Source organism: Vulpes vulpes, chromosome 1 (genome assembly GCF_048418805.1).
Source record: "Vulpes vulpes isolate BD-2025 chromosome 1, VulVul3, whole genome shotgun sequence".
Lineage (NCBI taxonomy): Eukaryota > Metazoa > Chordata > Mammalia > Carnivora > Canidae > Vulpes > Vulpes vulpes.
The window spans coordinates 32,036,523-32,300,310 of NC_132780.1; the positions used below are offsets into that span (position 1 = coordinate 32,036,523).

General features: G+C 45.1%; 1 protein-coding gene across 32 annotated transcripts; it reads right to left on the reverse strand.

Moving 5' to 3' along the window:
* Nucleotides 1-26,262: 26,262 nt before the first annotated feature.
* Nucleotides 26,263-232,186, reverse strand: KANK1 (KN motif and ankyrin repeat domains 1). Of its 32 annotated transcripts, XM_072761855.1 has the most exons (14): nucleotides 197,581-197,978; nucleotides 197,307-197,450; nucleotides 162,750-162,877; nucleotides 90,142-90,261; nucleotides 56,547-59,189; nucleotides 41,056-41,253; nucleotides 40,053-40,161; nucleotides 38,605-38,847; nucleotides 37,192-37,279; nucleotides 33,091-33,310; nucleotides 30,599-30,741; nucleotides 29,957-30,157; nucleotides 27,916-28,014; nucleotides 26,263-27,317 (listed from the first exon to the last, which is right to left on the reverse strand). In XM_072761855.1, exons 4-14 carry the CDS (start codon nucleotides 90,176-90,178, stop codon nucleotides 27,255-27,257), a joined length of 4,044 nt encoding a protein of 1,347 aa, XP_072617956.1. In that variant the 5' UTR covers nucleotides 90,179-90,261; nucleotides 162,750-162,877; nucleotides 197,307-197,450; nucleotides 197,581-197,978; the 3' UTR covers nucleotides 26,263-27,254. The 32 variants fall into 32 exon arrangements, with proteins under 32 accessions (XP_072617956.1, XP_072617951.1, XP_072617969.1 ...); XM_072761850.1 differs by lacking the exons at nucleotides 197,307-197,450; nucleotides 197,581-197,978 and adding an exon at nucleotides 232,057-232,186; XM_072761868.1 differs by lacking the exon at nucleotides 38,605-38,847.
* Nucleotides 232,187-263,788: the final 31,602 nt, after the last annotated feature.

Here is a 263,788-nt window from a genome sequence, read left to right on the forward strand (position 1 = left end):
ATGTTCAAGGCTCTTGAAACACTGCTCAATTGCTTTCTGCAAAATTCACTCCTTTGGCAATGAGCTTCTTTTTTTCCTTTCCTTTTTTGATGTCTAAAAACAAAAGTGAAAGACAAAACCACCTGTGTTGCCTTCACTGAATGGCTCTATTTACATCTTGCCTCCCCATCCCGGGGCGGGCAGCAGGAGGAGAGCCGGAAAACAAAGGTTAGTCTGCACAGGAGACCTCAAGTCCTTGAATTATGGCAGTTTCGGGCATTTCTGAAAGCACATTTAGATCGGGCGCATCCTGAGCCTTTGAGTTGCCTTGGAAATGAGGCGAATTATCAGTGTGCCTCCCTGTGGGCTGCTTTTCCAACCGCAGGCTGGGCTGGGGAGTCAATGACCGGAGTCCTCCAGCGCTCTATCTCCGGGGTACAGAGTGTGCGCTGGGCCTCGGGCATCCGAATGGCCTGGTGGGCCGGGCCTGCCAGAGCCCCAGCTAGGAGGCCCTGACTTTCACAGGGTTAGTGGCTTGTCTGCAAGCTTGATGCTTTTTTTTTTTTTTTTTTAAGATTTTTGAAATTTATTTATTCATGAGAGACACAAAGAGAGAGGCAGAGACACAGGCAGAGGGAGAAGCAGGCTCCCCACGGGGAGCCCATTGCCGGACTCCGATCCTGGGATCCTGGCATCTGACCCTGAGCCAAAGGCAGACCCTCAACCGTGGAGCCACCCAGGCATCCCATAGGCTTGATGCTTTTGATAGAAAATGTTTTTAAATGTTTCTGTACAAGACTGGTTAGGATGAATTATGGGATATCCGTTTAGTGGCATGGTGTGTACGAGGGAATCAGTATGTACTAACAGGGAAAGACGCCCAGAGCATGTAGTTAAGTAGAGAAAGAAAAAAAGAACAAATCACAGAATTGTACCCATCATTCATTCTCATTTCAGGGTATGCATAGAAAAAAAAAAAAACTTCTAGAAACTGAGATGTGAAGGGATTAGGATCTTCTATTTCTTATCTTTTTTTTTTTAAAGATTTTATTTATTTATTCATGAGAAACACACAGAGAGGCAGAGACATAGGCAGAGGGAGAAGCAGGTTCCCTGCAGGGAGCCTGATACAAGACTTGATCCCAGGACCCTGGGATCATGCCCTGAGCCAAAGGCAAACGCCCAACCACTGAGCCACCAGGGATCCCTATATTTTATGTATGTATTCATTGAATCCAAGTGAACATCCTCGAATCCAGTGAACATCCATTATTATTGTTGTTGTTGTTATTTAGAGACAGAGAGCATGCATTAGTGAGAATAGGTGAGAGGGAGAGAGAGGGCTTTTTTTTTTTTTTTTTTTTTTTTTTGGAGAGAGAGAGAGACTCTTAAGCAGGCTGCATACTCAGGAGCTGGATGCACCTCTCTATCTCATGCCCTGAGATCATGACCTGAGCCAAAATCAAGAGTCAGATGCTCAACAGACTGAGCTACTCAGGCACCCAAACATCTATTATTTTTAAAACTAAGTTAAAACCAATAGAGAATTGGCAGTGAGGTAGAGTACCTGGGACATAAAAATTTAAAATACACAAACATACAAACTCACATTTACAAATAGGGATAATTTATAAAGAAGAAAACTAGATCTTGTACAATCAACACAAATCTAGTACAATCAATGCACAAGTTCTTATTGAGCTGGTATTTGGGTCATGGAAGTGTGTTTCCTCTCGCTGCATTTCCTAAATGTTTGCTAATGTAATTGTATAACTACTCTATAATATTTATATGCTTTAAATGTAGCTGTAATGAAAGAAGAGTGAAATTGCATTAAAAGTGAACCAAAAAGGCAACTCTGCACAGGGAGAGTGTACAGGAGCAGCATGAGTGAAGCCTGGGGTCCAGATTCCTGGGTCTCCCCCAGGCTTGCTGTGTGACCTGGGGCAAGTCACTTGGCTTCTCTGGGCTTTGGATTCTTTATCTAGCCTGGGGGGTTCTTAATCCTGACTGCACATCAGAATCACCTGAGGAGCTCTTAGAACCAGCCCTGGCTTCTTTGGGTGGGGCCTGGGTAGGCCCCCAGGTGATGCCGGTGGGCACATAAGGTGAGAACACCCATCAGCCTGAGTTCAGGGCAGGTCAGTTCACTGTTACCCCGAAGCCTCTTGACCCAGACCCAGAAGCAATTAGTGATCATTTAAATAAATAAATAAATAAATAAATAAATAAATAAATAAGGTGATGTTTAATGCAGCTCTTGGAGAAGCAAAAGTTTGAAAGACACAATTTGGCTGGATCACCTCTTGGTTTTGAAAAGTGGTTGCTCTTTGCTCATAATAACCACTTTCTGTTGGGATTTTCACTCAGCATTTGGGTGTAAAGAGTATGCATTTTTAAAGCTGTCCAAATGCCTATTTATGCAGCAGACCATAACTCCTCTCTGGATAGGCTGCTATGCTTTATCAAATAAATGATACACATTTAAAAAACTGTCTGAAGGGGCATTTACCTGAGGGACTGTTATTGTGTTAGGATTTTTTTTTTTTTGAGCCCTTATGGTTCATTGGGTAAATAATAACTTTTAACCAATTTTTAAATAGACGTGTCTAGCAAGATGCCATTTAATCAATCTTATCCATTCTCATACCCTTCAAAGGGGGCTCTTTTAGGCTGTTTTTATTTTAAATTTTACATTAAGATACTTTACCAAAAAATAAAAAATAAAAAGGATCAGATCTTTAAAAATGGAGCATAAAAGCAGCACCTGGCATCTGACTTTTTCCCCCCCTTTGGGTTCTTAGAACTTTATTTTTTCTTCTGTGGGGCTACTTCAGTTTCTGTCCTGAACAAATCCTCGTAAAACCCTCTAAAAAATTCAAGACATGTTTGCCTTTGAGGCAACAGGTCCTAACCCTGTCCTTCAGTGAGCATTCCTGATTTGATTATTTTTGGACAAAGTGGGGAGTTTGGGACCGTTCCAGAACAAGAGGGAGTTATTTAGATATGACAGTGGATGGGAGGATGGGGTTTGTGTCAGCATGAGTCATGGCACTTCTGAAAGCAACAGTCAGGGATGGAGAACTGATCTGAAGACCCCAGTGGAGGACAGCTCCGGTGGCTCAGTGGTTTAGTGCCATCTTCAGCTGGGCATGATCCTGGGGACCTGGGATCGAGTCCCACGTCGGGCTCCCTGCATGGAGCCTGCTTCTCCCTCTGCCTGTGTCTCTGCCTCTCTCTCCCTCTCTCTCAGCCTGTGTGTGTCTCTCATGAATAAATAAAATCTATAAAAAATATTTAAAAAAATGAAGACCCCAATGGAGGTGACGGGAGGCATGGGTAGAGAATTACAAGAATGTTTAGGGCATCGGTACAGAAGCCCAACAACCTCATATGAATCACGGTTCTTAGTTGCAGACAACAGAAGTCACTCAAGCTAGTTCCCAGCAAAAGGGGTTCCCTAAAAGGTATTAACTGATGCACAAGAACCCTAGGAAGGCCACACCGGCTTTGATACACATGGGAAAGTATACAAAGGAAGAGTGCAGCCACCGATAGTGCACCCAGGAGAAATGGGGAATGAGACCTCAAAATAGAAGGTTATTTTTTTCTTTTCTCTCTTGGTTAATTCCCTTTTCAAGTACATTCTTTTGAAAATGTGCACATCGATAGACCATCTCTCTGTTTCGTAGTTTTGTATTTCTTTTTTTTATTTTTATTTTTTTAAATTGGAGTTCAATTTGCCAACATATAGCATAACACCCAGTGCTCATCCCATCAAGTGCCCCCCCAGTGCCCGTCACCCAGTCACCCCCACCCCCCACCCACCTCCCTTTCTACTACCCCTTGTTCGTTTCCCAGAGTCAGGAGTCTCTCATGTTCTGTCTCCCTCTCTGATATTTCCGTAGTTTTGTATTTCAAAAAACAAAATAAACATAAAAGCAAACTATGTCCAAACCTAAATCCTCTGCACAGAGGTGGTCCGGGGCCTCTGTGGAGTCCACCTGCAATTCACTCAACTTCTCAGCACCGTTACTGTCCTTTGTCCAGTAGGGATGATCCTCATCAGGATCATCAGGTCAGCCTCCTGGCATTTAAAAAATATATATTTTATTTATCCATTCATGAGAGACACAGACAGAGAGGCAAAGACACAGAGGGAGAAACAGGCTCCCTGCAGGGAGCCAGATGCAGAACTTGATCCCAGGACCCCAGGATCACACTCTGAGCCGAAAGCAAACGCTCAACTGCTGAGCCACCCAGGCGTCCCATAGCCTCCTGGGATTTTTGCAGCAATGAAATGAGCTACTGCGTGTTAAATTTATATAAAGCCTGGCCCAGGGCAAGTGCTCAGCTGTGAGGGCCTCCTACCAGAAAGCCGGCTACCATTCTGGGCTCTGCTAAGATCTTTGACTTTAAGATTACGAAGACCTTTTCTCTTTGAATTCCATGGCGGAAGCCAAGGCACCTGCCCAAAGGATCGGCCAGGGTAGCCTTCAGTGCTGCTTTTCTGGGTTGAGGTGGTGGCTGGCTGGCTCACCTACTTTGCCTCATTCCTTTGGGATCCTTGGTAACTACAGAGCCATCACCACTGTCTTAAGTCATCATGACACCTTCCTCCCCTCAACCTCTCCCACTCCAGCAGAATGGCTTTAAACTTGTAAATCCTGGGGCACCCGGGTGACTTAGTCAATTGAGCATCTGACTCTTGATTTGGGCTCAGGTCATGATCTCAGGGTTGTGACATCCAGCCCTACATCGGGCTCTGTGCCCTGTAGGGAATCTGCCGGAGATTCTCTCCCTCTCTCCCCCTCTGCTCCTCCTCCTGAGTGTGCACGCTCACTCTCTCTCTCAAATAAATAAATAAATCTTTAAAAAATTGCAAGTCCCAGGGTTGGGCGATTTAAAAAAAATACACAACTAAGATAAAATAGAAGAACAAATTCCCATAAAACCCTCTAAAAATATTTCTGTTACAAGTCTGGATTAAATAATCTATTATACCTGAGTGCTTGCCTGCGGATCCTTCCCACAGGCCTCTTCCTCCAGAAAAAGCTAACAGGTCTGAGATTCCGTGGGAGATTGGAGTTAGTGAGCTCGTGGCACCAACCACATGCCATGGAAGATAACAAAGTCTAACCTTCATGTCTTGCCCAAGAACGCACTTCACTGGTGATGTGATTGCTCTATAATCTCCATGCAGGTTCTGGGGGGTCAGCAATGGGCTGGAGACCCCAATGCTGAACAGATAAGTGACCCAGAGCCTCCAGGCCACCAGACCTCAGCAGGTTGCCAGTCATGGGGGCCCGAGTGGTGGCCCTCCTCCCACTTTGTGCCAATACTTGCCCCCTTTCTCTTAATATTCTCTCCCATTTGCTCCAGAGCTTTATTGTATCAATGAGCTATTTTTACCCACTTTCTTTTTCTTTTCTTCTTTTTTTTGAGTGCTTTAACTTAAACCTTTATTTGTAGTTGATTTCTCCTCTTCCTCCTCCTCCCCTCCTCCTCCTCCTCTTCCTGCTCCTCCTCCTCCTCTTCTTCCTCTTCTTCTTCTTCTTTCTTCTTCTTCTTCTTCTTCTTCTTCTTCTTCTTCTTCTTCTTCTTCTTCTTCTTCTTCTTCTTCTTCTTCTTCTTCTTCTTTCTTCTTCTTCTTTCTTTCTTCTTCTTCTGTTGAAGTTTCCCATATGCTGATTCACAGACCACCTTTTTTGGGAGACAGGTATAACCAGTGAAAATAAAAGGCAAAAATGTACACTCATCATTCAGCTCCTCCCAGCTACAAGGGGGCCTGAGAGTGCATCCTTGCTGTGCACCCAGAATGGGAGAAAATTGGAATGCCTAGTGAATGCCACCAAAGGCTACTGCACTCTACCCACCGGCCGCCCAGCATTCAGCCTCCCTTCCTGCTGTACACAGGATATTCTCATCCCTCTCTCATGGCCCTGGGAACCCAGGCGTCCTATCCAGTGTCAGTATCCAGTTCAAAATCTGGGATCTCACGACAGCCTGTACTTTAGTGATTGAGATGCAATCTCATCCACTTGGAAACCATGGGGCTAGCATGCTGGGCTACCTGGGACCCCCCTTACCCACCGACCCCACATGCAGCAGTGGCTTCAGGATAGGATTCATGCACTCACCACTCCTTTGCAGAAGGAGAATGGGGAGCTGCACAGCATCCCTGGTGCAAGGCCTGATGCAGACAGAGGGTACGCAGACACTCCTTTGCCTCTGCAGGGAATTCTCTTTCTCGAATGGACCCTGCCTGATTCAGCTCCCGGGGTCATTTCCCCATCTGTGCTGCCCATGGCCTGTGGCTCTGCTTGGTTTTTTGGTCACTGTCCTAAATGTCATTTGAATAGGACACGAGCAGAGGACACCCTTGGGGACGGGGAGGGACAGCTTTCTCAGCCTTCTTGCTGCCCAAAGGTTGCTGAGGAACCAAGGGTCATTTAAAAATCTCAAGCAGTTGGGGATCCCTGGGTAGCTCAGTGGTTCAGTACCTGCCTTCGGCCTGGGGCATGATCCTGGAGTCCCGGGATCGAGTCCTGCGTCGGGCTCCCTGCATGGAGCCTGCTTCTCCCTCTGCCTCTCTCTCTCTCTCTCTCTCTCTCTCTCTTTGTCTATCATGAATAAATAAATAAAAAATCTTAAAAAAAATAAAAATCTCAAGCAGTCACAGTTTTAGGAGAGGCTGGTGGTTAAAAAAAAAAAAAATATATATATATATTATCACCACAAGTGGATCCCTGGGTGGCACAGGGGTTTAGCGCCTGCCTTTGGCCCAGGGCGCGATCCTGGAGACCCGGGATCGAATCCCACATCGGGCTCCCGGTGCATGGAGCCTGCTTCTCCCTCTGCCTATGTCTCTCTCTCTCTCTCTCTCTCTGTGACTATCATAAATAAAAACAAACAAACAAAAAAACAAAAACAAACGCAGTCAACTTCTTACCTGAGTCTAGTCAGCCTCTTGTGGAGGATCCTACCTATGGATCTTTCTAGACATACCTGTTAGATCTGCATTAGTTATTGGTCTTCGTGCCTCCACATCTCTGTGGGCACTTGAGCTTATCAGGTTCAGGGGGGAAAGACTCATCTTCATCTCTTTCTTCAGCCATGGAAACCAGCAGCGTTCCAGAAGGTGGTTGTCCCCCTGGTGGGGTCCAGAGGAAGGCCAGTAGTAACACGGAGCAGAGCCCCTGGCTGATCCTTGATGAAAATGTAGTAGACATGAGAGATGAACATGTTGTGGGTTAAGCCACTTTTTTTTTCTTTAAATTAAGAAATCTTTAAAAATTATGGTAAAACTCATACAACATGAAATTTACCATCTTAATCATTTTTAAGTGCACAGTTCAAGAGAGTTAAGTACATTTGCATTGCTGTGCACTGGTCTCCAGCACTCTTTTCGTCTTGTAAAAACTGAAAATCTGTACCTGTTAAACCAGATACCTCAGCACCTGCCCCCCAACCCCTGGAAATCACCATTTTACTTCATGCACCTAGGAATCGGACTATTCTAAGTTCCTCATCTCAGCAGAATCATGCAGCATTTTTGTCTTTTTGTGACTGGTTTAATTTTATTTATTTATTTATTCATGAGAAACAGAGAGAGAGAGAGAGAGAGAGAGAGAGAGAGAGAGAGAGAGAGGCAGACACAGGCAGAGGGAGAAGCAGGCTCCATGCAGGGAGCCTGAAGTGGGACTCGATCACAGGACCCTGAGATTATGACCCAAGCCAAAGGCAGACGCTCAACTGCTGAGCCACCCAGGCATCCCAATGACTGTTTTAATTTTACTTGGCATAACGTCCTCAAGGTTCATCCGTGTTGTGTAGGTGATAGAATTTTCTTTCTTGCTTTCTTTTTAAGAGACTATTTATTTATTTATATATTTGAGAGAGAGAGAGGGAGAGAACATGAGCAGGGGGCGGGGCAGAGGGAGAGGGAGAAGCAGACTCCCCACTAAGCGGGAACCCAACATGGGGCTCGATCCCAGGACCCTGAGATCATGACCTGAGCCAAAGGCAGATGCTTCACTGACTGAGCCCCCCAGACACCCCAGAATTTTCTTTCTTTTTAAGGCTGAGTAATATCCCATTGCAGGTATATATTATACTTTGTTTATCCATTCATCCACCAATAGACACATGGGTTGCTCCTTCCTCTGGCTATTGAGAATAATGCTGCCATGTGCGTGATTGTGCAAATATCTCCTTGAGACCCTGATCTCAATTCTTTTGTGTATCCAGAAGGAGTCGCTACAATTTTTCTGTTTTTTGTTTGTGTAGCGTAAGTGATCCTATCCTGTGCAGGACCCATGGATAGCTGAAGATGGATTGCACTTGTATTGCTTTTTTTTTTTTTTTTTAAGGATGGGCTACGTATTCTTCCTGAGTTACCCAAACTGACCTCCCCCTTGGGGGCACCTGACTCAGTTGCCAGAGAGGAGGCTTGGAGCCCCCCAAACATGTACCCTCCAATCAGACCCTCCTGCCTCTGCAGAGTTCTCTTCCTCCCTCCTACTTCAGCCTTCATGCTTCATCCTTCCAGCCAAATGATTATTAACATTTATGTTTTTATCTCTAGTGCCTGGCAATGTGGTTGAAATATAACTACAATTTCTCCCTTACTATCAAGGATTTTCTGGGGCACCAGGGATGTAAATCTTAAATGAGGGTTGTTCTGGCCTCCAGGGGCATAAATATTAAAGAGGACACACTCGGTACTGCACAGCTCCCTGGGCCCAGCCAGATCCCCTCTCCACCTCTCCACCCTGCTCTCCCCGGAGGGTGACTGTGTGGACCACCTCCCTGGGCCTCCTGGCCTCTGGCGTCGGTTCGGCCGATCGGGAGCCCCAGTAGAGACTGGAGGGCGGGACAGGAGTGAGGCTGGGGTCTCCGTTCCCCTGGACTGTCCTTTCCTGGCCCCGAGGGCTGCTCATGTCCCTCAAGGAGGCTCTTTTCCACATGACTCTCCCCTCGTGGCTCTGCTGGCTCTGGTACCGTGGCATCCTCTGTGGTTTTCCCTTCTGCCAGCCTTTATCTTGCCAAATTGTCCCTTAAGAAGTCCCTGGGGAGCATCCCAGTTTGGCAGTGGCACCTGTTTCTTACTGAGACCCTGACTGGGTCACGGCTCTGTCCTATGAGAAGACGACAGAGAGTCAGCAGTAATGTAACCTATGTCGTGATGCCAACGCTGACACAAGAAGCCGCAGGTGTTGTAGTGGGTGGGAGGCAGCGTTTAAATGAAACTGCATGTGCTGTCCCCAGAGCAAGACGCCTGATTTGGGTATCTTAGAATTCAGTCGCTCACTACTACCACGTTCATAGCAGTGTACAAATCTAGAACAGATTCAGATTTTAAGACACTTATCATTTTGATAAAGAAAATAAAACAAGAGGCACCCTGGTGGCTCAATCGGTGAAGCATCTGCCTTTGGCTCAGGTCATGATCCTGGGTCCTGGGTCCTGCTCAGAGGGGAGTCTGCTTCTCCCCTCCTCTCTCTGCTCCTCCTCCCCACCCCTCCCCCCTGCTCACATGCTCTCTCAAATAAATAAATCAAATCTTAAAAAAAAAAAAAAGAAAGTCCCACAGTTTCTTCTAGAGGCTGCCCTTTGTCTGGGGCTATGGTGCTGTGTTGGAAGAAAACCTCAACTAGGATGTGGAGAACTCGGGTTCTGGCTTAGAAGCCATTACTTTTGTAACATCGACTGAGAAATCTCATTCTCTGGGTTTCCATTTTTGTATATTTGAAGAGGGATAAAAATGATACTTCCATCAGTTGATTCTTTAGAGGCAGATATAAGTCAATCCACCTCCATCTGGCTTTCTAGAAGTTCATTGTTCAGCATCTAGCAACTTTAGCCTAGACTTTCTTACCTATCACAGCAGTTCCCCTGTAAGACCTGACTTGGTTTCAGAAGGGGTCTTCCCACCTACATCCTGCTGCCACCACTGCATGGACCAGTCTCTTGTGGTGCAGGGAACACCGCCCAGGATGTCAAACCAGTTCGCAGGGACCAGCTCCTTCCTGGTTTCCCTTTACTCTCTCAGCAGCAGGGATGGACGCAAACCCAGTGAGGCCAGTTTCTTCTCTTTAGAGATTTGGAAGTGGGACTCCACGAGCTGGATTGATGGACCGACCTTTTCCCCAGGTTCGCTCAGTGAGCTGTTCTACTCATTCTTTCATTTGTTCAGGAAGCATTCGCTGTTGTAGTGACTTATGGGCACTTTAGGTTACTTCAATCTTTACAACGACTTCACAACAACATCACACCCATGTGGCTTTCTAGAGGTTCCATGGCAACAAGTCTGAAGGCAGGCATTCTTATTATCACCTGCGTGCTACGGGTATAGACACAGAAGTCTCAAAAAGGGAGAGTAACTTGCTCAGAGTCTCAGGTGTAAAGGAGGAAACCAGGAGGGAGTCTTGGGCTTGATTCTAGGGTTCCTGCACATTCCCCTGCTGGAGTGTCATGGTGCTAGTTCTCCCATGACACGGGGGCGGGCTCGGTCTGCGGCTGGGTGCCCACTGCTGGTGCTGGTCCTGGGGCTGGTGCTGGTGCTGTGCTGGAGCTGGTGGTGTGCTGGTGCTGGTGCAGAGGGAGAACTTCGCCTTTCTCGGACCGGCGGTGCTGAAGATGGTGCAGTATCCAGATGTAGACACAAGGTGGCAGAGATCCCCAGGACACACAGCTCCCTTGGCCTGGGCCCCTTATGGTTCTGGTTTCTAGATTCCTGCCTTTTACATTAAGAAAATGATATGTACACCTATTCAGTACAGATGTAAACTATAATGTGTCATGATTTACTACAAGAAATTGAGAATTGTAGAGGGGAAAACAAATATGGAGAGAAAAAAACAACAGTAGTGACAGTTATCAGCAAAGATTCACTGAAAACTGCCTTTTTGGGGACACCTGGGGGGCTCACTGGTTGAGCGGCTGCTTTTGGCTCAGGGCATGACCCCACTCCTGGGATGGAGTCCCCCATCGGGCTCCCTGCGGGGTGCCTGCTTCTCCCTCTGCCTGTGTCTCTGCCGCTCTCTCTGTGTCTCTCATGAATAAATAAATTTAAACAAAATCTTAAAAAAAAATTTTTTTTTTAGTATGGTTGTTTAGATGTCCAGTGCAAGAATTTATTATTAAGTGGTATTTCGATTCCTTTTTTTTTTTTTTTAATAGAAGGCAAGTGCATGTATGTCAGTGCAGAGCCTGACACAGGGCTGGATGTCACAATCCTGAGATCATGACCTGAGCCCAAATCAAGAGTCTGTCGCTTAACTGACTGAGCCATCCAGGTGCCCCTTAATTCCCACCTAATTTTTGGAAAAAATCATAGACCACTTTAAATTCTCTTTTCCGGGGATCCCTGGGTGGCACAGCGGTTTAGCGCCTGCCTTTGGCTCAGGGCGTGATCCGGGATCAAATCCCACGTTGGGCTCCAGGCGCATGGAGCCTGCTTCTCCCTCTGCCTATGTCTCTGCCTCTCTCTATCATAAATAAATTAAAAAAAAAATTAAAAAAAAATAAATTCTCTTTTCCTTATTTTTACTAAAAGGAAGAGTATCTTTCTTCTAATTATGGACCAGGCAGGGTAATCTCATTTTATAGGAAAGAAGTCTACTCAGATGGTGTTTTAGTTTAGTCTTACAGCGTTTTTGAATGTTAGTACTGAGACTCGTAATCAGGTGTTTCTATGACGACAGGTGAAAATAGACCCATTGCTCCCTATTGCCCACAGAGTGAGTGAGGTTAGGGCAAGAGACAGATCTCGTGTCGTTGACCTAGGAAGCCCTCTTTGGACCTCACCTTTCTTGATATGAAGCCCGGTATGTTCGGTGGCCTACAAGAGGAAAGAATTTTAGCCTTTTTTCCAAAGAGCATTGAACACACTTTCAGAGATGAAGACTCTCCCACTTTAGCCATAACCACGGTCTGAAGCATTCTCCTCTGTGTGCCATCATTACTGGTCATGGAAGCTTCACTAGTGACAAAATACAGCCAGAAAAGCAGGTTCCAAGAGTCCAGTCTATGAGAAATGAGGGACGACAGCTACCAGCCAGAGAACAGAAGCAAGGACTCTGTGACGCTGAACTCCCTTCATGCCCTGGAACAGAGCTGGGAAGGGAGGCCTGGGTTTCCCTTATAAAACTGGATTCATGTCTATGTTGGCTGCCTTCCCTCTAGATGAATGGATATAGAAGGGGTGCACTGTTTTGGTCCACCCTGATTGCCTACCGATGGATCTGCTGGTACAGAAAAGGCCACCCTTTACCCTGGTTGGGGCCATGCTTCTCCACATGGCACAGACACATTTGCTTGGTGAAGAGACCAGTGTTTGAGGTCCAGAAATGAGAGAATCTAAGGAGCCTCAGTGCTTTGTTGAACACACCAGGGGGAGAGTGTGAGTAACCTAATTTTATTAAAGTGGGTGACCTGTGTCTCTCTCTCTTTTTTTAAAGATTTTATTTATTTATTCATGAGAGAGAGAGAGAGAGAGAGAGAGAGGAGAGAGGCAGAGACACAGGCAGAGGAAGAAGCAGGCTCCATGCAAAGAGCCCGATGTGGGACTTAATCCCCGGTCTCCAGGATCACGCCCTGGGTTGAAGGTGGCGCTAAACCACTGAGCCACCCAGGCTGCCTTTCTTTTTTTCTTTTTTTTTTTTTTTAATGATTTTATTTATTTGTGACCTGTGTCTCTAGGGTCACAGGGACCCATGTGGTGATTGGGTTTAGCATAGTTGGAGGCTCTGGGATGCGTGTGATGGGTTGAGTACAAATTATGGAAGGCCAGGCTGAGGAAGATATGAGGGAACTACTGAGGGCCTCGAAACAGGGAATAATGTAAGCTACTGAAGATGGACAAGCTGGTGGTGCAGAGACCACTTCCTGCGCTCTCCTTGCAATCCAGGAGTGAGGTGCCCTGGAGATGGGGACAGACCCAGAGGCTGCTAAGGAGGCAGGAGCAGGGAGCTTGGTGACAACCCAGCTCAGAGGATTGGGTGAGGTGCTGCCTGGGAAGTGCTTAGTACAGGATCAGGCCATGGGAGAGAACTGGCCGACATGGGCTGCTACCCTATGGTAGAAGGGGTGGGTGGGCAGTGACAGGGGATGGGAGCCTGGAACGCAGTGTCACAACCCAGGGGAGGGTGGAACCAGACCGTCCAACACTGGGAGGGCACAGGAGTGCACAAGGGCCCCTTCCGCCTCACGCCCCACAGAGAGGTGCCAGGTTCCTCAGGCATGTCTTCTCACCACCCAGTGGCCTTCTTTCCTTTCTGCCCACCATCAGCGCAGCCTGCTGGGGACCATCCTGTGTTTGAACAGGGAAGGTCCACAGAGCAAATGTCTGCCCATCAGTCCAGCTACTGTCTGTGCTCATGGGGAGCACGGAGGACACTGTGTGTGAGCATCTGGGTGCCCTAGGGAGGAACACCAGTGACTGCAACTTGAAAAGAAAAGCTACCCGACCTCAAGGAACAATGAAATGCCCCTACCCTCAGCAAAATCTGCTGGCCCTGCTGGAGCACTTGTGGGGGTTGACCAGATGACCTTGTGTGATTCCTCATCACTTGCTTCTCTGGGCATAAGAGGCTCAGTGTAAAGCAGCTATGGAGTCTCCCTGGCTTTCCTTCCAGAAGCTTCTCTCTTCCTGACCAAGTCATGTGACCTGAATGTGACCCGGGCAGGCGAGTGGGGGTGCTTGTGTGGCTCTTCTGGGGTTTGTGCGGCCCTGGCAGAGTGCTGTACTCTGCACGGCTTTCCTACGCCCACAGAGTCTGTCCTGCCCTAGCTCTGGACCCAGTCATCTGGCCTCAAGGGCGCCCACCCACAAAGACTTCTGGGTGAGAGGGGCTATCACAGAACCCCAGAGGATAGTCCTGGAGCTGCAGCCTCTTCTCCTTGACTGTATCACCCAGATTTCTCTGGTATCTTTACCGCTCACAAAGGAGATATTGGCTAACGCTGGTCGAGGGGGTGTGGGGGGTGGTGCGGGCCAAGGTTGAAGAGAACAAATTCAAAATGGCTCAATACACACAACAGCAGAGCCTGTGTGCCCTCGCTTGCTATTTCAGCGATCTGCGCCACAAAGGCAAGGCTGGAAGCCAGCAAACTGGTGGCTTTCGAAGGGCACCTTGTAGACGTCTTATCACAGCTACAGCCCGATGCTCTGTGGCAGGTGAATAAGTCCTGTCCTTACTGACGGATCAGTTGAAGTCCTTAGACTTGCGGGCTGAAACCACCCACCACCTGGGGTGCTCAGCCGCCGCACTGCAAGGACACACAGTTCCCCGCGGCTCAGACCTTCTAATAATACATTTTCTCGGCACTGCCCGTAAATAAGCGTCCCTGCTTGTTTTGCTGGAGACAGCGGGCTTGTCTCCTGTATTCTCCCTCCTTAGGGTGGGGGTGAGTCCCTCATCACTTGCCTTTCCACGCAGAACAGACTTGGAGAAAGCGCCTGTGCTTTGGCCTTTTGTTCTAGAAAGTTCTGCCTTCCTAGTCAACAAGTCATATGACCTAAGTAGAACTGGGACATGGTTGTTGGATGCTTCTCTGACCCTTCTGGGGTCTGCAGATCCCTGGTCCAGCCCCAGTGACAGTGACTGTTGTAGGCTGGCCCCCGAGACTCAGACATATAGAATCTGAGTCATTGTACTTGGAATAGCAAAAGCATCCCTGGAATGAGACTTCTGTCTCATTCTTTAGCTGAGCGGAGTCTAGAATAATTTAGGGAACAATTTTGGGCCTGAAGGGTTTACATTTGCCCTGTAGTTCCTAGGTCTTCTGGCTGGGGGAGGAGACTGTCCCATGAAACCCATGCAGAGTTTGAGGCCACAGACATTGGCTGCGAAAAAGGCAGGTATGACTCAGCTTGTAGTCTTTCCCCTGGAATAAATTTGTCTTCCCGGGTTAACCTCAGACAAAGGGCAGCCTGATTGATTTCCTCTCTGGAATTCGAGTCTCTAACACTAGAAATGTAAACCCAAGGATCCCTGGGTGGCTCAGTGGTTTTGCGCTTGCCTTTGGCCCAGGGCTGATCCTGGAGTCCCGGGATCGAGTCTCGCGTCGGGCTCCCGGCATGGAGCCTGCTTCTCCCTCTCCTGTGTCTCTGCCTCTCTCTCTCTCTCTATGTCTATCATAAATAAATAAAAATAAATCTTAAAAAAAAAAAAAGAAATGTAAACCCACTGGATGTCCTGCTTTGGTGAAGAACGCGTTTCTCTCTGCCAGACGGGCAGCATCTTGGAGTAAGTGCAGGGATTCTGGAGCTGGGCTCCTGGGCGGCCCAGCTCTGGCACTTAATAGCTGCGTGAGGTTGGGCAAGTTACTTAACCTCTCTGCTTCTGTTTCTCTCTCTGTAAAAAGGGGAAAGTAATGGTATCCATTTAGCTGACAGGTTTATGGTGAGGCGAAAATGAGTTAACATGGATAAAGCACTCAGAACAGTGCCTGGTATACAGTTAGGTGCTATATAAGGGATTGTTATTTTTCGCTATATGTGAATGCAAAATAAAGCAGAATGTGCAATAAAGGGGTGTCAGGCTGGTAGCTTGGTGTAGTGACCATTTGGGCCCAGGAGGCAGGAGACGTGGATGCTCTAATCAGGCTTCCCATTAAGTAATGGGTGACTTGAAGCCACGCAAAGATTTAGTTCCTTCATTTTTTTTTAAGATTTACTATTTTTTTTTTATGCTAAGTGAAAGAAACCAGACATGACCAGATGCGTGATTTCACTTATGTGAAGCATCCAGAATTCACAGGAAGTAGAACTGGGGCTACCCAAGGCGAGCGGGAGTGGGACGAGCTACTGCTCGATGGCTACTTTCTTGCGGGTGAGGAGTTTCGGAGATGGACGGTGCCCATGGTTATTCAACAGTGTGCACGTACTTAATGCCGCTGAGTTACACACTCAAAAAGTGGCAAACTGCATATTATGTGTCTTTTACCACAATGAAAAAAAAAATCAAACATCAGAAGTGAAAATAAGAGAGGGAGAGACAAGCTTTGAAAGAGAAAGGTACTTGCCATAAACTTTGAACTTTTATAGTCCACGAGGCCATAACTAGGGGTTGCCAGTGGGAAAAATGAGGTGGTGACATTAGCCCGAAAGCCCTGTCCAGCCCCAGCCTGCCGCCAGGTAAACTCCCTTTCGGCACCTTCATGCCCTCTGCTTCCCTCAGGACACCCACCTGGACAGATCTTCACAGCCCCTGAGCCCCTGCCCGCTGAGCTCTCCTACCCACCCCAGGCTCCACCTGCCAACCTTCCTCAGGTGCCAGCTGCACCCCAGCTTGCTTTTACTTGTGTGTGGCCGTTTGTCAGCTACATCGTGATCCCCTGGGTGGGGAGGTCGGGTCTCCACTTTCTGCTGCCCCCTCCCCCCACGCCCCAGCCCAGGCCCGGACTTAGAACCAGTCGCAACAGGTGCTTGAGAGGCTTCCTCCCCGCTTCCCTGATGAGGAGCTACAACCCTGGCCCGGCTGCATCACATGCTGGACTTGGGTTTTGCAAACTTCGTAGACTTCTGCTCTGCCCACTGCGACCAAGACATCCTACCTTGGGACCCAGAAGGTACACGCGTGCATGTGCGTGCACACACACGGATGCAGTTCCATGAACTATTACTAACCGTTGCTATACGTAGTACAATCTCAAACTCTGGATTTATTGGATTTTTAAAAAATGATTGTAGTGACGCTGCTTTGGCAAGCCTGACTTTCTGCTGGGAAAGCACACTCAGTAGGAGACTGGCCCGTGCATGGGTGCGTCCACCACTGGCCACTAAGGGGAGCTGACAGGTCAGGATGCCCGGGGATCAGAGTGACCGGTTGGTGGCTTAGAGGAAATCAGAGAGGAAGTCTCCGTGCTGCTGGGACCTCAGGATGCCCACGCAGGCTCCCACACCCCTTCACACCAGCGGAGCCCATTCTGATTGAAGTTGATTTAGCTGAAGGAGCTTTAACTGGTTCACCCTTTCTTGGGGGGTAGCCGTTTAACTGTGTTGTGTGCCGGGGGTTGGATTTTTGGCTCAGTGTCCTGACCCTCTTCCTCCTGCAGGACAGAACTCCTCTTCTGATTACACAACTGCCCTTGAGATATGTGACCGCCACCTCGCCTTGAACAGCCTCATGGGGCAGGTTCTGAACTGTCCTTGGGACCAGGTACCCTCCTCCCCACCACAGCAAACGAGGCCACTTCTGCTGTCCATCCTGGTTGTGGGGAAAGTGGGGCCCCTAGAGGGGAACGGAGGTGAGAGATCCTGGCCCTGGTGATCCTGGGACCCATGGTGTCTGAAGAAGGCATCCCCATGAGCCCCCAGGCCACATGCTGCGCCAGCCTTCCTCTGCGAGGGCCAGGAGGCCACCCCGTGACTGAGCGTTTACATAGGTCTCCTTGTCTTACTAGCTCTGCTAGTTCTCCCACAAGCATGTTTCTTGTGCGTGACCAGAGTGATGATGCAGTCAGCTTGACCTTAACAGTGGAACCTGGGAACACAGGCTTCCGTATTTTGAGGAGATTCAGTAAACAGTTTATATCCAGAGCAGTCAGAAAGGTTATGCTGTCCTTAGGCAGTGAGGGATAGCTTTCTTTTTGTTTTCTTTCTTTCTTTCTTTCTTTCTTTCTTTCTTTCTTTCTTTCTTTCTTTCTTTTTTTTTATTTATTTGAAAGAGAGAGAGCGAGAGAGCAAGCATGCAAGTAGAGGAAGGGGCAGAGTGAGAGGCTGAGAGAATCGCATTTGAAACCAGCTCCCAAACTCTTAGGACAAGTCGTGTCTTCCAGCTGCTTCTGGGCTGCCACTCTCTGTCCACCGCTGCCAGTTCACAGTCACTGGCCACCCTGTGGCAGGTGAGTCTTGTTTGGGGCTCCCCTGCGGCGGAGCTCATGGTAGTGATGACGGCAGAAACTTTCCATGAGGTGCCTACCGTGGAAAAGCTCTGCAAACACCAGTTAGCCTCAAGGAGGGACCAGATTTACCATCTCCACCCTTTCCCACAGGTATTTACGGAGGGTAATAGAAGCACATCTATTTAGCAACACCCAAATCCTGGCCAGAACCACGCAGGGGAAGGATCTTACAGTGAAAAATGTATTGCATTTCATGGCTCTGCCTCCTTCACTCAGTCAGAAGTCAAACATTCTGACTTGTGAAACTGCAGTTCTCACTAAGGAGGCCTGACCTGTTTCCAACTCTCCTTGAATCTGGGCTGTGACTCATTTGGGCCGAGACCATGTCCAGGACCTGGTGGGGTGCCAGCACTGGACCTAAGGCTGGGGAAGCTGTTGTCCACTTGCTCTTCTTGCATCTTTGTCATGGCTTCGACAGCATTCTCGGGCTATTCAGCTGGAGGGTACGAGTCGCAGTGCTGCACACCTCAGCCACTGAGCAAAGCCAGCTTCAATCAGCTGACAGCCCAAAGCACGGCTGGCCAAGGTCAGCAGAGCCGGAGGTCAGTGGGCTGCTCAGACATGTGAGCAATAACAGCCCCTGGTTGTAGGCCGCTGAGGCTTCGAAGGCTGTGTGTTACATACAGCTTCACTGTGGCTACAGACAACCGACATGTCCACTGATAAGTCAGATGATGACGCACCCTCTGAAGAACTAGTAGCAGCAGCTTTCACCTTCAAATAAAATGGGTCCCTGCAGATGGCTCTTCACTTGCACTACCTCGAGCTGAAGACCTTTCACTGGCCTTCAATTCTACAGATGTGATCCTGGAGACCCAGGATCGAGTCCCACGTCGGGCTCCCTGCCTGGAGCCCTGCTTCTCCCTCTACCTGTGTCTCTGCCTCTCTCTCTCGGTGTCTCTCATGAATAAAAAAAAAAAAAAAAAAAAAATTAAAAAAAAAAAAAGAAACCACAGAATGAGCACATCAAGAATTAAATATCATTCTTTATTAGGCATCAGGTCAATGGAGATGGGAGAAGCAAAGCCAAGAAAAGTGATGCCTCCCCGTATTTGCACAACTTCAGATAGTAGGGGACAGACCTACCTCTACCCAGACGGGGTGGCTGTTTGCAGCAAGAGATGTTCTTCATGTTGGCTTCAAGATAAAACTCGTCTTCACGTAGAGGTCAGCGTATGTACAGATCATTGAAAGGGAAACCCTGTAAGACTTACTGGTAAGCAGTGGTGGTGCTTGGCTTTCCTAATTTCAGTGTGGATCAGAAGCACAGATAAGAGTCTGGCAAGACAAATTCATGAACCCAAGTCTGTTGTTCTAGCCATCACAGCCTCACTGGCCTCCTGAGCTGGAGTCTCCAAACTCTTAACACATAGAAACAAATAAATAAAAGTATTCTGTTCTACTGTTTGAAATACTATGCGGACCAGAAAACACTGCAGGGTTTATATGATCAACACCAAGCTTCTGGCTATTTGGTTATATATTTGGTCATGTACCCTGACGATGATTGAATGGGGCATAGGAAGGAACTTCATTAATGTTCTTTGGTCAGCCAAGGCCTGCCATCAATCAGTGTCAGCAGGTGCACTTCCTGAAAGTGAGTCTTGTCTCTGAGATTAATTGACAGATGGGGGAGGATATAAACAAGTTGCCTCTGTTTCCCTGTGAAACACTAATTTCTCCTTTTTTTTTTTTTTTTAAAGATTTTATTTATTGATTCATGAGAGACACAGAGAGAGGCAGAGGGAGAAGCAGGCTCCCTGCAGGGAGCCCGATACAGGACTGGATCCCACGACCCTGGGATCACGCCGGCCAAAGGCAGATGCTCAACCACTGAGCCACCCGGGTTGCCCCTCCCCTCCCTCTTCTTACTCATCTCTGACCCCAGAACTGTGGACATGCCCACATGTTTGTGCCTTTGGGTGGGGAAATCCCAAGTTGGTTTCTGGTCCCGTGGGTCCCAATGGCTTTCCTTCACAGATGTCCCTGTCTCTCAGACCCTGGCATGAGCGCTCAGAATGACCGCTGCCTTGGCTCTGCAAAGGGAAGCCACTGTGCCTGTGCCCGATGCAGGACAGGAAGAGAAACAGGAATTCAGGGGCAGCAGCTGGGAGCACATCAACACAGCCCACCCTCTCCTTAGTGTCTCACTGGGGTTTCAGGAAGAGACGGTGATTTTTTAAATGAGGATTTATGATGGGGTGCAGCCAACACAGAGGGAAACTCAGTGTGATCACATAAAGATTTCTTTCTTCCCAAGTATAAATGTGTGCCTCATTTTTCTTGCAAGACTGCTGTGATTCCAGTCAAGGCCCCTGGCTGGGTTCTAAAGCCCCATTCTGGATGAACACAGGATTTATGAACACTTGACATGTTCTACAAACTCTAGAAAGAAAGAAGGGCCAGAGGCAACAGCGCTTTTGTACGATTTTATTTTTTTTAAAAGATTTTATTTATTTATTCATGAAAGACACAGAGAGAGAGAGGCAGAGATGCAGGCAGAGGGAGAGGCAGCCTCCAGGCAGGGAGCCCGATGTGGGACTCGATCCTGAGACCCACATGCCCTGAGCTAGGGGCAGGCACTCAGCCGCTGAGCCACCCAGGCATCCCCGATTTGATTTTTAAACTGAGAAGCCAAGGGTGTGCAACTCATAGGCTCACAGTGAAGTCTTGGTTGCTGGAAATTACAAACAAAGCCCACAGAGATTACTGAATACAGACCTCTGGGATGCCCATCCAGTAGGCACCTGTGGTTGAGATAAGAGCATTTCCTTTTAATATTCCTCCCCTGTGGGACGCCTGGGTGGCTCAGTGGTTGAGCGTCTGCCTTTGGCTCAGGTCATGATCCTGGGGTCCTGGGTTCGAGTTCTGTATCAGGTTCTGCACAGGGAGCCTGCTTCTCCCTCTGCCTATGTCCCTGTATCTCTCTCTCTCTCTCTGTCTCTCATGAATAAATAAATAAATCTTAAAAAAAAATACTCTTCTCCCGTGAGCAGTGTTCTTAATGTGAGGTCTCCAGACCAGCAGCATTGGCATCGCAGGGGAACTTGTTTCCAATGCTCGTTCTCAGGCCTCCTCTGGGATCTACTGAATCAGAAACTCTGGGCTGGGGCCCAGCAGCCTGTGCTGTCACAAGCCCTCCTCGGGACTCTCATGTGTGCTCTAGTCTGAGAACTACACGTTCATGAGATACCATCAGCCCCACCAGGTACACAGGAAATGGCTTTCCTTCCCAGAGACTAGTCGTGGTGCCCTGAGGCGTCTAGGTAACAGGCTCCCTTCTCCCCTGAGCATCGAGGACGGTAGCTACTGGCACGTTCCAGCCTCAGGAAAATAAGGAAAAGCGTTCACTGCTTTTCTGTGTTCTTGACTGAGCACACAAAGCCAGAGTCCCTGCTGTCCATAAAGTATCTGCCAAGCCATTTGGGTACAGCAGCACCCACTTCCCAAAACCAATTTCTTTTTTTTTTTTAATTAAGATTATTTATTTATTTATTTATTTATTTATTTTAAATTTATTTTTTTATTGGTGTTTAATTTGCCAACATATAGAATAACAGTGCTCATCCTGTCAAGTGCCCACCTCAGTGCTCGTCAAAACCAATTTCTTTATCAGTGAAGAAAGCCTACACCACACTGTGGTGACACCCCCTGCTGGCGGGGGGCATGCTCTACTCTGCGAAGTCGCCAGGGGACCGGGGAGGAAGGGGGAGCTGAGTCCATCTCAACACTTGCTTCCATGAACACCATGGCTGGAGAAGGGGACACGATGGCACGCTGGCTTTTCAAGCTCCTGCCTACAATTGACACATCACTCCACTAATGATCTGCTGCCAACGCAATCACATGCTGAAGCCTAACTTCAAAAGTAGGCAGGTAGTACCCAGAAAAAGCTCCGGGATATCTGGAAACAGACCAAATGATTACTATCCAAGGTTATGAGTGGGTCATAGCACCCCTTGGGTACACAGCTGGGTATTAACATTAAAGAAACAGTGGGACCAAGTTGTTTCTAATTTTATGTTCACTCTCATTTTATTCCTGCTCACTTTTTTTTTCGTTTAAACTCTATGCCCAATGTGGGGATCAAACTCATGACCCAGAGATTGAGAAGATTGAGAGTTACATACTCTACCAACTGAGCCAGCCAGGCACTTCTGTTCCTGTTCAGCTTCAAATCTACAAAATCTATAACCTCCCCACCTAAGAGCTTTTTTGATCAAACTTTTTCAAATTTAGGGGCACCTGGGTGGCTCAGTTGGTTAGACGTCTGCCTTTGACTTGGGTCATATGATCCCAGGGTTCTGGGATTGAGCCCCGCATTGGGCTCTCTGCTCAGAAGGGGGTCTGTTTCTCCCTCTGCCCCTCCCCTGCTCATGTTCTCTCCCTCAAATAGATAAAATCTAAAACTTTTTCAAATTAATTTTTTTTTTTGAGAGAGCGTATACATGTGTAAGCAGGGGTGAGGGGCAGAGAGAGAGGAAAAGAAAATCTTAAGCAGGTCCCACGTCCAGTGCAGAGCTGGACCTGGGGCTCAATCTCATGACCCTGAGGTTGCTACTTGAGCAGAAATCAAGAATCAGATGCTTAACCCACTGAGCCACTCAGGGGCCCCTAAATTTTTTTTAAATTAAAAAGAAAATGAAGTTCATTTACATGCAGAAAAGTGCACAAATTTTGAGGATACAGCCTGTTGAATGACCACAAAGGCAATGTAAAGAGTATAGCTACCTCAAGGGTACAAAGCAAACCATTCTAAGGGCTCACCAGCTCCTCGCAGGCTCCCCCCACTAGTGTCCCCCCCCCCAGTACTAATAGTCTCCTGACTCTCAATGCTGCCCCTCAATCACTTTTACACTCATTTGTTCAACTAGTACTGGTCAGCCAGGCACTAGAACTTCTCTGTCCCGGCAGGTGGTGTTCCAGACCCAAGCATGAAAGCTGAACTTGGGGAGCTTCCTTCTGGAAGACTGGGTGTTTTGGGGGTGGTGGTGGTGACATCTCTTAAATAGGATTGAGGGACCCAGTCTAATTAGTGACTATTGTCTCTACTACGTGTTTAAGCACATCCTTTCATAGCGGAGCGGATGGATCACAGCCAGAATTTCTCTGCTGCCTGACACACGAGAAATCAATGGCCCACCCAGCTGGCACTTGGTGTTGAGCTGCCTGACAACCCTGCCCATCTGCGCTGATGGCTTCTCCTCATCCCATACAGCCTCACCCTTTCAGGTAGTTCTAGGGCTGGGCAAACTGGATCTTTCTGGGTTGGGGGTGGTGAACATGTATAAAACTTGTTTTTGGCTGCAATACAAGACTGGCATTTGGTCTTCAGAGTATTTCTTATGTAACTTCCATTACCTGAAAACAAGGGATGTAGTTCCCATTCCCGTGCCTATTAAATCATCAAAGATCTTAACAAAAAGGCAGTGGGGGCAGCTGGTTTTCTAAAATGCCAGCTCCTCCGCCAAATGTCCTCAAAATCGGACATATCCGTACCAGCACGTACCCATAGAACGTGGTATTTTGCTTTCTAGCTTCTCTACAAAAATCCTTGCAGGGATTCAGGCCAGGAACCTCGGGGACCCCACGGCAAGTGTTGGATTCCACCCTTCAGGCTTGCAGAGCACACTGCGACTTCCCGATTCCACTCCCTGGGAAAGCGCCAGTGAGTTTGGCGGGGAGGGAGTGTGAGTGTGTGCAGTCCTAGAACACCGTGGCCAACGGCTCAGCCACATCCTTTTGTGGTAATCATCTCCAGCAAAATGGACTGTAAATATATTTCTATAATCGGCTGGCTTCTAAATTACAGCCACGCTGAGTAACAACAGAGTAAACATATGATTAGTAATTTCCTTATGGCAGAGGATAGTCTCTGGCTAAGGCCCAGGGCCTAAAAAGAATTTTCTCCCAGTAGAAAAGAAAACAGAACACTCTATTCCAAAGCCAACACCACGGGTCATGGCCTTCTTCCTGCGCAAAAATGGTCCTGCTCCTCCAGGAAGAGGGGAAAGCAAAGATGCACGTAAGGAAGACCGCCGAGCCGTCTGGCTGCTCAGTCGCAGCCCCTCACGTCCTGGGCCACCCCTCCTCCACCGCGGCAGCCGCGGCTCCTGGCCTTCTAGAAAGGACTGCTCCAGCATTGCAGAAGTGCCACCAAACACAGAGAAACACCAGGCAGGGGCTATGCTGGCTCCTTATACAGCAAAGATCAAAGATGAGGCATCATGTTTCTGGTTTTGTTCTAGCTCTCTCCATCCCGTCTAATTTGGCTGGAAGAGAACCATGGTAGTGCCTCCTAACTCGAGAGTAAAACCATTCTCAGTGTGCACCCAAGGCCACCCTGAGAAACACCTGGGATGCTGCTCCTTGGGGTGGGGCCCACAATTGGCCCCCCATAGCTCTTATAATCGGTTCTTATGCATGCAGTGAAGGCAAAAGTTCTCACAAAAGCATCATGAAAATCAAATGCGCTCTGCTTGCAGCAGGCTCCCTGCAGCCAAGAACCCATTAGGAATGGGATCCTATCTGTGAGCATTAGCACCTGTCTGTGGTATTTAATGCCACAAAGTCGGGGGTGAGACTGTCCCCCTTAGACTGTGGGCTATTTACCGGCAAGAGTCCAAGACTTGGTTTATCTGGGGGACCCGTCTAGACAGCACGCTCCTGGTAACTCACTCCAGCAGCAACGCACCCCCCAGCCCTGCCAACCTCCGCACAGGGTTTACATTCCTTAAGTCACAACAGAGGCAGGACGAGTCGTGTTTCACTTTCTTAATGTTAAAAATCTCAAAGTTCCCACTGCTTTATTCCTTTTGTCTGGGGGAGGATGCCGGCCTTCAGCTTCTAAATCTGCAGGGCAAGGCTGCCTGAAAAAAGAGGCTGCCACTTAAAGGCTTTGGCTTCTCCTTGCGTCAACCAGAAATCCACCTCAAGAGTCTCCAGGCCTACGCTGGCCGCACTTGGGGAGCCTTGGCCAAGTAGCCTGCCTCAAATCCCTTTATGGACACGCACCTCCAGAAACTGCAGTGAAACCAATGGGGGCGAATCAGCCTAGGTTTATATAATGTGCCAAGATCCCAAGATAAAAAGCCTTCTAAGTGCCCAGAGTAGACAAGGCAGAGTAGACAAGGCATAAGCTGGCATATCCAGAAGCTAGATATGGATTGAAAGAGACCTCACTCCATGATAAAACAATCGCTCACTCTGTTACTGCAAAATTTAGTCTATGGCATCTGAAATGCAGCACAGGGATGTAGGATTCATTTTCTCGTGCACGGACAACATGAACGACTTCCTTTCTCACACAGAACAACACCCTCAAGACCTCAAACCACCTGAGATACAGCCCTGCCTACTCAAAAGGGATGTCATGCCATTTAAGGGGCAGGAAACCCAGACCTACTTTTCTTTAAACACAAATGCTCTTCTGCTTTAATTTATCATGTTATTTCAGGTCTGAAGGAGCCTCAGTAACGATGTGAATCGAAATTTAGCCCCAATCCTGTAGCTAGCGGATCTGTCCTGGGATGGACAAAGGTGCTCATGCCCCCAGGTAGCTGCAACCTCACTTTCATGGTCCAGGTCCAGCGCCCTTCTGCCCCAGACACCCCAGCATGGGCCCCGGGTGGGGGGCATCTCTTACCATCCCAAGTAGGCCTCAAGTCCTAGCACCACTTTTCCCAGCTCCTCTGAGTTCTTCCTCTAAACGACGCATTCCTCCCAGCCTGTAAAACAGGCTTTCCAGGACAGACACCGTGGGGCACACCTGCTGGAAAAAAATCTGTCCTCTGTTCTCTTTCCTGAGCTCAGCATTGGATGAACAGATGAGAGGAAAGAAAGGTGTGAGAAAAGCCTCCGTGATATTTCCCCCGGGGCACCTGGTTCTCACAAACAGCCTGGGTTAAAATTCACCACCTGTGCCCGGGCCCAAACATCTCATCTACATTTCAGCCTTCGTACTTCTTCATTTTTTGTTTTGAATTAATTAATTTTTTTACACTTCTTTATAACGGGATGGACTCAGTGTCCTTTAACTTTGTAAAAAAGACTGCGAACCAGCAGCTGCACCCAAAATGAGGTGCAGAGGTCAGTGCTCCGCACCCGAGAACAGCAAACTTGCCTCCCCTCGGAGATTACCCGTCTGCTTGCCAAATATGGTCTCACGCTTCTGATGCGTGATGGGCAACTGGGCAAGGGGCAGAGCTGTGCGTACAGGGTGGTGCTCTCAGGAGGGGTCCCCTCTTGGCCAAGGGCAAGGGCAGCTGGCCAGCGCTCCCTGCCCGCACCCTCCGCCGGCCTGGGTGCTGCCACCACCATAAGTCAATGGGGCCAGGCAGGCCGCTGTTGGAGACAAAGGAGGGACAGGTGGAAGGGCTTAATGAAATTTTATTTCGAAAATATGGCAAGAGTCTAAGGCACTTCAAACATTTAAATACACGTAAGACCAAAGTAAATGTGGCTTATTAGAAAGGAATCCATAAATACGCAGAGAACTACACTAGGTTTCCCCAGAGGCAAATACAGAGCCGGTTCCTCTAACACGATCCAACCTTTGCCATCAGACGCGGACTTGGGCGATGATTAATAAAAAACACGGTAACGTAACACGTAGTACTTCATGTCTCAGTGACTATGGAATATAAAAGTTGAAAATACTGCTGTCATTTCATATAGATACCTTTCATATAAAAAGTCATGTAATACAGCCACCTAGATCAACCCCACTGAAAAGATTTCCTTTCATAAGTTTTCTGCTTTTTAGAGAGTCCCGCTTTTTGAGTTTTAAACCAGAAATCTCCCAGACCAGGCCCCAGGTGCTGAAGATCGGTCACCTCCACTGCCAAGTAATTACTTTAGAAGAGTAAATACACACACACGTCAACAAAACCATCCTGGAATGGACTTTTCAGAGACCTTTCCAATGGAAAATTTATATTTACATCAAGTAAATATACTCGTGGAACATTTTTAAATTTTAAAAACGCCGAGCCGGTGAGAAGTGGACACTTCCTGGCGGGGGCCAGGGGAGGAGGGAAGGAGGAGACGGTGCCCGCTCAGGTCAGGTTACGACATCCTACGACTGTACATAACGGAGCAGAGACTCCACAGCAACAGAGCCAGGGGGCGGGGGGCGGTAAGCACACCCGAGGCAGAGGGAAGATGGCCAGGAGGGAGGCGGCGGGGGCCGGGGGCAAGCTCCTGCTGCCTCAGCCTCCGCTGTGCAGCTCCAGGCCTCAGCCCTCCCGTTCTGTTTGCTGGTGAGCTCAGGCACGATACATATACATTCAGTATCTGTCACCCCAACAGGAACATTTAGCAGCTTAATGGTGGCATGTAAATGGACGGTTATTTGTGTATCATCAGTCAAAGGAACTTCGGTGGGTGGGAGCAGGAGATGTCTTCCTTCCAAGCCTTGGGGTGCCCTAGAGACCAGGAGAGGGGGGAAAAAAGAATGCGGGGTTAGTACATGACCTCAGGCAGTGTCCTCTGTGACCTAGGAACTCTGTCCACCACAGCTGACAGCCACCCAGGAGCCAGAGCGAGGACAGCTGGAAGGTGGGATAGAGACCCACTGGCAGCGGCCACACTGGAGCCGCTGGGCTCAGCAGGCGCCACATCCGACTGTCCTGAGAGGTCAAGGTCCTGCAAAGTGCAGACTCTTGGACCACAGGTCACTGGTCACTGTCTGCTTTAGGAGAAAGCCCAGGAAAGGAGCAGTATGTACTCATGGGCACACAATGTGCCATTTGGGTTCATTGTGTTCATAAACCCTTCATGTGAGGGCTTTGGAGCATCTATCTCCTGGGGACAAGCAGAGGCCCAGCCCGTGCTGCCCTACCCTTTAGCACTCCCAGCCATCTGGTTATGGCAAAAATCGTGAACTCTTAAGTTCTAGGCTAAAACTTCCATTTTCAGAGTCGTCAGAAACCCCATGTCTCCCATCAGCTCCCTGAAGGAGGGGGGACCACCCACCTGGTGGGCTCCAGCCCGTTCCCTAATGCCCCAATGCGCAACACTGACCGGAGACGGAGCCTTGGCGAAGTTGACGTGGGCGTACAGAAGAACCGCTATGTCCTTGTGTCCAGCCTCCAGGGCTATGGAGAGTGCGGTGCTGCCATCCTTAAATGGAAGAGAACAGCCAGGGTGGGTTTTTCAAATTTCCAGATAGCCGACAGGTGGCCCAACAAATACTCTCTAAGATCCATAAAGTTTTTCATCTGCGGTTTGTGTCACAGAGGCCAGCGTGTAGGAGCGAGCCCTGTGCACCCCCAAAAATGCAGGCGGCCCTCAAGGCCCTTACCCACCTGCTTTTCCCACCAGCTGTGGGGAGCAGGAGAAGATGGGGGCAGAAACTAAACTTTCTTTTTTTTCCCATCTTTACAGCAAGCAGGTAATACCCCAGTGTACGTCTGGACAGCCTGCAGTTTGCCAAAGGTCTCTCAACTGTGCCCTTGGGGTGGGAACCGGCCCTCCAGCCCTAAGCACACCCCGTCCAATGCTGCGAATAATATCTACGCATAAGCACGATGCCTGCCGCCTTGCAGAAACACATCTCGTGGAAATAGGAGGGGAAACACTACACAGGGGGAAGTCAGAGCTTCCGGTGAAATAAATGTCTGGCTTCCATTAACATGCAGGCTTTCAGGCGCCTGTAGAGGAGGGCAAGGCAAAAGCCAGCACCATTTACTTTCTGTCTGGTCTTGGGGTACGGAAGGTCTTCTGGTCACTGGCAGCAGGAAGCAATTCTTATCCTTACAGTCCTTCCTGCCTACCTGGAATTCTCGGGGCTACTTGTCCTGGGAAGGCCAGCTGCAAGGCCTCCTCTTCCGTGAAGGGTGAGGACGCAGACAATTAGCTGAGGGGACTAGCATTTCTGGAAGCCACTGTGGCTCTACCTACTTGTTACGTGTTGTTACTTACATCTACAGGCTGTTCTTTGCTGAGAGAGAGGGAAAAGCCAACAAACAAAAATCAAGACATGTGAGACACAAAGTCCTCCTGAGGAGAGGTGAGCTGGAAGTGCTCCTCTGTTCCAGAGGATGACGGGAAAGGTGCCTGGAACCAGCGCAGCTTGCTCACTGCTGGGGACGCGTTGGCCACCGTGCAAGCCCACCACCAGCCCCCCTGTCCTCGGTGCCAGTAAATGCCTGCTCTGGTTTGGACTTCCTGCTGGCTCAGGCCCAAGGGAATGTGACATTTAGTGCAAAAAGGAGTATTTTCCTTCTAACTTTTCTACATGTTTGGAGCTGGAGGAAGCTCTGGGCGAAACTGAGATAAACTTCCCAAAAGAACCAACCCAGCCTGACCTCTGCGACATCTGCACTCTGAACCCTGTCACCACCCAAATGCTAGTTTCTGTGCCTTCACCTACAGATACTCCTCCCCTTTGGCCCGAAGCAGCAGATCCCCTTACAGTGTTTTCCAGGCAAGGGGTTATCTGGAACAGGGACGGCATGGGAACCGGGAGACCAGATGGGGGCTATGATGATGGAAAAGCCAGACAGGAGTGGAGTGATGTGTTCAAAGGAGCCTGACGGTCTGCAGGGCCGAGCTGATGAGATGCTCGGGCCATTCACTCCAATGGGCCCCAGAGAAGGGCACGGCTGTCTCCATTTCGGGCGTGGGAGAGTGCTTCACTGCGCTAACCATTGGCTCTAGTCATCCAGGAACTTGGCCTGGAATGACCAGCAACCCAGATTTCCAGACGCTTTGGGGACCTGGTCCTCTCTTCTTCATGGACCTGCGAGTTGCCTACGCTAAACCTACTCTGTGCCATAAATCTGTGCATTCCCCTTCCACGTGCTGGTGCTCGGACGCACCCGTCACCCCCTTCCTGTAATGACTGTGGGGGCTGAGGCCTGACCGTCCTGCCTTTGGCTCTAGCTAACGGAAATGCGAGCTTGTCCAGAGGAAATGCTGCCAAGCTGGGCTGGGAAGGGAGGCAGCCCGGACCACCCCACGAAATCCCCAGCGAGCATCTTGGAGGAAGGGCTCTTCTCCCTCCACCAAGGGGCCCTGGGGGGCAGGCCCAGTGGAGGCGAGGCCGCGGAGGCTCACTCACATTGTCCTCCAGATGGCCATTGCAGCCTGGCTGAGCCAGCAGCAGCTTGACGATCTCCACGTGGCCGTGCTCGCTGGCGCACATGAGCGCAGTGGAGCCCTCATCGTCCTGGATGTTGACGTCGGCCCCGCAGGCCAGCAGCCCCTTCACCATGTCGATCCGCCCGTGACTGACGGCCAGCATGAGGGCCGTCTGTCCTGCCTGTGGGGAGGGTTGGAGGGGGGTGCATCAGCAGCTTATATGGGGGCTGGGGTCATGGGGGCAGGAGGTGGTAGGGGGACAGCGTGATGATAGATGGAACAGAGCAGGCCAGGAGTTAACCTGGGGCTGGGTGGTGGCGGGCACGAGAAAGAGTTTCTAATTCTGAGCTCCCAGCTATGCAAGATCATAAAGTGACGAGTCAGTTTCCCTCCTGTCACTTGAGGATCTGTCTCATTATAACAAGGAGCCAGAAAGTTCAGAGGTGCTTAAAAGTCCAGCTGGGGACACATATGGACCAGGGCCACTCTGTGCCTGGCATGCAGACACAACAGGAAGACAGTGAGGAAGCAGCCATCACCGGGTAGCTGGTGGGGCTCCCCGGGCCCTCAGATGCGGTCAAGGCCAGGTGTGCGCATGGTCTCAGGCAGCAGGTGTGCTCACCTGGCTGGCTTTGGCGTTCACGTCACCGCAGCCGAAGAGTTCCTCCACAACACGCATGTCCTTCTGTGCTTCCACGGCAGCAAGGGCTGCCAGCATGATGGGGGTGTACCCCGCCTTGTTCTGGTGATCCACGTTACACACGTCTGCAAAGACACGAGGCTCGTCGGGGAAGCCACCTGGCGGCATCCCTTCTCCCAACTGACCAAAGGAATGGGGTTCATTGGAAGAGGCCAGTGAAAGGGCTCCAAGGGCTCCAAGTCCCAGGGTGACTCAGAAGGAACTGAGAGAGATGTTTTCATACTAAAGGAAAAAAATGGTTTTCCTGTATCCTGTGAGGCCAGAAGCTGAAGTGAGAGTAAGCCTTCAGGGCACCTCTTGTTCACAACTGGTGGCTGAACGGCAACAGCCCAGAGGGGGTCTGAGGGGTTTGTTCTCAGGATGGTTGCTTTGAAGAGCCCATGGTAATGGGATGTGGACATTCCTCTGTGTTTAGGGCATCGTGGTTTGGAATGAAGGCCACAGGGAGAGCTACAAATAGCAAGGATTTGTAAAGGCTTGTGTAGGGAACAGACTATGGCATCACCCACTCAGAAATCACGACTCATTCTGAGACCCAGAGTTCCCTCCTCTGACTTGCTGGGGGCCCTTGAAAGCTGAATTCCAATCTCATGACACCTAGAGCTTAGCTGTTTAGGAACTGTGGTCTGAGGGCAGACGACAGAGGCCAGCGACCAACAGACACAGTGAACCAGACCTTTTCTGTCTCTGTAATTCTTAAGGAGGCGTTGGGTCTAAATAATCCTGTTCAAATTCCTTTAGAACTTTCTAAAAAAGTGGAAAAGAATGGGGAGTGCAGGGAGGAAGCTTTCCTGTGTGACCAAATATAGTTAGAATTGCTCAGGATGCCTCCATCACAAGGAGGCAAGAAGGTACCATGAAAACTTCCCCTGAACTAAAAAAAAAAAAAAAAAACCCAAAAGCCCCAGCATAGTAGGGACATGATAGCATTTACACACAAGTGCATGCCTTTTAATGTAGAATAGGAGAAAGAAAAAGCTGTCTGATGGAGGAGCATATGGGCAGATGAGCTCTCTGAGGCTCCTCCTTATCTGTGATGTTTGGTCCTTGACAGATGCTGAGGGCACCTGTGTCCTATGCAACCCCAGTCTCACTTCTAATGGGGAACAGTACAGGGTCCGGTTATATCCAGCCAGGTGAGTAAGCAAAGCTATCCCATGGTAGAGCTGAAATCATTTAATTTACCAAAAAACATCTTGTCCACACACATTTTCCAAGGGTAGATCACACAGTTACTTGCAAGAGCAATCTGAAATCTTGTTTTTTGGCTTTTCTGGATATTATCCACTTCTCTGTTTAAACAACAACGTGGGCTGACAGTACCAGCAGCTCTGTTTATAGTCTGGGAAGTCTAAAGGGAAGGAGGCTTGGAATTCCTCTAGGACGGAAGCAATTTTAGCCTCATGTAGCCCCATCTGTTGGGAATGAAGCAAACTCAGAAGGGGAGATAAATGTGCTTGGTGACTTCCCTGCATGAATCTGATTTCCCTGAAATGGAGTAGAAGAAATTAGAGAGAGTTGGATCAAGAAGTGGTATGGGGGGATTGGACAATTTTACTGCATAAGTTAAATCAAATGTTCACACTGTGTTCTCACTAATTAGATCGAGGTAGCGTAAACATTCTCTATCAGTCACATACTAGAAGTAAAAACACATATTTCCAGAAATAAATCAGAGGGACTTGGGGACTGTATGTATCACTGGCTACTGTATTTGAACAAAAAGTTGAGAGCTCACTACCTTCCAAGGGGACCCTTCTATGGGGCACACCCTCGCTTCGGGTCTACAACACGCAGTGGCTGGATTCTGGGATGGGATGTTCCAATTAGAAACAAGAAGTTTCACTGTTCTCATTCCTGTGGCTCAGATACAAGAAGGGCACTTTCCTCACTCTGTGCTGAGTCCCCAGTAACAGCATATTTTGGTGGCAATGGTCACGATTCTACTACAATCCATGACAACGGCTTTGCACGGCCCCCATCTGGGCTAACGGCACACTGCCCGCTGCAGAGTGATGGGCCGGGGTCGTGGAGCAAGGACAGAAAAAAAAGCAGCCCGCCAACACCGAAGCCGTGACTCTGGTCGTGTGAGCAGAGATCTGTCCCCCGAGCGTGCACCTGCCCAGCCTGCGTGATGCAGCTCAGGAGGGGCCCCGAGTCCCGCTCATCGCCGGGGATACACCTCGCCCGAATGCAGCTGGACAGGTGCAAGACGATCCCCCAAACCTCCTTCCAAAACGGACCTGGAATCTGTGTCACCAGCTCTGTGGCGAGGTCAAGCCTGCCCCCCGTCCCCCAAAAGACTCAGGAAGGCTCTTCTTGCCACATCCTGTGGGAGAGCAACAGAAAGGGCCCCGGGGAGCGGAGCGACCAGCCTCTTGGAGGCGACTCCCGACCCGGGCCGGCCCACGCACCGGCGTCCAGGAGCAGCTTCACGATCTCGAAGTTGGAGTGGGACACGCTGTAGTGCAGGGCCGTGTTGCCGTTGCCATCGGCCATGTTGATGATGTAGCGGAGCACGTCCGGGGAGATGGCCTCAAAGGCGGCTATGTAGTCGCCCACCATGGCCGGGCTGGCCGACTTCTGGCTGGACACGCGGAACCACTCGTGCTGCAGGGTGTTCAGACAGAAGCGCTGCCAAAGACACCGCCAAGCGGCCGTTAGTCCTATTTATAGACTTCCCGGGACCCAGCCGAAAGCTCGAGAAGCGAGGCCTTTTATAGTCAGAGTGTGTGCAGTTAGAATTGGCTGTCAAAGGACAGCTAAGGAAACCCAGGGCCCCGAGAGGGCCTCAGACTCCCAACTGGAGCATCCCTCCTGATTTTCAACCACAGACATGATCTAACTCTCTAGAAGAGGCCATATGGCACCGTTCAGGGGCTCTGCCAGCCACGGTCCGATGCCGGCTCTGCTACTTTGTGAGCTGTACTCTCCTGGGGAAGATACTTACTCTCTGCCTCAGTTTACTCATCTGCAAAATGGGGGCAATAAAAATACCTTCTCCCCACAGGGCTTAGGATGAGGACAAAGAGGCAATACACATTAAAAAAAAAAGAAAAAAAAAACTTAGGCCTGGCTCCATTGATTACTGAGCCATTAATATTATGTAATTATGCTGGCCCTGCACATGATTTTCAGAATAATCAGGACCGAAAAAACGACTTCACTCGCACTTAATTCTGCTGCCTTCTTCCTATGCAGACCACCCTCAATTCCTTCCACATCCCTGCAGCACCGGGCTGAAAGGCGGGCAGTACGTAGCCAGCCCAATTCTCACTCCAACCCCAAATACAAATGTTCAACCATGCAAAGGGATTAAAAAGCCGGTTCAAGACAAATTACATCTCCCATTTAGGAATCTTCTGCATCTGATCATGAGCCCTGCATGCCCTTGCTTAGGCTGTGGACACATGAACATGGGGCTTATTTCATGAGCAATCAAGTCAAACCCGGGCCACATGAAGTTCAATGCAGGTTGTGCATGGCCAGGGCTGGTGATGGGAAGAGCTATAATGCTCTGTCCATGAGCCCTCTTTTACATGAGTCTACCGTTCATTTGTGCTTGGCTTTTTTTTTTTTTTTTAATTTATTTATGATAGTCACAGAGAGAGAGAGAGGCAGAGACGCAGGTGGAGGAAGAAGCAGGCTCCATGCACCGGGAGCCTGATGTGGGATTCGATCCTGGGTCTCCAGGATCACGCCCCGGGCCAAAGGCAGGCGCCAAACCGCTGCGCCACCCAGGGATCCCTGTGCTTGGCTTTTTTTTTTTTTTTTAATTTTTATTTATTTATGATAGTCACAGAGAGAGAGAGAGGCAGAGACATAGGCAGAGGGAGAAGCAGGCTCCATGCACCAGGAGCCCGATGTGGGACTCGATCCCGGGTCTCCAGGATCGCACCCTGGGCCAAAGGCAGGCGCCAAACCGCTGCGCCACCCAGGGATCCCCATGTGCTTGGCTTTTTTAAAGAAAGATGGAAAGCCTGTGTCAACAGCACCAGAACCCAGAAAGTCCCCCCTCTACAGAAAACTCAGAGCTGGAATTGTACTGGCTTCCGCATCTTTATCGTCCTGCTACTAATGATTCAGTTTCAGCCCATTCAATCATATTTTATGTCACTTGGTGAAAAGGGTCTTGGGAGGGAAAAAAATTCATCTAACGTTTTCTTTTCTTCTGCTCACATATTCAGATTTCCATTTCTGTGGAGTCCGTCCTTACACGGGAAGAAGGGAACTTGTGTCATCTGGGTGTTGACTTCTGTTCTGCTCTATCTGTGGGTGGCTGTCCTGTCATGGTTATTGGATCTGGCCACTGTGATCATTCACTTGTCTACCACTTTCCATGGCACAATTCCTTAAGCACTTTTTCACCAAAACAGTTCAACTTAACCAAAAAGGTACTGACCAGTGTTACTGACAGTGTTTACTGTTAATGTACTTGGCAACCTGGGGCCAGAGAAATGGAAAAGTTCCTCCATGAAGACCATATAACCCCGTATTTGGAGAACAGTAAAAGAAAAAATATATTGCAGCTATAATACCTAAGGTCTAGAAGAACCTGTTCTAAGTTCACATTAAACCTCGTGGGAAATATTAACACTGCTGTGACATTTCATGGTTTTGCTACCTGTGACCGAGGCATAGACAGAAATCTACTTTATACTGATGAAGTTCAACATGTACTTCTGTGTCTGCCCTCGCCCCAGGCTAGGGATTTTATGTAGTGTCTTCTTCTGTAAACATCACCACCGTGTTCCTCTCTCAGCACACTGACTCAATGTCAAGACACAGCTGGCTCCGAGAAACTTAAGTTTCTACAGCAATATAAACAAATATGAGAAGAAACCATAATTTTAAAGAAGGATGTCATATGATAAGGTAATATGACACAGGATAAATAGAACAGGGACAAGTATTCGAGAGGTATGTTCTTGCCCCAGTACTAACTAGTTGCTAGTTAACAAACTCTTGACAAAACCCATAACCTTTAGGGTCTCAGTTAAAGCAGAACAGGGACGCCTGGGTGGCTCAGAAGTTGGTCGTCTGCCTTCGGCCCAGGGCGTGATCCTGGAGACCCAGGATCGAGTCCCACATCGGGCTCCCTGCGTGGACCCTGCTTCTCCCTCTGTCTATGTCTCTGCTTGCCTCTCTCTCTGTGTCTCTTCTGAATAAATAAATTTTAAAAAATCTTAAAAAATAAAGCAGAACAGACCAGAACAGCGTGGCCTCACAGGCAGGTATGCTCACGTACCTCTCACACCCATGACAGCTGTCCCAGTTCTTTCTTATAGACTGTGTGTTGTCCATGAGGAAAACTGTGCCTTTATGGGATGAGGGAATCCCTGAAGTCCCTTCTAGTTCTAACATTTTTTAAAAAATATTTTATTTATTTATTTATTTATTCATTCATTCATTCATTCATTCATTCATTCATTCATTCATGAGAGACACACAGAGAGAGGCAGAGACACAGGCAGAAGGAGAAGCAGGCTCCCCTCGGGGAGCCTGATGCAGGACTCGATCCCAGGACCGTGGGATCACGACCTGAGCTAAAGGCAGATGCTCAACCCAGGTGGCCCTAGTTCTAACATTTTTGTTTCATGGCTTTATAATCTGGTGAGACTCATAAATCGACTTTCTCACTAGCTGCTGATTTGTGTTATATGCCATAAAACTTCACGTTGATAAAATGTACAGATTCAAATGCCAATTCTATGCAATGTAACATGAGCATCTACGTCTTCCAAATGCACCGAGGAGAACTGCCAACCAAAGGGCTGGTCTGACCTGTAAGAGAAGCTGCACCTCAAGACTTTCACCAACACACAAGGGAGGGACATACTTGGCAATGGTGTCAGATTCACCATCTGCCACAGAAATGCTCCTGTGTCCTGTGCCTGTGTCCTGTGTACTCCCGAAGCAGCCACCGGCTTCTCTGCCGTGTGCTTCTGAGTCTGTCAAACCGGGCAAAGAGGACAAGTGCGGTGACTCCTAAGTTTAAAAATAGTGGCCGCCTGCATTCCACATGAGAACATAATATGCACTTGCATAATTGAAAGGAATGCTGACCTCGGCCCAGAGAGGTTGCTTTTAAGAAACTGTATGCGAACTTAAAAAAAATAGAAAAAAAAAAAAAAAGAAAATTCGGTGACTCTTCTCCCTGGATCACAAGGCTCTGTGAGCGGAAGCAGAACACGTAGAGAGCTGACCACTGAGTATGATTAGCCCTCCCTCCCAGAGGCTTCATGCCCGAGCAAAGCACAGCTTGGGGTGGGGGGAATGTCTGACATTGGGCCCGAGGGAGATGTTCGCAGTGTGAGGAGGGCAGCATGATGCTTGCTCCACTTAAACGAGCTAGAAGTATCTTGGCGGGGGTGGGGTGGGGGGGGTGGGGGGGGTGGGGGGGTGGGAAGCATGGGGGTGCCAAGAGTTCAGGGGCAGGCAACAGACACCCTTACATTGCCATCTGCTCTGGCACTTTGTACAGACTGGGGACAAGGTCTGATGGGCCAACTCACCATATCTTTGCTGGTCAAAGCTTTGGGGTCATTTATGTTATTTTTCAGTAAGTGGCACGCAGACAACATCTTTTCACTTAATTCATACCTATAAGGGGACAAGATAAAATAAAGAGTGTTCACGATTGGTCATCAAAGGAAAGGCATTTGTTTTTCAAACCCTAGAACCCTTTCAAAGGCAAGAGGCCCTACGGTGTGTGGTGCTTGCCTAGAGGTCACACAGGCATCCCAAGGACTTCCTGAGCTCTTCAGGCCTTTCCCTTAAGGGCAGCTTTCAGCTTTACCTGTTTGGCCTTTTTGATGTTATGGGATAACACCTGGAGGAACCTTTTCTTCTAAGTTCTTAAAAATATTTTTACCCTTAAGGTGTTGACGAGGTCAGAATGACCACGTATCCAACTATGCTGACCCAGCAAACCACACATCTGAGCTTAGAGAGTGTTTAACCCCCATGAAAATATGAACTTATGAATCGGATGACATGTGGTATATCAATCATAGCTCAACAAAACTGTTTAAGGAAAAAACCCTAGATGACAAGATTCCAAGCCATGTGAAAATACTTGGAAATATGAGCTAGAAACACTTACCTTGTGTTAATGCAGTTACACTTTCATTTGCAAGATTAGATAGACATTTTCTGAAATGTTCTATTTATACTTCACACAGCGAAAAACCATCTTGAAATTTCCATCTGTTCTAGTCTCTGTTTTATAAGCATCGGTTCCACGTTTGCTAGCAGTCTTTAAAGTGCGCTACACCCCTAGGTACATGTTTCAGCCAACCAGAGTGTTTATTTGGTATCTCAGCTGCTTGTTTAGGAGACTCCCAAACCCATTCTTGGGGTGTTCCCTTTCACTCAAGGAGCCACAAGATGCAGACATGTGACTGATTATATCATGTCTGCAGTGAACGTGATCTTTGGCTGAGGCCAAAAAATGCGCTCCTCTCACACACAGCAATCCCATAGTAACAGTAATGACATCTGTATCGAGACAAATGGCTGATGATAAAATCTGAAACCTGAAAGAAATGCGCCGGCCACACAATATTCTAACATGCCTTCAAGTCTAAGTGGGATTGTTCAAACACTGGAGACCATTGTGGCACAGGACAGTTCTGTGGGCAGTGGCTCTGCACGTTAAAATGAGCTAACACACAAATGTAAAGGCAACAAAGGTGACAGCTTGATTAGGCCCTTCTCTTTGGGAAATCTCAGAGTTACCTCCCTCTGCACCTGTATTTATCAGCATCACGACACGATGCTCGTGCCTCTGCATACGTACCCTCCTTTGGGGATGGGAGAGACCCAACCTGTAGTTACGGCTGCAAAATCTCCGAATCGGCTAATTTTCTCGCCAAAGGACATTGAAAAGTGGGAAGGGTTAGGGAGGGAAGGGGAGGGTACCACACCTCTCTCTGATTTCCACCTTCTCAGGTTCACATTCTGGAACCTGCATCTCATCTTCCGCCCCGGCGGACTTGAAACCTTCCATATTAACTGCATGCTGCCCTTCTGCCACTCCCCGGGTGTCTTCCTCCTCCTCTTCCTCCTCCTCTTCCTCAGGAGGAAACTCAATGACATCACACTCGTCATCTGACTCGGAGGAAGAGCTTTCATCCGAGCTGGAATCATCACTTGAAGTTGTCTCATACCTAGGTGGCAATTGGGAGTTCAGGAGATGCAAGGTGCGCCCAGAAAGACCCCGGGACAGAAATTCTTACGCAGGGAAAGCCGCTAACAGACTCCAGACATTTGACCGGTGGCTTTAGACTCTGCATTTAGAAGTTCAAAGGAAGGTCTATTTAAAAATCTGGTGGCTTTGAATGGGTTCTGACCTGAAAGGGGTAACATGTGTTGCCAATTGGTATCATTATACTACTTGCAGGAAAAAAGAAATACATATATATAGCATGTCTGGCTTAGTGCAGGTCAAAGGAAACTTACTTCACGAAAGCCAAGTCTGCAGTGGTTCATTTTTTCTGTTCCTTTTTTTTTTTTTTAACCCTTACATTCTTCCTATTTTGCTCCATTAATCGTCCCAGTGTCATGATGAAAAGATTACCAGTGAACAGATTACATAAGTAATCAAGAATTCCTCTGGTACATGTCCCGCTCCCCGCAAACCTCCTGGGCCACGCTACCCAATTAAGCTTCAAAGATTCAGAAAATAGGCCCCATGAAGTTAAATCTCAATCGTACGCTTTGCTATCAACATTATCTCAACTAACTGCATCACTGCTTTCCTGTCGAGGCCGAGGCCGTGTCCAGATTAACAGATTAGCTGCTCTGATTCAACTGCAGGAGGGCAAACAGGCTTAACTATTTATGTGGCCCAATGAGAAGGAATAGACAGCCAATCAAACATCCTGGTTAGAAGGTAAACCACTGACGGCACAGCCAGATTATGGGTCAGGGGACAGGACCTACAATTTTGTACGTAGGCATGGAGAGCGAAGCCAAAGAACCCATTTTGAAGGAGTGGATGCCCGTCACCGGCCCGTGGAGAGATGCTCTCGCCTCTTTCTGTTGGTTTCTGAGTCTGACACGGGTAAGACCAAGCTGTCCAACACCGCAGGACACCTGCTGCCTGCGGCTTTTGTTGAAGACTACCATTTTCAGACCAGAGGCAGGAAGATGCCAACCGCTCAGCGTCACCAGGTGTCCTTTCAAGAGTGGCATATCCTCAGAGACAGCATGGAGAGGAGAAGAGAGAAGCCCAGTGCACCTTTCTGAGGGGCTCATCCATCACCAAGATGTGGCTGCAGCCCATCCCGGGCCCCTCTGAGTGGGACGTGAGAAGACAGGAGGCCCAGGAGACAGAGCACATACAGACTGCTGGTGGGCCATCTTTCCTTACCCTCCATTAATGCCGACAAACTGGAGATTCTTCTTCGCTCCATTTGAATCTCGGTTGCCATCCTTCTTCTTCATGATAGACTTGAGTGTGTTTTCACTATTTGTACATACTGTGAAAAGGGGAATCAAGCGGAGCAAAATGAACACAATTCACACCCATCCAAGTTAAGGGAGCAAGAAATCTTTTTTTCCTCACATTCATTTTTTTTTTTTTCTCATTCACGTAAATCTAGATAGATCGTGGCACGTGTATATGAGAAATGTGCCCAGAATCCACTGGAAAGATGTATGCGTGTAAAGAAAATAATCTGCAGTTCTTTAAATGGGAACCCCCCCCCCCACCACCATTAGTACTTCTAGACAGAACAAAAGCAGTGACAACTAGTGTTTATATCAGGCTCCACTGTTTTTAGTTTTTTTATTTTTTATTTATTTTTTATTTTTTATTTTTTTTAAAGAGAGATTTTATTTATTTGTTTATTTGAGACAGAGACTGAGAAGGAGAGGCAGAGACATAGGCAGAGGAAGAAGCAGGCTCCATGCAGGAAGCCCGATGCGGGACTCGATCCTGGCACTCCGGAATCACTCCCTGAGCCAAAGGCAGACGCTCAACTGCTGAGCTACCCAGGCGTCCCAGGCTCCACTGTTTTTAAAGTGAAGTCGTATCTCACTGAGGCCTCAAAAACCACGAAGGCACTAAAATAGGGATTATAATTGTTCTTTTCCTCCAGCTGAGATAATGTGGGGGAAAATTACGCCTGCCAGATGGCGAAGGAGTGAAATGCTATTTAAAGTATTTCACAACTTACAAAATCTGAGGAGTTTACCTCAGGGGACGGCCCACTCCCTTCTGTAACCATCTTTTTAAAAGATATTCTGAGCCAACCTTTCTAACACTTCTCAGGTTAATGGCTCTGCCAGGTCCATCTATGAGGCACTCGGCCATGGACTGCAGCGCCGGTCCCGGGATCCCCAAGCTGAGAAGGGCTGAGGGGGGAAGTTACCATAGAGGCCGGCGGCGATCTGGTCGTCCGTCAGGTTCACAGGGGACAGCGCGCTCTCCTGAGGGGGGAAGGCGTCCTGGCCGCCCAGGGGTCCCCCTTCCGTGGGCCCCACCGCCTGCTCGTGCCGCGACGCCTGACTGCTGAACGGAGCTCCTGCCGGAAGGCCTCCGCACCTACAGGTGTGTTCCAAACTACTGCCTGTCAGGAAGGAAGGTGCAGAAGCACGTGACGGAGGACCAAACAAAACGGGCTAAACAAATTTTTAAAAAATATTTTTGCAACTCCTCATTTTCTCAAGTGCTTTTCTGTTTTCTTTTTTTTTAAATTTATTTTTAAGATTTTATTTATTTATTCATGAGAGACCCACAGAGAGACAGGCAGAGACACAGGCAGAGGGAGAAGCAGGTTCCCCTCAGGGAACCCGATGCAGGATTTGAACCCAGGACCCCAGGATCATGACCTGAGCTTAAGGGAGATGCTCAACCACTGAGCCAGCCAGGTGCCCTCTCCCTGTTTTCTTTTTTGCATATAGGGCAGTCCTATCGAAGCCACCCAAACCCCACCCCAAGGCCTTCCTGACCCTTACCCTTCCCTTTGTCTCCACATCCGGGTCTGCCCAGGCCTGTCCGTCCACTCCCTCTCTTCTCTCTGTGCCTGGTGCCCCCGCCCAGCCCAGGGAGGACCCTCAGCGCGGGATCCTGATGGCCCTCTTCTTCTACCACAGCCTCTCAAACACACAGCTGCAGAGTGATACCCCAGCCCCACAAATCCCAGTGCAATCCAGCTCCAACAAACTTGTGCAAAGCTGAAAAACATTGCTTTCTGCTCAGGAAACGCCACCCACACTACTTGGCCACATATTCTGGACCATCCACAAGCTGGCTCATCTCGTTACCTCTCCACCTTTATTTCCCACTACACCTGGGGTCCCCCTGGTGGGCCTTTCTCCCCAGGAATGGGATGCTGAGGGTGGGGGTCTTTCATCTTCCTAACAGCACGTCTTGGCATTTGCTGCTCTACTGGGAACACTTCTTGATCCCCACCTTCGTGAGGTCAAGCCCTCCATCACCCTCTCTTCTGAGCCTTCCCCAACCTAACTAAAAATGGCTTTCCTTCCCCTGCCTCTCCCAGGCCAGCTCTCAGACCCTCTTAGAGGATCTGGAAGACAAAGTGCTAGAGGACTCATGGGACTGCCTGAGACGCCCTTCTGTCTGTAAGGATTGTGGGGGAACGAAACCATTCGAATCAACTTTCTCTTCTCACATCTACTAGAAGGCTTTTGTGTATTTTGGGTACTTAGTACTTGTTCCCTGACTAAAGCAGAAGAATCAGATTAGTTAAATGCATATAATTAATGTCGTAAGAATATCACGATATTTTCAATGTGGCTGACATGGAAAGATTTTTACAATGTATGGCATGAGAAATGCAGATAATAAGATTCTACATAAGTGATCCTATTAAAAAATATAAAAAAGTTATCTGGAAGCTATGGAGATTTTAACTTGTCCCTGTATTTGACATTTTTTATTATTTATTCATGAGAGACACACAGAGAGAGGCAGAGACATACGCAGAGGGAGAAGCAGGCTCCCCGTGGGGAGCCTGTGCAGGATTTGATCCCAGGACCCCAGGATCTTGACCTGAGCCGAAGGCAGATGCTCAACCATTGAGCCACCCAGGAGCAAATAATAACTGTGTTCAAAATCATTTTAAAAACTAAGAAAATCCTTTGACTAGCAATTTGCTTCTAGGAATTTTATCCTAAAGATGTACAAAAAGATACAAAAGGATTTTCATTGTCTCCATGAGTAAAACAGTGGAAAGAGGGAGATATCACAGAATGTCAACAAGAAACTGGTGAAATAAGCTCTGGCACATTTATATAAATAAATTATATGCAGCCAAGAAAAATGTTGATGTAGGTGGACATTTTTAGCACAGAAAGAAAAGCATAATGTGTGAGTTTTAAAAACAGGTTATTAAATTGCTTGGGGCAAATAAACCTATTTTGGCGAAATTCTATTTACATGTATATATTAGAAAAAGTCTGGAAGGACACACAGCAAACCTGTTTAACTGCTTTTCTAAAGCTAAAGAATTCTAGATTGTTACAATTTTTTTCTTGTGTTGATTTCTTAAAGTATGCATTATAAATCTGTTATTAATACAAGTAAATTTAAACCTACCCACAATGTCATATGATAAGAATATGATCATAACTCTTTTTTTAATGCTCTGAAATCGCTTAGCTCCTCAGAAGAAAAGAAATTTAAATACTGATTGCATTTTGAGGCAATTAGGAAAAAAGGAACCACCATAGATTCTACAACTGTTCTCTTCAAACTCTACTGTTATGAATGGTCTGGGATATTTGCTAAAATGCAGATTCCTAAGCACCTGCTGCCATAAGACCATTCTGTACATCTCTGATGAGCCCCCAGGGGTGGGTGTTTCTGACATCCCCACCGACCTGTCCACAAGAGACTCGGATGCACGCGGCCCACTTTGGAAAGTACTAGTTAAAAACAATGACCCTCTGATTTAAAAAAAATGTGGAGGGAGGCAAAACTGTTCATAGTAAGACATTAGAAATCACCTAAATTTTTTTTTTAAGATTTTATTTATTTATTCATGAGAGACATAGAGCAAGAGAGAGGCACAGACACAGGCAGAGGGAAGCAGGCTCCATGCAGGGAGCCTGACTTGGGACTCAATCCCAGTTCTGCAGGATCACAACCCGGGCCGAGGGCGGCGCCAAACCGCCGAGCCACCCAGGCTGCCCATGTTTTAAAAAAAGATTTTATTCATTTACTCACAAGAGACACAGAAGGAGAGGCTGAGATATAGGCAGAGGGAGAAGCAGGTTCCCTGTGGGGAGCCCGATGTGGGACTTGATCCCAGGACCCGGGGATCACACCCTGATCCGAAGGCAGATGCTCAACCACTGAGCCACCCAGGTGACCTGAGATCACCTGAATTTTAATTCATATATCTAAGCTAAGAATTCTGAACACCAGGGAAGTGCACTGACTTCGCAGCTAGACCAGAACCCACATTTCCTAATGTGTGAGCGGGTACTGTGCCTGAGAATCAGTAGCACAAGTGGCCTTGTCCAGCTCTGTAGGCAAGGGGCCTCCCAGGTGACCCCACAAATCCACCTCCCTCCCTCGGCACACACCTGCAACACTGAATGCAGCCCTCCAGATAATATTTAGTGCTCCTGTGACCTGATGTGCTCCCCCAACAGCAAAAACAAACCTCTGAGAGTCCCTATGACTTACTCTGAGCAAAGTAAACAAAGCAGAGCATCTGCCTCTGTTCCTCCGTTCTCCAGCCGCACTCATCAATGTGGCAAAGTTACCTCCCCAAGGGCTCAGCAGTACAAATCCCTACGTACCAGCACACTTTTCCTGGAGAGACACTCTTGCTGAGCACGTTCCTATTCAAAAACCAGCGAGGACTTTTAAAATGCAAATACACCAACAGTTTTTTATTATTTTTGAAACCAGAGACATACAAAAGCAGACACCAGTATAACGAATCCCCGCGTGCCCATCATGGGCTTCAACAGCCATCAGCACTCTCCCTGGCCCCAGCCAGCCTCCTCCACCCACTCACACGAGAGTGCTGTGAAAAAGAACTAGAGGGCAATGGCTCCGTCCATAATTATTTTAGCATGTATTTCTCAAAGAGCTCTTAAAAAATAATTATAGTGCAAAAAAAAATCCTAATTTTTTTTTAAAGATTACTGCATATTTGGTCAGTATTCAAATTTCTCCAAGGTCTCAGAAAAACTTTTGTCAGATATCGGAATCGGGATCCTTGTCACAGATTTCCACTGGTTGCTCTGGGTTTTAAGCTTTTGGATCTATAGATTTTTTTCTCTTCCTTTTTAAAATTTTTAAAAAATATTTTATTTATTTGAGAAAGAGGGAGCTTGAGAGAGCATAAGCAGGGAGAGAGGCAGAGGGAGAGGGAGAAGCAGACTCCTCGCTGAGCAGGAAGCCCGATGTGGGGCTCGATCCCAGGACCCCTGAGATCATGACCTGAGTGGAAGGCAGATGCTTACTTAACCGACTAAGCCGCCTACGCAACCCTTTTTTTAAATTTTAAATACAGCTTTCACAAGATATTTATAATTTGAGGTATAATTTATATACAAGAAAATGCACAACTGTGGAATTGATGAGTTTTGGAAATGCATATACCTATGTAACCACCTTCTTCATTAAGATACAGAACATTTGGGACACCTGGGTGGCTCAGCAGTTAAGTGCCTGCCTTCAGCTCAGGGTGTGATCCTGGAGCCCTGGGATAGAGTCCCACATTGGGCTCCCTTCAGGGAGCCTATTTCTCCCTCTGCCTGCGTCTCTGCCTCTCTGTCTCTAATAAATAAATAAATAAAATCTTAAAATTAAAAAAGATACAGAACATTGCTAACAACTCGGTAAATTCAACTGCCCCTGAGAGTCTGCCCACCTGAGGCACTGCTCCTCCTCACCAGGGCTTAGTTCTGGGCTTCTTGAAGTTCTCCCATGTAGGGTCAAACCCTGAAGTGGTCATGGAGGGTCCTTCATAATGAATGCACTGCTTCCCCTCGCCTGTGGGAGCTCTAATCATCAACTGTTCCTACCCTCTACGGCTTTACAGTGCTCATGTGACTTCATCACTCTCACCTGTGCCCTTGTTTTCTAGAATGTTCTGCAGGCCTGGAATTTCAGCAAACGTCACCACATGACCTTTAACTGTAATCTTTTCAAGGCTTGCCTCAATTCTACTTCCTCTATAGCCTTTCTTGGATGGTGCTGGTCCACAGGGCTCTCTTTCTCCTTCCATGTCCTATAGCACTTAATCATCCAGGCAAAAGCAAGCCCACCCTCTGTTTTCTTGGCTTCGAGGGCATCTCCTCCATAAGAACGTAAGCTCCAGGGGCGCCTGGGTGGCTCAGATGGTTCAGCGGCTCAGGTCAAGATCTCAGTGTCCTGGGATTGAGTCCTGCATTGGGGGGTGGGAGTGGGACTGGGGATGGGGGTGAGTGTGGGATCTCTGCTCAGTGGGGAGCCTGCTTTTCCCTCTACTCCTGCTCTCTCTTGCTATCTCTTTGTCTCTCAAATAAATACAATCTTAAAAAAAAAAAAAAAAAAAAAAAAGAACGTAAGCTCCTGGAGTCCCTTGTGCTAAGGTCTTACTTAGTTGGCTGCCTCTTCAGTGCTGAGGAATGGAAAGCCTTCCATAAGTGCCTATGTAATTCGAGGCAACGTCACCAGGGTTCTGTTGAGACTAACTAGCAAGTCAAAGAACAATGTTAAACATTAAACTAGTCCTCATTCACTGGGTCCAAAGGGAATGTGGCACTTTTATTGCCAGAAAATATTTTTCAGATGGGGCTGAAACTCTAGTTGCTCTCGAATGGCCCATAAACTGTCTGAACTTGATAAGGACCCATCAAAGTTAGACAGGACACATCAGTGACACATGCACCAGCACAAGATTGGCAGATGATTGTTGTGTTCACTTCAAACACAGGAAAACCACAAGAAAACCAAAATAAAGAGGTCAACCACAAAATCCCAATGGTCTTGACCCTGGCTGTACTTTAGGATCAACAAGCCTGGGGGGTAGGGCTCTTCAAAATACAGATATGATGGAATCTCTCTGTAGGCGGGCCCAAGGGTTAGTACGCAAAAAGCTCAAGTCACTCTAAGGTGCAGCCAGAATTGAGAACCCCTGAATTAAATTAAGGAATATAAAACCTGCTGAGGGGTGCCTGGCTGGCTCAGTCAGCAGTACAGCATGCAACTCTTGATCTCAAGGTCATGAGTTCGAGCCCCATGTTGGGCCCAGAGCTTACTTAATTAAAACAAACAAACTTGACTGCTGAAAAGCAGAGTTTAGACTTCCCTTTGGTTTCAATCCATCAACTTGGACCATATGAATTCTTAGGAATTACTGGAGTTTAGTTAATAGGCCTGGATCAGTAAGGGTAGAAGTCCAAGACTACTAGTAAATGCTATCCCAAACGACATGGGTAAAACAGGAGTAGCCACAGAATACCTGCAGAATTCCAGCACTCTGGGCCTAGATGCTCCAAGCTCAGTCACTGCTGGGGAGCCCGGGAACAGGGGAGTGGGGACAGCGGCGCTTTGGTCTTATAACTTATCATGACCATAAATGCCAATAAAGTATGGACCTCATTTTATAAGTTGACCAGATTAGTGATAACTAAAAGAGAGTGAGTCACAGGAATCTCTGGAAAATAAGAGCACCTGGAAGCATTCGTTCTAATTCTAAAGTACACTGTAGCATTTAATATATGGATAATTATACTAGCTAAGGCAAACTATAATGAAAAATAAGTCACTTTGTCAAAGTGAAAACTTTGTGTACGTTCCTGACTTGAAAACATTTAGAATGCAACATTTAGAAATGTTAAAAGCAAACTATTTTTGTTTTTTAAAGATTTTATTTATTCAGGAGAGACAGAGAGAGAGAGAGAGAGAGAGAGAGAGAGAAAGAGAAAGGCAGAGACATAGGCAGAGGAAGAAGCGGCAGAGAAGAAGTCCTGATGCGGGACTCGATCCCAGGACCCCGGGATCATGACCTGAGCCAAAGGCAGATGCTTGACCACTAAGCCACCCAGGTGTCCCCAAAAGCAAACAATTTTTATAAGAAAAAGCCTTCAATGGAAAATAGAACTGGAAAAGTGTTTTTTAACAAGATCATCCTCTCCAGTTTCCTCTGTGATGCTTCTCCATCTACAATTTGTATTAGTTCTTGGAATACAACAATGTGTATCTATACTTGTTGGAAAATGGATTTTAAAAAATGGCTTTTAAAAATTGCTCTGTTCACATATTCCAACTCTTCTTTCATGCCAACCCATACTTTTATTTCTTTTTTCAAGATTTTACTCGAACACTTGTCCTTTGTTACAGAATAGCTAAAAAATAAAAGAGCCACACACATTTATTCCCTTCCAGAAATAGCTTGGATTCATAAAAATACCATTACTGGCTGACACAGGAGGCCACTGGGCAACTAAATTTGGTATAAAAGGAAAAAGTATGAACTTTCATCTTGCGCAGACAGAATTTATTCGAGAGTGAGCAAAAGAGAAAATGAGCACAAATGGGGATAGAGGCAGAGGGAGGCAGCAGACTCTCCAATAAGCAGGGATCCCAACGTGGAGCTTGATCCCAGGACCCTGAGATCATGACCTGAGCCAAAGGCAGACACTTCACTGAGCCATTCCAGTGCCCACCCCCCCCAGCCAAGTGCTTTCTGAAAGCGCAACTATGAACACTGTGGCCAGCTAACTAAAGACATTTTTTTAAAAAAAGATTTTATTTATTCATGAGACACAGAGAGGGAGAGGCAGAGACACAGGCAGAGGGAGAAGCAGGCTCCATGCAGGGAGCCCGATGCAGGACTCAATCCCGTGTCTCCAGGATCACGTCCTGGGCCAAAGGCAGGTGCTAAACTGCTGAGCCACCCAGGGATCCCCTAAACACATATTTTGTCAAAACTGCAGCTTGACATTCTGGTCTGATTTTTAAGGAACATGTAGCTGATTTGTCAAGAAGTAGACCTGAAATTTTGGATTCATTATGGCGGCCATGCAATCACTTAGGTATTTTCCCCATGTAAAACTAAGAATTCAAAGGAATCTGAACACATCTAGTTTTTCCAAAAAGAAAACAGCTTGAGCACAAATTCATGCTTTTCAGCCCACATACTGGCTTGGGGAACAGATAGGAGAGATTATTCAGGAAAGATCACCTGCTTCTTTGGTACGTACCACCTGTGGGAGAAGGTATGCCTTTGATGGAGGGCAATCGTATTCTGACTCAAGGCTCAACATTCAGAAAAGTGCCCGAAAGGCCAAGGGATGTGGCCACCAACATAGTCAACTTGAACGGGAGAGTTTCAAGGGTGAGAGCTGCAGTTTAATAATTTCTAGGGCCATTTTAATCTTTTCCTGGGAACATTCCAGACAGCTGTCATGAATGTATCTAAAAGTGGGTACTTAGAAATTAAAATACTAGAGTGGATGAAGAATCAGGTTCTCCCTCACCACAACCCCACCTACATTTAATGACATGTCATCCCAAGACGTGACCCAGAAAAGCCACACAGACAGGCTGCATTAACTAAAGTTAAGCATGGGTGTGCTTCCAAATACAGGTAAGAACTTCATCTCCTCCCTAGACCTCAGGGGGCCTGGCTGCAGCTGAACTCTTGGAGTACTTTCTATTTGCACATTATTTGGTGGCTAACACATGCTGCCACAGGTTATCGTTCATATTTCTGGTATACATGTCTTGGCTTGGATTGGTCTAACTGGATTGCAAGTTCTTCATAGCACAGACCATGTAAGATCTTTGTTGCAGTACCACACTTTGCACAGAGTTGACAGTGAATGCGTAGCTATCAACTGACCTGAACAGAGAAGGGGACAGAGCAAAGTGTACATATCTTTACTGAGGGGCACGTGGGTCAATCCGTTAAGTGTCATGTCAGACTCTTGGTTCAGCTCAAGTCATGATCTCAGGGTCTTGAGATCAAGCTCTGTGTCCAGCTTGGCGCTCAGCCCAGAATCTGCTAGTCCCTTTCCCTCTGCTCCTGCTCTCTCTCTCATAAATAAATCTTAAAAAAAAAAAAAAATCTTTACTGAGATATGAATGACTAGCTACTTGGAGGAGGAATAAACAGCTGTGGCCACTGTCCAATATCAACAAATTCACTACGTCCTTTATGACGGCACATCCAAGAACTCACTTCAGCTCTTAAAAACAATCCATCTCTATGCTTTAGCCAGAAACGAACGGTATGCTCTAGGATTCAGAATATTTGTCAAAGTAAACTTGCATCTCTTTCCAGAGTTGCATGTCCATGTCACCAATATCCATTTAAACCAATAAAGCAGGGCAGCCCCGGTGGCGCAGCGGTTTGGCGCCTCCTGCAGCCTGGGGTGTGATCCTGGAGACCCAGGATCAAGTCCCACATCAGGCTTCCTGCATTGGAGCCTGCTTCTCCCTCTGCCTGTGTCTCTGCCTTTCTCTCTCTCTCTCTGAATAAATAAATCTTAAAAAAATTTTATTAAACCAATAAAGCATCGGTTTTTAAGAGCAAGATTTTCTTTTTAAAAAAGATTTTATTTATTCATGAGAGACACACACACACACACAGAGAGAGGCAGAGACACAGGCAGAGGGAGAAGCAGGCTCCCTGTGGGAGCCCGACGTGGGACTCGATCCCGAGTCTCCAGGATCACGCCCTGGGCTGAAGGCGGTGCTAAACCACTGAGCCACCCAGGCTGCCCAAGAGTAAGATTTTCTTTCTTTTTTTTTTTTTTTTAACATTTATTTATTTATTTATTTATTTATTTATTTATTATAGTCACAGAGAGAGAGAGAGAAAGAGGCAGAGGGAGAAGCAGGCTCCATGCACTGGGAGCCCGACGCAGGACTCGATCCCGGGAGCCCGACGTGGGACTCGATCCCGGGTCTCCAGGATCACGCCCCGGGCCAAAGGCAGGTGCTAAACCACTGTGCCACCCGGGGATCCCATGATTTTCAAACATGTGTCCACTGATGATTCACAAAGGTGGTGGACAGATTTTAAACCCTTGCAAAAGATTTTCCTTTGGGCGGGGGCACATTTCCCCAAGGTTTGTCCCAGATGTCCCACCCAGATCAGCAATTTCAATTTTTCAGAGTGTCAGCTACCTCTTTTGAGAATCTGGTGAAATTATTCTATGTCTTCAGAAAAATTGTTAGCACAAAACCGTTCATGAAGCAATGGCCCCCAAATTAAGAGGCCTTGCTCTAAGGTGGTTTATTCCAACAATTTGCCCTGTAACAGGGCCTGGGTGTGCCTACCAGGTAGTGGTGATGGTGGAGGGTGTGGGAGGGGAGGCAGAAAACCCATGCATTTTAGAAAAAAAAAACCTTCTTAGATGAATCTGATGGGCAGCCTAGTAAAGAGCTACTTTTGGAGAATAATTCTGCTGAAAGGGCTCCAAGCAAGAAACGGGGAATCCAAACTTCTCATGACACAGGAGGACACGGGACCCCCGACTAGTTCTCTTTCCACCAACATTGCAAGTTCCTGAGCAGCTACTTCTGGGTCAGCAGGCCCTCTCCTCCATCACACAAGGTTTCAGAAGCATTTTGTTTGGATTATAGCATGCTCTTGCAGCATGTATTTAAAAAAATTGTCATGAAAAAACCTTCAAGTCCTAGGACAAGTAAATGGTATATTATTTGAGCTAAGAGAAAACTCACTAGAAAGGATGTTTCTAAAATGACTTTATTTTTCTGATTCTGCTTTGGCTCAGATCTCTGTCTACCAAATCACATTCACAGTTACGGGAAGGGCTTCAAGTTCATTCTATCTATCTATCTATCTATCTATCTATCTATCTATCTATCTATCATCTATCTATTATTTATTTATTTACAAACCCCAGATAACTGAGGGTGCAAATATGGAAGCTGATCTAAAAAGCAGTTCTGAGCATAAGAGATTAATTTTCTATAAATTGTGGCAGTTAAGTTACATTGTTACAGATAGTTTTGTTTACATTTGTTCAGAGAGAGTTATATAGTTTTAGGATAAGTGCAAGTCATTCATTTAGGATTTCTCTCTCTCCAGAGGGAAAAAGGAAAAAAAGAAAGAAAAAAATATTAATTTAGTAATTCACTCCTCAAACCAAAACAATCCAACTGATTTACAGGAAGAATAAACATTTTTTCCTAAGGTTTGTATGAGAATAGAAACTTATTTCCTCTCAACTTAAAAAAAAATATTTTATTTATTCATTCATGAGAGACAGAGAGAGAGAGAGAGAGACAGAGGCAGAGACACAGGCACAGGGAGAAGCAGGCTCCATGCAGGGAGCCCGACGTGGGACTCGATCCCGGGTCTCCAGGATTATGCCCTGGGCTGAAGGTGGTGCTAAATCACTGAGCCACCTGGGCTGCACGCCCCCTCTACTTTGTAATTCCATAAAAGAAAATATTAAGTACAGGAAACTCATACCACGAGGAATCAAGAAGTGCTCTATGGATATATGAACCTTGATGTTTACTGCAGCATTATCGGCAATAGCCAAATCATAGAAGTGGCCCAAGGGTCCCTTGACTGATGAATGGATAAAGATGTGATATTAGAATATTATTTAGACATAAAAAAGAATGACATCTTGCCATTTGCAACGACATGGATGGAGCTAGAGAGTATAATGCTAAGTGAAATCAGTCTCAGAAACACAAATAGTGTATGATTTCACTCACATGTGGAATTTAAGAAACGAACAAAGAAAACAAGAGACAGACTAAATACAGAAACCCGATGGTTATGGGGTGAGGGAGGATGGGTGAAATATTTGAAGGAAATTAAAAATACACGGATTCCTGGGTGGCGCAGCGGTTTAGCGCCTGCCTTTGGCCCAGGGCGTGATCCTGGAGACCTGGAATCGAATCCCACTCGGGCTCCCGGTGCATGGAGCCTGGTTCTCCCTCTGCCTGTGTCTCTGCCTCTCTTTCTCTCTCTCTCTCTCTCTCTCTCTCTCTCTGTGACTATCATAAATAAATAAAAAATTAAAAAAAATACACTGAGTACTGAATAATTATAGAACTGTTGAATCACTATAGTGTGCACCTGAAATAAATATAACACTGTATGTTAACGATCCTGGAATTCAAATTTTTAAAAAGATGTATTTTGGAAAAAAGTATAGAGCATCTTTGGTCATGTGAAAAATACATAGAAAGAATATGTATGATTCAACTTATGTTAAAAAGAGATTACATCCTTAAAATAGAGCCACATGCACACACACGTATACACCAAACACACAAGAGGTTACCCCAAGAGATCATGAGGGAGGCTTTCGCTCTTTATGCTCTTCTGAACCATTAAATTGTTACAAGCACATAATCCAGTTACAATTTTAAGAAACTGAATCGGAGTGCTAGGCATTACAGTGCTACAACAAAAAACCTCTTTTGCCCATGAAAAAGGGACACTTCTTAGGGTGCCCAGGTGGCTCAGTTGGTTAAGTTTCCAACTTTTTTTCTAAAAGTACGTTGCATGCTAGGCACTCAGGACTTGAACTCAGGACCCTGAGATCAGGACCTGAGCTGAGATCAAGAGTCAGAGGCTTTGTCAACTGAGCCACACCCCAAGAGTGAAGCCTACTTTAAAAAAAATGTAAAAAGGCAATGCCCCTAAATCTCCAACCTAGAAAAATTGAGGATAAGTCTCTGGATTGGGCACAAATACAGGTAATTCAATGTAAGCTTTGTTTTTAGCTTTTATACAGACTCTGACTCAGAACTGAAAATTTACTTAGTGTTTTCCCATTTTTACCAATATTTTTCTTTATCTTGATAAAACTATTAGTGGGGGAGGCATAGGGAAAGGTGACAGCCGGAATTATGAAGATAAACATTTAGATTAAAAACAAAAGACCATCTGTCCAATCTTTGGCAATTTGTTCTATATCTACATTTCCATTTCTGGAAGTACTAAAAACAGTAACAGCAACGACAGCCAGCATTTCTTGAGCATCTATGCTCTGCACTGCAGACTATTACAAATGCTTTACTCATACTGACTCACTAAATCTTTACTTCCACCCTAGGAAGGAACAAAGACAACTTGTCCTACTGGCAGAGAGAGAATCTGAACCCAGAATGTCTGGCTTCAGAGCCCAAACCTAACTTTTAAAAACACCAGGTTCCCGAAAGTGATCATTTATATGCTCTTCTGTGACGTTAAACTCCAATTCCACATCGTTTCATTTGGGGAAGAATATGTTCATGCCCTACGTGCCTTTTGGAGTGTATTCTAGACTGTGGGAACAATATTCCACATTGTACGGAGCCACCAGTAAGCCCCAGTGCATTGTGACACACCTTCATTCTTCCCAGCTTCCAAGTGTTGAAAATCTCTACTAGATCGAGCTGCTTTAATGTTCGGTCCATATAACCACCACCAAGTAATGAAAGTTTAATGCTCTGGGTGAAGGCCCAAACCTAACTCCTTCTTCATGAGAACTTTAGAATACAGGGGCGCCTGGGTGGCTCAGTCGGTGAAATGTTTGCCTTTGGCTCAGGTCATAATCTAGGGTCCTGGGGATCGAGCCCTGCATTGGTGGTGGTGGGGGGATCCCTGCTTAGCAGGGAGTCTGCTTCTCCCTCTACCCCATCCTCTGCATGTGCACCCTCTCAAATAAATAAGTAAAACCATTTTTTTAAAAACTTAGAATACAAATGTGAATTGCAGAAATACTTCAAAATCATTCTTGTGTGCTCCGAGAGGAAGCTGCCACCACGACCAAATAAATGTTATTAAAAATATTTATGCAGGTCTCATAGATTTTAGCGGATTAATTAGATGTTCCTTTGCAGCATCAGATTGAAACAGCAATGTCTGGAACGTCAGTGTGCCTGGAAACGGACCACAAGGTACTGCGATGCAGCCAGACAAAACCCGCTCCCTGTTCCTGATGCTCAGGGTGTCGGGCAGATGACGGCAAGGGTACAGCTAAATATTTTTGGTAGGAATGTGAAACAGAAACCCCAGTTTGGGGAGGAGGGAGGAAGCCGGCAGGAAAACGTTCTTCTAGTGGCTGATCCACTGTACCATCTGTGTCTGAGGATATTTAAGAGTTTTATTTTGACTTCACATCTGACATCATGATTTTTAAAAAGAAGTGGAAACAGACATGTTATTAGTTACTCAGGACTCTGCCTCAGTCCACATGTCATTGTAACCCTATTTATCCTAAAAATGACCCCTCTGTATGTGTGTGTGTGTGTGTGTGTGTGTATTTAAAGATTTTATTTATTCATGAGAGACACACACAGAGAGAGAGAGAGAGAGACTCAGGCAGAGGGAGAAGCAGGTTCCACAACCCCTCTGTATATTTACTGGACTTGATTCTTTAAAAGGCAACCCCCCCCCCCACACACACATCAGCTCATTCATTTTTTTCATCTACAATAAGCTATCGGCTCTACAGCATGTCTACTAAAAACTAGTAACGATTCAGGTGTGGAAGTAGAAACCTGGGAAGATAGAAGAATAATCAATTTTGGTCTATTTTCACCATTACCTTTTTGACTGTAAATGGAAAGAGGGAATTTAACATTTTTGTTAAGGGTTTGCTAACCAACCTATAAACTACACCTTTTCACATCAAATTTAATTCGGTATGCACTATACAAATCATGTGAACCACTGACATTCATTTTACCTGAGGCATTTGGTCAGAGCGGAGAGTGTGTTTCTGGTAGCTTCCCAAACCTCAACAATTGTTTGGTTGTCAACAAAAGAAGCCACAGGCAACGCGCTATGAGCACCACCACCAATGACTACGAGGGCCTATCCTGAGCTCCCCGCGTGCCAGTGGTGAGCACAATGACAAGTGTGGGTGCCCTTCAAATTCCCATTTTACAAAAGGGGTGTAGAAAAGGGGGGCTTTCCCCTCTCCAGGCCATGCTGGTTTGAGAGAGCTGGAGAGCCAGAAACAGAGCCCTGTCCTAGGATGACATGATGACCACTTAGGGACACATCATGCAAAGGGAAGTCATTTTAACGAGGCCAGTAGGGAAATATTATATGCTGTAAAATCTTTCAGGGTAATTTCTCAATTAGTTTCAGTTTAAAGAAAAGGGAGGGGTGGGGGGTGAGCCCAAATCCCAATGAGTAAAGGAAGAGAGACAAAAATGTTAAGCACCTATCAAAATGAACCGTGGGAAAGGCTCCCTTCTCTGGCTCTGGAGGTCCTCATCAGAGAAGCCTTTCTGGACCACCCCATCTCTCCAGAAGCCCCCACCCTGACCATCACGACTCACTCTCCCTATAACCGGAGTTCTTTTCTTCATGGCACGTGTTACCTCCTGACATATTTCAGGTCTACTGTTCACTGCCTGTGCCTTCACTGGAATGTGAGCCCCGCGAGGACAGAAGCCTAGGCCTTATGCCTGGAACATGGCAGGAAGACAATCAGTGTTTGCTAAATTAACACATGAATTAATGGAATACCTCCCCCTTCGTCAAAGCCTTAATTAAGAATGTTTTATGCCAGAATTTTTTAGTGATCAAGTACTGGTAACTATGGTAACAAACGCAGTGGGACTTTCCCAGGCTGCCCTGTGCAAAACAAGCAAGGACGTAACGAGAAGACGTTGTAGCAAACCAGCAGGCCGGCCAACCCAAGCGTGTGCTTTTCTGCTCCTGGCCACTGTCCTCAGCCAGAGCCCAGCGACACCATCAGACAATGGGAATCAGCAGAGCTGCTTACAGGTTTCGATCCTTGGTGTTCACTCTAGGCACTACCATTCTGAAGCTTCCTCCAGGGTTCCAAAACATGGTTCCAGCAGGTAAAAAAACAAAAACAAACAAAAAACCCTACCTCCTGGAAGTACATTATCCCCACCTCTCCTCGTGCCCAGGTCCCTCGGAACGCCACCTACCTGTGACTTTACCCAGACTCATTTTGGGGAAGTCAGGGTTCCTCAGTTCCTCCGTACTCGCAGACTTCATGACAGAGTTGATTGAGGACAGGGTGCTAATGAGCTGTGAGTTCAGAGAGCCAATCTGCGAGTGCGGCTCCCCAAAGGCCTCTGCCAGCTCACTGTAGTTCTCCGCCAGCAGCATCTGCTGCTCTGCCAGCAACTTCTGGACGCGCTCAATGTAGTGATCCAAGCCGGTCATCATTCCAGGAGGAGCCTGGGGCTGGGGGCTCTCCATGAACTCGCCAACAGGTTCATCCCCAACACCTACGCTCCTCCTGCTGGCTGCCAACCCCAAGGTCAACTGGGGAGGACCACAAGCTATGGTCCTCATCTTGAGACCAACCAGATAGTTGTCGTTAATATTTATCTGCCCCACACCCGACTCTTTGGTCTTTACAGCTGATGGCCTGTCAAACCCAGCACTGCCAGAGAGCACTGTTCCAACCCCAATGGACCGCATCTTGGCGGAGGAGTTGACATCCTTAACCCGGCCTTCTCCTATAGCCACCGTCCGCGTCTCCACCATCTGGGTGCTGGTCTGCTTGTCCAAAGTGCTGACGGAAGTGTTGGTGCAAGATTCCACAAGGGTGGCCACCTCAGTGTTGGTGGCCTGGTTCACCTGTCCCAGGACCGTGCTGGTGTGCTGGCTTGCGGTCTGAGGCACTGCCGTGACAGCAGCGTCTACCTGGCTTATAGCCTCTGTGTTCACGCTGCGGGAGGTACACTCCTTGGGGGGACAAACCGTCACGTCAACAGAACAGTCTCCGCAACCAATGGACCGCACTTCTTTGAGATTCAGGTTGGTCTTGAGGAGTGAGAGGTCACTCACAGACTCCTCTGTGTTGCTGCCTGTCTCACAGACGCTGGTTTCCACGCCCACGCTCTTGTCACACATCTCCACGGATCGGCTGGTGCACTGGTCACGGACGTCCACACGTTCCTTAACGATCCAGCAATTCATGGGCAGCTCGGGCCCAGCGAGCCTACTCTCCCGGCTGGGCTGGCAGGAGACGCCCACGCTGTGTGTCTGCACCGAGGTCCCGACACACGCGTCCACCACGTCCAGGTGATGGCCTGCCATCTGGTCCCTCGTGGGCACCACGGCCTCCACCATCTTGTCGCCAACCAGCGGCTGGGCCATCACGGCCTTGTCCACCTTCTTCCTCGATCCCGCGGCCTGCAGCTCTTGCTTCAGTTTAGTCATCTCGCGGTCATGCGTGGTTTCCTTAAGTTGAACTTCCAGGCGGTAGATCTTTTCCTTCAAGGCTTCGATGGTCTGCTGCTGTAGCTCTATTTCTTTGTCGGCCTCGGTGGTCACTCCCAGCATGGCCTCGGTCACGCTGATGGCACAACTCCTCATCTCGGTGGCCGTCCCCACGGCGGCGTCCCGCCGGGACCCGGAGGCCCTGCGGTACACGACCACGCTGTCCATGGTGTCGTCGGTGCCCACAGCCACGGACCGGCCCTCGGGGGCGGGCTGGCAGCCGCTGTCCTGGATCTTCCGCTCCAGGGCCTGCATGTCGGCCGCCAGCTGCCGGAACTCCCGGATGCTCTGCGCGCTCTGCTCCACGCGCTCCATCTCCTCCTCCTCGTAGTCGATGTACAGTTCGCCGCCGCTGCGCCGGGCCCTGGAGAGCTGTTCCAGCTGGGACGCGTTCCCGGCGCTGTAGGACCGCTTCCTCACACCACAGGCGTCGTTCTGGGCTGTGGCTCTCTGGTTTTTCAGCTGTGAGGCCAACTGTCTTTTCTCCTCTTGCAGGACAGAGATCTTCACCTGGAGCACGGGGATGGTGCGCACCTGCTCCTCGAGTTCCTTCAGGCGTTTCAGGGCCACGGCCATCTGCTCGCGGATGTGCTGCAGGTGCATGGGGCTCACGTTGGTCACGGGAGTGGAGATCCCTGAGCTGAGGGGGCTGTGGCGGATGGAGCTCCCCATGGAGGAGGTGGTGGCAGTAGCTGGGATATAGCCCCCATAATCCCCGTTGCCTTGGTATCCATTCTGAAGTTGGTGCATGGCAGGATTGTGGTTTCCAGAACCCAGAAAGGAGGACAACGAGCTCGTAGAGCCCATGCCTCCAAAACTGGCCAGCCTGGGCCTTCGGAACTCACCCGGCGCCACCTGCATGGTGACTCTCTCCTGTTCCAGTCTTCTCCGGGTCTCCATCAGTGTCTTGGTGACATGAAGGTTGTGCTTTGGGAGCTGTGGGGAGGGTGGTGGCAGCTGTCGACTTTCTGGGATGGTGAGAAAAGTGGGTGAGGTCTCCAGGGGGGCAGGCGGCCTTGGGACTGGAGTCGACGTCACTTGGCTTCTGGCTAGGAGGAAGTGGGGGCACTGCTTGTTGTCATCACTGTTGGAGGATGAGAGGGATTCAGTAGAAGTCCACACACCTTGCTGACCGGCCGTGGCCCGGCTTTCCGGGCATGGCACAGATGGCTTCCGCCTCTTTGGGATGTTCAGTTTTTTGATGGTGTTTCCTTTCTGTATGTCATCCACGTACTTGAGGAAATCCAAGTCTAGTTGATAACCGTAGGGGGTCTCCACAAAATAAGGATCTTTCTGCTCCTTGTCATGATCTCCGTTCAGAACATCCTCTGCTTTTCCTAGGAGAGCGAGAAGAGAAGATTATAATTCCATGTGAGACACTCGATGATTAAAAACTACTCTCTGTGTATGTTGCAGCGTGGCAAGCTAGCATGCTTTAAGAGCTGACGGACTTCTTTCTCTTCTAATCCTGGATCTACACTCTAACAGCTGGGTGAGTAAGTTAATAAAGCCCTTGGAACTTCAGTTTCTCCCTGAGTAAAAATGGCAATACAAGTATTTACCTCATAAGGTTGTTACAAGAATATAATGAGACAGTGGTTTTTAAAGAGCCAAGCGTGTATGAAGTCCTTACTAAACACTTTCTTTTTGAAAAGAATGCACTGAAAAGACTTGAAAGCATTTCAAGTAGATCATTTCTTTTGTTGTCTACAGTCCACTGAAGGAGAGAGAGCAGTCCTTAAGACGCCTATTTTAGAAAGTGAATTCTGAGGCACAAAGAAGTGAAAAGTCATGATAACGGACCAAATCGGTGCAGATCCAGGAAGCCTGGGATGTAAGTTCTTACAGCATTGCTCTTTTGCAGACTTTCTAAATAGCAAGTGCACCCCTGTACTTGAACATCTCCACAAGAGTATGATTTGCTCTGCCCCCCCCCCTTCCTTGCTGAGAGATCCAGGACACAGGACAGTGAGTGATGAAGTCTAGCAGCACCGGTGCAAGAACACAGTCAGAGGACAGACCTCAACTCTATTTAGTGTCTTCCCCTTTAAAACCACCACTGCCACCAAAACCCTGCCCCAACCAGAGAAAAAGTTTCCTCCTCTTTGTCTTCTTTGGGATAAAACATTCGCTATCCAGAAATACCTCGTTTTGTATTTGTAACACATCCAAGCAGATGCAAGAGAGAATGAAAATAAAAGCAAACCTATATGCCAAACACTGGATCATGTGGCATTCAGTAAATGCTACTTCTGGCTAAACCAAACATTTAGAAGAGGAAACGCAAGAACTTTTCAGGGCACAGACCTTGCTCCTGACCTGAGCTGTGCATTTCAAACTGAAAAGCGAGGCCGTTTTTGTTTGTTTAAATTGCAGGATTAAGTAATGTGTTTCCCTAGAGTCCTAATAACAAGCTCTGCATTTTTTGAGTTATGGAAAGGACCCAAAAGCAAGGAGTGAAAATGCAAGCCATTTGTACCCTTGTTCCTACCCTGGGGGTAAAAACCCACCCGACTGCTGTCAAGCAATTTGGGTTGCCTGCCTGCCTGCCTGCTCTTCCCAGTCCAAATACTGCTGAGCATTTACACCTGATGGTGTGAATGCCGGAATGCTCTGAGCAAACCTTTCGTCTCCTATTCACCCTCTTTCCCCTGAAACGTTGGAAAGAAAAATACAAAAAAGACTGCCAGGTAGCAGAGTAAAAAAGGTGGTGTGTTCTTCGTGTCCTGATTTAAAACAATAATAAACTGTTCTTGCCGATCGCGTTTAGGCACTTGATTTTATTTCTGAAACGTGGAAAGAGAATTCTATTTGAACGAGGTGCTCAGCCTCAATCACTTTCTAACCTAAGTAAGGGTGAGCTGACCACGAGCAGGCACCCGGACACTTGGACACTTGGGGCTCATGCTAACGCAGCATGTCTTCCCTTCCTTATTTCTTTCCTTTTTAACTCCACATGGACAACACGTTCACTCAAAATATGCAGCCGGACCTGTTTCCAGAGCTGTCTGAAATTCCACAAGCAAAGAGAAGCGGCCGGCTCGGGTGTCAAGCAAAAAGCAGGCATATCTGGGACGCCTGGGTGGCTCAGTGGTTGAGGGTCTGCCTTGGGCTCAGGGTGTGACCCTCCGGGCCTGGGATCCAGTCGCATGTGGATCCCTGCAGGGAGCCTGCTTCTCCCTCTGCCTGTGTCTCAGCCTCTCTCTGTCTCTCATGAACAAATAGATAAAATGTTAAAAAAGAAACGCAGGCAGATCTGACCAACAGGAGCCGGCCACTGGCGATTCTAAAATTGAGCCGAGGCTCCTGCAGCCCACAGAGGCGAGGTGGGGGTGAGGGTGAGGGGTGATGATGGGGGCGGGGCCCGCTCAGCCCAGAGACCTGGCCCGCGTGCACCCACCCCCTCCGCTCACCTCTGCGCTCCTCTCCCTGCTGGGCCCACAACCCTCTCCCTGGCGCACACCGCCCCCCTCCGGGGCACACGCCCTCCCTCCCCGTGCACACCCCCCTCCGGAACGCACACCTCCCACCCAGGGAGCACTCCCCCTCCCGGGCGCACACCTCCCTGCTGGGCGCACACCCCCCAGGGCGCACCCCCTCCCTCCCGGGCGCAAACACCCCTGCTGGGTGTACCCCCCGCCCCGGGCACACACCCCCTAGGGCGCACATCCCCCCCTCCGGGCACACACCTCCCAGTTGGCGCACCCCCCCCCCCAGGGCGCACCCCCTTCCTCCCGGGCGCACTCCCCCCTCCTGGGAGCACACCTCCCAGTTGGGCGCACCCCCCCCAGGGCGCACCCCCTTCCTCCCGGGCGCACCCCCCCCCAGGGCGCACCCCCTTCCTCCTGGGCGCACCCCCGTCCCGGGCGCACACCTCCCTGCTGGGCGCACCCCCACCAGGACGCACCCCCTTCCTCCCGGGCGCACCCCGTCCCGGGCGCACACCTCCCTGCTGGGCGCACCCCCCCCCCAGGGCGCACCCCCTTCCTCCCGGGCGCACTCCCCCCTCCCGGGAGCACACCTCCCAGTTGGCGCACCCCCCCCCCCAGGGCGCACCCCCCCCCCAGGGCGCACCCCCTTCCTCCCGGGCGCACCCCGTCCCGGGCGCACACCTCCCTGCTGGGCGCACCCCCCCCCCAGGGCGCACCCCCTTCCTCCCGGGCGCACTCCCCCCTCCCGGGAGCACACCTCCCAGTTGGCGCACCCCCCCCCCCCAGGGCGCACCCCCCCCCCCAGGGCGCACCCCCTTCCTCCCGGGCGCACTCCCCCCTCCCGGGAGCACACCTCCCTGCTGGGCGCACCCCCCCCCAGGACGCACCCCCTTCCTCCCGGGCGCACCCCGTCCCGGGCGCACACCTCCCTGCTGGGCGCACCCCCCCCCAGGGCGCACCCCCTTCCTCCCGGGCGCCCGTGCGCGCCGCTCCCCGCCGCCTGACCGCCGCCCGGAGCTCACCGACCCGGCGCCCGCTGCGCACCGCTCCCCGCCGGCCGCGCACCCCTCCCCGGGCGCCCGCTGCGCTCCCTACCGGCCCGGCGCCGCGGCCGCGGACCCGCCCGCTCCCCGCCCGCTCCCCGCCCGCTCCCCGCCCGCTCCCCGCCCGCTCCCCGCCTCCGGGCCGCCCGCCCCTCACCGGCTGGCTCGCCGCGCGCCGCGGCCCCCGCTCGGACGCCCTCCGTGGGTCTCCACGGGTGACGGGAGCTCCGACATTCGTGCGCGCTGCGCGGGGCCGCGGACCGGGCCCTCCCCGGGGAAGTCGGCCCGCGGCTCCGGGACGCCGCCCGCTGCTCTCCTACTGACCCGGGGACACGGCGCGGCCTCCGTGCGGGTGGCTGCGGACGGACGAAGGAAGCGGCGACTTAAAGGCCTGCGCGCGGAGGCTCGGCGTGGGCGGCACCGGCCCCCCGCGGGAGAGCGCGGCGGCCACCGAGGCAAGCGCCAGGCGCAGGCGGCTGCCCCCAGGGCCCCGCAGTCCCGCAGGTCCGCGGCGCGCGCCTGCTGGCCCCTGGCCATGAGCCAGCGACGGCAGTTCTCTCCCCAGGGAGCCTCCGCCCCTGATGGAAAGGTCTTCAACCAACCTCACCTGTTCCCAGTTACAACTGTAGTCCACTCTCATATATGTTAAAAAAAAAGAAAAAAGAAAAAAGAAAAATCACCTACAGGCCATTGAAAGAAGGAAACACTACACTCCTGTCTCCCCACTTAGTGGCAATATCAATATTTTGGTAAACTCCAAGATTTTTCTGAGTATTTCCTAACATGGTTATCCCACCCATTTTTCAGTAGAAAAGGTTAACTTTTGTTTTTATCTATTTCTCTTCAAAATGCCTTCTTCATAAAAAAGAAAGAGATTGTATTTATTTATTCACGAGAGACACAGAGAGAGGGGCAGAGACACGGGCAAAGGGAGAAGCAGGCTCCCTGCGGGGATCCCAGGAGCCCTCATCATGACCTGAGCCAAAGGCAGACACTCAACCGCTGAGCCACCCCAGCATTCCTTCAAAATGCTTTTTAAAGATGTACCGATTGAATGTCAGGATTTAGAACACAACAGAACGCATCACATTTTTTCAGTGGAACTTAACAGGCCGGCCCATCTCTGGTTATTTCTTTAGTTCACAAAAAGGCATAGGTCATGCTGAATTATCCCACAAAATGAACTCTGGACTTGTAAATCTGGAAATCAGGAAAGGTTAGAATTTAACCATGTTAAGCTTGATTATCTCCTAATGCTGCTAACGGCAGACGATCCTAAGCACTTACAACCCAAGTTTTAGCCTCCAGCAACCCGTGTTTCTCGTGGTGTCATTTTTACAATCAACTGTCCAGCGCATGTTGGGCAATTAAAGACATCCAGGGTCATTCTTTACCTCTTGCTTTCTAGTGTATCTTCACATACAGGAACACATACATGGCACTTATCAGGGGCCTGAGTGATTTCCCAACTTCTCCCTACATATGTATGTCTTGTCTCTCTGTGCTTGCCTAAGTACCTGGAGAGCAACAAATTTATTTTTTTTTAACAAATTTAATTTTTAAGATCTCCTTCACTGCTCCCCCTTTCCAACCACACACATCAGTTAATAAGAGGTGGGGAACAGAGGAAACGTGTAAACATGTTTACTGAAGGGACAATGGAACATAAGTTGTGTACAATCAATTTTTAAGAACATCTTAATACTCTGTAGGCAGAAATTGCTCTGCATTAGTGTTTAAGACAATTCTCACATGAAGCTGCTTCAGTGGTTATCTTTAGGTTGTAGAATCCTAGAAGGTTTTTATATTATTTTTTATATTTTATAAATTTTTGACATGTAGTTGTCTTTTAGAAAAATATTTATAAGAAGTTACTAGAAAACAAGAGAAAATGTATTGAAATAAACTCCAAGACAATTCGTTTAGGAGGGGGATGAACAGGACAGCCATGGCAGACAGCCAGATGTTTCTCAGTACGTGTTATCTCATCTTTGAAACTAATAGGACCCCTGGTCTAGTTGAGCATATATAAAGACTACATTTCCCTGGTCTCTTTTACTGTTAGTATGGCCCATATGCAGAAACCTCATAAAACAACCCCCTGGAACCTCCCTTAGAAAAGACAGGAATAGTTCTTAGGCCTCCTTTCTTCCTTGTTACTTCATTCATCTTGCCGCCTGGAATGCAGATGTGATGACTGGAACATTTGCTGCTTTACTGGACCATAAGTTCATACACAGAGATGGCAGAACAATGTGCTAGAAAAAATCTGGGTCTCTAAGAGCTATTATACTATCTCTGGAAAGCCACCTCTATAGTTCTCTGTCAAAGAGATATAAACTTCTCTTTCGTTAAGCTATTTTAGGTGTTGGATCTCTGTTCCTTCGAGCTACTCTGAATTCTAATGCATATAGCAATCTCTCCCCTGTGTCTCCCCTCCTGCACAAAAAATTAAGACCAGATCTTGAAAAGAAGAAAAATGTTAAACGATGAACTGGGGAGATGTTACAATAAAACATTTTATTAGAGAAATTTTTATTAGTTCAAGAATAATCAGGAAAGAATAAAAACAGCAGTTTTAAAAAAATCTCTAAGTGGGTTATAAAGAGATTCTTAACTGCCTGAAACCTTTTTTGGGGGGAGGGGGGGGACTAACAAGGTTATGCCTGTTTATATATAGCCAAAAATCACTAGCTGTGTCTGCAAATGGAATCCTGAAAGTAACAGCTTCCAACCAAATATTCTTGAATCAGAGGGCCGTCCCCTGGGGTTTACAAGAATTTTCTAAATGTCTGGAAATCCAGTGGTGGAGACTGCTCCTGGCACCACCTCTGCCTTCATTATATAGTATTTATTAAAAGCTTAATTAGGTGCAGAAAATGGCCCTATTCAGTGGAAAGAGTAGGAGGAAGGATTATAAGAAATAAAAGGAGGTATAGTCTAGCTGGGATATAAACGCCAAACATCCTAAACACTAATTGAGATCAGCTACAAAGGCATATTATCAACAAGAACAATATGATCGTATGTGAATAATTAATCAAAACAGAATGGAGTTAACCAAGAGCTGACTTTTTAAGATAAGGCAAGCAATGACACAGTAAAAGGAAAGAGGGGGTGGACGGCCAAGAGCCAGGGCAGAGAGGGCTGGTACAGCCTGGGAACATATGAGTTCAGAAGAGAGGGGGATGGCTGGGTATGAGAGAGGCTACCAGACTCAGGTCCCAGACTTGGGGCATCATGTCCACTTAGGAGTTCCCCTTAGGTGAATACCCAGCCCCATGCTAGAGGTTAAAAAGGCATTGATGAAGACTGGCTTGACAGTGTGTGCAGATTAGATCAAGGTAGGCAAAGAGATTAAATTCAAGGGGACCAATTAGAATGTTATAATCCTCAATTGTGAAATGAGGATGAACCAAATAAAAAATTTCTTCATTCAACTTTTAATTAAATTCATGAAGAAAAACAATCTTAGTAATAATATCCATCCATCCATCCATCCATCCATCCATCCATCCATCCATCCAATCCATCTATTATCACTTACTATTTATCAGGCACTGTTCACACAGTGTGAACAAGAGTTGAGGTCCCCACTTTCACAAGGCTCACAGTCTAGTGGGGAGTGGGGTATATAGGAATAAAATCCCAATAAAGTACAAAGTAGAAATGAAGCAAAGAGGTAGAATCACCAGCATTTCTATTGTTGCGTCAAGATAAGTAGATGGGTCACTCCACGTGGGTACATGGCTTCCTGGGTTGACATCATCTTTGAGCTGACATACTTCCTAAACACAAATGGTCCCTGAGTCCCTCTCTTCCCTCTCTCATGACGCACTTTGTACGGTCTGCAATTTGGAGTAACCAAACACCAAATGAGACACTAACTAGAGACAATGTCCCAAGTCCAGACCGAAATTAGAGACAACGTCCCAAGTCCAGACCAAATTCCCCTGTGTTCAGAGAGAAGCTGAAATCAACAAACTGATGGTAATTCTACTTTTTAGATATTTACCACCTATAAAACTTAGCACTCCATGAGAGAGGCCCAATTTATGGCCTGAAGAAAAATTTAAAATCTCCTTGTAGTTTTATCTGCATTAGCAAGGTGTAATGGAGATATGGAGATCTCAAAAATAACCTTTTTGAGAGAGAGAGAAGGAGAGAATCTCAAGCAGGCTCCATGCTCAGTCCCATGTGGGACTCGATCTTGTGCCCCTGAGATCACAACCTGAGCTGAAATCGAGTCAGCTGCTCAACCGACTGAGCCACCCAGGCTCCCAACTTCATCTCTGCTTTTAAGCAAGCTGTATGCCCAATGTGGGGTTGAACTCAAGACCCTGAGATCAAGAGTCACACGCTCTACTGACCCAGCAAGCCAGACGCCCCAAAAATAATTTCTTTTAGATGAACAAAAAGTATTATATGATCTTACTTTCCAAACAATATTTGGTTTGAGCAGACAAAAAAATATATTCATCGGGAGGTGGGAGATTAGACTAGATGTAGTAAACCTAGTAGTGGTGGTTCTCAAACAGGGTGGCGTGGGGGTGTGTGTGTGATTTTTGCCTCCCTATGGGCTATATGGTAATGTCTGGACACATTTTTTTTTTTCTGGACACGTTTTTGGTTATCACCACTGGAAGGGTGGTGCTACCAGCATATCGTGAGTGGAGGCCAGGGCTGCTGCTGAACATCGTACAGGGCACAGGACAGTCCCATCCTCCTCGACAAAGGATGATCCAGTCCAGCATGTCAGTAGTGTTGAGGTGGAGATGGCCTATGCTAAGGACACTGAGCAGAGTAAAAACTTCCCACAGGGCGACTGAGAATGTAGGCCATAGAAGTCACAGTCTTGAAGACCCCCACTTCTCAGTGGGACAGTAACATCATGTTCCAGTGACAGGGTGAAAAATGCCACTTGTAAGAAAACACAAAAATCCTTTTCTACACATTCTTCCACAGTGAGCCATTCTTTCTCCCCCCCACCCCTTTTTTTAAGATTTTATTTATTTGAGAGAGAGAGAGAGGGAGAGAGTGAGCAAGCATGAGCAGGGGGAGCGAAAGAGGGAGGAGCAGACTCCCCACTGAGCAGGAAGCCCAACGCAAGGCTCCATCCCAGGACCCCAGGATCATGACCTGAACCAAAAGCAGATGCTCAACCCCCTGAGCCACCCAGGTGCCCTGAGCTATTCTTTAACGTGAGCAAATGTTAAAGGTTTCTGATCGAATATGTCCTGGTAGATTTTTAAACGGACAAGCCTTTTGCTATTATTACTTTATCTATTAGGATACAATGACTTCTCTGTTCTGGTTTCCCTGTTGCACACTCTAGGCCCAACTACTGACTGACTGACTGAACCATGAAAAATACTTACACCCATGTGCCCCAACTTCCACACTTGGTGTGTTTGTCTTCACCAGATACTCTGCTGAAAACCGAAGAACTCTGCTAATTCCCGTAACCTGCGCTGTCTCCACTCCCACGAAGCACTGAGGCTTTGCCCTGAGAGCTGAGTCAGTCCCTGAGAAGCACATAATTATCATGGATTCCCATATTTAAAAGCAGCTGAGTTGCAAGCATCCTGTTGTCGGAAGCAGTCAGAAAGGTTCCGCATTAGCTAGGGCTGAGAGGCGGGAAAGAAAACCAGCAGGATGAAAGAGGGAGGGGGGAAGAGGGGAGAGAAAGAGAGGGAAGTGCTCACAAAGTTAATTACTCAAAGTACAATAGCAACTGAGTTATTAGCAAATCCACTTTTCTGGGCTCGCACAAGTGGCAATGAGGAAACAGTAAAGTGGACTAGATCCTTCTGGACAGGTTTCACAGGAAAGTTCTCCTGATGACATTGTCAGCACTAAGACTTTCGGCCCCAAGGACCTTCCCTGTTACCAAGTCTCCAAGCAACACCATCTGGTGGAGAACGCACAAGAAAAAGGAGCACGATGTGAGTGTCCCTCATTCTGCTTTTTTTTTTTTAAGATTTTATTTCTTTACTCATGAGGGACACACAGAGAGAGGCAGAGACACAGGCAGAGGGAGAAGCAGGCTCCCTGCAGGGAGCCCAATGTGGGACTTGATCCAGGGACCCCCGGATCACACCCTGAGCCAAGGGCAGATGGTCAACTGCTCAACCACTGAGCCACCCAGGCATCCCCCTAATTCTGCTTTATTTTTTTTAAAAAAATTTATTTATTCATTCATGTGACACACACACACACACACAGAGAGAGAGAGAGAGAGAGAGAGAGAGAAGCAGAGACACAGGCAGAGGGAGAAGCAGGCTCCATGCAGGGAGCCTGATGTGGGACTCGATCCTGTGTCTCCAGGATCAGGCCCTGGGCTGAAGGTGGGCTAAACCCCTGAGCCACCCAGGCTGCCCCTAATTCTGCTTTAAAATAACAAAAGACAGATGAGATTTCCTCCTGTTCTTTCACTTACCAAAGAGTTACTTTTGAACCTGTTCTTTGTCCCTCCCAGTTAACAAACCCATCCATCCGTTCATGCACATCAGGAGCACCTACTAGGTGTCAGAGCCTGTTCTGTCAAGCCTGGATTCCTGTTCCCACGAACGTACCTGATGCCCCCTGGACGTCGCCAGGTTGCAGCGGTTTTACCCAGCTACCCACGTGCTTCATGCATGGAAAGCGACGAGAGGAAAGAGAGCAAAGGTGCAAGCCAGAAGGGCGTGGGAAATGCCAGGCCAACTGAGCAGTCACACGCAGCCTAAGTACGATTTTATGGGCTTGGCCTGTTCACGCGGCTGGGCTGTACTGTGGTCTTGTTTCTTATCTCTGTAACTCTTTTTAACTTCTTTTGGATTCTCCCTCTAAATGTTTACGTTTCCTCTCACGGCTGATCCCATCTCTGCTTTTTTAATCTTTGCCCACAGACATTAACCCACATCCCATCTCCGCATCTTCTGCTGTCTGCCATTATCACCCCCTCTCCATGATGGCTCCAGAATCCCACACCCCATAAAGGGCCTGTTGATCTAGGGAAGGTGCAATGAGTAGGCCACAAGAAGGATTTGGTCCTCTCACTCAGTAAATATTTATTAAGTACCTACTGTGCATGCCAAATCCTGCTGGGAGCTACCAAGCCACTCAGACGTAGAACCTGTCTGGGAGAACCTGCAAAGTACGGGGGGAGACACCTGGGGGCTGCAGAAATGAAGGGCCAGTGGTGAGGAGCACCATGAAAGTCAAGTACAAGGGAGCATGCTGGACAGAGCGGTGGGGGCTGTGGGGGCCAGAGGTGGGGGGCCTCCGGGGTGCTCCGCTGTATTTGAGGAGTGCACTGGGCACCGTGAGGGGTGTGAGCTTGCACGGGAGAAGAGGACAGGAGAAGCTCTAGCTAAAGAAACTTTCACATGATAAACCTGCCAGTTTTAGACACTGAAAGGAGGGCTCTGCCAGAGAGGCAGAGAGGGGGCTGTGCCCCAGCCATGCAGAGCCCGGGGAGTCAGGTTTTTGGCTCCGAAGCGCACTGGGAAGGTATTGAAAGGTTCCAAGCAAGGGAACAAAATGACCAGATTTGCATTTTCTTTCTTTTTTTTTTTTTTTAAGATTTTATTTCTTTATTTGAGAGAGAGAGAGAGCAAGAGAGAGGGAGTGAGCACGAACTTGGGGATGGGCAAAGGGAGAGGGAGAAACAGACTCCTTGCAGAGCAGGGAGCCGGATGTGGTGCTCGATCCCAGGACTTTGAGATCAGGACCTGAGCCAAAGGCAGATGCTTAACTGACTGAGCCCCCCAGGTGCTCCCCAGATTTGCATTATAAGAAGACTGCTCTGGCTAGATGCTGGAGTATGGATTAAAATTCCCTTTAGCATTCTCTAGTAGGTTTCCACGGATTGCTCCAAGCCCCCATGAATTTTTCTCCCAGCATCACAAATTCCTTTGCATGGAGTGAGTTTCAAAAACAATTCGATAAGTGCTAGCCATAGTGTTAAAACCACCAGAACTTAGAATTTGCATTTTGGGACGACCTGTGGCCTACTGAGAAGACTTGACAACCCTCAGCTGCTCTGGGCTGGGCTGGAGACCAGGACGGGCTCTCGGGACTCGTGCTCTGGGGCTCTATCCATGACCTCATTACACTGTTAAAAAAGAAAATATTTTTCTTTAAACCAGTGGATGACTCACCACAGAGAAAAATGATAGGATTTCCTTTACTGAAGGTCATTAAAACATGATAAATCTAATCTGGGAGGGACACGTGTGGCATGGATGAGGGTCTGAGTTGGTGCTCTGAGATGCAGAGTACAAATGGGCTCGGAGCTTCAAACTCTAGGATGGGAACTGCAGGGACCGAACATGTTTGTGAAGCAGAAACACTGCCCCTGACAGCCAGCAAGCATCTCTGCACAAGACGGAAAGACAGGCAGCACGTTACTGCCACCCCTAGCGCTCTCTCCCACCCCATCCCATACTTGACCCACACCTGCCCAGGGACTGATTCAGCTAAGGGCAGAGGCTAAAGATAGAGGGTAGAGTCTAGAAGAACCTAAGCAGTACATGCTAAACATCCAAGACTTCCACTCCCTAAACTGGTCTCTGAGCAGCTCAATTTCAGGCCAGGTTGTCCTAGCATCACCTGTCATAGTCTGCCTCTATGACAAGGATCTCACTGCAGGTGGCCGCCACGGCATGAGGCACACACAACATGGAGAACTCAGAGAACACACACTTGCCCATTAGTTATTCTCGAATATCAGCACACGTCAGATCAGCTATTTAAAGACAGTGTCAGGACACCGGGGTGGCTCAGTTGGTGAAGCGTCCGACTCTTGATTTTGGCTCAGGTAATGATCTCACGGTTGTGAGATCAAGCCCCACATGGGCTCCACGCGGGGAGGGAGTGAAGACTGCTCAAGATTTCTCCCTCTCCCCCATCGCCACTTGCTCTTGTGCTTTCTCTTAAAAAAAAAAATACAGTGTCCATCTGGCTCAGAAACTTTCGGGTTCTCACTGTCCCAATCTGGGAAAATTTCGGCATCAAAATGTTATGATTAATGATACAGGAGATTACAACCTGGCAAATAAAACAGGGACCTCTGAGCCCATGATGTTATAATAAATAAATACACTAGATGCCAACTACTGAATAAAGGAATTATGAAAACAGAAAATCATCACGTAACAACCGTTATAATAGCGGCTGGTTTGGGGGGGTGTTTGAGTGGCTCAGTGGTGGAGCGTCTGCCTTCAGCCCAGGGTGTGATCCCGGATTTCCAGGATCAAGTCCCATGTCGGGCTCCCCACAGGGAGCCTGCTTCTCCCTCCGCCTATATCTCTGCCTCTCTCTCTGTGTCTCTCATGAATAAATAAATAAAATCTTTAAAACAAAACAAAAAACAGTGGCTGATTTGGGAAGGAATCATCATCACTGGATCCTAAAGCCGATGAGCAGAGACTTTTTCCCGACGACCCGAGTACTGCTGTGGCGTCACAATACCTTCCCATAAAGTACTGATCAATCACAAAGGGAAAAATGGGGGCTCTGTGGTGCAGGAAGCTGACAACCAGGTGGACCAGGTGGTCAAGGCTAACATCACGTCCCCTCACAGCAAGCTCTGAGAAGAGCACAGCATCGTTTCTGTGGTGTTCCTACCTAGAAGGAATGGTGAGTCTGGAAATCCTGATAGATCCTACCTGAAAGGCATCCTGTAGAATAGAAGGGCCCTCCTTAAAGCCATGAAGGTCAGAGCTCCTGGGAGGCTCAGTCCGCTAAGCATCTGACTCATGGTTTCAGCTCAGGTCACGATCTCAGGCCATGAGATCGAGCCTGGTGTTGGGCTCTGAGCTCAGTGGGGAATCTGCTTGAAATTCTCTCTCTCTCCCTCTGCCCGCGCCCGCCCCCCCCCCCCCCCAGCTCACTCTCTTGCACACTGTCTCTAAAATAAATAAATCTTTAAAAAAAAAACCCAACCCAACTATCAAGGTCATGCAAGAAAGGGAAGGTCAAGATCTGTTCTCTAAAGAGACATGGCCCAGGCAGGCCTCCACACACACGGAGCGAGATGAAGCAAATGTCCTGAAATTTTAACCACTGGGGGATCTGAATCTGGGTGAAGGAGGTATGAGAATTTCTTTACATTTTTGTTAATTTTGAAATTATTTCTTAATAAATTGTACCCATATACACATAGGTAGAGAGAATGAGAGATAGAGGTGATGGTAAGCTTCCTTTGCTTGCGCCATCAATGTCTTTAGGGGAGGAGAGTGGGGAGCCATTCCCCAGGAGCATTGCCAACCCTCTGGGTTGCTCCTATATGCAAATAATAAGGCAGCCTGGTTGTTTTTTTTTTTTTTTTTTTTTTTTTTTTTATCAGGGCCTGGTGCCTCTGCTCTTCTGAATTACATACACTTTGAGGAATTTGACATTTGTTTGAGGTATCCCTGGAAACGGGAAGACCTTCTTCATTATTAATGTGGTAGATGGATATGCCAGGAGCCCCATCAGAGAGAATAAAGTCTACACGCTCATTTCTGTGGCGCTGGAAGTCTTCAACAATTCAGCCCCAATCTGGCAGCTTCCATTTTCCTTCCCACCCAGAACCTCAGCCTATGGAACGACTTTCTAGCCCATCCACCTTCATTCATTCTATTCCTTCCACCTGCACTGCCCTTCCTGTCTGTCGGAATTAGCTGCACGGCACTGTCCTGGCCCAACCCAAACAGCCCATCCTTTGTCAAAAGCTTCACTTATCCCCAGCCTGCTCTGTCCTGTGAAGAACTGGTCACACTCTTCCCTCGGGTCTCAAACACTTTCCCTACATATCCTGATCAGCAGGCACATGTAGGTCCTTTCACCACCGGACGGATGGTGTCTGGGGCGTAGGGGAGGGTGCGGGAATGAAATAGAATTCCTTTTTCCATCCCCGAGTGCTTGGCACATGGTACACTCAGTATGTGTTGAAATGAAAAACTCTGCATCCAGGCATCTACAGATTAGTAAGGGATGGCGGAGGAAGAGATGTCATGATGAAGAACAGGCATTCTGGGGCTGGGCTGCCTGGGTTTGAATTTTGGGTCTGCCACTTTCCAGCTGCTGTTGGCAAGTCAGATCCTATTTCAGCTGCATAATTGTGAAAATAACAGACCTGCTTCACAGCGTTGTTGTGGACTGCTTCGATGGATGCCTGCAGTCTGTTATTATTACTTACTATGACTGGATCACCCTCTGTTGTTTGGTGAGGTGGCCCAGATGATCCAGAATGCCTTCCCGCTATCCTGATGCTTCTCTCCCACTCCATGAAGCTAGGGATTGAGGTGTTTAGAAAATGAGTCTGCTGAAACTTTGAGGTCTACACTGGACTGTGCTTCTGGGAGTGAATGGGGGAGATGCTGACCAGGCCCCGCAGGGGTGATGCTTGTGTGCAGCGTGCATGGAACACAGAGAGCAGGTGTTGGGTAGGGGCAGATGAAGGCCTGGCCCAGCATCAGCCATGCAGGAAGGAGGTAAGATAAAACAAAAGCAGAAGTAGAGGAACATCCCTAACCTTTAAGAACCAATTATGGCCAAATTAAAACATTCTCTTCTCATAATAAGGAGACACAAATCCGCATTAATTTTTCCGGTGCAAAACTGCTGAGCCACCCAGGCTGCCCGCACTAATTTTTCTGAACAATCTCATGCTCTCAGCTCTACTGAAGTCCTAAGAGGAAAGCACTCTTTAACATACTGTGCAGACGTGGGCTTTGGAACCACAGAGCAGGGGCACCTGAGAGGCTCAGTAGTTGAGCAGCTGCCTTCGGCTCAGGTTATGATCTCGGGGTCCTGGGATCGAGTCCCACATCAGGCTCCCCACAGGAAGCCTGTTTCTCCCTCTGTCTATGTCTCTGCCTCTCTCTGTGTGTCTCTCATGAATAAATAAATAAAATCTTAAAAAGAAAAAATAAAAGAACCATAGAGCACATCCCCATGGCAGTCTAGGTTGGCTTGCCTGAATGGGGGAAGGTGTAATTTTCATAAAGCAAGGAACAGGAGCTATAAATATTTCCCAGGTCACAGACAAGCCACAGGCAGCAGGGACCTGAAACAGCACAGGGCAGCGACGAGGTCTGCATGTGTAAAATCAGAGGGTTGGTGGGATGCTGTAACTCCTGGAAGTTTCTCTGACTACACTTCCCATGGAATGTCGCAGGGCTGTGCACTACGTGATGCAGCGGAGAAAGCAGGGCATTGCACCAGGTGTCAGACCAGATGAGCACAGGCAGACACTGGTGCTCATTCTCCGCGCATTTCACTCTGTAGCATCTTTCCAGATGCATCACCACAACCGGCCCAGCTAACCACCCCCAGACGCAGCTTCCTTTTGCCGTCATGGGCTCAGGGCATGCCGGAAGAGTCCAGAAGCCGGGCTGCAGGTGAGCAGCTGGAGGGAAGCAAGTGGAAAGGGAGCGGAAGGGCTATGTCTTCATCAAAGGCACTCTGTGTTCAGGAGGCACATGACACACAGGGGCCTTGAGGCTGACACAACAGCCCTCTTCTCCAGCGCCAACTCTCAGACACAGCCACTCTCTGTCCCAAATCTGTCTGGAAGTAGCTACGGGCACTTTGGGACCTGCCTTTTACCCCCCGCCCTCCCCAGGCAGTGCTTTCTCATGTTCACTCTCTCATCTGAAGAGACACTGCCGAAATACAGCCTGAATCTGTCCTGCATGCACAGAAGAAGAGAGCTAGCCTGGGGGCCTACAGGCTGTTTTCCAAACTTTCTTCAAAAATAACAGGTTGCTCTAAGTGTAAATAGGAAATGTGGCAGTTCCAAGGAGAAGTCTGTGGAAAGCAGAGTAGAGGCACAAGCTGGGACAGTGAGGCAGAAAGGGCTTTTCTAACAAAGCAGCACAGGAGGGTTTTTTTGGGGGGTGGGGTAGGGTGGGATGGGAGAGAACTGAAGTAATTGTATGAATCACAGCCTGTATTTTGTTTTATGGTGTTTATACAAGAACAAGAAGTCAGCTTTAAGGCACACAGAACAGTTCCCCATGAGAAAAACAGAGCTGAAAACAAATGACCAAAAATGGATTTAGCCACACACACACACACACACACACACACACACACACACACACACACAAAAGGGGGACATTCTGGAATTTAAAGAGACCATAAACACAAACCTTAGCATATACGTACAACATTTCACTCGCACGACAACGACATCTCTATGTTGAAGCCAGAGCTCGAGCTGAAATGATCAGTGGACCAAAAAGTCAAGTGCTGAGTTATCCTCTCCAGCTTGTAATCAAAGCAAACACTTCATAACACACAGAGCTTGAGCTCATACTTCACCAGCACCCCCGCTCCCCAAACTTCTCGCTCGTTTTTTTTTTTTTTTTGCTTCTTTTGGCCTTGCTTACTCACCTCCCCAGAAACAAAGTCACTGTGATTTTCAGCCAGCAGGAAGCCAAGTCTCCAGCATACTTCCCTCATCATTAAACGGACTACACACAGCAGCAGGCAGAGAGCCCAGGAGCTGCCGCAGAGAATTTATTTATACCCATTTGGAATTTCCTGACCAACTAACAGCCTCCTGGCTGCGGGGTCTAATTCCAGCACTCCAGGCGTCAGAGAGACAGCAAAACCTACCAACCAACAGAATCGCCAGCAAGGACCTTAACAGCAACAAATAAAGAGGTGAAGACAGATCTCTCCCAGACCCCTTCCGATTTTTCCAGCACCCTATACTCATTTTCTTTAGACACTTGAAATGCTGACCTACAAATACAGTTGCAAACCTGCTAATTCTAGGAAGGACTGAGGAAAGCGACAAATGCTTTCTGCCTTCTCCCCTAACTTTATTCCCTCCCCCAAAGCCTCCAGGGTTGAGAAAGGCTCCCTGTTATAATCGGAGCAACAGCTCAGCAGCCTGTCTGGTTCGGGTCGTGATTCAGTCCTACACTGAGCCCAGACTGGGCTAGAGGCGAGGGGTTCCTCTGCTTGCTCTAGTCTTCTTTAATGCAACGTGTGATTTGAAGGCTACAAACACTTCTGGTTGTAAACCACAGACCCGAGCTTTTATTTATTTATTTATTTCAAATTCTCTGACACATTTTTGTCCAAATTCGATCACATGACTTTCAAGGACACAGACTCAGGCCCCAGACAAGTGCATTCTGTTTTAGGATAACATCTTTCAGCAGCATGTGGTTTATATGTTTTAAAACATTAAGAATGATATGTTGCTCTAATGGTTTAAATACATCATCTAAAAAAGAAAGGAAGGAAGGAAAAAGAAACAGAAACAGTACTTTAAAACACACTGTCTACTTGGCCTAAGAACACTGGATAAAAGCGACTTTAGAGGAACAAGATTTACTGAGCTCTGTCTATGGGACAAACAAGCAAAACCCGTTCTAAACAATAAAACAGAGATTAACAAAGATTAGGGAAGACTCTAAATCGCCTGCTTTGTGAAATTCAAAAAGGGTACAGCTACCTGTGTGGAGAGAGGCAAAATTTTATAAGAATCTGCTGAATTAACCTTGTTTGACTGGTTCATTTTAGTGGCACCTCACTCCATTTACCTTCTGATTCCATTCTCCTGGTCCAGGTCTGGTGGACAGATGGTTATCTTTGGGACACACATTATCCTGTGTGAAGCTACAAAGACTAAACTTTTTTTTTTTTTTTTTTAAGATTTAATCTATTCATGAGAGACACACAGAGAGACACAGAGACACAGGCAGAGGGAGAAGCAGGCTCCCTGTGGGGAGCCCAATGTGGGACTCGATCCCAGGACCCCGGGATCACGTCCTGAGTCGAAGGTAGATGCTCAACCACTGAGCCACCCGGGTGCCCCCAAATTTACTTATTTTAAAAAGCATATAGTTTGATGAGTTTTAGTAAATGTATAGTTGTGGCATCCATCCCCACAAACCAGTTTTAGGAAAAGCCCATCATCCTAAAAATCCCTAATGCTTGTTTTATCATTTGCTTTTCACCAAGAAAGTAAGTTTTTTCTCTGTACTTATAAGAAAACTCTGGTATTACTCAGTCATGTGATTATATTCCAAACTAGGGATTATTATCCAAAGACTTGTTCTTAAGAACTAAATGGAAGAATGCATCTGAACGTGGTTATTTCTCAATCCTGCAAAAGAGATTACTGCTGAACTTTTATTTCATAAACATTGTGTTCTGGTAAGAACACAGCTTATTCTAGAAAAAGAAAAAAAAAGAATATAGATTCTTCCCAAAACAGCCAAAGGTAATTGTTTTGTATGTGTGCTTCCATTATTAAGGAGAGGTCTAGCAGAGAAAGTCATAGTATACAAATGACTATCTAGCCCTTTACGAAGGATGACAAAAGTCCAGAAGGAAGAAACATTGAAGATAGGCGCTCTTTCTGCCTGGAAAGCACCAGTCACACAGGCTCTCAGGTAGGGAGAAAGACACACCTGCCTGCCTTTGCTCTCTTAATTTACGTACAAAAGCAGCATCCAAATGAGAGGTGGGAGGACTGGGTGGGTCCAATTGGGTGCAAAGTATCCGGGAAGGGTGACTCCCAGAGAGGGGGGAAATGGGCCCGAGGAAGCCTCCTGGGTCACCTGGCTGGCCGAGTCATCCCCTGGGGGGCGGCTGCAGAGCTCTGAGGCTGCAGGAAGCAACCTGAGCCTGCAGCTCTGGCTCCTGCTTAACAGGATGACCGCAGCAAGACTTGTCTCGGGACGCCTGGGTGGCTCAGCGGTTGAGCACCTGCCTTAGGCCCAGGGCGTTATCCTGGAGTCCCAGGATCAAGTCCCACACCGGGCTCCCCTCAGGGAGCCTGCTTCTCTCTCTGCCTGTGTCTCTGCCTCTCTCTGTCTCATGAATAAATAAATAAAACCTTAAAAAAAAAAAAAAAGACTTGTCCTCTTGGAGGTCCTGACTCCTTGTCTAGAAAGAAAACGGACATGCAGTGAGGTAGTGAGGGTGACAGCCAGTTACATTATGGATACTTTAAAATGTACATTTCCCAACCTGGCCTCAATGTACCTTCCTCTCCTAGTGTGGTCCTCTTCTCTGGGTTAGTGAGTGCTAGCACCCCTCTACCTCCCTAACAGGGCACCCTGTAGCTGGGCTCTGAGGCTCGGGGCCACTGTTCACCCCCATCTATCCCGATCACCCCCACCATGCACGCAGTTCTTCTGGCCCACGCTGTGCTGGGCGCTTCAGACCAATGTGAACTCATCTCCCCATCCTGAGCTAAGTGTGATTACTGGCACTTTACTGAGGATGTTTCTGTGGCCACTGCTGCGTGAAGGCTACCTGGCACTGAAGGGCTGCATCCGAGGTATGCTCTCTCCCCCCCTTCACCCTTGGAGGGCAGAGAAAGGTGGGGGTGGGGTGGGAAGGAGAATGAATGTGTTTTTGCTTGGATTGTTCCTTCTTTTTCTACTGCATTTCCCCTGATCTTCTCAGACAAAATCCTCCTCCTCTGCACAGACCAGCTAAGTATCAGCTCTGTCCAAAGTTGTCTCTTAGCCTTCCAGCCACCTCTTCCATCCAGGCTCTCAGAACAGCTCGTTCATCCCTCTGTTCCAATTGGTACCCACATCTCACATCCGGACAAACTTAGAGGAGCTTTGTCTTCGTCATCTCAACGAGCACTGTGTGTCCCCACTTCCCTGCACCTCCCTGCACTGCAGGTGCCCAGGGCCTGGCAGTCAATTCAATTCCTCCCAGAGGAGCCAAACTCTGCGTGTTATTCTTTTCCTTTTAAAGAGATGTACAGGGATGCCTGGGTGGCTCAGTGGTTGAGCATCTGCCTTTGGCTCTGGTGGTGATCCCGGGGTCCTGGGATCGAGTCCTACATCAGGCTCCCCACAGGGAGCCTGCTTCTCCCTCTGCCTGTTGTCTCTGCCTCTCTCTAGTTTGTGTCTCTCATGAATAAATACATCCCCCCCCCCTTTTTTTTTTAAAGACACAGACTGAAATCAGGATGTTCTGTTATCACTCCCAGGGAAGGCCTGGGTTATGTCTGCAATATTTTAGCCTCCCACCCTCATTCCCTGGATCTGTAAAGAATCCAAATACTTCATTGTGCTACTTCCCTCCTGGGCCCTCAGGCTGGTGATGGGTGTGACACCAAAGCTGGTGTCTAAGGGAACCCCAGGGAGGGGCAGCAGTGTGGGCAGGGCTCCCATCCACATCCCCAGTGGCTCCTCCTCCACCCAACCTCCACCACAGCCCAAAGGGCTGACAGGGCTCCAAGGGGATTACAGGACAGGTCCAGCAAGGACTTCTAGCTCTTTCTTGTCCTGGTAGGTGTGTACAGTGTTGGGTTTCAGAAGAGGACTCCTCCTTTATACGCCTGGATTGGAAGGATCTGCTTTTTCTAAAATGTAAGGGGAGATTTTCCAAGCAGAGGCCACAGTCAATGAGAGGAGGGTATGCCCAGCAGGGGTGTGAAGTTCTGGCCAGGGGCGTGAAATGATGATGAGGACACTGTGGGTGACTGGCATATCAGAAAAATCGCCAGGAAGAAATCTTCTGCCTTCGTTATACCTTACTCAACAAGGCGCATTTCCTTGAGCACATTTAAGTCTTAATTAACACCAGAGTCACACCGAATCTCTACACATCAGCCTTTCTTTATAGCCTGGGGTGCCCCAGGATTATTACTTTCATCAAATTTGGACAAGAGACCACCTCAATATATTTTCACCTGCGTCTTGAAATCGGCATTTAAAAAGCCTGTGACAAAATGGATTGAGGCATGAAATAAGGGGATTAAAACTTCAAATTAGATGACCACAAAGACTATAAATGCTGCAAACAATAAAGGTCTATTTAATATTTATTTGTTTACAGATGATAATAATTATAATTTATTAATTATAATTTATTTAATAATTATTTACTTAATGAAATAACCGTTTATTTCCTCCCATCTAAGAGGGCACCTAGATCTGTTAAGAGACCTTCCCAGGAGAACTGTGGGAAAGAACGCAGGCCATACTCCCAACCTTTGAGGCCACCAACTCGGTTTCTCATCCACAGTTCCAACAGCCCGCCAAACCTGACCAGGTAACCAGCCTCGGGCAAAAAGAACTTAGTAGAGCTCCAGCTGCTCCCTCGGGCTGGGTCACTAATGAGAAAGTGGTCATGGGAGCTAGAAAGAACCTTCCAAATGGCCTGTGACAATCGTCTTCCCTAGACAACCACATTATGCCTGGTCACCTCTCCCCGGGACCCAAGGCACTTAACAGACAATGACATCTGAAGCCTGCCTCAGAGCATGTGATGGAGAGAAAGCAGATGTGAAGGTGAGGTAAGAGGAGGAAGCCTGGCAGTGAGCGTGTGCCACGGTTTGAAAGCCACCTGTTCATCCAGGGGAATAGGCAGGTGTACAGGCTGGGAGAAAGACGCATGGAGAGCAACAACATGAGATGGGCAAATGGCAGGGCTCAGTTCAATCGGTTAGATTCTCAGGCAGGCCCTGTGCCCCCGTCCTGCTCTGGATCGGAGGCCGAGCTTCACGCCAGCACAAAGTAGGCGTGCTGCAAATACGTGCTGGCTAAACGTGGAGGCTGCTGACTCTATGCTGAGTACCGAGCAAGCCACAGTGGGCAGATGATGTGACTCTTGCCTCCTGAGACCTCAAACGCTTGCAGACTGGTGAGGCGCATGACTGTACCTCTGCATTAAAATACACAGCTCTCCAGGAAGAAAGAAGAGGAAGGGGTGAAGTCCCCTTGGGAGTACCTGAGAACTCGTGTTGGGATAGGTGAGAGAGGAAGTAGATCTTGAAGGATAAGAAGGGCTTACAGTAGCAGGTATGGGAAAGACATCCAGGCCGAGAGAGCAGTGCTTGGAGCAAGCCCCTTGGAAGGGAGCAGGATAGGTGGGCTGGGAACCAGCAGTGGGGATGGTGCAGAAGGCCCCATTTGCTCTAGGACTCTCTGCCCCGAGCTGGTCTCCTGCTGCCTGGAGCTCTGGAGGGCTGGGGAGGCCCACGGTGATTTTTGCAGGCACTAGGGCTGAAGAAACAGAAATAGATCATGAGTTCTGTCCAAATAAGGGCAAAAACAAAAGCCCAGAGTTAAGAGGAGTGAACAGAGATTAAAGTTTGTGAAAGCCAAAAATGTTTGGAGAGACAAAAAAAAAAAAAAACCCAGAAGAATACAAAGTTCAATGATCCTTAATCTTGCCAGCCATCCTTAACCAAAGTCATAATGAAGTGACAGGAAAAGACAGACCAACCTTCATAGGACCTTGGGGTTGGTCCCTGTCACAAAGAAAAGGGAAACAGTTGCCCTTCTGCTAAATACATTTTTTTTTTTGCTAAATACATTTTTTTAAAAGATTTTATTTATTTATTCATGACAGACACAAAGAGAGGCAGAGACACAGAGGGAGAAGCAGGCTCCCTGTGGGGAGCCTGATGTGAGACTTGATCCTAGAACCCTGGGATTATGCCCTGAGCCAAAGACAGACTCTCAACCACTGAGCCACCCAGGGCCCCTGCCAAATATATTTCTGTGCAGTCATTTAAAAGTGAGCTCCTGAATGAATGAATGAATGAATGAATGAATGAACTCACTGCACTAAAGTCTTTTTACTGAGTTTTGTATCCTTCTGGTCATTCCAGAACTACATCCTGATTTCATTCAATCCAGCACTATTTGGAAAGTCTGCTTTTTCATCATCAAAGTGGCCAAAGGACAGGAAACCAAAGAATAACGCCCTGGAGGAAAAGCCCCCAGCTTTTGGCCACCCACCTCACCGCCCCTTCTGCCCCAGTTACCTTTCTGGAAGATCTTCTGTCTGGGGATTCTTCATTTAAAATCAGTATCTGTGCTAGTTTCTCGCGCCCCAGTGACACGTGAGCACCCCCTCTCAGAGAATCCACGGCGCCTGTGTGCGTGGGGGACGCCTGAGAGTGTGCAAGCCTGTGTCCTGGAGGGAGCTGGTGGGAGGTAACCAACCCCAGAAGCTTACGAATGTGCTGTGACCGTTTCCCCCTCCCATCTGTCCCTGGGCGGATCTGGAAGCTGTGCAAAGCCTGGTATTGATGGAAAAACTTGGTGGCACAGGGCTTTGGTGTTTTGCAATTTTTTTTCCTGTAAGCTACATTGTTGGAATGGTTGGGCATGCAAACCGTTCCCTCCGCCCCTACTGGCCCGCGGACTTCCAGGTCTCCACCCTGGTGCGCTGTGACAACCGGTGTATCATCGGGCTGACTCACCACTTGCCGGGGTGGAGTCCCTGTCGTGTACATGTGCACAGAGCCGGCAGGTACCACGGCCTCCCTGCCAGCTCCCGGCAACACAGACCAGTCTTTGTCCGCCCAGCTGGAGGGGGACGCGCCAACTGGGCTGCCTCAAAAACACATCTCCCTGGTGTGTCACTGATTTGATTAATGCATCCCAGTCGGTCAATCGGGAAAGCCGGGGAAAAGGAACTAAATCAGCCGCGCTTGGTGGGTATCTGGCCTGAGCTGAGGAGGATGCTGGCGGCGGAGGAAGACAGAGGATTCTTTTGGTTTTAGTTACAAGTAAGAAGTGATGCACTTTTAAATATGGGTGTGAATACACTATGCATTTGGGCTTAGGAATTGTTAGAAATCTCGCATCTCTCTCTTTTGTATGTCGAGCCTATGGAGATGTTGCTCTCCTTTTCTTCCAGGAGATTCTTAAATGTGCCCTTGGGCCTGCTTGTCCACCGACACTTAAAATGCCTTCACCTAGTGGACAGCCGTTGCTGTTCGAAAAGGCATTCCGAAAAGTGGGCAGGGATGGGAAAATCTGACAGCGCAAGCTGAATCAATGTTTTCACAAAATTATCTGCAAAGCTGGTGGGATTTATTCACGAAGCCAAATACTGTGAGACTAGGTTCAGAAAACCACAGGGCTGTCTCTTGATTCTACCCAACAGAGATCAAGTCCTAAGTTTGAACAATCCCTCAGAGAGAAAACTTTTTCACTTAAATGAGATCACGAAAAGGGACCTAAAATAAACTCAGCACTTGTTACTATTCATAGCAAATTGCTTCCATAAACCGTCACTCTAAGCACCACTCTTTTTTAAATAAAGGCTCACAGGGCGAAACTCTACCAACCTCCGACCCAGCCGGGAGCAAAGTCACAGGTCACTCAAATTTGGCCTGTCACAAATAGGACAGAGTAAGAGTATACAGATTTGGGGCAGCCTGGGTGGCTCAGCGGTTTAGCGCCGCCTTCAGCCCAGGGCCTGATCCTGGAGACCCAGGATCAAGTCCCACGTCGGGCTCCCTGCATGGAGCCTGCTTCTCCCTCTGCCTGTGTCTCTGCCTCCCTCTCTCTTTTTCTGTATCTCTCATTAATAAATAAATTTTTAAAAATCTAAAAAAAAGTATACAGATTTAACTTCGGGATTGAGAACACATCCCATCAGTCTCCCCATCTATTTATTGGCCCAGTTTTCCATCACGTTTATACTTCTGCTTTTCTATCTGTTGGTTAGAAAGGCTTTCTATTCATATTAGAGAATATTATTTAATCTTTTCCAAGAGCTGTTAAGATTAGAAATCTGGTCACAATTTAAAAACACATCCTAAAATAACTGCATACTTATTTTTAAGTTGTGAGATCACTTGTCCATACAGAACTACCAGCTGAGATGATGGTGAGATACAAATGAGCTGCAGGTTTAAAACATTTCTTGTCTTCTGGACTCACAATGAACTGCACCCCAAAGCAGAACCAGGCTTAGCCTCTAAAACATGAGCACACTTTTCCTAAATCATATGGAAATGAGTAAATTAGTTCCAGCTCATTCCAAAAATATCCAGCAGAGAAGCCAAGAGAGGAAAAACAGGATCGTCCAATTTTTTTTTTTTTAACTTAGAATATCTACAAGTGTGTGAATGAATTCTATCAAATCTCATTTCCTGGCTGGCTCTTTTACAAAGTTTTTATTAGAGGAGTCTACTCAATGCAATTTTTTAGGTATGTTGCCAGAGAAGAGCAAGAATTTACAACCTCTGTGAATTTGAGAATTATGCTGATATTTTTCGCAGCAGATCAAATCAAACAGCCTCATGTAGAGAAGGACCCCAAAGCAGAAACTGTGAGCTACAGTCATTCATTTCCCAAGCCCACACAAACTCTTCTCAGGAACTACATAAAAGATATGAACTGGAATTATCTGGGACAGGAAGAAGGCAGACCCTTGGAAAAGAAGCTAACGAGCTATACCATAGATGGGCTCAGCTGGCCCACCCAAGTCCTTCGAGAAAGAGGGGGAATGCATAATCGGAAACAAATGCCAATACTCACGATGAGAAGTCTGCGAATGAGCAGGGCTCAGAATATTCAAATCCTGCAGCTTCAGACTGAGAGCAACAGCTCAAGGTTTTAACATCGTAGGGCATCTCCCTACTGGGTTTTTATTTCGTGTTTTTTTTTCTTGTTTGTTGGCACCCACGGAGCATCTGGGCAGAAGTCTCCAAAGGAAGGGTGTATCTCTGCCCAACACCTGGGACTGGCAAAGAGTCTGGATTCTACTCTTCCTACACCCAAGTAGGCTGGTACTTGCTGCCAGATAAGGCATCTTTCCTCAGCTCAACTGCAGAGTTTAATCGCCTGTCTGAAATTTGAATGATGCTTAACCCATTAGGACTCGCTCACGGTCTGGAGCAACAAAGCTTTGGAAGGCGAAGCTGGCTACTGGTTAAAACGGAAGCCTTAAGAGTGTGTAAACTAAGCAAGCCCCGACGAGGGAGGGACTCTTCAGAATGTCTCTGGGGGCTGGATGAATTCTGGGGTTCTGATTCAATCAGAAAGGCAAGACTCTGAAATCCAGGTGTGTGTAGGTGGTCTTGGCATTTTACCAGCTATGAAACTCAAATGCAACTAATAACTTAAAAAAAATAACTGTCTTCTGAAACACCATTGCTATAAGAAAATAATGATTTCATTTGTAAACTTCAGTATGAAATGAGCCTTTAATAAACAAAAAACCAAGTTTCATTTAAAGTTGAAAGGCATAGTCTAATTGAAATCTGATTATTAAACATACCAAGTAAAAGGATGAAGCTGCATGATGTACTAAATACTGCTATGCTTATCGATTTGTCTCTATGAGATAATTCACTCTAAGAAGAAAATAACTTACCAACATAACCTCTATCAGGGAGGACATTTTACTCACAACTGTTCTACTTTTGGGTTTCATGTAGTTTCCTGAAATACATACTTTCCCCTTGATCTATTTAATAAGGACTTCACAGACACCACACTTTTGATTTTTGACATCAACAGAATGTGCCAAACAAAGGAAAAAGGCTCTGTGTTCAATGTCTGGCTTAGCCATTAGCTATCTGGGTGAGCTGGGCAACTTGTGTTTTGTGATCTGAAAGTAGGGACAGGTGAATCATAAGGACCCCCCGTAGCCCTTCCCTCTGTTTTTATGTCAGGAAACTTTGTTGTAGCCTCAGCTCTTCTGATGCACCACTGAACACACCACTCACAGGGGAATGCAAAACACAGATAGGAACACACATTTAATCCTTTGGCAGACTTTTGCAGGACACCCTGGAAGGTCACAGATGGTACTCACGAATTAAAGCAGCCTCGGCTTCTCATCAGCTCCCCTTCTGCCTCTCGAGTAAGGCTAATGGAGACAACAGGCCTAAGACTCACCAGCACAGATACACCACCTCTGCCAGGCTGAGATTTTCTTTACAGATGGTCTCAGAAAACCCCGGGGCGGTTCCAGCCAGACCAGTCAGGGCAAACTGGTCTTGCACTTGACAAACAGCAGGCAATTCCTGCTGTTGGCTTCTCAGCTGGCCGTGGGCTCAGAGTTCTGTTTGAGAAATGCTGCTGCCCAGGAAAAATATTTACACAACCGAGTGGGCTGCACAGCATGGCAGTGTTTTCTACTTGCTCGGCCAGGAGTCTGTGGCTCTGTCTGACCAGGTCTTATCAGCGGCCTTTGTACCTCATTTAAGATCAGCATGGAGACAGAACCTGGAGCCAAATAACTGACCAGAGTAACGATAAGACTTTGTGAGATGTATTATATGAATTTAAAATGACAACCAAATTTTTAACACAGTTCAATAAGTACCCTAAGTAAGAAAATATATAGCTATCTGGAAAAGATATTATAATTATATAACATATAAAAATAAAAATATAAATACAATATGTAATATATATAATATATATGCTTAAATCTGTATTATATACTATATATTATATATATAACATATATAGATGCACTTGAAAAATATATATATATAGGTTGTGAAAGCAAAAATAGCAAGAGGGGGAAAAAACATTATAAACTACCAAAGGCAAATATTAGCAAAAATAAGGCTGGTGATAGTAGGCATAAAAGGTTACTCCTTAATACTGATTTATTTATTCAACTGTAATACAATTCTTACCTCAAAGTCACAGTATCTGACAGGGCCTGGCACAGGGGTGCATAAACAGGTGCTTTTCAGACCAAGAACTCAGGACAGAGCTAGCAGAACAAGAGGGGCGGCAATTCCCCTGACATCTGACCAGCCTTACATCATAAGAAGTGTTTTTCTGGCTATTGTTTTATTTTTCCCTCACAACACTCCTGTGAAGAAGGTGGGGTAGGTATTTTATCTTCGTCTGACAAATAAACCACTTGTTATTTAGCTTCTAAAGGATCCGAAGCTCTAATTAACATTTCACAACATTAATTAGTGTTTACAGAGGTAAACAGTGCATCCAGTTTGCAACACGATTCAGAAAACCAAGAGGCAGCAGACCATCCCCCTCCCCGAAGCAGAAATACAGCTATTTTCTTCACCAACGATACCCATGTAGTTCCTAGGAAGCCACAGAAAGGGGACAATCTGTAATGCTTCTACCTCATCACATTAACAAATGACAGTAGGGGACTCTTTGTCAAACCCTGGTAAAGTGTGTGCAATTCATGAAAACAAAACTGGATCAGTCACCTGAAGTGGGATGGAGATCTTGTGGAAGATAGGCAACACAAAGACAAATGATTGACACTGACCGTGTGGACAGTGAGGAGGAAGAGGAACAGGGGACAGGTGCCCAGGTGAGGCTCCCAGGTGCAGTGAATAAGAAGAGAGGACACCCAGCTAAACTTGAATTTCGAATACCCAGTGTGTATTTTTTTTTAGTATAAATCCATCCTCTATTTAATCCGGATGCTCTGTCCACAGAAACCCTCCGATTCTACTACAATGCAAGGTCCTCAAAGGTGGGAGTTTTTGCTCGTTTGTTCACTGCTGGATCCCTAGCACCCAGAACCGTGCCTGGTGCCCTGGAGGCACTCCATAGTACCGGCCATGTACTAGGGAAGTGTATTTTTCTTTTCTTTTCTTTTCTTTTCTTTTCTTTTTTTTCTTTTCTTTCTTTTCTTTTCTTTTCTTTTCTCTTCTTTCTTTTCTTTTTTTTTTTTTTTAAATTTTTTTTTTTATTATTTATTTATGATAGTCATACAGAGAGAGAGAGAGGCAGAGACACAGGCAGAGGGAGAAGCAGGCTCCATGCACCGGGAGCCTGACGTGGGATTCGATCCCGGGTCTCCAGGATCGCGCCCTGGGCCAAAGGCAGGCGCCAAACTGCTGCGCCACCCAGGGATCCCTTTTTTTTTTTTTTTAAAGATTATATCCATTTATTCATGAGAGACAGAGAGAGAGGCAGAGACACAGGCAGAGGGAGAAGCAGGCTCCCTGTGGGGAGCCCGATGCGGGACTCGATCCCAGGACTCCAGGATCATGCCCTGAGCCAAAGGCAGATGCTCAACTGCTGAATCACCCAGGTGTCCCATATTTTAAAATTTTCTAAAATGAGCATCACATATATGTATATATACACATGCATGTGTGTGTGTGTGTGTGTGTGTGTGTGTATAAGTGTGTATGTATAACTAAAGTAATTGCGTAAGGCTAAGCCTCTCATCAGATTGCTTATGGAGGTCATGGTGACTAGAATAAATACTACTGTCCAGACACCTGTCTGTAGGAACCATTCATCCCCTGACACCCCAGCATTCACTAATCAGAGAGCATCCCCTTGCTTCCAAACTCAGTGCCCAGACCTGTTAGGCAGGGGGAAAGGTTATAGCTCGGTCATCAGACTTTAAGAACAAAGGGTACACTCTAGGACAAGTGGAGTTGAAAAGGAGCTGAGGACAAATGAGGTAGGTATCTAAACCCTTGAAGACAGGAATGTGCCAGAGAGGCCAGAGGGTCAAGGTCTGAGGGCCCCAACGGTTCCAGGCAGGCCCCCCTTTCTCTGAACGTGTGAATTCAAGTGAGGGCAGGAATGGGATGGGAGAGCATCCATCACAGGGGACTGAAACTCACCCACAACACTCAAGAAAGTTCACAATGCTTCAATTTCCTCCCTTATCAAATACTTCACTAGAGAACCAAGGAATAATCCTGACTTGACTTATTTAGGTAAGTGACTGAGTTTCTCTGCCATCACCTAGGGATGGTGGTGGTGGTAACCATATAATCTCCTAGGATTACCGTAAGGATTAAGCAGGTTAATGCAGGCAAGGCATCTAGGCCACCATGGTACACAGTAAGTGTGCATTAAATGTTAGCTTTTGTCATTCATATTTTCTTAGTGACAGCAGTCCTGAGCACAATCTATAAAAGTCCCAAGAAGCTGGGCAGTAGAAAGGGCAAGTGAAAGAATACACAGAGAAAGATCAGTTGTCCCAGAATGCACAACCAAGTCTGGTTGGGTTTGGTCTGGGGCAAGCTACAGTGTTCTCACCAGAGGGGATGCTTGCAGCTGGGATTGCTGCAACAGAAAGTCACAGACAGGTTGGGTATACACCCTTCAGAGGGCTCCTGCTGCTCCCGTCTTTACCAGAGCTTTCCAGCTTACAGGTCACTTGTAAGTCCATTTCTGGCCCTCATGTGGTCCTAACCCTCCAGGTAGATGTATTTACTGACGTTTTACAGGTGGAGAAATAGTCCTGCCCCATATTTCATGGTCAGTGCTGCAGATGGGCCTCTCATTCAGGGCAGAATGTGCTCAGACCAGGAGAGCCAGGACTGGGTTCAGCCACCACACAAGAGCTCCCACACACACAATCACTGCTCTCGCACATTCTGCTCTTTGACAGGTTACCCAAGACTGGAATGTACACCTGGCATGCTATTTTGGACAGGTGGTGGTCTCCCGCCATATACCAACTCTTGAGAGGCTTTTCTCTGCTTTTGTTCTATAAATTTCTCCCAAATCTTGTATAAGCAATGTTGGAGGAGATATGAAAACTACACAGGTCTCTCATGTAACCAGAGTAGAACTAAGAACAGAGTCTTTATGATTCACGATATGGCTTGTTGCATATTCTTCTCCGGGAAAGTGACTTCAAATACTATGCTCTTCCCTAGCCCCTCTTTCTCTTTGTGTGGCAACATGACACAAAAGCTGCCCGGGAGTGGATACTAGGAACTGGCTTGAAGCATCCGGACTCATTTCCCCTCTCGTTGCTCAATCTCTCATCAAGAAGGAAGAGAGGAGTACGCATTACACTTGGATCAGCATTCAGGATCTTACATTTATCTTTCAACACTTCAATAGAACTGACTGGGGTAATAATTTACCTAACTGATTCCTGTACATAAAGACTCTAAAGATAAAAGCAAATTCTCCAAGAGATTTAAAAACAAGAAAAAAGCACAAACCCAGCTTCAATGGATAGAAAATCTTTGAAAGCCTAGTTATCTAGGCAACTCGCTCATGTATACCCATTATTCAAAAAAGAAATTAGAAATCAGGTTGAGCAAAGGCATACACTTGCTCGTTTACACACACACACACACACACACACACACACACACACACCACAGACCACAGAGTTACCTGAGGCACAGCCGTTAACCTTTGTGATGTGGGCCATGCTGGCTGCAATCCAATGACAGGTCCAGAAAGAAGTGAGGAGTCATGCAAATTTTATGCATCAAGTTCCCAAACGCATTCAACCTGAAACAATAAAGAGAGCCCTATCAAAGTGGATCATTTAAAAGTATGTACAACACCAAATCTTAGACGTTTGTTTATAAAGATGGCTGCCAATGGAGAGAGCGGATCTGAGGGGGTAAGAGGCAGCCCATGAATGGTGGTGGTGGCTGCCCAGCCCTGCCACCCGGTGCTGAGAGGATCGTACACCCACAGATGTGCCTGGGGACGGGCACCCAGGGCAGGTCTACAGACCCGACACTCTCAAGGGAGACAAAATTGGTTCTCAAAAAACATGACATTTTTAGGAAGGTGGCCTTTAAACACCAATGGCCTCCTAGTGGGTTATGGCTCCATAGCCCCTCACAAACCATCGTTTCCAAATGTTGGCTTAACACTTTCATTCACTCAACTGCACTTTCAGAGTAGTTGCTATTGTACCAAGCGTTCACATTTTTAAAGGATTAGTTCATGGGAACCCTTGGGAGGTATTTCAGTCTTGCAAAATATAAATCTGATCTGGTCAGCTCCCCTCTTAAAAAATGTCTTCCCTCTCTCCCACTGTCCAAGCAGATAACCTTCAGGTGACATAGCATGGCACACGGTTTGGAAACATAGGGTTCATGTTGGGCACTGTATTTCTTACTTTATACGGATCTTTTATTTAAAAGTTAATTGAGGGACACCTGGGTCGCTCAGTCGGTTAACCATTCAGTCTCTTGATTTCGGCTCAGGTCATGAATCTCAGGGTCGTGGGACCAAGCCCTGTATGGAGCCCTGTGCTGGGCATGGAGCCTCTTTAAGATTCTCTCTCCTTCTCCCCTCTCTAAGAAAATAAAAAAAATAAAAGTTAACTGAGATCACTGCCATAAGCTGTATTACAATCACAGAATTGAAAATAAAAAAGAAACGGGAACAAGAAACGAACTCTGCTCCAACCCTGATTTTTCGAAATGCCTTTTGGAAAATGCTGGCAAAGAAAGCAAACAATGGTGCAGATAGAAGTATTCCATTTCTGCTATGCCCAGATCCTAACTCTAGACCCATGAAAGCCGAAGAAATTGATCTAATGAGTTCCACGTTGAGATTTCAAGCAACAGTTCAGAATCCCCAAACGACCTGCCAACAACAGGAGGAATGCTAACATAACAACACATCCATATACAATGGGTTCTAATGCAGCCACTGAAATCATTTAAGAGCTAATAATGTAGTAAACTACTCAGGATGCCTGGTGGCTCAGCGGTTGAGCGTCTGCCTTTGGCTCAGGGTGTGATCCCAGAGTCCTGGGATCGAGTCCCACGTCGGACTCCCTGCATGGAGCCTGCTTCTCCCTCTGCCTGTGTCTCTGTCTCCCTTTCTGTGTCTCTCATGAATAAATAAATAAAATCCTTAAAAAAATAAAATCAAAGGACAGTGATAAATATTGCATTGTCATAAACCCAATATTGTTAAAAATGTGAAGGTATGTATTTACATTATTTACACATTTATTTAAAACCATTAGAAGTATACCAGATTGTTCGTTATGGTTGCTGCTGGGTGATGATGCCATTAGGGATGAGTTTAGCTCCTCTATTACTTTTGTAACAGTAACTTAAAAAAAATTTAGAGACTTCTTGTCTTGGGTTTTATTTGCTTTAAAATGGACAGGAGAAAGAAAAGAGTATTTTCGAAATGCTACACAAAAGGGAAACTACCAGGCCACAGTCATGGAGATGGTAAGAGGTGAGAAATACTAGTCAATCAGAGGAAGAGATGTCTGATCCCTGTGGTCACACAGGCTGAGCATGTCTTGCTGTAGAGCCAGTGAATTTTTCTTCACTGCCCGAATGGGTTTGCACTGGAGCTCACAGCTAACACACTGTTCCCTGGCTCGGTGGCGTCTCCAGCTCTGGTGACAACCACCAAGCCCACCCGCAGGGACCTGATTCTCGGCCTCCTACATCAGGCCTCAGGGCTCCCTGCTGGTCCCCATTTTTGGCCTGGCAGCACAGCAGGAGGACAGGATGGCTTGCTTCTTTCCATGTGGCAATCACATGACATTCTGTCGGAAACAGGCACTGGCTCAGGTCCAGGGCACTGAGTTTGGGAAGCAGTCACCTCTGTGCAGGCAAACCTCGCTCAATCAAATGGTGGGCTTTAGGGATTAAATTTAAAAAAAAAAACATATATATATATATAGGGACTGGGAGGGCAGGAGGAGGAGGAGAAGAGAAGCCCAGCTTCTGAAATTCTTCAACTAATTACACTTTTAAAAGCCAACAAAAACAAGACCTAAGCAAAAACCTTGATTCCTGGCTCCCTTCTAGACCTATGTGCTCGTGCTCTTGCTTCATAATGGCTTGTAAATACCTCCACTTAAACTCTTGAGGGCAAACGGAAGGCAAGAAGAAACAGGCTGTGTGTGTTATGGGTGCGTGAAGTATGTGTCAAGGTATTCGGATGGAGATGTGCCCAGAATCTTGGGAGTCAAGCTTCATTACGCTTCGGTCCAACGTTCCTCTCCTGTTGGTGAACCTCCTTCACCTGGCAGAGGATTTTTATGCTAGATCCAAACTGGCTCTCCCACCCTCCCTCCAACTGAACAATAACCTCCAAATGAGGAGGAAGCCCCAAATGAGGAACTACAAACATGCCACTGGTATGATAACATGACACGGCTGTCGCTGGGCGTGGATCCTGGTGGCGTCTGCACAAAAACAACGGCTTTATACTGTGTATTGATTTTTCCCAGTTATTGCTCATGCCTGACAAGTGGCCTTAAACCATGAGGACTTAGTCTTCCTAATGATATGCAGATACTTAAGTCAGGGCATTATATAAACCAGAAAAGGTTTGGCCATGATCCATTCTCTGTTACAGATCAATAAACTGCTTCTTTTCTTCGCCAGAGAAGACTGCAAACAGTAAATCTTCAGTGGTACAATGGTGGCTTAGTTCTGCTCACTAAGAAAAAGCACTTCTTTGAAAGGCTTTGGGAAAATACGTCAATACAGAAACTAAAGAATTTGTCTTCTCTGTTTATTTCAAGAGACTAATCTGGAGAACATTTTAGTAGTTCCCTAGTATAGTGCAGAGAATAATACAGACACTGCATGAATTTGCCCCATAAATACTTTACATCACGAGCTCACTATGGAACAAATGTGAAGAGCAGCTTGCTAAGTCTTATTCAAAGGATGCAGTTATGAAAACAAACAGATGAAACTGAGATCTGATATATAATCTAGGCTGGCACTGCCAACCACCCAAATGTCACTGCCTTGGGTAGAGTCCAGATAATGATGACGGGGACACCGCGGACGACCATGCAGATGACAGCTGGCATTTATCGAGCTCTTACTACTATCAGCTATTGAGGTAGAAACAGCATCTACTCTATGGTACACCATTATTTTAAGGATCGCCGACTGAGAAAGATGTTGTTCATTAAATGGCCAGAAAAATGCTCCTCAAACACTAATTATTGTAAGACATAGCCTCATTTTAGAAGTGCTCAAAATGTGAGAAATGTGCATCTTAGAATTTGCGAAATGATGGGACATTCAAGGCGCTTTGAAAAGCACCTAATGGTTATCACCTCATTCAAGCCTCACAACAACCCCATGAAGTATAAAAATTAGCTCTCCTCATTTTACAAAAAGGAAACTGTGGCATGGGGAGGTTAGAAGACACCTGGCTCAGAGAACTAGTAAGCAAGAGCGCCGAGTCCAGAGGTAAACCATCCAGCCCCGGTGGTCACGTGCACTACAGCTTTAACAAGTATGAATTTACGTCCATAAATAAGAGGAGCCCCTCAAGGAGGTCACCTGAGGGATGTATCTGCTTATGGCAAGGATGCTTTGCTCAAATTCCTTTTAGACAGAAAGTTGTTTCAGAACGTTCTGGAGTATTGTTTTGGGAGCATCTTCCATCTTATTCCCTGAGATTATGTGTTTAAGAGTCTGAGGAGGGACTCCTGTGACACCCAGGAAATGTCTCAGGACATGCTTGCCACACTCTGGAGTGTGGAGACTCCACAGGACACCAGCCAGCCTGGCTACCCACCTCGTTCCTTAGACTTTGCTCTGGATGTCATCTGGCTCCTTCAAAAAATTAAGTACCTTTTCAACCGAATAACATTCTCCACCCTGGAGGATAGGTGGGAGGCTCCCAGTGGGATCATAGGAATTTCAAAAATGGATAGAAGCTGGGCAGTAAAATTGGAATACTAACCCTGCTGCTCCAAGGACAACTGGGAAAGGTGAAACAACTGTTTTGACGGGCAAGGTCTGGGATGTCTTTTGCAACATGTCATAGGAATTTTTCTTTCTTTTGCTTCACAGAAGTAACAACATCAACAGTTGTACCTAAAATCTGGAAAAGACAGAATCTGAAAAAATAATCACTCATTATCTCCTTGGGCCAATGTGGCCACCATGACCACCCGAGTTGATTTCTGACTCTGTATATTTTTATCATCTTACCATGTTTTAAAGACCTATAACTCCTAGGATTCATGTCAGCCGCATTTTATTTCTACTTGGAGATGTAAACTAAACACTGTATCATCCCCACAAGTTCGCACACTAGTGCTGGAAGCAGACAGGCACAGAATCAAAGGAGAAAGCCCTAGAACAGCAGTACACACAGTTAACTATTCCACAGCTTGGAGCTACTACTTTGCCCCCAAAGGCTGCGAGTGGCCAATAAAAGGTAACTATTAGAGACCACTTGGCCTCAGTCTCAAAGGATCAATTAGTGTTTTCCAGGGGGAGAAAGAGGGAAGGGCATTCTAGACAGAAGGAACAAAGTCAAAATCTTGACATGCAAAGTCAAGAGCTACATGATGAGGCACCCAGATGGCTCTGTCGTTAAAGCATGTGACTCTTGATCTCAGGGTTGTGAGTTTGAGCCTCACATTGGGTGTAGAGACTGCTTAAGTAAAAATCTTAAAAAAGGGGAGGAGGGCGCCTGGGTGGTTCAGTCGGTTAAGCGCTCAACTCTTCATTTCGGCTCAGGTCATGATCTCGGGGGTTGTGGGATCGAGCCTCGCACTGGGCTCTGTGCTCAGCAGGGGAATCTGCTTGAGGGTTCTCTTACTTCTTCTGCCCCTTCTACTTTCTCTCTCTAAAATATACACATAAATCTAAAAAGAAAAAAGAGAAAGAAGAAAGAAAAGAAAGGAGAAAAAGAAAAAGAAAGTGTGTCCTAAGTACAGCTGTGGCTAGAGCACGGTCTGCTTACATGGGGGGCTTTGCTGTAAATGAAGTGAATTGCCTAAGAAAAAGAGGACCAAGGCCTGAATGCTAAAGAGAAGAGTCTACACAAGCCAGAGTGGAAACACACACACACACACACACACACACACACACACACACACAAATACCTTTACCCTAATGAAACGTGCAAAGCTCATTTATTTCTTCAAATAAGTCTGTCTTTCAAATACTCATCCAAAAACCTGTCTAATTTATTATACACAATCTATTGTTGCCCAGATATTTCTGTCCAGAGTTTAATTAAACGTACTTAATTAAAAGTATGTTTGAGTGCAAACTTTGGCCACAGTTCATCATCAGATTATCTTCTGGTGATTTCTAACACTGGCTCCTACCACAGAAACTATGGTGGCAGTAATGTTAACCAGCTCTTGGTTATTTTCCAACCAAATTACCTAATTATGACCCAAACCCATTTACCTTTCTCAAATACAGCAGATAATTTTCTTGGTATGGGTGGTGTAGAGGGGAAAGGAGATCTTAATTATCCATCACGATCTAAGTTGGAATCCTGGACACTAGTTTCATTTATAATATAGGAAAATGATGGGTTTTGCCCATTAGAGAAACTATTTTTGCCATGTTTTCTCAGTTATGTTTACAACTTATTTCTTGGGGTAACATGTAAGAGGCTAGAAGAAGTTTTTCTATCACAGAAACGAGTTAAAATGAAGACACTAAAGAGAAAATATGGGAGAAGCAACAGTAAATGAATTCATTTATTCATTTATTTGTTTTTTAAAAAAAGATTTATTTATTCATGAGAGACACAGAGAGAGAGACAGAGAGAGAGAGAGAGACAGACAGACAGACAGACAGAGAAACAGGCAGAGGGAGAAGCAGGCTCCATGCAGGAAACCTGATGCAGGACTCGATCCTGGGACCCCGAGATCACGCCCTAACCAAAGGCAGATGCTCAACCGCTGAGCCACCCAAGTGCCTCTCATTTATTCATTTAACAAGGAAGCCCGCAATGTGCCAGGCACAGAGGATAGACCTACAAGCAAAGGAGATGCCCACCTCCCCACATGCCTCCAAATCATCTAACTAGAGATCTGAATTGAGGTCTCACAGTATGCCTAACAGATTAGCTCTACTAAAAGCCAATTCCTTGCTCCTTTTTCCTGCCTTATGAAACTCAAACTAGGCTCTTAGAAAAACAGCCATATTCTAAGTGGTCTAAAGTATGAAGACTGACTCTCCTATCTCTACTCCAGTGTCAATGATAGAATGCCTGTGCTGTTTCAGGAATTGAAAACTTTGCTGTTTCCCCAATGGGGGCACAGACCTAAGATGTTGTATCGCAAAACATTCCCATGTTAAGATCTGCCTCCTTGTGTTCCTAAGTGGGCACAGGCTTGCCTAGCCCTCCCATAGACCCTCCTGGGCCATCCACTACCACTCTAGATCGTGGAAGTGCATCGGGATCTTTCTGAGAGTATGCATAAGGACAATGCTCCTAACCAACAGGTTAAAGCCACTTCAGAGCCTGTAAACACTTTCAGAGCCTGGCACTGGCGCTGTACCAGCAGGGTTGCTGGAACTCACACTGCTTCCTGAACACTTAAAGGAAAGGCTGTTGGTAAATTTTCTTTCCAGGAAATTTTCAGTGAAGAGAGTTTATCAGAACATACCAACCTAGGCTGAAAAGTAGTTGTTTTCCTCTGCGGAAAAAATGTAAGGGGAGATAAATGAAAATTAGAATTATTGAAGTTTTTTTTTTTAAAAGCTTATCACCTTTATGTTTTTTGTTGACCTCAGGGGAAAATACTCTTATGATTCAGTAGAGGCACACAAAATAGTACATCCTGATTTGCTCTGGTTCGTCTCTAAAGGGTTGAGGGAGAAAAGACCACAGCAGAAACCTAACTCTTTCATTTACAAGTAGGTCCTCGTTAGTGAAGTCTTGCTCTTAGCAAGCAACCCTACTGCCAGTAGCTTATGAGCTAAAATGTCAGTGCTTTTGCCTATTCAAATATTAAAGAACCCAAATGTAACAGCCATGGCTGTAAGAGAATTAGTTTATTGTAGCCTGAAAGGCTTTTGTTCATTTCCTATTTTAATTATTTAAAATGTGAAGTTCTCATTTATTTACTGCTGTAGCAGACATTTTCCCTCTAATTCCTCTGGGATTGGGTTCTTATAGGATACTCTCTGTGATTACTCTTAAATTGATCAGTGTTATTCAATGGCAAGTTCAAGGGTACCTGGGACTGTCACTAAGGAAAAAAAGGGATCATAATACATCCTCAGGTTCTTAACCTTCAAGCAGAGGTTCTCAAAATGTGGCTCCCTGACAGCAGCATTATCACTGATCTTCTGGGAACTTAGAAATCCAAGATCTCAGACCATCCCAGACCTACTGAATCACGAAATCTAGTAAGATTCTGTATCTTAACCAGCCCTGCAGGTGACTCCGATACAGGCCAAAGGTTCTTAAGACCACTGCCTTAAAAGATGGGTTAAATGAGAAAAAACTAAGTCCTAAGGCTTGAAGAGCCAGGAACATCAACTAATTTTAAGAAAATGATACCCAGTGATTTGCACAATGTTCCCCAAAGGGTTGACTTTTTTTGCAATTTATTTACTCAAAACATATTGGTTGGCACTCAGCATGTAACAGGCACACTGTTAGAACTTGAGTGGTAAACACGAGAGACTCAGTTTCTGCCCTCTTGGGGCTTAGAGGCAGGAATTTCACACATATGATTCACACACAATGGCCAATTATTAACACATTGTGCTAAATGCCACAAAGGAGGAAGAAAAATAGATGTTGAGTGAAAATAACAAAGGTCAAACTTTTTAGGTTGATGAGGATATGGAGGAGATGTCTGGGAATGGGTGGTCCTTATAAGCATCTCTAGGGAAATGACACTGAAGGTGAGACCTGAGGGACATCAAGTCTGGAGGCAGGTGTGAACTGGGGGCGTGTGGGGAACAAGGCTGGAGTCCAGAAACAACCCGACACATAGATGCTCCCATAAAGTCTCCACAGAGGCATATAGAACCACCCAACAAGGGAAGGAAAATCTTTTCAAAGAGCCGCGCTACAGCAGATGGCCATGTATAGGCAATATAACAAACCTTGACCTTAATCTTTCACACCTTATACAAAAATCAATTAGAAAGGACTCATAGTCTCGAATATAAAACAAACAAAAACCCTATAACTTTTAGAAGGATAACGTTGAAGATCTTCAAGACCTAGCTAGGGCTTGAAGAAGAGTTTAGAGAGGAGAGATCCATAAAAGTGAAAATTGATGAAGTGATCTTCCTTAAAATTAAAATCCTTTTTTCCTATAGAAGCATGTCCAAAGGCACTGGCGCAGGAAAACCACTCTATGTGTTTGAGCAACTGAGTTTATATAAGAGAGCGGAAGATAGGGCAGCCCGGGTGGCTCAGTGGTTTAGCGCCGCCTTCAGCCCAGGTTGTGATCCTAGAGACCTGGGATCGAGTCCTACATCAGGCTCCCTACATGGAGCTGCTTCTCCCTCTGCCTGTGTCTCTGCCTCTCTCTCTTGCTCTGTGTTTCTCATGCATAAATAAATAAAATCTTTAAAAAAATAAAAAGAGAGAGCGAAAGAGCAGAGAGGGGAGTACAGGCTAAATCAGGACGTCTGCTGGGCTTTGCTGGACATGGGAAGGAGATGGGGGTTTATTCTGAGTGCAAAGTCACTGAGCATTTTAACACCAACAAGTAACACAAAATCAATGATCTTACTTTTAAGTATTTTGATTAGGGGAGTCCTGGGCAGCTCAGTCAGCTGAGTGTCTGACTTTTGGATTTAGTTGGGGTGGAGGTCTCAGGGTCCTGAGATCAAGCCCTGTGTGGAGCTCTGTGATTGGCATGGGGCTGTGGAATGTGCTTGAGATTCTTTCCCTGTCTACCTCCCTCACCCACCCTCCATGCTCACACTCTCCCTAACATAAATAAATAAAATCTTATTTTAAGAAAAAAAAAAAGGCTCACAGAGAGAGGCAGAGACCTAGGCAGAGGGAAAAGTAGGCTCCCTGTGGGGACCCCGATGTGGGACTCGATCCCAGGATCCCGGGATCACCATCTGAGCTGAAGGCAGCTGCTCAATCACTAAGCCACCCAGGCATCCCAATCTTTTTTTTTTTTTTTTAAAGGTTCTAAAAATGGTTACAGGAAAATCTGGAACCAAAAACTGAATCCAAAGACTTACAGAGGAAGACCCTGCTTTCTGCGGTGTCCCAGCCACCCTCAAATTCAAATTGCCCTTAATACGTCATGCCTACTGCTCCAAGAAAGCTTGACTGTCACTTTCATTCACTGAAACCAATCTAACTTAAGCCCTTTTTAATAGAGGAGACTCAAAACCTTCCCTTTTTAATAGAGGAGACTCAAAACCTTCTCTTTTTAATAGAGGAGACTCAAAACCTTCTCTGCCTTTGTGTGTGTGTGTGTGTGTGTCTCACGCTTTCCTGCTGTAACAAGCACACTGCTTTCATGACTGCAAAAGTGCTGCCCATGTTCGTCGACCCATGTTAGGTGCGTAAACGCCAGGGCGCAGGCTGGGGGTGCTGGCATCTGTCATGGAGATGACTGCAAACACTGGGTTCCTGCCAGCGTCTCATTCCACCGAGGCATGCTTGGGATAACAGCAATAGAGGGACAGCCTAACCAATGACAGGCCACGCCCAGGAGGGAAAGTCTTGTCCCCTGGTCAGTACAGGAAGGGAAGACCCCTGGGGTCATTCCCACCAATTCCAAATGGTCAGAGGCCACAGACACATCCTCTGAGGGCCAATTCAAATACCATCAATCACTCAACACTTTAGCCATGTTCAGTTGGGAAATGCAACAGGCCTGGGGAAGGCGACTCTGCAGCTGGGGACTCACCCTGAGATCCTGCCTCTTTCTTGTCCCACCTCTCCATTCCTTCTTCTGAAAGGCTCTGACAGCAACGTCTCAACTCTACTACACTTGGAAAAGTACCAGAGGATGGAACCTCCCAGAGAGGAGGCTTCACTCCTAACCCAGAACAAAAAGGTTGGGCTCAAGCCAGAGATGCAGGCTGAAGCCATGTCCCCAGAAGGCTGGCTCCCAGAGGGTGTGATATAATAGCGGGACAGAGCCAAATGCCATCTGCTCCTGACCTGGGGGCCTTGGAACTTTACTGAACATCTAGCCTCCTGGGTGTTAACACCTAGTGGGTAGGGGCTGAGGTAGTGAAGAAACAAGACCGGATCCCAAAGATCCTTCTTAGAAAGACCACGAACACTGAGATCTAGATCGGGGGGGGGGGGGTGGGGGTGGGAAGAAAGGTCTGTGAGCATATGTATAGCATACCAAAGCAAAATTAACTCAGAAACATTTGTGTGGAACTACAGAAAGGGGATAGGGAGAAGCCAAAACAAAAATTTCTAGCCATCAAGGAAAGGTAAACATTCATTCACGGCAAAATATCTATTATTTCTAAATTTAACATGTCTAGCATCTCAAGGACATTGTTTTAATTTGTTCTACACTATTTTAAAAACATATATATATATATATATATATATATATATATATAGAGAGAGAGAGAGAGAGAGAGAGAGAGAGAATGTGCATGAGCTCTCTATATATAAAAATAGAGAGGGAGAAGGGTGGAGGGCAGAGGGAGAGAGAGAATCTTAAGCAGGCTCCATGCTCAGTGTAGAGCTTCACAACCCTGAGATCATGACCTGAACCAAAATCAAGAGTCATCCGACTGAGCCACCCAGGTGTCCCAAAAATATAATTTTTTGAATATAAAAATGATGTGTTGATAGGCAGTTTCATGTGTTTGTTAACAGCTTCTAAGCTTCATGCTATTCCAAGTGTAGTGCCTCCTCCCACCCCCTACATCCCCCAAACCCCCTACTGCATGCCCAACAGCAGCAGCATCTACCTAACTCGCTGCCTTGTGGAAAAAAGCAGAATCACGGACCCCAGGACAGACCTGCTGATTCAGAACCTGCAGCCTGACCAGACGCCCAGGTGATTCGCACACACCTGAAGTGTGACTCGTCCTGGGTTAGCCCTACTTTCCCTAACAGGCTTTACACATCTCCTAACGGGCTTATCTTATATCCTGAGAGAGCCAGAGCAGTAGTTCATGACCTTGACAGATGAGGGGAGTTACTGTCCAGGCCCCAGCACAGACCAGTGAAGCTGGTGGGACCAGCTTGCCAGGTGGGACCCTGGCATCAGGAAGCTCACCCGGGAGATTCCAATGTGCTACATTTGAGAGTCACTGGTTCCAGAAGTTCTCAATATGTGGTCCCTGGACCAGCTGCATCACCATCACCAGGGGACCCAACAGAAATGCACATTTCTTTCCTTCCTTCCCTCCCCCTACTTTTGATCTCTCTCTCTCTCTCTCTCTCTCTCACACACACACACACACACACACACACACAAACTGTGACCATGCTTAAAGAAAGGGAGCCCATTAAAACCTCAGGAAATTCTCAGAAGGCAGGCATCCTGGTATCACTCTTGCACAATATACCTGGTACCTGAAATAAAAACGTTTGTAAGGATGGCCCAAAATTCACTTAAAAATCGAGGATGAAGGGATGCCTGGGTGGCTCAGTGGTTGAGCAACCGCCCTCGGCTCAGGGCCTGATCCTGGGGTCCTGAGATCGAGTTCCGCATCGGGCTCCCCACAGGGAGCCTGCTTCTCCCTCTGCCTGTGTCTCTGCCTGTCTCTCATGAATAAATAAATAATATCTTAAAAAAACAATTGAGGATGAAGCCAGGAAAGTACATTTGTAAAAACTGACAGAGTCATTGGCTCGAAGCATACAGTGGATGAGGAGGCCATGGCCTGGAGGCGTCAGCCACGTCTACTGTTCCATGGGGCTCTGCACCGCTGGTCCGATAGCAACAGTATTTCCCCAAATCTGCGAGTACAGCATCCGGAGACTCTCCCTGGAGATTCTGGTTCCCTGAGTCTGGCATGGTGTTGAAGTTCGTTATCACAGAAGAATGGAGAACATGCTACTTTATAGGACTCCTAATCCTCATGTCACTGTTCCTCGAAGGGTGGCCCTGGACCAGTCTTGTCACCTGGGGATTTATCAGGAAGGCAGGTTCTGGGGCTCCAGCCCGGGCTTCCAGATCAGAAACTTCAGGTGGGCCTGTGGTTGGGGTGTTAACAAGTCTGGCAGAGATTCCAAAACCATGGTACTGGGCCATTTTCAAAACTCTTCCATCTTTTAAGTGGAAATGACCTCCTGTTATCCGAACACCTAGTTTTTGGTGAGAAGCACAGAGAAACACCAGCCTCATCGTGGTGGGGACCTTGGCTTGTGTCTTCCTTTTATGGAAGCAATGGTCTTCCAAAAAATGGGTCGGTTGAAGGAACATGCTGAAGACACTCTTCCGCGCAATCATGAATTATTCGTGTGGGTAGGAGCAGAGTTGAGTCTAAGCACACTGCCAAAACAAAAGCAGTTGTGCCAGTGTGGCAGGGTTTTAAAAATATCATGAAATTAAAAAAATAATAAAAATATCATGAAATTTATGGGACGCCTGGGTGGCTCAGTGCTTGAGCATCTGCCTTTGGCTCAGGTCATGATCCTGGGGTCCTGGGAGCGAGTCCTGCATCGGGCTCCCCACAGGGAGCCTGCTTCTCCCTCTGCCTGTGTCTCTGCCTCTCTCTCTGAGTCTCTCATGAATAAATAAGTAAAATCTTAAAAAAAATAAGATTAAATAAATTAAAAACTGAAATCTTTCTTTTATTGGAAAGATCATCTAACAGCAACAGGAAACACGGAAAACACTGTCTAATGTGATGAGGTGTGTTGATGATATTCTGAATTGCTGTCCTTTCTTTTCCAAACTTGTGTTGTGTCAAGAAACATATTTACTGCAACGGTATGAACACTGGTTCATTGTTCCCTTAATGTTCAAATGCAAGGAGACTACTTGAAAACTTGTGGAATGCAAGACCAAGAACACTGACCACACAAGGACAGGCTTCAGAGGGTTTCTGAAACTCCCCAAATTAAATGCAAAGTTGTGTGATTTTTAGCAAACACATACCTTTCAAGGGAGAGCTTTTACTGCCTTTAGTCGATACCCCCCAAAAAAAGGGCCAGGACCCAAGGAAAGTCAAGAACCTCTGAATTTCAGCCTTTTTCCCTGGACACAAACCTGGACAGAAGGCCTCACAGTGTAATGTTCTAAGATGTGAAAGAAAATCCATTCCCTTACCTGGAAATTCTTTTCCCCTGGCCTTAAATGCTGCTCAGGAAGTGGGTGGGTGGGGGGTGGGGGGGTGGAGGGGGTGCTCATCTACAACAGCAGAGCCCAAGCCCAGGAGCTTAGAAACCATGTTTTAATTTCCACTCGGCCTCAAACGACCTCCAGGACTCTGGCAGAGTTACTCAAATGCTCTGGGCCTCTAGTTCTTGATGGCGAGGCTAGGACAGCCCTGTAATAACAACTCCAGGTCTGGCAAACATTCTGGGATTCTGTAATTCGGCTTGCAGCAATCCTAGGCTCCCCTGGGCCGATATTGCCAAATAAAGTCAGACCACATGGGACGTTTGGGATGGGTCAGCAGGACACAGGTCTTGCCTCCCCAGCCCCACCATGTCTGGAAGCTCCTCCAGCCACAGTGATGACCACAGAGTATGACCACTAGGCAACGGTGAGGAGGTACTGGAAGAGCAGGGCTCTGGATTCTTTCCCAACTCAGCTCTCAGAGACGCTGCTTTTGTCCTACTCCCTTCCAAATGGAGGGATCTTTCCTCTTTCAAGGCAATAGCGGTGCATTTTCAACAATAAACGAAAGTCTAAGAGAGAACACGAAAGATAAGCTATAATTCTACTCACTGCCATCAACATTTTGGTGGGTAGTGTCCTAATTCTCCCCTGTGCTTGTACACACACATATACATATTCTTTCCCAAATACGTTACTTTATTTTTCTTTAGTTCCTTCTATTTATTGTTGAGTAGTATTTTTATGTTTTTAAAAAGATCTTATTTATTTGAGAAAAAGTGAGAGCAAGAGGCATCAGAGAAGGAGACAGAGAAGCAGACTTGCCACTGAGCAGGGAGCCCGATGTAGGGCTCAATCCCAGGACCCTAAGATCATGACCTGAGCCAAAGGCAGACACTTAACCAACTGAGCCACCCAGGTGCCCCCGCGGAGTAGTAGTATTTTTTATTAATATATTAGAGTCTTTTTATCCATTCGCCTATTGATGTTTCTGGTGTGGGACAATTACGAATAAAGCTGCTACAAATACTCTCCCACAAATCTTCTTGTGAACATGTGTTGTTTATTTTTATTTTTGTTTTTTTTTTTTTTAAAGATTTTATTTATTTATTCATGACAGATACATAGAGAGAGAGAGGCAGAGACACAGGCAGAGACAGAAGCAGGCTCCATGCAGGGAGCCCAACATGGGACTCGATCCCAGGTCTCCAGGATCATGGCCTGGGCCGAAGGCGGCACTAAACCACTGAGCCCCCCGGGCTGCCCCGAACATGTGTTTATACACTTAGAACTGTTGGATCATGGAGAACATATAACTTTTAAAAAATTTTTTATGTATTTATTCATTAGAGACACACAGAGAGAGAGGCAGAGACACAGGCAGAGGGAGAAGCAGGCTCCACGCAGGGAGCACGACATGGGACTGGATCCAGGGTCTCCAGGATCACACCCTGGGCTGAAGGTGGCGCTAAATCACTGAGCCACCCGGGCTGCCCTATATTTAACTTTCTAAGAAAACACCCCAACTTCTTTCCAAAGTGGCTGCGACATTTTCTATGCACATTGCGATGTATACAAGTTCAAGCTGTTGTACCTCGTCAGCAACACTAGACACCATCTGCGGCTGTTGGCCATCACTGTTGACGGTCTGACATGCCTCTGTTTCCCTAATGACCATTGCTACTGAGCACCCTGTGCTTAGAGGTCATCATAGACTGTCTTCTGCAACGATTCTGTGCAGACCTTTTGTTCATTTCTGAGTTATTAGTCCTTTTGTTTGAATTATAGCAATTCTTTATATATTTTGGGCAAGAGTCCTTTGTCAGATTTGTAAGAGTTAAAGTATCACACGTACTTCCATGGCAGACTGTCACTGTTCCATTTGTTTTCCTGATGTCGCTCTTTTAAAGAACAGAAGTTTTAAATCTCATGAAATGCAACACATCAGTTTTCTTCTTCTATAGTTAGTACTTATGGTTGGTCTTCTGTTAAGAAATCTTGCTTCCCCTTCAGATGCGGAGACATTATTTTCTGTTTTCTTCTAGAAGCATTATGGTTTTAGTCTTTTCTATGCTTCACCTCAAATTAATTTTTATATGTGTATGAGACAGGAGTCCAGTTTAATTTCTTTCCATCTGAATAACTAATTGTCTCAGCACCGTTACTGTTAATTCTTTTAACATTTATAAGAGCCATTTAAAAAAAAAAGATTTTATTTACTTTTTTTAGAGAGATAGAGTATAAGCAGAGGGAGGGGCAGAGGGAGAGGCAGATTCCCTGCTGAGCAGGGAGCCGGATGCAGGACTTGATCCCAGGGTCTCGGGATCATGACCTGAACTGAAGGCAGATGCTTCCCACTGAGCCCCCCAGGTGTCCCTGTAAGAGTAATCTTTTGAAGACAATACCTGTATTCTCCTTATTAATAGCTATAAAATGTTCCTTTCATACTTGGGCCATGTTTTATTTGACCTTCTTTTGTTACTGAATATTTAGATTATTTCCAATTTTCTCATATTACAAATACACTGAGAACTATACTCTTACATTCAGTTTTGTGTACCTGTCCAATAATTCACTATGGATCAATTCCAAGAAATGGATTTATGACATGAAAAGACAGAGCCTGTGCATTCTGACGGATGTAATACCAGGTCACCCTGAAGAAAGGTGAAACTCTTACCAAAACCGCATGGGTGGAGGCCAATAAAACTATAATCCATGTCTATCTTTATTGCTTTTAACACAGTAAACACACCACCAAAACAATGCATTCAAAATCTCTTTGCATAAATATGTTCTTATGAAGTTTGAATTTAGTATGGCAATTTTCATTGTTCAACATGGGATTCTCTGTTTATTCTTCAGCCTTGGCTCAGTGTAATTTATATTTTATCAACTCAATTTCTGTATTATAGTATTAATGTTGTCTCTGGGGTTAAATTTATAGAAAATGTTTAATTCTCTCATCCAGAAGTCTAAGAATGATAAATCCTACAATGACTTACAGTGGCTCACTCATTACCCACTATATTATATGGAGCTTGGCATGTAACCAATTGGTCAGAACACAGATGGGAATAAATTCTAGGACGCCTGGGTGGCTCAGCAGTTGAGCGTCTGCTTTCAGCTCAGGGCATGATCCCGGGTCTGGGGACTGAGTCCCCCATCGGGCTCCTTACAGGGAGCCTGCTTCTCCCTCTGCCTGTGTCTCTGCCTCTTTCTCTGTGTCTCTCATGAATAAATAAATAAATAAAATCTTAAAAAAAAAATTCTGTACTTCTGTCCTGAGACTGAAGAGGTCATTGTGTCAAAAGAACACAGTTAAGTACATACATTTGGACCCGTGGTACTTTCTGGAATAGAACTTTATTTGAAAGAACTTTATTCTTTCAAAGAAGTATCTCATGTACATACATACACCCCCAAATAAGCAGATGGTTAGGAAAAATGCTGGTAAACCACAGAAGAAAGTTCTTGCTATTGCTGCCAGTATGAGGCCAGGTTCCTTAGATGAGTATCATGCAAGTAGAAATTATTACAGCCAACTATGAATTCTGTAAGAATTTTTTTGAAGCTATGAAACAAGGTTTTTTTAAAGAGAGCCAAGGGGAAAATACGAAATGTACATATATTAACACACATATTTTGGAGGTGCCCTTACAGAAATAAAACCACATACTTCAAGAAAAGACATATGAATATATTATATGTAATGCCATATGATTATAAAACTCTTGGCTGCCATGGTTTAACATGCACTCTAAAAACCACCTAAGTTCAAATCCTGCTTGTGTAGATGAGACTACTTCATGAAATAACAGAGGTTAGGAGCCAGAATACAGTCACAGAAACTCATAGTGGTGGTCTTGTGTCCTTCCAGGTGAAAAGAGGAAGGCACCTGACAGCTTTTTCCTATGATGGAAAGCAGCAGGAAATGGATCTTTCCTCTCTGAATTTCCCCTAATCTCCTATTTATTTTCATACCCTTCTGCACCCCCCACACTCCTTTCCGCCTAGCTCTTAACTGCTATAAAAGAATCCAGGTCCTGGAATCCCAAGTCCGTGAAATGTGTTATTTCTTTATTATCTTCATTGGCAGGAACACTGGGCCTCTTTGTACAGGACACTGGAAGGTTCTGGGAGAGACTGAGAACCATAGTTAAGCCCTAACCAGACAGTTCTTCTCGTTCGAGCCTCAGCAAAGCAGTGCAGCTCCTGACATTACAGGGTCCTGCCTGGGTCACTCTAACTTGCCTGCAGCACAACAGTGACATCCAGAGTCAGAGCCAGCCGAAGCACCCCTTGGAGCTGTCAGAAGCAGTGGGAGGCCCCCAGCCTAGCAGGAAGACACCAGAATCTGCATTCCCACAACTGCCCACCCTAAAGCAGAAGCACTGGTTTATCAGAGATCTTTACACCACGTTTGCATTTCTAGAAAGTCTGCTTTCTGGGGAGAGCATTAAACGGACCCATTCCATCGATTCTTCTTTATTTTCTGACCTTCTGCTTTTTCTTTGCAAGACTTAATTCATATATATTTCTTTAGGGCTCATGAGCACAGAGGCCAACCCCAGATTCCAGAACAGCTGTCGACAGAGAAAGGCAATCACACATTTGCTTTTCACCAACTCATAAGTTGCACTGAACTTTTTGCCAACTGCTCTGCTATGAAAATACTGGGACTGCAGATACTAAAATAGTACAATGAGCAGCTCTTGACCTTTTTACAAATTCTGCATTAAGGCTGGTGGGAAGGGGCAATTTCATTGTCATACTAGGGATTGCAAGGGGACACAGCACGATTTTCTCTTTAAGCTTCTGCCTCTTTCTGTCTCACCTTCTAATTTAAGGGAGGAGGAGGAGGAGGTGGTGGAGATGTGGCCTCGTAGGGCGGCCCCTGTGAGAGGCCTCCTCTTTGCCCCCCACTCACCCAGAGTTACTCTATGAGAGCTGCAGGTGCGAGACCTGTTTCGCCCCACTTGGTGGGTTGTCACGGTGAACAATGGTCAAAACCGAGATGGATACGGAGGCACCTGGCTGGCTCAGTCCATAGAACATTCAACTTTTGATCTCAGGGTCTTGAGTTCAAGCCCCACGCTTGGGCGTAGAGCTGACTTAAAGACACAAACATGCAAAAAAAAAACAAGACGGATACCATCTCAATGCAAATATTCATACTGCGTGAAACCTTGGTAGGCCTTTAAGAAGGAATGTTGAGCCTTCAAGCTCCAACAAGCCAAGTTAGGATGGAAACTGTCCGGGTGTCAAAGCTACCATTCTGAGTGAGCCAGGGTGTGCAAATACATGTTCTAGTCTGCACAGCTCATTTGGAAATGGGCTGCCATGTGCGTTGATCATCAGACACTCTGGACTTTAATCTGTAAGTTGCATTCCAGGATGTTACAGGACCAAACCCACTCTCTACGTCAGTTATCATAGATTTTTACAATTCCACTAATCTGCTGGCTCCAAATGTCATGTTTTTGGAAATGTCTTGAACCAAGGTGAACCATATGACTTCTGATCCAAATTGGGACACTTTGGAGAGCGCTAAAAGGTTAAGTAGATGGGATGTCGGAATAACAGGTGTCAGCTAGGATGGTCCCAGGCAAACCAGGACATATCATGTCCACGTCTTTAAGAACTAACAGAAAAAAGGGGGGGGGGGAGGAATACTAATACAGAGAAACACTGAGAGACTGTTGTAAAAATGTCAGAACTTAGCATAAAACAGGGCCTTATACATATCCCAGGGCCACGGGGCTCTCTGCGGTCTTACAAATGGATAGAGTAGAAATATACTATGGTCTGAGAAAGGCTGCGGTACCACATAATGTCAAACAGAGCTATGCAAGTCTCACTGTCCTCACCACTGAGCATAATGCCAATGATAGGATGTTCTAGAATGGGTGGCTCTGAATAACACAACCTCCACCATTCTCCTGGAGACTGCATCCCACATTGCTGTACATTGTTTCCCCTCAACTCAGAACCTCAGAGCTGGATTATCTACATGGTTTCAGGACAAAAAGTCTCTCACCTTCTACTTTAAACCAAACCTGGCAACACACTCATCCTCACTGGACCATTTTACAATGTTTTCACAAGCGTTATTGTAGCCAAGCTGCAAAAGAGCTTCATAAGACACGTTCTCTCTGTGACAGATAAGGAGGCTGGGTTCACAGGAGTGAGCTCCAGTTAGCGCCTGGCCCCGGAGTCAGGGCACTGACTGGCTGGCTGGTGCTGCTCTTCTCACCGACCACCCCCCGAGCCTGACTGGGCTGTAGGCTTGGCACGTGCAATGATCGTCCTAGTTTTCTAAGTGTCTCACACTCAGAGCCTAGGACAGCCTACGTTCAAAATTATTTTAATTAATCAAAAATTATTCTTTGAGTGAATGAATAAATTGCCTAAGAAAAGGAATTGGTATGTTTCGGTTCTTGCGTCTGTGTTCTGATTTTACGACCCAGAGAAGGCAAATATTAAATACTATCTATGCAGAGTATTTTTAAAGAAATACTGAGATGATCCTACTAAAGAAACAGAAAAGAAGGGTGCCTGGGTGGCTCAGTTGGTGAAGCATCCGACCCCTGATTTCAGCTCAGGTCATGATCTCAGGGTTGTAGGATCGAGCCCTGTATTGGGCTCCGCACTGGGTGTGGAGCCTGCTTGCGATTCTTGCTCTCCTTCTTCCTTTGCCCCTCCCCTGCTAAAAAAAATAAATAAAAATAGCAAAAGAGAAAAGAAACAACTTTACTACTATGTAGTTAACCCAGCTTATAGAAAGAGTATCCAGAAAAAAAGCATGTGAAAGCAGAAGATTGAAACGTATTAGATCAACCAGATCCTTTCATTTTGACCTCATTTCCTTGGACTTGAACAACAGCTCTGTGAAAAACACTTTCCCCAGGCTACCCAAGGAAGGTCCTGGATCAGGGATGGTATTTCATGTCTCTGCTGTAGTAAGTGCGGGCCAGAAGAAAAATGAAGGTCATTCAGCTCCTTCTTTAGTATTTGTTCTGAGTCAACAAGGAAAAAATAGCGTGGAACACTTCATGGGATTACAGCGAGAGCTTTTGCTCCTACAGTTACCTTTCAGTACTAGTCCTTAGTTGATACCAGGGATTCATACAACTGTAGTAAGAGCTTTCTTTTCAAGACCATTCCCTTAAAGCCAACTAGAATGATTAAAAAAAAAAAAAAAACCCACAAAAACAAAAAACAAAAACAGTGTGGGGATTAAATACATACTGAATGGAGCAAGAGTATGTATAATAAAAACTGCACTTGGTTTCTGTAGTTTTTACTACTTTAAGATACGATCGGTGCCAAGGATCAATAGTTACAATGGATTAAGTTTCATGAAAATACAGAGAAAAACACAGAGGTATAAAAGTGACAGTCCTCTTCAATTTAAGCGTCCATACTTGAGAAATAATAAAACATCCTTATGTGATAATGACATAACTACCCAGAAGTTAGGTGTCCTGCTTAGAGCACTAATGAGAATAGAAAATAATCATATACACAGATAAATGATCACAAATAAACCCATGAACTTTGCTTATGCTGAAACCTTAAACCCAAGGCCAATTTACTCCCTTTTCACATGTGATTCTATTAAATCTGGCTGTTTGGCACTCCTTCCCCCACAGCCCAGTCAGATTACAAGTTTGGGGGATTGCTTCAGAAAGTCATGTAACTCAAAAGGCAAATTCCTATAGCAAGGGAAGAGATGTTCAAAGGGTGCTTGGGTGCCTGGGTGGCTCAGTTGGTTGAGCATCAACTCCAGATTTTGGCTCAGGTCATGATCTCAGGGTCATGAGATTGAGCCCTGCATTGGGCTCTGTTGGTGGGCATGGAGCCTGCTTAAGATTCTCTCTCTTCCTCTCTCTCTGCCCTTCTCCCCATCCTGCTCACATCCTGCTCCTTCTCTTTCTAAAATAAAAGCAAAAGTAAAATAAAATAAAATAAAATAAAATAAAATAAAATAAAATAAAATAAAATAAAATAAAATAAAATAAAATAAAATAAAATAAAATAAAATAAAATAAAATGCTAGGAGCACCTGGGTGGCTCAGTTGGTTGAGTATCTGCCTTCAGCTCAGGTCATGATCCCAAAGTCCTGGGATTGAGCCCCAAATCAGGCTCCCTGCTTAGTGGGGAGCCTGTTTCTCCCTCTCCACCCTGCTTACGTTCTCTTTTGCTAACTGTCTCTCTCTCTCAAATAAATAAAATATTTAAAAAAATAATGCTTGAAAAGGGTGAAACAGCCCTACAAACTGTACAATTCCTAGGGATGTTGTTATTACTATAGCACGACATAATAATTATGATTGACAATGAAAGGCCTAATTTACTAAGAAAAGCTTAAACTATGTTTAATAGATTGCTTAAGAAAGTATGTAAATATGTAATCAATTTCAGAAGGTTTTCAAACCAAAATGGTTCAAGTGAGAGAAGGATGGAGAAGACACGATTACAGGGACAAATCCCGAGCCATTTGGAAAGCTCAGCTAACCAGAACAGCTTATTCTCTGATGGAGAACTATAACCTATGCTTTACTACAATTTAATTTTTTTTAGATTTTTATTTATTTATTTGAAAGAGAGAAAGAGAGATAACGCCAGAGAGCACAAGCAGGGTAAGGGCCAGAGGGAAAAGGAGAAGCAGACTCCCCGCAGAGCAGGGAGCCAGATGCAGGACTCGATCCCAGGACCCTGGGATCACAACCTGAGCTGAAGGCAGATGCCTAACTGCCTGAGCCACCCAGGGACCCCTACACTTTACTTTTAAATTTAAAAAATATTTCTTGTGGTGCCTGGTGACATTCATATTTTCCAAAGGTGTGTATGACTGTTAAAACAGGTATCCTCAGCAAATGTAGAAAAACACAAAAAACAAAGTGTCAAACAATGACATTATTAGTTGACTGCCAAGCCCTGAACTGTCAGCCTCTGGGGTCTGTCTACCACCAGTGCTTCAGTCCTTACGCCAGGTTAGCCTGTCTGGGGCTCAGCACTGGGTGTTTAACAAATGGCTGTTGAAATACCTATGTAATTTTGTGGCCAAGTCAGATCATTAAGGCCAAAAATATAATTCGTGGTCAAATCATGAAATATCTCCTTAAAAAAAAAATAAACTTCCTTAACCCTTTAGCTGTTTTTGTTGCAAAAAATCAATTTTCAAACATTAGAGATTCTATTTCTTAAAAATGTCACCTCTCTTATTTCGCTATTAACTTAAGGCTTAGTGCTTTTTTTTTTTTTAAGATTTTATGTATTTATTCATGAGAGACACAGAGAGAGAGGCAGAGACACAGGCAGAGGGAGAAGCAGGCTCCCTGCAGGGAGCCCAATGTGGGACTGGATCCCAGGACCCCGTGATCACGACCTGAGCTGCTGAGCCACCCAGGTGTCCCAAGGCTTAGTTCTTAAACTCCTAAAAATATCAGTAGAATTCAATTCCTTTTTACCCAGGTTAATGGTAATTGATGCTTGTTCTCAAAACAGCAGCACCTACACAAAAATCACAGGTACTTATCACCTTGATTGAAACCACAGTGACCACATAGATTTAAAAAGATCTGTGCTTCCTTGAACTGCTTTCCCAGAAGACAATTAGCCTCTGCCAGACTCACCAGACCAGGACCCTCTTTACTTTATTATCAACGTTAAAAAGGACTGATTTTTATCACAAACACCATAGGGAGAAGCACCAATATAACAGTGGTAAAGAACGTCACATGCTCTGTATAGTGAAGCAACAAAGATTGCACTTAAATATACATTTTCCCACATGTAAAACAAATCAAAGTTAAGTCTTGTCCATTTACCTTAAAACCCCTCACTTTTAAACATAATACTCATGGGAGAAGCTCCCTAGAATGGAGACCAAAACTTTGAGCGGACAGTAAATTAAACCAAAAAAAGAGTGTACTGCAAAAAGCATCTCATTCTGCAAAGGAAGCATTTTAAAGAGTTAATACTGAAAGTTGTTTTGAAACAGCAAAAGAGCAGATCTTAAAACAAATATGGTAAAAGTTTATCATCAAAAAGGTATTTTAAAGCAGTGGCTTTGAAAAGCTTATGAAAGTTACAGATTTTATCAACATAATGTTTAGATATATACACACACAGACACACACACACACACAGACACACAAATTTGCATGAGCTTTCAAAAGGGAGATTGAGAGGCAAGACAGTCACCCTCACCCTGAACAGATCCATGGTACAATACTTTGGTTTCGAAGTATAAGATCTTCCCGAATTGCGATCTAAGCAGATGCTTAAAAATGACCTTCCCTTCACTCTATTTGTTTCCAAATAGGCTCTCCCTCCTTTTTAGTTTTATTTATAAAAAGGTTCATAAGATATTAAATAGGAGTCTATAAAGTAGGGAAAAGAAAGATAAATTTACTCAGGCATAAACTGCATTTAAAAAAAAAAAATCTAGAACAACCAGGTTACTTACCAGTGCCATCGCTTCAACCCTTGCTTGTAGAGAGGAGAGGCTGCCAATTGGAGGCATAAAAATAAAACTCTCAAAATACCAAAAGGAAACACTAACTTTCTTCCATCTATAGAAGCTTACCAGATGAAAGAGAAAAAAAGCAAAGTGACAAGTACCTATTTACTTTGAAGGACAGAGAAAGAAACAAATTTGCCTTTGGACATTCAAATAAATTTCAAATAAGAACTACATGCCACAGGAGGTCTTGTCTTGCTTGAATTTTTCTCTTGCCTAAAGACCAGGAATCCTATCAGCTGGCCATTCAAGGAAATGCAAAGCATTGCTCAGTTCTGGTGGCTGAGCAGGTCCATGAGCTCATCTTTTGGGGTACCAAACTGACAGAAGCCAGCTCATGCACTGCTGGGATTTAGCAAAAGCAAACACTTGTTCAAAACCATACCTGCCACTCAATACCGCTCTCCTCTTTCCAGTTTTTAGTTTGCCCAAATGTATATCAATTCAGAGAAGTTGCTGGAAAAATAGTATCTGGGTTTTTTTCATTTTGTTTTGTTTTGTTTTTCAGACAGAGAGAGAGAGAGAGAGAGAGAGCGAGAGAGTGAGAGAGAGTGTGCATGCCTAAACTGGGGGTGGGGAGGGATAGAGGGAAAAGGAGAGATTTTAAGCAGGTTCCACCCCCAGCGCAGAGCCAGACATGGGGATCAACCTCAAGATACTGAGATCATGACCTGAGCCAAAATCAAGGGTTGGATGCTTAACTGACTGAGCCACTTAGGCTCCCTAATAATGTGTGTGTTTTTTAAGGGTAGAGAGGATAAGCAAATGGATCTTTACATGTCACCCTCAAAGAGAAAGGCTGTTTATTCCCCCGCCCCCACACCCTTCTATAGCACAAATGGAGTAAACAGAGGATGCCGCTGTTCCCAGCTCCGTAAGTACTGGGTCATGTGCCTTAAAAATCTTTGTAATCCCAATGCTTAGAATATCCAAAACACAGTTCCATTTACATGTTTTTTTTTAAATTTTTATTTATTTATGATAGGCACACAGTGAGAGAGAGAGGCAGAGACATAGGCAGAGGGAGAAGCAGGCTCCATGCACCGGGAGCCCGACGTGGGATTCGATCCCGGGTCTCCAGGATCCCGCCCTGGGCCAAAGGCAGGCACTAAACCGCTGCACCACCCAGGGATCCCTCCATTTACATGTTTATGATGTTTTATGATCTTATTAGCCATTTCACAGAACAAACCCATCGCTTGGGAAGGATATAAAGGATACCAGGAAAAACGGGGGATTAGCAAGAGGGATGCTCTACTTTACTTCCAAATGACCAAAGCAAACATGTGACAAGGTGGATTCTAACACAGGAAAAACTTACTTAACTAAAAGACTTTCATTTATTTATCTGATAAAGACACTATACACTTACATGTCCAGACTACCTCTAGACACACCGTGCACATCTAATTGTATTAATTATCACTTCCATGGGGGACCTGGTTTCTTATAGGTGAACTTCTCACAATTGTGGGGCTTTTCCCCACACAGAGCTGTATACTTTCAGGCTTGAGGCATCACTGGTGGAAAACAGGGAATTGGTTGAGGCTATCAATATGGCCCTTGGCCACATCTATTTAAAAAAAAAAAATGACATCAAAACCAAGCATTCCCTTTGAGAATATCATTATGGCACAAGCAGACATTCAAAAATGTTGGTGTGTGTCCTAAAAAGGAATTTCCACTCAAACACACTGCACCTGTCTGAGTAGTTAGGATGAAGGTTAGTGGCCAAGAGCCTTATGATTCACAGAGCATAGGATTGGGGATGAGAGCTTTCAGGTTGCTAACTCGGGTGTAGAGTTATTCTAAAGTGGGGCTGCGTCCAAGGAGATCCAGGGACCTTACCTAGAGCCTGAATCAGAGACAGACAGACATATGCCCTCACACCCTTCAGCAAGAAGAGCCGAAGGGTGTGGCGGTGTTTGGTAAAATCATCCAAGATCAAATCTCCATATGGGAAGAAGGTGGGTACTTGGGAAACTGCTTACTGCCGAAGATAAGAATGAGAGAAAATTAAAAGGGAGGTGAATATTTAAATAAAATGGAGTGGAATGCAATCTTACAGTAACATGATAGCTAGAAGAGACCTGGTATAGCTTGCTGAAGCAAAGCACTTAGCAGCAGATTTGTAGGGGAAAAGTGCATCCTAAGATTGCTTTTTTATGGGGCTCCACAAGGAACATAGAACCTCTATCGAGATATAGGTATTTTTTTTTACATACTATGCATTTTTGTGAAGCTTCTAAATAATTAACCTTGTTGAGGTAAATGTTTTAAAATACACAAAAATAAACATAGTCAAATCTACTTGCTCAGTCTTGAGTTAAAAGGAGCAAACTGTCCCTAAATTGCAGACGTCATTATGCTCTTTTTTATATCGGTTCTTAGCAGTGGCACAAATTCAATGGCAGGAAGAGGAATCAGTCCCTGGAGAAATCAGAAGAGGACAGTGTAATACTCACATTGATTTGGGGACCCAAGGAAGATACAGAAGAGAATCATGAGAAACCAAGTGCTTCCCAAAAGGCAGATGTCAAACTCGACACGTTTACGAAAGACAAGAGTCAACCAACTTAGAAAGAACAGACAATTGTACGTTTGCCCAGAGCCTGGGAATCAAGGACCAGTACATTTCTTGCCAAGAGACACTGGACACCATTCCCAGAGCTGGTGTCAACGATGTCATTTGAGCACCAATGGTCAGGAAAAACTTAGGTGAGACTCTGTTTCTAGGCTTATCCTGAATAAAACCAGCACATCCCTGACACAGCAGAGGGGCCACACTGCAGTTACCTTCTTGAAGAGAAGCAAACTTCAGGGAAAATGCAGGAGTGGAGAAAAGAGAAGTGGCTTATATGGTATACATAGGATTTCAGCCATGGAGACTTTACTGGCAGCAGGAGTGGGGTCCTCCATGAGTGAGGTCCATTCCCATTTGGTAGTGTCCTGTTTGCAACTAGCCTCAGACATAGAGAGCGTGGCTTCATCTGCAGGCTTGTGCTGTCATTTTGGACAGGCCAGGATTCCAGACATGACACAAGATACCGGTCTTCATGACACTAGTCTGCCAAAAGAATCACTGGAACAGGAAAATTCTCTGATTCCCCCTGAAAGTACTAAGCCATGTAAGAAATTGATGAAGATCCTCAGTTACAGTGGAGGTGGAGGAAGAACCACAACAGTATACTTCTTGAATGAGCAATATCTTCCTCTGCCACTAAGGAGGGAAGGCACATAGCTAAATTAACTTGCCCCTCAATGACTTCTGTGCTCACACCTTAGCCACGATATTTGATAAGCACCCTGTGGATCTTCTGTTTCAGTTGCCCCAAGAGTTACCACTGCTATGTACATAAGGCAGGACACAAGATTCATGTGTATCTGGATGTGATGCTCGGTACTTCTGCAGCCTTTTTGCCCCCATGCAGAGTAAGTCTGAGGATCATATGGTGAAAAACAAAGCAGAATGACAGTAAGAACCTGGGTCTTTGATGATATCACTAAACATAATGTGAAAAGATAGTCTTCGACTTATTACAGTTTGACTTAGGATTTTTCAACTTCATGGTGATGCATTCAGTAGAAACCATACTTCAAATTCTGAATTTTGATCTTTTTCTAGGCTAGTCACATGTGGTATGACACTATCTTGTAACGCTGGGCAGGGGCAGCAAAGCACCTACACAGTCAACCACACAATTATCGGAATGAACAACTGGATACACTGACACTTATCTGGACCCTACAACCATTTTGCTTTTTCACTTTCTGCACAGTATTCAATAAATTACATGAGCTATTCAATACTTCATTATAAAATGGCTTTGTGTTAGAGGATTTTGCCCAACTACAACCTATTTACTAGAGGCTAATGTAAGTATTCTGAGCACATTTAAGCTGGGCTAGGCTAAGCTATGATGTTTGGCATATTAAATGCATTTTTGAATGGTGGTATTTTCAAATTATGATGGGGGGTTTATCAGAATGTAACCCCATTTCAAGTCGAGGAAGATCTGTACACTCACTCTTGGGTTGTTCCTTGATACCACATGACAGTGGTTCTCAAAGTATGGTCCCCAGATAAGCAACAGTACCATTGCTAGGAAACTTATTAGAAATGCAAATTGTCAAGCCTCATCCCAAACTTACTGAATCTGCAATCCTGGGAGTAGGGCCACCAACCCATGTTTGAGTAAGGACCCCTAGGGATTCTGATGCACTCTGAAGCTTAAGAACCACTGCTGCAGGAAACGCCACCTACGACATCAGCTACCAGTTATCATTAGGCATAATCAGATGAATGCTAGATTTTACAAAATGGGTCAAAGAGGGACCCTTCTACCCCGTTTTCTAAACAAAGGTCATATTGCCAGAGGTGAAGAAAGGTGAGAGATAAATGAACAAATATCCAACAAGTTTTCAAAATAAAGCTTTCACATCATTACTGCATAGAGGTAATGAGAGTATTTGCTAGTGTCTGAAGAAAGTAGAAGACCCGCGAATGGCAGGCTTGAGAAAGAATGGGGTGGGGAGGAGGACAACTTTTCCAATGAGCCAGGCCAAGTTTTCTTCGCAATGAAAGAGAGAGTAAGGAGTTGTTGGAGTAGAAGACAGTAGAAATTGGCTGGGGCGGGGGGCGGGGGGAGTGGGTGGGGAGAGGGAGATACACAAATGGATGGCATAAAGCAGTAACTAAATATTTCTGCAAGTTGCAAAAGTTTGCAAAGGGGGCTGGGAAAAGGCTGGTGAAGTCGGAGGTAGCCTGGGAAAGGCTCTGGGGAAAAAGGTGGCTTTGGGGGCTAAAAGGAAGGTGCACGGTCAATCTGGCGCTTACAGAACAGAATGCACAGCAAGGATGAAAGTGAACAGTAATATCCAGCATTTGGGCAAAACCACCCTGCTGATGGAAAATGGGTGAGCCTCTGTGATATCCTGAGTGCCGCGCTGAATCCTGCAGAGCAGATGGGAGATGCAGGGATGCTTATAATCCAGGTGGGGAAAAGGAGGAAGGAAAGGTAGGTAATCAGACACTAACCCATAAGAAGTCAGCATACAGCTTGCACGATCAGATGTGCTGGTGATGAGAAACCATAGAACATGGCATCAATCTGGACGAGAATGCTGAAAAGTTTGAAATTATTCTGATACTTCTCACCAAGAAGGGTTCTACATCTGGATATGCAACAGTAGTGATCTCAACCCACCTGCCCACAGAATCTCCTGGGGAACTCTTAGATCCCATTTTATAGATGCAGACAGAACCCTACCCCAGACCACCTGGCCCTGAAGCTTGAATATGACACCTAGATATGCATATAGTAAAAACATTTTTTTGAGAGAGAGACAGAGAGAGAGAGAGAATATGAGTGCTCACAATCAAGTCAGAGGGAGAGGGAAAGACAATCTCAAGCAGGTTCCATGCACAGTACAGTCGTACATGGGGATCAGTCTCACCACCCTGAGATCATGACCTGAGCCAAAATCAAGAGTCGGCTGCTCAACCGCCTGAGTCACCCATGAGCCCCTATATATGCATATCATGAAAAAGCTCCTTCAGGGATCCCTGGGTGGCGCAGCGGTTTGGCGCCTGTCTTTGGCCCAGGGCGCGATCCTGGAGACCCAGGATCGAGTCCCACATCGGGCTCCCGGTGCATGGAGCCTGCTTCTCCCTCTGCCTGTGTCTCTGCCCCTCTCTCTCTCTCTCTCTCTGTGACTATCATAAATAAAATAAAAAAAAAAGAAAAAAAAAAGGAAAGCCTTCCTTCAATTTTTATTAAAAAAAAAAAAAAAAGCTCCTTCAATCATCATCCTATATGGTAAAGACTAGGAACCACTGACTGAGAATATTAGAAAAACAGTGAAGACTAAGAAAATCTAAAACCTGTATGTACCATTGCAGAAGTGAGTTTATGATTCCTTAGACAAAGGACAAAAAATAAATTGAGTGGATAAAGAGAGAATATTAACGTATTGCGAATGTCACTTGGACTTTTTCTTATTCTGCTGATATGGAACTCTTCTCTAATAATAGAAAGGGATGAATATTCTATTTTAAGGACTGGCTCTAGTCTCAAAGGGGCTTATTAGGAATAGGATGTTAAGAACATTTCCTTCAGTGGGTTGGATTAGGAACATTTTGGGGAAAGGGTTTGCACTAATAAAGTCAGGGTTTGTGGTTCTCTGGAAAGTACATTAGGAAACAGAGAAGCACATACATTCCCCCAAGGACCTTGGAATCCAGCTGGGAGATGTGACCTTCACACAGGGGTCAGATGCGCAGGACAGAGGGAGGGCAAAGACGGAGCAGAGGGAACGTGGGTAAGGGTTTAGGAGTGCCAAGAATCTGGAGGGACAGAGAGGACGTCTGGTGGAGGGACACAGACACAGCTTGGTAAAGCCACCAAGGGGAGGCCCCAATGGCAGGGAGTTGGGCAGGGGGAGCAGGGTTACAACAACAGGAAGGAGGAAAGCCCTGGAGTCCTGAGGGCCAACTTTCCACCTCTGTTCTGCCCAGGTTTGTTACCATAGTCACCTCATTCCCCTTGCCAGCAATAGATTTAGGAAAGGACTGGTGACTCCATTCTGGCCAGTAAGATGCAAAGAGACTTTCTGCAGGGAACTTCTGGGGAAAGATTGCCCTGATCCTGAAAAGACACGCCATGCCCTGTCTGGAAGTGATGCTTCCCACTTCTGTAGCTGTCTTGCCACCACACAGAGGACACATCAGAAGACAGTGGACAGCACGGAGGAGGGACAGGAACCACCTGAGCACTGACCACTGGACCACTTAATCAAACCACTTTTATTAATCTGGAGTCTTGTAAGAGTGGCACTTGTTGGAGGTAACGTGAATGGCACAAAAACGAGTTGGAGTGCTTATTAATAGTTTGTAAAAGGTTTCATTCCCTAATTTTCTTATGGGCACTAGAAATGTCTACAAATTCAAGGGTGCGCATAAAATGGTCTAGAAGCTGTAAAAAAACAAAACAAAACAAAAACAAAAACCATAGGTTGCTTTATTTTGCATGAAATCTCCATCTATACCAGTTATGATACATGTAATAAGCATTTATTTTCTCTACGTTCCCAATAATTATCCTCTCTCTCTAACCAGTTTTTAAAGTATTTCCCATTCAACTTTTCCTTTTGGATGAACAACATAATTACTAAAACATTGATTCCGGTAAACTCTCCTTTTAGAACCCCAAGGTAAAAGCGCAATTATCTTTTTTTTTTTTTAAAGACTTTATTTATTCATGAGAGACACACACAGAGAGAGAGGCAGAGACACAGGCAGAGGGAGAAGCAGGCTCCCTGTGGGGAGCCTGATGTGGGACTTGATCCCAGGACCCCGGGATCATGACCTGAGCCAAAGGCAGACTCTCAACCATTGAGCCACACAGGTGCCCCAAAAGTGCAATTATCTTGACAAATAGTGACATGCAGTGGAAGTGTGGTTCCAGAGATGAAAATCAGGCAGGAAATTTCAGGAATATTTTTGGTCATGAAAATCTAGGACAGCTAGCTGCCAATATCTGATGTCAAAGGAAAATATGAAATGTGACCTAAATAGAAGTTCACCGACACCTTCCATAGCTTGACCGACTCCCAGTCATCTTCAAATGGAGTGCCAAATGTCACCTCGTTTTCATTCAAATCTTTCAGAGACCATTAGGAGCCAGATACACTGTTCGTCGTAGGGAGATGGGGATTAATGGTACAGCCTTTGTCCACGTGGACAAAGAAATAGAAGGGAAGTTATTATGACATACTTCAATTTAACCACATGTCAAAGAATTATCCAAAAGGCATCAGCTGAGGGAGCTAGAGAACACAGAGGGGCGGTAGATAATCCAAACTGAGATGTGGGAATGGGTTATCAGAGGGCATCGCCCCTTGAAAGCAGTCTTGAAGATGAGTGATTGGCCCTGAAGCGGAGGAAGCATAGTCTTCAAAGAAGACATGCAGCAGACATAAAGGCAAGAGCCCCCAGGATGGGGTGTGTAGGAGGGAGCTGTGGGAAACTGAGCTACGGACGAGCTGGATGACTAAGGGCTTTGTGTACCAAGCCAAGGAGTTTGGGTTTTGTTTTGAAAGTAATGGGAGTCACTCAATGTCACATGAGCTCAGAAGCCACAGGACTGGGTATGTTTTTAGGGATTACTGCTCTGGCTGAATGAAAGAAAAAGGCCTGCTTCTCTGAGGAACAAGGGCCCTCCTTGGGAACTGTTCCATCGTGGAAGTGAACAACAGTGATGGGGGCAGAAGGGAGGTCTGAGATGAGTGGTTCGGGATGGTTCGGCCCGAGGCTATAGTGGATGGACGTCCAAGAGAAAGGAGAAGTCTTGAATCCTGGAGTGGAATTCTGTGGAGTGGAACTGTGGTTAGGGTTGCTCACTGGAAGCCCCAGTGATCCTGGGATGCTCGTGAGCCCATGCAGCATTTCATTTTTTGTGCGGGCCACATAATTTCCCCAGACCATTGTCTGCTGGGCATAAACTGCACTGTGGATTTAATCTTACACCAAGCCATCTGCTCCTGTCAACCACTTGCACCCTTGGCTTTGCCTTTTTGTTGGGAAATCTCCCAGTGCCAGATTTTGAACAAGGTTTCTGCAGCCTATCTCACTTCCCATTTCTCACCTTCCACCTGAAACCTGCCAGTGCTTTCAATGATTACCTTTTATTCTTATCATCACTCTCTTTGTTCTTTTTTGTTTTTAATACAAGCACTCACATTCCCAATGGGCAAGATGCTAATATATGTCAAGTGCCAAGTACAGTGCCTGACGTATAGAGGGGACTTGCTAAATAAGTCGTTGGGTGTCTATAACACTTTCCTTTCCCCAAACACTGACAGGCCATGGGCCTGATTCTCCTCTCTACATTGTTATCCCCTCCTTTCTCTGGAGGTCAAGGGGAGTGTTCTGGCTCTAATAGGTTTGTATAGAGCCTGCCCCTACGCGTCACAGTAACTGAGAACAGAGTAGCTGTCCAGCACCCCCACCACCAGGAGGGAGAACTGGGCATTTGTTATTTGTATTTGCTTCAGAGACCAATGCATTTTCTCTCAGGACACACGTTTGGTTATTTATAATTTGTCTGTCTCTGATGTGCCCTACAGGAGGCAGGAGCCTTGATCAGAAAATATCATCACTTTTCCTAGCAACACATCCAAGCAGATGGCAAATGACTATTTTTACAGCTTGTTTCTCTATTCCACATAAAAATATTTATTCACATTGTATTTCTGTCCTCTGGGTACAGGCAGCAAGAAACTAAGTTAGGTAGCTGCCAGGGAGGCTGGAGGAAGGGACAGTGGATGGTGACACAGTCTGACTTTGTCTCAGCAAATAAGTGAGCCTCACTCAAGCTGGGCGGTGGGGAGCAAAGAGCCCCCACATATTCTCCAGAAGCCACACAATGCTAAGCAACGCAATACCAACAGCCATCCAGAGTGCCTCTCACCACACAACACACCATGTTTCATCAAATGTGACCTGTCATCATCATGAAGGGGGCATAACTGGATGTACCACCGAGAAAGCAAAAGCACCCAGGGTTTAGTAGGGTTGTCCCCCCACCCCACCATGAAGCTAGAGCACTGATGAGCCACAGAGAAGTAAGTTCATCACATAGAAGGGGATATCAGGTAGGGCCTGGAACTGGGTGTGGAGGGGGGATCCCCCCTGGGGTTTGAACCATAGCCAGTATGCCTTGGATTTGCATTCTGAATTCACATCACCAGTGTGGTCCAAACATCCTTCTGCAGGGACTGTAAACCTTGGTCTCAGTCTGTAGTGTCCTTGGGTAACCAGGGGCTGCGAACTCTTGGGAAGAAGTGGACTTCAAAGGTGAGCACAGGATGCATCCCGTTTCAGATACATGATTGCATAAGAGTATGTGCACCTGGGAACCAAAACCCAGGAACCTCCCTCACTCTGAGGACCATCCCAGGAGTTCTTTGGAATTTGTAGCTGAGAATCGCAAAACTAGGAAGAGGGGAGACAGAAACCAACGTATCGAAAGCCAGGACTCCTTGGCTAGGAGCAGGTCCTGATGAGCAGGCTGGGGTCTGGGCTCAGTCTCTGTCTGCTGGTTTTTCTGGCTTCAAGAGCCAGGAAAGAAGCTCACTCAGCTTTGATTCAAGTCAGCAAAATGCAGAAAATACTTTGGCTAGGATTACTGAGGAAATGAAACAAGTGACTGTATTTTAGAAGTGTTTTGAATACCATAAAAGCACTGTGCCCATTCAAGTTCATACTTACTACTCTACAGACAAATATTCCAAAGGTCTCCTTTACTCTTAACCAATGTTATAAAAATTTTTTTTGATAACTTTCATATAGCAGAGTACTGTGCATAAATCAAGGACTTAATAAATTCTTATTAAGGGAATAAATACTGTTAACATGTGGCCCTGGCCCCTGTTCAGGTCTAAGTTCCTGAGGGTTAGTCACCACTCCTGCTGAAAACAGAAAAGAAAGGAAAAAATAAAACTCACTAGCCTAGGATGTGAGGTCTTTATGCTTCAGCAAGAATGCAGATCCCGCATGCTCCTCAGTCTCCCTAAAATGCACACCTTTGACAAAACCACAACACCAGTTGGGAGGATGGTAACAATTGAAAGGAGGTTCCAGGAGCCAGTTCACACCGGGTCAGAGAGGAGAACAGAAGGGCAGCTTCAACACGGCAGGATTGCTCACCACTGGCAAAAGGATGACCTGTATCATTAAAAAACCTCCTTTGGGAAATAAGACCAATGTCGAGATGTCTTGGAATATCCTGGCATCTGCCTGTCAAGCTTATTAACAGGGGCCAGTAGGGAAAAGGAGAACCTGCCAAAGCACAGTTAGAATTGGGAGAGGAAAGACAGTACCAGGTGGAGAGTGAGAAATTAGAGGCCAAGACGTGGGTTTCCATTTCCAGCGTGAATGGTCCTAATTCTACAAGGCCTGTGCTTTAGGGAAACTAAAGTTTTCTGATGCTTTAGGGCGCTCCAGAAAAAGGGCCAAATTCTGAGTCTTCACATACACCGTGTCACTCTCACGGCAACATTCAAAAGACTGATCATTTTTTTTTAATCGCAATTTTAGTTTTAAGTTATCTCCATACCCAATGTGGGGCTTGAACTCATGACCTTGGGACCAAGAGTTGCATGCTCCACCAACTGATGCTGATTCTTGAGCATCTTACAGATGCCAGTTTTGTGGACACTCATGTTAAGTTCCCTTGCCATTTCATAATTTAGAAGTTAAGGAATAAAAAAAGTTGAGTAGTTGGCACAAGGGCCTAAAATAAGGCCATTTTAGAGCATGGTCCATGTCTGGCAGAGGATGCCTGAAACTTTCCATTCTTTTTACTCTGAACACTTGTCCAAGTAACTATTTCAGGACATTTCTAGCATGGCTATTTTAGTTAGCAAACCAGGGAAACACATTTAAACTAATTTAAGGTATTAGACAACCTCAAGTTCTGGCCTTTTCTAGACATTATATGCAGAATCTGGGATACAGAAATACAGGACTTGGGGCACCTGGGCACCTGGGTGGCTCAGTAGCCGAGTGTCTGCCTTTGGCTTAGGTCGTGATTCCGGGGGTTCTGGGATTGAGTCCCACATCAGGCTCCCCACAGGGGAGCCTGTGTCTCCGCCTCTCCTTCAGTGTCTCTCATGAATAAATAAAATTAAAAAAAAAAGAAATATAGAACTTTTAACATTGAACAACTATCAGAAGACTCAATCTACAAGTTTCCTGTGGATTAAAAGAGAAAACACACACACACACACACACACACACACACACACACACGTGGAAGCCTAGGCTGAGGTCAATAAGAAGCAATTTTTCTGGGAAACTTGCAAACAAGGTTTATTTCACCTCCTCCAGACTGTCAGCCAGCATTTTTGTTGGACTCAAGTTCTTGCAGATTTAAATGGTTCCTATTCGAAATTGCTGGCTTACGGCTAAATACTTAATGGTTCTTATCTAAATGTCCTACTTGATAAGGACTTAGAAAAACATACTAAAAAAAAAAAGTTTAATCAAACTTTTTCAAGATGGTAGCTATCTTTTCCTCCATGAGGAAATCTGGCTCTTATCTGCAGGAATTTGCTGCCAAAAAAGAGACACCTCTGTGGGCTTCAAGGGTCTGCCCTGGACATTAACAGTCCTTTTTTTTAAAAAAAAATATATATATATATATATATATATTTATTCAGAGAGAGAGAGAGAGAGAAAGAGAGGCAGAGACACAGGCAGAGGGAGAAGCAGACTCCACACAGGAAGCTCAACGTGGGATTCATTCCCTGGTCTCCAGGATCACACCCCAGGCTGCAGGCGGCGCCAAACAACTGGGCCACCGGGGCTGCCCAAGTCCTATTTTTTTAAATGCAGATTTTTCAGGACAAGAAAGAAAAATGGAGAAAAGAGGGTTTTTTTTTTTTTGTTTTTGTTTTTGTTTTTTAAACAAATTAAGAATCTCATGATACTGAAAAAAAAGTATGGGCAAAATCCACAGGTACACAGATTCAAACCAGGTGTGCTAAAAATGGGTGCGGGACAGAGCCTTAGTGATACGTAGGGTTCCGGGGCAGATGGGAGCTTTAAGACACCCACAGGCTTTGAGGTTGAACAGCCCAGTGGTTGCTTCTCAGAACTGTCACCAGCTGGACTGAGACTTTGCATGTGCATTAAAACTTCCCTGAGTTCTCCCAATCTGCAAAACAGTGACTAAAGGCACATTTTACAAGGTGTTAATCAAACATGGAATCATATATACAGCACTAAGTGTGAGGGGAATGTTCTGTGAACGGCAGTGGCTTGCACACAAGCAGAAACCCAGGCCCCCCTAGAGCGTGGTTAACATCATGGGGTAATTGGATGTCTATCCCTCGGCCTCCTCCACAGGTGTGTAAGCTCTTGGAGGGCAAGCATCCAGACACCTAGCGTGGCTGCCAGTTCAGGAGACTCTGATCCGATAGGTCTGGGGCAAAGCCTGGGCAAGTGTATTAAAAAACAAAACAAAACCAACCAACAAACAAAAAACCCTGAAAAGCTCACCAAGGATTGTGATGATGTACAAAGTTGGGACACATTAACCTAACCCAAGATGGTCATCCCTGGCTGCTCAGAACTGAGGAGGCAAGATGGTACCCAATGAATGGGTTCCTGGTTTCACTCTGGGGAGACGGAACAATCAATAATTAGGCTAATTTTACCAGCTATGCAATCATGCAAAGCCCTGTTATGTGCTGAGTGTGAGCCACATGTGGGAAAAGACAAACACACCTAGAAAACCTCTTCCAAATATCCTTCAACTCTTCTCTTACAGGCTCTCCCTCCAAAGAGGTGAGGAGCTTCACCATGAGCTTTAGGAGCTTTGATATGGTTACAAAGCAGAAGAACTCAACAAGGGGGTTTTTAGCTGTAACCCGCCTGTCCCATCAGGGAGAGCCTGTCACTCACTCCTGTCCTAGGTTTCTGTAGTTTTTTGGATTTTTTCTGTCTCTCTCTCTCTTCCCAAGAGGCTTAAGGAATAGCAGAGGTGCCCAGGACAAATGGCAGAGCATGTGGGTCTCCTCTCCTGGGTCAGAACTGTATCCCCTCCACCAGCAAGGGCACAGCTTGCATGGGAAAGTCAACAGCAAGAAAGGGCAGTGCAGGAGCAAGGCAAAGAGCTGGCACAGCTGGAAAGGGGGGTGTGAGCTGCTCTCAGGGTCGGGTCTGCTCAGGAAGGAATAGGATAACTTGTGCCCTCACTGAGAGAAAAAGAAAGAAATCTGGCTGTCTTCTGGCTGCAGGAAGGCCTGTCAGTCATGCAGAGGGAAGGCAGGAGTGATGGTGGGGCTTCGACTTCTCGTCTCTAGCTGCTTAGAACAGCTGCTCCGTGACAACTGGACAACAGAGATTTACCAGAATGAAATGATGGAGGTTTGAGGCCTTTGCATATTTTTTTTTATTATTCTATTCTATTCTATTCTTCCAGTAACGGTTCCCAAGGTCCAAAATCCCTGAGCAGACTCAGGACCTTTTCTATCATGATGACTTAAGAATTTTCACACCTGCTAAGTCAGTATTACAGGGAACCCAAACCAGACTCCAGAGCACCTTGAGGCTTTGCTGACACTTGTTTTACTATATAGTCAGCAATGCTTCATAAAGCTCAAGTTTAATGATACGACTTTGGCAGAGTGGATATAAATAGCTCGATGATTAATTTCTCTTCGATTGTGATTACTAACCATTCGGCCTGGTAAGGTGTTATCTGAGAGCTGTCCATTGTTCGGTTAACTCTTATTAGATGAAGCTCTAAAGTAAAATTCTCAGCCACACACATCCTGGCAGTACGTGCACAGGTTGGCCCTCAAATGAGGATTTAAATAGACCAGATGGAAGACAACAAATTAGAGAATCTGACCCAAGAGGCTTACCTCTGGTAAATCAAATGGTGACTAATTTCCAATACGGAATTCAATCAGTTCAATTAGCCAACTGGTGCCCTGTATTTAGGTCAACAGCAAAACTTTGTTAATGGGCTGTAGTCGCTGCAAAAAGATGTGGTACCTTTTATTCCTTCAAACCTTCCATTGCTAATTCTATGCAACTCCGATATTTTTTTTTTAAATTTTGTTTTGCTGTTCTTGTGGAGAATTACTTGGTGCTCTCCAGGGGCCCCTGCAATCAGGTGTCTGTCAGGTGATGGGTGGTTAAAGAGTTAATGCCCCATTCCAAGACAGGAGTGGGATGTGGTTAATAACCCTGAGTAATACAGAGTAAGAGCATTTCAGAAGACACCAGTGCCTGCATAAAGTCCTCTGGCCTGCTCAGACCTGAACTTGGCAAGTAAGCACACAACAGAAGATGTTAAACCAGCTAGATATATGTAGCGAAACAATCCTACCTGAAGGAGAGTCTCTTTAAAGTATTTAAAAAAATTTTTTTGAAACATTTTATTTATTTGAGAGAGAGATAAAGAGCAGAGAGAAGCAGATTCCCCACTGGGCAGGGAGCCTGATGCAGGGCTCAATACCCGGATTCTGGGATCATGACCTGAGCTGAAGGCAGATGCTTAACTGACTGAGCCACCCAGGTCCCCTAAAGTACTTTTAAATTATAGCAAATTGCTAATATTTTAATACATTTAACACAGGAATCTATTGTATATAAAACCCTAGAAAATTTCAGTAAGGCTCATTTCAGTAAGGTTCATCAGTGAGGCCATCTGTGATCTGCAGTCTGTACGCACCCCATAAACCAAAGGCAGAACTACTTGTGGATGAGGAAATATTTTTATCCACTATGTCCTTAGCTGGATGCTGCTAGAAAGCTACTATGATTATAGAGTGGCTCATTTGATCCTAAAAGAATGGCAGATTTAGCTATTCTGAAGGAATGTCAGCTCTTCTGTGTGTAAATACACACTTTCAAGGCATAAAGCAACTGGGCCGAGTCAAATCTGACGATACACAAAGGGTCAATTCTGTATAGCATGTGTACCTAGGAAGATGTTGTTACGCCGCCAGCCCATTGCTGATGTTATAGCTGTGATATGAGCCAACCTCATTTTCTCCCACTTCACCTTCCAACCAACAAGTTAGATTAAGTATTGTGCCTCTAAGTACTGCATGGCTTGAAAAATAACATTTATAAAAACTATTCTCGGGCAGCCCGGGTGGCTCAACAGTTTAGCGCCGCCTTCAGCCCAGGGCCTGATCCTGGAGACCCGGGATCGAGTCCCACATCGGGCTTCCTGCATGGAGCCTGCTTCTCCCTCTGCCTATGTTTCTGCCTCTCTCTGTGTGACTATCATAAATAAATAAAAATTTAAAAAAAAAAGAACAAATAAGCAACAAATAATTAAAAAAAAATCTCCTACTCCTTTAGGACAAGTATTGATTCTAAAGAAAGAACTAGAGTCAGCTCTACAAGAGGACTTTTACCTGGCCTGGGTAAGTGTTCTTTTATAAACAGAGGCTTGCACTTAGGTATGGCCATCTTTTTTTTTTTCCTCCCAAGAGTGCTATGGATTTTTACCAATCAGACAGTGAACCTAAGTTCAGGGAGTGTAAAATCCACATTTAAAAATGTTCTAAGTCACCATAAGTTATGTTTAGTCATGAATTCTCTATTTCTCCACTTTAACAAATTCATTTTCTGTTTTAAGGTGGCACAGTAAGTTCGTTCAAAGGATCAGAAGCAGCCCATTGTCCTTGGGATGCTAGGGTGGAGCCAATTTTGCCTCAGGACAGACATGAGCAGTTAGGAGCCAGGAGAGAAAGGCTACCTCCCCACCCAGAGTGCACAAGCTTTCCTAATGAATCAAAACCACCCTTCCTGGATGACAAATTTGGGTGTTGTAGTTGAAGATTAAAAAAAAAAGAAGAAGAACAAACAACAAACAAAAAAGACTGAGCAAGTTCTATTACTCATCATCATTTAAAAATTATTTCATGGATACCTAACTGAGTGCATGAGGCAAAGGATCGGGTGCTTTGGAGTGAATATATGTATTTTTTAAAGACTGCAGTCTTTGCCTTAAAAAAAAAAAATTAGGTCCCGATAAGTATTTTGACAACAAGATCATTCCTGTTAACTGGATTCAAAATGTGGCCTGGGACTGAGAACACACTGCCTTTCATAAAGGAATGGCACGTTTTTACATCATAGGAGGTCTGGATCTATCCATTTTATTCTGGGGAATATTGATCTATAATCAAGGAAGCTGAATTGCATGGGTAGTGCTAGTGGAATTAAGCCTGAGGATGAGGTCTGATGTGCAGATGGATAAAAGCAGAGAGCTGGGGAGCCAAACATTTCTTTGATAACTGCCCACAATCAGCTTGGCATCCGGAGGCTGGTTCCATAAATACTGTTGACTGACAAAAGCCAGAATTCACTTCTTCCTCTGCTCTGCCCACGACCTCTTTCCATAAGGTATTCCATTTTATAAGTACGTGCTGTCATCTTGACCAAGTGCTAAGGCCTAAGTGGGACCTACTTCCCAGAGCAGGGAAGGGGGAAGAGAGAAGATATAATTCAAAGTGTGTAAATGTACATGCCAGGAACTGGCCCGTTGAGTGTTTGCTAAAAAAGATAGGCACATGGCATCAGCCTATCCGTCTGACATTGACGGTGGGAAAAATTCAGCCCAGGAAGCTTTTTTTTACCAGCCCATTTTGCTTGGGCCTCTCCTAGAGCCAGCTGAAAGCAGCATAGCTGGCTCCTTATCACCATTAAGTAGCTGTAAAAAAAAGGTGACACTGGGCAATTCCTTCCAGGCTGGCTTCTGGCCAAGAGCAAAAGTAACTTCTCAGACTAAACAGAAATACCCACAGGAGCAACAATTGATGTTTTAGACACAATTAATATGGAAATAGAATCCAAGATATTCAACATTTGTCATTCACTCATTTCTTCTTCCAGAAACTTCCCCTCCACTGACTCCATTTACCTTGTGAAGACAATAGACCTGTCTGGTTCCAAAAATAAATGTGTACCAGCAAAGCCAACAAAGTGACTGCTGTAGAATACAGATTGTTAAGCCACTGTAAAGAACTGGACACTAAATAAGTTTAATGTTAAAGATGGCTCAGCAATATCAGACACTTTATTATACTTTATTTTATATATAATATATATATAATATACATATGTTATATTATAGTATATTCCTCACAAGAATGAAAAAAAATCAACCTAACTGATCTACCATTCACTTATGGAACTATACTTCGAAAAAAGAAACAAAAATTACTTTCTTAAAATACTAAGATCTTGTAGGGTAGAAACCCCATATTTTGAAATGCAGTGGTTCACTAAAATTTCCTGTCCCTTCCTAAGGAGGAATTACACATCCCCTCAATGGAATTCTGACACATGACTTGCTTCAGGCAATGGCCATGTATTATTTCCAGGAGAAAACATGAAGAGTTGGCATGAACCCTTCACCTTGCTCTCTCTTTCTCCTGCTCTAAAGAGTAACAATGATGTAGATGGAGGCTGTTCCATCAACAGATTGAGGTTAACAATGACCGGAGCTGCAGATGACCCAACACAAACATGGTGCTTAAGAGAGAAGTCAACCTTGGTTTTGAAAGCCACTGAGATTTGGGGTCATGCAGAAGAATTACTGCCTTGATTGATTTTGAATGTACTCATATGGGGCTCTTCATAGAGCTTGGCTGGATATCTAGATGACAGGAAGTACCCAGAAAATCAGTGGTGAAATTATATTTATCTGGTATCTACCAGATAAATATAAATCTAATCTTTCTTTACAGGGTACGGAAACAAGGAGCTGTTAGGTTAAGTGACAGCCTGCAGAAGTGGCAAACAAAATAAAGGTTTTGTGAATTCAAATTAAAATCCAGGTTACACAGTTGGAGTTATTTGACAGCCTTTCAAGTGTCTAGTTTAATAATCCATACAAGATCTGCCATCTTTAATCTAGTGGTTCCAGACATGAATAAACAAACCATTAACCAGCTCCTGAGGAGTCACTGAACCAAATGCCAAAATGGCTTCACTTTGGTCCCTATGGAAATAGCTTGTACTATGGTAGTTCTAGGGATGTATCAAAGTGAAAAGCCTACTGAACCAAACAAGTCCCCAAGATACCTAAACCTTAAAATTCCATTTGGATGAGTGAATCCTTTAGCTTCAAACAGAATTTCTTAATTGAGCTTCAATGGCGGGTGTGGGGCCAAGCCCATGGTTCTGTGAAGAGGTGGTGAAGTAATGCTGATAGGATAGTTGCAGAAGTGCCTGCTGCTCCGTAACATGACACACTTGGTGCTGGAAGAGCTTGCGTTGGGGTGCAGGGAATCAACTCAAGTGCAGAACTTACGTTACCAGTTGGCACAGCCTTCAGAGCTTGGCATCCTGTGGACCAGAAGCAGATTCATAGTCTTCTACCTGGATTCAGCAGGTGCTGCCCCCTTCTCTCTTTCACTACTCAAGGACTGTTGTGAAGGTCAGGGGCCACTTGGGATCCCCTCTTCCCCTGTCTTCTGCCTTCTTCCCTTTCAATGGGAAGATATAAAATTTGCTCCTGACACCCTGGCCATAACTAATGGTGATATACATCTGGAAGCTGGGATTGAATGCACCGATGCAAAGACCAACTAGGGAAAGTGAAACAGGAAACATGTCCACTAATCAAGCCTTTACCAAGAGGATATACCAAGGGCTGGCCCTTGTGCTAGGTCTCATGAGAACATTTGGGAATCCTAAGGTCCAGGTCTTAAGTTCAAGGGGGTGTTTTTAGTTTAGTTGATGGATGGATGGATGGAAGGAAGGAAGGAAGGAAGGAAGGAAGGAAGGGAGGGAGGGGATCCCTGGGTGGCGCAGCGGTTTGGCGCCTGCCTTTGGCCCAGGGCGCGATCCTGAAGACCCAGGATCGAATCCCATGTCGGGCTCCCGGTGCATGGAGCCTGCTTCTCCCTCTGCCTGTGTCTCTGCCTCTCTCTCTCTCTCTCTCTCTCTCTCTCTGACTATCATAAGTAAATAAAAACTTAAAAAAAATATTAAAAAAAAAGAAGGAAGGAAGGAAGGAAAGAAAGAAACACATTCTTCTCAGCTAGCCCAATTTACAAATGAGTACCATGTGGGTAACAAATCATCCCTCTGGGGCAGATGAAATCAGCAAGAGTGAGCAAACACAGACAAGGATACCTCTCACCCAAATAAATTTTCAGGGGAAGGAAAAAGTCTAGCAAAAAAGGAAAAATCTATGATGTCAGATGGACCAAAATAACAAAGACTACAACTCACCCGAGTTATCTGTTTATTAACAGTTTCTGTTGAAAATGCAAAGAAAGACACTTTAATAGTTCTCAAGAAAATGATACTCAAATTCACCTGAGAGAAAAAGAGATTGATATAACTTTAAAAAGGGGAGGGGAAGCAGGGTGGAGAAGGAACTATCTGGTCAGGACATGTAGGTGAAATTTAAGAAACAGAAGATCATAGGGAAAGAGAGGAAAAAATAAAACAAGATGAAATCAGAGAGGGAGACAAACCATAAGAGACTTTTAATCTAGGAAACAAACTTAGGGGTGCTGGAGGGGAGGTGGGTGGGGGGATGGGGTCACTGGGTGACGGGCATTAAGGAGGGCATGTTATGTGATGAGCACTGGGTGTTCTATGCAACTGATGAATCACTGACCTCTACCTCTGAAATCAATAATACATTATATGTTAATTAACTGAATTTAAATTAAGAAAAGGGGCAGCCCTGGTGGCTCAGCAGTTTAGCACCACCTTCAGCCCAGGGTGGGATCCTGGAGACCCGGGATCGAGTCCCACATCGGCTCCCTGCGTGGAGCCTGCTTCTCCCTCTGCCTGTGTCTCTGCCTCTCTCTCTCTATGTCTCTCATGCATGAATAAATAAGATTTTAAAAATTAATTAAGAAAAGGAAAAAAATCTTTTAAAAAATTGCGTTTATGTTATGACCATCCACAAACAAATGAAAATGAGAAGTTGAAGGTGACAAGTTTGTGGTAGGGATTTTTCAAAATATAAAGTCATTGATTCACTTTTTTTTTTTTAGATTTTATTTATTTATTCAAGAGAGACACAGAGAGAGAGGCAGAGACATAGGCAGAGGGAGAAGCAGGCTCCATGCAAGAAGCCCGATGTGGGACTGGATCCCGGGTCTCCAGGATCACACCCTGGGCTGAAGGTGGCGCTAAACTGCTGAGCCACCCAGGGCCACCAGGATTCACATTTCTTTAAAAGATTCTGCCCAGGGAAGTCCACAGGCCCCACGACTTCCATCCAAACCCCACGCTGGGTAGTACCACCTCCCCTGAGTCGCCCCCTCAAGTTGGCGTGGGGAAATCTGCGGTACCGGGTGGTCACAGCGCCTGCGGGGCACTCCTGGCACTTCGTGGCCGGGGGCCAGAGATGCAGAGTGCCCTGCAACACAGGGGACAGCCCCACAGGACGCGGGGCTGTCTTATTCAGAACACCTGCAGAGCTGCCCTAAATAAAATGCCCCAAGCAACAGGACAAAAAGACCAGTTCTTCTATCACTTCTCACACGCGACCCGAGACATAATACTATATAATTCCTACCTTTCAACCAAATGCCATTAATTTTATACCATCATGATTTTAAAATTCAAAAAAATCATTAAAAAAAAACCACTCTGAGAAAGAATGTAATCTCCCCTCAAAGAAGGAAATGGGCCAAATTCGTTTCCTGTGTGTTCAGTGAAGATGGTTTTCCTACTTTCCTGCATTTGGAGTACTTAGGAGATTCCTGAGCCTATTTAATTCTCAAAAGGCTGTTGCTACTGCCATCTAGTGCCCGCGGTCCTCTGGACAGCAGCAAGCCAGAAAAGCCTTAAGAGCTCAGGGGCGGCTCTTTCTAATCAGGGAAGTGTAAGTATCCAGTTTCGGATGGCACTGAAAGTATCATTTATTTTACACCGAGAATGGGGGAAAAGTTACGGATAGGAAGTCTGTAGGCTGAGTAGTGTTCGCCTCTGTAATTACTAAAACGTTAACAATGAGCACGAACGGAGCATACAGGCCAACTTGACTTTCCCATAGAGCAGGCGCACTCTGCTGTCCCCCGGGGTCAGGGACTCCTTAGAGCTGTACGAGGGGCCAGCATGTTGTTGACAGCACGGCCACTGTCCCCCGTGTGGTACCTGCGCTCCTCCTGAGTCATTTCCTGAATCTTAAAGACCCCATGAAGTGCATTTCTGGTCAGGCTTCTCTCTGCCTTGACTGTTACAGAGCGGGGACAGGCCGCTGGCCTGTCTCCCACATGTTTATGAGACACCCATAGTACGTGCCGCCCCGATCCGCATCCGCACGGCTCGCTTCCCGCTGTCTTCTGCGCTGTCCCAAGACCCTCACCCGCTGATGTCTGATTTCACTCCACATACCTTTTTAAGCCACCATAAACTGTTCTGAAACGACGGTGGGTGCATACGTGCAATCCCTCACTGTTACTGTCCAGGGTACGAGGCTGCTGCTGGGACCCCAAGCAAGTAACCACAGCACGGGGAAGGCAAATTTCACAGGTCACGGTGATTCCTGCCTTACGTGACTCCTGGGGCTCCCTGTCCTCTTGTCAACTCATTAGCAGAACTGCCGATGGTCTGAATGGAGGGCCAAACTAATGCCATCATCGGAGATATTCCTCACTTATAGTTGCCCCGTTATTCGTGTACCTAAGATGTCTTCATCTTAGGAGTTGAGGTTAAATTCCTGCAGTTCTTCAATGGAACAGACGGCCTGAGTTCCCATCCCACAAATCCACTGTGTCTCACCACATTTGTATTTTGTCCCCTTTCTAAATGGTCCATGTATTCCAAATTATGATGTTTTCTTTTTCATATGAAAGCATTCTTCTTCTTCTTTTTTTTTTTATACAAAGTCTTATTCAAAGGCTGAATATAAACTGTTTTAGCTACAGGCATGAAGATAATACCAAAACCCCAAAGGCTTTCCCTTCTTTCTCAAGAAACATTCAGGATAAGCTGGCTACCTTATCACTACCTAGGCCTATGTCATGCTTATCTAAGTCCTGCCTGTGTGCTGTGGAACTGCATTCCACTGGTGTTGCTTTGAGGAGGACTGCCCATGAGAATTCACCACTGGGACATCTCAGACTTGGTATTGAAATTTCCTTTCTTACTTCTAATAATTGGCTGTTAAAAAAAAAAAAAAAAACACACAGATCGTAAAAATTACATTCTCAATCCTCCACCCAAGAGTCACCACGCTTGGCTCTCTATTTTCTCCAAAACTGCCCAAAGCACAAAACATCATTTACCATGAGCAAAGCAGAGTATGGGAAGCATGGTGGGTGGGTGTGCAAGGTATCAGAAGCAATATGTGTGTTCATTATGCAAATAAAAGCAGGTGTTATTTTCCAACATCCTAGTTTTCTATGGACAGCTGCGCACAAGGTTAAATGGTAATGACATAATACTCAAAATTGACATAATACTCAAAATTTACTGAGAAGATAAACTATCCAAAAAACTCTTGGAAATGGAATCTGAAGGTCAGAGAATCAGTATTCAAGGCTCTGAATGTGAGACTTAACTCCTATCTGATGAGATAGGCACTGTCTTTTGTTAAAAGGTAAAGGGAAGGGATCTCTGGGTGGCGCAGCGGTTTAGTGCCTGCCTTTGGGCCAGGGCGCGGTCCTGGAGACCCAGGATCGAATCCCATGTCGGGCTCCCGGTGCATGGAGCCTGCTTCTCCTTCTGCCTATGTCTCTGCCTCTCTCTCTCTCTCTCTCTGTATGACTATCATAAATAAAAAAAATAATAAAAATTTTAAAAAAGGTAAAGGGAAGCAGAACTCCTTTAGTGGCTTCTCTGTTTGGAATTCAGCTTCTGTATAGGCTGAGAGCAGAGGACTCGGGTCTCACAGTTTTTATTCTAATTTCAGGAATCACTTGATGCCCCCACCTCTTGCCACCTGTTTCGTAGATGGAATCTGGGAGAGAGGTCTAGACACCCAATTTTACAAGTTGGAAACTAAGGCACAGAATCAAGAGGATGCCAGCCCAGAAGCACGACTTAGTTCAATGACAACTTTCTGACTTACTAAAAGATCCTCTAACTGGCCTACTATTTTATAGCAGGTAGAAAGCAGTGGACTGGGCCCAATACTAGCAAACTGAATTCTAGGGACTGACAGCTAACATCTCCAAGGGTGAGAAGGTCACCTAATTATACTCAGGCCAGAGTAGCAAGTGAGCATATACAGGACACAGAAGACACCTCCTTCTAAAGGCAAATCATTCAAAATGATTCAATAATTGTGCTTGCTTCGACAGCACATATACAAAAATGATTCAACAAAACAACCAAACAGGAGAACACCACTGTATTCTTCTTCTGCAAGCTCATGGAGGAAATTATTTCCAAAAAGTGGTCTTATATATTGGCTTCTTTCCCTTTGTAACTACATTTCCTAGAAAAGTGGAAAAGACCTCAAACATGATTTGTACCTAGGGGTCCAGAAGATAAAATCAAATGTCAAAGAAACTCAAGGTCATGGATGTGCAGCCAGGACTGTGTTCTTCCCTAAGCACACCTGAACTGCTTCCACCCATCCCCCACACCCCGGCCTCTGGTCCAGTCATCACTCCCAAGGCCTGGGATATACAATTCCTCGCTTATCTACAAGGATTCTTCAATGACCCTTATGTCCAGAAGAGCTGGGGCCTGCTGCTTCCAGCCATCTCTTGATCACAGTGAAGAGGACATGAACATCATGAACACAGGAAACTGCACGTGGTCAAACCAGCAGCTACAGAAAACCAACAACGGGTAACCTCTACATCTTATCCAAAGGGGAACTGCTCGGATTCCGATTCTTAAACCAAATAAACCAGTACTTTATTTTTTAAATACGCAGTACTGCCACCCCTTCTAGATCATTCCACTCACCAGAATCACCTTTTCTCATCCCACATTATCTTTGCTTAAGGGCTCACTGTGGCTCACTTTGGAAAGTGGGACTCAGGTCTCATGAAGAATTTTAATTTTAAATACTTCTATGTCATTCTAATTTATTAGGATGATCATGTACTACACTTTTTATAATTTAGAAAGAGTCTTTGTTTTTTTTTTTTTTTAATTTTTATTTATGATAGTCACAGAGAGAGAGAGAGAGGCAGAGACACAGGCAGAGGGAGAAGCAGGCTCCATGCACCGGGAGCCCGATGTGGGATTCGATCCCGGGTCTCCAGGATCGCGCCCTGGGCCAAAGGCAGGCGCCAAACCGCTGCGCCACCCAGGGATCCCCTAGAAAGAGTCTTTGATAATTATAAACTCCTTCACCAAATCAAACCATGCTCATACTTCTAACATAGTGATTATTTGTGATTTTTATCCCGGGGAAATAAGATTTTATTGCCATGGTGTCTAAAGTATCAAGGAATTTTAACATTAGAAAGATAGATTATAGCACATTAATGTGATTCGATACTATTTATCATTATTAGTGTAGAGGCTTTGTCAAACCCTGGAAAACTGTCACATCTTAAGTAAAAGTAGTATTCCAAATACACCACATAAATAAAATGAAACTAGTGGTGCCTGGCTGGCTCGGTCTGAAGGGCATGTGACTCTTGATCTCGGGGTTGTATATTTGAGCCCCCTGCAGGATATAGAGATTGCCTAAATAAATAAAGCTTTAAAAAATAAAATAAAATGAAAACTAAAATATATAAGAGGATATAGAAGAAGAAAACATGCTTATATCAGAGTGACAAAATTTACAAGCAATTTGAAAATACTCTTGATTTTCTTTAACAAAGAAATACAAAATACTTGCTAACCTGTGGTATAAGGAAAATTATTTTCGCTCTGGTTGCAAACAGATACTGACTTACTTCTCCTTTATTTAGAGTTAATTGTAATGGAATTTACAAGCTTTCCTGAATTTTACTGAAGTCCATTAAAGGAAGTGCAAGTACCACCAGTGGGTTAAAAGGATCCGTGTCTATTGAACGTATTTAAAATGTTCTTGAGACCACAATCTAAAGTTTACAGAACTCCCCCCAATCCACCCACCAAAGACTTACAAACACATCCGTATCACGAATAAGCCATCACCTTATCAAAGTACTTTCCAAATTAAAACATTGTTAATGGCATCATAGCAACACCACCACTATTATCAGTTTAATAACATGGTAAATTTATTCTGCTCAAAGCCAAATGCTATATGGGTAGACAGTCCTTTCTTAAAATTTTCATTTATCATTTCAGCCAACTTTCTGAAATGGTAGGAGTAAATTTTTCTTCCATCTGGGGTTTTAAGAATATCAACATTTTCAATGATCTCTCAAAGGCTCAGGTCCCAAAAGGTAGCTGGGCACGGAAAAAGGGCAGGAGGCCAGCAGTGACCCAGAAAGCTAACGAGAAGCGTGAGTGTGTGCTCATGTGTTATTTCCCATGGTTCCATCCAAGAAAATGCTGTATTGGAGCGATGTGTATGAATGCATCCATTATCCCACTCAAAGTCTTAACACTGGAGCAGTTTATTCCCTTGGAGACAATCTAGACCATCAACTGGGGTGGAGGCTCTTAGGTAACTTTATGAGTTGGCTTCATCTAGGTAGCTTCTCTGGTGTGTTCAACAGCCACACCCTGAAGGCTGATAACCTTTTGTGAGTAATTTGTCCTGTCTGTTTATCCCGTTGTTTTGAAGAAAGACCCAATCAGCCTGGGTGATGACCGCACTGGTCCTGAAACGGGGACCCCAGGTAGAGCCCACCTTGTCCCCAACTGTCTTGACACATACCCCATGCACACGCCTTCACATTGACCATTGTCATCACTTATGCTCTAAAACAATGACATTTTTCTATATATAACATTGGTCAATAGAGATTATTCTTAAAGCCAAAATATTTCCTTTAGGTCTTTAAGAGAATACACAAATAATGATAAAGGAAAATTGTTTTATTACCATGTGAAGTCAATAGAACCATAGAAACTGTTCTATTATCATCAAATGAAGTCATTCATGTTACAATTTTGAAAGTTTATACTCTTCCCTTCAAAGGTTCCATGGTAGTGGGTAAGTTATGCACATAGACCCACCCCCTACAAACACAGGTTTCTACAAGGAAAAACAGAGGTTACATCCGCACAAACTGGTAAGAGTAGCAGGAACATGAAAGAGGGTTGCTCTGGTACTTCCTATTTCAACACTATGTCCCTTTCAGTGCATTCTCTTTGCCTAAAAATCCTTGCTACTCCTACCATGACATTCTGCCCCAATTCAGTAAGACAGGAGAACAAGGAAAGCAAGAAGTTACAGAGGTTCTCATGGGAAGCAAACTGTTCTGGAAGTCTGCTTCTGGGCTGGGTGAAGACAACAGGGCTGGCCTCCTGGACTGGGGTGAGGCAGGTTTGTGCAGCTGGTCCTGGAGTAGGGTGGAAGCAGGAATCTGCACAAGACCCAACAGGCCCACTCAAGAGGTGCCCAATCGAATTGTGCTTAGTAGACATACCCACCTGTCTTCAAGTGGATTATGAAATGCTAAATTCAACCTTCGTGCCATTCTGAAGGACCTAGTAGTGTGCAGAGGGATTAAGGAAGGTGAAAGAGGGTGTTATTTACTAACGACCCTTCTATAGAGCCAGTTTTAAAGAAGGACCCATGAAAATTCATAAAGTTGGAATTTACGTTGTAGCCCCCAAAGCACTCCTTGGGCATCAAACACTCAAAAATAAAAATCAGCGTGAACAACCTCATTTCACCAGTTTCTTCTTAGTGTTTGGAAACAACTCAGGAGCTGGTCATATCTTGTCCAAATCCACTGGAATGTCAACACCATGGGAGTGGAGACTGTTTTTTCTTCCTGCTGTTTCCACAGCAGTGAGAAAAGTGCCAGGCCCAGAGAGGGTGCTCGATACATACATGCTCAGTGAGTGAATACATTTTAAGACCTAATACTGGTTCTCTTCTTCAGCTGCAGTGGTCATATGAAAGCAGTAACTTATTTTTGCTACTTATATTTTTAATTTTTAACAATTTTATACAACATATATACTTAAATATTCTACGTATACAATTCAAGCTGATTTGTATCAGCAGAACGCTCCATGGTTTTTCTCCCCCCCCCCTTTTTTTTTTAAGATTTATTTTACAGAGAGAAAGAAATCGAGTGTGCAGGAGTGGGGGGAGAGAGAATCCCGAAGCAGACCCCCCACCTCCACCCCTGCTAAGTGTGGAGCCCAACTCAGGGTGATCCCAGTGCCCTGAGATCATGTCCTGAGCCCAAATCAAAAGTCAGCTGCCTGACCAACTGAGCCACCCAGGCACCTTCCAGTCTATTAAAGAGGAAAACATGCTCATACTAATTGGATAAAACTGGCCGGAACTGGAATCCAGTCTGGCAGAGCCTGCTTAACCACCACCCACTCTGATGGGAAGGGAGTCAGGACACAGGTGCATGTAATACAGAGAGACCCGCTGCTCCTCCAAATGCCATCTGGAATATGGAGATAAGTTAATCTTGTTAGCAAGATTCTCTCTTCCATCCTAGTCACAGCTTAATCCATAATAAAATCATTCTCACCAGGTATTATTCATCCACTTACAAAACCATTCTGGGCACTTACTCTTGAGTGAGCCGCTCATCTCCTCATATTCTAAGCACTAAGGGAGGGCTGGCCACTAGGGAGTCTCCTTCTCCACCCCTTCTTTTCCCTGGCACTATGCTCAGCATCACTAGAATGAAGCATCCCTTTCACTTCTTGGGTGAATCTGATGTCTCTTCTTCTTCTTCTTCTTCTTTTTTTTTTTTATCCTGAGAGTTTTCCTATGGCATGGAATTCACAGCCATGCATGGCCTCTTCATCTGCAGAGAACAGTGTATGCATATACATACGTACAATTTTCCCCCCTAGCGTTTATGTTCTTTAATTTCCATGCCTCTGCCTAGGTTGATCATTCTGCCTACCACACAAGGTCTCCTTCTGCCTTTTGTCCCACTCTTTAAGACCCTGTGTAGACACCTCATCTTTTGGAAGTCTTCCCTGGTATCCCCTATTGGTTAGGGCTAGATGCTTCTTCCCTGGGCCTCCATTGTATCCTGTGTATAATTTCAAAGAGCATAACAGACTTGAGATTTTGTTTTTACTGCTGTGGTCATTTATTGTGGTTCTTTCTTCAATTAATCCATTAGTTTCCTTGAGTGATGGAGTCTTCTTTCTTTTGTTCTAGAACTGGCCCATCTAGGTACTTAGGCTGTACCCACAAAATGCTTGGTCGACACAAGAATAATTCAATGAGCTCCAGTTGCTTGTACATATGTTGGTGACTTCCTATATTTTATGCAAGGTGGCATACTTCCCAGTGCCTATCTTCCATCCCCTGTAAATCAGGTATTAAGACTCCCTCATATGACTAGTCTATAGAGTCACCATTAGGGAAGACCAAAAAGTGATTGGCAATTAGAAGTTATGCCTCAAGCAATATATTTTCCTATAAAGCATTTCTTTGGCAACATTTTAATCATACTTATAGTATATATTCTTTCCAAAACATATTAGGACATGTTCTTATAGTGAGATATTTTTTATGAAATGAATTTTGGCCTCTTTAGGAGATGGATCCAACACACTCCAGCCACACTACTCTGAAATTGCTCATTCCACTGCTTGGGGGTTGTTTCCTCATCTTTGCCATTCTTACTACTACTCTTCAAGACCCAGAATCAAATACCCTTCTTCGATGCAGCCTTCCTTCATCTCACTAGACAGAAAGCATCCCTTACTCTCTCACCTCCCATGGCACTCTGTGTCTCAATTGTCTTTGTTTCATGTGCCACAGCATCTGACATCATGCCTGGCATATATTCAGCAGATGTGCAACAATCACCATAGCAAGAATGGCCCTTTCTATATGACCCTTAGTATTTGTCATAGAGAAAACTAGAAAAAGACTCGATATCCAACACGAGAGGCCAGCTTAGCAAGATCCATGGTACATCAGCACAATGGGATATTATGTTCCTAATAAAAATGACCACTATATGACTTCTGCCCATTTGTGGAAATGTTCATATAATAGTTTAGAGGGAAAAAATATACAAGCAGATGAACCATGGCTCCAATTTTAAAAATTTCTGGATACACATTGACAAGGCAATTTGAATTTAAGTAAGTTGAAATTAACATTTTTAGCTTACATTAACAGTATCATGTAACATCCATCTTTAAATTCTCCAGCATTAAATGTGTAGCCAGAAGAGCCTCCCTACCTCAGAAATCATCAAACAGCATTCCCAATGACCAATGGCTAGGAATCCTTTTAATCACTTTAATGTAACATTGTTGTTTTAGTTCAAATTCCTGAAAACAGATGTAGAGAAGCTTAACTAGCAATTCCACACCTGCTGAAAACACACCCTATCTGAAACCATCAGTTTAAATCATCCAGAAAGCCTTATCCTCAAAGCTGACCTCTGTAAACCTCGGCTTATTAATGGATTCAGTAAACAGGAAGGTTAGGTCAAGTCAAGGAGTGCAAACATATCAATGAAGAGAGGATGAGAACCACAAGGGGAGGTAGAGGGAAAGTGGTCTCTGTTATTCCACAAATGCCCATTATCTGAGGCCTACTCTCACCTGCCCTGCCCTGCCCTGCATGGGGGAAGGAGAGCAGAATGCAATCCCCTCCCAGGAGCATGTGAGCATCTTACTGCACTGGGGCCAGGGCATCCCAATGTCTTGAAACAAGAAAATTCTAGGGATGCCTGGGTGGCTCAGTCAGTTTAGTATCTGACTCCTGATCTCAGTTCAGGTCTTGATCTCAGGGTTGTGAGTTCAAGCCCCATAGCAGGCTCCACGCTTAAAAAAATAAATAAATAAAATAAAATAAAACAAGAAAATTCCAACGATAAGAGGTCTTCCACGTTAGAATGCATCCAACTTCAGGAAAGCCGGCTCCAGTGTGTTCTACTTATGCCAATGCCCCCCAGATTTTTAAGCATCTGCAAATAGCACATATTCGATTAGAACAACGAATTTCATTTCTCCTGAAATTTCATTTTTTTTTTGGTTTTGTTTTTTTTGTTTGTTTGTTTGGTTGGGTTTTTTTTTTTTGCAATTTCATTTTCTAGACACTTCTAGAAGTGTGATTTAAGAGACAAGGTGATAACGGGAGATTTCCCACCACCAACAAAAAAAACAGACCAGGACCTACTGCTTCTTACCAGTACGACCCTTTCTTCCATAGTTAGTACTGTGACAAGGTCATTCTCTGAAATATCAGCTTGAAATAAGTGCCTGTTACCCACCTCAGAGGCAGGCACAGTCAGCTTAAAATTCTGACAATTCGTTTTCTGGCACCTCGTCTAAGTGTTCCTCACGTGAAAGTCACATGATGACTTTACACCCAAACCCATAGCCAAATATGGTCCTTTAGAGTTCAAGTTATTTGTGATTGCCTTGTTTGTTTTTTTTTTGTTTTTTTTTTTTTTTGTTTTTTTTTTGTTTTTTTTGATTGCCTTGTTCATAAAGTGTCCCCCATGTCTCTTTTTAGGTTAAGAAGAGAACTTGAAGACTATGGAAGCTGGAGAGCTCCTTGAAGTCCCAATCATCCATCATTCAGCAAAACCCTTTTACATCTTATGCCCAATACCTCTGGCCCCACTTTTCCAGAACCTGTAAGGCAGGTTTTTAATTACCTGCTGGAGGAAGATCCACCCTCCTTTCTCAAGACTTCCTTCTTCCATGGATGATCTCATTATGAGCCCAGTATAATCAGAAGCTCACATCTTAGAGATTCAGGAAGGATAAATGCAAGGGAGGTTGAACTTAGGGCTTTTTATTTATTCCAGATAAGTTCCCAATTGCATCATTTGCCGGGCTTCCTAAATCCAAATTCCATACAACATTGATGGGGGCAGGGTGACCCAGGGGCATTCCCACCAAAGGTCAAGGCAGTTACAACTGACTCATCTTCACAGTCTATATAAAGTTATGTTCACTATTTTATCCTTTCTGCCATTAAATGTAATGCTCCCAGCCCTAAAGTTTCTACTTACAGGAAAGCAAGAAAGTCTAAAAGAGAAGTCATACTTGGCTTCAAGAAAATGTATGACTGCATCATTTGGGAGCAACTACCTTTATCTCCAATATTTTGTTTAGAAACTAAAGGTGTAACAATAGCTGAACCCCCCAAACACCTAACATTAAGAATCATTTAAAAAATGGGGCACCTGGGTGGCTCAGTGGTTGAGCATCTGCCTTTGGCTCAGGTGGTGATACCAGGGTCCTGGGATGGAGTCCTGTGTGGGGCTCCCCACAAGGAGCCTGCTTCTCCCTCTGCCTATGTCTCTGCTTCTTTCTGTGTGTCTCATATGAATAAATAAATAAATAAAATATTTTTTAAAAAATGAGGCTCCTGGGTGGCTCAGTTGGTGAAGCATACAACTCTTGATCTCAGCTCAAGTCTTGATCATGGGTTTTGAGTTTAACCCCATGTTTGGGGCTCCACGCTGGGAGCAGAACCTCTTTTAAAAAAATAATTGTTTAGAAAATACTTTGAAGTATCTCAAAAGTTTAAAAATACTTTGAGGGAAAGGTGATCCTAAAGGCATCTTCCTCTTTAGTGACATGAGGACAACCACAGTATGCTATATGTGAGGAGCACTGACCTTCCACAAAACCCAAGCTGTTCTCTGTGTAATCTTGGGTGAGTTATTTAACATTTTTTATTCTTTTTTTTTTTTTAAGTAGGCTCCATGCCCAGTGTGGAGCACAATGAGGGGCTTGAACTCATCACTCTGAGATCAAAACCTAAGCTGAGATAGAGAGTTGGATGCTTAACCGACTGAGGCATCTCAGTGCCCCAAATCACTTAACGTATTAGGAGGCTTCTATTGGCAAACTATCCCACACACTATCTGGCACAGAGTGATGATTCAATAAGTGGTTAGGATTAGCATCGCTGTTAATATTTGCTGTATCTCCAGAAAAGAGATGGAATCAATAATCAGAGTAATTAGAACAGTAGTTGTTTGGTGCTTTGAATATTAGCTCTGTTACCTTAGGTCCTAATGCATCAATGAATTGGTCCCCCAAAGTGAAGATTCTATAGGATAAGGAAGCTTTTTGCGAAGTTCAAGGGCCACTGACATGCCACCCACCTCTTCAACCATCACTTAGTGGAAAAAAAGAAAAATCAGGCATGGTACAGTGAATTTTTTTTTTTTAAGATTCATTCTATTTATTTTAGAGAGGGTGGAAAAGGGCAGAGAGAATGGGCGAGAAGCAGACTCCCAGCTGAGTGCAGAGCCTGATGCAGGGTTCCATCCCAAGACTCTGAGATCATGGTAAGGTGAAAGTTTCAAATGAGAAAAAAGTTAAGTCCATTTATCCTTTTAATTAATAATAGGACCTGCTAATTGTTAATATAGTAGGTAAAATATTCCTCTGTTCTAGAACAAGAGAAAGGTAAAGATGATAGTAAAAAAATACCAAATGTTAGTGGGTGTCTCTCTACACAACCACAGTTACAGTCATACACTCCTAACCTTTAAATTGGATGCAAGATACATTAGCTGTTCTAGCAAATTCTTCCAGCTGAATGATCATATAATGATTAGTTACCAAAACTACTTCAAGGCCTCTTACTGCAAAGATAATTTACACATTTAGAGGTCAGAGTCAGCCAGGCATGTTTTCAAAACATGACACCACCAGGCTTTAACTGACCAGCTGGGGTTTTTACCACATTGTACCTAACCTCACTCTCAAACTGAAGTATATCAAGGGTGGGAAGAATACGGAAATTTCTTACAAAATGACAAAGTCAAAAGGAAAATGTCCCTGAAAGAGATTCACCTTCTTAAATTCTGATATAAACTCACTTTTCCATCTATATTTCCAAAGAGGAACAAGAAACACTTTCTCCATATACAAGAAACAGGTGGTTAGACCCAAGAATGAGCTCTGAAATACAGCAAAAACCCTCAAGATCCTTATCGCTGCAGACAGATACACTTTGTAACTATTATAATCCTACCACCAATCACATGTGAAATGTGCCTTAACTTCATGCTTTGTTTTCACAGAAACTGGTGGTCAAAAGAGCTGAGATGTAGTAACAGAATAGGAAAAATTACAGAGGAAAAAAAGAGTCACATTGGAATCTCATCTAGGCAAGCCCTCTTCTGAAAGAACTAAAAGCAGCAAAGAAATTACACTGACTCTCCAAGAAAAAGAGACCTTCAATGCTCATAAGTAATAAAAAATATTTTATCAATAGCTTGACTATAAGATTTCATAAATAAAATTATAAAGACATAACTAATTTATCAAAAGTTTTGTGCCATGTAATATCTATGCAAACGTAATTTATTATAGGAATAATCAATCTGTACTTAGACATTGTATAAAACACTCTAATAGGGATACATCAGGTAGTATTTAGCTTCTATAACAGAAAGACCAAGAGTTACTCTTATTACCTTAAAATATGGCATGGGCTAAAAGTGAGAGTGAAAAGTCCATGAAAGAGTATTAAAGGAATGTTAGGAATGTCTGGATGCTGACACCAGCCTTTCAATGTAACAATGTTTTTTCTCCACAAAAAAGTTAACCCATTCCATTTACAGTCCAGATACCTATTTGTCTACAGCTCTCTATGTGCAACTGATTTTAATGACCCACCATTACATGGTCTGATCAGAATGATTTTACACCAAAATGATTAACTGCCCAACAGAGTCAAGAGAGCAAGTTTCAGGCCTGCCACAACTGTGCTCACGGGGAACAGCTTACTTCAAAACCGATGGAAGATTTATGCAATGATAGACCAGATACGATGTACACACCCAACACAGATACTGGTTTCTCAATACCATTCTCCACCAGAAGGATCCAGCCTCCTTGAAGAAGTGATTGATTGACTCCAGGGCTAGAGCAAGAAAACTACAAGATGGCTCTGGAAAATCTGGAGGTGTCACAAAGTCAGAAAGCCCTGGAAAAAGGATAGGAACATATCAAAGGACATTGGGGCCAATCTGAAAGAACTGCCAATGGCCAAAGCTAGAGCAATGTGAGTAACAAAATCAATAATGACAGCACTGGATTAGAGCCATTAGACTAAAATAACTATCCATGAGTCCACACTGATGGATATATAAGAGGACAGCTCTTCCTTATGTAAGAATGAATAAATAAATGTATAAGAAATGAAGGAGATACCAAAAGGTTCTTAGGCCAATAGCACATCATAATTATTGTAGGCAAGACCCACAATGGATGCTAAAATCAGTGCATGGAAGCTTGAGAAGAAACAAGATCACTGAAAGACTCAAAAGATCTACCCCCGAGATATTTATTAATTACAAAGAAACTAATTTATTAATCACAACAGCAACTTTATAGTGAAGAAACCCAGGAGATACTATGTGAATTAAGCAATCATGATTAGCATCACCACCGATAAGAAAAACTGACATCAAGGAACCACTCATTGCCTCACAAGTAAATGTCAGAAAACATCAGAATACCCTCCAATTCAGGAAATCTCTTTCAACCAAAGAACTAACCAGTACTGTTTAAAGGTATTAAGATCAGGAAAAATAAGGGAAAATTAAAGAACTGTGGGAGTCTCAGGAGGCAGAACAACTCACATCAATGGGGATCCTGCACTGGATCCTAGAACAGAGAAAGGATATTCGTGGAAAACTGGAAGGGAGGCTAATAAAGGCCTATAGTGTAGCCAGAGGTACTACAGCAACTTAAATCTGATTCTGATCATTACACTGTGGTTCTGTAAGATATTAACACCGAAGGAAGCTGGCCAAAGGGTACGTGTGAACTCTGTGCTCTCCTCGCAACTTTTCCCCAAGTCTCAAATTGTTTCAAAATAAAAGGTGTATAAAAAAAAAAAAAGATTTTATGGACACCTGGATGGCTCAGTGGTTGAGCGTCTGCCTCGGGCTCAGGGCGGGATCCCAGAGTCTCCAGATTGAATCCCGCATCAGGCTCTCTGCATTGAGCCTGCTTCTCCCTCTGTCTGTGTCTCTCCCTCTCCCTTTCTCTTTGTCTCTCATGAATAAATAAATAAAATCTTTTTAAAAAATATTTTTATTTATTTATTCATGAGAGACACACAGAAAGAGGCAGAGACATAGGCAGAGGGAGAAGCAGGCTCCCTGTGGGGAGCCCGATGCCAGACTTGATCCCAGGACCCTGGGATCATGACCTGAGCTGAAGGCAGATGCTCAACCACTGAGCCACCCAGGCATCCCAAAATAAAAGATTTAAAAAAATGGATGGAAATGGAAAGCAACAGAGTTTGCTCTTATTCCTCACTTCCATTTGACTTTCTCTTCTTTGGGCCTTTTACAAAAGCATCTTCCTCTGTTTTACTTAGCCACAGGAAAAGCACAGAGAGAGATGTGAGATGTGAGACTAACACCCCCCCTCCCCCAACCAGAACATCAGGGTGACCCTCTTTCAAAATGGATGTGGTCTGCCTTCTGGGCTTTAGATCAGCTTCTCAGTTAGACTTAAACAAAAACAAAGTCTTTGCCTCCAGAATGTGTTAGCAAATTCCCAAACTGGTCTTTCTTGGACTTTGCCAGAGAAGAGAACACTGGGTATTCACAGATTCTATCGACAAGCAAAAGATCTTTAGGAATGACGGCCAGCAATGGTGTGTGTGTGTGTGGCGGGGGTAGATAATGAGAGACAGGTTAGGAGTGGGGTGGGGTGCACAGCAGGTAAGAGAGAGAAAAGCCCTGGAGGCACGTTTGTGCTCCTAGCTGCTTCCTCACCTAACAACATTTAGTTGGGTTAACAACACATTTAAAAACTCTCTGCTCGCATAGCTCATAAACATACCCAACAGGGTTTCATTATTTACATTTTATTGAGATTATGTGTTACCACATTGCACAGAGAATAAGAAGGGCTAGACATAGCCTCATTTTCACGTTTTTTTCCGAAGCATTTAACTACTCACTGTGAGTTCTTAGATAAGGGTAGGTAGTATCTATGCCCAAAATAAACAAAACAAAAACACTGTCATCCACCAAAAGATATTATGTGTCTATTCTTTGCCTCAGCAATTCTACTCATGGGAAATTACCTTCAAGACACACACAAATATGTATCAAAACAGGTACAAGACTGTTAACTGTTGCATTGTTTGTAACAGAAAAAAACTGAAAACACATCAAATGCTCATTAAAAGAACATTCTTCAAGTATAGTACATCTGTACAACAGGATACTCTGTAGCATTTAAAAAAGAATAATGTAAATCTAGATGTACTGACCTAGAAAGATAGTCATAATCTACACTTAATTTAAAATGTAGACAAAGTATGTTATGAGTCTACCCAAAGGAAGAAGATTTATTTGTATGTGTATGTATAGAAAATATATACAAAGATACATATCAAACTTAACAGAAATATATGGAGGGGTAGTGGGGTTCTTAGATCATTTTTTAAAGTAGGTTCCACACTCAGTGTGGAGGCCAATGTGGGCTTAAACTCATGACCCTGAGATCAAGATCTGAGCTGAGGGGCACCTGGGTGGTTCAGTGGTTGAGCATCTGCCTTCAGCTCAGAGCATGATCCCGAGGTCCTGGGATCAAGTCTGGCATCGGGCTCCCCACAGGGAGCCTGCTTCTCCCTCTGCCTGTGTCTCTGCCTTTATCTCTGGGTCTCTCATGAATAAATAAATAAAATCTTAAAAAAAAAAAAAAGATCTGAGCAGAGATCAAGAGTTGAATGCTTAACTGAGCCACCCAGGCGCCCCATCTTAAGGCATTTTTAAAATAAACAGTAGAGATAATTATTTTAACTTTAATTTTTAAAAATAAAAACAACACACAGGCAGTTGTGCTTCTCTACATCAGAAAGGAACAATTGGAAAAGGAAATCAAGGAGGCAGATTTGTTTACAATTGCATCCAAAGAATAAAATATCTAAGAATAAAAAAAAAAATCTAAGAATAAATTTAATAGAGGTGAAATACTTATACACTGAAACTATGAAACAATGCTGAACAAGATAGATGTAAAAAATGGCAAGACACCAAGTGTTCATGAACTGGACGACTTAATATTGTCAAGAGAGTAATACTACCGTCTGGAGATTCAGTGCAATCTGTATCAAATTCCAATAACAGCCTTTTTTCCCCCAGAAATAGAAAAACTGATGCTTAAATTCAGATGGAACTGGAAGGAGCTCTAGTATTTAGAGCGATACTGAAAAAGAACAAAGTTGGAGGATTCACATTTCCCAATTTCAAAACTTATTACATAGCTATAGTAGTCAAAACAGTGTAAGGACAGATATACAGACTAATAGGGAAAAAACTAAAGGTCCAAAACATAAACCTTCACACATATAACCAATTGATTCTTTTAAAGGGTGCAAAGGCCATTCATTGGGGGAAAGAGAGTCCCTTCAACAAATGGGATGACTAACCACATGCAAGAAAATTAAGTTGGACCCCAGCCTCATACCTTATAAAAATTAATCAAAATGGATTAAGACAGAAAAACACAAACTTAATTCTTAGAAGAAAACATAAGTGTAAAATCTTCCTGACTTTGGATTAGGCAGCAATTTTTAGATATGACATCAAGAACATGAGCAACAAAAGAAAAAAAAATCACTTGAACCTCATCAAAATAAAAAACTTGTGTGTGTCAAAGAACATTACCAAGATAGCAAAAAGACAAGAATGGGAGAAAATATTTGCAAGTCATACACCTGACAAGGGTCTAGTATGTAGAATATACAAAGAACTCTTACAACTCAACAACAAAAAGACAATCCAATTTATTGTTCTTAAATATGACCCAATTTAAAAATGGGCAAAGGACTTAAGCAGACTTTTCTCTAAAGAAGATACACAAATGGTTAATAAGCACATGAAAAGATGATCAATGTCATCTGTCATTAGAGACATGCAAAACAAAACCATAATGGATACAATGCCTGAGTGGCTCCCTGGTTGAGCGTCTGCCTTTGGCTCAGGTCGTGATCCCAAGATTCAGGAATAGACTCCCCCATCAGGCTCCCTGCAGGGAGCCTGCTTCTCCCTCTACCTATGTCTCTGCCTCTCTCTGTCTCTCATGAATAAATAAGTAAACAAATAAATCTTAAAAAAAAACATAATGGAGTACTACTTCATAGTCACAGGGATGGCTACAATAAAGAAAAAAAAAAACAGGAAAAAACAGCATGTGTTGGCAAGGATGTGGAGAAATTGGAACCCTTATGGGAATACAAATGTAAATGGTTCAATGTCTATGGAAAACAGCTTGATAGTTTCTCAAAAAAGTTAATTAGAATTAGCATGTGACCAGCAATCTCATCTCTAGGTATATACTTAAAAGAACTGAAAACAAGCACCCAAATATTTATACATCCATGTTCACAGCAGCATCATTCACAAGAATCAAAAGGTAGGGAAAATACAAATGTCCATCAGTAGATGAATAGGGGCACCTGGGTGGCTCAGTTGGTTAAGTGTCTGGCTTTGGCCCAGGTCATGATCACGGGGTCCTGGGATGGAGCCCCAGGTCAGACTCTCTGAGCAGTGAGGAGTCTGCTTCTCCCTCTTCCTCTGCCCCCCTACTGGTGCTCTCTCTCTCAAATAAATAAATAAAAATCTAAAAAAAACCCAAAACAAAAACAAACAAAAAACCCCAGATGAATAAATTAAAAATTGTGGCATATCCATACAACAGAATACTATTCAGCCATATGCTACGGCATGGATGAGCCCTGAAAACATGCGAAATGAAAGAAGCCGAACACAAAAGATTGCATATTATACGATTCCATTTATATGACACACCCAGAATCAGTAAATTCAGAGAGACAACAAGCAGATGAATGGTTGCCAGAGGCTGAGGGAGGAGGGAATAGGGAGTTACTGCTTCATGTCCAGGGTTTCCTTTTGGGGTAATAAGGCTTTGGAAGTAGACAGAGCGGGGTAGCTATACAACACTGTGATATTCAGAATGCCACTGAATTATTCATTTTTAAAGTATTTGCTTTTATGTTATGTGAATTTCATGTCATTGAAGACACACACAATCGAAAAGAAGTAATACATGGGTAAGAGCAAAAACATTCCCCACTGAATTACCTTCCACTCAAATAGTAAGATGGTGGTACCCATGCAGATGGGCGTCTTCTCCACCCAGACACCTCCCTGGGCAGCACTCTGGGTGGATAAGGGACTGTCACCAGGGGCAATGACACATACTCAAAACCAGTGACTGCTAATGATTAAACACGGGCCCCAGGGCAGTAAAATGATCCACTGCCTAAGAAACAACCCAAAATAAGGGCTGGAGGTCACACAGCTCTCTCTCTCCAGACTTTACCCACAGTGACCAACATCTAAAGAAATCCCACACCCTCCTTTATAGGGGCAGAAAATGAACTACGCAGGCTCCACGGCCCACACTCAGGACCCTGGGCAGGGGTATACAAGATTTACTGATCGTGTATAAAAGCTGTTTGTTACCATTTTACCAAAGCTCTAGAAATTAACATTGCCTGTATTCCCTCAGCACAAATCTCGGGGGTCATCTGTCAGGAAGCATATGCTCAACAGCAACAGGATGGCTATGCAGTGTATTTCCCGGTTCTTGATCTTTTTGTGGAGGTGAAGTGAGGGGGCAGAGGCATGAAGTCTCCCCTTCAGAAAGCTTTCATGGCCACAGACATTCAAACCAGGAAAAACACTGTCCTTTGAGCCATTTTCTGGGTCCTATAAATTAACGCTTAAATTACTCCTTCTCTCAACTGATACCAAATAAATAAAACTACATTTTATTTTCATTTTTAAAATAGATTATTTATTTGAGAGAGAGAGAGAGAGAGAGAGAGAGAAAGAGAGAGAGAGAGAGAGAGAAGGAGCAGGGGAAGAAGGGCAGAGGGAGAAGCAAACTCTCGATGCAGGGCTCAATACCAGGACCCGGGGATCATGACCCGAGATGAAGGCAGATGCTTAACTGATGGAGCCACCCAGGTGCCCCAACAACTCCATTTTATTTTTATTTTTTTTTAATTTTTATTTATTTATGATAGTCACACACACACACACACACAGAGAGAGAGAGAGAGAGAGAGAGAGGCAGAGACACAGGCAGAGGGAGAAGCAGGCTCCATGCAGGGAGCCCGATGTGGGATTCGATCCCGGGTCTCCAGGATCGCGCCCTGGGCCAAAGGCAGGCGCCAAACCGCTGCACCACCCAGGGATCCCCAACAACTCCATTTTAATTTAAGCTATTTGCTTTGGCCATTTCAATGGGGTTACCTGGAAACAAGAGAACATCAGATCAAAAGGCAGCTCTTCAAAACTCTTTCAAATCAAAATGTTTCTTGAATAAGAATCAACGACAGCTTCAACATATGGTATCTTTACTTGTTAATTCTCTTGATGAGAATAAATAGGTCACCAAATACAAAGTGGCTAAATCGAAAGCATTTCTTTTACATTAGAGGAAGCTGGGAAAAGAGGCACAGGGAACCTCGACTCTCCATATTTTTCGTTCAATTGTCCACATTTTCCCTCATTTTAAGTGTCATTATTACACATTCCTAACTGCTACTTAGAAAACTCTAGACTCTAACAGATGAAACCTCATCTGGTATTTTTAAATATTCAAAAATATCTACACTCGTAGATCTGAGTTTAAGGAATTAAAAAAAAGGCTAATGAATTCTCTACTTGATTTCATTGGATCTTAAGACATTTTATGAAATATAGACAAACTGAAGCTTATTAGCAATTAGAGATTTTACAGTGTTTCTGCTTCACTTCAATCCTTGGCAGGGCTGGTTTCCATCACTTCCTCAAGAGTCCCTAAAATGAAAACCCTCCATTAAGGTTTAGATTTAGAGACTTACAAAGTCAAAAAGAAATCATAACTCCTACACTTTTAATCATCCATCCTCCTGGTCCATGATTTACCCCCTACTTCCCACCAGGAAATGAAGAAAGTTTTGAGGAACGAGTTATTTCCAATGTAAATCTCCAGCCAGCCTCTGTCAATCATGTTCACGTTTCTCCCCCGGGTAGCCTTCCTCCACCTCCTGTCTGGAAACTACATGACTATTTAATTGCTTTGTGACTTCACATTTTATTAAGCGGCAGAAAAACATAAAAAGCTAAAACAAGGAGATAAGCCCACGGCCATAAATTGTCCCCTTAAGCAATGAAACTGGCCTCTCTGGTGCAATAAGGGGGAGAGGGAGCACGGTGGCAAAACCCCCCAACAAGTGCCATTCTGCAGATGGTGTGCGGTCCCCATCATTTACAGAAACCCCTCCGGGTCCCTGGACTGCAGCTCCATAGATCAGACCCCAGGCCGGTCAGCGGCATGCTTCCTGCTGCCTGTGTGAAGGACACAGCCTGCGACCCAGTCCACCCCATTGATGTCTTCTATTCTCAAGGATCAAAAAAAAAAAAAAAAGAAAGAAAGAAAAGAAAAGAAAAGAAAAGAAAAAAGAAAGGCAGAAGGGAATGACAGAGAAAAATTCTATAACTTGACAGCACCCCAATCTGCAAGCCCCTCTCCCTAGACATCAGCCTACATGTTCTATAACCCATTGTCCCTGAATGCGTGAACCTTCCTCACCCTGCTGGCTCCCCCACCCCCACCCCAAGTCCCTGTTTCTTCCTTTGCAGTGAGATGGAGATCCTTATCAGATGATACCACATTCCTGAGTGTGCCTGAGACCCTGCCCTCTGAAAGATTACATCCAGTGACTCACACCAGCTAAGCAGGACTTGGTGTTTAAAGGCCTGGGAAAAGATCAATTAGTAACTTCTCTAACATGCTGCCAGCTAGAAAACAAAGGCTTCAAATGTTTTTAAAGCCCACTGATGTGTACAAGAAAGTGGGTTTATGACATTGTTCAGAAAAAGCATGCAAGTATTTGCAGGGGTGGGAGAGAGAGTGTGTGTGTGTGCGCGCACCTGTGTGCATGTGTATAGATCTAAGCATACAAAAAGCCTGGTAGGACATACTACTATAAATTTAGAAGTGGTTACATTAAGGGGTGATCCAGGAGGTACAATCCACCAGTCAGGTTTTTACTGTATCCATGTTTTCTGTATCTATATTTCTTTTTAAAGATTTTATTTATTTATTCATGAGACACACACACAGAGTCAGAGACACAAGCAGAGGGAGAAGCAGGCTCCCTGCAGGAAACCCGATGCGGGACTCGATCCCAGGACCCCGAAGGCGGATGCTCAACCACTGAGCCACCCAAGTGCCCCTTCTGTATACATATTTTATCACAATGGCTATGTCTTGCTTTTGTCACTAATTTTAATCATGAAAGGTAAAATATGGAAAAGAATAGTGACCAGTCTTCCAAAACAAAAATTAGAATACATAGTTGGCCAAGGCATATTTGTCCCTCACCTAAATGCAAGAGGCAATTAAGGGAAAATAATTTAGTCAGTGGAATGTGGAAGTTTCAAGATTTCAGCAATTTTTTTAAAATGGGACACAGAACATCTAAAACAGCATTGCTTAAACTATCTAGCTGGTTCAGGAGCATTACATAATGAACAATGGAACATGTCTGAGAGTCAGTAACACCATGTCTTCCTTCCTCTTTGGAAGACAGGCCATGGGAAGTGACCCCAGGAGCATCTTTCCTGGTACTGGGTCATTACACTCATGAGGAATTGGTTGAAGTCAAGGAACAGTTTCTGCATTTACTTTTTGTAAAAGGATGATGAACAAAGGACAGATGAACAAACAAAAGAAAAAACATCAGAGTCCCAAAGGAATTTGGGTCAGAGCTCTCTTAAAAAAAATAATAACAAAAATTGCAATGCGCTACCTCATGTGGGGGAAAATTCTGCATTCATATTTCAAACCAGACTTGAAATTAAGTTTCACACAGATGAAATATTTAAAAATGTGAAATAAAACCATCCAACAACAAGAATACAACGTAGGTGAATTTCAATGCAGTCTCTGATTGGATATGATGATAGTCATTCATTCTTTCGACAAATGCTCCATGCAAAGCACCAGAAACCTCGTGTGGACAACAGTCTCAGCCCCTGCCCCTAGGGAGCCACAGGCTAGAGAAGAAAATAGGACAAAGTAAATTGATGCAAAATAATTGCATACTGGTAAGTCTCAAAGGGGACCAAAGGGGATTACGAGATCGAGAATGCCAACCAAGGCTGGACAGGACAGCGTCTCTGAGAACTGAAAAATGACTAGGATAGTAAACCACTAATGTGCACTTCTGTGCGTGGGGTCAATGTCTATGACCTTTGCATAAATTCACCTATTCATTCCTCCCAGCAACTCTGAGCTAAGTAAGGACTACTATGATGATGACTGTAACATTCCAGGTGAGGAAGAGGTAAGTGCATCCAAGGGCACAGAGCTGGTGAACGGGGAAGCCAGGTGAACCCAAGCAGCCTGCTCTGTGTGGGGCTCTCTCTCAGGAACTGCCTCTCTGAAGGAGACAGAGTCAACTGCAAGTACCATGTATGAACACAGGCGCTACTGTGTGTCCATGCATGCATGTGTGTGTTCACATACACAAGCACATGTTCAAGAAAAAGGAACAGCACCTGCAGAGTCCCAGGGGCAGGTAAGAGGTTGGGATGGTCCACGATGGAAAGGAGGCCAGGGGTGCTGGAACACCTGGACAGAGCCTAACAAAGGTGAGGCTGGAGGGCAGGCAGAGCCAGGTCATGGTAAGGACACTGCCGTGACAGCTCAGGCTGGGGTGTGCTGAGAAAGGAGGACGCTTGAAAGAGGTCATTCCGCCATGTAGAGGGCAGTCTGCGGCGGGGGGTGGGGGGGGGTGGGGAAGGACGGTTACAGACATTCCTGCTTCCTAGTCAGTCTATATGGGCACCACAGGAAAAAGATTTCACTACTTAAAATTAAATATTTACTTCTTTTTAAAAACACCATGCATAATTCAAAGGCAAAGGACATAAAAACTTACAATATTTTATTTTATTTTTTTAAAGATTTTATTTATTTATTCATGATAGACACACACACAGGGAGAGAGAGAGAGAGAGAGAGAGAGAGAGAGGCTGAGACACAGGCAGAGGGAGAAGCAGGCTCCATGCAGGGAGCCCAACATGGGACTCGATCCCGGGTCTCCAGGATCATGCCCTGGGCTGAAGGCAGTGCTAAACCGCTGAGTCCCCCAGGCTGCCCCAGTATTTTAATAATAAAAGATATCTTGCAATAAAAACACTCTTGCAAATCAGTAACAAAAAAGTCAACGTCCCTCTAGAGATATGGGCAAAGGACATGAGCAGAGAATTCACAGGAGGAGAAATAGGAATGGTTTATAAATACATGACAAAAGTTCACTTGTCCATAAAACCAGATAGAAGTGTTTTTTTATTTTTTAAATTCTACTCTACTATTAGGAAGAGTGTGGGAAAGATAGCTCTTGCATACTGTCGGTGGCATTTGTAAACTTGTTCAGATTTTTCAACTTTATATCAAAAATGTCTTTCTTGAATTTACATTAAAGATTATTAAGAGCAGCCTCAAACACAGCTAGGAGGATATGCATTGACATTTATGTTGTATGGTGACAGACGGTGGTGAGCACTGAGTAATGTAAATGTATTGTCAAAACAGTATGTTGTATATCTGAGACTAATTTAACACTGTATGTCAATTACATTTCTTTTTTTTTTTTTTAAAGATTTTATTTATTTATTCATGAGAGACACACACACGAGAGAGAGAGAGAGAGAGGCAGAGACACAGGCAAAGGGAGTCCCCAGACTCCAGGATCACGGCAGCCAAAGGCAGGCACTAAACTACTGAGCCACCCAGGGATCCCCAATTACATTTCAATAATAAGAAATAAGATTTTTATCTTATTTAGGCATAGTAAAACCTTTGGAAGAACATTAACAGTGGGTATTTAATGGTGGTAGGATTATGCATGTTAAATCTTTTTTATTTATCTGCCTATCTTTAATTTTTCTACAGTATATAGAAGTGTATATATATATATATATATATATATATATATATATATATATATAATTGCTTTTAATAGTAAGCAAAGAGGGCAGCCAGGGTGGCTCAGTGGTTTAGCGCTGCTTTCAGCCCAGGGCGTGATCCTGGAGATCTGGGATTGAATTCCACGTTGGGCTCCCTGCATGGAGCCTGCTTCTCCCTCTGCCTGTGTCTCTGCCTCTCTCTCTCTCTCTGTCTCTCATGAATAAATAAATAAAATCTTTAAAAAAAATAGTAAGCAAAGAAAGTATCTAGATCCTAACGTAGAAAGGCTCACCCATCTAGCAGAGGGAGTCATAAACAGGAGACTCAGTGTAGACTGCAGCTGAATCAGGAAATGGTGCAGTAGAAAGGGACTTCTAGAAGCATCTATGTAGTCTAAAACCTCATTTCACAGATTAAGAAGTCACTTACTCTCTCCTCGCTTCACTTATCCAGCACCTGACAATCAGCATAGCCCTCAACAAGGTTTCTGGAACCCAAAACTGAGATCCATTGCTTGCCCATGCACTCATTAAAACATCCCGCACCGCATGACAAGAGTGTGTAAATACGGTCACTTAACTTCTGAGTGACATTATCTGGGTCTTGCTTCTTCTGCCTTGAGATCTTTGGCAGCCCTTCGGATTCCCTGGTCCACTTCACACATAGACTATTCTGAATAGATCCTCTTAGATCAGAAACTGCAAGCCCGCTGCTCTTAATCTCAACAAATGCTTCCTCTTTCTCCATTCAGAAGTTACGTTCAGGTCCTAAGACTTGAGCCCCCTCACATATTCCTTTCTAAGTCAAAGCATCTGAGTCTACATCTTCCATCCTTTTGTCCTTCCTTCCTCCTCCCTTCCTCTTCATTATGTCCCGAAGCACCCAGAGTAAGGGTTTGCAGTCAGAAAGCCTGAGGACACACCCAGCTCTGCCACTGACCATTTCCATGACCTTAAGTGAATGAGTCACTTCATTCCTCCTCTATAAAACGAGGTTAATAACAGCTGCTCCAGCTCCTCACAGCTGTGCTGTGAGGACCCAGGGAAGTAATGCGTGGGAAAGTGCTCTCTGAGCTCATAAAGCACCTTCACATTCTACTTACTTCACATGCCTGTTATTACTGTCTCATTACCTGTGACCTGTCAGCACCCACCGAAGCAGAGACAGCTATTTGCGACCTTTAGGCTGCTCACGGTGTCAACACTAATGATACAACAACGTGAGCATGTTAGATGCTACTGTGAATTGCAAATTTGATCATAATCATATGTCATCCAAACAAGTATAACCTTTTTTTAATTTTAGGAATATGGACCTTTTTTAAAGATTATTTATTTTTGGAGAGAGAGCGAGCGAGTGCATGAGTAGGAGGGGCAGAGGGAGACTGCACGCTCAGCATGGAACCTGAAGTGGGACTCAATCTCACAACTCTGAGATCTCAACCTGAGCTGAAATCAAGATTTGGACGCTTAACAGGCACCCCTGAGCATGGACTTCTGGAAGACAGTCCTAGCCAATAATTAACTGGACACATACCAAGAGTCAGGCACTGTTCTGAAATACCTTACATCAGCTATCACCGGGCAGCACGGTATAAGAGATTTTAGTATTATTTCCATTGTATTGATGGGAAAACAGAGGCAGAGAATACAGCTGTGATTTAAACCCAGGCATCCAGCTCGAGGGACCATGTCCTTCTTATCCACTGTCCTACAACTCCTTTGTGACCAAGGACAGAAGTGGGGAGAGAGAAGCCAAGCATGAGATCACCGCTCTAGACTATAGAAGCGAGAATGTGGATATGAACAAGGACACCTGGAATCTTCTGGAAAATAAACAAAACTGGAAAACAAACAAAACTATTCAAATTGCTAAGCTACCAGTGTTGCTGAGGGCTTAGGGTCATCAGGCACTTCCATATACCACTAGTGAGAATATAAACTGGTACAACCTGTTGAGAAGACCATTAGTAGAGTGAATTGAAAGGTGAACGATACATTCCCACATTCCTGCTGACTCAGCCAAGCCACTCAGAGCATTATGTCCCGGGATGATAATCATGGATGTGCGCAAAGGTTGCACATAAGGAGACAGGGTAGGGGAGTCATTGCATTGCCAAATACGTGAACAGCGCACACTTAAAATGATGCTATAGGAAAAGGAATAACATATTCTTAAGGAAAAGAGGTATGTGGAAAAAAGCCCATTGATGGGGCTTTCTTATCTGACTAGTTCAAGTTCTGAGCGGGTTTACCAGCTGTGTGAGCATGGGCACATTATTTAATTTCTCTGCGCCTCAGTTTTCTTATGTTTAAGTGGGGATTACAAAAGACTCACTTCACCAGCTTGTGAGAATTCATAAATTAATATATGTCAAGTGCTTGGGATAGAGCCTGGCATAAAGCAAGCGTGTGATCAGTGTTACTTGTTTGCAAATATCAGACAAACACAGACACACATCATTACAAATATTTGTGATATAAATATTATGAGTAGTGCACCAAAATTCTAATAGAGATTATCTCTAGAAGTGGAAGCAGAGACTTTTCTTTTAAATTTATTTTCTAGATTCTCTTTACTTGAATAAAGCCAGCAATATATTAATATTGAACTACCTCTACTTTTTTTCAAGTGGCCTTAATAACACTCCTTTCCATCTATTAAGTTTCTCTAATATAATCCACTCTTTGCATACTGTGTTTATGGAAATAGGGTACTTTCACTGATTTAATCTGAAGAGTCATACATTTTCCCCTTTTATTCTTCAGAGCCAAGCAGCTTGCTCGTATTTCATCTCATAAAAGTCTTTCCTGCCCTCCTATACATTTACAGATGGAGAGCAATCCAAAAGGCTCACTAAAGCATAAAAGGTACGGGGAAAGAGTGGATTAAGGTCCCCAGAAAGCAAAGTTAGAGGACACAACCATGACAGCTTCAGGACAGCCATACGGAAAAAAAGTATACCTTACCTCAATTAGGGCAGGCCGGAAAATGACTGTGATCAGTATTTCAGCTCCGTGGACAATCTCCCTCGTGTGGCCCGATGATGGAGGCCATTCAACCGTCCAGCAGGCCAACCAGCACTGCGACAATCATGCTGAAAGGAAAGGAATCTTGGTGAGGGAGATGTGGTAGCATAATAATATCCTTGCCAGGCCTGAGACCTGCAGAGGAGGGGAATCAATCACTAGAGACAGCTAGGGAGCAGAGAAATCACAGTAGAGTTAAGTTGTTTTCCATGAGGGTGGGCGAGTGGGGTGGAAGGGATGGCCCAGAATGACAGATGATGCAAACGGGGGTCTCCTTTGCTCTGGGGACAAGCTTGGATGCTCGCTCTTGGGGTATATCCTCATCCCTTCCAAGACAAGGGCTGGTTCCTTGCAGACTTTCACCTTTGCTTCCATGGCTGTTCCTGTATTTGTCAGTACGTACACAAGTCAGCTCACCAATACCACCGACTTGTAGATTCCAGAGTCAGACCGCTCCCTAGAAGCACATGGCCTTTCTCTGAAAACAAGCTCCACAGAGGATTTTCTCTGTGCATGGAGGTTCCCTGGGATTAAAACCTTGGGATTATTTTTAAGCCACCCCCCCCCAATTCTGAGATCCATCCAGCACCACTTTCCCTTGCAATGCCCTACTGCTCTGTGCCCTGTGCTCGCTCTGGTCCACCACCATCTGGCCAAACACCGTGGGGCCCCCAGCTGCCTGCAGCAGCAGCCCGGAACCTGGTCTCTCTCTGCAGATCACCACCCACCTGGTATCTCTCGAAGAGCAGGTGGGCCCGTCCTCCTACTCCTGTCACCAAAAGTCCTCTCTCCCCTGGGTCTTAGTTTTCTGAACTACAAAATGAAGGATGGACGAAAATGTTCTCCATCCACATTGTGCTTTGAGGTCAGATGCCCCTGCATTTAAAATCCCAGTCCAGGGATCCCTGGGTGGCTCAGCGGTTTAGCGCCTGCCTTTGGCCCAGGGCATGATCCTGGAGTCTCGGGATCGAGTCCCACGTCAGGCTCCCTGCATGGAGCCTGCTTCTCCCTCTGCCTGTGTCTCTGCCTCTCTCTCTCTCTCTCTCTCTCTCTCTGTCTACATGAATAAATATTAAAAATAAAATAAAATAGGGATCCCTGGGTGGCGCAGCGGTTTGGCGCCTGCCTTTGGCCCAGGGCGCGATCCGGGAGACACTGGATCGAATCCCACGTCGGGCTCCCGGTGCATGGAGCCTGCTTCTTCCTCTGCCTGTGTCTCTGCCTCTCTCTCTCTCTCTGTGTGACTATCATTAAAAAAAAAAAAAAAAAAAAAAAATTAAAAAAAAGAAAATAAAATCCCAGTCCAGGCACTCTGCAAAATTTAGACCAGTCACCTTTCCTCAGAGCTCAGTCTGTCGCGTGTAAAAGGCGAAAAAAGGTATCGACCCCTCAGGTTACTATAAAAGCAAGAACTACGAGATTGTGTGCCTGGCATACAACAGATGCTCGAGAAACAGAGTACTTCCCGCCCCGCCTTATAGGACACCTCCAAATCTAGACCTTTCTGGTCTTCAAGTTTCCAAATCTAGCATTCTCTTACATCCGGATCCATGGAGGTAATGATACTCTCTTCTGTTAAATTTAAGCTCCTCCACTGACTTTCAGCTGCTTCCCAAATCTGGCTCTATTTTATCTTATCTTCCTCCAACTTCTAACAAATACTGTCTGTCCTAGTCAGGCTAAGTCCTACTATGTTCCAAAGAACATACCCTGAGACCCTGCTTTTGTGCCCATCACCCCCCAGGCAAGAGATGGCTTTTCTTAACTCCTCTTTCAAGGTCCAGGTGAGCCTGTGTCCCTGTAACCCTCACACAGTGTCCTAACAGCACTGTCCATTGCTTTGTGTTTATTAAGCTCAGGGGGCCAGCTGGAAAAGCACTATTCTAATTATTTTAAGTTTTTCACTTTAATGTTGACCACATTTCAGTGTTACAAACCCAGTATTTTTTGGATCAGCTTTGCAAATGCTTTTTGAAATTCATATGCCTTTGTACATTGAGATAGTAAGATCTTTTATATTTTTAATATATCTTTTAAAGATTTTATTTATTTATTCATGAGAGACAGAGAGAGATGGGGGCAGACACAGGCAGAGGGAGAAGCAGGTCCCATGCAGGGAGCCCGATGTGGGACTTAATCCGGGACCCTGGGATCATGCCCTGAGCCAAAGGCAGATGCTCTACTGCTGAGCCACCCAGGCGTCCCAGATTTATTTATTTATTTTTTAAATTAACTCCATCATTTCCCTGAAGAAGCTCATACAGGGGCTTATTTCCTCAGCAACGAGTAAACCATACATAGGCAATCCAGGGGTCTTCTCTTGGAGCCAGGAGAGGATTCTAAGTACATCCAATGCCTGTAGACTTTGTGTCAAAGAGAATGTGTTCTAATTTGGAAAACCATTTTGTGATCTAACTCTCATCAAGCAACAGGGATGACTCAGAGTGGAGAAAGAATTGGCTGCTACTTTTTACCTCAAGAAAGATGAGGGCTAGTCTTTTACCTCAAGAAAGATGATAGCTTTGAACTTAAATGAAAGTTCTAAGGGTGATGACAGAAGACACAGGAATGGATCAAGGGACCCAGAGGAAAAAACCACCTCTGAAGGAGATACCAAGGCAGGAGAGTAACCGTGTGCTTGGAGAGGCACATGAACCCAGAGAAATATGAGTGATGCACAGGCTGTGGATGGCAGACTAACAAGATGACACTTAACCAAACCACTAGTAAGGAGGTCTCTTCCCCTGAGGACAATTTGCAATAGTGCTGGTACAGAATACAGACTGAAGGGGATCAAGGAGACACCAGGAGGGCAAGTGCAGACAAGCAGAGACTTTGCTGTCAAGAACTGGGGTGTCCTTAAGCTTGCCTAACCTAAACCAATAAAAGTACCTCCCCTTGCATATCCTCTTACTCTTTGCTTCACCATATGCACAGATCTCAGTCCCCAAATATAACTGACCACAGACCCTTCCAACCTCTGCCTCCCAACACCACCCATGTGTGCCTGGTTTTGGGTCTCTAAGAAACCTCCCAGAACTGTTCAACAGCCATGTGCTGTCAACTCTCAGCTCTAAATTCTATTTCCCTGCTTCAGGTCAATGATAGTTATCCATTTATCAGAGAGAGAAAAACAAAAACAAAAACCAGAGACTATAATGTAACAGGTCAAAAGGAACAAAAGTCCAGATTCAGGTCAGATACCAGATGACCACCTCTGTGTAAGCCATATAATTAATGCTAAACTGTCAAAAAGATAACTTCGGGGACACCTGGGTGCCTCAGTGGTTGAGCGTCTGCCTTTGGCTCAGGTCACGATCCCAGGGTCATGGGATGGAGTCCCGAATCCGGCTCCCTGTAGGGGAGGGACTACTTTTCCCTCTGCCTCTGTGTGTGTGTGTGTGTCTCATGAATAAATACATAAAATCTTAAAAAAAAAAAAAGTTAACTTCAAACATTTATTTTCTTTCTTCAAAATAGTGCTTTACTCTCAATTTAGAAAAATCAAATATGTACCTCTGAAACTAATAATACGCTATATATTAACTGAATTATGAAATGAACTGAATCAACTGAATTTAATTTTAAAAAAATTTAAAAAGAAAAAAGAAAAATCAGGTATGAATAAATACCTCTACTTTGGTATGTGTGCATGATACATTTATGAATGTAATACACAAATGTGTCTCTGTTGACCTAAAAAGAGACTCGGTAACAGAATTATTGCCAACTGTGTTCTTAGTAATGTTTCTCTCCTAAAGGTAACTCCAGTCTCTCTGCCAACAGCACACCAGGTTACCAGCTTCTGCACCATCCGTTCTTCTATCCTCTGCTTTCGTAAACTCTCTTCTCCCTCCTCTGTTATGTGTCTCTACTATTAAAGAGCCACGCTGGTCACAAGATTAAATATTCCTGGTTAGGAACTGAGGCCACTTTATCAGCCCCTACAAACTTCACCCCATGACAGTTTACTCTCCAACATTCCAAACACCCTTAACAGCTCTTCAGCTAGTTGCACGTTAATGACGCCTGCAGTAACAGTATCCACGCGAACTTATGCTTTTGTTCAGGGTTAAGAAGCACTGCTGCATAAATACTTGATGTGCAGCCTGTGCTGAAATTCTAGTTGAGGAGGCATTTAGCCGTCCTCTGTCATCTGCTGGTTGCCCAAGGGGGCATAGTTTTATTAATGCTGTGAGCCAGCTTTGCCACCTGCTATACTGAGGGTTCTCGATTTAATCTTAAATATATCCCCCCACACATACACATACCTCCCAAACGTTTCTATTTTACTTTACTTTTTTTTAAGATTTTATTTATTTATTCATGAGAGACAGAGAGAGGCAATGACACAGGCAGAGGGAGAAGCAGGCTCCTTGCAGGGAGCGCGACACGGGACTCGATCCTGGGACCCCAGGATCACTCCCTGAGCCAAAGGCAGATGCTCAACCGCTGAGCCACCCAGGCGTCCCTATTTTATTTTTTGATGCAGTAGTTGTGCTGTGGGCCAGGTCGCAGATGACATAATAGCAAAGGATGGTGGCTGGTCAGTGAAACCGTCTGCAGCACAAAGTCTGAGGACGGAAGTGCACGGTGTGTGTGAGCCAAGTAGGTGAGTCTCCCCACAGCAATATAAACAGAACGAAATCATCCACTGCCACAGAAAGGAAGAGGGAAGCTCTCCTGATACTTTTATGAATTCACTGAGATCTATGGAAAAAATGCCTAGGAATTTGAAGGCTAATCTTCTGGAATAAACAGGTTTCCAAACAGGCTTTGGAAACAGCCCAGCAACAAATGCCTTTTATGTACCCAGTTTGAAGCGGGTACAGCCACCCACAAATGTGGAGCCATGAGGATGAGCAGAAGACATGTCAAAGTGGGGATCTGACCATGGGGCACCGTTGCTCACAACCGCAGAGGAAGCAGAGCCTACTCACCGCCTGGCTGCGGCTAGCACATCAACTCTGGGGCAGGAGGCTCCTCAGTACATTTGTCTCTCTCAACTTCTCTCATTCCTGTGGCTGGAAGGTTCTGGCATCCCTCTATCAGAGAGGCCATGGCCAGCTTTCTTAAGGAGAAAAGGGCTTTAGAGGAGAGCAGTCACTCCCCCCAGACGAAGAGGTTCTTGCACGAGAGCTGAGTATGACACTGAGAGCAGCAAACAGCCACACCTGCTCACTGGCTGTGCCCTGAGACACGCAGGGGCCCCAAGGAATGGCAGGGTGCTGAGTGTGGACTCCTCCTGCGGCAAAGTGACCTCCCCACTCTCAACTGTGACCCAGAAGCAGCAGGGATCAGTGTGATGAGATGACCCAGGGTGGGGGGGGGCTTCCGAATTCATGACGCATAGCAGGAGCCTGGAACTCTGACACGACCTTGGGATGGCGGTATGGGAAAGAGACCCAAGGTTAACCTGCCTGTTCCACAGACAGTCGAGGACAAGATACGTTGATTCAGAAAAGCACAGTATTGTTTGCCACGCTGAGTTTGTGTGGACCAAGATTCATTCCCAGTCTGAATTAACAACCGAGTGAGGAAACGAACTCACAAAGCCAAGAGGATTACTATCTAGTAACCTATATATTTTTCGGACAGTATTAGTTCAAATTCATTGATTTCCATCAGTGGATCAGAATGTTGTTCAGAGTGAAGGATGCTGCCAGAGCAGAGATTCAGGAGGCTCTTTCATCATGTGGGCATTTACCCGTGAACTTCAGCCTTGCTCTCATCAAGGCTGCTTAAAGGGTCTGCGCTGGGACACCTGGGTGGCTCAGCAACTGAGCATCTGCCTTTGGCTCAGGGCATGATCCCGGGGTCCCAGGATCGGCTTCCACATCAGGATCCTCTGTCTATGTCTCTGCCTGTCTCTCATGAATAAATAAATAAAATCTTAAAAAAAAAAAAAAGGGTCTGTGCTGACAGAGACAAGTATCACTGGAGGCATCACCTGCTGGCAGCCACAAGGCCTCCTGGGGTGGAGTCACTCTGGAAAATTCAGTCATCTGTGATCCTGATTCCCAGTCTAGCCCAAGAAAATTCAGGTCCAACGTCCAGATTTTCTTGAAGACAAAGATGATTCCTCCCCCAGAGTGTGAAGTTAATGAATAAGCCCACAGCTACGTTAATGGTATGCGTGGGGGAATGCTGCTGTCCTCTCCACATGAATTACTCCCTTCTTTGGAATTTTCTGGCCAGCTACAGGGTCAGAGGTGACTCTCCCATACTGCCTCCCAGCACACACACGTCTCACCCAGCTGTGGCCTCACGGGGCATATAAAGACATCCGACCTGTGCTAAACAAGATGCTTCTCTAGTAGGGCTTCAGAGAGGTAGCGAAAGAGCCGCTGGCCAGGTGCCAGAAGCAGGTGGGCCTGTGGACAGAGAGCTGGTCTGCAGAAAGGTGGGGGTGCAGCTGGTGCCAGTCAGGACAACACTTGGTCTTACACCTTCCTTGTACTTTGCACTTTTGATTCTAGGTTTTCTCAAGGGATCCTGAATTCTTGGGGAGGGTATTTCAGTATCCTGAGAAAGCCCTCCTCAAGTCGGTTTTGATCCTCACAGCCAAAGACGCCCAAGTGAATACCATCCTTTCCCCGTTACCATGTTCTTGAGCACTGGACCAGACCAGAGAAAGCAGAGCCAGGCTGGGCATGGGGGGCAGAGGAGGATGTACGGGGGCTAGCTCGTGTCATCCATACTCTGAACTGGGAACATCACCAGGTCTAGGTCTTTCATCCTGTCCATTTCAGTGTGCCTCTCCTGCCTGTCTCCCTAAATCCTGTTTTTTTCTAGGCTTGCATGCTGAATACCCTACTTTAGCTGACATTTTACACAGACACATATAGCTGAATATAGTCCATTCCTCCTCCTGTTTGCAGCTGTACATATCCTATTAAATCAAGACATAGAGGTAAAACTCTGAGATGATGTCAGTGCTCTGCTCGGTGCCCACCCTAGTATAGGCTTGTCATCTTAAACATGGAATTGTTAGCATAGCTTTGGCCTACATTACAAAGATGAGTTAAACATTATACAGAAGTGGGAGAAAAGTAATCTAAAGTAGTATTAGTTTTTTTGGTGTCATTTTTTTTTTTTTTTTTTGACAGAAAACAGGTAGGGTCTGGAGTAACTTCTATAAACCTCCACATACAATTTCTTGATATGGTAAAGAATAGTAAAACTTGGTCATGGATATTTTCTTTGCAATCATCATACTTGATTTTTCCTTAAAAACTTGCAATGGGGGCGGGGGGGGGGGGGTGCGCCTGGCCGGCTCAGTGGTTGAGCTTCTGGCCTTTGGCTCAGGTCATTATCCCAGGATCAAGTCCCACATTGGGCTCCTTGCAGGGAGCCTGCTTCTCCCTCTGCCTATGTCTCTGCCTCTCTGTTTTTCATGGATAAATAAATAAAATCTTAAAAAAAAAAAAACAAAAAACTTGCAATGGTCTGGTAACAATGTATGAAGCTAGCTGTTTATGACTCTATCTATTTAAAGAAAAATTGAGTCAGATATATTGTTAAACTGCAATATTGTCCCAGGGGAAAAATTTAAATATATTTAACTTAAAAAATTTTATATAGAGGGCTCAAGAAAAAAGCTTTTCTCTTTTCGGATTAATTAATCAGAAGCAAAATAGTTAACTATGTACACTAAACTACTAATAAACATAATTTTTTTTACCCTCTGTGGCTTGGCAAGGGCCAAAGACAAAAAAAAGGTTACACTTGAGAGACTGCACAGGGAGTAAGGGGCACTCAGTCATCCAAAGTATCCTTCCTTCCTTGGTATCTAGCTTCATAAGGGAGGAAGAACATTTACAACTTAAAGCAAAGAAAACAAACGCTGAATGAATGCTTGTGTCTGTGTGTGTGTGTGTGACCAAGTCAGAAAGTGCTTTCTCTCCGATGGGGTTACCACTTGCTTGGTTCTGCCCTTTCAACTGTAAGCCCCAGGATGGAAAGTTCTGGACCCTCAGGTAAAATTTTACCCTCCCTGCAAGGAGCCTGCCTCTCTCTCTTTCTGTGTCTCTGCCTCTCTCTGTGTGTTTCTCATGAATAAATAAAATATTTTTTAAAAAAATCCCAAACAGAAGCACCTGGGTAGCTCAGTCGGCTAGGCAGCCAACTCTTGATTTTGGCTCAGGTAATGATCGTGGGGTCCTGGGATTGAGCCCTGCATCGGGCTCCACATTCAGTGGGGAGAGTGCTTCAGGATCTCTCTCTCTCTCTCTCTCTCTGCACCCCCACCCCCATCAAATAAAAAAATCTTTAAAAACAGAAAAACAAAGCAAAGCAAAAAAATCCAAACCCCTAAACCCAGTGGTTCTCAAATCTAAAAAATCAAAAGCATCGATCTATAAAAGCACAGACTGCTAGACCCGACCTGAGCTTGAGGGTCACTAGGTCTGGAATGAGGCCTGAGAATGTCCATTTCTAACAAGTTCCCAGGTGATGCTGTGCTGCTGGTGGGGCTGGTAGGGCTGGTGGGGCTGGTGGTGGGGCTGGTGGGACCACATTTTGAAACCATTGCCTTAAACAAGGAAGCAGACAAGGCCACGAGCTCTCTAGGACATGATACAGTCTGCGTTAGTGATATGGACTTTCATTCAACAGTTGTTAACCAAGCACCTCACCTCATGAACAGGGAATCTAAGGCTCGATGAGACAGACGGGGTCCTGGCTCCCCCTCCCACATGTCTCTGAGGTAGAACCACTGTTCCAGGGAGAAGCAGCAAACTTATTAGCAGGAAGCCTCCGCATCTCAAGCACAAACCACACACCCTGGGAGCTGGTGTGCATCCCTGAAAGGAAATTCCAATGCCCACCCATTACCAAGAGAATCAAAGCTGCTCTTGAGAGTGAGATTCCAACCAGATGTGATGAAGTAGCCACAAGGCGTGAGGGACACAGTGACGGCACAGCTCATGGAGACCCAATCGTGGGAGGGGAACAGCACCCGGTGTAGCAGAGGAATGTCAGACACCAGCTCCTCCTCTACTTCCTGACCCATCCGCTCTCTGCACCTTGACAAGTCAGCTTACGGGGGCCTGTGAAGGGTGTCTGTGCCCGGGCTGCCCCGCTGCTCCCCGCCCTGTCTACCCTGAGATCCCGGGCAGATGGTGGATGATCACCCCAGTGACTCAGAGCATTCAGAACGACATCAACAATTATAGGAAGACTGTACCAAACCCACGCTTCTCAAACCTGGGAGCGCATCAGAAGTACATGAAGGGCTTTAAAAATACAAACTGCTCGGGATGCCTGGGTGGCTCTCATGAATAAATAAATAAAATCTTAAAAGAATACAAACTGCTCAACTCCTATACCTCTTGAGTTTAATTCAGTAGATCTGGGGTAAGGCCAAAAATTTTTATTTCTTTTTTTTTTTTTTAAGATTTTGTCTATTCATTTGAGAGATAGAGAATGCGCACAAGCAGGGGGAGGAGCAGATGGAGAGAGAAGGAGAAGCATATTTCCCGCTGAGCAGAGAGATCTATGCAGGGCTCGATCCCAGGATCCTGGAACCATGACTTGAGCTGAAGGCAGATACTCAACCGACTAAGTCACCCAGGCACCCCCGAAAATTTAAATTTCTAACAACCTCTCAGATGATGCCAATGATGCCGGTCCAAGGACGATACTTTGAGAACCACTTGTTAAGCTATTCCCTGCTATTAACTAGAACACTATCTTCTTTAATTTATTACATGAAAGGGAAAATTCCTCTGTCAAGGACTAAGAATATGGCTTTTATCACCAATCATGTGACTGTACTTTCTCTGTGCTTTAATTTTCCATACATAAACTGAAATCACCTACCTCCAAAATACTGTAAATCTGACTAAAGCTTACTACTATGTAATTTAAAAGATGTTACCAATTACCAGCTGCCACTTTGTCTTTTAAAATATTGTTGACTGCTTTAATAGAAATAATCTGTAACATTTAAGACAAGTACCCATACCCCTCATTCACCAGACAAGATGGGAGAAACTTTTATCTTTTAAGAAAGATAAAGCCTACCAAATGTCAGCTTTCCCAAAATCCAGAATAATCAAAGATGCTTTTATGAAAATAAAAGAAAAATAAAGTCAAAATTTTAAATTTAATTTACAATTAAAAATTAAATTAATTTAAATTTTAAATTTAATTTAAAATAAAAAAACAAAAAAATTTAATCAAATTCTATTGTATATATAATGACAAAGCAAAAGCACATAGGTTTCAATTTGAAACATACATACTATTTTTTTTAAAGAGTGTGTACTTTCAACAAAGAATTACAAAATATAATGGCTTCTTCCCATTGGAGAACACAGGGTGGTACGGGTGCCTGTTTCAATATTAACAATCATATAAATGCTGGATTTCAAGAGCAGGAATCAAGGTGATTTCCCCAGAGTGCCCCAAGTCAACCGGGTCAAGCAGTAAAGTTCTCCAAGGAAATGGTCTCTCAACCTCATTAATTATCAGAGCCCAGGCTCTGGTATTTCAAGAGAGATAGCTGGCACCCTGCCCACCCACCATCCTACTGCTCCTCAGTCTTTATAGAATATTACAGGCATAGACCTCCTGTCACCTTTCCTAAGAGAGGAGTGGGTCTGAGGGGGCCTTTCAAATATTTGTAGTCCAGGGGTCAAGTGAGTCCATGTAGTGATGATGGGTGAGTCCTAACGGAGCAAAACAACTTCTTCCACAATTAGACAAATGCAGGTGACCAGCAAACATCCTGGAAGCAGAGGGCAGAGGTAGATGGGCACAGCCAACTCCTAGCTTCCTTCTCTGAGCCTCTAATTGAAGCTAACTGCAATCACAAAGACAAGAAGTGTGTTGTTCATTTCTCGTTAACCAAGTGTAGTATTAAACATTTGCAAATCATGCATGTGTCACCACTACCCTGTAACGTAGGGAGCCTGGCCCTGTTCCATCAGTCATTCCTGCCCCAGGGGTAATCCCAGGATTTCTAAATCAAATTTCAATCTATCTCAGGGAAGACGGCTGAGCTAGAGAACTCTGTCAACCATTTTAACATTTTCCTTAAAATGGCAAACAGAACAATGTCTGTGGCTTCTATAATCCCTGCTGCCCTTGCCACCATTCTTTCCCCACCAATGTTTTCCCCACTTATGTTACTTCCAGCACAAACAAAAACCTAACAGAACACACAAAGTCCTGGTTTTTAATTTATCACATAAATCTGAAGACTGCTAACGCAGTGATTTTAATTTACTGATCTAGGCTCTCCACATTTACAAGTTCCCTTTTGTTCTTTCACTGTAAAGTCCATCCTTTGGTCATGGCATGAACTCACTGAGGACATAAAGGCAGCACCTGACCAATTACAGCAACATGCCGGCAGCATGAATTCTGCAAGTCAGATTCTTTTCCACCCTGTCAGTATCTAAAATTTATACCAGCTCAAATACTCTTCTTAAAACATGCTGGAAAAGTTAATTTCCTGTTAAACCTAACCTTTACTATGTTAGGACATATATTGTGGAAACAGCAAGGAATAAAAAAGCCATTCCTGGGGCGCCTGAATCAGGGCTGTTGATACAGTATGTAACTCTTGATCTCAGGGCCGTGAGTTCAAGCACACATCGGGCCCAGAGCCTACTTAAAAAGAAAAAGGCTGGGGGCCTAGGTAGCTCAGTTGGTTAAGCATCCAATTCTTGATTTCGGCTTAGATCATGATCTTGGGGTATTGGGATCGAGCCCCATTCAGCTCAGAGTTGGCTTGAGGTTCTTTCTCTCCTTCTCCCTCTGCCCCTCTCTGTCACATCTGTGTACTTTCTAAAATAAATAAATCTTAAAAAAAAATAAGTAGAGCAATTCCTAAACAGATCTGCCACTTGACACAATCTCCCCTTGTACTATCCCAACAAGAAATCAGATTTCAGAAAGCTTCTAATCTAAAGATAGAAGGATGAAAATAGCCATTGTCACCTCATCAGGTAAAATGTACTAATGCAAAGAATGCACTGCTGTATTAAAAATTCTCAATTTATGATGAGGAAGACAAGAATACAATAGGGAAAGAACAGTGCCTTCAATAAACAGTGCTGGGAAAACTGGACAGCCACACACCCAAGAATGAAACTGTACCTCTATCTAACACCACACACAAAACCAACTCAAAATAGATTAGGAGTCTGAATGTGAGACCTGCAACCAGAGAACTCCTGAGGTCGGTCTTGGTGATGATTTTTTTTAAAATCTGACCCCAAAAGCAAGAGCAATAAAAGCAAAAATAAGTTGGACTAACTCAAACTAAAAAAGCTTCTCCACAACAAAGGAGACCATCAATAAAATGAAAACCCAACCTCCTGAATGGGAGAAAATAATTGTGAATCACATATCTGACAAGGGTTAATATCCAAATTACATATAGAACTCATACAGCTCAGGGCGCCTGGCTGGCTCAGTTGGTGGAGTGACTCTTGATCTCAGAGTTCTGAGTTCAAGCCCCATGTTTGGTGTAGAGGTTACTTAAAAAGAATCTTAAACAAAACAAACAAACAAACAAACAAAAAAAAAAGAACTCATACAACTTAATAGCAAACAAAACGAAACAACCCCACGATCCGATTAAAAAATGAGCACAAACTCTGAATACTTTTCCAAAGAAAAAGGATGGCTAACAGGTACGTGAAAAGATGCTCTACAACATTAATCATCAGTGAAATGCAAACCGAAACCACAGTGAGATGTTATGTCACACTTGTTAGAGTGGCTAATATCAAAAAGACAAGAAGTGGGGCACCTGGCTGGCTCAGTTGGTGGAATGTTCAGCTCTTGATCTCAGGGTCATGAGTTTGAATTCCACATTGGGCATAGAGATCACTTAAGTAAGTTTAAAAAAAAAAAAAGACAAGAAGTAACAAATGCTGGTAAGCATATGAAGAAAAGAGACACCTCATACACTGCTGGCGGGAATGTAAAGTGGTGCAGCCACTTTGGAAAACAGTAAGGAGTTTCCTCAAAACCTTAAAGTGGAGCTACCATATGATCTAGCAATACCATATGATCCAGCAATTACAGTTCGGATATTTATCTGAAGAAAATGAAAATGATACTTTGAAAAGACATCTGCACTCTCATTTCCGTGCAGCATTATTGACAATAGTCAAGATATGAAAACAACCTAAATGTCCTTGATGGATGAACAAATAAACAAGATGTGACATATATGTACAATGAAATACTACTCAGCCATAAAGGAGAATGGGATCTTGCCCTCTGTGACAACATGGACAGACCTGGAAGGTATTATGCTCAGTGAGATAAGTCAAAAAGAGAAAGACAAACACCATATGATCTCTCTGATATGTGGGATCTAAACAACAAAAAAACAAAAACAAAAAAAAGCAAAACCAAACTCATAGAAAACAGATTGGCAGTTGCAAGGGGTGGGGAAGGGGCTGAGTAAACTGTTATTGTTTAAATAAAAATTTCTATTTAATTGCTACTTGACATGTATGTCTTTTTTTTTATAATTTTTATTTATTTATGATAGTCACAGAGAAAGAGAGAGAGGCAGAGACACAGGCGGAGGGAGAAGCAGGCTCCATGCACCGGGAGCCTGATGTGGGATTCGATCCCGGGTCTCCAGGATCGCGCCCTGGGCCAAAGGCAGGCGCCAAACCACTGCGCCACCCAGGGATCCCTGTATGTCTTTTTTGATTCATTATACAATGATTTTTTTTCAGACTTCTTTCAAGTTTTTCAGTTCCAGTAAGGCAAAACATGTATGCCTTCTTAAAAGCCTAAATGTATTTTAAATCACTGTGTATTACATATACAAGCTAGAGATATCTAAGTCAGGGAAAAACCGACTTTCCAATTCCAACTTGTTTGCAAGTGAAATGACTGAAAAAAGGAAAACCCACATGTCCTCCCAGCAACCTCTTGAGTGGAACAGTGAACACACACACTCATCTAGTGTCCCTAGGCTGTTCTGAGCTGGGCCCACAGATAAGATGGGAAGGGTATCACTTGGTGAGTTTAGAACTTGATTTTATGAGCCAAAGAAGCTAAAGCACAAAATCTGGGTCTTTATCAAATATTTAAATTTTTCCTATAAACACTGATTTCTCCCTTCCTGATTCATCTGTGTGTGTGTGTGTGTGTGTGTGTTTAAAATTTACTTATTTATTCATGAGAGACACAGAGACATAGAGAGAGAAGCAGTCTTCCCACGGGGAGTACTTGATCCCAGAACCTCGGTTTCATGACCTGAGCCGAAGGCAGACGCTCAACCACTGAGCCACCCAGGTGCCCCTAATCTGTGCTTTATAAACAAAATTGTTTTTAGGTTTCTGATAAATTAGGAAGCACATCTCACTCTGTGTATCTAAGTTTCTCAGCTGTAACTTGCTCCAATGGCATTTCAAAAAGCAGAATTGTGTGTCTCTAATTGTAAATTTACACAAGATTAGAAGTGCCTGGGACTGGAGAGCCAATCTTGGTCATTGTTTCCCTGCTAAAAACGTGGCCTTAAAAATATTTGATTGAAAAGAGACACCTGGCCTATTTCCTTATCTATTAAATTGAAAAAAGCAACTCTGTTCAACATGTGATCTCCCTTGCTAAATCTTAATAAGTAATGCATTCCTCAAGCTTTTTATTTTACTATTTTATTTTTCAGTGTAGGTGCTCAGAATTTTCTTGACAGTGCTCCTGCGTCAGAACAAACCCACTAACACCTGTTGCCAAAGGAATAAGATGTAACTTCAGCAGGACCACGACACCCGGCAGTTGTAAAAGGTCCCTCCAGTGAAGCCTTTCTCTGGCTCTGGGATGTACGTAGCTGTATCCAGTACCACTGTTTGTCTTGGTAACAATGCCTTTTCTTGTTTAGACACATGATACCACCTGTTCACACAAATACCCTATAGTAGGGATTAGTCCCGGATAGAGCATCGCAGCTGGGTGGATGAGCACTGAGATCACCCCCAGGGGCTAGGTGGGAGACAGGCACTCATTCCCCACCACAGAGGGGACACTAGTCCCATTTAAAAGAAATAAATTTGGCAAAATGCATCCAGAGTCTTTAGTGTGTTATAGTTATTTAATACTATTTCTATAGATGTTCATGTACATATACACACACACACAACTTCGTGATTTCTAACCCACTTTGCTTCTAATGACACACATTAAAGAAATAATGTTCAAAGAAATCCCACAAAGATTTAGGCACAAATATATTTATTGCTCCCCACTACTACCACAATAAAATGTCAGAAACTTAAATTACTATTAAGTATTAGGCAGACGTTAAACATGCGTATGAAGCCTTATGAAGAACTAAGCCAAGGAGTCTTCAATAACTTTGTTAACATGAGAAGCAACATAGTTTAGTCTCTCTATATATCCTACACACTTACAAAAAACGTCACATTTTAAATTGCTTAGTCTATGTGACTATTAATGCAAATTAATGGAAGCAGATGGTGTTTAAAAAAAATAAGTGTCCAGTGCTCAGCTTTCATAGTAAATATGATAAAGCAGGATGCATCCAGATTTTTATCAAAAGCATTAAGAAAATCATTTCTGCCTTTTATAGTGATGAAAGTGCCTCTCACAGATAAATTTTCTTATCAGAATGCCTCCCAGAAAGGGTCTAGGTCACAGATCAGGTTTTTAGGGACCTGGGTCTTGATTTCTGTCTACACTACAGGCAGGGCGGGCGCCCTGGGTAACAGTGCAGCCAGCCAGCAAGACTCTGTGACCTCAAAACTGTCACCTCGGCTAGGAAAACAAATCTTCATATTCAGAGCATGCTAAGGACACCACGTTTTCATAGTAAGTAAAGTATAGGTGCAGTTTTTTAAAATTACTTCTAAGTAAATTTTATAGAGATACACCTTTTCCAAGTGTCCCTAGATAATTTACTATATATAATTATCCCAAATACCAGACATAATTTATGTATTTATATCAAATATACATATATAGTATTATATACTAAAGAATTTAATAAATTCTTCAAAGTAGCAGGGCACACTCCAAGCACAGATTAAAGCCCCTCTCCCTGCTTTAAAATAAAATAGTCGGGGTGCCCAGATGGCTGTTAGTTAAGTGTGTGCCTTCGGCTCAGGTCATGATCCCATGGTCCTGGGACAGAGCCCCACAATGGGCTCCCTGCTCAGTGGGAAGTCTGCGTCTCTCTCTCCATCTGCCTCTCCCCCAGCTCATGCTCTATCTCTCTCAAATAAAATCTTAAAAATAATAAAATTCAGTAAAAATAAAATAAAAACCAATCAAAGAAGTGTCTATCTCTTATTAGGGCACCTAAGTGAATAAGAAAAAGGAAAGCTGTGACTTGCTGAGGGATGGAAGTAAGAATGATGAATGATGTAGACAAGAAGTTAAGCTTTTAGAATGGACTCGACACAATGGAAGGGCGGCAGAAAGACTAGTAAAGGACATATCTAGCAGCTGCAAACAGATGGGTGTCATGCAGATTGAGGTGAGGTTTCTGCCCCAACAGCTTCCCATGTCCCCCGTGGCCCCCCACCTCCCTGCACCCTCACCCCACAGGCAGGGATGGTCCTGGTGGAGTGGCACTGGGACCACTGATCCCGCCCCCAGGGGCAAGGTCCACAGGGAAACTAGTGTTCACTCACACTGCCCCAGGGTGGATATTGGTCCCATAGTCAAAAGAAATCAATCAGGCAAAATGTATCAAGGTATTTTAAAGTTATTACAGTTCTTAAAATAAATATAACTTTTGACCCTAAAACACTGCTTTTTTTTTTTTTAAGATTTATTTATTTATTCACGATAGACAGAGAGAGAGAGAGAGAGAGACACAGGAGGAGGGAGAAGCAGGCTCCATGCCGGGAGTCCGACATGGGACTCAATCCCGGGACTCAAGGATCGCGCCCTGGGCCAAAGGCAGATAACACTGCTTCTAATAATACACATTAAGAAAAAGCTGTTTTGGGCTGCCCGGGTGGCTCAGCGGTTTAGCGCTGCCTTCTGCCCAGGGTGTGATCCTGGAGACCCGGGATCAAGTCCCACATTGGGCTGCCTGTATGGGGCCTGCTTCTCCCACTGCCTGTGTGTCTGCCTCTCTCTCTCTCTCTGTTTCTCTCATAAATAAATAAATTCTTTAAAAAAAGAAAAAGCTGTTTTAAACTCTCCTTTCCCAACAGATGCAGTAACATATATATTCACCACTCCACTATTATAATAGCAAAACGTCAGAAACTTACATTATTACACAGACTCGCTTCATGTTTATGAAGATTTTATTAAAATGAGGAGATGCTTGTTTTATTCAGGTAAGTGAAAACTGGGTATAAGGTTGATTCTAGAAAAATATATACAAGTGACTAGAAGGAAACCAATGTTTTAATAGTGTTTGTTCTTGGTCTCAAGACAGTCTTGGGAGACTGATTTTTAAAACCTCTGAGGCAAAAATAAATAAATAAATAAATAAATAAAAATAAAACCTCTGAGGCTTAGAGACATTTGGGTGGCTCAGCTGGTTAAATGTCTGATTCTTGATTTTGGCTCAAGTCATGATCTCAGGATCATAAGATTGAGCCCCAGGTTGGGCTCCATGCTCAGCAGGGAATCTGCTGGAGATTCTCTCTCCCTCTGCCCCTCTCCCTGCTTGCTCTCTCTCTCTCTCTCTCTCAAATAATAAATTAAAAAAAAAGAAACTTTGAGGCTTAAGTGTGCTGAGAATGGGTAAGATTACACATGTTGAACTGCACACCATCATACCTGGTAACATAGTTATTAAAAGAAATCTAAGTTATCATCACACACGACCACCTTCTACCTCACACCTGGCTAGTCTGTGATTTTAGTCAAATCAAAGCTTCTAAGCTCTATTTTCCTCTCCACAAAGTGGGAATAATCATGGTTCCATAGTAGTGGCATGAAGATGAAATAGAGCAAAGAATGCAGAGTGTTGAACTCAGGCATTCAATAAATGTTAATGTTCTCTCCATCTCCTGGGATGAAAAGATTGAAAATTTTGCTCCTGCTGGACAGTTCTGAGCCACTTAAAAAATTAACTCTAGGGGGATCCCTGGGTGGCGCAGCGGTTTGGCGCCTGCCTTTGGCCCAGGGCGCGATCCTGGAGACCCGGGATCGAATCCCACGTCGGGCTCTCGGTGCATGGAGCCTGCTTCTCCCTCTGCCTGTGTCTCTGCCTCTCTCTCTCTCTCTCTGTGACTATCATAAAAAAAAAAAAAATTAACTCTAGGGATGCCTGGGTGGGCTCAGTGGTTGAGCATCTGCCTTTAGCTCAGGGTGTGATCCCAGGATTCTGGGATCGAGTCCCACACTGGGCTTCCTGGAGGAGCCTGCTTCTCCCTTTGCCCATGTCTCTGCCTCTCTGTCTCTCTCACGAATAAATAAATAAAATCTTTAAAAAAATTATCTCTAAATCCAACAGCACTTGGCCACTTAAAGTTACTGAACACGTGCAACTGTCCATACTACAGGAATACACTCCTATGAGGTCTGATTCTGAGAAGCTCATGCATTGCTCCAGGTGGCTGCAGCTCTAGAAAGGGCCAACATCATACTCACATTCTACAAGGATGGGACCCAGAGGGTGCTTTTCAAAAGAAAACACTCCCGTGGGTGCATAGATAGGTTTCACATTCCCAAACACCTGCTTCCTTTATATGGCCCGTCTGAACTAGGCCACACTGTTCCAGTGTTCCTCGCCGGCTTGCATCTATGCAGAAGAAATGAGCTGTGTTCTGCACAGGGAATCTTTAAGGCCCAGTCTGCATGAGGCTGAATGGGAACAAACATGAAACCGTTTGCTGCTACTGCAAGAACTATGGGTTAAGTTTGCTAGATGCTGCTGCTACTGTGTTCTCCCTAGTGGGAACAGGACAGGAAAGGTGGACGGGTGGGTGAGGAAGAGCTTTATAGAAATAAATGGTCTCCAGCTCTCTGGTTTACTTAAATCACAAGAATTTTGCTGAATATGCCTAGTGATCTTTTAAGGGATGGAGACATGCATTTGCAAAGGAAAAAAAAGAGGAAGTCAGACTTTAGGGTCTCCTCTACAGCCACCTACACTTATGTGGAAAGTTGGGCCACCATCCCAGCCTCACCAGGCCCCGCCTCGGTGGAGCTTTCCCACCCACTCTCCTTGCTGCCTGACAGCCATGCCTGTGCCAAGTGACTTTGTCCCACTTGCCCCAGTGACCTCTGGGGGACAGCAGACATGCTCAGAGAAGCCAAAAATACAGTTTATCAGAGATTCACAAGAGGTGACCTGGCAAGATAAGGCGAAAATGGGCAAATTGGAAGGCTGACTCTAAAGAATTTGAATGATGCACAGAGGAGGAGAGTTAGCAGTGAGGCCATCAGCTGGACAGGGTGTTAGGAGGTGGGAGGGGAGCCATGAAAAACTGAAGCTGGGTACAAACCTAAATTATGAAGAGGCCAAAAGTAGGAAGGAGCAGAAATAAGTATAGAGTGTACCCTTTTAGATATCAGCTAATGTTAATATGAAGCCATCATGGTTATTGATATTTATTTATTCATTCATTCATGAGACACACACACACACAGAAGCAGAGACACAGGCAGAGCGAGAAGCAGGCTCCATGCAGGGAGTCTGACGTGGGACTCGATCCCAGGTCTCCAAGATCACGCCCTGGGCCGAAGGCAGTGCTAAACCACTGAGCCACCTGGGCTGTCTGGTTATTGATATATTTAAAAACACTTCGTTTCATCTTACTTTAGCATTGCCAAAATTACATGTAATTAGATGACATGTGTTTTATATTATCAGTGTAACACAAATCAGAGCATGTGTCCTCATTATAGAAACGTGCCTATGCATAATTTAGATTTAAGTGTCTCTTTTGAGGACACGTGCTTAAACTGTTTTGTATGAATGGAAATGTCTAAAAAGTTTAAAAACCTCTACCTTGACAAAGAACTACACAAGCCAGTAGCAAGAAGCTAGGATGCCAGAGAACAAATAAAACAGAGACTGTGTCCTCTTGGAGCTCACAGACTATGACATGTTATAGATTTAAAAAAAAAAAAAAAGGAATCTCTGATTTTTATCAGTTTCGTGACAAATATTTGGGCAGCACCTCTGAGCATCCTGCCCTGGTCTAGGTGTTTCTATCATTTCCTAGTGATCCAACAAGCTGGCAGGGCTGAATCCAATCTGGTGGGTCAAAGTCCCTCATCCTTCTGGACCACAGACTAATCTGAGATTCTGATAGAAAAAAAAAGAACTTCTCCCTAGTGAAGCACATGTAAATGTAATTCTGGATTCAATTTCACTGGCACTTCTCACCTAAAACCCAACGATAAGACACTCATTCTCTACCACCTATTTGCAACTACAGGAACATATATATAATCATATAATCCTAAACTGAAATATTTTATGTTTCAACAATGCCAAGCACTTTTGAGGCTTATTCTTTGGCTTATCTTTTCAATAACATCATATTAGTAGTGGCAACGAGAGAAGTCCCACCAGAAAATCAGAAAATCAAACAGCACGTTTATTCTCGAACACAATGCATGGAACTGACACAGACAGACTATCACTCCAGTTATACAATGGCTATTCAGAGTTCTCAGTTAATGGAACATTCACAGTTTAAGTCTCAACACAATGCACAAAGAACAGAAATATAGACAAAGTTGCCGTATTAGGGATGTGGATAACAGAATTAGCTTCCTGGCAACAGAGACAGCAGTGAGGGCTATAAATTATTTTCTATTATTAATAGTCAGAAAATAAAGTTTGACCAAACATTTCATCAGTTTGTCCTAAGTGACTTTATGCAGCAGAACTATGGTCTGCAGGCTTGCTTCGTCTTTTCTCTTAACCAGAGAAAGTACTTGATGTGATCTCTTTTCCATGTGCCAATGGCTACCAGCCAAGGGGTTCTGCACCCCAGCAGAACCTCTCACTGGCTGATTTCTACAGTGATTTTGATGAGAAATCTGCATTACTTTCCCTACAGACTCTAAGACTGAAACCAGACACCTCTAGATAAAACCACCACCAGGTCATATATAAAAACTTTTGTGCCCTTTGTGAAGGGATCTTAGACCGCTGTCCAACATACAACTCATTGCCAAAATCCCCTCTGCACATCTCTGACTTGGGGGTAATCCAAATTCTTGAACACATCCAGTTCTATTGGTAAGGCCATTTGGCAGAAAGTACCCAAAGTCTTAAAAAGAAGAATGGGTTGGGGGGAAAAGGTTAACTTTGAGCAAGCTATTCTATTTCTGAGAATTTGCCCTATGGAAAGAACTTGACATACAGTGATGGGAATATCTCAAAGATATCCAGCACAGTGCTGTTGCTTATGATACTAAGAAACTGCAAACCACCAAAATGAGTGTCAGTGAGAGATAGTTTTAATTAAAGGTGTATTTGGGGCACCTGAGGGGGCTCAGTTAAACATCTGCCTTTAGCTCAGGTCATGATCTTGGGACCCTGGGATTGAGCCCCACATCAGGCTCCCTGCTCAGCGCGGAGCCTGCTTCTCCCTCTCCCTCTGCCTCTCCCCTCTGCTCATGCACTCTCTAATAAACAAATAAAATCTTTTTAAAAAAGGGTGTATTCATATAATGGGATGCTATGCAGCCATTAGAAAGAATAATATAGATACAGAAATAAAACATGAAATGATGTATATGCTGCACTTGGTGAAGGAAAACAATTACTAATAAGTGTATACAAGATCTCTATTTTCTTTGTGAATACAAAGAAAAAAACCTTGATCATCGACAGAGAAGAGAATGCTCTTATATCTATCTCAAAGTTCCAGTTCTAAGAAGTTAGTCTGCTCTCCCTTTCCATCCCACAGCCTTTCAACTATTCCTGGTAGAACATAGTTTCTAGGCCACTTTCCACCCTGGTTGCCCTCTTAAAATGTAGAGCTCAGAATTGCAAGCAGGCCCTCAGAGGCTGCCTGACCAGTGCAGGAAACAAAGGCATGATTATCTTCTTTGTTCTGAATACTGTGTCATTAATGCTGTTGGAGATGGCCAACCATGTCAAACGGTTGGCTAAAACTTTGAATCTTTTTAACAAGAGCTGCTATTGACGCAGGTCTCTCCATTCCACAACACACAATTTTTTCCCTATAACCAGGGATAAGGAAGTTGCATTCAGTGGAGTTTAATTGTATACTTGTTCATGTTGATTGTTTTTGACTTTTAGAAACCCTTTTCTATCCTGATTTCTGACATCCTAACAAGTGGGACAGACACAAATGGGATCCACCTTTCTTTATCAAAGACCACTTTCTCAAGCCAGGACACCATGTCCTGGGAGGGCTACCAAAGTATCTTATGACAACTTAAAACATTTTTATATTAAAACAAATATGAATGTTAAAAATTAAAGTACAAAGTGGGTTTATATTTGTGCAAAAACATGTAACTTTAAAGATACAAGGTGCCTAGTTACAGCTTCCAACCTACCCTACACTTCTGCCTACGACCGACCCTGTACCACCCCTTTACATCTTTCCCTACTAAGCATAAACTCTCCTTTTCTCAAATACTACTGTGGTGGGAAAATAAGAATAGCACTGACAAGGCAGTGAATTGCAGAAAGTCAAATGGCTAATCAACCTGCAATATGTAAGAAAGAGAAAGAAAGAAAGAAAGAAAGAAAGAAAGAAAGAAAGAAAGAAAGAAAGAAAGAAAGAAAGAAAGAAAGAAAGAAAGAAAAGAGAAAAGAAAAGAAAAGAAAAGAAAAAAGAAAGGAAAAGAGAAAAGAAAAGAAAGAAAATGAGATTAGTTTAGGAAAGGCTTCTCTTTAGGAAACCCATGCTACTTTCTGAAACCACTGGGCCTCTTTCCCAGGTAATCCCAAACTATCCCTTCTTCCCTCTATTCTGTTCCAAGATCATTTCACACCTATTCTTTTGAAGGCACTCAGCTGAAGTCAATGGGAGATGAAACCATGAGTAAGGCAGAAGCTTATCTTCAGGGAGGTAAAGAGATCGAACACACACACACACACACACACACACACACACACAAATGACTCCAATGCAAGGTAAAAATGCTCCAAGAAAGGGGTGCCTGGGTGGCTCAGCTGGTTAACTGTCCAACTCTTGGTTTCAGCTCAGATCATGATTTCAGGGTCATGAGATCGAACCTTGTGTCAGGCTCTGCGCTCAGCAGGGAGCCTGCTCTCTGCCTTTCCCTGTTCCTCATGCTTGTGCTCTCTCTCTAAAATGAGTAAATAAATCTTTTTTTAAAAAATGCTTTAAGGGGCAGCCCGGGTGGCTCAGCGGTTTAGCGCCACCTTCAGCCCAGGGTGTGATCCTGGAGACCTGGGATTGAGTGCCATGTCAGGCTCCCTGCATGGAGCCTACTTCTCCCTCTACCTGTGTCTCTGCCTCTCTCTGTGTGTGTCTCTCATGAATAAATAAATAAAATCTTTTTTAAAAATGCTTTAAGAAAGTTCCAGACCAGGGGAGCACTAGCCTGCAGGAAAAAAAGAGTTCTAACCTAGTGAGACCACAATACACATGAAGAACAGGTATAAAGGTAAGAATGGGGCCCATGGGGGATCCCTGGGTGGCGCAGTGGTTTAGCGCCTGCCTTTGGCCCAGGGTGCGATCCTGGCGACCCGGGATCAAGTCCCACGTCGGGCTCCCGGTGCATGGAGCCTGCTTCTCCCTCTGCCTGTGTCTCTGCCTCTCTCTCTCTCACTGTGTGCCTATCATAAATGAATAAAAAAAAAAAAAAAAAAGAATGGGCCCCATGGTAGAGAGCCACAGAGTCAATCTGAGAAAGCTCTATTGCTAAGGGAATTACTTTTAAAGAGCTTCTGCACCATACCTGGAAAAAAATCTTTCATTTCTCATTTTCTTTTTCAGAAAATTAAAATGTTTTCCATTTCTAAAGAACATCCGCCTCTCTCTTTGCTCTTGTTGACCTTCCTCCTGTCCTCCAAGATTGCCAACATAAGTCTACAAATCAGAAAATATTACGCCCTTACACTTTTGACAGCATTTTTAAGTTTACAAAGCATTTTCAAGTAGATTATTTCTGGCAGGACTTTTTAAGTGTCCTAGATATGACGAAATTGGGCCTCGAGACTCAAATTCAATGGAAGTATCCCTGCATTTGGTCACGTCCATCTACATTTGTTTCACTCTTTCCAATTAAAAGTCATCATCCTTGGCTTTCCTAAGCTCAAGCAGAAAACTAAAGTGAATAACAGTATTAAGTCTGTAATTAAAAACTTCAGTGTGCAGAAAAATTAAACGGATGAGCACTGCAAGAAATTCGACATGGATCCCTGTGATTTTTAGAGTTTAGAATAAATCAGTAAGACCATAAGAACAGACCAGACACTTTACAAGAAAGTGGACAAATCTGTGGCAAAAATATCCAATGCCAATGGATAAATTACCCCCCAAAAAAAGGCTTGCAAAAAAGGAGCAGATCCTCATTACTCATGGTCTCCGTATTTGCAATGTGGCCTGCTCGGTGAAATCTCTGACCCCTCAAATCAATACCTGATGGTTACTCATGGGCTTGTGCAGTGCAGTGAAGTATTTGAGTCACTCTATGCATGTGTTCCCAGTTGAGGCCAAACAGGGCAACACTCCGCCTTCTTGTTTCGGCTCTCCTATGGTAAACAAGTGGCCATTTCACAATCACTTAATGCCATTGGTTTTGCATTTTTGTGCTTTGGGATGATCATTCAGTTTTTTGACATGGCCCCCGAGTGCAGTGTTGGAGTGCTGTCTAAGGTCCCCGGGTGCAACAGGGCTGTGACTTGCCCTGTGGAGAGACCCTGTGTGCTAGGTCAGCCTCGCTCATGCCTGAGTTACGGTGCAGTTGGCCCTGAGCTCAGTGTTCCTGGATCAACAATATGTATTCAACAAGGTGTCTTTAAAACAGAAACACATTGAGGCACCTGGGTGGCTCAGCGGTTAAGTGTCTGCCTTTTGGCTCAGGTCATGATCCCAGAGTCCTGGGATCAAGTCCTACATTGGGCTCCCTGCATGAAGCCTGCTTTTCCCTCTGCCTATGTCTCTGTCTCTCTCTCTGTGTGTTTCTCATGAATAAATAAATGAAATCTTGGGGGAAAAGAAAAACAGAAATGCATTTAAACATTTAAAACAAGGCTACGTATTGGAACTGTTGATGGAAGTGTTAATGACCAAAGCTCATAGGAACCTAAGCTCCTCTTTCTCTCCTTAGGAGCAATAGTTTAATATTTACTGATTCTGTGCTCACAGCACTTTACAGAACATAAATCCCATATATAATTGGCATCGACTGTATAACAATTTTTTTCGGGGGGGGGGGGTAGTTTCCCTCTCAATTTTTCCATATTCCTCATTATTTCCTAGAATGAGCAGTTTTGCTACTATATGTTCCCTGTGATATTATAGAAACCTCCTCCCCCAACCGGAGCCCTAGGTCTATTTTTTTTCTTACTGTATCCTCTGCCTGAAAGAGAACACTGTTTTTTAATTTAACCACCTGCCATTATCAAACCCTAACAAAATTAATAATTGTCTTATCACTGAGAACTCAGTCCATATTGAAATTTTTGTGATGGTCTCAAAAGTGTCTTTTTTGCAGATGGTTTGTTCAAATAAGAATCCCAATGAGGTCTCACACTGCATCTCACTTGCTGGGACCGTTCGGAGGCTACAACACAGGGATGAGTCCTAAATGAGTTTGGAACAAGAGAAAAGGCATTCATACGACTGAAAGAATTAAGGCAGAAGCCCAGCCCATGAAAATGGACAAAATAAACAGAAGTGGTACAGTGCCGGAAAGTCAAAACCATGGCAAGAGCCAGAGATAAGGCACCAACAGGCTAAGAGCTAAAGTTGAGTAAGGAGAGTAATTGGATAAATTATTGAATTATCTTAATGGAACAAGGACATTAGATTTTAAAATCCCACTTTAGATCAACAGAGTAATGGAAGACCAGCTATTAAAAAGGAAAAACCTTACAGTCACTGTATCTGATTCGTTTCACTTCCCAAACCTTAGTTTTGCAAGCACGTTTTTACATCGTGGCACCCTAATAATTACACTATTAGTTCAAAAAGATCATGGATAGAAATTTTATTTTATTTCACAGGGACTAAAATAAGTAAAACAACACATAAGGTAGTGACACTGGTACAACTGATTATTCTCTAGCTCCTGGATTCTTTTTTTTTTTTTTTTTTTTTATTGGAGGTCAATTTGCCAACATATAGCATAACACCCAGTACCTCCTGGATTCTTATCCAGATCACTCCACAAATTCAGAATGCTTGCTTACTTACTTACTTAACTTTATTTATTTATTTATTTATTTATTTATTTATTTATTTATTTTGCAAAAAGAAAATGAATATAGTCATGCAACTTATCAGGATGATAGCTACCATTACAGATCATTTACCAAGCTGGGCACTCCACAACCACATGAGGTCGATAATATAATTAGATCTAAGAGATGCGGAAACTGTGACTCCATGGTTAAATGGTACTGGTAGGGTCACATCTCCTAACTGACAGCAGCAGGACTCTAAAACCAGCCTGGACAACCAAGTCCGGAGCATAACACTCAAGCCACCCTCAATCAGAGGAGAGCGCAAGAAACCAAGGTTCCCAAATGTTTCGCTAGCAACCTCTGAACACACACCACTTCTCTCTGCACAGCAGATACAGACACACATACAGAAACAAGGGAATTTTGTACATGAGCAATATGTTCATTAATTTAAAAATAAGAAAATTAAGCAAGACAAACTAAATAACAAATTGTAACAAGAAGTGTTGGCAAAGATGCAAAGAATCAAGGAACCTGCGTGCACTGTAGGCATGAACTGGTGCAGACAGTATGGGCGCTCCTGAAAACATTAAAAATAAAATTACCATACAATCCAGTAATCCCACTACTGGGTATTTGCCCAAAGAATACAAAAGCACTAATATGAAGAGCTACATGCACCCCATGTTTATTGCAGCATTATTTATTTACAACAGCCAAATTGTGGAAGCAGCCCAACTGTTCACCAACAGATGAATGGATAAAGCAGCGGTGTGTGTATACATAGTCCATTATAATGGAATATTACTCTGCCATAAAAAAGAATGAAATCTTGGGGTGCCTGGGTGGCTCAGTCAGTTAAGCATCTGCCTTTGGCTCAGGTCACGATCCCAGTATCCTGGGATCGAGCCCCTGCATCGGGCTCCCTCCTTCTCCCTCTGCCCCCCTGCTCATGTGCTCTCACTCTCTCTCTCAAATAAATAAATTAATTAAATCTTAAAAAAAGAATAAGATCTTGCCACTTGCAACCACATGAATGGAACTAGAGAGCATAATGCTAAGTGAAATAAATCAGAGAAAGACAACCATATGATTTCACTCATATGTGGAATTTAAGAAATTAAACCAAGCAAGAAAAAAAGAGGCAAACCAAAAAATAGACTCTTAACTATAGAGAACAATCTGATGGTTACCAGAGGGGAGGTGTGTGGGAAGACAGATGAAATAGGTGACAGGGATTAAGGACTGTACCTGTGTCCTCTGGAAATGCTAAATCACTATTTTATACACATGAAACTAATAGAACACTGTACGTTAACTATACTGGGGTTTTAAAAAATTCTAATAGGTCTCAGATTTTTTTTTGAGCGTTCATTATCAGAAGTGCCTCCAAAATTTTCTCTCCTCCCTAAAATAAGATTTTCTAAAATGCCTTCATATTTAGTCACAATTTTGTTTTTCCCCACTTGAATTAAAACAAGACAAACTCTAGAGAAGGAAGAAATAAGAACTATAACTTAGCACCCACTCCCATCAACTTTGCAATATTTTAATTAGAGGAATAGGACTTAAAAAATAGTTGTCTTGGGATCCCTGGGTGGCGCAGTGGTTTGGCGCCTGCCTTTGGCCCAGGGCGCGATCCTGGAGACCCAGGATCGAATCCCACGTCGGGCTCCCGGTGCATGGAGCCTGCTTCTCCCTCTGCCTGTGTCTCTGCCTCTCTCTCTCTCTCTGTATGACTATCAAAAATAATAAAATAATTAAAAAAAATAGTTGTCTTTAGCACAGCTCTGAAAAAGTTTAATGATTACTTTAAATATGATCAATGGTGCTTGTCTACATGAAAATTAATGATGTATTATAACATTGTGAAGGTTAAAAGATTTTGTTTTGCTTCTTTTCTTAGAAGAAAGGTTGCCAGCATCTTTATCACCACTAAAAGGTCATTTCTGCATTCCAAAGGAATTTTTTTCTAATTGTATTTTGAGAAACAGATTTTCAAAAACATTTATGCACCAGGAGCCCACAGATCATCTTAAATCAAATACTTCATATTCCAGTACAAGTCTGGACACATCAAATCTGAAAGAATTTCTTCAGGCTTACAAAACCAGCCTATGTGATTGAATTTCCAGCCAAATAGGAATCTTAAACTTTTCAGTTACTGTAAGGAGAGAAGGAAAAAGCCAGCAAAACTTCTGGCACTGAAACATCTCACCCAGGGGCACCCGGGTGGCTCAGTGGTTGAGCGTTTGCATTCAGGGTCCTGGGATGGAGTACCACATTGGGCTCCCCACAGGGAGCCTGCTTCTCCCTCTGCCTCTGTCTTTGCCTCTCTCTCATGAAAAAGAGAAAAGAAAAGAAAAGAAAGAGAAAAGAAAAGAAAAGAAAAAAGAAAAGAAAAGAAAAGATCCCCCCCCCCCCCCCCCCCCCGGTCCTTGTAAGGACCATCAGCATAATCTAGGAAGTAGAATATTTTACCTGTTGGGTTTCCAAATCCTCATTTACATTTACTCATTTGACTCCTCTAATTTAACAGGACAGGCAATTATGGCAAACATCCAGCAGAGGAGTTTCACCACTGTATCTAAGTCCCATGCCACCATGTGGGAGGGGGAGGAGAGGCAGGTGACCCCCGTTTTCCCAACAGCGAGGATGCCACTGTGCTTCGGGTTGTGGATGTGGTGTGAGGCCGGACAATGACTCGCAGGGACTAGCTACGGGCTCATCTAACTTCATTAGCACCTATTACCGTCCCCATACTAGTGATCCTCAGCCCATGGTGTGCAGGCCAGCCACAGCACCCAGAAAATTGTCAGAAATGTACATTCTCAGACCAATCCCTGAATCACAAAGTCTGTGAGCAGGGCCCCGTGATCTATAGTTTAAATACAGCCCCCGTGGGATTCAGAGGAAGATGACAATTGGAGAATCACTGTAATAAATGATCTTTGGCTCAGTGGTTGAGCATCTGCCTTCAGCTCAGGGCGTGATCCTGGGGTCCTGGGATCGAGTCCCGCATTGGGTTCCCCGCAGGGAGCCTGCTTCTCCCTCTCTCTCATGAACAAATGAAATCTTAAAAAAAACAATTAAGTGGTCATTCATTGAGACTGCCATTATATTTGAGTTCAATTTCCATGAAACCCTGAAGAACGGTTTACTGGTCTTCAAGTATTCCTACTGGAAGTAGAGGCAAACACACAGGGAAGCTCGGGACGTACAAAAGTTTTGTGCAAGAGGGTGACTAAGGAGACAGTGAGCCCTCCACGCTCCTTTCTCTTCTCCAGGGTCCTCACAACAGCTGGCAGGAAAGGTCGCTACCCTAACTCTGGCTTCCCTGACCCACTAGGTGACTCTGGTTGCCAGCGTCTGAGGAGACTCCCAGCACCCGCCTGCAGCGCACCCGACCCGAGGGCCAGAAGTGCGCGGGCCCGAAGCGCAGGGACCCGAGCGAGCCTGAGCTCACATCCTAGCTCTGCCATGTTTAGGCCTCAGTTTCCCCACAGGTGCAACAAGACGTACAGTACAGCCTTCTCCGCAGGGCCACCGTCAGAGCGAGTTAAAGCCCCCCGCCCCGCACAAGCGGCCTTCCGTGCCAGGCAGTCGTGTTCTTCCAACCTACCAGAACTCTGCGATTTTAAATACCTTGGGATATACCCAAGTCTCTGGAAGAGAAAGGCTGCACACGCCTAAATCACCTTCTCTACAAAAGCGCCTGATTAATGGTTTTTTTAAATAAAGGTGACAAGAACCACAACCACATTCATTCCTGACGAAGAATCACATGATACAAAAAGAGCTCACCCTGCGCCGAAAGCAGTGTACACAGCGTCTAACCGCAACACCTTGATCAAGAGAAAACATTTCAAAATATTTTCTTTAGACATCCCTAAGCTGTTACGGGGGAAAAGCCAAGGCGCCGTACGGACTTGCGCAGGTTAGTCAAGAATGTGATTGGATGAATTAAAGAAATTACAGCCTGGCAAGGTTCAAGCAGGCAGCAGGCGGGATTCCAAGTTTCTGCTGGCTGACTCCGTAATGAGTCTTTTTCTGCAGCGGGTAACTTAATAGCCAATCCCATTTAATATTCTAATTAAAAGATCAATAAGCCATAAGGAAAGAAAGCTTCCACTTAAGAATGTTTTAAACACGTTGGGGGTCGACATGAATATCATTAATGAATATTGTTTAATGAACACTCAGGAGATGATAACTTTAATCTTCACAGAGACTTGGGTTTGAGTCCTGGCTTAGCCATTTCATGGGCCAACCAGCCTTGGGCAAGTCCCTGAGCTTCATAATTGATCCACCTGCTTTTACTTTTGTCCTCATCTTGTCCATTCTACACCAGTCACAGAATCTGAATCTGTTCTCAAGCAGGCTGAAGACCCTTCCTACCTCAGGGCCTTTGCACATGCTGTTTCTCTCCCACCTCACCCCCCAGAGCAACAGAGAGCTGACTTCATACTTGAAATCCTAGGAATCATTCTTATAAAACCCAACAGCCTCATATACCAAAATGGGCATTAAGTAGCATCATGGGAAACAACTCTGTCTCCATGCAGTCAATCTAGATGAAAGAGGGAAGAAGCAAATTCATCTGTTTTCCCTTCGCTCCCACGGTTGCCTTTGCTCTTCCCACCTCATCTTTTCACCCCTACTGCAACTGAGAAAAGCCTGAGAGAGGGACAGAGGTTTCCTAACTTTGGCTGTTCCCAGCCAGACCAGTGGTAGTAATAATTAGTCATGAACTGTCATCCCCCTTCATGCCCACCTCCATCTCAGCTGTCCTCCTCGGCCCCTCATCTCTCCTCCTGCTTTCCCTTCATCTCCCAAGACGGGAGACACAGCAACACAGAGGCAGGAGGGCTAGACCTCAGGACCCCTAGAGCTACGTGATCTTGGAGAAACTGCTGCACAGGTGGCAGGAAATTCATCTGGAGCCCAGGAAAAGGAGGAGAGGAGTCTGATCCTGTCCAGAGACAGGCTGTTCAGGAGGAGGATGAAAAAGCAATGGGATAAAACAGAGTGATTACAGAGCTTTCTCCCCGACTGCTGGGCCTTTAAGCCCTGCCACCCACAACCCAAAGACCCAGAGCTGAGAGCCGGCAATGTTCACAGGTTGCCAGGCATGGCCTCTCACTCCTCAGAGAATCTAATCTGATAAAGGAGTCCAGGTTCCTTTGGGTCCGTGATGTTTTAAGATGACTTATCTGTTCCTGCTGCTGCTGGACCTGGAGGATTACCCGGCTGAGTATCTGCAGTCAAGCTTCTGTCTTAATGCGGGAGGAGTGGTGGACAGCACCGTGTTATTAAAGAACGAGTGGAGTTTTGTAATCGACTTTCATAAAACCCCAAGATGAGAAGTTCTGTTTTAGAATTACTGATACCTAAAAAGGTACTAAAAATTAAGGCCTCATGGGGGGGAGGGGGACTTACCACAGGTTAAGTCTGTATATTTATTGCACCTACAATGTGACTTTTTTTTTTCTCCAATTTGGAACTTGTTTTCTTTCTTTTCTTTTCTTTTTAAGATTTTATTTATTTATTCATGAAAGACACACAGAGAGGCAGAGACTTAGGCAGAGGGAGAAGCAGAGGGGAGCCAGATACGGAGCTCCATCTCAGGATCCAGGAAACAACCTGAGCTGATGGCAGATGCTAGACCACTGAGCCACCCAGGTGTCCCTGGAGCTTGTTTTCTGACTCTCTGCATCCAATCCAGTGCTGTTGAGACTGCTGACATTCCAGACATGCCCATATAGAGAGAAAGTCCTCACCCTAGAGGGCCTCAGTGATGTGGAAAAGACCCAAGCCCACCAAGAAGGTCTTCCCTGGGGAACGTTCTGACCCCAGGACTGTGTGTACAATCCCCCAACCCTAATTAAGGATCATTTTCCCCCTCTAGAAGCTATCAAAAGATGAAAGCTGTCCCAGGAAGAACCACGCTCACTTCCTCAGGACAGACAATAGGCAGCCACCTGCTTGGGCTTTATTCACCAGCTTCGGAGTTCCTATGTCATAGAGTCACTGCCGTTCATACACCCCAGAGGACAAGGAGGAGAGAGAAACAAAGGAGCCAGGTGGCTCGGGCAGAGAGAAGAGTGGGGTGGCTTCTCTCCCACACCCCCACACTGCAGCCCGGGGCTCGCTGCTGCCCATCTCAAGCTGTGCACAGACAGCTGTGTCAGCCACAACAGGAAAAGGAAGGAAAAATGGTCCTTCCTAAGGATTGCCTGGCTTTTTAGTCTAAGGGAACAAAACCTGGTAAACACGAAACACAACCTGTCTTGAAACACCACTGAGGCGTGTTAGTTGGTAACTCCTTTACCAGTTAGGTTTGATCTGCCATCAACAACTCCTTGGCAAGTAGGGCAGAGTCGGGGGGGGGGGGGGGTTGTAACTGGCCTGAGGTTATACCTACGGCAGAAAGTCAGGGGACAGAGCTTCACAGTAGGGTCCGGATGGAGTACTCTCCACTCTCTCTATTGGAAGGCTCTGGAAAAATAGGCCCAGAAGAAGAACTATCAAAGTGAGCGTGAAGAAGAAATAAAGTCATAGAGAAGAAAAGTTGAGAATTCATCATATATGCTTTATTTGCCTCCATTTCCTGTGGAGTAAGTGGAAAAAGAAAATAAACTTCTTTGAAATTAGTGATGATATTAAAATGAAAAGAGGGTATAGGATTTCATCTATAATTTCATGCAGTATCTAGTTCTTGAACCAGACTTTAAAACTCCTGCTCTTTATATATTTATGTCTATTTTCCCCCTCCATAATTATTGCATAAACGAAACATGTTAAAATTCTAGTCAGAGTAGCATCTGGGTGGTTCAGCAGTTGAGAATCTGCCTTTGGTTCAGGGTGTGATCCCAGGGTCCTGGGATGGAGTGCTGCATCGGGTTCCCCAAACGGAGCCTGCTTCTCCCTCTGTGTCTCTGCCTCTCTCTGTGTATCTTTCATGAATAAATAAATAAATAAACAAGATCTTTAAAAAAAAATCCTGATCAGAAAAAATTTCCACTAAATTAGTCTAATTCCAAAAAAAAAAAAAAAATCCCTTTACCACGGTTAACACTTTAGGATATGCAAATGCAGATATATAAATACTTGGTGAGTTGTGAGAGGACCTTTGTTTATAAAAATTTCTTTGTACCTACTAGGTTGTTTTTTTTTTTTTTCACACAAGTCGTGAATATCTCTTTGTTGAAATAAACACAGATCTGTTTGCATTCTCTTTGCAAACATTCTTGGCAAATATCCCTGCTATTTACTGCTAAAGCAGTCCTAGAAAGCAAACGGGGCATCTACACACGCTGCCAGAGATCAACAGCCTAGAAGAACCAAGTTTGCCTGCTGCAATCACGGAATCAGGAACCCTCCATACACCATGAACAGGCCTTTAGAAAGCCCTCCTGAGTTAGTAACTCAAGTAACCCTAACAAAGGAGTCTGGATCCTTCCCTAAAGAATCACCTGCTGGTAGCCTGAAGGAAGAAAAACCTCCACTCATCATTTCCACAGAGGGTCTGCAATATGGTTTAGAAGGACGACTGATGTTACACAAGGGTAGGGATTCTCATCATCACTCTCTCTCTCAGTTATTTAGCCATAGAAGATAGCCTTTCCTCAAAGGAATTACCATCCAGGATTTTTAGCACATGTTGCAAAAGGAACCAGCCACACCAAACGACAAATAGTCTTCCCCCTTCCCCCTTGCACAGCACAGGCTGGTCCGCCAGGGAAAATGAAAAGCTCTAGTGTGTTTCATTACCGTTTTGTGGGGTTGTAGACGGAGTTAGGACTTTACAAACAAATACCCCAAAGCCATGCTTGTGTCATCTGTCTTGTGGTATTCAGTGTGCAGGAAGAGAAGTCTTATCAGCCCTATCCATTTATTTATAGGAAAGACAATTTAATTGGAAGGGGCCTGAAATCCATCTCTACATCCAGCAATTAATTCAGAAAGGACCCACCCACGACCAAGGCTCATCGCGCAGTCCACGTGGCCGGAGGCTCATTACTGTCGCCACCAATTTAAAATTAAGACCCTTCTCGCGCTCAACCCACAAAGTCTCACTGCTCTGAGCACTCTTTGCTGAAACTTCACATTAGGCCTGTTTTCATTTCGCTCAGGGGCTTCAGGTTTACCCACTGTGGCAGGGTAAAATTATTTCTGAAAACGGAAAAGACCGCTGGGCTCTTCAAACTCACCCAGGACTCTCCTCGGCCCGTCTGTTTTAACAGATTTTCATCAGGTGTCTGCCCAGCGACAGGATGTTGTGGCACGTTTTCCTGTGCATTGGTCCCAGGACGCCGCCAGCCTCACGTGAGGGACTCGCAAGACTCAGCAAGCCCCTGCAGTGTGCAGAGCACAGGTTATCCAAGGAGCAGCTGCAATCTGAGAAGGCTGGAAAGGGACAGCGACAGGGAGCCGCCCATTCCTTCCTCTCCTCCCTCCGCCCCGACTGTTCCAACCACGACTGACCTGGGTACACAGTTGTGACGTTGCTGAGATAATGACCTGATGTGTTTCCCCAACGCTGGGGGGGCTGCTGCAACCCTAGCTGGTGAGAACCGTCCGTGCTCTGTGCTTCCCAAAGCCAGGAGCGAGCCTTGCTTCCCAAGCCAAGAACACTTCCCGTCTCTGCCTCCAAGCCTGCCGGTCCAGGGGCCCCGCATCCAAGCCTTATCGCCCCGACAATGAACTCCGGGCTACGTTAGATGCGCCAGAGCGACAGCCGTCTCCCCGCTGCCAGAACAGGTTTCCCGCACCAAACGGGTAGCAACACACAGATGCCTTACAAGGTGCTCAGAAATCAGGACGCACAAGTACCTTGCATCATAGTACTGGGGCGGGGTGGTGGGGTGCGGGTGTGGAAATGCCTGCAGGAGACAAGCGACAACCCGATAAGGAAGGTGACATGGCCGAGATGAGGAGACAAGAGGAGGGCAGCCACAGATGAGGCTGGGGCACAGGCCAGGAGGACTCTGCTCCCCAGTTCACACCTTCAGGTCCTGCCCTCCCACGCCCTCCACTTCACACGCAAACATCCTGAAATGGAAAGGTTCACCTCCACCGAGGTCTCTCAACCTTTGTTCAACCAACATTTCGGGCTGGATGTGTCTGTGACATGGGGGCTGTGCACCGCAGGGGTTCGGCAGCACCCCGGGCTTCCACCCACCAGATGCCCGTAGTGCCCACCCGCTTGGTTCGGTCTGTAACAAGCAATAAATGTCGTCACAGATGGCCAAATATCCCCTCCTGAGCAGAACTGTCCCCCACTGGGAACTGTTGACCATCCGAAGCCACGGCACGTCGGGGTTCAGTGTGCACACCAGACAACGGCGCTGGCTAAGGGGGGGCGTGTGGCAGCGGCACCATCACCCACGGTCCAGGGACCGTGTCCACCCCCAGGGGGCTCACCTTGTTTCTAATGCCCTCAAAGGCCAGCAGGAGCCCTGCCTCACATGTGGGTCCATTCCCGTGGCTGCGTGGGATGGGATGCCGGAAACCATGCCCTTCTGCAGGTTTCCTCGAACCCCTTGGGACCCACATCCTCAGGCTCCTTTGCAGGGTGCTCTGCAGGGGCTGGCCCTAAGCCCCCTCCTCCCACCCTGGGCCTCCACCCCCAACTGGGTGATCTTGTTCCTTCACAGCTGCAGGGATCATCTGCACAGGGCGGGGAAGCTCTGCACAACCTGACCCATGGTACACATTCTCTTTTCTGAACTTGACATGCACAGTTCCCACTGACACTTCCCTCTGATGTCCTGCAGACCCTACAACTCCACTTGCCCCGAACTGGGCTCATCTCCCTACGCCACACCCACCCCACACCTCCTAGAGTCCTCCCACTTCATAGCAAGCAGCTGCCCGCCCCCCCCCAGGAGCCTGGCATCGCACCTCTTTCACCTCACAGAGTTCCTTCTTCCACACCTCCACACCGCCCACCTCTCTCTGGCCCCGTGGCCCCAGCCCAGGCTAGGTTTCCCTTACCCCGTGCTGCTACAGGTGCCCTGCTCCTACCCCCAGGCTAGAGGGCGTTTCCCAATCTGGGCTTCTAGTTACAGAACTCACCCGGCTTAAAACTCAATGATTTCCCACCACCCTTGAGATCAAGTTTAAAATTCCTTTTTTTTTTTTTAAAGATTTTATTTATTCATGAGAGACACACAGAGAGAGGCAGAGACACAGGCAGAGGGAGAAGCAGGTTTCCTGTGGGGAGCCCAATGTGGGACTCGATCCCAAGACCCTGGGATCACACCCTGAGCTGAAGGCGCTCAACCCCTGAGCCATCCAGGCATCCCAAGTTTAAAATTTCTTAACATGGCTAACCAGGCCCTTTAGGACCTTACCCCTACTCCACGCACTTCTCCGACCCTCCTACCCAACTCTACCCTCCAATTCAAAATCGAACTCAACTCTTGGGCTGTGAACAAAGGATGCTTTCCCACCTCTGTCTGGAACAGCCAGCCCCTTCCAAATGGACCGCACCTGGCTAACTGCACCTCATACAATAAGACTTCACAGAGTGAACCTCCCGGCCCCCCACCCCACTGTTCCAGTACTCTGCGATCCTAGCAGAATGTACTTCCCTCCCCCTGGGGAGCACTTAACTCTGCAGCCAAACATGCCAGATCTCCCCGCCACCACCTATCAGCTTCTGTCTGGCTCATTCCTCCGCACGGTGCTGGCAGGTCCGCTGCTCACTGCTAACCTCCAATCTGCGATGGCTCATCCTCATGAGTGAATACCAGGGCCGGGAGCCATGGTGATGGCCAAACATATACATGGTGTGGAACTAGCCTCAAGGAAAATATCCAGGCAGGGAAACGACATAACACGAAGAGTTATATGCACTCAACAGTATGTAGAAAGGTAGGAAAGGGGCCACCTGGGAAAATAATGGATGTTAGGAGATGCAGAAGGGGACAATTATCAGGACCAAGTGGAGACAGTCTGGAACCTCCTGCAAGACAAGGACTAGGACTCAGGTTCTGAAAGTGGTGAGGGGCAAATCAGTGGGCATAGAAATTAGCCAGAGAGGGGTTCCGGGGGCTCAGTCAGTTAAGCATCTGCCTTCAGCTTGGGTCATGATCCCAGGGTTCTCTGCGTCAGGCTTCCTGCTCTGTGGGGACCTGCTTCTCCCTCGCCCTGTCAAATATATGAATAAAATCTTTTTTAAAAAAAAAAAAAAAAAGGAAAGAAATTAACCAGAAAGAGGTCAAATTTTGCAACAATTAACCTCTTTTGTAATCAGTTGAGTTTATCAGGTTTTTTCAAGTGAAAACATCGTTTGTGCCCCCCACCCCAAAGCTCTCTTGTGGTGGGAGAACCATGGGTCACAGGGTAGGCCGACTCTCCGCCATAAAAGCACAAGTAGCAACAAATCCAAGGCTTGAGGTTCTTCAAACATCAGTCTTCTCACAACAGACATAATCGGACAGAAATACTAATAAACAGAGTGAAAAGTTGACTTGTTACCTCCCCTCACGCTTTGGTTACACGATATTGAAAAACTGGAAAAATTTCAACCAATAACCTTTACGGGTATCATTTGTGAAGGACAGACTGTACCAGGCGTCTTGAAATATGCTTTTGCTTAATTCTTACAGCCAGCCTCTGAGGGGAGTATTATTATGTCCGCTTCACAGGTGGGAAACAAGTTCTGAATGGACATGAGAATTCTCCGTCAAATCTGACCCCTAACCCTTTGTTCTACGTCTTCTCAACCAAGTAACTGACCGAGGAACGGCGCCCAGCTGTAGCCCACCTGTTTGAAGGGACTTCGGCAGGTATCTATAATTAAGGCAGGAATGTTCCAACTTGAACCAGCTGCTGTCATTTTCCTTTTAAAATTAGCTCTGGCCTGAGGCAAAACATGCCTCTTAAGTACTTCAGATTGTTTCGTCAATCGTGGAGAAACCTTTACTAAAAAGCTGCAAGTTCTTTCTCTCTCCTTCCTGGATGGTTGAGAAAAAAGAATCCCAGAATGCTTACGACCTCTGCCTCTCCTTATATGCAACTTGTTCTTGTTACCCAATAAAGGGGGTCCTAGGCCCCTTGGACTTTGTGCACAGTCTCCTGATCAGTTGTCTGGGAAAAGAAGCCATTTACTCTGCGCTCATTACACATCAAACATTTTCCAACACTGTCTTTCTTAAATACAGTCGTATCCTAAGTTGGGTGCTGTGATCACCTCTACTTTACATGTTAGTGAGCAGAAGCTGAGAGGAATCCAAAGTCTGTGCTCCTTCCACTCTGGAGACCATGCTGACTCGGCCACAGTCAGCCTGGCAGGCTGTCGTCCCTGCAAGAGCTCTGCTCCAAGACCAAAAAGACAAAGGTCTTAACAAGGATGGAGGGCACTAAGGGTAAGATGAGAAAATAAAAGGAGTGGCCCTGCAAAGAAATTAGATCTATGTGCAGTGTTAAAAACTCAGCAAAAGGGGCACCTGGGTGGCTCAGCGGTTGAGCAACTGCCTTTGGCTCAGGTCATGATCCTGAGGTCCTGGGATCGAGTCCCACATCGGGCTCCCTGCAGGGAGCCTGCTTCTCCCTCTGCCTGTGTCTCTGCCTCTATCTCTCATGAATACATAAAATCTCTTAAAAAAAAAAAAACCACCACAGCTAAATAAGTGGAAAATAGAAGACCGTCCCCCTATAGGTCTCTCAGCCTCGGCACTAGTAACTGGCTGGATAACTACTGGTTTGGGGGCTGCCTTGTGTACTGGGTGGTGTTTAGCAGCATCCCTGGCCTCAAATCACCCAATGCTGGGAGCACCCCTCCCCTGAATCGTGACACTCAAAAATATCCCCAGACACTGCCAAATACCACCTAAGGGGCAAAATCACCACCCTCCCCTGCCACCACCAAAGCCCCTTGAGAAATACTGCTCTAAAAGAGGTGCCAAAATACATAGTAACAACTGGTCATTTCGGGGCCTTATCTTCACGAGGCACACATTTTCCAAAGTTCTTTTTCTACATCCTAAGGTGTAAATCAGCCAAATGCAGAAATCATCTTAAAAGAAGAAAAGAGGGGCAGTCCTGGTTGCGCAGCGGTTTAGCGCCGCCTGCAGGCCAGGGCGTGATCCTGGAGACCCGGGATCGAGTCCCACATCAGGCTCTCTGTATGGTGCCTGCTTCTCCCCCTGCCTGTGTCTCTGCCTCTCTCTCTCTCTGTCTCTGTGAATAAATAAGTAAAATCTCAAAAAAAAAAAAAAAAAAGAAGAAGAAAAGAGTGCCCTCAAATTATTCATTCATCAGGACATTAGTGGCATTTAAGAGATAGTGTTTACATTCCCCCAGACCTGTGGTTTGTCGAGAAATTAATTTATCCCATCCAGGCTTTGATCTTCAGGCAAATTATTTCCTGAGACAAGATTTAACTTGTGACGGACCCTACAGGCTAACCAGCTGTCAGAGCGGAACTGGCATCAAATTCCAGGTGGCAAGGGGAGAGGGTGCTTCCCGACCCTGCAGAGGGACTGTACGCAGTAACACAACCCAATGCCACCGAGGGGTCTGATTTTCCCATGAAACTGCGATACAGCTTGGCTTTGTGTTCAAAGGAGAAAGAGCTTTTTAAGAGGTGGGTCAGTTTTATGTACCAGCACTAGTATTTCTGTGACGGAAGGTTTTTGTTGTTCTTGTTTTTATTTCTTAATTTCACAGCAAAGAGAGTCACACCCAAGTAATCTCTTTGCTTTTTTTTTTTTTTAAGATTTCATTTATTTACTCATGAGAGACAGAGAAAGCGACAGGCAGAGACATAAGCAGAGGGAGAAGCAGGCTCCCTGGGGGGAGCCTGATATGGGGCTTAATCCCAGGACCCCAGGATCACGACCTGAGCCAAAGCCAGACACTCAACCATTGAGACACCCAGGCATCCCGATCTCCTTGCTTCTATGGCTGGTTTTCACTTAAGAGGAAAGGAGGAAGCTTCTAGTCTTCCAACAGCTCTTATTCATCTTGCATCTGTTCTGCAAGGTATATGCTGCCAGCCAGATGGAACAGATGAGCCCTGAATAAAACATTTGTTGTATCGGCATCTGCATGCTTAGCCTATAAGAATGCTGACTGCAAGCGAAGACTAAAGAGTTAATTTTACTAAGTATTCATACCTTATTTTGTGCAGTACACAGAATAAAGCACCCCTACAACCCCACCAAAGATACCCAAGTCTTAATTCCCAAACCTAAGTATCTTATCAATGAGGTCATTGAAGATGTGCCTCAAGTTAAGGACCCGTGAGCTGAGGAGTCGCTTTTGTTATCCTGGTGGGTCCAATGTAATCATGAGTCCTTGAGAGCAGAGTTCTCTGGCTGTGAGAAGTCTTCAGAGAGACAGAAATGGGCCAACAGAAACAGTAGCTGGAGAAATCTGAAGTGTGAAAGGGATTCAATTCACCATTGGCGGCTTTGAAGATGGAGATAAAGGGTCCTGAGCCAAGGAAGGGGGTGGGAGGCTCTAGAAGTTGGGACAACGAGGAAACAGATTCTCTCCCAGAACCAGCCCTTCCCACCCCTTGATTTGATTCCAATGCATCCTATGCTGACCTTCTAACCTACAGAACACTAAGATAACATATTTGTGTTGCTCTCGGCCTTAAATCTGAGGGCTCTGTCATGGCAGGGATGGAAAACTAATATAGTTTTTGGTGGCTGGAAGTGGGCTCCTGTTGTAACAAAAACCAAGAATCGTGGCAGTGGCTTTGGAACTGGGTAGTGGGTGAGCCTGCCGGAATTTTGCGGAGCGCTATGGAGAAAGTCCAGACAACCTTGAGCATACCTGTGAGGAGACACAGGGACAGTAAGGAGAGCTAGGGAGACGCTCAGAAGGAAGTGAAGGCCATGGAGGAGGAACCCCAGATTGCCATCGAGACACCCATGCTGTCAAGAGCAAAGGAAATCACAAGGACTACCAGTCTAGCATCCGCTCCTTGCTGTGGACTGAGAAAGAGCAGCCCCCAAGGGGTAGAAGGCACCTGAACATCAGAGGGGTGATCCCGCTGTCCTGCCAGGTGACCTGGGGTTAGACAACCCATGGGAGCCACACTTGGGGATGACCACAGCACCCACCTCGCAGTAGATGAGATTAATGAGGTCACGTGGGCAGAGCTCTCGTCCAGTGCCTAGGACGGGACAGGCACTCAAAAATTCTTGTATCCGAGCTTAGAAGGAAGCTTGGCTAGAGAGGAAGGCATCCTTCCTTTCTCCCACAGGAAAGCATGGGATAAGTCTTCCCTAGGGAGGACTGAGGATCCATGCATAAAAGAAGGGAGGAGAGGCAAACCTGCATGTGCAGGAAGCCAGTGCCACATAAATCAAAGGCAAGATTTGGGAACTCAAGGCAGAGAAAGACAAAAAGGGGACCGAACTGTTTCTCTGGGTGACTCTATTACTGGAAATGTGCCAACTGCAGCCTGAGAACACTGGGCAGAGATACTGTGCCCCTCTCGGTGCCAACTTGGACAGGAAGTGATGCGGCTGGGTCCCACGGTCGAGAAGCCAGCGGGAGGGGGTGACGGGGGGCATCCTCAAAGAAAGACATCATTTTTAATTCTCCGGCTGGGCTTCCTACCTCAGCCTCCCCCTCGCCCCTGCCTCCCTCCCATCTCCATCCATGAAATTATAATATACAACGAGCATTAGAAAGACCATGATTGTTCTGACAGGGGCCCAGCAGAACAAAAATTTTGCAGATGCTCCTAGAATTTTGTACGTAGGAGGAGTGACAGGTATTGTCCTATTGGGACAATATATTTTTTTAAGTCTTGGTGCTTTCCTAAAGTTTCTGGGAGAAGACATCCCAAGGAAAGAAAATAAAGGCACCAAAAGCATTTGAATATCCCTTCTGTCTTTTTTGCATCTGTGCCCTCAACTATAAATTACCCAGGATTTGCAGTCGAGAGTTAAATGCCAGCCAGCAGGGTAATGCATAACTAAGAGCAAGAAAACGGCACCTTAGAAATGATGAAGATAAAGCCAAGCAGCAAGGAATGACACCAGTCTCCCCTAGTAGGTTGGTAAGATGGGTGACCGCCCACACAGTCCTCCTTTTCTGCCTAAGAGTCACTTTCTTTCTTTGAAGAAAACCTCCTAGCACCTGCAGAGAAGACACCACTCTTCCGTTTCTGTCTGCTGGCAGTAAAATGCCCAGCCTCCCGGGCAGCGTGATGAAGGCACGCATGTTTATGAGCCAAGCACATGTACCCACTGAACACAATGATGCTTTCAAAAAAAGAACAAGTTTCAAAAGTTCTGCCAACAATCCCATTGTTTTGGATTCACAAACTGGAAACGCATACATTTCTGCACTACATTTTCTGAATTTTGTCAAGTTGGGTAGATCTAAAGGCCCATTCTTCACACTCCCACGGTTTGTCACTCAGTGCCCTTTCCAAGTAAACCCAGAAAGGCAGTTATCGGAGCAGATGCATTATCTGGGTGGGCACAACAACAGGACTGGATCTTATCTCTGCCCACCCCCACCTTTCTCTGCTCCTCAAGCTGCAAACCTCTGCTCACCCTGGGGATTAAAAAAAAAAAAAAGTAGCAGAGTAAAGAGCTAGATGATTTACCCTCTCCTCCTTATCTCAACCCAAATCTCTAGAATCTGGGAGTGTCAGCAGGTGAACCTCCAGATCCTCCTGAAAGGAGGATGTGCCTAGTGATTTGGTTTTGCTTTTCATAAACATGAGAAGGAGGAGAATGGCTCGGAGACAGTAAGATAATGAATCTAGCTACTGAAAACAAATTCCAGTCTACTGCTTGAAGAGGAAAACCCCACGATGGGTGGGAGGTGTTCAAAGCTCCCAGGGACCTCTGCATCTGCATCGCCCCCTCCCATCAAGAGCTAGCAATGCTGCCCCAGTTTTGACCAAGCTGGAAGAACCAGCCTCTCTTATCTGGTACTTGTCACCAAGGTGATCTGGACACCAGAACATAATCTGGTAAAAATGATTCAAAAAAAAAAAAAAAAGATTCACAATTCAAATAAGTAGTTCAGAATTGGGAGATCTTAACTGTTTTTTGGAGGATAAAAATACACATGTATGAGACATACACCTCTTCTGGGGGCATAAGAGCTTTCCTAGGTTAAGTACTCGGACTGTGCCAGACACTTAAAATACATTGTGCATTATTTGATCAATTCCTTACAAAGAACCAGTAGCTCAGTGTTCATTCTTCACTTGAGGAAACCCAGGCTTAAAAATGTTCAACGACATGCCCAAAGTCACAAGTTGGTAGACCTCAACTCTGAACCCAAACTTAAGCTCATACCCTAAGGATTAATGCCTATGATACACTGTGCTCAGCAAGGGAACTCCAAGAACAGCAAGGATTCCTCCAAACTGCCCCGGGGGCCCAGCAAATTTTACTGACAAAATTAATGATTATCTCCCTTTTTCAACCACCTTTGTTCCTGCAGGTGAAAACCTCACACACCCAGCTTTGCCTCTGTCTGACAAGATGTCACAATAACTCCCTGGCGCTACTTCTAAGCAATGCACATATTCCAGAATGCCTTCCTCTTGAAAGCGTCACCACCCCTGCGTGACAAGACTCCGATTCCCAAACTGCCCTGACCCGCAACTGCATGGCACCTGGTGCATCACCTTCTGGGTGTTACCCAGCCTCCGACCACAGCCACCTGCCACCTTCCACCTACAGCTGTGTGTACACGGTTTATTATCCCACAACGGCTAGTGCTCCTCCCGGCTGAGAGAGAAGAAAAACACAGTTGATTGAGGTGCTGCCGTTGGGAAGGAAATCTCTCAAGTACTCCAGAAATCTGGAAGTCCCTCTCTTCGTAAGAAGCTCGGGTAGTTTTACCCAACTTTCCAGAACGAGTGAAGACTGACTGTATTTTAGTCCCAAGCTTAACCAGCAAATTGTAGGCACAAACCACGTAGCCTAGTGAAGATTCTCTAATAAGAAATGTGACAACTGTAGATCCCAACATTCAAAAAAATTATAAAGTAGAACGGTGGTTGTCAGGGACCAGGAGGAAGGGGAAACGGGGAGTTAGTGTTTAATAGGGACAGAGTTTCTACCTGGGAAGATGGACAGTGGTGATGGCTACGCAGCAATGTGAATGAACTTAATGCCACTGAAATGTACTAAACGTGGCTAAAATGGGAAAACATCAGCAAAACTTATCTTGCCATTCAAGTGAGTGCGTCCTTTCGAAAACTCTTGCTTACAAAGGGAAAGGAGGCCACAGCACCTCCCAAAGAAAATCACTGAGACATCCTGGCACTACATGGAAGAATTTAAACGTGAGTTAAATTTTTTCAGAGCTCCTGAAGAAAAAAAAAAAAAGATGAATGCTCTTGAGTTAGTTTCTACTCTGCATATACTCTATGTCTAGGTGAAGCCAAAGTCCTCTTTGAGTCCCCTAAGGAAAGGACTGACCACAGCACCTTAGAGCAGCCCGCTCATTCATGTCTGGGTCTCTTGCAAAATTCACATGTTGAAGCTTTAACCCCTAATGTGATGGAATCTGGAGGTGAGGCCTTTGGGAGGTGACAGGGTTGAGGGGAGGTCATGAGGGATCAATGCTCCCAGAAGAAGAAGCAAAGTGACCAGAGCCCTTGGTCTCTCCACCACATAAGGACACAGCAAGAAGCACCAGCCAGGAAGCAAAGTCACTCTCCCCGGAACCCAACCATGCAGCACTTCCATCTTGCACTTCAGCCTTCAGGACTGTGAGAAATACGTGGTTGTTAAGCCACCTGGGCTGGGGTATTTAATTATAGCAGCCCAAGGTAAGACAGGTCTCCTCTGCATTATATCTGCACTTGCACTCACATCCAGTTAACGGTTCCAACTCATTGCCATTGGGAGAAAAACAGTTCCTAAAATGACTCACTCGTGCACCTGTACTTTGGGCACCACAGCTAAGGTGGGCATCCACACGAGTTCTCTTCTCTTTCTTGGTGTCACAATACAATATGGCAGCAGCCTGGCTCCTACAGACACACACTGAGAAGTGACAACTGTCACTTCTTCCACTCTCGGAGGCTTTTCAGAGTAACACTGAGGAGATGTCAAAAGGCTGTCATGACTCAGAATGAAATGGTCTCTGGTTCACTGCAATCTCTCTTTTTTTTTTTTTTTTTTTTTTTTCATCTCAAATGAAGGTTTTGCACTAGGAAAACCACCAAAGCTGCTGCATCCCCAGCTGATTACTGATACTGGATTTTCAACACCTGAGAATGAACTAAATTGCATCTCAAATGACTCAGAGTCCCCACCATCAAGCCTCTCACCCAACTCTCCAACTTAAGAGTTTTGCTTTGTGATTGCTGACCTATTTAATCATGTTTTTCTTCCCTCAAGACTAAATGCTCTGACTTGTAAACCAATCTTGATCCCAAAAGTGAATAATTAAGTACTTTATACCTGTTTTGGTATCTTGTTTCCCCCCACTGGAAAAAAACAAAAATAGTAAGCTTAACATTTGCAAACCCTAAACTGTACTAACATAGGTCAGTTACTCCTGAGTGACATAAAATGCTGATTGGTCTCCTTTAAATTTTCCACAATTCACCTTTAAATGTCACTGCAAAATTGGCAGTTAATATCCACATCAACAATAAAATAAAACAAAATAAAAACCTGATCCTCCCTAATATCAAAACAGATTAGAAAACCCTTAATAATGAGAAGTGTCACAATTAAAACATGAATAGCAAGGATGATCAACAGAAAAGTCAAGAAATGGACACACTAGCATGTGGGATTTAATATATGATAAAGGTGGCATTTCTGACCAAAGGAAGTAAATTGATTATTAAGTAAATGGCTGGGAAAACTAGTAGCCATCTGTGTTATAAACCAGTAGGGATCCCTACATTGTAAAATAAATTCAAGATGGGTGAATAATATAAATCTAAAAACTGAAGGCAAAGAAGTAACAAAAGCAGCCCTGGACAATTAAAAAATAATAACTCTAGGGTAGGGAAGGCCTTTTACTCTTTATGGTATTAAATTCAAAAGCGTTAAAATAGGCAGCTGATAAAACTGTTCTACCTGGAGAAATGCAATATAATCCAAGTCAAAAAACAAACGGTAAACTAGGAACATCTCCAACTCTCATCACACATAAGGGGTTCATTTCTCTTGTACATAAAGTGACACAAATTGATAACTAACAGCCCAATAGCAAAGGATAGAACAGTTCACAGGAAGGTAAATACAAAGGGCTCCTATGGGCTCATGAAAGGATGCTCAACCTCCTAAGCGAAATGCAAATTAAAACCACATGAGATACTGTTATTCACTTATCAGATTGGCAAAGATGAACAAGTTTCATAACATAACACATTGGCAAGGATGTGAACAGACAGGTATTTCGTACCTTGCTAGTGAGAGTAAATATATTAGCACAGTTTCTATGAAAGACATTTGGGGCAATATCTACTCCAAGTACAAATGCCATGTATCCTTTTACACAGTGATTCTGTATTTAGGATTTGATCATATGTGAACAAAATAATATATGTGCAAAGTTATCTCTTGCAGGATTGTCGCAAATAGCAAAATCAAAAGGAAACCAATTTGACAAAATACAGAGTATTTGTAATAAGAAAATACTATGCTGCTCTGTTTAAAACTATAAAAATGTAAGAAAAACTCTATCTGGAGGAATTTTAAGATGTTTGGTTATATAAAAAGAGTAAGGTGCATAACAATATGTAAAAGTATATTATTTGGGATTTTAAAGGGGGGAGAGAATATGACAACATACACACGCACTTTTTTTATTTAGTGTTTTTTAACTTATGAGTATCATCAGAAGCAAGAACCCTGATTTCTGAGGAGGGAATATGATGGCTAGTGGCAGGAATTGGGAGACTTTTCATTCTACCCTTCTATATCATCTAAATTTAAGCCACTTATTATCCATTTGAAGATTGTCTTTTAATTCCACAAAATGGTTATAAGTAAAGCTGACGAAATTTACCAGAAAATGGAATAAGAAGATAAAGACCTAGAAAACAGAACAGAAAAAGAAAGAGGATTGCTTCAGAAGGACCAAATATTTGAAAATGGAATTCAATCAATAGAAAAGAGAGAAAGCTATCAAAGATAATTAAATAAATTTTCCAATAACTAGAAAATATAAGTTACTAGGTTGGGAAGCCCACAGAGAGGCCAAAAAAAAAAAAAAAAAGTCAATGAAAACAGGCCAATAATGTATCTGGGACAAAGAAAAGACCTAAAAGCTTTTGAAGAGAACAAGGGGTAAAGGTTCCAGCTTTCATATAAAGATGGAATTTTAGGGAGCAATCTTTTGAAAGATCTCAGAGAAAAGAATTTCTAAGCTAGGACTGTATACCTAGCTCAACTATCAAGTGTGGGTCGAGGCAGAGACAACTTAGACATGCCAAATCTAAAGAAACATCTCTTCCATGAAACCTTTCTCAGAAGCTATTGGCCAATGCCCTCTACCAAGATAAGAGACCAAAAGAGACAAGGAAAGAGGATACCACAGGATCCGAGAAGGAAAAACAAAAGGCATCTCTGGGTTGATGGGAACACTTCCTTATGACTTTTAAGACCAATGGATCGGATAGCTACCCTCTGGTCTTCAAACATAAAGAGAAGATTAGACTTCCATTTGAGGGTAAATCAGTGAGAAGTGCATACAGCTAAAAAACAAAACAATTATTAACTCTGGGTAAGAACAAGCTGTATGAGGAAGGAAATGTTCCAATGACACATCTCAGTTGTGAATCATTTTCATAGTAATAATAATAATATAAACATTATACATTAATTAAACAAAAATTGTATTCAGATGATTTGAGAAAAGAGTATTGGAAGAAATTATAAGAACTACAGTCTCATCTTCCACAGTACGAAGACAGTAAATAATATCTAGAATAGGCCTATCCAACTGAATATCCAAAAATAACGTAACAAAATAAACATCTAATTTTTATTTTAAAATTACTAAGATGTAAAAACAAAACAAAAATTCCTAGTGCTTTTGTGTTCTCTGACACCCGATTTTTGTGAGAGGTGGAAACAGGGAGATATGTGGATCTGTACGAAGAATTTAAGGAAAAACAACTTGAACAGGAAACAAAACTAATTCGTCAGAGCCAATGGCTCTAGGTAATAGGATTTTTTAAAACATTTTATTTAAATTCAATTAATTGACATATAATGTATCACTGGCTTCAGAGGTACAGGTCAGTGATTTATCACAAACTAAAATTACAGCTCCTTCAAGTACCAAATTCAATTTGTTTAAAAACTAGGTGTGTGGTTTCCAAAAAGTTACTGGGCAATCTCCAATCTGGTTCTAATGATGACAGTGGCCATGGGAGCAGGGAAATTGGCACATCCCTTGATGCTCACTATCCTAGAGCACAGTGCCCACATCACCACATGCCTGCTTAAATAAGAGGACAACACTTACTGGAGTCATTAACTCAAATTTGGCCAACTCAGATATAGGAAATTCTGCAGATTTTCATAAGCATCTATGTGACAGAACTTGCTAAAACTGTCCAAATTAAGAAGAGATTTCTCCAAAGATTTTAAGCCAAGGTGAAGTTCCAGAAAGACTTTTAAGCTATGGCTTTGTTTATTCCACAAAACTGCCCCCATTTGGAAAGCATGCACTAGGACATCTGTTCTTATGTGTCCCAACTGAACAGCCTACCATTAATTTAATCCTCTGGGTTTTGACCAACAACTTATTTTGTTGAACGGTGGCAAGAAATTCTTCAAAGGATCTTCTGTCAGAAATTAGTATCCTTGGGTCTAAGGAAGCAGAGCTTGCAGTTGACAGTAGCTTACAAGTATATTAATACTTGTACGTGTGCAATTCAATCAAATAAAAGCTTTTGGAGAGGTAGCATATGAAAATCACTGTTTCAGAGGACTCATCAAACCTGTAAGCTGCACACTCCCTAAAACAACGGCACTGGTCTAGCTGAGGCTCAAAAGAAAGCCAGCTATAAGCAAATATCTTCTATAAACTACCTCTCCTTTGCAGAGTGGATTTGAATTCTTACACACCATTTATGCCCAAAGGTTACTTTGAAGGGTCTAATGATAAAAGACATAGTTATTGTCAAAAAATGAAAAGAACTCCCAGACAACTTTTCATCAAGTGAAGGCTGGGGAGAGGGCAAAGGAGAAGAGGGGTTGTATTATTTTACCAACATAGTGAAGTAGAGCTGAGCATCAGACTTAGCTCCTGGCCTCCTAGTAGCCAGAGCAAAAAGGGAAATATGATGAATTATGCAACTTTCATAACTGGAGAAAAAATTAAAAGTCCCCGTTTATCAGGGAAAGAGATTTTTTTTCCCTAACATGAACTGACATATACAGCTTCCCTATAGGAGGGACTGAATGGGACAGTGAACCCTTTTTAGTAGCTCATCCAACAACAAATATCTATTAAGCACCTTCTGTGTTTCCAGGCTCTGTTCTAAGAGTTTGGTATATGTGAGCCAACAAACCAGATAGAGAGCCCTACCTGGGGGAAGGCCATATTCTGCCCAGGTAGAAAGACAATAAACAACAAACATAATAGTAAGTTCCATGATGAGGGAGGGCTCGGTCAGGGGGCTAGGGGTAGTGAGAGGATGACGATTTCAATTCTGAATCCACAGTCAAGGTACAGAGGACAGTGACATGGGAGCAAGCAGCATGAGCAGACATGGGGATGAGAACATCGGAGGTAGAGGAAGCAGCCAGTGCACAGGCCCTAAGGGGAAGCACAGAGGCAAATTTGAGGAAGACCAAGGAGGCCTGGGCTGTTGAGCAAGGGTGAGGGGTGAGTACAGGAGAGGAAGGTAAACAGTACCAAGGGACTCGCTCAAAAGAGTCCCAGAGTTCACTGTAAAAACTTTTATGAAAACAGGAAGCAAAAAGGGGGTTTGAGCAAAGTCTCATCATCTGACCTTTGTTTTTAAAGAGCCACTATTGGGGCTCCTGGGTGGCTCAGTTGGTGAAGTGTCTGCCTTTGGCTTGGGTCATGATTTCAGGGTCCTGGGATCGACCCCCCCGTCAGGCTCCCTGCTCAGTGGTCGTCTGCTTCTCCCTCTCCCACTGCTCCTCCTCCTACTCACGCTCTCTCTCAAATAAATTAATAAAATATATTTTAAAAATTTTTAAGAAAATAAAGAACCACTGTTGAGAATAGATCTCAAGGACAGAAACAGGGAGACCAGTTACAAGGCTCTTGTAGTAATCCAGGCGAGAGAGGATGGTGGAAATGGAGAGGAGGAAGATTCTGGATAAATTCCTAAGGGAGAGTCAGCAGGATTTGCTAATGGACTGAAGTGTGAGAGAAAAGAGAGTGAAGATAAACACACAGTTTTAGGGTTTTGCCATCAATGGAAACAGGAGAAGCTGTGGGAAAAACAAGTTTGAAGATAAACCAGAAATTGTTTTGGCCACATGAGGTGGCCACAGAACACAACTGGGTGGAAATATGAGGAGGTAGGTAGTTGGGCATATAAGCATGGAGTTGGGGAAAAAGTCAGAGCTGGAGAAATAAATGTGAAATTGACCAGAATATTAATAGCACCTGAAGCCATGAGACTGGATGACATCACCAAGGGAATGAGAGTCTACAGAAAAGAACAGATCAAGGACTGAGCCCCCTTGGGCCCTCCAAAAATCAAGGAGATGAAGAACCAGTAATGGAAAGTGAGAAGGAGTGGCCAGTGAGCTAGGAGGAGAACCAGCAAGCCTACAAAATTTGTAACATGAACATGCTTTATGTTGTCCATCTATAACAGCGAAGGGCGTCTCGTCAAAGTTCAGGGAAAGTGCTTGGAGAAGCTACGGCACAGCTAACCAGGTATTTAGCTTCTGGCCCATTCTGGCTCGATTACCAGGAGCTGTCAGCACCGAGGGAGGCAGTGAAGGGAAAGCCAGAGCAGGTCACGGGCTGGTGGTCATGAGAACACGGACAGGCACACGCTCCTAGCCCAAGGAGCTTCCCAGGGCCTGCAGAGCGACTGGGTCAGATGCCACAGCAGCTCATCGCAAAACACCAACCGCAACCCCGGCGTTAGTGTGCAGTGCCTTCCCGAGCTGTTCCTGCCCACGGGCCACTGCCTGCTGCCAGTTTAACCCCACTGTCAGTCCTGGGCTTGCACGGCACACCCCACGGCCCACCACGAGCCCCTTCCTCGTTAGCGAAAGGGCCGGGAAAGAGTCACTTGCTAGAGTCTCGGTACAAGAGCCAGAGACCCCAGCAAGCCGCAGGCATACACACCTGTTTGTGAGAACAATGGACAAAGGGCACAGAAAGGGGATTTCTTGTCTCTCCTTCACTGTGTACACATCATATACATTTAAGGGCCGTCTTAACATGCCTGAATGCACCCAGTAGGCACACTCTATGTATTTATATACAACCTTGTTCTGGAAAGGGCTTCAGGCAACTTTCAAAATGAGACTGAACGATCCTTACCTTAAGTTTAAAAATGTAAAAAAAATGTAAAATGCAGTACAAGGGAAAGTAGAACGGAATAGTAAATAAGGTGTAAATTAGGAAAAATGGCAATCATGAAACTGTGCATGGTTGTTTAATAGCAGGATTACATTTGGTCAACACAGTAAGAAAATCAAGGTCTCTGATGAGATTCGTATCGTTCAATAAATCAACATCATCTAATATGGGGGCCCAGGGCAACTTTCCTACTGCTTCTTCATAAAAGAGCTACTGAAAGACACGAATGAGATGGATGTGTTAGAGTTTCCCATGGCCATCCTTGAACTACTTCCTATCCCTCAATAATGCAAGCTAAGGACCTAACACATGGCAATTCAAAAAGAAATCAGAAAGGAAAACCGGCATCAAAGGTACCCAATGTTTTGATGGAAATGGTGTGCAAAATCCTTTAGAATTTCACAAATGGGCGCTATTTCTCAAAAACAAGTTTTCATTAATACTTGGGGCTGATTAAGTGTTACCCATCAAGGGTTGGTCCACTTACCTTAGAAGACAACCAATTATAGTTAATAATACTGGGTTATTTGAAAGTTGCAGAGTGATCTCAAAAGTTCTCATCACATCAACAGACACACAAAAAGCTGCTCGACATCACACATCATCAGGGAAAAGCAAATCAAAACCACGAGATATCACTTCATACCTGTCAGAATGGCTAAATAAACAACACAAGAAACAACAGTGTTGTTGAGGATGTGGAGAAAAAGGAACCATTGTGCACTGTTGGTGGGAATGCAAACTGGTGCATTCACTCTGGAAACCAGTATGGAGGTCCCCCAGAAAGTTAAAAACAGAAATGCCCTATGACCCAGACTACTGGGTATTTACCCAAAGTATACAAAAACACAAGTATACAAGCACCTCTATGTATACGGCAGCACTATTTACAATAGCCAAAATTATGGAAGCAGCCCAAGTGTCCATCCACAGATGAATGGATAATGAAAATGGGTATATACATACAATGGAATATTACTCAGCCCCTCAAAAGAATGGAATCTTGCCATTTACAACAACATGGATGACTCTAGAGAGTATAATGCTAAGTGAAATCAGTCATAGACAAATACCACATGATTTCACTCATATATAGAATTTAAGAAATACACAAAGGAAAAGAAAGAGAGAGACAAATCAAGGAACAGACTCTTAACTACAGAGAACAGACAGATGGTTACCTAGAGGGGACATGGATGGAGGGCTGGGGAAATAGGTGAAGGGGATTAAAGAGTATATTTATCATGATGAGCACTGATGTACAGAATTGCTCAATCACTATATTGTTCACCTGAAATTATTCTAACAGTGTTTATTAGCTAATTGGAAATAAAATGAAAAACTTTAATAAAAAAGTTCTTATTACACGAAAAAAAATTTGTAATTGTGTGGTGATGGATGTTAACTATCATTCTGCAAAATATATAATATTGAATCATTATATTATACAGCTAAAGTTAATATAATGTTTATATCAATTATATCTCATGGTTGTTTTTGTAAAAAAAAAAAAATTCAACCAATCAGAAGAAGTCTCAGCATTCTTAACAAAAATTACAGAAACTAGGGGCACCTGGGTAACTTAGCTGGTTAAGCAACTCTTGATTTTGACTCAGGTTGTGATATCAGGGTTGTGAGATCAAGGCCTGCATGGAGCTCTGTGCTTAGTGGGACGTCTGCTTGAGATTCTCTGCCCCCCCAAATAAATAAACCTTAAAAAAAAATAATAACCAGAAGCTATGCAAGACTCTTGCCTAAAGAGATGGCCCCCACTCCACAAAAGGCTGTGGGGGCAAAACTCTAAGCATGGCCACGTTTCCCTGCCTGCCTCCCAAAAAGGGTTCTGAATCTCCCCAACACGCAGATGGGAGAATAACCACTCAAAGCATTCAAGTTTTATACCTCACAGCATGTACAATTGCAATTTGCCATCTTTCTTCAAAGGGTTCTGATTTTGTCCTTTGTCAACACCAAGACAGAAATTCCCCAGTAAGGATATTGACAATAGCTCAGCAATTTCACTTTAAAAAAAAAATACCAGGACAGATTCACTAAGCCCTAATAAATTTCAGTTTTCTCCAAAAGGCTCATTTCTATTCTTCTTTTTACAGTGTCATCTGCCATCGATTGGCTGCCAAAGCCATATTACTTCAGGCAATTAAACCAAAGACAATTGGCCAATAAGATGGCAATAATACACAGAAAATCAAGATAGAAAAGTCAAGAGAGTAAAAAGAGTAACTTCCTGTTTAAATTCAGATGCAGACCCTTAAGAAACAGTGAGTGGAAAGTTACCAAATTGTGAGCACAGCTCTCCAACTCATAAAAGATTAATCAGTCCTGTATAAAAACTAGACTCTGTTTTCCATATGTAGGCAGATTTCTGAAGCATAACTTTTTCAAAACAAACCCCGAAATACAGATGTAATCAGTTCTAAACACTGTTTCTGAATCAGCATACAGGCCATTAAACCTCTCAGAATTAAAGACAGTTTTCCATTGTAGATTATGTTGTTGTTTCAATTATCTGCTGCAGTCCCTATAAAAGGATTATACTCCCCATTGTCATGTGACTTACAGGGTCTCCAGATGGAAGAATTAACTACACCAACCTCGCTATTGGTAGGCTTCGCCATGTGACTTGCCATAGCCAAGTGAATGTGAGAAGTGACTTATAAACAGAAGCATTAATAGCCAAGAACGGATTGGTCATTCTCTTTCTCATCCTCTACTATGTCCCAGAGTGGGGTGGCTCGTGGAACCCAGATCTGGAGCTAGAATCCTGAAGGCCTTTGGAGCAGAGCCACAGCTATCATGTAATGAGTTAATGATCAATGGAATAATTAATATTAGAATGAATATGTAATATTCATATGTATATGGATATGTAATGAATGTAGAAAGACATGCAGGTCTTACTGCCAATGAATTCCCGTGCTAATCAATTGCATAACATATGATAAACTGAAAATAATGTCTTTTTTCCAATTAAAGTTTTTACCTTATAAATATGTGCTTTAAAAAGAGAGGGGAAACTTAGGTTACTTGTTTGACCTTTAGAAGACCTTGTCAAGAACAATGGTAGGTTCAAAGAAGATAAGGTTCAACAGCTCAGCCTTCCATAGGCATGTAATTAATCTCTAACTGATGGGGGGATAAAACAAGAATCAAGGTTATAAACTTAACCGGCATACCAGTCTCCCAGCAAAACAAGGAAATGTAATTACCTGGTATTTTATGAGATGTAGAATTCAATCCCAAAAAAGTCCAGGTTTATTTTAGCTTTTTACTGTTAGCCTCTGCCTGGAAATCTTACCAATATGAGTAAGATCTGATGGTGCAAATAGTTTTTTAAATGAGCAACTAAAACATAAGAATGAAAATCAAGATCTCGCAAACTTTTTTCTAGAAGCCAAAGGAAAACAATGCTTAAAGACCCTTCTCATAGCCACTCTGATGAATATATACAGCAATTCATTTAAAAATTTCATTGCTAGAGGAAAAATTCAGCACATCTCCTGCAAATTTGTGGTGGGTTTTGGCAAGCTGGATGCCCAAAGAAACTCAGAACCCTTACTAGGACTAAGCTGACCCAGGAGAGTGGGAGAGAGAGAATGCAATATACTCTGTCTTGGGAAGTCCTAAATCTGGGGATCATGGTTCCCACCATTATGGTTACCCAGTCCACAATAGTTATCAGGAAGGCTGTTTGCACTGCCAAGTTCAAATCAAGTTAGGAACACTATTTCCTACCATTGGAGAGAAAGTTGTATCCAGAAGGTGTGAATCTTCATGCACTTGGGAAACTACTCCATAATCCCTAAATGATACAAGATAATAGGTCTCTCTGTAAGGCTAGATTGTGGAAGATCTTGGTAGAGATCAGCAGGGGGCGGGAGGAGAGAGCTAGAGCAGTTTGGCTGGAGAAGGGTGTTGTGATGAGCAAGGGCTGGGTTGCCATTTTCTTACTCAAGCAGACAGAAGAAGATATTCTGTGGAGGAAAGCCAAAGTATGGTACAAATGCTAGAGACAAGATACTATGCGTGACCAAAAGGAATCAACTTCAGGTCCTAACTCTCAGGGGGACTGGCTGGGCTATTACATTCTGGGGTTTCACTGGGTTCCTCCCAACCAACTCCTTGTTGATGCTTGGTTTGCCTCCGCCAGTTTAAATGAGTATCTCTTTTTACACAGCCGATAAGCCCAACTGGTTTCTTATGAATCTTGGCTTATTTAAAGGCTTGATCTTATTAAACTTTTAAAATTAAGGAAGACACACACAGTAAAAGTTTAAGTCTTAAATATTTAATCATGAGGAATTCTTACAAATGAACATATTCATGACACCAGCAACTAGGTCAAAGATAGAGAACATCATGAGGATCCCAGAAGCCCCCTATGTCCTTTCCCAGTCAATAGACCCCTCACCCCAGGCCCCTTGCCCTATTCTTCTATTCACCAGTGATTATTTTTGCCTCTTTTTGAGCTTCATATAAAATAAATCATACAAGGGGCTCAGTGGTTGAGTATCTGCCTTGGGCTCAGGTAGAGACATAGGGTCCTGGGATGGAGTCCTGCATCAGGCACCCTGCAGGGAGCCTGCTTCTCCCTCTGCCTATGTCTCTGCCTCTCTCTGTGTCTCTAATGAATAAATAAATAAAATCTTTTAAAAAATCATAAAATATGTAAACTTTGGCTTCTTTTACTTAATATCTATATTACTCAATAAAATGTGTCTCAGTAGTCATGATGTTGTTCTGAGCAGCAATACTGTTCTTTTTTATTGCTGTAAAATATTTCATGCATAACCCTGACACAATTTTTTTATCCATTCATGGGCATTTGGACAGTTTCTCTTATGTGTCTATCATTGTTATGAGCATTCTTGCAAACACTTCTGTTGTACATACACACTCATTCCTGTTTGGCATATGTATCTAGGATTTTAAGTCATAGGACATGTATTTGTTCAGCTTTATAATAAAGTCCAAAGTGATCAAACCAATTCATACTTCCACTAGCAGTGAATGAGAGTTTAAGCTTTTCCTATCTCCATTAATAATTGGTTACAGGGTTTGTTCTTTAAATCTGAGCCATTTGAATATGTGTTCGCATTTTATAGTAGTTTTAATGTGCATTTTCCCAATGATTGATGATACTGAATGCCCTTCTCACTTCTAAAATTAGGTTTTGTTGGGATGGCTAGGTGGCTCAGTGGTTAAGCATCTTTTGGCTCAGCACATGATCCGCCATCAGGGTCCCTGCAGGGAGCCTGCTTCTCCCTCTGCCTAGGCCTCTGCCTCTCTCTGTGTGTCTCTCATGAATAAATAAATAAACCTTTTTTTAAAAGATTTATTTATTTATTCATAGAGATGCAGAGAGAGAGGCAGAGACACAGGCAGAGGGAGAAGCAGGCTCCATGCAGAGAGCCTGACGTGGGACTCCATCCAGGGTCTCCAGATCACACCCTGGGCTGCAGGCAGCGCTAAACCACTGCGCCACCGGGGCTGCCCAATAAATCTTTTTTTAAAATTAGGTTTTGTGGGGATCCCTGGGTGGCCCAGCGGTTTAGCGCCTGCCTTTGGCCAAGGGCGCGATCCTGGAGTCCCGGGATTGAGTCCCACGTCAGGCTCCTGGCATGGAGCCTGCTTCTCCCTCTGCCTGTGTCTCTACCTCTCTCTCTCTCTATGTCTATCATGAATAAACAAATAAAATCTTTTTAAAAAATTAGGTTTTGCTTTTCCTGTTGACTTGTAGCTGTTCCCGACACATTCTGGATAAGCTGCTTATTGGATATATGACAAATATCTTCTACTTTGTGACTTGCCTTTCCACTCTTAATTTATACAGCTAAATCAAAGTTCTTAATTTTAATGAACATGAGAAAAGGCAAAATAATACATGTTGCTGTGAAAAAAAAAGACCCAATCCTCTGGGTCCATATATATATTCATTGATTTAAGAAACGTAGTTAACTGAATGGGACCCAGCTTTTGCTCAGGCCTTGGACTATAAACACAAAGTTACTCTCCTCAATTCCCTCAAAGCTTCAGATACAATGAATCATTGATTTAAAAACCAGTAATGTGCCCACAGTCTATCAAGTATATTTAGAAACGTTATTATAAATGATGAATGGCTTGCACACCAGCCCTTAAAAGTCCCAAAACAGCACAGCCCTGCACAACCAGCATTTGTATGGAGGTGCTTCCTTGGAAGAGATGTGCAGAGCACCAATGTGGGGTCCCAAGAATGTAGCTCAACTCCCCCCATCCCAGGGCCTCCAGAGATGAGTACCCCAACCTCAATAACCAACAGCAATTACCAGGAATCCCATCGTCCCACACAATCACTGAGCCTTCCTGGCTGGGATAGCAGGCAAGTGATCCAGATTTCAACAAAGTTCTGGCAAGGCTTACACACCCACGACCTCACTGATCACCTTGGCTCCTTGGTCCCAGACCTCTCCTTACGTCCACGTTACAGGCAGAGACAGATGACCTTGCTCACCCAAAACTGTGAAAGACCTTACAGAGAGGGGATAAGGGTGGTGGCACTTCTCAGAGTCGGGGTCCCTGAGCCTGTCTCGGCCCTTTTACTTGATCCCAGGGTGCTTTCATCCACTGTGTGCTGCCTGGGACAGCAGAACTTTCTCTGCTCCTCTGGCCCTAAGCAAACAGGACAGCTCTTTTGAGATGTTCTTTTAGGGAGTTTCACAGTTAGGAAACACCATTATCTTAGACTTTCCTTCCTTTATATTTCCTTCCTACCTTCTCCACCCTGCTTCCCCCACCACCACCCCCCAACACCCACCCAACACCCACCTAAACACCATGGCAAAATGATATTGTTTCTTTCCAGACACAAGGAGGCAAAGGATATATACTCCTGATGGGAAGTGTAAGAGTTGAGACTCTCAAGCCCAGGTTCCTGACCACTGCCTGTATTGAATCAGATCCTTTCAATCTGGCCAGCCCAAAAATAAAGGTAAAGAGGGCACCTGGGTGGCTCAGTGGCTGAGCACCTGCCTTCAGCTCAAGTCTTGATCCTGGGGTCCTGGAATCGAGTCCTGCTTTGGGCTCCCCACAGGGAGCCTGCTTCTCCCTCTGCCTATGTCTCTGTGTCTCTCATGAATAAATAAATAAAATCTTAAAAATAAATAAAAATAAAGGTAAAGAAACAGGGAAGAAAGTAGGGATGAAAAAGCTGCCCTGGGCCACGGAGGGAAAAGAAAAGAGATGTTGAGAACAAAGCAGTTTCCATGGATTCAGCCGCCCTCTATCCAGCCTGGAACCCAGGCTAGAAAAGATACCTGTGGGTCACAGCTCAAAGTCAGGCCAAATCGGATAAACAGGTAAGCCTGGTTATTCGGTCAAACTGGATGTGAGGCCAGAGGCTCATGACACCTCTTCCTTGAAAGAGGAAGTTCCTATGAAAATGATTCCAAAACTATATAAACGTCAAGCCCTTCAGCAGTATTTCCTCCTCTTGCTGGCAAAGCTGGGAGCTTTGGGACAGGTGATGGGACAGGAAAGAAGGACATTTTTCCCCCACTGTAGTAAAGCTACTCTAATGCAATGGCTCTGGGCTGGCTAAGAGTCCTCAAGGCCTTCTTACTCATTCCTGACATCGAGGGGGAAGCTGCTGGCATGCCCTTCCCGGCCGTGGGCAGCACCAAACCCAGACACAGCAGCACTCTGTCTCTGAGTGAGAGAGCCTCTTCTCAGCAAGGTGGGAGACAGCTTTATGACCACACGGGATTTCATTAAAGGAAAACAAAGTCCTTCCAATTAGGCTCTCCTGGCTTCCCTGGTTACCCAAACAGTAGCCTTTTGTTTCTAGAGGCTGGCTAAAATAAACCTAAGAACAAACAAAAAGAGATCATTCTGCTTCTCTATTAACCTGAAAATTGATTAAAACTCTCCTGAGGGTGCCTGGGTGGCTCAGTCAGTGGAGGGTCTGACTCTTGGTTTTGGCTTAGGTCGTGATCTTAGGGTTGCGGAATCGAGGCCTGTGACCAGCTCCAGGCTGAGTGTGGAATCTCTTTGGGGTTCTCTCTCTTTCCCTCTCCCTCTGCTCTTCCCCCCTGTTTGCTCTAAGATAAATAAATAATTTTTTTAAAAAATAAAAAAACAGGGATGCCTGGGTGGCTCAGTGGTTGAGCACCTGCCTTTGGCACAAGTCGTGATCCCAGGGTCTTGGGATCGAGTCCTGCATCAGCCTCCCCCCAACCCCCGGGAGCCTACTTCTCCCTCTGCTAATATCTCTGCCTCTGTCTGTGTCTCTCATGAATAAATAAAATCTTAAAAATAAAAAACAAACCAAAAAAACCCATAGCAGAACACAAGTGCATATGACTTTGTGAAAGGATTAGTCTTGAATTCCCTCAACTTAAAAAAAAAAATCTACTTTTTAAACAACATACAAAAACTCCCACAGCAGTAAACTATTTTAATTGCTTCTAGTTGTTACTGAAACCCTGCCTGGGCTAAGAAAATTTGAGTTGTTTCAATCATTTCCCTCCCACCCTCCTCTCCTTGATGGAGATCCTGCAAACTCCCTCCCCCCCCCCTTCCTGAACTATAACTCTGAAAGGAGTTCAAAGGGTAGGGGTCTCTGGAGGCAGAGAAGTCTCATTCTGCTCTTAAGGTCAGAAGCCTGTTTTCTAAAAACCCTATAAGCTATGCCACACAGGGCTGAATCTTGCCACCAACAGGCCAAAGAGTCCCTACAAAAGCCTTAAAGGCCCTGAAGATAAACAGTGCCTGTCCCTTGATCAGCAACACCCCTAGTGATATTCAAAGGAGAAGAGGATGTTTGCACTAAGTCTGAAGCTGGGCTGCCTTCCTTGAGAGGCATACAATCCTCAAAAAGAAACAATAGAGAAGATAAAATAGGCAGCTTCAAGTAGAAGATAAAGGATGAAATTTCAAAAGGCCAAGAGGAAAAACATCAAAACAAATTTCAAACACATCAAATCACATATTAAGTATCATCAAAACGACTCATTCCATTTTCTAAAAAATGGCAATTGCCACTGAACCAACACAATATCCAAAGTGTCCCTGTGTGGACAATCTCCTTCTTTTCTGCCTTTAAGAAATGATGCGTCAAGAGTTCAAATTTTCTGTTGTGCTACCTTGTGGAAATTTAATTCCTGGCCATCTACAGAGCATGACTTAGACAAATTCTCCTATAAAAATGTCATAGTATATGCCAAAAATCAGTAAATTGACTTAACAAGTCAGGGAAGTTCAAAGGATAAGATGGCATAAGCAAAATTTCAGCCTTCAAATATACTGAAAGCCTTACTGCTCAGGACCAGCAGAGTTTATTCATAATGTTTTGTTGACTTTTATTAATAGTAAATCTCTTGACGTGCATCTCCTACCAAATTAAAAGAGAAAATCCCACGAGAACTGAATTTTATGACATAGAGAAACAAAAAAGCTAGACTAGTTAAAAAGCTGACATGAAATCTTTAGATGAATTCTTTAACTGGTCTAATCTTTTCTATTTCACTATGCCATAACATGAAAAGAATATGAGCCCTCTTTTTTTTGGAGTCTGGGGAATTCAAGAATATATATTTACCCAACTGGTTAGAATAAGACAACGGAGAATAACAAGCATTCGAGTGAGAACTCACACAGCACTGCTGGGAAGATAGATGAATACAGCTGCTACAGAGATCTCTACCACAACAGAACTGTGTGCAGCCAATCTGGCAACTTCGTTTCTGGATGTGCACCCAACATAACTGTATACATATGTTCACCAGGACACATGCACAGACTTGTTCGTGACAGCACTGTTCATGCTGGTCGCAAACTGGGAACAACCCAATGTAAGTCTCCAGGACGATGGATAAACAGTGGTATATTCCCACTGCAGAACACAATCAAAAAATGCAAAGAACACTCCATTGCCACATAAGATCACATGGATCAATCCTACAAATACAACATGGAGAAGCCAGACACAAAAGGGTACACACTCTGCGATTCCACATATTAAAGTCTAAACACTGACAAAACTGACCTGTGATATTAGATGGACAGCCCAGGGGCGTGACACAAAGATGATCAGCTTGGGTCCATGGTTCTATTTGGGGGAAGGGAGATGAGCAAGCATTTGGCAGAAAAATGACTTGTAGAATCACCTAATAGGGACAGTCACCACCCCTAAAAAGGGCTACTCCTAAGGAGTTGTTTTGATAGGAAAGAGCTGTTGAGGAGGAAGAGGCGAGAAGGAAAAAGGGTCAGGAGGAAGATAGAAGGAGAATGAGAAAGAGGGAGGATGGATTCAGCTTGATTTCTACCTTTGCTCTCATTATTTTTTTCATATTTTCCCCAAGGTCAACAGGTGAACTAGTCAGAAAGACCAACAGAAATCTGAATAACTTTAGTCCAAAACGTAATGCAGATACCAACATATTTACATTCTAACCTCTAATCAAGTCAAAAATTATATACAAAGGAGTTTTATCTGCAATATACAACAATGTAAACCAACAAGAATAGAGGCTCTTGTGTGCTTCTCAGGGGATCAGATAATTATAAAAAGGGATTAGTATGTCTTCTGAGCGTTAAACTAAGCCCCGCTGCTCAATTCCATTAACTAATTAAAAAAAAAAAAAAAAAAACCTTCCAACAGGGTTCCTGACACTGAAATATATAACTGTTTCCAATTACCTGATTGCTCCTGTAATGAAAAAAGCATGAGGATACTTAGTTCTGATAGATTCTTCTGGTACACAAATACACAACTCAACAGTGTATCTGTTTTAAGATTCTTCATCAGTGAGAAAGCATTCATACTTGAAACATAAAGCTCAAGGAAGAAAAGAGGCAAACAGGTATCAGAGTTTAAAAGCCAAAGAGAAAATAAGAACCACTGGATTATGTCACCTGCTGTGCGCATCAGGGGACATGCTCTCGCAAGCAATTCACACATCTAGTGACTGGAGTGTTTTAATAAGAGCCTCTCTGTTAGGCCTCCTCGTAGACAGTTTTGTTCTTTTCCACTGCTTGAACATACACGCACACACTAAACAAACCTCATTTCTCCATGGCCTTGTCAAGTATGGAATGCTTTATTTAAAATTATAAAGGTAATTGAAAAAGAGAACTAAAAATAACAAGATAAAAATAATTGGGATATCTAATAAAACTGGGGAGAAGAAGAGAAAAGAGGTGGGGGTAATATTAATTCCCTTTCTTCCTTACTGGAGAATGAATGGAAACTGCCAAGTTTGTTGAAATCACGGGTATACTGTGGCAGTTTAAGAGGCTGCAAATGTGCAGACACTCTTCCCATCAAGTGGCAGGTCCATGTCCCCTGGAGTTGGAGCAGACTTTGTGATGGACGCAATCAATAGAGTTTGAGGAAAGGAAAGTCATGTAACCTCTGAGGCTAGGTCATAAAAGGCCAGGAAGCCTCCAACTGGTTCTCTGGAGGTATTCTAGCACAAGTTAATTGTATCTATCCATCTAGTATCTGAGGACGAGATTAACATTTAAGTCAGTGACCACTGGGTTAAGCAGACTGTTCTCCATAACACAGGTGGGCCTCATCCAATCAGTTGATGGTCTGGATAGGACAAAAAGATCAGCTTCCCCGAGCAGGACAGAATTCTCCAGCCGACTGTCTTTGGTCTTCACCTGCACTATTGGCTCTCCTGGGTCTCCACTCTGCTGGCTCACATTGCAGATTTTGGACTCACCAGCCTCCATAATCATGTGAGCCAACTACTTAACATACCTCTTTTTTCTATAAACATGCACACACCCTACTTGTTCTGTTGCTCCAAAGAACCCTGATTAACACATGAAGGGAGCTGGGGGCCTTGTGAGCAGACTTGAGTACCGATGGAAGTTGCCATGTGTAATAGACACTCTGGTCAACAGTCAACCCTGAGCCCCATCTCCCAGCCATCCCTGCCAAGGCACGAGGCATGGCAGCAAAGCCTCCTTGGACCCTCCAGGCCAGCCCATTCACCAGGTGGTTGCTACACAGAGATTGCACCACCACAAGGACACTCAGCCAAGCCATGCCCCAATCCCCGAGCCATGGAATCCATAACACCATGAAAGAATTGCTTAAGCCACTAAGGTTTGAGGTCATTTGCTCAATGACATCCACCAAAAGAACATACAACAACAATAACACACACACACAAAAAAACCCCACAGAGTTAACACCCCATAAGAGACTATAGCTGAACAGGAATCAGAGAGGAATGACAAGGTTTTTGTTTTCATTTTAAATGCTTGTTGTTGGCACTATTTTCTATACAAATATTACTTCAAAAATTTAAACAATTAAAAATTAAAGAAACAACAGTGGACATATTCAGCATTAATGGTGTACCAGGTAGTCTTTGAAGTGCTCTCTATGGTTTTTGTTTTCTTTTTAAAGATTTGTTTATTACAGAGAGAGTGTGCACACAGGAGGGTCAAAGGGAGGGGAAGAGAATCCCAAGCAGACTCTACACGGAGCGCGGAGCCTGACAAGGGCCTTGATCCCAACACCCTGAGATCATGACTTGAGCTAAAATCAAGAATTGGATACTCAACTAACTGAGCCACCCCAGTGACCCTCTAGCATTTTAACTCCCTTAATCCTCAGGTAATTCCATGAGAGGAGTGCTTTTGTCATCCTCGTTTTATGAACAGGGAACGGAAGCACAGAGAGGTTCAGTAACTGTGCCAAAAGTCACACAGCAAGCAACACAACCTATACTCACATCAGCCAATCTGGGCCCAGAGCAACATGTCCACAAAGATAACCAGGTTAGCCTGGCAGTAGGAAGCCACTAGACAAAGAGTATAATCTCAAGCTGCCAGTCACCTGAGTCTCCAAAGAGGTGACTGACCAAACTATTACATCAAGCCCTACCAGAAGCCTTTGCATTTTCAAAAGCTATGCCCTAAAATGCAATGCCCTTTGCTCTAATCTCCACCTGCCTACATTTTCCAAGGCCCGATCTCCTTAAATATCACAAAAACCGCTCAGCATTAATTTTTCCACCCTTTACATTTCCAGAATGGGCCATTAATAGCAAGTATTTCCATCCTTCTGCCTCCTACTATAATTCTCTTCCTATCTCCCCACTTGCTATGAACACCGTGAGGGTCTCCGGATTTCCTCACCAGGGTCTTGCATAGAAGTAGGAAAGTATTTATTATTTTCTAAAGGTAAGCTGATATTGGCTTACTCCACATGCAAGTTTAGGGAAATTTTTGCTGCATTTTATTTGAGAGGAAAGAGTGAGTTTAGAGCCATATAACCAGGCAATGCAGAAGCCCACTGCATGGTAATCTTTGGCAAGTATTCATAATGGAACCCCATGATGCTGACTTGAAAGTAAAAAAGTTTTCTCCCCAAAAGCTCTAATTATTTTTTTTTTTTTGCCTTCATGTTAGTTCACCAATTTTCACTATATTTCAGAAAAAGAATAAGATTGGCATCATTCCCACTGTCCAGAATGGGCTGTGTACTGTTCATCTCCCTTCCTGAGATAACTAACTGGTATTTTCTTCGGAGATATCTGCTCCCTCACCAATTTCTAAGGATCCCTTAAAGCTCAGCTCAAGTCTTACATTTCAGAGAAGCCGATCCTAACCATCCCGGCAAGAAAGACCTCTTTTGATTCAGAACTCACAGAAGCAGTCGATATCTGGGAAGTGAACTAAACACTCCGTTGTCACATGTAAGGATTCTGCCTAGATGCTACTTTTAATTTTTGTACATAATTTCTGGACAACCAGCTACTTAATGGATGATTCCTCTTATGCCCCCTAAAACTCCTAGCTTAGTACCTTTGCAAAAAAGCATAATATAAAGAAAAATCCCATGACTGGCAAATGAAGTTACAATAGTCCCATTTACACTATTTAAAAAGGGGGTATCAGGGTCAACTTCACTGTTACTTCGAGAGTTACATTTTAAACCAATTAGACACCTTTTTTGCAGGTAACATATTAGCCACTTAAAGGTTACTTTAAACAATTCTGTACTAGATTCAAGGACAGCTGGGTTCTGCCAGGTAGTAGTTCAACCACATGGACCCAGAGCCATAAAACGGAGAGTCTCTAGTTTATGAAATGACCCAAACAAGAGGGGGGGGGGGCGGAAACTATATGCACAAAGATGGTTTTTGTAGCAATATGTACAACTCCAAAAAATTAACACTCATTGCCGGTTGTGTGGCGGGGCTTATTAAATGGAAGCCTGTCCACGGGATTGTGGATGTGTGCAGGAATTTGAAAGTCACAGAGACTGAGCAATATTAAGACATACTGTTAAGAGAAACCAAATACCAAATTGACTATTATGACTTCATAAAAACAGGACCAGACATGGAAAAGCACCCAAAGTGAACACAACTGAAATAATCTGCTAGAATGGGGCAAATATGGGTCACCTTTTGTCCATCTGTGAAATCTAGAGTAAACTCTAGATTTACTGCTTTGGCAGTTTATTTTTATTTTTTTAAAGGTTTTATTTATTTAATCGAGAGAGAGAGAGAGAGAGACAGAGGCAGAGACACAGGCAGAGGGGGAGAAGCAGGCTCCATGCAGGGAGCCTGACGTGGGACTCGATCCGGGGTCTCCAGGATCACGCCCTGGGCTGAAGGCGGCACTAAACCGCTGAGCCACCCGGGCTGCCCTGCTTTGGCAGTTTAAAACAGGACAGAACTCTCACATCCTGCTTGAAGAAGTATTAACCATACAACCGCTTTGGGATGTTTCGCATGATCTTCTAAACTGAAGAGTCTAGAACTCAGCATTTCTACTCTTATGCATATACCCTAAGCAAATGTGTACAAGTGTATCAAGACATGTGCTACAATGTTCACAGCCACACTACTGGCCATAGTAAAAATTCGGCAACCACTCAAACGCCCATCAACCCTAGAACAGATAGATAATTTGGGGCATAGTCACACAATGAAATATTGCACAGTAAAGATAATGACTGAATTAGAGCCACGTGCAACACTGCTAAGTCTCACCAAATCACTTTGGTGAGAAAGAAGCCAGATTGAAAAACAAACGAACAAACAAAAAACATACTAGATTATACCACACACATAGAACATGAACAAAATTGATCTATGCTGGGACACTGGTTACCATGGGAAGAAAAAGTGGTGGGAAAAGAGCAGGAGTATTCTGCAGTCTGGCGACATTCAGTGTCTTGATCTCAGTGCGAGTTATAACCTTACGTTCACTGTGAAAATTCATCACACTGTACACTTACGATTGGTATGTATGCTATAGTTTAACAATTACTTAAAACAAAAAACAGATGGCATAAGCTAAGCCACCCATGCCACAGAGGCATAAAATGTCCCACAACATTTGAAACCAACTTGGCTTCTCTGATTGCAGGGCCAAAGAGAAGTGTAAAGATGGTTGTGTCATTTGGGCTGCTTCAACTCTGCTCACCAGTGATTTTTTTTTTTAAACATGCACAAATAATCGAACAGCTGCCTGAGTGGTGTGTCTATAATTTCTCCCTGAGATCCCCCTTGCTGCTTCTGAACCTGTTTGCCCTACAGGCCTCTGCTCCCACAAGCAATTGCCTGTGTCAGCCTTGCTCCTACCTCCTCCCCAATTCCTTGAATTTCCTCAGCTACACCCTCGCCCATCCTCCCCCTCCTCCCTGGACTTAGGAGGCTAATGCAAGAACACATCAGCTCGTGGCACTATTTGTGAGCAAATGCTGACATTCACAAAACGAACCTAGGTCTTGACTGTATCGATTCTAGTGGCCATTTGCCTGTGGTTTCTTTTCTTTGGGCCAGTTTGGATGATTTAAAACAAAACTATTTTTAAAACCTTGCTCCTTTTTGCTCTATCATTTTTCCCACTGAAACAAACACACACACACACACACACACAGAACAGAACTCACTTTTTCTGAGGTGGAACCTCCACTAGAAGGGTTTGTGAACTTCACAAAGTGCCCCAAAGCACCCCTGTGCCCTCCACCCCATCTGGGGGATAAAATGCATCCCTCATGGAAGTGCCTCTTTAGGAGACCATCACTCTGCCACTGGCCCCTTCTCCTGCATCCTTAGACACTAATCTCACCACAGGACAGCCCCTACTTAAATTTTCTTCCACCGCCTCATGGGCAGCACCTTCCCTCAAATTCATTAACTAAAAAGGGTCTGAAGTTAATAATCTCTCAATTTCTAATTCAATCTGGGAAAAACCACACCTTAAAATGAAGGAAGGAGGCTGCGGGAGGGTGAAATGAGGCATTACTGCTAATGGGGATGGGGTTCCTTTGGGAGGGTGACGAAAATGTTCTGGAATCAGTGATAACCGTGTGACTTCGTGAATACACTAAACACCACGGACTTGAACACTTTAAAAGGGTGCATTTAGGGCATGTGTATTACATCTGAGTCTTAAAAATAAGTACAACGCGGGAGTGCCCCACTTTCTGGTAGTGAAAGTTGGATGAAAGGAACAATTAGCAGCTGAGCAGCTAAGCATCACCTAAGAAATCAAGTTGGCTAAAACCACGAATTGAAAGAAGAGGAAGCAGGTTCTGATTTCCCCCAACTCGGACGCGGGGCAGCGAGGCCGGCGAGAAACCGCGCAACCGCGCACGGGTCGGCCGCCCCGCCTCGTGGGTCTCGGGCCGTCGCCCCGGGACGTCTCACTAATTAACAGGAGAGACGAAGCTCGCGGGGACGAGGTGCGGGCGGCCCGCGCTGGGGGACGCCCCCGAGGGTTCCCGTCGCGCCTCACCCCGGGGCCCGGCGGCTCCCGCAGACTCGCAGGACCCCCGCGAGGAGCCGCCTCCGAAAGCTCCCCGGGGCCCAGGGGCAGCGCGGAGGGCGCCAGCGGCGGCGGCTGCCCGGGGCGCGGGACCCCCGAGTGCGCCCAGGTGGCGCGGGGCAGGGGGCGTCGGGGACCCGGCGGCTCCGGGGCGCTCGCAGCCTCCGCGGACCTGACGCCGCGCTGGCCCGGGGCGCGCCCCCGCCCTCCCCCTCCGCCTCCCCGTCCCCGTCCCTCCGCCTCCCCCTCCCTCCCCCCGACCCCGCCGACCCCGCCGGCCGCGGCCGGAGCCAGCGCCGAGTCGGCGCAGGGCGGGCGAGCGAGGCCACCTGCCGCTCCGGGACGCAGGGACCAAGGGAGCGGAGCGGAGCCCAGAGCGCCCCCGGAGCCGCCGCGGGGAGGTCCGCACCGGGTGGCGGGCAGGACCGGCCCCCAGGGCGCCCAGGCGCCCCCGCCCGCACTTTCCCGCGGCCCGGCGCCGGCAGGGCCCCAAGCAACCCCTGGCACCGCGACCCCGGGCCCGCCCCGAGGCCGCCGGGGGGTGGGGGGGGCCGGCGAGCGCGAGCCCGCGGGGTGCCCTGGCCCCCGGCGCGCGCCGAGTCCGCCTGCCCGCGCCCACCCCGCCGGGCCCGGGGCGCAGCGCGGCGCCGCCTCACTCACCTCCGGGCGCGCTCCCCGACCTGCGGCTCCGCGCCCGCCGGGCTCCCGGACCTCGGCGGAGGGGGCGGGGCGCGGGGGCGGAGCCGGCGCCCGAGCAAGCGCCAGAATTAAACCCCGAGACGGGCTGCGGCTCTCGGGCCCCCGCCCCCGCGAGGGCGAACCAGCCGGGGGAGGCCGGCCAGCCGCGCGCCCGGGGAGGGGGGGACGGAGCGAGGGAGGGACCCCCTCCCCCGGCGGCTCCGGAGACCTCCGGGGGCCCCGCGCGGCGCCGCGCTCCTTTGTACCCCGGGACCCGGCCGGCGGGCTGGCCCCACTGCGCCTGCGCGCCGCCCCCACCCCGCCGGGCCCGCGAGGCACCTTCGCGCACCTCCGCCCCCGCCCGCCCCCGGAGCGCCCGGCAGGGGAGCGCCCTCCGCGCCGCCCGCTCCCGCCGCCCGCGTGTGCCCGGCTTCCCCCGGGGGAGGGCAGACGTGCATCCCCCGCCCCCCGGGAAACTCGACTCGGTCGCCCCCGATCGTCCCGACCCGGAGGGACCGCGGCTAATATCCCCGCCCGCCTGCAGCGCGGCTCGCTGCCCCCCCCCTCCGCTGGGGGACTGCGGCGCTGGGGTCGCTTGTGGCCCCAGGTGGTCTCGCAGGGCCCCCGCTTCCGGCAGGTGCCCGAGCAGGACCTCCCGCCGCCTTTCCCAGGGCCCGCTCGGCCGCAGGACAGGGGGGGGGGCGGGGAGCAGAGTCCAGAAGCGCGCAGTGCTGGGGGACCCCGGGCGGGGAGGCGCAGGGCCCGCCGCGGGAGCCGAGAGCCAACTAGGAAGTCAGGCTCCGATTCAGAGCAGCCGCAGCTGGGAGAGAGAGGGGGACAGAGAGATGTGAGTGGAGGTTGGGAGACGGTGGCTCCAGTCCTCTTTCAAATGAAAATGGTTTGAATAAACCGGACAGAAGAACCAACTTTATAAAACCAAGTGTAACTGAGACAGACACAACAACAACAAAAACCACCACCAATAACAAAAAACCACTGATGCCAGCTCTCCAGTGGATCACCGGTTTTCTTGAGGGCGTTAGGGCCCCCACCCCCAACCCCACCTCTCCAGCAGAGCACACACCAGCAAGGCCCCGTACACTGGGCACAGTTATTTTGCAAGTAGGTTAAAGTGAGGAGTCGTCAAACCTCAAAAAGTGAAATGCTGGTCCTTGGGAGGAAGAAGCTGTGAAATCAGTGCTGCTCTGTGTGTTCAGGCAAAGCCCGCCTGCTAATTCCTGAACTGATGGCCCTGACTGTTAAAAGGACAGGCAACAAGCAGCTCAAAGATACGTGGGACAACATTATATGGTCTCATTCATTTGGGGAATATAAAAAATAGTGAAAGGGAATAAAAAGGAAAGGAGAAAAAATAAGTGGGAAATATCAGAAAGGGAGACAGAACACGAAAGACTCCTAACTCTGGAAACGAACTAGGGGTGGTGGAAGGGGAGGAGGGCGGGGGGTGGGGGTGACTGGGTGGCAGGCACTGAGGTGGGCACTTGACGGGATGAGCACTGGGTATTATTCTGTATGTTGGCAAATTGAACACCAATAAAAAATAAATTTATTAAAAAAAAGATACGTGGGGTGGGGGGGACAAGGAAAGCGCATCAGTCCTTTTGCAGCTCATGGGAGAGGGGGGCAGTGAGCAAACTCCTCCTTCTGGGCCTGTTTCTTCATCCGTAGAATAGGGCATATGGGTTTAGTAGATCTCTACCCTCTCTCTGCCCCATGTGCACAATTCTATGAAAAGAATCTTTATCCCCCAAGTGATTAGGAGTAAAAGGGAGAATGGTGTTGGGGGGCTCCTGCATGCACACAGTGCTCTCCATCCTGTGTTTTTCTTTCATTATATTTACTCAGTGAGTATTTATTCCACAGGCCCTGAAACATAGTCAAACCGAATCGGTCAAAAGTAAGGCAGACTCTGAATTTTTTTTTTTTGGTGGATTTGTATTTGAAAATTTCCTTCATTTTTAGTCCTTTTTCTGCTGAGATGCAATTCACACACCATAAAATTGACTCTTAAAGTTTAAAGTTTGGTGGTTTGGAATATACTCATAGTCCTGTAACCACTGCCACTCCCTAATTCCAGAACACTTTGATCAGTTCCAACAAGGAACCCCACACCCATCAGCAGTCACTCCTCAGTTGTCCCCACAATGAGCCCCAGGCAACCACTAATCTGCCCTGTCTCTAGGAATTTGCCTTTACTGAACATCTCACATAAGTGGAAACATACAATATGAAGGCTTTGTGTCTGGCCTCTTAAACTGGACATAGTATTTTGCAGAGTTCATCCACACTGTAGCTTGTATCAGTGCTCCTTTTTATAGCTGAATAATATTCCCTTGTATTGAGAAAACCACATCTTTGTTTTTCCATTCATCCTCTGGTGGACATTGTGGATTGTTTCGACTTTTTGGCTCTATGCTGCCCTATGCTGCTATGAACGATCATTGTACCAGTTTCTGTGGAAGAATGATTTCATTTCTCTTGGGTCTATATCCAGGGGTAGAATTTCTTGCCCATGTGGTAACTCTATGATTAACTTTTCAAGGAATTGAAAAACTTCCAAAGTGATCATACTATCTTACCTTCCCATTATGACAGTTCTGATTTCTCCAAACCCTTGCCCATGGTCATTGTCACCTTTTTCATTATATATATTCTAGTGGATGTGAGGTGGTATCTCATGGTTTTAATTCATGTTTCCCTAATGACCAATGATGCTGAGTATCTTTTCATATCCTTTTTTGGCCATCCATATATCCACTGTGGAGAAATGTCAGTTCTGATCCTTTGTCCATTTTTACACTGGATTATGTGTCTTTGTATTGTTGAGTTGTAAAGAGTCTTCTATCTGCTAAGGAATACTAGTCCTTTATCTGGTATATGATTGGTAAATATATTCTCCCATTCTGTGGATTGTCTTTTCACTTTTTTGATAATGCCTTTTGAAGCACAGACATTTTTTGTTTTTTTTTTTTTAATTTTTATTTATGATAGTCACACAGAGAGAGAGAGAGAGGCAGAGACATAGGCAGAGGGAGAAGCAGGCCCCATGCACCGGGAGCCCGACGTGGGATTCGATCCCGGGTCTCCAGGATTGCGCCCTGGGCCAAAGGCAGGCGCCAAACCTCTGCGCCACCCAAGGATCCTGACATTTTTTATTTGATAGTTATCTTTTCATGCTCTAACATACACTAACAATGTTATAAGTTAAAACTTAGTAGTTTTTCAGACTATAAAAGTAATGCATGCCCATTATTAGAAAAAAAAACTTTGGGAAAATATGAAAAGGATAAATTAGGAATAACAATCATTTATGGCTCTATCACCTAGATACAGTTACTTCAGATTGTGGCATATTTCTATCAGGCCCGTTTTAAATACACATTATTTATTTGCTATCACACCGTGATGTCATGTGGCCCTGTACCCTACACTTGGGGTCATAATGAGAACGGTCTCCCCGTGTTTTGAACATTCTCCTCACTCTCCTTAAAACCAATGTCTCCTGTGCCCATTCCCTCAGGATTCAGTTAAGCTATCTGGTATATTAATAATAAACACTACCAGGAGTTATACAGGCTTTGCAGTAAAAGGGCATCTGCCCTGGTTCTGAGGTATATACCCCGTCAGACCATTGGCATGGTGGACCTTCATGTCATGCAATTAGTCTTCTGCCGTATATAGGGAATTGTGTGCAAGTAGCGGCAGCCAACTCTTTTACCTCCCTATCACTCAAGCTTTTTGTCTGTAAAATGGAAATAATATCAACCTCACATCACCATAAGGATCAAACCCCCCAGAATGAGTTGGACCAGAATGGGCCTTGGGTATGCTGCAGGTAGGAATATGGCGCCCTGAAGGTCCCAGGCATTCAAGCCAAATGAGGTGCATGGCAGCAAAGAGATAAATCAGGAAAGAGCAAGGAAGACTGCTGGGCCAAGAGGTCACCAAAGTAACACTAGTCCTTTGGGACGGGTAGAACTGAGAATCCTTTCTCATCCTCTTCTTTATTTCATTCTTTTAAAAGATTTTATTTATTTATTCATGAGAGACACACACACACACAGAGGAGAGAGACACACAGAGACAGAGACAGAGAGGCAGAGACACAGGCCGGGGGAGAAGTAGGGTCCATGCAGGGAGCCCAACGTGAGACTCGATTCCGGGTCTCCAGGATCACGCCCTGGGCCGAAGGAGGCGCTAAACCACTGAGCCACCTGGACTGCCCTCACTGACACTTTTCTTTAAGTTTTTGTCATTCTTAAATGTTTTAGAGATATTTGGAGATATTTCCTCAAACACTTTTAGGGAAAGTGTTTTGTCTGTTTTATGTCCAATTATTAAAGAGAAGTCATAGTGGCAAGAATGTGTGTGTGCATGTGGGCATGTGATGGAGTGTGTATGTGCAAACATGGACACAAGTGAGTCTCCCTCAAAGAAAAGGTAAATGGGGTAAGGGGGGTGTATTGCGCAGTTGAGACCACTGGATTCACCGCCTGTATGGATCCTTTTCCAAGGCCAACCTTGGAGGTTCTAGATTTTATTAAGGGAAGCTATATGTCTCTCCCCTTTGCTCAGTTCCTACCGCCACTAAGGAGTCTTCTTGCTGAAGAACATTTATTAATATTACAAAACCCTAGTCCATGACTCAAAGTCTGGAACACTTACCTATTGCCAGTGGTTCTTTGTGGTTCTCTGTTCCAAAACAGCACTCCAACCTCCCTTGCTGGAGAAAGCTAAAATAGAGAAGCAGAAGGGAATGGCCCATAGAACCAGCTCTGCTTCTTTCTAGTTCCAAAGCTCACAACCCAGACTTCACTAGTTTGCCATTTAGTTATAAGGATTATGAAACTGAGGAAATGATTGTAAAATAATCTAGTTGCTGTGTCAGAAAACATGGAATTATTATCTAAATCTAGAAAGAAAAGAAGTTATGGCAGCCTACAACATGATAGCCCCACATTCTGGTTCCTGGAAATTACTGCCTGAAAGGTAATGAACACATTGATTCATTTGCTTTATTTGGCAAAGTCAGTTAGGGTTTAGTCGGCACTAAGCTGAAACCCTGGATGAACAAGTTTTCTATACTGCAGAAGGACATAACCCCAAGTTCAGAAAAATTCGAGCTAAGGGTAATCTTTATTCATAATAATCATCTTCATTACATTCTTGTTACTAATATAAAATATTTATAGAGTATTCAAAAGGCACATGACATTCTCATAGGTTTCTAACTAGAGAGATTATGTGTACAAGCCTTTCCCTGCAGACCCACTATATTTAGGACATTTACTTATTTAACAAATATTTCTTGGAGGCCTACTGTGCCCAAAGCACTGAGTTAAGTTTTATTTATTTTTTTGAGATTGTATTTATTGTTCATGAGAGATACAGAGAGAGGCAGAGACGTAGGCAGAGGGAGAAGCAGGCTCCCTGGAGAGAGCCTGATGCAGGACTCGATCCCAGGACCCCAGTATCATGTCCTGAGCCAAAAGCAGATGCTCAACCACTGAGCCACCCAGGTGTCCCCAGAGTTAAGCTTTGCAAAGGACACAAAGATGAAGAAACAGAAGAAAGTACCTGTAGTTTGGAGGAGTTAACACATGTACAAACTTCCCTGTAATATAAAAAACTTTGGCTTGAAAGAGGTATAAAGTATCATCATGAATTTAATTTCAGTAATTGGTAACACTTACTGAGAGCCTCATTGTCTTGCAAGGCAGGCATGATGATTATTCACATAGCAGAAATGAAGACAGGGAGGTTCAAGTAGCCACAGGAAGCCACAGTGCTAAGTGGTGGAGGCAGGATTCGAACCCAGGTTGCAAAGGCACAGAGTCAGAATTCACCACTCCGGTCGCTTTCAGCTAGTACACCGTGTGCACTGCGTTGGACGTGTCTTGTGTTGTTGTTCGTATTTGTTTCAGTCATAATAGTGATACCTTGCACTGAGTCATTGTCACTGAAACACTGTCTCCTTTGGGAAGGAAATCCTGCCCTGGTGACTTTTTGACCTTGACCTCAGCACCATTCTCTAACCCGGGAGTTTTCAACCAACCAAGTGGTCTCTTGAGCCTGGCTGCTGTTTCATCAAACAGACTTTGAATAGCAGATGAAAATGAAGGTCCTCTGAGTGCAGCTGAATGGGGAGTGGCATCTTCCATGGGTGCTAGGGTGACTGAGAGGATGGAAGGAGGCTGCCCCACATTCAAGTGAGGGTTAGCACAGCTGAAACCTAATAAGGAGCACCGATGTCAAGACAACCTCATTCTTGTCGCTAAAGAAGTGCTAACCTTCCCCCCAGTGGCAGGGCTGCCTCTAGTTCAATAGATGGATGACCGTGAACCTGATGCGGTGTTAGAGGTGACCGTGTTTACTGTTCCTTGATAGGGTAAGCACAGCTCCCTATATCATATATTATCTTTTTTAAGGTGAAAGACGGCTTGCAGACCTGGTGGTCCTCCGAACCTTGTCGGGAAGGCTGGGAAAGTCAAACGATGGGCACCAGAACCAACCACGCTGGGGAAATGGTGCTCCCTGCTTGGAGGATCTGGTTACGTCAGAACCTTTCAATGAATGCCACATTCAAGAGACCCGGGATGTGTAACGTGGTGATGCATTTCAACAAAGAGGGGCGTAGTCAACTTTTTCCTTCCAGCCACAATGGTGGAGTCTGACAAAGCACAGTCGGAGGGGAGGAGAACACTGAGACAGGAGGCAGACATGCAGAGTTGGGAGGTCAATGGCTTTGGTTCAGGGACACCCTCCCTGAAATTCTGCTTTGAGACTTGGAGCCAAGGCAAGGATTTTTTTCTCCCCAAGGTTTTATTGTTTATTGTCATTCCTGTATTTCTCCAGGAAGCACACAGAATTCTAGAAAGCCATTGTCATTATTATCTTACCAGTGACATTGACCCAGCTCCTTTGTACTCACAGTCTTAGGTCAGCCTAGAGGGCAGCTCTCTTACCTACCCTGTGCGAGAGTTCGGGTTCCATACCTGGGTAGTCTGGGTGCCTCAGGAGGACTCGGCCCCTCTGTGTTGTCCATCTTTCAAGTACCTCAGGGCAGGGACTTAGTCCATGGGACTCTCAGGACACTGGCCAGCTCATGGACACTACTTTTTTTTTTTTTTTACGGCACTACTTTTGTTGTGCCAGTTATTTGGAAAACTGAAAATAACTCAAATGTCTTATAATCAGGAACGTCTGAGATGATGTGACATAGCAATAATGAAGAATGCTACAGAGCAAGTAAAGAATCTAAGAATGTTGCAATCTCTTGGTACATATGAAATGACTCTGAGGGGGGAATCAAACAATACATTGGTATATATATATATATATATATATATATATATATATATATATGGTTTGAGACAACAAGTATTGATCATCTCACCCAGTGTCCGTGGTTCAGGAATCTAGGAGCTGCTTTGGTGGATGTTTCTGGCTCAGGAGCTCTCAGGATGTGGCCATCAAAATATCAGCGAGGGCTGCTGTCATCTGAAGGTTGACCACGCCCATTGGATCCACTTCCAAAAAGGCTCTGACTCACATGGTCCTTGGCAAAAGGACTCAGTTCCTTGTCATGTAGACCCCTCCATAGGGGGCGCCTCTCCATTGGGCTGCTCATGACAGGACAGCTGGCTTCCCCCAGAGAAAGTGATGATTAAGAGAGAGAGAGAAAGAAAGATCAAGATCATAGTGGCAATGCCTTTTTAATCTTAAAAATGACGTGGCATCACTTCTGCCATATTTATGGTCACATAGACCAACTCTGATACAATATGGGAGGGGACCATACACGAGTCTGAATCCCCAGACACGAGATCATGAGGGATAATCTCAGAGGTTGGCTCAAAGGCCATTGTTGCTCAAAAGCATGTTTTAGTTATTCAATATACGTTTTGAATATACATCAAAATAGGTATTCCAGAAGACCCAATTCTCCTGATTATACTTTTCAAGAAATAACAATGGTATCTATTTAGTACTTCCTGGGTGCCAAGCACTATATCCAGATTTTACATGGACCTTCCCTACAACCTTCACAGCTTAAAAGGAGGCACTTTGAGTGATCTCATTTCACACATTTCAGAGCCAGAACCCAAAGCACAGAGGTTAAGTACCTTGCCCCAGGTCAAGGAAGCCAGAACAGGAACTCAAATCTATTGATTTTAGCACATCTATCTTCACCAAGCTGTGCTGATTCCCCTGGTCACAGTTTTGTGAGGTAAATCTCAAACCTAACGATGCTTTACAAGAGCCATCATTCCAAGTGGGTAGTTGAGGATGACCCTGCAAACACAGAGTGAATAAACTAAGACTCAAGTTCACAGTTAGGTTCATGGGATGTCTCATCATGATTAAGACAGTAACAGTGACTGGGTCTTCTCTCTTCCTATGATCTTCCCTCTCTCTACTCTGGCTACACTGGCCTCCCCACTGTTCTTGGAACACTTCTGGCATGCCCCTGCCTTGTGTCTTTTATGTCTGATGTTTGTCTTCTCATCCCCCAGATCAGTATGGCTCCTTTTATCACCTTCTTTTCCCAAATGCCACCTTGCCAGCAAGGCCCACTGTTACCGTGCCACTTAAAATGACCACTCCAAATATGGAAATATCCCAGATGTCCATTGACATATGAATGAATAAAGAAGAAGTGATAGATATAGATATATAGATAATGGAATATTACTAAGCCATAAAAAAGAATGCAATCTTGCCATCTGCAATGATATAGATGGAACTAGAGGATATTATGCTAAGTGAAATGAGTCAATTGGAGAAAGAGAAATATCATATGATTTCACTTAAGTGGAATTTAGGAAACAAAATAGATGAACATAGGGTAAGGGAGGGGAAAATAAGATGAGATCAGAGAGGAATACAAACCATAAGAGACTCTGAACTCTAGGAAACAAACTGAGTCTTGCTGGAGGGGTGGTGGGTGGGGACATGGGGTAACTAGGGGCTGGGCATTAAGGAGAGCACTTGATATAATGAGCACTCAGTGTTATAAGCAACTGATAAATCACTAAACTCTACCTCTGAAATTAATAACACACTCTATGTTAATTGATTTTAAATTTTAAAAAAGAAGAGAAAAAAATGACCACTCCACATTCCTTAATCCCACCTTCCTTCCCCTATGATCCTTTCCGATAGAGTTCATCACCATCCATGTCCTACAAAATTCATTTATTTAGGACGCTTATCTTTTTCTCCCTATTCCCAGGATATAGTCTCCACCAAGGCAAGGCTCTAGGTCTGTCTTGTTCACTGACCCCTACTTTGTTCAGTGAGGATCCCTAGCACTTAGGGACGGTCTTTGTACACAATATATATCCAACATTAACTATGTGTTTCTAGAGAGTTGTTTCCTCTCAATAAACATTTTACACCTGTTGCCACGTGTATTCATGCTTCAACCAGAGGAGATGTATCAGACATTTTTAGAAACAGCAAACACTCTGGAAACAGAAGATGCTCTTAACTTAGAAGAGAGATAAACCAGGTCACCACTCCGATAGTGGCTTATCCCTCTGTCAAGTGACCCTATGAAACGTGAATGTTTACTTTTGACGTTAGAAAAAGTCAGTGAAGAAATGACATTTCATAATGATTGAAATGAAAGAACTTCCTTCCTTTATTTCATCTGGGTAATCTATTAACTTTGAGTATGTTTTGTTTCCCCAGACATAGAGGCATTGTTTGACAGAAGGTCACCATTCAGTCGGACTTGGCTCAGGTCTACCTAGAACTATTAACTAAAATCCTGGTCACCTCAGAATGCCAATTTACTAACTGACAATATATTCAACGAAGGTCTTGGTGATATTTTTTTTTCTTCAAACCAACTGCACATATCAGCTATAGAAGTATAGATCCTTGCTAAGTGCTAGTCATCATACCAAATGATCTCAAATACTTTCAGCAACCCTATGGGAAGCACACTGCAGTTATGAAGCCAGGTGAAGTTCAGCAATCTGTTAAGGTTACACAACCAAGGGATCCCTGGGTGGCACAGTGGTTTAGCGCCTGCCTTTGGCCTAGGGCGCGATCCTGGAGACCCGGGATCGAATCCCACGTCGGCCTTCTGGTGCATGGAGTCTGCTTCTCCCTCTGCCTATGTCTCTACCTCTCTCTCTCTCTCTCTCTCTCTCTCTCTCTCTCTCTGTGTGTGTGTGTGTGTGACTATCATAAATAAATAAAAATTAAAAAAAACATTTAAAAAAAAAGATTACACAACCAAGGCAGAGACTCACACCAAGATTATCTGTCTGATTCTGAAATCTGGGTCATATTCAGGGTTCCACTCTTTGGCCCTAACCATCAGCCTAAGCACTGGCCTGATGTGGCTATCTTTCTAGGAGGCGCAATGACTTACTACTATGTGCTACTCATGTGCACTTGAGAAAATGTCATTCTTCATCTGAAATTCAGACTTCACTGGGTGTGAATGTTTTGTGTTTTTATTTGCTGAACCTGACAACTCTGCAGGGAAGGAATCTTGGGGGTTGTTGAGCTTAGCAGTTGTCGGCCAGGAGTGCTTGGCAAAATGAGCCACAGGGCTTTTCAAAACACATGCACAGGTTCTACCTCATACTATATGAGGATTCTGGAGTGTACCCAGACCTGTGAATTTTCATAAATTTTTATTCATTCATCAAAAAATTATTGAGTACCTACCTTGTTCTGAAGGTGCTTTTCTATGCCTTGGAAACGCAAACAAGAAAAAGAACAAATGTACTACCTTTGTGGATCTTCCCCGGGGGGGACGTTAAAAACTCATCCCAGTGCGGGCGGGGGTTGGGGGACTTCATCAGTTGAGCATCGGACTCTTGATTTTGGCTCAGGTCATGATCTCGGGTTGTGGGATCAAGCCCCCACCCTGGGCTCCATGCTCAGTAGGGAGTCGGTTTGGGTTCCTTATCCCTCCCCCTTTCTGTGGGTGCACTCTCTATGTAAAATAAATAAATCTTTTTTTTAAAATCTCATCCCAGTTATAAAACAATGGGGTCAAGCACCCTGGTTTTATAGATGGGGGAACGGAAGCCCACAAGGGTGCCACCATGGCTCAAGATCAGGGACAGATCTTGAGGGTCTGAGAAAGGAAAAGAGATCAAGTCTCTGAACTCCCAGTTCAGCATTTTTTTTATAATATCTCTCCATATTTCCCAGAACACTCCCTTTTTTTTAGTATTCCATTGTTCCTTAAATTACCAGCTTTGATTTGCAAAATATAGTCCCAGAAGCCTTGTCATTCTTAGGATCATACACGTAATACGACTTGAGGCTCTCCCTGTAACATAACGCCACGATGAGAGATGTCAACACGCACGTGCAGTAATAGAGAATCGCGACCCCAGACACAGGGGCCGTCATTCCTGGCACTTGACTCTGCAGAGTATGTGTGCAGCATTCATCATGTATGTCGACCCATGCTTCTCCCAACAGTCCTGGGAACGGGGTGGGAAAGATGTCACCGTAATTGCCCTTACCATTGAGTAGCGGCGATGAGCATCTATACCCAAGGTCAAGTGACTTGTCAGAGGCAGAAACAGGGCTCAAGACCAGCTTTTTGTCTCTCCAGGTAAATAAAATAATCTGAGGATAAATGAAGATTTTGGCTTCCTTCTTTTCTTCCTCCTTCAGCAGGACTGGCCAGCCAAGGCACAGGAAACCAGTGGCTACCTGGGAGGCACCAGCCTGCCTCAACCAAATGCACACAAGTGAGCCAGGAACAGTGCCCCAATGTGCCCCATATTTATGGAGATTCATGGAGCAGATTAACTAGTCAGTTCTGTTAACGAGAAAACCACAGCCCCCAAGTGGAGTCACTTATGTCAAGGGCACGCGTAAGCAAACCAGGATTTGAGACCTAGCCTAAGTGTAGTTTCAACCTCTTGGGGGATGTAACCTATAAGGAGCTACCGTGGCATCTCCTGGTCAGCACTAGAAACTTACTGAGAGGCCCTTTCCATTTCCCATTGCCTAAAACAATGCATTCATCGCCAAAAAATTTTCCTCTTATCCCCACTCCCTCTCAGCTTTTAAAAACTTCTCCCTTCCTACAGTTCAAGAGAGCTCCTTTCTATTTGCTAGATGGGATGTTGCCTGACTCATGGAAAGTTTAATAAAGCCAATGAGATCTTCAAATGTACCCAGTTGACTTTTTGTTATTTAACACAACCAGGTACCTAGGGAATTGGGGGCCATGCTGCTCAGTTTCCTTGCAAGATGAATATGAAATCAGGCTGGGCCACAGAAGAAACCCAGAGAAGACAGCCTGGGGAGGGGAGGCCTAGGCTGGATGAAAATGATAAGGTGGCAAGGAAGGGTTATCTGGAGTCTAGGACTTGTTCAGATTCTGCTATGCATCCTGGGTAAGCAACTTACCTTTGTAGGGCTGAATCCTCATTGGTAAAATGGCTCTACGGTCATGTGTAAAACAATTTTATGATTATAACAGATCTGAAGAAGGGTCTTCCTATTTTAATATAGCCAACTAATGTCCAATCAATAAATAAACCCAATATCCAACAAATAAAGATTTCAACTTCGGTCATTAGAGTCTGGCCAATAATTTTTGGAGTCAGTTGAGAGCCTTTCCATTGCAAGAGATGGAAAAATCCCAAGTCAAACTGATTTAAGACCAAAGGGAGCATCTTGGTTCATGTAACTAAGGAGTCCAGGGGAAGCACTGGCTTCAGGTTCAGCTTGATCAGAGTCTGAACCAGTGACCCCTGTGACCAGAGGACACAGTATTTCTCCATCTCTTGGTTCTCCCTTTGGTAGTTCCTGCTTTGTTCTTGAGTTCTCTGATGGTACCTGTCACAGGTACTGCAGGCAGACCCAGCCAGAGGGAACATGGGAATCTCCTCCAGCTCCTCAGCTAAAGTCCTCTTATGACTACAAATGAGCATGAGAGATCTTTTTGGGATTATGGAAACCTACCACTGGGTCAGAGGAATATGATGCTCTGATTGGCCAGGCCTGAATACCACACCTACTCCCTGGGGACAGCGATATAGTCCGTTTTATCCAAAGCACAGGGACTAAGAGTGGGGAGGGGGAAATCCATCTGCCAGTTGAAAATTGGGTTAATGGATTTTGCTCCCTAAGGCCCAAGGACAAAGTTGACCTGGACCAGTCCAGCCTTCCAGGGCCTCTTGAAAGTCTGTCATGAGCCAAACCACTGTCACATGTCTGTCTCATGAGGCCTGACTTTTGTTTTCTTGACTTCTCCGTGGCAGATGTCAAGGTGGGATGAACTCCGTGCTGGATTCTTATCCTCAGAGACATTGCCCATAGCCATCCCCAGAAAAATCCAGAAAGTCCTTCTCTAGGGCTCAAGCACATCATTCTTTTCTGTTGTGTTGTCTGACTTGGGTGCTACATAGTGCTCCTGGGGCCTGTCACAGGCCAGAAATAGGGGAGGAATCCTTTGTCACCTGTCTGTGCCCTACTCTGCAAGCCATGCTCCCTGAGAAGGGACCAGAAATAGATCCCCTGCCTTTATTTATTTTTTTTGTAACTTATACCCTTTATCTCACCTTTCATGATCTCTTTCAAGCTTGATTCTCAGTGCTTGTGACTGTAGGTCCAAAGGAGGAATGAGGTAATGGATTGGAAGGAATTGTGGAGCTTCAGCTGAAATGCTTTTCCGGGGCATGGGAGAGGTGGCACATGAGGCTCCTCTTACTTTGGGGAGGACAAGCAAACCAGGCAAAGCAGCTCAGTGCGGGTTCAGCACTGAGCACTCTACAGCCTCAAAGGGGGGATAACCTCATCCACATTTTTTTAAAAATTATTTATTCAAGAGAGAGAGAGGCAGAGACACAGGCAGAGGGAGAAGCAGGCTCCACTCAGCAAGCCTGATGCAGGACTCGATCCCAGGTCTCCAGGATCAGGCCCCAGGCTGAAGGCGGCGCTAAACCCCTGGGCCACCCGCGCTGCCCTCATCCACATTTTAAACGCAAGGAAAGTGACTCAGAGCAGTGACTTAGCGGAGCACAGAGCACGGCCAGGCTGGGGCAGAGCTGGGCTGGGAGCTGGTGCTGTCTGTCTGTCAGGTGGGAACTTGGAACCACTAGCTGCCTGTCTCCTTCTAACCAGTGGGCTGTGGTCTGCAGGTGCCTTCACTGTCATGGCCCGGGGTCCCTGGACCCCTTGGCTTCCAATGGAAGGGCAGTGGCTTGGGGGGATCCCTGGGTGGCGCAGCGGTTCGGCGCCTGCCTTTGGCCCAGGGCGCGATCCTGGAGACCCGGGATCGAGTCCCACATCGGGCTCCCGGTGCATGGAGCCTGCTTCTCCCTCTGCCTGTGTCTCTGCCTCTCTCTCTCTCTCTGTGACTATCATAAATAAATAATAATAAAAAAATTAAAAAAAAAATAGAAGGGCAGTGGCTTCTCTCCACTCCCCTGTGCAGAATCAGCGAGAAGCCACTGACCTGCCTGGGTAAAGAAAACTAAAGCAAAGACCCTGGGCGTGCAAACTGCCCCCTGCCTGCTGCGTCCACACATGGAGCCTCTTCGGCCAGCACCATATTATCAGGAGCAGCTGTTGTTGTTTTTAATAAACTGGAGGCCTCTTCGTGGGGCATCTCTTTTCCAATTCACTTTTGATCTCAGCACTCCTGATGGCATTACCCCGGTGACTTCACACCTGTATGTTAGCTGTCTGACTCTGAATGGCACGTGTCTCTACATCTCTGAAAAAGCTAGCAAGTTGCTAGAAGTGGCTGCCCAGCCCCCAATACCCCCCCCCCCCCCGCCGAGTCAGGAGGTCTGAGTGAAAAGCAGGGAGAATGCGTTGTATTTTGCAACCAATGTTGCATTTGCACAAGAAACTACAAGTGTCAGTGTCATTATGGATCAATGAGGCTCTCCAGGGAGGACCAGGGACTTAACCATCACTGTGTGCCACTTTTCCCTTCTAACCTAGGCCTCCTAGCAGCCCCATGAAGTACATACTTCTGGAACTCCCATTTTATAGGCCAGAAAACTAAGGCCCCCACAGATGCTGTAGCCAGCTCATAGTCACAGAAAACAGTCGCCAGCCAGGGCCACCTCTGTTCTCAAGCCTTCTGGCGCATCAGGATCATTTGGGGGGGGGGGGGTCTTATATGACACCAATGTCTGATTCAAGCCCAAACCAATTAAAGTTGAATCTCTAGGGGCTGGGGCTTCAGTGGTGGTTGTTTTGTAAAAGCCCCACGTGATGTAACGTGGTAAGAATTTCACACCATTAGAAAAGCATGTGATAGAAAGTTCCACATGAGATGGGTGCTTTGTTTGGGGAGTGGGGGCCTGCAGATGCCCCTGGCGGTGGAGTGCGTGCTTGCACATCCACAGGAGTGGCACACTGACATGAAGTAGGGTGTCATGGTTAATGGTGGCAGTTTCCGGAGAGAGAAGCCGTCACTTGAACCTGTGCCCTCACGGATGGCATGACTTGGGGCCCAGTTTACTCATCACTGCACAGGGGATGATGACGGACCCCATCTCAAGGGTTGCGAGGAGGCAAGTGAGGGATGCATGTACTGAGCTCAGCACAGATTCTGACACCTTGTGAGAAATGAGTCACTGTTAGTGGCCGATGGCATTTAATACGCCACCAAGCACATGCTACAAATACCAACTAGTTCCAAAGACAAATTCAAATTCTGAAATGGGTTTCTGCATGCCCACGTCTGATCATCAAGTTCTGAGAAGTACCCTCTCGACTTGAAAATTGAACTTGTTTGCCTGGGTGGTTTAGCATCAGGTGTAATTGTCCCTAGTGGTGGCCGAGTGGCGGCCTGTAGATTCATCTGCAACAGGCAGTGGGGCCGGGTGTGCAGCAGGCAACGGCTAGGAGGCCCTAAGGCTCTGACGGCAGGCAGTGGGGCCCAGCCAGGAGAATGGGGGCCCCAGGGAAAGCCTTCGGTCCCTGGTGAGGGAGACTTAGAGGCTGGGGAGGAGCAGGACTTAGGATCAGAGCAGAATGAGTGACCGGAAGCCAGTGTCAGGTGCTGGGGAAGAAGTTAGGAGGACTTTCGCCAGGATCCAGGGACCTCCCTCTACCCATCCCCTACATTTTGGTGTTTTGTTTTGTTTTGTTTTGTTTTGCTCTTCTCACCATCTGACAAATCTGCTCTCCGTTTATCTCGGTGTTTATTCTTAGAAGCCCAAATTGCCTCTTCGGTCACTCCTTGTGACCAATCTAGTAAAGTTAAGGCTGCTTCCTCTGAGTGGCTACAGGCCCTTATACAGTTTCGCCTGGCACCGTCAGTGCCTTTGTAGGAACACATCTCATCTTGTTTAAAGATATTTGTGAGTTCTTAGAGGAGGATGGAGACCACATTCTGCACTTCTCGGCAGCCTGTCCTCTCCTATTGCAAAGGTTAACACAAATGTTTGGCTCTTAATAGATAAAGTGCATTATTTCCACATAGAACATCGCAGAACCAAGAAGTCAAAGAAAGGTTATGGATCTTTTTTAGTTCAGGAGTGGCAAACGGTCCTCTTGATCCACAGCCAAATCCTGCAGAGATGTTTTATTTGGCCAACGAAGCAGCTTTTTTTTTTTTTTTTAATAATATTGAGTTTGAATGCCTTTAGGTGGGGTGTGTCTGTCCAGCCATTCGCTGTCTGATCCACTTGCTGATGCCTTAACATTTTGAACAATTTAACCACCTGACCTCTAAAAGGCATTCCCATCTATGAACTCTCACTTGAACCCAGCTCCCCCAGTTCTTGGATCGCCCCCCACCACTCACCCTTACACGAAGATCTCTAGCCCGTGGCTCCCCTGCCTATGCTTCCAGAGGCAGGGAGCTTCTGAGGAAGTGTGTTCCGTGGGTAGCACCTTTGACTAAAAGACGTCTTCCCGAATGAAAATCATAGTGTCGATTCGCCAGCTGAAATTAATGTGCTCTGTATTAACTCCTGCCCTTTAAATCCTTTTGGTCGCTCCCTGTTTCCTGCTGGACATGTTTCCCATCTCCAGCATCCCATCACAAGACTGAGATAGCTTCCAGATACATTTTCCAACCTGAATTTTGGGAAGAAAACCACTAATTTAGAACCACATTTGACTGTGCTCTGCAACCACGGTCACCTGAAAGTGACCTTGGCAAATACTCCTCTTCACTCTTAGTAGAATATTGGCCGCATGTGTCCATCCAACCTTTTGTACTCCAGGGTGAGCTTTTTCAGGCATCTTGGAGTAATTTTATGTCTAGCTCATCTGATTGTGGAGGAGCAGGGAGTCTAGGATGCACCAGCACCCAGGAGGCTGTAGTTTGAGGATATGATAGATCCAAGTAGATTTTATCTCCTATTGCCCCATTAGGTCTAGACATTTTCACAGCTTTGTGCTGTACAGAAGTTAGCTCGTGCCTGAACGCACAGGAATGCAACCCCAGCAATTATTTACCAGATGGAATGTGGTTTTTTTTTTTGTTTTTTTGGGTTTTTTTTCTTGTATTTCTCTCCGTCTTAAGGGAACTCTCTCAAAGTTTTTGGTTCCGGTTTTGACGGAGTGGATTGTGGACCTGTTATAACCTGATGAGTGGGGGGAAATTTCATATTTTTCTGTGTTCAGGAAAAATAATCTCCATATGAAGGGCCATCTGGAGAACTCGGTGTATAATAAATCACCGCTAACCCCAATTACGTTTGTTGGAAGCCCAGTTATTTTCTTGCAAGTAGAGACAGGAGGATACAGTGTCAGCTTCTGAAAACAAGGCTGTCCTGAACTTCCTTGAGGGAGAGCCAAAGGTCAGAAAGACCCCAGGCTGTTAGTCTGAGAAGAAAGGAGCTGCTCTAAGTAGGGAAATGGGAACCCATTTGAATGTTTCTCTTCTCCTTCAGCTATAGTCCCCACAAAATCTGATATTATTTTTTCCTATGTAGCTTTCTTATATACTTTTAGAAAACACAGTCCTTTGCAATTTGTATTGACCCTCTGATCTTTTTTTTTTTTGACCCTCTGATCTTAATCAAGATGCAGTTTTTCCAGTCAATGCCACTTAATAGCTGAACCACCTTAAGTGAGCCTTCTAACTCTGTTAGCCTTTGTGGCAGATGGAAATGTACCTGCTGCAGCCAAGCATCCCGCACAGAGGTGATCAATAAACACGAATTCCCTTCTCTTGCAAGTGAAAAATCTCAAAGGCGAGGAGGTCTCCATGCAAATAACTTCACATAGCAAAATAATCATAGTCTACATGTTAAATAGGCTATTTAAATCAATTATGTGTTGTAGATACTGTGCCTTTTTTTTTTTTTTAAGATTTTACTTATTTATTCATGAGAGATACAGAGAGAGGCAGAGACACAGGCAGAGGGAGAAGCAGGCTCCCTGCGGGAAGCCTGATATGGGACTTGATCCCAGGACCACGGGATCACGCCCTGAGCCGAAGGGAGACACTCAACCACTGAGCCACCCCGGTGCCCCACTATACCCTTGAAGAAGTACCTTAATAGAAGTATTAAAAGATTCCACTCTCTCTCCTCCCCCATCGAAGAAGTAGAAAACCACCTCAGAAAGGGCTACCTTATCCCTTCTTTTTCATCACAGTGTTTGGTCCAGAATGGACACATGAGCCAACCCACCTCAAAGGCTTTCTCTTAGAATTTTCTGTCAACAAGACTTCTTCCCTTTTGTCTGGAGAGTTGTATGATTGACCCCCACATTTGCAGGTGGCATGGCTCCCATCATGTGACATCTGGAAGGAGACTTAGTAGTGAAGAACTCTGGTGACATGAGTGCCTGGCCTCTAATGCTTGGATTTCTAAGGCTGCCTGGTTTTGCAGTTCAGTGAGCAATCCCAGTATTAACCCCATTAAATTCCTATCTTCCTTAAGCTCGTTGGGGTTGGCTTTATGTTATTTGCAACTGCAGGAGTTTTAACTATCGGTTTATGTGTCCATGAACACCGATAATTAGGAAGACCACATAGCAGCATGGAAAAGTGATTTTTCGTGAATTTTACAGATAGCACCAGATAGGGCACGTGGGTGGCTCAGTGGTATGCATAGAGCCCTAAGCATCTGCCCTGGGCTCAGGTCATGATCCTGGAATCCTGGGTTCGAGCCCCACATCTGGCTCTCTGCTCAGTGGGGAGTCTGCTTCTCCCTCTGCTCTCTCTCACTCACTCTCTGTCAAATAAATAATATCTTAAAAAACAAAAGAAAAAATCCAAATAGGACCATGTAAAACTACATGAATGACATGCGTTGCAGCTCTTTACAAGAAGCATGCATATGCAAAACAGGCGGAAATGAGATACCTTGAAGGTGTAAAGGATGTTTAGTGCAGTAACCTTACGAGCAATTTTTCCCCTTCATATAATGGGGTCCAAATATATCAAATTACTTTCAGTGTGCAAAGCAAATGTGATTTGCTTTCTATACCTGACCAAATCTCCCTCGTCAGCTTCCACTGCATTAGCCATTAACTGTATATTAGTCTCTTTAGACAGGAAAGAAGTTTTGGTTGTAAGAGTTGTTTTGTTCTTATTTTCATTTCAAGGTAAATGGCTAATCTCGTATTGGTTCCTGCCCTACTTTCCAGATGGTGCCTTGTTGTGTCGCAGAGGCAGGTGGGAACAAACAAGCTGTAGATTCGCCCACCTGTGATCAGGGTTAGTGTTTAGGAACCAGGTGTTTGTGCCTCCAGATTCCTCCCTTAACGCCCTAACCCCCCCCCTGCGATGGTATTTGGAGATAGGGCCTTTGGGGGGGTAATTAGATTGAGATGAGGTCACCAGGGTGGGAGGGGGATCCCACTAATCATGGGATTAGTTGTCCTATAAAAAGAAATCTCTCTCTCTCTCTCTCTCTCTCTCTCTCTCTCTGCACGCACACACCAAGGGAAGGCCAGGTGAGCCCACGGTGAGAAGCTGGTCCTCTACAAATTGTGAAGAGAGCTCTCGCCAGAAACCTAATTGGCTGACACCTTGATCTTAGACTTCCCGGCCTCCAGAACTGTGAGAAAGTAGATGTCTGCGGGGTAAGCCGCCAGCCTACGGTGGCAGCCTGAGCTAAGATAATTGGTGTTGATGTTTTTAGCAATGTCTCTGGGTATCTGACTGATTGCACTGTTGGTGCCTGTGCTTGGCGAAACGGTGGCTTTTTCCGACTTAGTTGGGGCTCAAGGGTCTCCTCCTGTGACTTGCTCCTAGCTCCCATGTTGGCTTTGGTGGCCCTGCAGCTCCCTCTGGGTCTCAGCCACACTCTTTATGGCTTAGGCCATCCAGCCTGTCTCTTGCCATGGCTGCCTAACTCTAAACTCATCAGCACCCACAATCTCGAGGACCTGTGGAAATGGCTGGGTCCCTTCTGGGCCACCCAGGCTTCAGGAGATTCAGGGGCACTCATGCAGACCCTCGGCCTGATACCTGTGCTGTACTGTTTTGGTTTTGTCATCAAACAAGCCTTTATTGACATATCTTCCTATGTAGTTCGTCAACCACTGTTGACATCATCTGTGATGTCATGATGTGACAGCTGCCCGCATTGCAGCCCACAGACTGGCCAGGGCCCAGCAGCAGGATCTCTTCAATGGTTCCAGAGAATTCTCTGGCTCAAGGGCAGTATCTCATCTGTCTAGTAATGTTGATGACCCCAACAAAAGTACTACTTCTGCTGTGCTTAATGTTTTCCTGCTTCTTTCCTCCTTGGGTGGTTCCTGGAGGGCTTCAATGAGCAGGGCAGGGAGGAAGGTGCCACCTCAGTCTGACCTGTCCTGCATGGTCACTTTCCCTGTCATCCTCAGATCCTTCCAGTCCCTGGGTGCCTGGGCAATGTCGTTATCTATGTTTTTCAGAGACAGACACAGAGGCCAATTTGGGGAGCCAGGGTAGACCTGGCTCTGCTTCCCACACTGGCGGGAGTCAGACTTTGTTGTTGTTGTTGTTGTTGTTCACTTTGGCTCGGGAGTCAGACATTTATTCCAATGCTGCCCATGTAAAATTTTTAATACAAAAAGAAAAAGAAAACAAGTAAGTTGGTGCTTAGGACAGTACTTAGTAAGGTCTCAAAAAAAAGGGGGCAACGGCTATTATTTATTAATAGTATTTCTATTGGTGTCAATGAGAGATAAGCCTCTTGGTATATGGATGGGAATCCATCACGGCCAAAATCTTGGTACAATTTTATATTGGCTGCAGCTGAGCAAGGAAGAAGGCGAGGTGCTCTGGGAAGTCAGGACATCCTGGTTGAGACAGAAACTTTGGCCTTCTCATCTTTTGGGTGGGAATCCAGGAGCCCTGGGTTCTTGCCCAGGCGTGGCCAACCCTGGCCTTGAAAGCTCCTTGCCATGGGTTGTTTCCTTACCCATAAATGAGGGGTTTGGACTGATGATTGCTGAGGTTTCGCCTAATGTTACAAGTCCTGGAAAAATGAGATCCTCAGAGGTAGAAGAGCCTAGATAGCCTCCCTGAGCTATCACCTCTCCCTGACACCAACGCCCCTCTGCCCTGCACGCTCCTCCTCCCTCCCCAGCGCTCATCTCCAACTCAGGAGAAGAAGGGGAAGGGATGTAGGGACAGAGAGAGAGAAAGGGGGATGGGTAACAAGAGGGCACAAAACCAGGAAAAGGGAGAGAAGACAAATCACACCCTTTTCAGAGAAAGGACACAGGGGACAAGGCAGGGGACGTGAATCTCATTCCTGAGGGCTCCCCCTCATGACCTGATTACCTCTCCAAGGCTCTGCCTCTAAGTACCACCAAGTTGGGGGTTAGGACTCCACGTAGGAATTGGGGGGGGGTGCACACAGACGCTCAGACCATTGCAAGGACTGACGAGAGAGAAGCAGAACTCGGCACTCGGCCTCAGGATCCCTGATTCCAGATCTGTGCTCGTCAACACTGGTCCACACTGCTTTCCCGCCCAGCACCTCCTCCGTGCTTGGGAATCTCATTCTTTTGCTTAAGGCTGAGTTCGCACTTAAGCTTGATCTCGTGGCTGACCTAGTGTGATGAGTTCACCACCCACAGGCAGACAGACAGGCAGGCAGGCAGACAGAGGGGCACCTGCCTACACACTCACCCCTTGATGACACTCGAGAAGGCTCAGCAAAGAAAATTCAAAACCGTGAATAACATAAATAGAAAGCCTTTTTTTTCCTTATTAGATACCATCACATAGGGACAGCTATTTCAGCTTCCCCATGAACTCTGGCTTCATCAACTGCTGAAATGAACAGACCTCATAATGTGTGCCTGGACACATCCCCACACCATTCCTGGGTGACCATAGGGGCCTGAGGTTCGTCGGGGGATAATAGGCGCATAAATCAGTGGTGACTAACCCTAGCTGATCACAGGCAGTGTTTTTACTATTACCCCTCTCAGGAAACCAGAGCAAGCCTCTCTGTAGACCACTTTCAGGAGCACAGGAATGATGCTAGAAGCTGACTGAGCTGGGTTGTGACATGTGTGCCCCATCAGGGGTATGTCATATGGTGATCACTTCCCATCTGACATTTTGACTCTAGGATTTGTGAGGAAACATGGAAATGCTGGAACCAGTCCCGACCCAACGGTCTCCAAAGTCCATGTACCTTTCCTGGCTCTTTCTTTTTCCATTGCAGGAACATTATACGGGTCTTGGAATCACTCAGGCTCAGGTTCAAATTCAAATTCTGCTGCTGCCACTTACTGACTGTCCCTCCTTCACGTGTGGAACTGCTACTGCTTCTCCTGTAAACAGGAATGACAGCCAGGTTGCCGCGACGGGCAGATGAGCCAGCACACCCGGAGCGCCAGCAGGTGTCCTCTCACCATGAACGCTCTTTCCTCCTGATTCAGTCACCAGTGACTCTCTAACAAACCATCCCAAGCACGTGGCCCTTGGTACATGGCATCTGCCATGAGAGCTTTAGTGAGCTTTCCATGAAGAACATGTATCTGCTCACGGTTCTGCAAACTGGGTTGGGTTCAGCTGAGTGGTTCTTCTGCTGGTCTTACCTGGAGTCCCTTGTACACTCAAGCTCCCCTCAGGAGCCTCGACTGGAGCTGGAAATCCAAGATGGCTTCCCAGGTCAGGCACCTTGGCTGGGATGGCTGCAATTGGCGAGGACTAAGCCAGGATCTCTGTATTTCCATGAGGTCCCACCATCAGGGTGGTCAACTGGGCCAGCTTCACAGGTACGCAGCATGTGCACAGAGTTCCACAGCCAGAGGGGCCCCTGCTGGGATTAATGCTCTGTTGCCACCATCTTGAATCTTACTACTTTTTTAAACAAGGGACCTTGCATTTTCATTTTACACTGGGTCTTGCACATTATGTAGCAAGCCCTTGTAGCCAGACCCCTTCTTACAATGGGTCAGAGCTCCAAGAGGATGAAAAAGGGAGCTGGCAAGCATCTGAATATCTAGGTCAGAACTCCCACCATGTCACCTCTCTGTATTCTGGGGACCAGAGGCTATCCTGATTCAAGAGGATAAAGAGGAAAATCTTTCTTACCTTTCACCTTCCCACAAGAAACCAGATCCTGATAGAGTGTGTTGGGTGCTCAGAAGCAGAAACCCACTCAAGCTACGTCATAAAAAAGAGGGATCTATGGTCAAGAGTCCAAAATCTCACAGAAATGAAAATAACTACACCTCAGGAGAGTGGAAAGGAGAGAAACTTGGGGCCTGAGGCAATGTTTGGCTCTCAGCAACACACTGGTTTCCTGTCAGCCATGGTATGTGAGAAGCAGCACATACCTGGTCCTTTAGAAGACACAACTGCCCCTTCCAGAGGCTGTGAGCAGGGCAGGTTCTCCACAAGGGGCAGTGGGTAAGGTGGGCCACATAACCTGATGGAAATGTTTGTCTTTATTTATAAGCTATTTGTGAGTGCCAACAGTTATGTACAGCACCATGCCTGGGCCTCTGGGGATATAAGTTGGCCCAAGAGGAGAAGAGCCCCTTCTTTTTAGTCACATGAGGGCATTTCTTGCTACCTCTGATTGAAGCAGAAGGGGAAGAGGGTTTCTTTTTAGGGATCAGATTTCTTTTTAACATTCCTTGTCTATGGGGAGTGGTGGGTCTTGGTCCTTGCTGGCTGGCTCACCTATCCTCATGTGGCAACACCTCCCCTACAATGGAGATTTAGGAGAACACAATCTTTTACTAAAATATAATTAACCTCATAAAACAGCTGAGTGAAAAAGGACCATAAAGTATGACCCCATCTTACTTGCTTCTGTCACACTCCAGGAAGATGACAGACTTAAGCTCTGACAGGGATATCCCCACAGGGATAGCCCCGTCTTGTGACTTCTCTCCTCAGTGTGCCCCCACCCCTCTCTCCATCTTACCCTTTCCATTCCTTCATTCCCACCCTCAGTCTGGTATTATTACCCCATCTCTTCATCCCAGTATAGAGTATCCCTCCTTGACTCTTTCTTGGTACCTTCTTACAAACTCCAAAGTTTACAGCCTCTGCTGGTGCCTTGGGCTTTCCTGTGCCAAGCTTTGTTAGCTCAGAAAACAAGGTTAGCCCAGAAGGTGGAGAAGACTGGTGGGTGATCAGATCCCCACCAGGGATGGAGGTGGTGGAGGTTCCTTCCAGTAAGCACTGTGGTAGGTGTTTTTCATTCATTATATAAAGAACAAGCAACTTCAACCATGAGCTTCTGTATCGCCTGGCAACAACAGTGTTATTTGAAGAAATGCTATGTCCTCTAATAACATGACTTTGACCAGCTCTTTGCAAAACGATAAACTTGGCCTTGTTTCATTGAAGGAGAGTTTAATTTCTCCAATGTCTAGTTTGCATGACGAGGATCACCGTGTGGACTGTGAACAGGATTCTCTTCACTACCCAGGATGGCTAGTGTCCACTTGGATAAGAGCTTCTCGATCTTCAGTCAATTGCTTCACCATTAAAAGGATAGCTCCCAGCTGTGCAGAACTTCCAATCAAGTGGGGGTGGCAGCAGAGACAGTCTGGTACACAGGTAAAGCTAGAGTGAGAGAGATAAGTGAGGGGTGGGTGGGACAGGAAAGAAAGTTTTAAGAAGCAAGTGCACAGTGCGGGGTGAGCCTGTGGCTGGGTTCCAGCTGGAGTTCAGGTGCAATGGGGGTGCAGACACTTTCAAACTTCCACTCCAGCTGGGTGCACACGTGAGTCCCCACTGGAGTGGGGGTGTTCTCTGAGGCCAGAGTCTGGGTTTTACTTCCTCGTCTGGAGAAATGCTGTCCCACTTGGCCTCTTGATGCTGTGGGTTTGCCATGAGGGTCAGAGTTCGGGCAGGTGAACCCAGAGCATGGTCCGGGTGGGGGTTCTGCTCCGGAGACTTCACTGGATGATGCCCCTGCTCCCCCCACCCCCACTTTCTTTTACCTTTTCTGAATGGACATCGAGCTTTCTGGGTTCCTCTAGTTGGAGGGGGCCCAGGAAGACTTTAGGACTGTGCCCATTTATCATAGCATTGCCTTACTTGATTCCCACTGGGACTCCTTTTCCTGCAGCTTCACAGCTCCCGAGAAAAAAGACTCAGGATCCTGCCCAAGTCCATCAGTTGATGCTGTGGAACACCTTCCTTTCTCAGTTCTAGCTACTCACTGTGAGACAGGCTGAAACAGTTTTCTGCTCCTAAAGCAAAACCAAAAAAACCTTCCCCAAAACTCCCGAACACCCCCCCATGTACCTGCACACTAAATCCCAGGGTAGTTCTGGATTTCTCTAAGGCCCATTTAAATTGCTGCACTCCCTGGGGTGCCCTTTGCTCAAGTGTCAGTGGATCAGGGCCATTGAGTTTCTTAATCAATTGTTGGGTTCCACGCAATCCCTTTAAGAAACTTTTGGCTTAATGTGCATCGAGAGACTTTGGAGGCCTGGCTGCAAAGTTGGAGCCGATTGAGTGAAGCCTGCGAAGCTGCAGACCAGCCCCAGGCTTCTGAACCCGCAATGTCAGCTTATTATTGTATGTCCATCATCTTCTCTTTGTTCCTTATGGTGGCCTGTAGCTTTGTTTCAGGTGGGAGTCGGCGTGCTTTGATGCCCTCGGGGAGCACCTACAGGCTGGGGACACACAGGTGGGCCGTTGGAATGCGTGTATTTACCGTCCAGAGGAATGCACTGGAAACATGCTGCACTTGAGGGGAGAGAAGCCAGGTCGGATTGGGTTTCCAGGTGCCGCCTGTAGCCTCTTCGTTCCACTGATTTGCTTGCTTTCCTTGACCCTGAAGGCCCCGGCTGTTAGTCTTTGCTATAAATTGGCACCTCAAGCTGAATAGACTGGGCGTTTATTTTCTGGTAAATCAGGGCCCTGTCTTGCCTCCACCTTTGGCCTGCTTCTGATGATCGCTGCCTGTTGGGGTGCGGCCGGTGTGGGCGCCGACCAAACTTTCTGAAGGTGGCAGGTGCTAACAGTGCTTCCTTAGATTGGGGGCAGCCCTTCTGAGTTTCCGAAACAGGTCCCGGGCATTCATTATCTCACTGGATTTCCTGAGCAGGTACGAAGAAGACAAAGCAATGCTTATCCCTATTTTACAGTTAAAAAAATCCTGAAGCTGAGAGGTATAGTGAATTGGCCAGAACTAGAAAGGGAAGGAGTAAGAAACCAGGACTTCTGATCTTTGGTCCAGAGACCTGTGGCAGTCATGTGGTCTTTTATTATTATTTTATTATTTTAAAGATTTTATTAACTTATTCATGAGAGGCACAGAGAGAGAGAGACAGAGACACAGGCAGAGGGAGAAGCAGGCTCACTGTGGGGAGCCCGATGAGGGGCTCGATCCCAGGACCCCAGGATCACGACCTGAGCTGAAGGCAGATGCTCAACCACTGAGCCACCCAGGCGTCCTTAGGTTTAAGATTATTAAGAATAAAGTTTAGGGGAATCCCTGGGTAGCGCAGCGGTTTGGTGCCTGCCTTTGGCCCAGGGCGCGATCCTGGAGACCGGGGATGGAATCCCACATTGGGCTCCCGGTGCATGGAGCCTGCTTCTCCCTCTGCCTGTGTCTCTGCCTCTCTCTCTCTCTCTCTCTCTCTCTCTCTCTCTCTCTCTCTGTGACTATCATAAATAAATAAAAAAAATTAAAAAAAAAGAATAAAGTTTAGGTTGAGTCAAAGGATGCCATCAGAAAGGGGAGGAAATCCTCTTAATCCTTGCTCATGCATTAATAGTCAAGAGTGAATGGAAAGCCATTCCTCTGGGGCCAATTTACCCTAATTGACTGTCCTCCTTTCAATACTGGTTTTAGCTGAGAGATAAAAAAGGAATAGCTGGAAGAAATCATCACTGGTGGTCATCCTCATTCATTATTTTGGTGTTTACAAACATCCATTGAGTGTCTATTATGGGCCAGATTCTGGGGATACAAGGATGAGTGAAGGACATAATTTTGATGCTTGATGTTCTCCACTCAAATTTACTGTTACTCCATTTCCATGCCCCTCACTCTCCAATCAGTGGTCCTCCCCACTCTCAGCTCTATAGTTCCCATTCCTGATCATGTGCACCATTTTTGGCAAGACACCCCAGAGGATGAATGACTGCAACAGTGACACATCTCACTCCTGTCTATCCCAGTCCCCACTTTTCTTCAGGATATGCTAAGCCCTAGTTTCCCCTTCTTATACTGCATATCGTCTTCATCTCCCTGCTGGGGGATAGTCCTCCCAGGTCAGTGGGAGGACTATCCCCCGGGTAGTGAACCACTACCCAGGTTGTGAACATGATAGAAGCTGTCATCCTGACCTCCACACAAGCTCTTCTTGCCTTAAAGTAAAATGTTTGGTAGTGAGCCTTCCATGGTTTGCTTTGCTTCCTTTCCCCTTCTGCCCAGTTTTATTTTTTTCTTTAAAGATTTTATTTATTCACAATAGACAGAGAGAGAGAGAGACAGGCAGAGACATAGGGAGAAGCAGCCTCTCTGTGGGGAGCCCAATGAGGGACTCGATCCCAGGACTGTGGGATCGTGACCTGAGCTAAAGGCAGATGCTCAACCACTGAGCCACCCAGGTGTCCCTCTTCCCAGTCCTTGAGTCATTTCTCACTAGCCATGTGGTTTGACTCTGTTTCTAGTGTGAGGGGAGAACGTTGGTTAGCATAAGCCACACCAATTAGAATAAACCCAAGAGATTTCCCTGAGAATTCTGGAACATATGAGGTTGTGAGACTCAGGACAGTCTGATGGACTCCCATCCTGAGGGATGAGCTGCTGAAAGCCTGAAAATAGAGCCAACCAAGAGGAATCAGTGATAAAAAGTGGACCCAGGACACGGCATGTAGGTCCTGAATCAAGCTCCATCTGAACCAATGATACCTCTGGGTTGTCCTGTTACATCAGCCAATAAACTCCACCAGTTGAGCTTGGTTTTCTGTCCCTCACAAAAGACTGCCAACTGAGAACTACTTTTAGGCTAAGTTTTCTCAAGTGGTGTGCCATGGTGCACCCAGGAACTGGGTTACAGGTATTCCTAGAGATGGACTGGTCCAGCTCACTGGGAGGGACTCAGGGCAGCCAGAGCTCTGGGGCTAGAAATCTTTAGCAGCAAGTAGCTTTATCCATTAATCTCGGTGAGACAACAAATACAGAATTTTAATATACTCCATTATGGTGATTTTAAAATATGTCCAAAAGTTCTTTAACATTCCTCTATTCAAAATGTACAGCCTAATAGTTCTCCCTCTGAATGGGGACAGAATCTGGTGGCTTGCTTCTGGTACCACTTCCACAGAATACAGCAGGGCGCCTGGGGGGCTCAGTCGGTTGTCTACCTTTGGCTCAGGTCATGATCCGGGATCCAGGGGTTGAGTCTCAATGGGGAATCTTCTCTCTCTGCCCCTCCCCCTACTTTTTTTTTCTCTCTCTCTCTCAAATAAATAAATAAATAAATAAATAAATAAATAAATAAAATCTTTAAAAAAAATAAAGCGGGCAGCCCTGGTGGCTCAGCAGTTTAGCGCTAACTTCAGCCCAGGGCCTGATCCTGGAGACCTGGGATCAAGTCCCGCACTGGGCTCCCTGCGTGGAGCCTGCTTCTCCCTCTGTCTGTGTCTCTGCCTCTTTATCTCTCTCTGTGTCTCTTATGAATAAATAAGTAAAACCTTTAAAAAAATAAAGCATAGAATATGGCAGATGTAAGGGAGTCTGGCTTTGGAGGCTAGGTCATAAAGGACATTGCCACTTTCATCTTACTTCCCTTGTATCCCTCCCCCTGGGGAGTCAGCAGTCATGTCAGGAGGGCACTCCAGCAGTGTGGGGACAGGTCCCCTAAACTTGATAAAGCCTCCCAACAATGACCAGCACCAACTTTCCTATGTTGGGAATGAGCCACCTTGGAACAAAATCCACCAGCTTCAGTCCAGCCTTCAGATGACGGCAGCTCTGGCCAATATCTCAACTACAACCTCACGTGACATCTCAAATCGGACTGCCCAGGTAAGCTACTCCTGAATTTCAAATCCGCAGTAACTGGGCGAGGATTGTTTATTGCTGTTTGAAGCTAAAGAGTTTGTGGGCTATTTGTTATGCCTCAACAGGTAACATTTAAATCCACCGTGTGAAAAAGACTGGGAAGCACTGCTTTCACTCCAAAAGAGCGATACACTGGATACTGGGTACACTGGGGTACCCAGCATTCTGGGATGTATTAGAACCTTTGTGGTGTTTTGTTTTGCTTGCAAAATGATACTTAATAGTAGCTTTACAACATCTAAGGTAACCAGCATGTAAAAATACATTTAAGGCAAAACAAAGGCTCCCTGTATTTGAAAACATACTTGCCACCACAATTGTCAACAACAGTTCTTAAAGTTTTCCATTTTAAAACCAATCTAATTGTCATGGAAAGGACTCCTTATGGAATAGAATTAGAGAGTTGAAGACAGTGCATGATTTGACAACCCAATCAGGTCTGTGCAGCATGTCTCATTTTCCTGCACCTTTTTTTTTTTTTTTTAAAGATTTTATTATTAAACAATCTCTACATCCAACATAGGGGTGGGGCTCGTACCCACAACCCTGAGATCAAGAGTCACGTGTTCCACCTACTGAGCCAGCCAGTTGCCCCTTCCTGGAGAGCCTTAAGAGATAGTGATAGTTGCATCCTTGACCTTGATGAAGGAGAGGCAGCATGAGGCTAATCAGCTGATTCCTCCAAAACCCTTGTGCAGAAGGGTTTTCCAAAGTAAAATCAAGATGCTATCGTGGTATATCAGGTTTCTCTAATTTTTAGAAAAGCAAAAGGCTTCATTTGCTTTACCTCCTTTAGGAATTTTTTTTTTTTAAGGAATGTTTAAAGTGCTTCCTTCTTTTTTTTTTTTTTTAGATTTATTTATTTATTCATGAGAGACACACAGAGAGAGGGATAGGCAGAAGGAGAAGCAGGCTCTCTGCAGTGAGCCTGATGCAGGACTCGATCCCAGGACCCCAGGATCACGACCTGAATGGAAGGCAGATGCTCAATAGCTGAATCACCCAGGTGTCCCAAAAATGCTTCTTTCTTAACTCTATGTTTAAGGGTTAAGAGGACCTGTGTCCGGGGTCTTCGTTTCTGCCATTACTTATAGAAGTACAGCAATGACACTACTATATTTATAACCGTTATGTGACGAACAGCTAAACTCTCTGGAACTGAGAAAAGAGCCAGGATTAGCTCAGGAAGATATGAGAACCCAAGCCAAGGTTGGCCAGTCCAAAGCCCCAATTCCAAACTGAGAAAAGAGCCAGGATTAGCTCAGGAAGATATGAGAACCCAAGCCAAGGTTGGCCAGTCCAAACCCCCAATTCCAAACTGAGAAAAGAGCCAGGATTAGCTCAGGAAGATATGAGAACCCAAGCCAAGGTTGGCCAGTCCAAACCCCCAGTTGGGAGGCCCATGACTATGCATTCCTCTTCACCTCTTACGGGAAACCCACGGGCTCTCACTCAGAATTCTGTCGTTCTCTCTCCAGACATCATTCCCACTATCTTCAGAGCCCACACCTCAGAGGCATCAAGTTGCAAAAGCTGGAAGCTTCGAGAATTGCACTGTCCAATATCGTAGCCACTAGCTGCATGTGCCTATCGAGCACCAGAAATGTGACTGGTCTTAACTGAGATTACAATCTGTATGTATAAAATACATACATACAGACACTGAAGATGGTATAAAAAGAGGTTGTAAAATATCTTGCTAATACTTTTTATATTGATTATGTGTTAAAATGATAATGTTTTTGTATAGCAGGTTAACTAAAATGTATTGTTAAAATTAATTCCACCCGTTTCGTTTCTTCTTATGATTTTTTTTTTACTGCTGCGGCTACTAGAAAATGTAAAATTATTTATGTGGGCTGCATCGCATTTCTAAGGGGAAGTGCTGTTCCAGGAGCAGGTCTACTCATACTCATTCATTTATTTAGCCATCCAGCAAACACTTATCAAGAGTCCTCCGTGTGTTCAGCACTGAGTTGGAGGGTAGGATGTAGCAGTTAACATGGTCCCCAAACTCGTGAAGCAAGCAGCACCCACTGTGGTACAAGAGAGAGTTAAAAAAAAAAGTGACAACAGGTATCTAAAAGCAGGGGACATTTGGGGGCACCTGGGTGGCTCACTGGTTGAGCATCTGCCTTTGGATCAGGGCATGATCCTGGGGTCCTGGGATTGAGTCCCACATCACACTTCCTACAGGGAGCCTGGTTCTCACTCTGCCTTATATCTCTGCCTCTCTCTCTCTGTGTCTCCCATGAATAATAAATAAAATTAAAAAAAAA

Excerpts from the sequence above, each read along its gene's own strand:
- KANK1 (XM_072761850.1), bottom strand. The coding sequence starts at position 90,178 with ATGGCCCACATCACAAAGGTTAACGGCTGTGCCTCAG. Across the intron at positions 38,848-40,052 it reads TTTGTCGGCATTAATGGAGG|GTATGAGACAACTTCAAGTG; the intron begins GTAAGGAAAGAT and ends ATTGCCACCTAG. Across the intron at positions 37,280-38,604 it reads AAGGTGGAAATCAGAGAGAG|GTATGAATTAAGTGAAAAGA; the intron begins GTGTGGTACCCT and ends GTCCCCTTATAG.